The 257,532-nt window shown below is 41.4% G+C and overlaps 5 protein-coding genes across 6 annotated transcripts; 3 read left to right on the forward strand and 2 right to left on the reverse strand.

Annotated features, from left to right (window-relative positions):
- The first annotated feature begins 423 nt into the window (after nt 1-423).
- On the forward strand, nt 424-19,706 carry AMACR (alpha-methylacyl-CoA racemase). Its single transcript, XM_058823805.1, has 5 exons — nt 424-682; nt 3,296-3,439; nt 5,946-6,106; nt 10,704-10,890; nt 18,904-19,706. Exons 1-5 carry the CDS (start codon nt 424-426, stop codon nt 19,311-19,313), a joined length of 1,161 nt encoding a protein of 386 aa, XP_058679788.1. The 3' UTR covers nt 19,314-19,706.
- Nucleotides 19,707-21,401: 1,695 nt separating this feature from the next.
- Nucleotides 21,402-37,102, forward strand: SLC45A2 (solute carrier family 45 member 2). 2 transcript variants are annotated; one of them, XM_058823802.1, is made up of 7 exons: nt 21,402-21,840; nt 22,950-23,126; nt 26,403-26,728; nt 30,566-30,709; nt 31,933-32,056; nt 32,897-33,102; nt 36,878-37,102. In XM_058823802.1, the coding sequence occupies exons 1-7, from the start codon at nt 21,402-21,404 to the stop codon at nt 37,100-37,102; spliced, it is 1,641 nt and encodes a 546-aa protein (XP_058679785.1). The 2 variants fall into 2 exon arrangements, with proteins under 2 accessions (XP_058679785.1, XP_058679786.1); XM_058823803.1 differs by having other exon boundaries at nt 26,403-26,710.
- A 12,830-nt stretch (nt 37,103-49,932) lies between these two features.
- Nucleotides 49,933-51,270, reverse strand: RXFP3 (relaxin family peptide receptor 3). The gene has a single exon (XM_058824257.1). The coding sequence runs from the start codon at nt 51,268-51,270 to the stop codon at nt 49,933-49,935; it is 1,338 nt and encodes a 445-aa protein (XP_058680240.1).
- An 8,350-nt stretch (nt 51,271-59,620) lies between these two features.
- On the forward strand, nt 59,621-202,012 carry ADAMTS12 (ADAM metallopeptidase with thrombospondin type 1 motif 12). Its single transcript, XM_058823783.1, has 24 exons — nt 59,621-59,750; nt 64,365-64,726; nt 111,393-111,567; nt 133,409-133,605; nt 135,478-135,561; nt 137,179-137,303; nt 138,463-138,612; nt 141,167-141,310; nt 141,989-142,133; nt 146,920-147,012; nt 147,259-147,404; nt 148,252-148,421; nt 157,975-158,108; nt 165,112-165,232; nt 167,901-168,145; nt 169,393-169,534; nt 176,643-176,769; nt 183,406-183,616; nt 185,696-186,844; nt 191,457-191,609; nt 194,051-194,224; nt 195,796-195,942; nt 197,694-197,847; nt 200,503-202,012. The coding sequence occupies exons 1-24, from the start codon at nt 59,621-59,623 to the stop codon at nt 200,706-200,708; spliced, it is 4,884 nt and encodes a 1,627-aa protein (XP_058679766.1). The 3' UTR covers nt 200,709-202,012.
- Nucleotides 202,013-231,391: 29,379 nt separating this feature from the next.
- Nucleotides 231,392-246,146, reverse strand: TARS1 (threonyl-tRNA synthetase 1). Its single transcript, XM_058824125.1, has 19 exons — nt 246,104-246,146; nt 245,774-245,854; nt 244,795-244,985; nt 243,634-243,757; nt 242,465-242,586; nt 242,128-242,245; nt 241,262-241,326; nt 241,104-241,182; nt 240,415-240,561; nt 239,433-239,531; nt 238,539-238,705; nt 237,875-238,037; nt 237,649-237,786; nt 236,881-236,958; nt 235,038-235,138; nt 234,823-234,927; nt 234,093-234,165; nt 233,252-233,366; nt 231,392-232,619 (listed from the first exon to the last, which is right to left on the reverse strand). Exons 1-19 carry the CDS (start codon nt 246,122-246,124, stop codon nt 232,471-232,473), a joined length of 2,136 nt encoding a protein of 711 aa, XP_058680108.1. The 5' UTR covers nt 246,125-246,146; the 3' UTR covers nt 231,392-232,470.
- Between the last annotated feature and the right edge of the window lie 11,386 nt (nt 246,147-257,532).

Raw genomic sequence — 257,532 nt, forward strand, 5'->3', positions numbered from 1 at the left:
TTATTTGAAGGATTTGCTCGTCTGGGCCTCTTCTACCGGAGAGCCAGTGTGAGTGTGGGGGGCTGCGCGGCTGCCAAGGGCCTCGGTCCCAGCTCCGGTGGTGCGGGTCTGACGGCCAGGGGGGCTGGCTCCTGCATGGTCGGACAGGGAGATTCCCCCAAGAGCAGCTGCGTGCCGATCCCGCTGCAAGAGAACGCCTACGCCTCCTCACCGCGAGCCGGCGCGGCGGGCAGTGGAGCCGCCCGCGGGCGATCAGGGCTCGGGGTGAAGAAACACCTGGAGAAGTGGGACCGGTGCCTCCGAGCGAGGGGGGGCAGGAGCCCGCCCCGGCCCCGGGGCCGCGCGGGAGCGGGCGGGGCGGGCCCCGGGCCGCCTCCGCGATCGGTGTATGGGCGCTCGACAGCGGCCGAGGAGGCCGTGACGATGGCGCTGAGCGGGGTGCGGGTGCTGGAGCTCGCCGGGCTGGCGCCCGCGCCGCTCTGCGGGATGATCCTCGCCGACTTTGGGGCGCAGGTGGTGCGAGTCGACCGCCTGTCCCAGTCCGCCGCGGCCTCAGCGCACGGAGACGTGCAGGCCCGCGGGAAGCGCTCCTTGGCGCTAGACCTGAAGCAGCCGCAGGGCGCCGCGGTGCTGAGGCGACTGTGCGGCGGGGCGGACGTGCTCATCGAGCCCTTCCGCCACGGTGAGGGGCCCCGGCCGCCGGGAACCGCGCTGGGGCGGCGCTGCGGCCGCGGCAGCCCGGGCCGGGCTGTGGGAGGCGAGCGGGAGGTTGGAGCTAGGGGGCTGCGGGTCCCGTGGTGAGGGGCTCCGGTCAGTCGCTGAGGGGCTCCCGTTTGTCTGTGGCCTCTGCGATTCTGAATGGGAAGCGGGCAGGGAGCAGCTCTGGAGGCGCTAGGGCCGCCTGCTGTGTGGGGGATTTGCGCAGTGCAGCCGCCATGTGAAACCACAAGGAGGAACCGCCGAGAGCCGTCAGACAGGGCCGTGCTCCCGGCCGGGCTCTGGAGGAGCCGGAGGGTGTCCGCGCCGAAGGGTCACACCGGGCCTGGAGCCCTGAATGAGCAGAAGGGTGTCTGAGCCGGGGGGTTACACCGAGCTGCGAATCCTAGGCGAACAGGAGGGTGTCCGAGCCGAGGGGTCACACCGAGCTGGGGGCACCATCCTGTGTGATATGCAGGCCTGTTGCTAAAGTGCAACTCCATTGTTGCTGTGCCGGTCAGAGTTTGATCTTCAGAGTTCCTCTGAAGACAGGAGATCTGACATTATGGGTACACATGTACAAAGCACAAATCCCAGGGAGAGGAATATAAGAGTTGTGTGTGTTAAATAGAGTAGTGTGATTATGTTATACAGGGTTACTCTGATTCAGGATCAAATCCAGGTTATGAACTACAGTCTTCATCTTTAAACATCATGTTTAATTTTAGAAAGTTGTGCTCTACAAACTTATCACTTCCTGCCAGTCTCAAATCTACTTTTTGAAAAACTTCCTTGTGTTTTTGCAAGTACTTTACATTTTTAACATTAGGTTAAAAGTAAGACAAAATCTTCAAATAATCAATTACATAATTTTTCAAAACGAATTTTTTAAAGAGAACTTTCAGTTCATTTTTTAATTATAGTGTGCATATTTCCTAATTTACCACATATAGGCGTGCATAACATCTGATTTTCAGTAGCAAAATTGATGCCATTTTAAGATCAATAGATGTCTCATGTTCCCTCCATGTTTCCTCCATTTATAAACCATACACAGGCACTCACCTGATGGTTATGTCAGTATCCCTGCGTGCTCCTTGAGGGTGCTGTTCTGTTAGAAAAAATGCCATTAAGGTCAGGTTGGACAGGGCTCTGTGTACACAAATCTAGTTGAAGATGTCTTTGCTCCCAACAGAGGCTTGGAGTAAGTGACTTTTACAGGTCCCTTCCAACCCAAACCATTCTGTAATCATGCTTCATTGAGGAGCTAGCTGAAATGTTTTGGAGATTTTACAGACAGTTTAGAAATAGGATACTGTTGTTTAGACATCATACATCGTGGACAGATCGTGTGTCACAAGTAATTATTTTTCTTCAGAAAATGGGTTTATTCTTACCTTACCTTACCTTGTTCGTTTACACAAGCTGAGCAAAAAGAAAACGGAAGTTAAATTCCACTTTTTCCTTGTAGCTAGTCTCCTGGGTTTTTTGTTAATGAAATTTTGTTTTCTTTGTTTTTATGGGCACTTTGATGGGTTTTTACCTCGGCTGGAGGTACAGGCAATTTTGTAAATAGATAGTAGGTTGTAAGGGCCTGTAAGTGAACTACATAAATCTGTGGCCCATCATGAGACAGCTGGAAAACAGAAGCTGGGGGCCCGAGCTGCAGAACAGTTTCTTGCAAGGCATGTGTAACTTTGCAGCAATGACTTTGTGACAACAGAGGGGTTATTTGTCACCCTGTTTCCATTCGTGTGCTTGAAAATCATGCATTTTGCCAAATTTCACTGCTTTCCTCTTGGGAGTAATCACTTGCAGCTGCCCAGTAGTTAGTGCAGTAGAAATGGATCTGTATGAAATTGGTGATGTAGTAAAAATGTAGATTAATTTTGTGAAACAAGCTGGAATAATAGATTCTGGGGTGGAGCAGGAATTGAAATTATGTTATCCCTTCAATTCTGAAATGTGTGGCCTTGCAGTGCCATTATAGACTATTGGTAAAAGTCTGACCAAACTGCACTGAACCAGTAAGAAAGTACAATTCACATTTGCAATTCAAATTCCTTCTCTTAAAACCACTGCAAGATTAAAATTTTAGCTTTGATTTCTGTAAATCCATGCTGATTCAGCTTATATACCACTGATTCTAAAAATTCTTTATTCCCTGCAATAAAAAAGAACACGTTTACTGGTGTGTGGTTCCTACAGATCATCTGTGGAATAGTGGCATGGTCCAGTCACATCAGTGAGTTAAAACACACAGGAACAAGAGCTACTGAGAAATGGTGAGGAAGGTATATTGCAGAAAAGTGCAGATGAATATTCAAGGGATTTGGGTGGCTTTCTCGTCCAGTGGTAAAACAGGAATAAAAGCTGAAAAAAAGATCCCCTAAAGCCTAATTTCTGCTTGGTTTATATTAAAAATTTATGCAGTATGTTGGTAATTGATAATGTTCGTGTTGTAACATGGACACTGAAGTAGAATGTGCTACTTCAAAAAGTGCAGTTGAGTTCTGCTGTTGCATAATCTAACTTTGAGCCATTATGTTTTGTGTAATATTAAATGTGAGTTTGAATTCCTTGCTTATGTCTTTTGAAGGTGTCATGGAAAGACTTGGGCTTGGCCCAGAGGTCCTTCTACAGGAGAATCCCAGACTCATCTATGCTAGACTTACTGGTTTTGGCCAGACAGGAAAATATGCCAAGTCTGCGGGTCATGACATCAATTACATGGCTTTATCAGGTAGGCTGTAAAATTTCCTGTTAAATAAAGCATCTTTCCTCCCTTTGATCAAGACTCAAGAACTTGATGAAAGCAGGTAGCTCAAAATTTATCTGATGTGCAGTGTGATAAAACAGCTGATCTGAAGTGTCACTGTCGCTCTCATTGAAATGGGGCTTTCCTTTCTCTGTGCTTTTCCTTGATGCTTTCAGTCAGCTCTGGCACTTGCCTAGCCCCTCTGTAAACTTCCTCACAAGTCAGAAACCGGTCAGAAGAAATGAGGGTGTCTCTGCCGGGTTGTTACGGTGAAGCATTCAATGAGGGATCCAACCAACAGTCAGCACACCAAAGGAGGAAGCATGTACTGGACATGTTTTCCTGCAGCAGCCAACTGTTACAGGCTGGATCAGCATGTCTTCCCAGGCTGTACATTATTTTCCTTCCTTGGTGCTATTCTATCTGAATAAAGTATCCGCCTGTTTGTCTGAAGAGGACTGAATATTTTCTTCAGCACCCCTCTCCTAGAAACTCTGTTTACTTATAATCCTGAAAGGGCTGCAGATTATTTTATGTGCTTGTGAGCAGATTTTTTTGAGCGTAGAAAAACTAGGCAGCACAAGACAATTGAGATCTTGTGCTTTTTTGCTTGTAAATATGTCTCCACTGATCCCAACTGAAAGGAAGTAGGCTTCAAATAAAGTGGAAATGCTACATTTTATTAAGGTGTTGTGGATATTATGCTGGTTTTAAGTGGTATGGCTTTACAAGTACGCAGTAGCAAACAGAAACAAAGTACACACCTCCGGCGCTGCCCATCCATGCATGGCCCTACCTCCTGCTCTTCATGCTGCTTTCTGTCACTGATGCCTGTGAAGGAGGAAAGTGGCCCAAAAGTTCTGGGCTTCCCACTGGATAAAGTAGTTCTTGTAGCCCCAGGAAAGGGACGGAGCAGAGGCAATGCCAACGTGGTGATCTGGTATCTGCTACTATGAGGAGTCATAATGATGTGGAATTAAATTTCTTTAGAAATGGATTCAGTCTTCCTTCATGGAAAATTGTTGGAGAGTAGAAAAGATTAAAGAAAAGATGTCTCATTTGAAACACTTTGACTTCATGTTAAGATGATTTCAAAGAATTAGGGTATTTGTGTCTATTAGTGCAGGGAAAGACTTGGTACAGAAACAGCATGGTCCATCCCTACCTTAGTTTGTACTACTTTCTGGTTTACAAATAGAGTGATTTTTAGCTCTGGAGCTGATTTAATCAGTAGTCTTTTGGTTTGTGATAGCTACGTAAAATAATTTTGCTTGAAATTTCACAGATCAAGTTTTTCTGCCTATTAAAAAGAAATAGAGCAAGGTGTTTGAGAGGTGTCATTCCTCAAAAATGAGATCTCATATTTTGAGTATTTTTCTAGTAAGCTTTGTCTTCCTTTAAGTAGAAAAATATTTTGTGTTAGGAACTCTAAAGAAGTCGGTATATTAATTTTCTGGTGCCTGTGACAACTTTTTAAACTATTAAAAGGAAGGTTTTAGGCAGCAGCAGGGGTTTTATTCCTGCACTACAGGATTTGGAAATTACTATACTGTGCTCTCTGTTGCCCATAGGAAGTGCATTAGACTATTTGTTAATTAAACAGTCCATCAGAACCATGCAATTCTCAGGAATTTCTGACCATGTATTGTGCAAGTCTCAGGCCGCAGACACAGGAGACGGGTGATCACACTGCAGTTTCTTGCTTGCCCAAAGGGAATTGCTGTGTGGGAACTATAAAGAGTAAGGTTACAGTATAGAGGTTGCTCAGGGTGGCAGAGAAATGCTAACAAATTCAAAGCTCTGACTGAAGTAAACTGGCTTAGCCTTTGCTCTAATTCCATTTGTTTTTGCATAATTGCTGGCATAAACATAGGTTCCCTGTGTTTACATTGCATGCAATCAGAGATAACCTTCCTGAGTTAGTCACCTGTTCCTATGTGCAACCTTTTTTTTCCCAGACGTAGTTGGAGAGAGAGGATAGGACTGAAGAACCGTTGTCAGTGTGACATCCTTTGTTATGATTATTAGTTCCTTTTTTATGAGCACATAAGACTATACATCTGCATTTTTGTTTTAAAATATTCAAAGAAGAACACTTTATCAAAGTGGCTTTGAGACATTCATAGTGCCTCTTGATGGGTGAGATCCAATGCATGTACAAAGTACTAATATAGAATTACTGCATGCAGGGTTGGATTTTTATAAAATTTTATTTAAACTAAAATTTTGTCCCTCCTAAGTCAAAATATCAACGTTTAGCTGTGAGAGTTTTGTTAATCTCTTTAATTAATTACATCTTCACTATTGTGATTTCATATATTTTCACTCTTCTGTGAATTAAAGAGTCAGCCAAGCAGAAACAGGAAACATTAGAAGATTGCTTTATGCCTTATTTATTAGCATGGTTTGAAAAGAATGAAACTTTTACTTGTAGAAATGAATGTTTATAATAATTTTATGCTTATCCTTGCTTTGTTTTCTCTTTTGTCAGGTGTGCTGTCAAAGCTGGGTAGAAAGAATGAAAATCCTTTTCCACCTGTAAACCTTCTGGCTGATTTTGCTGGTGGAGGTGTCATGTGTGCACTGGGCATTCTTATAGCCCTCTTTGAACGTGCCAAATCTGGCAAAGGGCAGGTCATTGATGCAAGTATGGTAAGTTCTCAAGGAACTTGGGGTTTCTTAGGCTTGCTTGGGTGTTCTCCTACTCTAAATCTGGGAAAGGGAGGAGATTGTAAGGTTTAGAATTGAGAAGTTGGGAAAGGGAAAGTGAGGGATCTCCTAAGATGGCTGTTCCTTCACATGCAAGCAATTCTCATGTATCACTGCTGCCATAACATCCTTATGTCACGGAGCACATACTTCAGCCTCTTCCCCTCTCCCTGCTTTTGCCTGTCTGCCTACTTCACAAAGTATTAGCACTATGTATTTGAAGAGTAAGTGTGGTGTATGGAGATAGGGTGTATAGTAAACAACTGGCTTACTGCATAACAGCAAAAATTGCAGTACTCTTGGAGTAAAATCGCATTAGCTTTCTTCAAGATACATCTTCTTATGAATTTGTGACAGGTCATATCTTATTTAGAAACACTGTTCCCTGGGATAGTTACACTGCCTGTGGATCATTGCCAAGAAGTCAACTTCAGACACTTTGTGAATGTGCTGTAAAATAAATGAAAGGCTAAATTAGCTTAATGAATATTTTTCCACTGAAGGCCACCCACTTAAACACAGAGGAAAAATAACTATTTACATTAATTTTTGGAACTTATGTTATCTACAGTTGTTGTTCCTCTCTTGTTCTTCATTTTTCTTTTTAAAGATTGTTGCAATTAAAATTTGACCTCCGTTTGAGGCATACTACCTTAGTGAAGACTGAGGTTTGGCCTTAAATATAAATTGAAAAAAAAATTACATTAATTGAAACAAATCCTCTTGTTGAAGGGGTCTTGAAGAGAGTAGAGCAGCAAGAGATGTTGGATTTCTTGATTTCGGTAAGTTTTTTACAAATTCACAAGATGTTTTCAGAAGCAGTCCATGGCATTGTGGTCTAGATCAAAATTTTATGGGAGCAGTGCAAAACAGGACTAATGTTTTTACTGCAACAAAAGTTTTTAGTAGCTGATTGCCAAAATGAAAAACTTAACAAATGGAGTTCTATAGATGTTTGTTGGGACTTTTTTCCTTTTGTTTTTGTCAATAAGCTGATTGATGGATGAGCGACTGTGTTTAGTAAATTTACAGATGATACACGTATGTGAAGGACTGCAAGTGTGCTGGACTTGGGTTAGAATTGAAAATGACCTTTTCAGATTGGAGCAGTGACCTGAAAGAACTGGCTGCCATTCACAGACATTGCTGCTCTGTGGTCCTTTGTAGGCAGAAACAATTTGCTGCACAAATGCAGTAACAGTGAGAGAACAATTGGCTAAAGTACAATCCTGGGGGTTCGTAGTAGTCACAAGCTGAACATGAGTCAACAATATCATGCTGTTACAAAACACACACATTTAGGATATATTAGGATGTTTAAACAGGAAATAGAGCCAGCAAAGTTTCTGAAGCAATTATTCTAACCTAGTCAATGTTTATGAAGTCTCAGCAAAACAATGTTTCAGACGCTGACCATCATCTTTCAAAGTTGCTAATTTGAGGGAGCCCAAGTAGCACAACAAGAATTATGACTCTAGAAACATGATCTAAAAGAAGAATTGAAGGAGACTGTGTATTTGTGAAAGAAAAACTGTGGAGAATTGTGACAAGCCTTCAAATACTGAAAAATATATATCTTGTAGTTTGTAGTATTATCAAAGTTTCCTTATCATAATTCAGAGAATTAAAGGAATTTGTTAGAAGAGAAATCAGTTAAGTCTGCTAATGTTCTAATGAAATTTGTAGCTCATTTGGAGTGGAATGTATTGTGGGGCTTTTTTAAGCCCTTAAGCCCTTAAGATAGTCTCTTCCAGTTTTTTCTTGTCTCATTAGAATTGTGGAATTTACAGTTCCCTGCTGATGTGCCTGGTGACCTGTGACATGGACAGAATATTGTCCAGTACCACAGAATGTACTTTACCTGATATTTGGTCATATTCCCCATTTCTTGAATAGACTTTCAGTGACATCGTTGATAAAAATTATCCATGCATCATCAGCAGTAACGACTGCAGTAAATTGACTGGTGGATGAGCCTGGTTTTACACCTAAGTTATTTTTTTTGTGGAAGGAATTGTTTTAAAAATCACAACACTATGCCATTTCAGCTGTTTTGTTTTAAGACTGTTTTTTCTTTAAGAGACCCTTTACTTAAGATCTTGTACAGTTTAGGTAATCTGAATATGTTAAAGACTCAGACACATGGTAGAATTTTCTGTAGTAGAAAATGTGCAAAAAGTAGACCCTGGGTTCAGCATTTCATCTGTCTGTCTCAGAAGAATTGTGCCTGGCCTGAGCTGATTCCTGCTGGTTGCTGTCCCTTCTCATTGACCCTGTAGGGATCATGGCTGTCTTACAGGAAGCCAAATAGTTGCCGTGTGGAGTGAACACTGCGATGTGACACAGTAGGCAGAATTGTACCTCTGCATTCCTGCACCACACTGGAACAGAGGCATGTGAGTCAGGCCCACAGCTGGGGTTCACTAGAGTTTCAGCCACAGAGCCTTCTGCTGGTGGTGGGCATCTGACTGAGCATAACTCACTCTTTGTGAAAAGACAGCCACAGGAAGGCATGCTGGTAGCAATAGCTTGCATAAGAGTCTCGTGGCAGGAGCATTTAGCAATGCAACAGAAGACTTGAGGTTCCAGGTTTTTCTCAGCCTGGAGGTACTCAAAACCAATACTCCCACATCCTAGAAGCCTGCATCAGTCACGAGGATAGTTTAGCTTGGTATGGATTCATTCCCACTTTTGTTTGAGCTGTTTTCAGTCTGTGGAAAGAACAGAAGGCTTGCGGAGCAGACAGGTCACCCATTAGGGTGATGCCTCTGGATTCTTGTGCCTGCTTCAGAGACTGCAGATGTTCTCTAACGTGAGGGAAACATGAAACACATAACTGTTATTATAATCATTCTGCAATTAGACTTAAGTGGAGTCTCTCCATGTTACCCTTTTCATGTTGTAAAAGAAAGTGACCACATTAGTGAGTGTGTGATGTTATTTTTACATGCCTTTGGAGGTCTGGTGCAGATGTTAAGACACTTTTTTTACTTGTCTCTGAATTGTGGTGGGCCTCAGGCAGAACCTAACTGTCCAGTTGCCCAGACAAGGGTATTTCTGAACTCCCTGTACCAGTCAAAACCAGATGTGCTGTTTTAAGTGTTTCCTGGGTAAGTAGCACATAGGTATTGTACAGCTGCTGACTAAGAGTTTTGTCAGCACCAAAATCTAATTTTCAGTTAGAGCTTATTCTAATGTTTTCCCCATCTTTTATTATCCTTACTTTCAGTGCTTTTTGTGTAATATTATTTTTTGTTAATATGAGCAGTGCAAGATCAGGTCATTAGTAAAACAAACTTTATTTTAACATCCTTGCAATAATTTTGCAGACATGTAGATGAAGGTATGCAGTATTTTCTCATATGAAAGTACTTTAATTAACTTTAACATGTGGCAATGAGGATAGAAGTATTCCTGTGCTTGAAGCAGAGCCCAAGTAACACACATTAAATGAAGAAGCCCTCTTGACTGCATGCTTCAGCAATTTGCATGTTTTAAATTTTTGCATAGAAAGGTATAAACTAATAGTAAATTTAGTAGCCTGCATGAAAATTTAGTAGCCTTTTTTTTGGCACAGTATCTGTGCTTTTCTCTATAGACAGTGTTAGGTTAGTTTCATGCAGCTGAAAATGCATGAATCAAGTGATACTCTGAATAATACAGCTCAGGTTTTAATCTGTTCTGCTGGTGTGTTTCTGGCCATACACTATTAGCTGGCTTATCTTTGCTTACAGTAATTTCAATACATTTGAAAGAAAATTATTTGTGCTGATGAGCAAAACTGTAGTATGTGATTTATTTTTAAAGACTTTTGTACACTCTTGGTAATTATTAAAAAGCTGAACAAACTGAATTTTCATCTAGGTGTACTGCACAAAGACAAAAATTTGAGGAGCAATTTGGAATGGGATTAATCATGTTTTCTAGCACTGTATTCATCAAAGTCTTGTCTATGTAGAGATTTTGTTGCTCTGTGTGTGTAGCTGCCAGTGATGACAGTGGGGGAATAGTTTTTGTTTTAACTTAGTGTTGAAGATTTTATTTTACTTCCTTCAAATTTTCTGCTAAAAATAGCAGTCTTCCTATAATCAGTGTATTTATAGGAGATAAAAATTTGGTATTTATGGGATTGTACAGATACCTTGTTTCAAGAGGTTTAGAAGGTGTGATAGCTGTCTGATGCTTAATGTTGTATAGAGGCAAGAAGCTTTTCCCTCACTTGAAATTACTCACTCATTCTCTAAACTTGCTAAATGAAGAAGCTTTGTGCATTGAAGGTGTGTTGTCCATCTGAAGCTGCCTGACTACATTTATGTTCTTTCTTATTCTCTAATTCTAGATGATTTCACATAAGCAGTGTAAACAGTAATTGAAAATTTTAAGAAATGGTTAATGACAGAACCTTACCAGAGGTTCTGTCATTAAAAATCTTAGCAAAAGACAGAACTGGTAATAGCTTTTTGTTGCTTTGTTTTATACAGAATTTAGGTAACATGCCAGCTAATTTACTGGAGCTTTTTTTTTTCTCTAAATCTTCAAGGTAGAAGGAGTATCATACCTAAGTTCTTTCCTGTGGAAGACACAAAATTTGGGACTTTGGGACCAGCCTCGAGGTGAAAACCTGCTAGATAGCGGTGCACCTTTTTATGAAACTTACAGGACCTCTGATGGAAAATACATGGCTGTTGGTGCCATTGAGCCTAAATTTTATAACCAGTTAATAAAAGGTGAGTAAGTTGGAGCAATTGTTTTATAACAGCAAAGCATGATTAAGAGAATTCTTTCACAGTTGGTTTTGATTCATGATGCATGGTTCACAGACCTTCCAGATCATCGAGTCCAGCCCATGCCCTGCGCCTCAGCTATCCTTGGCACTGAGCGCCACATCCAGACTTTTTTTTAAACACACCCAGGGGTGATGGCTCCACCACCTCCCCAGGCAGACCATTCCAGAACTTTGTCACTCTTTCAGTAAAAAGCTTCTTCCTAAGAAATGGGAAATGTGATTTCTTTGTAAAAGCCAAACACTTCCTGAAGCTAGTTGGGTAGTTGTGTAACAGTTAATTGTCTTTCTAGCCATTAATTTATTTCCTTTTCACCCCCAGGAACTACACTTAAATTGCAAGTCTTCTTTTGGACTTATTGTAATGGTGATGCACTAAAAACTTTTTCTGCAAATCACTTAGTTTAAATGATTCTTATACTTTAAAAAGACCTTATTCTTTGCAATTGCAAATATAATTTCAAAAAATATCTATTATTTGTACTGTAATTACAAATAAAACCTATTTAAATTGTTTCAGAAAGGAATGTTCACAGTAAGTAGTTTTAGTATTTCTTGACAGAAAAAATTACTGTGGAAGCAAATTCTGCTTAAATAATTAATTTTCTCCACACAATTTCAGACTGCTTTTAGTGTCTAGTTGTGGATATAATATTTGTATTTGACTAAGGCTCTCTAAATATCACCATAAATCATGATTTATCTTTTCAAGAAATTAGAATGGGTTATGCAAAATGTTTAACTGTATGAAATTAAAACAAATGTTCAGGTGCATCTTTACTTTTGAACTTGTTTTGTGCTTCAACCCTTTTATCCCATGGACTCTTAGCTTCTTAATGGTTATTTAATTAAATTTTTTTTCTGTTGTGGTTCTCTGGTAGATTGCCATGCTTTCCATACAGAATTTATGAAAATATAAAAAAATCTTGAAAGAATTTAGTATTTATTCTTTCTTTGCACAAAATATGAAGGCTATAAGAAGTTCTCAATTTAGTTTTAGTTTTGGTTAATGAGTTCAAGGAGTGTCAGCAAAGGATTCCTAAAGTGGGCGCACCCGGCGTTTTGTGAACCACATTACTCGATGCGTGGCTCATGTGGCCAGTCAGTGAGCCTGCCAGGGGAGTAGTTCCTTATTCTTGCCCAGTCTCTTTCCCCCTGATTTTTCCTTGAATTTTAGCATTTCTTGAATTGTATCCATGCTACAATTTGTACTGGTTTTGCCTTGGGATAGCACTGAATTTCTTCACAGTAGCTAGCAGGGGTCTGTGATTTGGGTTTGTGCTGGAAGCAGTGCCATTACACAGGAGTGTTTCAGAGACTGGTGAGCTGCTCTTGCACAGCACTGAGGACTTTTCTCCTCCTTATCCCACTGCACCAGTGAGAGGGCTGGGGCTGCCCAAGAAATGGGAAAGGATCACAGCCAGCACAACTGACCCCAGCTGACCAGAGGGACATTCTGTACCACAGGACATGATGCTCAGAAATAAAACTGGAAGGGAGGTTGGTGGGTGGTCACTGCTCAGGGACAGGGTGTGCATTGGGCAGTTGAGGGCAAGCAGTTGTTCTCATCTGCAGCTCTTGTATTTCTTGTGTTATGGGGTTGTAAGGTGGGGTTTGGGATTTTGGGATCCTGGTGAGCAGGATCCCAAAGAGAGCTTGTTCTTTATTCTTTGGCTTTGTCTCTTGCAGCCTGTGGTGCTCCCCAGGTTCTTGTGCAGCTGTAGCTGTGAATGGCTGCTTCTCTTGTAGCTTAAAAAAGTCCATGCAGTTGTGTGGAATATGTAAATTGGGATATGCTGCTACGTGAAATACATGAGGAAGGCTTCTGGAGTGACTCAGGGACATGTCCAGCATTATGTTGGACTGATCAAATGTCAAATCTGGAAATGCCACTTTCTTGGCTGAAGAGGATGATGCTTTTTTGTCTCTAAGAGTCCTGAGAATAACTTGTTTGTGAACTCAATTTGTAAGCAACTTGACCTTGAAAAAGAAAGTTGAAGAACAAAAGTAAATATAAAACTATATCAAAATAAAATGCAAGCCCTTGCCCTTGGAGTTAGGTAATTTGGAATTCCAATAAATATCTTCAGGGAAAGTGCTTGTATTAAGTACAAAGCATATGAGAAAAAAATAAGGCTGTATACTCAAATACCTATATGTTTGGCTTAAGTGATCAAACACTGGCCTGCAGTATTCATGGCCTGCAGTATTTTGTTCTTTGGAGACTATGTTGAATCACAGTTAAGCTACAGGACTGGGATAGAATCTGTACTTGTCCAAAAAGCACCAAAATTCTGCAATGTGGTTCTGTTTGTGACTCTTTGTCAACTTTTTCTGGACAGTCCTGCTATCTTTTATTGATCATTGTTATGGGGCAAACTTGGGCTTTTCCCTTTCAGCCAGGTTATCTAAAGATAAGCCTGTGATGGATGAAACCAGTGGCCAGGTGATACAATGTCACTGATGGTCTCTGTCTTCTTTAGATGACTCTTTACTGAAGAAAGTGCTAAAATTCTGGTTTTCTTGTAGTTGTTTCTCAGAAATTTAGAACTTAGAGCAACTGTGAATTCTGCTTATGTTGGGGCACCCACACTGGACAACTTCATTTTCATGTTTGAAAGTACTCCTTATGTTTACAGTGCAGAGAAGTTGCTTGATTTGAACAGCTGAGGTTCCAAAAATAGTTATTCCAGCAGGAAAGAACTAGTGTGTATCCACTTGTAAGTAGACAACAACTGCAGTCATTGTTGCATGTGTTTCAGTCTGTTTCTGCCATATTTAAAAAAATCCAACATATATGCTGCAGTCTTTGAGGAAATTTTGCTTTTTGCCATTAATTGTATCCCTATCTTTGCTTGTTTACACTCATTGAGTTTCCTTTGTTTATTTTGTAAAAGTGTGTTGTTTAAAGTAAATTACCAAAATCAAGATTTTCTCACAATATTTAATTTAAAGCAGCTGGTCTTTTTGTTTTTTTGTTTGAGGTGCATATTGTGATCTGTTCAGATTTTCACATAGGAAATATTATTCCTTTCAGTACTTATGATTTAAATCTTTCTGAAGCAATAGTTCACTAAATTAGAGCAGCAGAACCTTCTTGTGGCTTAGGGATTATTTCCTTTCTGGGATACCTATTGCAGAAATTAAATTCAGAATTTAAGTCTTTGAATATTATAGGGAAAAGTGCTTGTGAGAATTGTATTGCCTTTTCACAAATCTGAGGATCTTTGACTTAGGCTGTCATCTGTTCCAGGCATTAACTCCAGCTTTGAAGTGGGTTTAATGGTATGGTCCAGTTGCAATTTCCATAGTTTCGTTTCATAGCTTTTCTCCATATTTCTGGTCACTTCTGCTGGTGAGCAGTTTGGTGCTGTTCCAGATAAAATATATTCAAAAACCACTTGATGTCTCTCTGTCCATATTCAGAGGGTAGATTAGTTTTGCTACTCCCATGGAATGAGAGTACAAGCATATGGGTGTTGCAGATGTCAGCTGGAGATTTGAAGACTGCAGAATTGAGAAAGGAGTGTGATGTCTGAACAATTTGTCTCTGCTCACAGAATTCTGCTTAGCCAAAGCAGAACTGATTTCCTTTTGGTTTTGGTTCAGTGTTTCCCTGCAGAGTTCCTGCAGGAACCCAGTGCTGGACCCAAGTGCAATTAATGACATGGTGAGGAAAGTTCTAAAGGAGGCTGCAGAGGGAAACTAAATTTAAGAAAATAGAGCATATTAGTTTGAGAGTATTGTTGGCTTTGTAGATTGTGCTCAGCAGGGGCAATTGCCAGAAATTGCCAGAAATTTATTAATTAAATAAATTTCAAATAAATTTCAAAAGGCTTTATGAAAAACTGAAGCTATGTAAAACAGATGAAGTGAAAAAGTATTTTGAGCTCACTATTGAATATTTGCTATTAACAGACAAGCTGTAGTCCTTTCACTGGTATTAATTTTATTACTGAAAAAATCAGACAATAAATAGCTAAAATGCCTTGGCATCTGTTGAAAAATCTGATAGCAGAAACATTTGCTACTAATGTTAAGCCTTAATCTTTCAACAGAAAGAGACAGCATGTCTTTCAACTGGCCTGTGAATTGCTTCTGCAGGTTTGTTCTGTTTTTCAGCAGTAGATGCTTAGTCTGCTGCAGCCAGGCTACAAGGGCCGTGAAGAACACAGTAAATACTGTGGAGCAGGTGGGAGTAAAGGTTTGATTCTGAGTTATATGGTGTGAAATCAGTTACACAAGGTGAGCTTAGTGTCCACTTACATTGGTGTGGAAAGCACTGACAGTCACTGAAGTACTGATCTTCAGTTCCTACTCTATAGTACCCCTTTCATACTACTTTTCAGTACTCCTATTTGTATTACTTCTGTTTAAAAAAATATTAGGAAAAAATTAAGAAGCCATTGAAAAACATTGTTTATATAATTATCAAGGATTTCCACAGGACTCTCCATTTTGTGATTGTTAAGTATTGTGTACTGTATTAAAAATCTGCTGGTATACTGAGTGCAATATCACATTGTTATTGAGACATTCAACATGGGCAAACACTTTCCTCATTATGTTTTAGACTCAGTTATACATAAAGTTATGTTCTGTTTTAATTTATTTATTATGATAAGCCTTAAACATTGTGCAAATTCTGTAGAGGGCCAGTCTCTGCTGCATCAAAACATTTGCAGTTGTGGTAATTGAGTATGTCAGCTTGGAGTACAGCTATGGATGCATTTGCAGTGAGGCCTGGTAGTACTGTGGGCCTGATCAACTGTCACTTCCTAAAAAATTCTGAAGTTTTAGAAACCTTGATCAGAGAAAAAACTTTACATAGTAAGTTTAATGAAAATCCATTGCTTTCTTCTGAAATGTGGGATATTCTGAAATTCAATTCCCTCTCACACTGAGAACAAATTTTATTTAGCAAGAAAAAGAGCAATGGCCTTCACCTTGCAGCTGTTATTTAGGCCAAAATTAAGGTTTCCCATGCTAGATGATTTTATTCAGTCATATTATGACAACATAATTTCAGAATGACTCTGCTATGACCATACATTTTTGAAAAGAAAATTAGCAAGTTAAACCAAGAAAATCCTGAACAAAACTCTGCTTTTAAAATATATGACTGAAATAATATAAAAAAAACTGTTTCAATTTCTGACATACCAAACCAACTTCACTGATTGATCTAATGAATTTTGCTGGTTTCTTTCTCTTGAAATCAGTGCCTGATTTTACTAGAGTTTTTTAAGAAGTTCTGTAGAAATAGAGATTTCAGTTTGCTCCATCAATAAACGATGTGGGGATATATGTCAATAAACTATAGCATTTGAAGGAGATTTAAAGCTACATTATTATAGGGAGACAATTTTTCAGTTTTCAAAAATAATTTCAAGGTGTGCTAAAGTAGGTTGATTAGGCTTTTCCATACAAAAACTCCTAGATGAAAATTTAAACAAAAAGACTTGGAACTAAGTCATGATTGCTTTATAAGATGTTCTGTGTAGAAGAGACTTTGCTTTTGATTACACTGAGTGAAGTCTGTGCTTCTGTGGTATCCCAGACAATTATGTGCCATGCAATAGTTTCCTTGTTGAGTCAGTCACTCCTGCTCTGATTCTGCTCATCTGCACCACAAATGGTGAGCACAAGCTGGAAAATGAGGAGCTGTAGTGCCTAAATGCTCTCAGTTCATCCTGTTTAAAGCTGAAGTCTTCAGTGGTAAGCAGAAAATGAGCATGTAATATTAAATTCCAGGTTCTGCATATTGTTCCAGTTTGCCAGAGAATGTGCAGTGAGGCTCAGCCAACTTCCCATCTGCCACAATCATCAAAAATAATTGTGTAATGGGATAATGGTAGAGCACTGCTCATGTTGGACTGGCTGCTAGAAACCAAACCAACTTAATAAGAAAATGAGTACTGTGAAACAAAGTTTCCACTTGACAAGATTTCATGCTTTGAGACAGGTCAGGTAGTGAGTATTTCCTTTTGTGGAAGGTAAATTTGCCTCACCTTATAGTTCATAAGTAAACTATACTGCGCTGTAGATCTCTAGTAGAAGACTTTGAAAATCAATAGTAAAATTAATTTTGAACATACTGCTAGCTTTTATGTGATCATGATGTTCAACCAGTGTGAGTTACCTTCAGCTGATCTCATTTTTAGGATTACATGAATGGTTATGGACACAAGAGTGTAAGTTCAGTGATTTAAGGTGCTTGATAAGGGCATTAAGGGCTTGATAAAACCATGAGGACTGATCATTTGTAGTATCATTTATCCTGATATCCATAGCTCTTTCTAATAAGATGTGAGAATACTCATTTTGTCTTTGACTGTGATGAATTTCTTGTGAGAGTGAACAACTGCAAGGCTGTGTTTCTGAGTCTGGAGACTGGCAATTTCTGTGTGTTTTCCTTTGAAGTACCAAAGTGCAATTTCAAAGCATGTATTAATTTTCAAAACTATGTTTAGTAATCTTGTGATCAACAGTGACATTCTTAAATACTGTGTTAAACTGGGGGGGGGCACTGTGGGCCCCAAGTGTATTGTACAGTTTATGAATGGAGAGAAAGAACTTACTGAGCAGAAGTAAAGGAACTATCTCCCTTTTTTATATGTTTAAGCAGCAATATATCTACCTCACTCAGTGGTAAGAAAGCTGTAGAAAGACAAGATATTTAAGGTATTTTCTGCCTATCTACAACTAAAGGCAAGAGGAGGTCTGCATAAATTCTGCCTGCAAACAGCCCTCTATTACCCAAGCTATATATTTCCTTTGCCTTTTATAGGGAACTGCTGTTTTCTAAGAAGCTAATTTTTTTTGTTACTTTGAAGCATTATGATAATAGTTGTTTTCTCATCTTTTGAATTTCTCAAATTATCTTCTTTTGTATCCCTGCTTTTTCTGAATTTTTCCTGCTGTGTTCATGCTCCTGGATTTCAAAATGTGACTGTTAGAACAGCCTTCAGTATGTCACTTCTGATTTCTATTCAGTATCATATATTCTGCTTATACCTCCATTTGAAACTAGCTTCCATTTGAAATTGCCTCGATTTGAAACTGTAGTTCAATTGCCTTTTCTCTTTCTTGTGTTTTACCTCCTTTTTGAGATAATCTCTAAAATAAGTGATAAAAATTCTTGCATCTCCTTGAAGTAGCAGAATGAAAGGGCAGAGACTTCAGAGAGCAGAATCCATGAGAACAGAAAGAGGTATTGGAAGCTGGCAGCACAGAAGAGCTGTAAGCTCCCCAGTGAGAAGGAATGCTTAGTTCAGGGATAGACCTGGGACTTGCCTGGTTTAGGAAATTGTCATTACAAGGCCTGTGTGCCCATGCTTTGCCCTGGTGTCTCAGAAGGGATGTGCTTAGTGCTTACCTGGGTGGTCCTTGCAGCTGAGATGGAAAGCAGGGTTATTGAGCAGCTGGTGAGTGGAAGGGCTGAGGGAAGTGGAACCTGGGGAGTGAGCTGGAGCAGAGCGAGGAGGAGACGCTGCTGGAGCCTCTTTGGACAGTGGAGTGAAGAAGCAGATCACTCTTGCAGTAACCAGGTCCAAAGTCTATCATCTGTCATGTGTGTCCCAATAGTACAGGATCCATTCAGCAGATTTCTGTGTTGCTAATGCCAGGTAGAGAATATGATCCTGCTATCAAGCTTTTCTCAGGACATTATTACCTCGAGACAGCTGCTGCTTCTGTGAAGTGTTCATACAAATGAGTGCTTGTTATAGGTATGTACTTAAAAGGCTGTAGCTGATGCAGTTTAGTCTAATTGCAAGTATCATAGAACATTTTATTATTCTGCTCCTTGCCCTGCACAGATACCCAAATAAAGTTCAAAGTGACTGTAGTATTGCCTGCAAAATCTTGTCTTCTTGAGGAATACACTTAGTTGTGAGAAGCACTTAGTGAATTATCTAAGCTGTACTATAGTTAAACTTTACTTTTCTCCTTTCAGGTCTTGGGCTAAATTTAGATGAACTCCCTGCTCAGTTGAGTTTCTCCCACTGGCCTGAAATGAAGAAAAAATTTGCATCCATATTTGCACAGAAGACACAGGCTGAGTGGTGCAGCATATTCGATAGCACTGATGCCTGTGTGACCCCTGTTCTATCCTTCGAGGATGCTGCCTCACATCAGCATAACAAAGAAAGAAGTTCTTTTATCAAAAATGATCCGGGAGAGATAAGTCCTAGACCTGCTCCTGTTCTGTCTAGGACTCCTGCTGTTCCATCATGTAAAAGAGATCCTTTTGTAGGAGAGCACACAGAAGACATACTTCTAGAATATGGGTTTACTAAGGAAGAGATTGCTAAACTTCGTTCTGATAAAACAATAGAAATCAAGGACCTAAAAGCTAGTTTATAATCTCTGACTATGCATATGAGATAAATTTCAGGCTGATACTGTAAGCTTTTGTGCTTTAAAATTGAACTATATGACAAGTAAATGTTGGCATAATATTGATTTTAAGTAATTTATATGTTTAAAATTGTTGACATTTTAAATTTAATTTGAAAACAGTGAGACTTGTGTACTTGTGTACCTGGATGATCTGTTGTCTAGAATGATACTATAGTTGTGTTCTGAAGATCTACACAGTTTACTTGTTGAGCACCTGTAAACTCTCAGAATGTTGTTTAAATACTGTAACCTTTGGTTTGATTATTTTAATTCTTGGTTACACCATTGATTTGTAATACATGTTGTAATTACTTGAAAGCAATTATTTTAATAAAATATAGTTATATTCTTCTTAAATTAGTGATTGTGTTGTTTATTCATTAATTAGAAGGGATTTTTTCATCTATTTTCATATTAATTTATGTTTCATATGAATTAATATTTTTCATATTAATGAATTAATTAATTAAAATAATGTTTTATCATGCTGAAACTATGGTCTAATTAATGCTATTCTTTCATGTGCTGCTGCAGAGCTATTATCTCAAAGTTGATCTGTTTAACAGCCTGACTACATTTTCTCAATGCAGTCTCCTTACTATGCATTTCATTCGGACTATCACCTTGGCTAGAAACTAAATTCAGAATCAAACTTTTTTGTTTTTAAAATATCTGCCAACTAATAATCCTTTCCTCTCCTTATGGAAAAATGGTAGGCAACTTTGCTGTGCAGGTTTTAAACAATGGTTATTTGGTTTTCATTTCCTTCAAACTTAAACTTTCATTTGAAACCATCTCTTTCAAGACAAAAGAAAATATGCTTTTAAAAAGAATTAATTATATGGCATTATTACAGTATTGTCCAAGGTGTGAGGAGTTATAACATGAAGGGTTGGATATTTAGATAATTTTGAAGTTTGGTTTGTTGGTTACAAAGGCTTCCAAAGCTGAGCTATACTTTAGCCCATTTTAATGTGTTGTGGCAAAAATGTCAACATTATTACCATAAGAAAACCTTTTACATTCTACTACATAAACCAGTCTGGAAGCAAGAATTATCTAGTAGGTCCTGGCAAGTTGTCTAAACCATCAGCAAAAACACCTGGGGTTTCCAGCTCATAGTCTAGTGTAAGCTACTGAACATTATACACAGTTGCCACAGGACTTGACAAGTTTCTTAGTCCCAGATATATCTGATTGCGTTGGAGAAAAATCAGCATTGTCAGATGTTATGTCCATCATGGATAAGTTCTGAAACCCGAATTACTGATGTCAATTTAAAACCTTGTGTTTCTTCAGGATGGGTTGGATCAGCTGCCTCCCTCAGGTGGCTAACCTGAAAGGTACAGTTTGAGTAAGGTCAATACAGGTTTCTTTCAAGGCAAGAAAGACTGTTTAAAAACTCTTATAAGTAATTCTGATACTCTCTGTTTTCAGAAACCAAGAAATCAGTTCTTTTGAGGGCAGTACACATCACATACAAAAAAGTACTCATCAGTTGCTGCTTGACAGATTCCTGCCAAGTGTTGTATCTGCCTCTAAGGCTCCAAGGCAATGGATAGGTTCACTTACTCATCCTTATGAAGTGCCTTGAAATCCTCTTCCAGAGGGATAGGAATTTTTCCCCCCAGGATAGTCAGTAGGGAATGGTCTGATGCTCATGTTTGCTGCATGGGAAGATGAAGACTGGGTTCCTGGTGTCACTGCCATCTTACAGCAAGATCTTTCAGCAAGAGGAGCAGCTTTGTGTCAGGCTAATCCTGCGCCCGGACCATGTGATGTATGTTCCTGTTGTATGTGTGCTTCATGCGCAAACAGTCATTCCTCAGTTGTGGATAGTCGGGAGCAGCACAGACGCCCAAAAGCTCAGATCAGCTAATGTGAACACACGCTTCCCCGCCCCCTTCCTGGCATAACTTGTGATCGCAGAGCCATGAAAGTATGTGATCCCTCCCCCAGCACAGACCGATCCCACCCAGCATATGATCTGGGCCCCATGTCAGCCAGAGCAAGCAGCACCAGCCTGCCACGGCGCTGCTCGCAGCCGGAGCTATGACCTTAACGAAGGAGAGCTTCCACGGGGCTCTCCTGCCCGCCTCTGGAGCGGCCAAGGCCGACATGGATGGCACCAGAGAGAAGGAGGAGGCCCCAAGGCAGGCAGTGATGAGGACTGGAGCAGCGGTGCCCAGGAGGCGAGCGGTGGGAAGGCTGGTCATGCACAGCATGGCCATGTTCGGCCGGGAGTTCTGCTATGCCGTGGAGGCCGCCTTTGTCACGCCGGTGCTGCTCAGTGTAGGGCTGCCCAAGAACCTCTACAGCCTCGTGTGGCTCATCAGCCCTATCCTGGGCTTCGTGCTGCAGCCCGTGGTAGGTTCAGCCAGTGATCACTGCACCTGTAGCTGGGGCAGGAGGCGACCTTACATTCTGGGTCTGGGCATCATAATGCTGTTAGGCATGGCTTTGTACCTCAATGGGGACGTGATGATCTCAGGTGAGTGAGGGGCATGTGCTGTGCTGACAGACAAAACTCATCCTAGCCTTTCAAATCAGAAAAAGGAGAGGGGTTCCCCTTTTCCTTCTTAAAATGCACTGTTAAAATTTGGTATCGTGTGACTCGGGTGCACTGAAGGAGCTGGGGAGCGCCGTAATCTCTGTGTACATTCAATTCTAACACTGCATGTTATGTACCCTGTGCATAGTGTTCTGTAGTCTGTGCATGTGATTGCAGTCTGTTGTATGTTGGTTTGGTTGCCTGACAAGCTCCTTCAGGTAAAGATTTGCTTAGGCCATAGAAGTTTTCATGAGCTAAGATCTACCTTGTTAGCTTAAATGATAGTATTGTTTTTGTGATGTAATACATACCCAAACTGAATCCCCGCTCATCCCTGTTTTAGATGGATTAGTATTCAAAATACTCGCCTTCAATTATTGCAGCACTGGCTTGACTCTTGTACCGTGCTGGTGATAAACAAAAATCCTTAACTTCTTGAAAACTCAGTTGCAGCTGAAACAAGCAAAATCAAATAGGAGTGACATCCATATTGTTACATTTTGGCTTGGGATATGGCTTCTTAAAGTCTTGATACAAAGTTGTTGCTGACTAGGCAGATGGGGGAGGTGTGTGTTTTATGGATTGATTTATTCTCTCTTCTTTGATATTATTGATATATACTTGATTTGAATATTTGAATATACTTGATTTCATTGACCCAGAGAGAGATGTTGCAGTCAACTCTTGATTATCTAAAGCAATATAAGGGTTGGGCAAAGAGAACAAACTGAAAGTATTACAAAATGCATGTGTTAGGCTACCAGAGCATGCCTTGGAGGTGTTAAGGAATAGATTTAGGATAGTGATGCTCTTGGTTGTGGAGCTTGAAGCATTCTGAGCAGTGTTGGCTCAAGGCAGTAAGTCAGCCTAGCCCAGCTCAGCACTACACAGACTCAGCTCTCCCGCTTCTCTGATGAGATTCTGGTGTCACTGGACTCTCCTGTGTAACCAGTTGTTGTTTAGATTTTGAAGTGTCAGGAAAGACTAAATGTGGTTTTGCAGAACATGGCACTGTTGCTGTCAGAATGAGGGTGTTTTTCTTTTTTTAGCTTTCATCGCTGAGAGAGACAAGCAGCGGACGTGGGCAATAGTCATTACCATGCTGGGAGTAGTACTTTTTGATTTTGCAGCTGATTTTATTGATGGTCCAATCAAAGCATATTTATTTGATGTCTGCTCTCATCAGGATAAAGAGAAGGGTCTGCATTACCACGCCCTCTTTACAGGTACACTGATCCCTTCTTTTCCTCCCTGCCTCTCAAAGGAGGGGAAGGTAATTGCTTGGGTTTTATCCTCCCTGTGTTTCTAATCTTGAATGAACTGATCATCTGATCCTGCACTTCAGTCACAGGACTTTTGTTACTGGGTTTTCACTACTCCGGAGAACAGCAACTTGTGATTGCTGCTGCAAAAATCTGAGGAAGGCTGCAGGCACAAATAATTACAGCAACACAGGCATGATTTAAGAGCAGTTAGTTATTTTAAAATGTGAAATAGGGTTTGTCAGTTTGTTTTGGGTTATTTTCAAGTTTGTTGCTGAGGCAGAAATTAATGGATGTAGCTTATTTCATTGCTGTTGCACATAAAAATAACGTTTTTGATTTGTCATGTGACATGCAACAAGAGCTGCGCAAACCAATTGATTCCCATTCTTCAGCAGTGCTCCAGTATATGCTGCATAGAAACAAGAGTTCTGTGTAAAATTCAGAAGGTCACAATTCCCACAAAATAAGACCAAGTGGTTTAGTTCAAACTCCTGCAAATGAAGTTAACAGCTTCATTTGTTTTAGTACATTTTTTTAATGTTATTGAGTTACAGAAGGACATAAAACTGTTGGAACAAGCTCAAAGGAGGGCCACAAAGTTGATAAGGGGACTGGAGCACCTCTCCCATCAAGATGGGCTGAGAAGGTTTGGGCTGTTCAGCCTGGAGAAGAGAAAGTTGTCTGGAGACCTCCAGTATCTGAAGGGGGGCCGCAGCAAAGCTGGAGAGGGACTCTTCTTTAGGAGGATGTGGGGAAATTTAGGCTGGATGTTAGGAAGAAATTATTCCCTGTGAGAGTGGTGAGACACTGGAATGAGTTGTCCATGGAGGTTATGGCTGACCAGCCCTGTCAGTGTTCCAGGCCAGGCTGGATAAGGCCTTGAGCAGCCTGGTCCAGTTGGAGGCATCCCTGGATGGGTCTGGATGATCTCTAAGGTCCATCCCAACCCCTGAACATTGATTCCATCTGTACAATGTGAGCCCTGTGTTGAGGAAATGCACAGGGAAGACACGTGAGGCCGTGTACCTGTTGAGTGACCCAGGAGGAACCTCCCACCATGTCTGAGAGTAGCCCCCCTGAAAGCACTAGACAAAAAGCAGACTAGATGAAAAGTCATGCAATCTTTTTACAGCAGATTTTTGTGGGTACTGAACCCCCAGCAGGAGCAGAGACTCATAAACTCAGTAGCAGTTACTCTGTTGAAGGAGGGAGGTGTAGTAGCTAATGAAAAAGGCTGATTTTGGACACATGAAATACTTATATCCAGGAACACAGTTTATAAGGGAAGCTTAAAGCCACATGGGAATTAAATCTGTATTATCCATTGAAACAGATAAAATGTTAAAGAATCACTTGTTTGGAAAAAGAGAGGAGTGAGTGTTTATGTATATTCAGCACAACTCTGGTTGCAATATTTTTTTGGATGATACTAAAAAGTCTCCAAGTTTGAAGCTACAGACTTAGCTGACTCAGTGTACTGATCTGTGAAAGGGAATGTGAGACAAATAATGTGAAATAGGACAGAAATGGGGCAGAGTGTGTGACTTGGCCCAGCATCCTGTGCTCTCCACAGCAAGTTCATCTCAACCCTTCCTAACAGAAAGTTCCCTGGTCTGGTGTTGAAATCCTCCCTTGACTGGAGTTCTACAGCCTCCCAAGGCAGTCTTCTCCAGTAATTTACTGGCCTTGGTGTTGGTTTTCCCTAAACTGCAACATTATTATAAATTCCCTACAGTTTACATTTATCATTGCCCATTTTATCCTTATTAGACACAGACAGCAATCTTCCCATTTCTTGTCCAGGTTCTGTTTTAGATATTGTTTCTTTTTCCTACTTTAGTTCCTCCTTTCCTTTTATGCTTAATATTTCTGAGATTTTACTCTCCAGTTTGCTTTCAGTTTAGGGTTTGAACATGAAACTTGATAGCTTTGCAGTTATGAAACCCATGGCCACTTCTTCAAGTGGAAGAAAGAGTGCACACAATCAACATTTAGGCTGCATTCCAATATCATGATGCTTCTTTTTCAAAACAGCAAAATCATCCTCTAATGTCAAACATTCTGTCTGCAAGCATACACTGAAAATAATGTTGTGTAGATTTTCTTTAAAAAGTTATTAATAGCGTAATTGGTTTTTATGAGAACAAGCAAGGATACAGTCCCCTGTGAAATGCCCAATAGTGCACAATGAAAGAGGGCCATAATCAGACCCAGGAGGGTAAAGAAGGTACAGAAAGCCCAGAACTCAATCAAAATCCCATGGTTTTGGGGGAAGCAAGTGCAGGTGCTGTTAGTTTTTGTCAGATGCAGGGCTTTGCTGTAGACTGTTATCAGATCTCCTAAGCAGAAGGGTAGAAATGCTTCTGAGTTCTGGGGAAGGGGCTATCCCATGGAACTCCCAGCCATCCATGCCCTAGTGCCACCTGGTTAAGGAGGTGTCAGGACCCTACAAAGGTGCCAGCCCCACCAGAGCCTGTGCTGAGTGTAACAGAGGGCATGATCCTGTGCATCTCTGTGTGTGCTTATAGTAACAGAGAGAAGAATTGTAAAAAAACCAAACTGACAGAAAACTGGGTTTATTAACATCAAGGAACAAAGTAGCATTCTCATTTTACCCTTTAGTCTACCTCTTCTGAGAAAATTAGTAAATGGGATTACACACTTATACTTTTTCCTTTCTGTTTTCTTTACCAAGTGGTGTTGTACTTGGATTTGTGTAAGTAGAAAACAATGCCTTTGGGTTTATTTCCTATTTTAGAAAAAAATCACACAGAGGCAGTATTTCTGTTTGGACTAAGCTAAATACATTTTACAAATTCTAAACTATAGAAACTCTCAAAAGAATTTTAAAAATGTTTGTTCTGTGAAAATACAAAATGGAAACCACATTTTTCTTGTAGGATTTAATTTAGTTTTACTTGCATTATTTACCATTTCAAAGAAAATAGAGCTTGAAAGAGTCAAAAAAAGAAATGGACCCTATTTTGCCGTGTATTCAGCCTATTTCTAGAGAGCTCTGCCTGACAGATCTGAAGAGAGTTTTCAAGAGATGTTTTAGTAACTGCTCATGTATGTGTTTAGCTCAGTATTCCTATTTCTTGTGATAAATATCTGAAGAGTGATTATTCCATCATTTCTAGAGGGCATCACATATTGAGAGTATTATGTGCTCTTTGTTTATTTTGTCAATGCCAGCAGACATTTATTTTTTCCTTTTTTTTTCTCCCACCATTGTAGGTTTGGGAGGAGCCCTGGGTTACCTTACAGGTGCTATGGATTGGGGTCAAACCATACTAGGATATACCTTGGCATCAGAATTCCAGGTGATTTTCTTCTTCTCAGCCTTGGTTCTCATAATCTGCCTTACTGTACATCTGTGCAGTATTCCTGAAGTCCCACTCAGATACGAAAATGAAGAGGCAAAGTTCTTGTTGGAAGAGACTGAACCCCATAGATACCACTCCATAGAGGAGGAAATAAGGAATGGTCACTTAAAACCAACCTGTATGGAAATAAAGGCTGCAGCCAAGCCAGGGAAATGCGCGGCTGCATCACGCACACAGGTGAGTGCAGAGGAAACTTTACAGCTTGTATCTTGGCATCCTTGGAGACCCCTTAATTAGCTAATGCTGACTGTCTGTAAGGCACAGGCACAGAAAAGAACCCTCCACTGGGATACAGAGACAGGAGAAAGTCTGCCTGCCTTTTTTTTTCCTTTTCTTTTTTTTTTTCTTTAGAAAGTATTGCCAGCAAGAGGTATGAGACTGGCTAGTTCTGATGCACTGATCCATTGGCAGGGTATGAGGGAGAAGCTGGCTCCATTTTCTGCTCAGTGTCAGTCTCCTGATGTCCTCCTCGTGTGAATTTTGTAAATAGGATCTACTTTTTCCTTTAGTCTTGGTATAATTAGCATAAAGTTGTGGGCAAAGACTACAGACCATTAATATTCGATGTAGGTCTCTAATTCTTGCTGAAGTCCACATGGTTTTGTACATAGTACATGTGAAATGTGTGACACTTGGATATTCTGCAACTCAACATTTTATTGAGCACTAATCTCTTTAAAATTCCTACAGCAATTTTAAAAATTTTAAAATTGTCTACAACAGTGCTACCTTGCTACCAGAGTTTGAGTTTTATTCGAGTGATATTGTAGCTGAGCCTTTGGCAAAATTTTGAGGTGTGAGAAAGCAGAGAGTACTTTTAAATCCTCACTGTTATTTTGTTTCTGATGCATTTTTGTGAGAGATTTCTTCAACCTAAGGCACGTAGGAAGTGGTGAATCTACCAGGAAAGTATCTGGAGAGCCCACTTCTAGTATAGTGTTGAGAACTGGTCCAAACACATCCATTTTCTGTTGATGATTGTTTTTACGTTTGGTTGATGACTTTTAGTGCTAGGAAATCCTCATGGCTACCTCATGGTACCCTAGGTAAACAAAGTATAACACAAGAGTGGTGACACAATTGCTTCTCATTTTAATTCCATTTTGATTTCTTGGCATTATGCATATCAATCCCTGATAGACTGATACAAAGGTTTGATAAATCAGGTAAAATATACTAAGCATGTACAAACAGTTATAAGGAGGAAAGCAATACTCTTGTTTAATCTGTAAGTAAAAGGGATCTATTATCTTTTACTATTTGTAATTTATTTTATAACAGCACTTGGTATTTATAACTGGAAGAAAAATATTATGAAATTATTAAAATATTATTAAATTATTACAATATTATTAGATGCAAGACATATGAAATGAGCATTGCCTGATGATAATGCAAGGCAAGCACAGAGTGGGGCAGACAGCCAGGCAGCTGTGGGCAGAATCTGACGGGAGCACTGTGATGCTGTCTGAGCTTCCCCATCTCAGGCCAGCATGAGCAGCCAGCATCCTTCACCAGCCCTGTTCACTCTGGGCACCCTCCAAATTGTCAGAGATGCTGAGCCTCCCCGACTGCTTGGACCATGCAGGCTCTAAAAAAAGAGAAGGCAAATGAAGATGAGAGAGCGATGCAGTGAAAGTGGGGGGAGCAGTCTGTGGTTTGGGGTAGCCTCTGCCTCGGGAAGAAATAATTCCCTGGAGTCAGTGACATGGGAAACGTGGAGTTCCATGTCTGGCACAGGAGGCGAAGCTGTGGTGGTGAGCCTGTGCCATTGCCCTCCTCTCTGCCTAGGCTGGGCAGCCTGTTGGAGCCCCCCAGTGCTTTGATCAGTCTCATGTCCCTTTGATGTGCCTTTCTTTGTGTGCATGAGTTCTAGACACTCACTGCTTTAATGATCTGTCTCCTGCAGCACATGTTTGCTGAGTCCATTCATTACCATAATCACTTCCTTGAAGAAATGGTTTGGCTCCCTGTTTTTCTGTCTCTTTTTTTTAATTGTAGGCATCATGGCTATATTTCTTCTAAATTAAGGCCTATGTTCTCACATGCTAATAGCTAACATGATTATTAATGAGGTTTGACCTGTTACAGTATGAACAGACACCCAAAGCAATTAGCCTTGTATTCTTTTGAATGGTGCCAAATTATTCAGGGTCCACTGCCATAAAACCTGAGTCATATTGCTTCCTCTGCATTCTTATCATCTTATGCCCTGAGTTGTAGTGATTTTGTAGAGATTATTTGGTATTCTGAGCTTTTGAAGGATAAGGCGCTTAAACAGAGCCAAACTTCAGCACATTATTTAAATTAGCATGCGGTTTGTGTGCTGGTACGTTTTGAATGTGTGCATTAAACATTTTTGGTTTCCATTCCCACCTTCTGGAATATCTAAACAGAAAAAAAAACATTTCTATCTAGCTGTCAAATTACTGTTTGTAATCACTGCAGTGTCCTTTGTAATTCCATGACCTTATCCTCAAACTTTGATTGGAAAGTCTATTTTAAAAAGCAGGTTGGAAGAATTGCAAACTAAATAAAGCCAAGTCAAACGATAGTAATTATCCTTGAAATAACATTAATGAGTTAATCTGGAATTCTTTTGTTTTCTTTTTATAATTGTAGAAGAATGTAAAGCTCACCCTGTTTAAAAAAAGACAATGATGCCAAGTTCCAAGGGATTTGGACAATATACAGTCCAAGGTGGAAGCCAGCAACTTGAATTTTGGCATTCCTATGAGGATTAAAAACCTCACACTGAAGCAAATTATTTTCCAACTTTATATGTGGTGATTATTCATAGAGTAGCTTGCAGCATAGCCTAGTTCAAAGGAAAGGAGATTTGTGAAAAGTATATACAAAAATGAAGAAAGAAAGGAAAAAATGACATCTTACAGTAAATTGAAGACAAGATCCAGTCCAGGAATTTTGAGTAAATTAGCATAATTTTTGCAGTTCTCCCACATTTCGTAACGTACCTCTTCCCTTACCATCTCTCCAAACACTGTTGTCTTCAAATGTCTTCAGAGAAAACTGGAAGTTTTCCATCATGCACAGTTAAAATAGTATATATTTTTTTTCTCTTTAAAAGCAGTGAACCATGCAGGAGCTTTAATACAGGAAGAATTATGTGTAAAAATACCTGATATCAAGCACATCTACAGTAGTTTAAAAAAAAATTAGAAATACAAATGATCTGATGAATGTGACTGGAGAAGAATCTGAGAATTTTGGGGCACAGGGCTGAGACAAGGAGGGAGATTACATGGGGCATTAAAGGCAGTGAGAAAATTTGATTTTCCTCATCAGTGAGATTTGTTAACCAGCACTAATTAAGTTTTGGTTATGAAATGAGTTATTTCTCCCTTGGTATGAGGTGCTCAGATGCTGGAGCTCACATTCTCTGTGCGCTACCATGGGGAACCACAGCTTCTCCCTGCTTCAAGGACAGAGCATAATGGAAAGCTCATGGTATGCTTGAAGAGGTAGAAGTTTCCCTAGAAAAAGAAGTTTCCTAGGGAATTTAGCACATAGAATGGAAAGGGAATAAAAGGTCTCAGGAATCTGACATATTTTAATTTTCAGGAAGTATTTTGAGCACAACTTTCTTCTGAAGCAGCTTTAAATTTTCAGTGTAAAGCTGATGGTTTCTATAGAGAAATAACTTTTGTTGCTTGTTGTTTCTGTTGTTGGTTCATTGGGTTTTTTTTTAAACTCTCTGAGTCTGCTTTGGCAGAAAATTTCCCTGTTATTCTATATGTAAATAATTGTCCTACTGATAATAACAGCAAAAAATGTTACATTCCTGCTGGTATACTCCATCTCTTCTATATACTTTATAGAATTTTATAAATTGAAGAAAACTCAGTACCCAAGCAACCCTTCCTAGCAAAAAATAAAAGACTTTGGAAGTTTAGCAATGAAAAGATACTACAAAGACCTTCTTTATTAGCTGTCAGCTATTTCATTAGCATTCAGGACAATAACACTGTATTATTCTTGAATATTTGCTTTTAGGAAAAGAGGCAGATGACACTTAAATCCCTCTTGAAGACACTTTTAAGCATGCCATCCCACTATCGCTGCCTGTGTGTGAGTCACCTCTTTGGATGGATGGCTTTCCTGTCCAACATGCTTTTCTTCACGGATTTCATGGGACAGGTAAAGCATAAAATGCTCTCACTACTCCTTCCTTGTAGCATCTCCTCCTCCATCAAGAAGAAGTGAAATGGTGTTACTATCCTGAGGAAATGACACAGGTGTCAGAGCCATTTGTATCTGGATGGCTCAACAATAGTTTTGTAAACCAGCTAATTGAGGTCAGGCCCTTGTTCCAAGCCTGTCTGGGGAGATCACTGGGGAAAAGTGTAGTATTTGTTAGGCTATTTGTGTCTAAATGTTCCAAGTGAAGCTCTCAGAGCTGGCCCAAACACATCCATTTTCTGTTTTGGTTTTAGAGCTGCTCCCAGCTGGGCAGGTTTTCTGGCTGGGCAGTGCTTGGATGCCGCTGGGCTTGTCCTGGTGTGTGTGCAGCATCCCCACAAAGCCCCTCACCGGCACTGCAGCCTCCCTGGCCTCAGGATGCAGCTCTGTGCACACAGGGAGCTATTTGGCAGCAAAAAGTTTTATCTTCCTGCATTTGTCTGTCCTGAACCCCTTTTCTCAGCAGCTGTTTGCCTTCACAACACCCCCTAGTGCCTTTTCCGTGCTATTCCCACGGACTGTATGTCCTTGACAGTGACTCTTGCCTGTATGGCCATGTCTGCCTCCTTCCGTCCAGAGCACTAATATGGTCCTGGCACCAATATCTCACTGCCACTCCCTGCTCTTCTGTGGTTTCCACACAGTATTCCTATTTCCTTGCCTTTTTTGTCTATTCAGGCAAGGCAAGAGGGAGGGTTTTTTTCCCTGCAGCGTAGATGAACAACTGAAAGAAAAAGTTTTGCTTGTCTAAAATAGTAACTGAATACGAGAATAACTGTGTGGAAAAATAAGTGTGTTGAGGAAAATCTGAAAGAGAAAACAGAAAAAAAAATTGTAGATAAATTAAGGAAAGAAAGGCTAAGGCAAGAAGACTGAGAGAAGAGAGAAAGTTAGTTGGAAGTGAGACACCTAAAGGATAGAAGAGCAAATGAGCAGATTTAAAAATCTGTACAATAGACAGTCCAGGAAAAGGCAGAGGGTAAGAAATGAGGTGGAGCCTGGGATGTGACAGTCCAGGAGATGTGAGTGTGACACCTGGAGAGTTACAAATGGGTGGTTAGGGCATGGTCAACAGATCTCGTGGGTGCTCCCTTCCAGGGATGGGCCCTGTGCCCATGAGAAGGAGGCATTCCCTACACGGTGCCATTCCTGCCTGCTGTGACTTCTGTGGTGTCTTTCAGGTTGTGTACCACGGGAATCCCTATGCACCTCACAACTCCACACTTTACCTGACCTACAAAGCAGGGGTAGAGATGGGATGCTGGGGGCTGTGCATCAATGCAATTTCTTCATCAGTCTATTCTTGTAAGTACCCATGAATAAACTCCAACACTGTGTTTGCTGTTTGCCATTGTTCAAAAACCATAAGGGGATGCCAAATTACCTGGAATTTGTTCTACATAAAGGCTTAAGGAATGTGACATTCTCAGCATTGTTAGAAACTCATATCTTAGCACCAACAGTTCCTGACCACATCATGAGGGGTGACTTTGGAATTGGGATATTGTTCTGCACATGAACTGACCCTGAACACTGAAAATCATTCTGTAAATAGATGCCACACTAAATTCTTAGGTGCTCTTTCACCTAGCAATGCTGTAGTTGTGGGCTCCTGAAGGTGACCTCTCCCCATTTGCATTCCCTGTGTAGAAGTTCTTGCCAGAAGCTTCAATCTTGCTCTCCAAAATTATGCATAAACATGCTAGCACAGCTCCCCAGGTAGTTTTCACCATAACTCTTCCAAAGAATTAAAAACCACCTGATCTGAAAACTCATATAAGTAGCATTTTGGGGGTTGATTTGAGCATCTAAAAGAGGCTTGAGGGAAATGTTTTTCCTTTGTAGCTTAACTGCAGGCATTTCTGTGTAGCCCTTCTGTGGATAAACTTCTATTCAGCACAAGCATCTCTGGGTGCAGCTGCAGTGCAAGCTGCAGGTTGAGCTCTGGGTGGTGTGAGCAAGTTTTCTTTGGCAAGTTTATACCTACAATAATTTGAGGTAACTTCTAAAGTCATTAAGATTATCTTCTTCATTGCATTTTACAAAATACAAGTTTTTTTTTTTTTTTTTCCTTAGAAGGAACCTCCTGATAAAATGTTACCTATTTCTTTTAATCTTATCAGCATTTTCACTTTCTTTCCACAGACTTGCAGAAAGTCCTTCTGCCATACATAGGATTAAAGGGACTTTATTTCATGGGATACCTACTTTTTGGACTGGGTACTGGATTAATTGGCTTGTTTCCCAATGTCTATTCCACTCTGGCTCTTTGTTCACTCTTTGGAGTCATGTCCAGCACACTGTACACAGTGCCATTCCACCTCATTGCAGAGTACCACAGGGAAGAGGAGGTGAGTGCAATGTCCCAAGAAGCATTAATTTTATCCCTGTCTGTGTCTGTTCAACCTGTTTTGGGGGTAAACTGGATGGAAAGGAGCAGCTTTTAATTTTAATTTTGAACTATTAACAATGACACATATGAATGGGAAGTTTCTGACAGAGAAAGTTAATATCCCAGCTCCAAACTCTCCAAACAGGCCTTCCATGAAACAAATAATTATTTATCATCACATCTGAAACAAAGCCAATCACAGAACATGTTCAGGCAGTAAGCAGGGTGGTCCACTTGTGTTGTCTTCAAGTCCTACCTTCCTCATATCCTTCTTTCCAGCCACATTAGCAGAGGACTTCTGAGGGCCTGAGGTTTTAATAACAAGCCTGTAAAGGCTGTCAGAATTTTTAGTTAACTGAAAAGTGTTACAAAAGCTTATTAGCTCTTAGCTAATAAACAAATGCCATTCAAGTAGAAACATCATTATATAGTACAGTATTAAATCTATACCATATACTCATTATCTTTCTAAATGTCTGTGGTTGGGTTTTCATCCTCCATGGCCTTAAATCCTGTTTCCAAGGAAAATCTGGAAAAACTTGCACTCCTTGTATCATGTTACTGGGCACAGCAGGATCCTCATGTATTGTAAAGCGTTGAGTTCTTTAATGGAAAAGTCCTCTCAAGTCCCTTAAATTAGTCAAACAGCTGGAAACAAGAAAAATTAAGGAGAGTTGGAAGAAATTAGGAAAAGTTCCAGTATATCTTGGAACATCTGAAGAAATTAATAAAGGCAACGTTGAAATACTGGAAAACCACATAAAACATAGTTTTAAGCAGCAGAGGGGTAGATCAAGTGCTAGACAACATGTCCTACTGTTTTGTACAGCTTTCACCAGCACCTTCTGAAGGATGAACACAAATGAACTCTTTAATTATTCTACTGAATGCTAGGAGGAAGTCTCAAAGTGATTCAATATTTCATATATATGATTAATAATTTTTTGGTTAATTTCTTTGCTCCTTCCAACAGGGAATGATCATGATGTATTATGAACACAAAACAGAAGACTGGGAATGAGCCCAGGTTAGGGTGAAATCTCAATTCTTACCTCAGGTCAGCCAACTCAGAGAGGAGGAGTAAAAGCCAAATTTTTATCTGTTTCAAGACAAAAGTGAAATAAAATAAGCTAAAGTGTGCATGAACTTTACAGTTAATAGGCCAATATATTAATGTGTTACTTAAAAGACAACCAGTTGTTTCTTGTTTGATGTATGGTATCTGCTATGACAGATGTTAAATGATATATAATTCTATGTTAGATTTTATATTAATGGGTTGAGGCTTAGCTCAAATCTTCTATAGTACAAGACAGGAAAAAAAAAGAATAAACATCAAGCACAAGAGTGCATTCATTTACAGATTCATGTATTTGTGGTCAGAACTACTGCCACATAGGAAGACTGGGAACAGCCCAGCAAAATAAATACAATTTATTTTTCAAAGTGTCTAAAATTGGGGCTTTATCATTTCAGAACAAGGAGCGGACATCTTCCCCCACTATGCATTCTACCAAAATCATGTGCTGTGTTTTATAATGCTGCCATTTCAGCTCCTGTTCTGTGCTGCTGTTCCCTAGGATCCAAATTCAATTTTTTTTTCTACTGGATTAGGAAGAGACTGTTTGTCTCCAGTACTTGTGAGCTTTGTGTAGCTCAAAGGCAAGGTAATAGGGTTTGCAAAAAGCAAAAAGCATCTTAATGGCTAAGAGAATTTGGATACCAGAACACCATAATGCCGCTGGCCTGCAGTATTGGAACTTCTTGTTGTTGGAATAGAACCTCCTCCATTTAACAGCCTATGCAGGAAGGAAATAAATACGTCAATTATCACATAATTTCCCAGTTAAACAGAGTAATTTCTTTCTGGAGGAAGGGACCCCCAGAGATCATGTAGATCCTTCTCAAGGAGGGACAATCTGGAGCAGGCTGCCCCAGTTCAGGTTTAATGATTCCAAGCAAGGAGACTCCACAACCCCTCTAGTTAATCTGCTCCAGTGACCCACCAGCAGCCTTACAGGGTGCTAATATGTAAGACACTTGTACATAATAAATGAAGGCTTTTGTTCTGCTATGTATCACAGCAGATACACAGATTAGTAATTAAAGGTGGTCCTCAATAGTGTAGAAGAATCCTAGTCTGGATGTTTGCTTTCAGGTTGCTTTCATCCCCAGCAATAAAAGTATTACATTTGTATTTTAGTGCTGATTTCCTTTATGTGCTTTGAGCCATAACTTCAGGTTCCTGGCTATATGTGTGTGGGGCACATCAGCACTGCTGTAAAGCCTTTGGATGTGGTTCCTCACAACATCCTTCCCTGTAAAGTGAAAAGATGGATTTGATGGAGTGGACTCCTCCTAGATGGAAAAGAAAGTGGTTGGATGGTCACATCCAGAGTGTTGTGGTCGATGTCTCAGAATCCACATGGACATCAGAGACAAGTGGTGCCCTCAAGGGTCTGCACTGGGACCAGTGTGATTCACTATCTTCTTTAATGACATAGATGAAAGGATTGCACACATGAAGGACAGGATGCCATCCAGAGGGACCTGGACAAGCTGAAGGAATGGGCCTATGGGAATCTGATGAGGTTTAACAAGGCCAAGTGCTGGTGCTGCCCCTGGGCTGGGACAGCCCCTGGTGCCAGCCCAGGCTGGGCATGAGCAGCCCCAGAGCAGCCGTGCCCAGAAGGGCTTGGGGGTGCTGTGGGTGAGAGGCTGCACATGGCCCAGCCATGGCACTCCCAGCCCAGAGAGCCAAACGTGTCCTGGGCTGCACCCAGAGCCCCGTGGGCAGCAGGGCAGGGAGGGGATTCTGCCCCTCTGCTCTGCTCTGCTGAGACCCACCTGGAGCCCTGCATCCAGCCCTGGGCTCCCAGCACAGGAACCACAGGGACCTGCTGGAGCCAGCACAGAGCAGAGACATGAAAATGGTCACAGGGCTGCAGCACCTCTCCTGTGAGGAACAGCCGAGAGAATTGAGATTGTTCAGGCTGGAGAAGAGAAGGTTTCAGATTGGCACAATTGTGGATTGCCAGTATTTGAAGGGAGCTTGCAAGAAAGATGGAGAGGGGTTTTCACAAGGGCCCATAGTCATAGAACAATCAGAAATGTCTTCAAACTTAGAGAGAGTAAATTTAGGTTAGATATCAGGGAAAAATTATTTAGTGTGCTGGTGGTGAGGCACTGGATCAGGTTGTCCAGAGAAGTTTTGGATGACCCATCCCTGGAGGTGTTTAAGGCCAGGTCGGATGTACCTCTGAGCACCCTGGAAAGTGTCCCTACTCACAACAAGAGCATTGGAACAAGATGATTTTCCAATTTCCTTCCAATACAAACCATTCTGTGATTCTGTGATGATTCTTTGATAATATGATAGTATGGTTCCTTCAGCCATGAGTCAGAGCGAAATTATTCACGACAGGATGACCTGTACTGTTTACTATCAGTTTGACAGAGATCAAGTTGACCTGAACTTGAAAATCATGTATAGTTTCTCCAGTCAATTTCCAATTCCTTCCTTAAGAGAAGGGATAGAGGGAAAAACTGCAGATGAGAAAAAATTTGGTGGAAGCTTGGAAAACTCCTGTTACTTAAAATCTCTGTGGTGTAAGAAGGGGAGCAGCGAGCTGTTGACCTGCCCGCTGCCCCGGGGCTGTAACAATGTCTCGGCCAAGAGCTGCGTGTTGCTGACACTGCCCCGTTTCTGGGGTTTGTTCTGTGCTTCTTCGCAGAGCCAGAAGCTGCAGGAAGGGGAGCAAGCAGGGGAGCACGGGCGAGGGAAGGGCATCGACTGTGCCGCCCTGACCTGCATGGTGCAGCTGGCCCAGATCATTCTGGGCGTGGGCCTGGGGCTCCTGGTCAGCGTGGCCGGCAGCGCCGTCACCGTCATTTCGGCATCCACGGTGGCGCTGGCCGGCTGCTGCTTCGTGGCCTTCTGCATTCGCTACGTGGACTAGGGCTGCAGGGAGCCGTCGGAAGGGATCTCCCCGGGGGAGCATTTTCTTTCTGGGTCAGTAGCACTGGTGCTGTTGCTGTGCTGACACTGCTGGCACGTCATCCTCTCTTACCTCCTTGGATCGGTTGCAATTCCAGAGCTTTATGAAGTGGAGACTTTATAGAACTGGCTGCCTTATGCCTCGGACACACACACCCACACTCTTCCCCACAGTGTGTTCACATGCTGTGGCATGTGATGATGGTGTGTGTGGCCACGGTATCTTGATGCTCTACACTGGGAGTCATTATGGAACTCCTCGTTACCAATTTGTGAAAGTTAATCGATGAAGAATGTGATAAATTGAAATAATGTAAAAGGACAGAGTTAGGAAGAAAGTTTTTATTTATCTTGTTCTTCAAGCATTCTAAGTTGGGGGCTGTTCCCTCCAGTAGTCAAAAGCTGCAGGAGATTCAAACAGGTGTCAGAGGCCATGCAGGGTGCAGTTCTGTTATCATTAGTGGTACAGTTAAATGGTTCAGTTAATTACCAGCTACTGTCAAAAGCAGATTTGAGTGTGAAAAATGACTGCAATATAAAAAAATTGAAGCCTATTGTTTAAAAGCATTATTGTAAAGTAATTATCTTGTACTGGATCCTGCTGCTTCTGTATGAAAAAAGTGAAGGTACTAGCTGAGCTTGTCAGGAAAGTCTGCCTAAAGCTGCTTTGCAAATCCATGTGTAGGTACCTAAAAGTTTGTCTGTGGGAAACAGCTGCCATTTCTGCCTTCTTTAAAAAGTGGCTTCTCGGTTCTGATGCTGTAATTGAAAAAATGAATGAAATTGACCACATAAATCTTGACATTGGATATGACAGCATTTATCTTAAAGTAGCATCTCTCTTTTCTCTGTTTTCCTTCATGCTTTGCCTGAAATGTCATTTGCTCTCTATAGAATATTGTAGAGGAATTCAGTTCTGCAAAGCAGTATCAGGAATTACTGTACAGTAAATACACAAGCCCAGTTATTTGTATTTTATTGCATATGAAGCTTCTTTCTTATTTTTATAATACTGCCAGAGTTTTGAAAACCTGTTTGTGAAAGCAATATACAGTATTTATGCTGTGCTTCCTCTGTCCTGAAAACTGTCATATCCATCCACTATGTTATATGTTAAGCCACCTGAAGCCATCTGCTAATGGAATATTGTTAATGAACATTGAGAGACTATGGGCAAATATGGTGTTAATGGTTGTTTTTGTTCTTAATGTTGCACATGTATCATCAACACTGTTCAGAGAAATGCAGTGTTGAGCTTATCAGCTCTTAGAAGCTCCGCAAGACATGAACTGACAAAACCAAAAATAAATGGTTACATTTCAGCATCAAGTGCCTCTGCAGAGATGCTTCAGCTTCATCCTTTCTCTAGGTTTTCAAGAGTAGAGTCACATATTCTCAGGAAAATCAATTTTCCCCTAGGTAAATTCTTATTAATTTTAACAAGCCTGTGGGAGCCTCAGATACCTTTTCTTGATGCTGACTGTCTCCACTGAGGGCCCCAAAAAAGGTTCAGTGTGTGGCAAACCTCACCACAGCATCTGCATCCTTCCCGCCTTTTGAAGAAGCCACATTTCATGGTTTCTTTTGTTTTGTGGCTCTACATTTCACACCCACGAAGAGAAAGACTGGGAAGACAGAGCCCCTGGACTGTGTTTGAAACAGTTTGCAGGTGCAGAGACAGCTGGAGCACCAGGGCCTCAACAGGCACAAACAGGAGGAAGACAGAAAATGAAGGATTGTTGTCTTCCCAATTATCTTTATGCCATCATTAAGTCCCTAACTTCCATTACCTCCGTATCTCCTGGGAGGATGAATTTTCAAGGGAAGAGCAAGGCATCTATGGAGCCATAAAAACAGATAAAGGAGGAAGTGATCTGGTTTCACAGGACTGCACCACATAAACTTGTGCACGAGGAGCTGAGGTCATAAAGCTCTGATTCCACTGTGAGGCTGCAAAAGAAATTTTGCAATGTTTACTATGTCTTTGTCAATATTTTCTTTGAGGTTTAACACCATTAGAACATTAACATTTAAATGGTCAATGTTGTCCCTGCTCTGTTACACAAAGAGAATGCTGGCATTGATTCAGGCCCACAAAGGAACCACAAATCTATGGCAATGCAAGATGGGTTCTGAACCTGCAGAGAGAAGTGAGAAGTGCTTTTATTTACAGATCATGTATATCAGAGCTTTTATTTACAGATTTATTCAGAGAAAATTGTTTCAGGAACTCATGTTATCATTTCTCACGACCTCATGATCTTTCCCTTTAAAACCCACTGTCAGCTACGGACGACAGAAACATTAATGTCATCTTTTCTCTGGAAATCTCTATAAAGGCATCCTGTATTGTTCCCAGGACTTCAAGACAGTATCTTTATGAGTCTTTATTAGAAATGGCAAACTGACAAAAAAAGTATATACAATTTGGAAAACAGTGTCTAAATAAAAACCAAAAAAAAAAGATGGTGCTCATTCTGAAGTTGAAAATGTATCTCAAGTGTTATTGAAAACAATATAAAATCTTACTAACTCATACAAGGGGATAAAATAAGTATTCCTTTTAGCAATAGAAATGTTACTAATGTATGTCACTAATATAATATATTACTAATACATGAAAGGGGATAAAATATTTATTTCGGCAAAAGAAATGCTAAAATGTTAAAAATGTTGAAGGTTTTGAAGGATTGTACTGTAATGCTATTAATTTAGGAATGCTATTAATTTCCACCTCTTCTGTGTCTTTATACCAGTTCTGGACTTGAGCCATTATCAATATGATTATTTACTGTACTGAACATCAACTTTATAGCAGAGATGTGAGTATAAAGTTACAAGTACCCTGTGCCTGATCTTTCTCATCTGGTTTTATTTCCATATACATAAAATCAAATAAATAAAGATCCTCTCTGTATCATGTTTATGTAAATGATACACTTATCCAAACCACACAGAATCACAGGATGGGTCAGGCGGGAAGGGACCACAGTGGGTTATCTGCTGCAGCCTCCCTGCTCCAGCAGGGCCATCCCAGAGCACACGGCACAGGATTGTGTCCAGAGGGCTCTTGAATATCTCCAGTGAAGGAGGCTCTACACCCCCTCAGTCACCTCTTCTTGGGGCTGAACAAGTCCAGCTCCCTCAGCCTTTCCTCATGAAAGGGATGCTCCAGTCCCTCATTTATCCTTGTATCCCTCCTCTGAACCCTCTCAAAGATGAGCTGTCCTGTGATAACCAACCCTCCTCCCTCCCACTCTCACAGAAACAGTCATGGCTAAACGAGGCAAGGCAGGAGACAAGTCTGACACCTTCATGGCACTTTACTTTTTCTTTCTCTTACCAACATCTGCCACTTACTCCCCTTTAACAAGCAGGCATGTGACACAAGCAAATCCTTAAAGGAACTTCTGGACTCTTCTTTAGAGGATTTGAAGTCTTATTAATGTCAAAAGTATTCTGATTTTTTTCCTCAGTGTTCATTCTGTGTCATAGTGTTCTCATTAAGTTTCTTTGACTTGCTTGTAAACAAGCATCTCAGGTGGCTTGTGGCAGATAAACCTTTTTTTCCAGAAAGGCTACACAAGTCAGTATGAATCATAAATGTCTTTGCCTTGGAAGAACTCACAGCTTTCACATTGGTGCCTATGAATCACTACCAGCCCCTGCAGCATGTCAAAAGATGGTGCAAGTGAATGTGGCAATGGTGACATTTGATATTTTTGAACTGTAGAAGGATTGGGTGGAAGTATCTGCTGTAAAATGTCTGTAAATGTTTTTGGCATGACAAAGCTATAAATAATGAGCTATAAAACAAAATTTTCCCCTCTAAGTTTCCAGCGTTCATTTCCATTCTCTAGCTGCTCTATCTTATTTATTTAAGAGGCAAATGTTCAGGGTCACTTGTTCAAGACTGCACCGTGAAAAGTTATTTGTAATTTTTATGGGCCCTGACGTGATGCATCCACGAATGATGAGGGAGCTGGCAGACATCATAGCCAGGGGGCTCATGATCATCTTTGAAAGGTCATGGATATCAGGAGAGGTGCCTGAGGGCTGGAAGAAAGCAAATCTCACCCAATCTTCAAAACAGGCAAGAAAGAAAGAGCACACGGGGAACTGGAACCAGTGAGTCTCACCTCAACCCTTGGAAGGGGCTGCGGCCTCCTCCGGGTGTTCACTGATGACACAAAGCTGAGGAGTGGCTGACACCCCAGAGGGCTCTGCAGCCCTTCAGAGGGACCTGGACAGGCTGGAGAGATGGGCAGAGAGGAATTGTCTGAAGTTCAACAAAGGCAAGTGCAGCGTCCCGCACCTGGGGCGGAACAACCCCTGGCACCGGTACAGGCTGGGCCCAGCCTGCTGAAAAGCAGGAAGACAAGGACCTGGGGCTCCTGGTGGACAGCAAGCTGTCCATGAGCCAGCAGTGCCCTTGTGGCCAGGAGGGCCAAGGGTGTCCTGGGGTGCATTGGGAAGAGCATTGGCAGCAGGCCAGGGGAGGAGATCCTGCCCCTGTGCTCAGCCCCGGTGAGGCCTTGTCTGGAGAGCTGTGCCCAGTTCTGGGCTCCTCAGTAAAAAAAACATGGAGCTCCTGGAGTGGATCCAGCCAAGAGCTACAAAGGTGATCAAGGGACTGGAGAACCTCTCTTGTGAGGAAAGGCTGAGAGGGCTGGGCATGTTCAGCCTCTAAAGAGGTGACTGTGAGGGGACCTCATCAATGTCTGTCAGTGTCTGCAGGGAGGGGTCAGAGCAGGGACCAGGCTGTGCTCGGTGGTGCTGAGCAACAGGGCAAGAGACAATGGGCAGGAACTGAGGCATGGAAAGTTCCACCTGAACACAAAGAACTTCTTTACTTTGAGAACAATGGAACGCTAGATTTCGCAGCAGACTGAGATGAGCAAGCCCTCTGTTTCCCGTGGTGCGAGGTTCTGGAGCACGGGGAGCTTTTGGCGAGGCTCACTCCCGAGGCCCATTCCCGAGGCCCATTCCCAGGCCCGTTCCCGAAGACCCGGAGGGAGTCGGGCGCTCGACTGCCCCCTGCTGTTCAGCGCCAGCACCGCGCCCTCCGGAGCCGCCCCCCAGCCCTGCTCAGCCCAGCCCTGCCCAGCCCTGCCCTCAGCTGTCCCCTCCCCTGCCCTCCGCTCTCCCCTCTGCGGGTTCCTCGCTGCTGGCATCCAGTTCTCTCTTCCTTTTCGTGCTTAGAAAGCCAAGGAAAGCTGCTCGTTGCCAGCTTGCCCGATGCATTGCAGGCACTGCCCTACGGACATGCGGTGGTGGGAGCCCCCCATGGACACGTTTAGCATCGAACTCACGGCAGGATCTGGCCTTGGAAGCCTTCAGTGCTGAAGCCAAGAGGCAATCCTGCAGCGCAGCCTTTTCCCGCTTGTTTGGCAGAGGAGTTTTTGTGGCATTGGCTCACAGCAGCTGAAGTGCATCAGGAGGTGGGAGGAGCAGCACAGAAGGAGGCAGCACCAGAGTCTTGGACACCTCTGATTTCAAGGCCCTTCTGCTCGTTAGACGGTGAGAAGGAAATGTGACAAACTGCAGATTTGTGGAGTCTAAGGAGTGACAAGAAGGAAGGGAAACAGTTCTGACAGAGATGCCTTTTGCTGAAGTCTGGACCTTCACGCTGGGGTTGCACAGCTGGCAGATCACTGTATAAGTGCAAATGTATCTCAGATTATTTGGGGTTTTTCCAACATTCAGATCTGATTGAAAAAAAAAAAGGTTAGCTTGCAATGCAACTTGGAAGTTATTCAGTTTCCACAGATTCTGAGGGCTGAGCCACCTTTTTCTTTAGTAACTGCTGCGGTTCCAACAAAACACCAAATCTCAACAAGTAGGCCTTTAAGAAATATATCCCAAATATTGTTAGATTGTTAGATTACCATAACACCACAAAACATGGCAATAAAACAGCTTTTGGAACTATGATTCTCTCTGTGAAAAAGATAGTGCCTTATCAAAGGGTGATGATCTTTTATGGACAGGGATTTTGCATTTTGGAATATTTTCATTGGAATTAGTTTATATCAAGTGTGCTCAAAATTGAATATTTCAGTTTACATCTCTGAAAATGAGATCTGAAATTTAAACCAGATTCTTCTTTTCCCTGTTATGATCCACTCTATAGACTGAGCAGTTATTTACTACTCCTAAGAGAAGGATCTCTTTTACCTTCAGGACCTCATGGTTTGCTCTCTATACCTCTATATCCATCACTGGATTGGCCTATGAACAAGGGACTGGATTTCAGCAGGAAGTGACTTTTGATGGGCAAGAGGAAGACTATATTTACTCTAAGCCCCATCCACCATTTCAGCAGAAATTAAAAGTAATTAAAACATTTTTAAAACTCACTGAATAGGTGATTTTAAATACATAGTAGTAGATGATTTGAGGGCATAAAATTTGTAGAGGTTTTTCAGAATTAACATCAAGCAAGACAGACACTAATGCTAATTCCACTGCATTGGAACAAAGACACATCCAGAGCAATCTATTTGCTATCAGAAAATCACATAAAAGCACAGAATAGTATGGGTGGCCTCTGGAGATGACCCAGTCCAAGCCCCCTGCTCAGCACAGGGTTGCTAAAGAAATACAATAAGCATTAAGTCAGATTCTGAGCACCTCCAAAGTTGGAAACTCTCCAGGCAACCTGTTCCAGTGCTTGACCACACCATTTGAGAGGGTTTTTTTTTCTTACATTTCAATGATGGAATTGAAAGGCCTACTGCCTCTCGTCCATTCCTGAACAATACTGAGAAGAGTCTGATTTCATCTTCTTCAATCCCCACCCACATCAGATATTTACACACACTGATAAAGCCTTCTGAGGTCCAGGCTGAGCACCTCTAGCACAGCCTCCCCTCGCATGGCAAATGCTCTAAGCCCTCCATCCTACTGCAGCTGTCCTGGTAAATACTCCAGAACTGGGTGACCTGCCCAGGACTGGGCACAGCATCCCAGATGTGTCTCACTGGGCTGAGCAGAGGGGCAGGAGCCCCTCCTGGCCTGCAGGATTCCCCATCCCTGGAGATGTTCAGAGTCCTGCCCAGTGCAGCCCAGGATGCAGCTGGGCTGTGCTGCACGGGCCCTTTGCTGGCTCACGTCCACCTTGTCCCCAGCTCCTTCTCTGCTTTCCAGTGAACTGGGCTCCAGCCTGTGCTGGCGCAGAGAGTGCAGGACTTTGTTATCCCCTTGGTGCAGATGCCTGAGGCTCCTGTCACACCATTTCTTCAGCCCAGTAAGGACTCCTTGAGAGGTGGCACAAGCCCCTGGAGTCACCCACCTGATGTCAGCGTGCTGATCAGACTTCTTCACAAACACAGACACAACTCATTTTCCACAAGATTCCAGTTTCATCCAGTGTGTGGTTCAGCTGAGCAAAAGTGGGAGGGTTCATTGAACAATGATTTTAGAAGTCAGTGTTGAACAGGTAATTTGGCCATTGTACAACTGACCATACTCATTCAGCTGATCTGAAGGAAAACCACAAGTCCTTAGAGAAACAGTATCTCATTATCCCAAGAAATGGATGAGTAAGGGAAAAAGCTGGTACCTGAGTAAGATACCTTTATTTTGTGATTTTCCACACAGAATAGTAATCAGTCCTTTCCAACCAGCAAGTCAATGTTTCCAAAAAAAATGTTAACTAAAGAAACTGCTTCTGTCTGCAGCTGATTGTTTGGCCCAATTTTCTCAGCCATCCTGTGAATCTATATTTTACACTTAAGATTTTGGGAAGGATTCTGAGTCTATGCACAGACATAGACAGAGAAACCAGCTAATGAGTATTATCAGCTACAGTTTAGCACGGGAATGAGTTAACTGGCTACTCATGGCACTGACTGATACTGGGATTGTACCTACAAGAGATTCTTTTAACTGCTCTTGTTAGCATTCAAAAACACATAATCACGTAGCAATTATATGCGGTGCTTTTTATTTAAGAGCTCTGGGAATCAGGGTATTACCTAAATCTGATTCCGACCATACATTCAAGATGAACGTGTTTTATACTCTACTGTTATATAACTTTCATATTAATTATTAAACTTATATTGTTCTATTGTATACATAAGTTTCAGCTAAACATAGCCCCCCTTTGAATTTCCAACATAGTTTCTCATTATTCTTCTTATGATTATATAATAATTATATTTAATTACTAAACAATCATCCCATCTAACAATTATATCATTTATCTTACTGCTTACACAGGTGCAGTTGATCTGGGAAAACACAAAGCTTAACATTTTAGATTCTATCTTTAACTTTTTCCAGGGCTCCACTATCACTCTCATCATTATAAAAAGATATTTTCAGTAACGCCCTTTAAATGGAAAAATAGGAATTCTCTTTTGAGAAAAAACTCTCACTAAAAAAAGAAGTTCCAAGCTCTCAATCTAATGTCCTTGAGCTGCACCACACCTATATCTGCTCTTGCTCCAGCTCAGGGATACAAATTAGATCAGAGCTTCTGTGCACACACTCAATTGAATAATCAATTTTAGAGCAGACAGTCGTGAATGGGAATGAAGGGGGCTGGGCTTTTTTTTACTGTTAAAGTGAGTGCCAGAATAACTCACTGAGAGAGTGAAACAGCATTTCCACCGAAGAGGCATTTCAAAGGGAAACCTGGAAATGCAATTGGAGGTTGTTATTGCATTAAGACCTTGGTTAGTTATTTAAGGGGCTGAAATACTTAAACGTCCCTAAAGAATCAAAGCCTTTGCCTAATGAAAATATCCGGTCTTTAAAGGTTCCCTCAGTTTGTCACTAGATGTCAGCCTGCACCTTCAGGTCCCTACCCTTCTATGGCCAAGTGCACCTCTCCACCAGCACCCCACCAGGACTCCGTAACAGAAGGAGACAAAGTAGGCAAATCTTGTCAAGAATTCTCTAAGTATTGTTTTGCATCCTTCAGCAATGTTTATTTTAGTAAATGAAAAGATGATTGTTACAAACAGAGACATGAACATTTGTAGGAAACAGAGTTTTTGAAGGGTGTTGTAGTCATTACTTATGAAACCCTGGGATACTCAGTAGGATTTGTTGTTGAGCTGGAATGATCCTCTGCTGAGGCCACACACCCTATGCAAACAGAGCATCTGCAGCTTCTGCCAAGACCTAGGCTGGTGCCCGTGCCCATGCAGCTTACAGACAGATTTCAGGCTGTTAGCTGGGACTCACGGCCAAGGTGAAGCAGGATTTCTCTCTGCTCATGCATCGCTACAGCAGTGCTCTCTGCTGGGCTGGACATGCACTGACCTGCACAGCCTGGGCTCCTGCTCTGCCCTAAATCAACATTTGGCCGAGAGTGGACGCATTGTGCCTCTTTGAAACAGCAGATCCATGACTTACACTGGGTGGATCAGTGGCTTGTGAGAGAGCTGCCCACTAATTTCATTGTCCAGTCCCTACATACTCTCAAGGTATTTCGATGTTTGGGTGATTTGCCAAATGGGAGGTTTTTATGTCTCTAGTGATCAGACACCTGGGGTTTCTTCTGACAATGGTACACACTCTGGGCTAACTATGTGTTGTTCTGAACACCACCTGTTGTATTTACTGTATTGTTTTCCTGGCACAAAATTATGTCTACACTGACACCCACAAAAGCACATGGGTTTTGCCATGCTGAACACCACAGAGGCTGTCGTTCAGGCAGCTTGCTATCTATTGAAATTCATAGTTACACTTCAGATGCTTGGAAAGCTGTTTATTCAATGCACAAGAACAGTTAAACATCAGATAGGGAAAAATTTTCCAGCAAGTTAAGCAAGAAATTACGCTATTCAAAAGCAAACAGTAAGAAGAGCATCTGGCTGTGAGATTCCTCCCATGTCCTTAATTTAGATACTTTCTCCTGGCCTACAGAAACATGAATCTCTCTCTGAACTCTGGAATTAAGAGCTTATGGTATCCTTTTCTCATACAACTGTGCAACTTTCTTCACCTGCAACACAGAAGTTAGGGCTTTCTCCTATACCAGAAATGCAGTTTTTTGCAAATCCTTTAGCAGATTAAGCTGCTTTACCAGCAGATCTAGAAAGACCTTGGGTTCCCAGATAGCATACTGGAACTTTAATTGAAACAGGAGCTGGGAGGAAGTTGATCACTGTCCTTGGGAAGGGGAGACCTACAACCCAGATCTGGATCCAATTTCTATTCTGTATTTGCTGAAAAATACCTCTTCACAGTTCCTCTTTGGAGATTACACCCTAACCACTGTGCTGCCAAGCCGAGTTTGAGGGCTTTTGTTGCCATAAAGATCCAGCAACACTGAGCAACTCAGGCAACAGGGAACTGTTTCAGGCCAGAGAATATGAGCACAGTCACAAAGTGGCCCAGAGATTGAGCCACTCCCCTGGGATGTGGAAAAGGGAACTGAATCTCTCAGGCTGTGGGGGATAGCTGTGACCACTAATTTAGCATTTCACAAGGGAGGGGGAAGGAGCATAATCTGCACATACATTGAAGCTGGAGCAGAAGCAGCACATCCAGGCACAGATTCAAAGGGATGGGGGAAATGAGTTGAGTTCACAGCCGCTTCTGACTTAGTGTGGCCCGGCACAGGGTCTTCTGTGTTGGGATGCAGAGTTGCCTCCCTCACAGGATGCACACTGTGGCCAGCCCCAACAGAAATATCCCCATTAAGCACAGAAATAAGTGCTACAGAATTAAGCAGATTTAGGCATGCTCAGGAGCAGGTTTCTAGGCACAAAAATTTTACTAGAAAAAACTTAAGTACCTACAGACTTCACCGGTCAACCAAGTCAGGATTTAGGAGGTTAGAGAGGCAGTTGTACAGTACTTAGATGCTCAAGTTCTTCTGTGGATATGTCTGATTTCTTCGGAGTCTTTGCATCTGTGTAAGTGTGCCCATCAGCCGCCAGCTCACTTCTGCTGCTCTTCTTCAGACAACTTGTAAATCAGTATCTTCCTCGTGAGCAAATGCCCAAGGCTGGAGAAGTCTTTTCTGCCTTAGAAAAAAAGATAACTTCTCCTTGCAGGTAGCAGAACCAGCTGCTTTCAGACCAAACAAATTTTACAACAGGAGTTACCAACACATTCAGTACACCTAACAGAGTCTGAAAAGTGTAATTGCCACTATGGTGTAGCAGCTTTCTCTGGACAGAAATAGCAAGTTTGCTCCATGTCAGTACTTAGAGGTGACACACAACCCTCTGCATAAATGCCTTTATAGCAGAATCAGGCAGATGTTGGAGTTAGACTGCAAGGAAAGGGTTTGGAAATAGAAAACAGTTTTGAAAATTGCATTTATATAATCATTTTATATGCAGTACTAGGGATTAATGAACTTGTGTTCTGAAATCAAAACCAGAAATGTTGCACCTTCCTATCATTTAAAACTAATGCTTTGAAATTTTGGTTTCAAATCTTTTTCCTCATAATAAAAAAAATATTTTAAGTAGATATATAGCCTCATCATAAAAACTTTCACAGCTTAAAATTACACTTTTTTCATCCCCCTAAAAGTTCGATTCGGATAAGCCTCAGATTATTTCTCAGGCATTTCTGTGGAATAGAGGCTGGTAAAGGCCAATCCCTGACATTCTCTACGCTACATAAGCACTGCAGGCCCTAGGGCTGCTCAGACTGGAGGACCTGAACTGAACTTCGCTTGAAAAACTGGCAAGAGTCAGTGCAAACCCTCAGCAGAACTAAAGCCTTTGTGCTTGGTTTTAAGTGAACTCAGAAGTATCCCAGAGCAAGTGATTTGAAGTGGCTAGGGGTGTTTCTTTTTCCCCTTTTTAAAATATTTTATTTACAGTTGTGCTGATTTCCTGAAGTGAAATATGAACAGTCTGAAGTGCAGCAAAAATTAAGCCTGCAACCTCAGTGCCCTGGGAGAGATGCTGTCTTGCATCTCCATGGTCTGGGGCTGGGAGATTTCCTTTCCCCTCAGTGGCCTGGAGAGAGGCTGTGGAACAGTATCAGGGGGCTCACACCCTCCCTCCAAACCCAGGCAAAGGAACACCCCATGAAGCTGCGAATTCCATCCTTGGGTTTCTCCTTGTCTGTCTGGGTTGCTTTATGCCCTGGCAGCAGCTGGGGGGATGAGGGGTAGCTAGAAAAACAGATCTGCACTGATCTGGAGGGGAGCACAGTGTTCCTGGTCCCTGCTCTTTCCCACATCCCTAAAAGAGGGGAAAGGCGCCAAGCCTGAACAAGCAGGAGCTTTGTATCCACTTGTGCTGGCTGTTCCCCTCAGGGCAGGTTTGAAGTAGAAGAGAGGCTGTCTGATGCCCAGCCCTCAGTGGAGCCCAGGAAGCAGTGACGTTTACAGGGTCCTGCAGCAGGGAGAAAGCAGCTCAGCTCCCTCTCCCTGCCATAGACAAACACACAAGGTGGGAGGTCTGCTTGCAACTCCAGCTTGAGGGACGTGGTTGAGGCCTTCCAGCCTCAGTCCACCCCAGCCAGCCCCTCACCTACCTGTGCTGCTTTGCACATCCTGCATCCTCCCTGGCTGGGATCCCATCACCCTCATTGGTCCTTGCTCCCCAGCACAGGCAGAAGCACTAAAAAGCATCATAGAGACATCCCACCACTACCTCCTCCTAGTCCTGCTCTCCAGCTCAAGGTGCATCTTCCAGACAGCAACATCCATCAAGTGTCTCCGAGGGCAGACAAAACCGCAAAAGAGCATCTCTCACACACAAGTCCTCCTTTACTCATCCCTCCTCCCCTTGTCCTGACCAGGCATTCAATATCCCCAGGCCACATCTGGCACAGTGCCAGCCCCCAGAGCCCCCTGCCCTCTCAGCAGTGCCGCTCCATGGAGCTGGCAGGCAGCAGGTCATAGCGGCTGCTGTACATCACCACCCCGGGCGGGTAATAGGCCACCTCTGCCTGCACGGCTGCAGCACGGGGAGCAGCAGGGACAGGCTGGACAGGCATCACGGCATGCAGGGCCTGCTCCTCCTTCTCAGGCTTGGTGGTGTCAGTGAAAGGGCGCATGGTGGTGAGAGAAGGGGAGGTGATCCTCCAGAGGAGGCTCTTCAGTGCCTTGCGGAACTCCCTGCGCATGAGGCAGTAGAGGATGGGATTGAGGCAGCTGTTGGAGTGTGCCAGGCACACGCTGATGGGGAAGAGGTACACTTGGGAGAGAAAGTACTCATTGCTGAAGTGCACCACGTTGAGTTTGATGAGTATCCCCCAGGTTGTAAGTGCTTGGTTAGGCAGCCAGCACAAGAAGAAGGACAGCACCACGATGGACACTGACCTAGTCACTTTGGAGCGGCGCTTGATGCTGGGGCCGCTGCAGGTGCTGCCCACATGCTTGTCACTGATGAAGCGCACCAGGAGCAAGTAGCAGAGGCTAATGACAACCAGCGGCACCAGGAAGCCCAGCAGCACCTTCTGGATGTGGTACAGACCCAGCCAGAATTGGGCATTGTTGCCTCGGCCCTCTGGGAACTTGACAAGACAGAGGACATCATCAAAGACAGTGGCAGTGGTGGAAAAAATGGCATGGGGCAGGGAAGCCAGGACAGCAGACAGCCAGATGAGTGCACAAAGCCACTTGGCAGAGCAGCAGCCACCCAGCGGGTCTCCCCGACGCTGATTCTTCAAGGCTGAAGCCACAGAGCGGTATCGAGCCACACTCATGGCAGTGAGAAAGAACACACTGGCATACATGTTCATTGCTGTAACATAGGAGACGATCTTACACATTGCCTTGCCAAAGAGCCAGTTGAAGTCCAGTGCGTTCTCCACTGCCCAGAATGGCAAGGTCAGCACAAACTGGAAGTCAGTCACTGCCAGACTGGTGACAAAGAGATTGATGGAGGATTTCCTCCAGCCCTGCTTGCTTTTCATCAGGTAGAGCACCAGCAGGTTGCCCACCAGTCCCAGGGCACACACCACAGAGTACACCAGTGAAATGACAATCCGCACCACGTCAGAACTGTCCCCCTGCATCCCGTCGGCTCGCTCCAGGTTGATGGTCTTCAAGAACTGCAGGAAGGACACGTTGCTCCCGTTGTCCATCTGAGCGCTCTCCAGGAAAGCCAGCGGCGTGTCCCAGGACTCCCTGTCCGCTCCTTCCTTTATGCCAGCGGCAGGCGAGCAGGCACCGCGCTCGCAGGGCTCGCCCATCCCATACTAGGGTGGGAGACGGGTCCGCGGGAGCTTTTTCCCCAGAGGCTGACCAGCGGTGGCGGCGGCGGGCGCGCTGCTGGGGCGGCGGCAGGGTCCGGGCACGGCACGGCGCGGTGCCGGCGGTGCGGTGACACGGCTGGAGAGGTGGCACGGCTGGAGAGGTGGCACGGCTGTGCGGTGGCACGGCTGGCACGGTGACAGGGCTGGCGCGCTGGCACGGCTGGCGCCGCTGGGCTCCGCTCCGCGCTTTTATCCGCGCCGGCGGGGCGGGGCATGCGCGGTGGGCGCGGAGCTCTCCCCGGTGCTGAGCTCGGCCCCCGCGCCCCCGCTGCCCCCACGGCCGCTCCCGCCGATCGCCCCGTTCCGTCCCGTTCCGTTCCGTTTCATCCCGTCCCTTTCCTTCTCGTCCTGCCCCATCCCGACCTGTTCCGTCCCTTCCTCTCTCGTCCCGCACACCTGGCCGGGAACGGCGCCTGTGACTCAACCGGGCGCTCCCTCGGGCTCAGCGCGGCAATTGCCCGGCCTGAGGCGATGCCCTCTCTCCCCCGCCGGTGTCATGCTGCCTTCCCCTATATGATCCCCCATCTCCTGATGTGATCCCCGCTTCCCCGACGTGATCTCTCCCCGACGTGATCCTCCCAATCCCGATACGATTCCCCTCCCCGATGTGCTCCCCTCCGATCAGCGCTCACAGGACCTTTCCCCTCCTGCGTGGGGACAAGTTTTGGGGATGTCGCCCCTTCGCTGAGTCGCAGGATGACCCGGAAACCACCCGCGCCTTCGCGCTTGAGAAACCTCGGCACGGAGCCGGACCGCGCCTCCCCTGAACGACCGCACTCCGGACAGCGACCCACGAACGCCCCTCCTGCTTTTGGGACTTGGGGAGAGTGCGTCTCTCCCTCATTTTAAAGCGAAGGCGCGGACAAGGCAGCTGTAAATGCCGGCTGTCCATGGCTGCCGCGCTCGGGGGAAGGCGAGCGCAGCAGCCGCCGCTCCCCGAGGCAGAGGGAAGGATCCCGCCCGCAGGGGGCCCCCCTGTTCTGCGCGGGGCCCGAACATCGCTTCCCCACCAAGTCTGCCGCAGAAACACACAGCAAGCGATGCGAACAGGAACCGAGCCTTTCCTTCTTCTGTTCCGCTTCTAAATAAATCAAGATAACGGCGCATTTTTAAAACCAAATAGATTCTGAATATTCCTAAGTAAAGCACTGTGAATCAGCCATCCGGGGGAGATTTACGGAACATTTAACAAGTATATTATTTTTGCATTGATTTATCTCACTGAACTTCCTGCAAAGACATAGTCGTGTGTGCTATTTGTTATCAGCAGTCCACTCGTCACTTTGATTTGTATCTGCAGGGACCCTGTAAAAGTATCAGCCAGACGATGGTATGGGAGTGTTAAAGGGGAACAAGACTAATTAAAAGTTTTAGACACCATTCATATTGCTTAGAGTGAGGGTGCAATTTACTGGAATTAGCAATGCAAGGCTCTGGAAAGGTTTAGTCTGCAGATTACTTGGTATAACAAATAGCTTGGTACCAGAATGACCAAAAAAAAAAAAAAAAAAAAGAAAAAGAGAAAGAATTGACTGACCACATCACGCCTCAAAAAATGGACCCCTGACATGGTTTCCTGGTTTAAGGGTTTAAACAATGGTTTCCTGTCATGGTTTAACCCCATCCAGCAGTCAAGCCCCTTGCAGCCACTCATTGACTCCCCCACCAGCAAAACTGGGCAGAGAACTGGAAGGGTAAAAGCTGGAAAACTCGAGGGTTGGGATGAAGACAGTTTAATAGAGAAAGCAGAAGCCACACATGCAAGCAAAACAAAACAAGGAGTTAATTCATCACTTCCCATGGGCAGGCAGGAGTTCAGCCATCTCCAGGAGAGCAGTGCCCACCACACCTAAGTGTCACTTGGGAAGACAAATGTCATCATGCCCAGCATGCCCCCTTCCCTCCTCTTGCCTCCCCTTTATACCCTGAAGGTGATGTCACGCGGTCTGGAATGTGCCTTTGGTCAGCTGGGGTCACCTTTCCCGGCTGTGTCTCCTCCCACTCTCCCAAGCACCCCCAGCCTCCCCGCCAGCGTGGCAGGGGAGAAGCAGAAGAGGCTTTGGCTCTGTGTAAGCTCTGCTCAGCAGCAACTAAAACATCTCTGTGTTAGCATCACTGTGCTCAGCACAAAGCCAAAACATAGCTCCACACTAGCCACTTAAAGGAAAATTAACTTCAACCCAACCAAATCCAGCAAATCTTCTCAATTTTTCCAAATTATGGATTTTCCCCCTAGGTTTTCATACCTCTTAATCACTGATTAGGGTGGCATCTGGGTGGCATTTTCAATACACAGCATTAAGTTGCATCTCGCAGCCTGCTGAATGGCAGCAGTCTTCCTAATTATTTCAACTAGAGGAAATCATCCTTGCAGTGAAATTCAACAACCCCATTAGTCCCATCAGCATTGCAGTCAACTGTACAACAGCACATGCAGAAGACAAAGCCACTGATCCCTTAAAACTAGCAGAAGAACCATCATATAAACAAGCAATGTGAAAATGCTGAGTTTCAGCCAGACCTGCAGAGGTTCTGCAAACAGAGCAGAGGGTGAGGTGCCTCCCAGCCCACAGCAGCAATGACTGCCTTAGCACTAGAGTCAGCACTTATCCAAAACCAAGATTAGTAAAACATTTGAAATAAGCAAGTTCTTGTTCAATTTTCCCTGTCCACTTAGCCCTGCTACTATTATAGACCCTGAGGAAAAAACAATCTGTAATCGAGCCACGCAGAGACTTGATAAATTATTAGTGAGGCTGATAGTGCAGAAGTTGACTTTTTCTAGATTGAATTCTATCATATTCTCATCACATTGCTATCTTCACACCCAATTTTAAATATGTCTCTGGAAAAATCGCAGCAAACATGTCTTGCATAGAATAATTTCTTCTACCATTTCTTCTGTTTGGCACATCTTGCTGATGATATGTTGCTGAGACTGAACAGTCATAATGATCCAGAAAGGGGAAGAGGAGGAAAATAATGTCCAGCCTTATATTGCTCTTTCTGTTAGTCACCCAGAGAAAGCAATGGAGTGTGAAGTTGGGTACCTCCTGGGAACACTGGTAGTGGATTTTGAACTCAGGTCTGCAAGTGTGAAATGACTGTCCAAGGTTTCTGCTCATGTTTGGACCCTCAGAAAAATTCCTTTTTAGTTTTGGGTGGGGTTTTTTCATCATTTTTCATTTCAGAGATGTTTTAGAGGCAGGTAAGGGAACTTGTAATACCTAGATGAATAATAAAAGAAATATTTGCTGAATTATTTATTTAACACACTGCCAGAACACTGCCATAGCTGAAAAAATGTTAAAGAAAGCCATCAGCTACTTTCAAAAAGTATTGCAAAACTCATCAGATACAATCACAAGCATTATGGTTCTGAAAGACGTTGTTGTCTGTTTGCTCCCTATTCATTGCACCCATGCCGCCAAAGCTGTGCTGCCAACATGCACCTTTCCAGAGCCTTCTTTTTATCCAAGTGTCAGTGCAACTGGTATTACTTACTCAAACTTTCTGAAAAGTCTAGGAAGGCAGAGGCTTCCATGATGCACTCTGGCAATAATGGTGTAAAAATGGCTGATTTGTGTATTTTGTCCATCTCAAACAAATCAGGCAGAGGCTTTTTTTTCATATATATAGTACTATGCCAATATAATCCACAGGGCTGAGATTGCTAGTTTGCCTGCAGGCAGCATCAATCAGTACAGTAGACTTAAAAAGGCTTTCACTTGTTCAGACCACCAACAGAAACTGCCCACTGGTTTTGACTATATTGTGTCAGTGTCCTGCAGGTGTTTCTCAAATAGCATTAAAATATGTTTCAGTTAAATATGCCAAAAAAACATTTGCTGAAATGGTAATTTTCCTACAATTTACCTCAAAGAATTCCTATAATTTTTCACTCCCTTTGCAGACTTTATACACAAACAAAAGATTTATTATAATTACAACAGTGACTGAACCAGCTGTATGCTCCTCTGAAATATTTTGGCAAGGGAGATGGTGTTCTGTTTTCAATATGAAAGGCATTTTTGTAGCTTAGAGCAGATTTTTAAAATACTGAATGTATCACTAAATACAGAAACATGGGACTATTTCTCAGGGTATTTTTGTAGCAGTAAGAGATTTTAATATTTTTTTTTTTTGTATTTGACACACTGAGGCAAAAATTAGTAATAGTAAAGCTCTAGAACAGGTTTTATTAAAAAGATTTACTAGTGTGTGTGTGGCTTAAATGGGCTTTACATTATTTAAATGCTGCATTCTTGCAATTGAATTCTGTTTTATGAATAATTCTTTTTATGGCATCCTCTCTCAAACAAAATTCTGGATCAGGAGAAGGAAACTAGAAAATTGGAAAGGGATATTTCATGTTTGTTTAGTTTTTCAGTTCTAATTTCTGGAACTGATATGGCCTCCTCTTGATTTTTTATAAGCTCAGGGCTACAATCTCATCCTTCTGACCAAATTCAGACAGTAGGTGTTAACAGTTTCAGTCCCAGTTTCAACTGGGTTTTACAACTTTACCTTCTCCATCCTGAGAGTGAACTTGGTGTGACTTGATGTGTGTCCACCACTGTCGCAGACATTTCTCCACAGAAATCCTTTCTTTCGGATTTCTGCGTTTTCGGGAGGCTTCTACCAGAAGTGGAATGTCAGAAAATGCATTTTTGTTTGCAAGAGTAACTTATGAAGTTCCAAAAATCTGTAAAGATTATAATGAAATGGAAGCTGAGAGATCCAATAGTGTCTCTGGCTCAGTTACAAATAGTTAGCTGTTTTAAGAGGCTGCACCTCTAATGAGAAACAGGGAATAAGACTAAAGATTAAAAAAAAAAATACTCACAAACTTCTTTATAAATTTGACAGAAAAAGAATACATCAACAGTGGCAATTATCCAGCAAACTCCACAGGGTCCTTGGTATTCAGAGTCATTCTCTTTCAGTTCATCTTCCTGCCAATAGTCACAGTATCACAGAATCACAGCAAAGTCTAAGCCCACCACATCATGTGTGATCCACGTTCTTACCATTTCTAGTGCAAGCAAGCTGTTAAGCTGCCAGAATAGCTAACAGTCAGGTCTGGACAGTGTTTCACCTTGGATGTGACAGGCAAGGATCTGTTATACTCGAGAGGTATACTCTCCTCTCCCTGTTGACTGCAGGAGCAGAGCAAGTGTGTACTATACAATTTTGTATCTTTAAAATTTGAGTAGGAGACCCTCATTCCTAGTAAAGCAAAATATCCTTCTGTGTCTGTATTCACATGGACTTCATTTAACAGCAACTCTCCTATTCCATATCATATAATTTGTGTTTTAGCTCTTCACTGCACAGAACCTCTGCTTTTCTGGCTCTCTGGAAACATTTCTACATACATGCAAATTGCAATGCATAAATTTATTTTATGGCGGTCCTGGAAGTCTACTTAAATTTAAAAGAGTCCAGTATTGTCAGTCCAGGATTGACTATGTCTCTTGATTATGACCTTTCAATAAATGTACAGGCTCTTCTGAGTGGAGCTGCACCTACTGAATTGCAACAGCTTTGTTGCCACAAGAACACAGCTGATGTGGTGATGTATTCTTTTTATAACTGAGGTTGAGTCAGCAAAAACAACATGCTTTCTTTCAAAAAACTTCCAAAACCTCAGGTTATGCCTCTTTGGAACAGGAAAACCACTGGGAAGACACAGCGCCATAAATTCTGTTCCCTTAAAATGGTCTCAGTATGTACTCGCATCAGGAGAGTGCTTTCTACTTGTGCCATTGCTTCACATCCTGACTGTTTTTAGCTGGGATAGATGTAGTTTTCTCCTTAATAGCTGGTACAGTGCTGTGTTTTGGACACTGTCAGCTACAGCCACAGCATCCCTGAAGCAGGAGCCCTAGTGTCCCCCAGGGTATTCTCTGACACTACACCCAGTGAATCATTTTTTCTGTGTATGTGCATGCTGGCATAAAGCCCAGGGAGTTATGGATGTCTCAGACCAGATTCCCACAGCTCTCTTTCTCCACTCTCTATGACTTTTCGATCTACAAATTTTTGTCATTAAAAAAAAATCAAATCAAAACTCATTCCCACAAACTCTCTTGAGTTCTTAAAGCTTTTAGTTCTCCACCACTTCCAGGGCTGGGGAAAATTACAGGCAACAGGAATTAAGTTTTCCCGCTGAGAAAGAAACCAGGATTGAATCCTGCAGGAAATTCCCATCAGATTCACTTAGCAGGGAACACCTAGCTAAGAGATGACTGAAATGGAAGCAAATAGTTAAATGTCTCTCACAGAAAGGTTATTTTTCTGATGGCCTTCAAGAAGTATGTTAAACTAGTACTTTGCAAACATATGCCCATCCCTTGAACTGTCATACCTTCTTTCCACTGCTCCTATCCTGCTCTCCTCATTTTGCAGTATTTTTCCTTTTTTCTTTCATTTGGCGGAGATACTTCCTTATTTGCCAACTGAATTATTTTAAAATATTAATGTCAAATTGTGTGGCTTTTTCTATGCAACAACTGTCAAGTCTTTTTAGATGCTAAATATTATATATATAATATCAATTTCAGGTCACACTTAGCTTTAAATTATTTTAAGGGAAGTACTGATAAAGAGCTAAGCAGACTATAATACCCAGTCTCACAAAATAGCCTCATGCCCACTGTGTGACTAGACTAAGACTCTTAATGGCAAGAACACCAGAAAACTCGTCACTGTTACAGATGAGATAATATCATTTGTGTGCAGAATATATGGACAGAAATATTGAAAAAAATACCTAGCAATTAACAAATCTTCTCTTGGCAAGTACTGTTGGATATCAAATAATCCATGTTGAATATCAAATATTCCTTTTGCATGGTCAGTGTCCTTCCACTATCTAGAAGACAGCACATGATGATTCCTAAATCAATTATCACTCCTATAAATATGTCTGTTTCCAGAGTTACCTGTCTGAGTCCTGAGGGAAGCCACATTTTTTTGCTGATTTAGAAAACCTTGGAGCTTTAGCTCTTTTTTTGCATTTCTGTGCTCTGGAGTTCACAGTTCGTACAGCTAAGGCAGTTGAACTGTGGCAGCCATTCATCTTGGGAAAACTGAGCAGAGAAACAAGGATAATTAAGCACAGATTGCAATGAAAGTATACAAGAAGTCCATGCTGGAGCCAGCTTTAAGTAGGAGGCTGCCGAAGCAGATGAGGAGCCCAGTCCAGGTCTCAAGCACGGGACAGCACTGAAGTGTGCACCCACCTGTCGATCCTTGGCCTGGCAGTGACCATAGCAGATGCTCGATGAGGAGACTTGCCAGAGAGTACATGGCATGCACTTGAAAATGTAGATGCCAAGGTTATTTAGGAACTTTCTGTTCATAGGGAGGACATTCAGAAGTAACCCCTATGTGCCAGCACACTGCTAAACACAGAACGGTCTCGGCACCCTGAGGAGTCTTAACCTGCATCAGGGGAGGTTTAGGCTGGACATTAGGAAGAATTTTTTCACAAGGAAGGATGATTAGACTTTGGCATGAACTGCCCAGGGAGGCGGTGAAGTCGGCATCCGTGGAGGTTTTTAGGAAGGCACTGGATGTGGGTCTTGCTACCATGCTCTGGTTGACATTTTGATATTCAGACACAGGCTGGACTCAATGATCGCAGAGGTCTCTTCCAACCTGGCTGACTCTGTGATTCTGTCAGACAGCCTGGAAACCGGGCTCTGGCTGCTGGGCCCCGAGGGGCCACGGGCTATGGGATGCTTCAGCCGCGGAAATCCCCTATCCCCTCCCGCCGCATCAGAGAGCGGTGGTCAACGGGACAAACTCCCGCCTGCCTCCAACACCTTCTCCTGTGGCGAGGGAACCTCTGCCAGGGCCTGTGAGGGGCTGCGAGGCGCCCTGCCCCGGCCCCTCGGCGGAGACACCGGCGTGACCCAGCGAGGGGATGCAGCCTTGTGCGGGCGGCCCTCCCCGAGGGCGGCCGGGCCGAACGCCCCACTCCGGCCGCGGTGAGGGCGGAGAGGGGCGGCCGTCCCTGTTGGCGGCCTCGCCTCTCCTCCCTCCCCGCCGACCCGGCCCGGTTCGTCCCGCCGCGTTAACCCCGGCGGCTCCGAGGCGGGGGCTCCGGGGAGCTGCTCCCTCCCCACAGCCCTCCTTCCTCCGCCGGCAGAAACCAGACACCGGGACGGCCCCGCGCAGCCCCTTGTGCGGAGCGGCGCCTGTGTCCGGCGGTGCCGGGAGCGGCCCGGCCATGCCGCGGCCCCGATAGGCGCCCCGCTTGCAGCTGCCCGCCCGCACCATGCCATGTGTGCCGCGGAGCCGGGCCGCACGCGTGCTCTCCCTCTGGCTCCTCGTCCTCCACGCCCAAGCGCCCTGCCTGGGCAGGGCCCCGCCGGCCGGCAGCTCCCCGTTCCCCGACGGCGGGCAAGGTCAGTGGCGGCGGGCGGGACGGGATGGGACGGGACGGGACGCCGCGGGGAGCGGGTCCCGCCGAGAGTGCCGTGTCAGCCGGAGCAGCGCAGCGGCTCCGGGGCGCTGCTCGGGCGGGAGGGGCGGCAGCCGGGCCGTGTCGGCCCCCGGAGCTGCCCGGGCAGCGCTGCTGGGAGCGGCTCCGCACCGGGGCACAGCGCTCTGGCTGCGCCTTCTGCGGCTCCCGGGCAGAGTTTGGCTGTGGAGAGATGAAGGTATTGCTAAACTCTGCCTGTTGCAGATCTTCCCCGTTCGCAGGCGGCTCTGTAAATGCCGGGATCGTTCTGTGCTACTAAACCGAAGAAGTTTACTGTCCTGATTGTTTATTTATTTTAAGCAAGCGATCGCTTCTGTACCAAAGCAGCAGGCGCTGTAGAAGGATTGGTCTTATCAGGGTTCAGCACCCGCTGTGAGTTTCTCACATTTAGTGAGAATGGTAAATTACAAATCAGACTTCAGCCGCGGGAGGAGTTTCTTTGAGGCTGCCCTCACAGCTGGGTTATTTTGTCCTCTTTTGGAGTGGGGAGTGCAAGGAAATTTAATTTTTATTTTAGTTTTTGCCTGCTTATGGAAAATCGTGGCTCCCAAGGGAGAAAAGTTTTGAGTAGTTGGAAGACTCTGCCTGGCAGTAGAAGATCCAAAAGTATATGAAGAAATTTTGCTTCCTGCAATCAACAGCTGTGGTGCTTTCAAAAGAGCTTGAACACAAAAGAGAAAATCTTCTGTATCTGTCAGAGAGTGTGGAAAGGTGTTTAAATAAAGTGCCTGAAAAGTGTTTCAATAAGGTGCCTGAAAAGTGAATTTTCAAGTTTCCTGAAGTTGGTTCCTGTTGGATTCATTGAAAGTGGATGCTGTAATTACATCCCTGTGACAGTACATGGGACAGAACAGGGATGGTTCTGTTAGCATGTAGCGGCTGTGGCAATTAATGTAGAAGTAATTTCACTTTCTAGGCATTGAGAACAGTCTTTTCCAAGAATTTGCAAATATTATTGAGTAAAGGGGCAGTTAAAAATGTGGCTAATTTTTTACACAGGAAGGTTTCTTGCAGTGTGAGGTGTGGACTGAAATTTGTATGTGGTAGAGCTGAAGTGTTCTCCCCTCTCTACATCCATAAGTGTGGTGGATGGGACATTGGGATGCCCTTGTGGAGTGCTGAAGGCCTACTCTCTGCTGTAGGGCTTTGGATGGAGCTTGCTGTGTTTCCTGGGTGTGATGCTTCCTCACAAGATGAACCCACACTATTTTCTATCCCAGGGAATGGTTTGAAAACAAGCCAGAGGGTCTGAGGGGCACATGTACACAAACTACAAAGATGGAGATGAAACGATGGCAAATGATGGTGCGTCACATTTTAAAGGAATTTTGTCAGGGAACATGTTATGTATTTGAAGTAAATTGTGGTTTTCCTGTCATGTGTGACAGATCATATATGTTTTTATCCTAGTTTAATCACTTTGTGTACAGCCATTCCTAATAAGGCAATTATCTGCCATGTGTGGTGAATTTGAATCCACAGAGGAGCAGAACACACAGGAGTGGTTTTGAATATTATCAGATGTTTTCACTGATGTGGAATTTGAAAGGTCTGCAGAGAAGACTTCTCTGACAACTTAAAGAGTGCTTGGGCTCCTCAAAATGAGTGTGAAGGGCCTGAACATTGCCTGCCCTGTACGCCCAAAGGTCTGAGCAGACACTATGATTGCAGAGCAAAGTTGTGACTCAAGTGTGTGCTGCTCATTGCCATGTTTCGGTCTCATTCACAGCACCAACACAAGCCAGCATGCCCAGGCTGTAGTTCTGGAAAGACAAAACATCCTCTGGAGCTACACAGCCACCTTTCCTGGCCTGTAAGTCCTGAGCAGTGTCCACACGACAGGTGGGACTCCCCTGGAGTGGAGAGAATGCTGGATGTCCAAGGGGGATGCTGTGACTTGCCAGTGCCATGGCTTGTCAGTGGCATTTGTTCTCTCCATTTATGTTTGCTGCTGCAAAATTTTATGGAAACTTGTGGTGTTTTAATAGGAATTCCTGTTACTATGTGAAACTAGAGGTATTTGGTGGTGAGGGATGCAGCCCTTAATTTTTAGCAGTCTGTGTTGCATGAATTTTGTTCTTTCCTAGAAGGGCAGAAAGGGATCACCAAAATTATACCTCTTATCTGTTTTACACTCTTCTCCAGGCAGAAACTATGCTGTATTAGGCTTAATGTGGAGCTCAGTAAATTTTTCTGTTGTAGTTAGGACTGAATTTTACCCAGTGTAGGCAAAACTGTACTGATAGTGATTACTTGCAGAAATATCATTACCCTCATCATGTTAGACTTTTTTGTTGTAGTCTCATTCCCTCTGGTCTTTTGAAGGGTTTTTAATAATTCATTTCTGCAGTTGTATTACAGTACATTATTATTGCCTCATAATTCTCCAGTAACTACACAATTATTTAATGTGGGTATGGAAGAATTTCAGTTTCTCTGCTTTGATAATCCAATGCTTCCGCCTTATTTTGCGTCTTACTGATGCTGATGGCCTACTTTTCTTTAACCTCTGTACACTAAGTGATGCTATAGTGATGAAGTAAAAAACTTCCTTGCATAGTTTTAAATCCAAAACCAGAAGTCTTTGGTGTTGCATAGAGTTCAGCAGTTAAGCCACAACAAATTAGGTTCAAGACATCAGGCAGAGGCAAATGGCACAGTGACAGCAAATGAGTGAGTTTTCCTTCAGGCACTGGATTTGATTTTTTAATGAGTTGTGCTGAAGACCATAGAAATGGGGCTGGTCTTGCAGCAGTCTCTGTTAGTCTGACTTTGCTTGCCATATGGAAGTCCCATGTCTGGGAAGTCCCATATCCCAATATGGGATGTGAGGCATCTGGGAAGTCTCACAATTTAGCCTCTGCAGATCTTACCTCTTCTACCTGCCTTTTTTTTTCTTTTTTGCTTCCCTGTAGAGTGTGAGGAGGCTTGGGTTAGCTTCAGCTGCTGAATTATCAGGCATCCAGCACCTTTTGTGTTTTCCACAGGCTATGCAAACTGCAGGCATGAAGGTGTGCACTGAGTTTCCAGTGTCTCCGTCCCATCAGTGGACAAGGGCAGATGTCTCTGAGAACCTGTGGAAGGCATTATTGTCCACGTTGTCAAGACCTGGCTCTGTGAAGGCCCAAAACCCCACTGCTGTGGCTTGTCCTGCAAAGGCTCCAAGTCACTGCAGGCTTGTATACAAAGAAATCTGTTGTGTAAGAGAATAAGTTTGCTTCTGAAGTAGAGGTGCTGCTGAAACTAGGCCAGATTTCTGATGTAGTTCTATATGTGCTGGGAGGCCAGGGACTTTGTGTGTTTTGTTTTGCTTTCCTTTCAATTGGAAGTGTTTCAGTGCATTTGTCTCAGGGGTCCTTGGCCTGAGGAAGCTCAGGCAGCCACGTCTTAAACTGCAGCTAATGAGGGCAGCTGAGATGTGCTCCTTCCAGAAGGGGATGAATCCAGACAGCTGCCTGCTTAGGCAGGATTTTTCCTCTGTGACTTTGAAGGTATAGGCAATGGAGGGAGAAGTGCTTCTAAAAGGATTGTCTAACTAGACCTAGCCTGGAAGCAGCTGGAACAGGCTAATTGCTTTGTTAAGCAGCTTAGTTAATGAATGGGGTGTAGTTACTTTATGTGTGAGTGGCTGGGACTTTGGGAGTGAAGAGCGACTCTGGGTAAAGAGGAACTGGATTAATGCATGTCATCATAACTTCTTTTTAATTAAATGTGTTCAGACTGTAATTCCTTGGGTAGAATTCAAGTTATCCCAGCAGATCTGGCCCTTAGGGTATGAATTCTTATGGATTGTGTTTTACGTGGATTTGTTATTTGCATGGGGCTTTTGCGTTTCACATTAATTAAAAAAAATAAAATTGGGTACAGCTGGTGTTTCTTCTGTATCTTCTTGTGCTTCCCCTGTTGTAGCAGGGGACAACAATGTCAATAATGCTCTCTTTCCCTGCTAGATTCTGAGAAGTGATAAGATTTCCAATCTTACCCTGCTTGGAACGCCTTATACAACACAGCAGGATTACTTCATTCTCTTCAAACCCTTCTTTGAAATTCTGAAGCTGCAGCTGTAGCAGCTGCTAAAGCTGGTGCTACTGAGATGCTGTTACTACAGATAATCAATTTGTGTTCTTTTCACCTTTATGTCTTTGCAAGGCTCTCTGTCCAATTTCAGGCGGTCAGTTTTTTGGATGTGTGAAGATCATACTCCTTGATCAGAGTATCATGTCCTGGAGTCCTAGGTCATGAAGGGTTCCCAGCCCTAGTGGGACTGGGAGAGGGGAATGTGCGTGACAGTCAGTCTTTTATATGAATAGCAACAAATGTTTGAAAAGAAGAATGTTTAACTTCTAAACTGAGGGTTACAATGGGAGAATAGAAAGCCCAAATGAGGAATGTATTCCATAGTAGTCTGTGCACTGCCTGTCAGTAAGGTGTTGTGGTGAATTGCTCTCACTTCTGATTTTTCCTTTAAATTATGTGAGATCTGAACAAGCTAGTACTCACTCTAGTTTTGTTTCTTTTTTCCCCCCCTTTCTCTCAGAGCAATTTGTGAAGACAGTGCCAGAATACCACGTGGTTCATCCAGCAAGAGTAGATGCAAGTGGGCATTTGCTTTCTTTTAATCTACACCCTCCCATCTCAAGTCTGAGGAAGAAGAGACATCTCGGAAAAAGTGAAAATGTGGTATATTACAAAATTAATCACAAGGAGAAAGATCTGTTTTTTAACTTGACTATCCACACGGGATTTCTTTCCCATAACTATGTAGTAGAAAGGAGACGTGGCAACCACACCAGGGCAAAGATTTCAGCTCCCTCAGGAGTTCCTTGCCACTTCCTTGGCACAGCGTGGCAGCCCGGCTCCGGCAGTGGGGCAGCAGCCATCAGCACTTGCAGTGGCCTGGTAAGTGGTGTGATCTTTACTGGGGTTTTGGGCTATTTCTGGTGTCATTAGAGCTGAGCTGGTATGAATATGTCTACTGAAAAACTGGATGAGCCAGTCTGATACCTTGCTCACTCAGAAAGAATGTTTAATTCTTTGAATGTTGTTTGGGTTTTTTGAAGAATCAGAAAGTCAGAAGGTGATGCCGAGGCCCCTTGGCATTTACTTTTAGCTAGATTTCTTTTTTAATTGGTGATCTGGACTGAAGGTTTCTGTCAGGCATACAGCTTGAAGCCATCCAAATATCGAGTCATTGCTTTGATTCCATTAGTAGTTGGATTGCCTTAACAATGCATCCAAATATGAGCTTCTGTTCTGTAATCTTTTAAAAGGAATGTAGCTCAAGTACACTGAAACTGCTCTGTGAATCACACCCATGCATGGTAGGTTGGGAAAACACAGTTGTTTCCTAATGAACTGCACTGCAGCTTCAGATATAAATGATAGGTTAGATGCAGCCTTAGCCAGAGCTCTGAATTCAAGTGTTAACCATTGCCAGGCACTTCATGTCAAAGAACACCCCTAAGGCTGGAGCTTGAAGTCGAACATTTCTCAGTATCCTGTGGTTCACACTGAGACAAGGAGATGGAAACCTTTCCTTTTCCATGCTTTGTGTTTTTTTAATCACAGCCATAGCTTCGGTTTCTGTTTGTGCTAGAGCATGAGGCTGAGAATGCCTTTCTGGAGGGGAAGAAGGAACAAACTGCCTGAGTGTGAAGGGGATGTAGCGAGGTGTGTTGAAGTGGCGTGTGTGATGTGTGAGAGGCAGAACCCAAAGGGTTTGTGGAGTGTGCAGGCAGAGGTGATGGTGAAAGGTGTGCGTGAAAGGTGTGCAGCGTGCACGTGCTCTCCTGCCTTGACTCCACATGCCTGGAGTGGCAAATGACAATGTTTGAGAGCCCCTGAAGCAGGGGACTGATCCCTTCTGGCCAGCACATCTCAAATCTGCAGCAGGCTGGAGATTGGTGCTTCATTTCTGAGCCTGAACGCCAGGGCGGGTGAAGTGTGAAGTGTAACCTTTCCCTGCTAACCTGTCAGTACCAAAGTGTGTTCCTTGCTGTTGAGCTGTGTGAACCATCCAGAAACTATGGAAAGTCTTCTGGCAGTGTGTAAGAAACAACATGAAGACAGTGCTGGTATATATGAAACAGGAAATTCTGGAGTTTTCGGTGGTGCTGATAACACATTTGGCATGTTTCCTGGAGAATCAAACACTTGCTTGAGGGAGGAAGTTTCAGTCCCACAGGTATGAAGATTCATGGATTTTATTTTCTAAGTTACATTTCCAGTGGGGACCAACTTATCAAAATTTCTCCAAAACATATTTTGGTCATACAGGGTCAGTAAATAAAAGGAGGTATGATGATAAAAGTAGTTCCTTTGGTTGTTTTGTTTTGTGCTTTAACAGAATGTCTTTGTTATTTTTCAGTAGGATGAGAGCTTGAAAATGAGGTGCTAGATCTTCATTGTATCTTTGGAAGTATTTAGTCTGCAACAAGAACTAAGAAAAATGCAATTGGCATTTTAAATTCGGCTTGGTAAAATCTTTTATAGTTATCCTTTCATTTGTGTTATAAACTTTTTCACTTTTATTTTCACTTGGAGCTTTTGAAAAAACACTTGTATTAGAAAAATCACTGTTGAGGTTTTCTGTTCCCATCCTGCCCCAAAATGAAACTTTGAAAATACATAATCACAAATTAATTAAGGTTGAATAAATTAATTTTGCCTCTGGATAAAAACATGATGGTTTTGATGTGATGATTTTTGTAGTCCAGAAGTTGCTGCTCTGAAGATGTTGCAGTAAGAGTTGGGTCTGTATCTTGATTCTCCTGTGTGCCACAAACTGGGGAAAGGGGTTTGAGCTTGCCTTTCCCCTGAAAGCTTTCCAAAAGATCGAGTGTCATATAAAAACATCTATTGATGAATAATTTTGTCAGCTATGAGAAATGAAATCTGATTTTCATAATAAAAACCAAACATTTCTGAAACTTTTTTTTGTCTGTGGTTTGTCTCCACATTTCAGAGCTCTAGTGTTGATCTGTTTTCATCCTGGTGATCCTCAATTTTTTGCTCTTCAGCATCAGGTCTATTTGTGTCTTTTTTTCTTTCTGGGATGAGTTGTGTTTGTCTATTGAAAATATTTTTTCCCATTTACTCTTGTGAAGGAGGGGAGGAGAATGAAGGAGAACTGAGGGTAAATAAACACATGAAATTAGAGAAACTTGCTTCAGATACCAGAGTATCTGAGGAGATTAATAGATGATGGCATGAGGAGAAATGAATAGCTTGTTTGCTGTTGTAAAACTTTGCTGATGTGCTCAAGCCTCATAACCCCAGAGCTGGTGAAAACCAGTATCTTAGCTTTCAAATACTGGGAGCAGGAATGTTAGTGATGCTCCTTCCCTGGTGCTGTTTGGTCTTGACACTTCAGGTTCATCATCAAATTAAAGCCTACTGTGCTTTTGTTGCTGAGGCATTTTTTAATAAGCTCAGCGAAGCACCAATTTACTGTGGTAATGAATGACAGGAAACTCTGTGATCCCTAAACTTCAATTGTTCTGCTTTCTTAGTCGTTGGAGCTGGTAAAAAAAATACAACTGGAATTTACTGATTTGATTAAATAAATATGTTTTATGGAATATCCTCTTGATTGTCATTTTCAGTGTCAAATGTTGCATTATTATTTTGTATTCTGCCCTAGTGAATTTCTTAGAATATGTCCACCCCAAAATTACAAATGGTGGCCTGAACTAGAGCAAAATAAAATCCTAAAGATGCCTGTGGGAGAGTGTTCTAGAGTGTTCCTAGTTCTAGTCCTCTTTGTGGAATAGCTTCTTCTCATTTTGAGTCTGTTTGGTTTGTATTGGACAGTTTCTTGATTTCCAGGACAATAGTGGTGTATAAGAACCAAAAAGATGTGTGCTGTAGGTTTGTGTCGGTCATAAAAATCACTCACAAAGTGCACTGAAAATAGAAAATCTGGAAATGTATTTTCATCTCCCTTTCATTTTCACTTTGAAATGTATTCCTGCTTCCCTTGGCATTACACAGGCATTGCTGATGTATTTTTTAATGTTCACAGAATGGCCTGCAAAGGAAATAACAGAGTGATAGATGTGAGATATGAGAATGGGTGGCACAGTCATTGTGTGACATTGTTCTTTTTTTAAAAAAAGTAACTCTGTCTCTGTTTTCAGAAGTATATATGGGAAAAAAAGATTCATAAAGGAATTTGATCAGATTTGGGCAAGGAGATACAGAGGATAATTATCAAGAGATCTGGACGGCATAAGATGTAATTTCCAAATCCATTTTTTTCTTACACCTTGTGAAATCTTAGTTTCCCTTCCATGCTAAATAGATCATGACCTTCTTAGCAGGTTGAAGAACATGATGCTGTAATCTCTGTCTCTTCCTCTATGAGTCAGTTGCTTAATGAAGTCTTTTGCACTTTTGAGCCATTTTGAATAATGCATGTGTTAACATGGGCAGAGTGAGACAAACCTCGCTGTTTATTTTGGGTCACACTTGGATGAGGGAATCCCTGTGGGGGAGTCACTACTGGAACACAAGAAACATCAAACTGTGGCACTTGGCAGGGGAGCAGACATGAAATCACTTAGATACAGGAAAATTTCCAAGATGAAGTAATGGGAGGAATTTATTTATTTTTATATCTTTGAGTGAAAATGATGTTTGGATTGGCTGTCTTGGCAGTCTATTTAGAGCACTCTTCTAATAATGCTATGAATTTTCCCAGTGCCTTTCCACAGAAGACTACAATGAACTTTCCCAATACTAATTTCTTAATTGCCAGTTGTGTGCTAGTGCTGAGAACCCCTTGTGTCGGAGCTGTGGTGTCAGCTTGTCCTCTCAGTAGGGCTGGGAGCGAGCAGAGTCCAGTGAAGTTGAATGAATACCCTGGGTTTGTATGCACCGAGTCCTACAGAGCTGGGAAGTGGGTTTTCCTCTGGTAGTCCATCCTCTTCATTAGGAACAAGGCCCCCTTTTATCCATCAGTAACACAGACATTGTTTATAGTATTTTTAGATGATAGAGCATCATTAAGGCTTTGTTTCCTTGACACTTGTTTACAGAGCAGAGCTGTCAATCTGCAGTTGCTTTTGTCTGCAGGATGCATTTGTCTTCAAAGGCATTAGCCTGGAAAAGGGAGGAGAGTGGAAGGACATTAGCATGGAAATCTGTGCACCTGTATCTGGCAAGGTCCTGGCCATACAGGGCCTGTGGGCAGATCCTGCTTTGTCTGTCTCCAGCTAGTCTGAGGGCTGCCTCTCTCCTGGTGGACATCACTCTTTTTAAAAAGTGCTGGGTGCCTTTGAAAAGATTTTTGAAATGTTTCCCCCACCTCCATTCTCTCTGTGCTGGGCCACAGTCAGGGCAGACTTTTGTGGACCTTAAATTGGTGGCTGTATGACGGTCCGTGTAGCAGCTGGTAGGAGATGCTCCAAGTGGGACCTCTCTGGGCACATCTTTGTCTATCCTGACACCAGTGACGAGCTTGTCACTGAAGTGAAATGGTGGCTGAATTCTGCTGGAATGTAACCATTCTCTGTTGCAGGATATCACTGTTGTATGAAGCCCAGAATGAGCTCTGGTGCTCATCCAGTTCCACCTGTCTTCTCCGTGTAGCTTTATCTTTTGCAGACTTGCATCAGTTTTGGGTAATTCAGCATGATCTCTGTTCTCCTGCTACATGCCCATAAGCTTTTCTAGGTAATGTGAGATGCTGTTTTTCTGTTGACCCACATGTTGCTGTCTTATGATCTGTCCCAAGTTGAACAGTTCTGTGCAGGTATCGTAAAAGTATTTTAGTGATAATGGGTTCTGTGACACATAGTGGTCTAATACTGCTGTTTAGACTGTTCTCTCCTGTAGATACAGAAAACAGCCTTTAACATGTTGGACTTGGTGATTTCCTTAGATGAGGTTTGAGAGTAAAATCATCTTTAAAACAGTTTTATAATATTTGTTCTAAAGTAATGGAAGAATAAAATGTCTTGCTAAGCTTATAATACATACTTTTATCTGCTTCTGTATCTCCCAGCATTTGAGCTTGTTTGATTACTGACCATTTGTTTGCTAATCTGTTGTTAAAGGTAGTTACCAGGGTTTAGCAAAGCTAAAGTACTACACAATTCACTCCTATAGCCCAGAAAAATATCCGTGTCTTTTTATTCACTTGTCATACACATGCAGCTAGTAGAGTTGTTCCTCTTCCAATGGAAGTGTATTTTGATTGTTAAAAGTTGCAAGATATGTGGCAGTGAGAAGACTGTTATGGAAAGGAGGCATGTAATGTTTTCCTCACTTAAACTTTTGACCACCTGAAACTGGATTCAGTGCTCATCCCTGACCTGTGACTGGGCAGCCCCGGAACACATTTGGGCACATGTGCTGTTTAGGTGGCTGTTTTAATTTCAAGAGTTGAATTGGAATGTATTCCTATAGTGGTTCCTGAGATACATTAATTCCATTCTGTGAACGTGGCTTCTGGGAGACAAAACCAGTTCTTCAGGGTCTCCTGCTCTTCTCTCATCTCTCCTTCCTTCCTCTGAGATAGTCTCTTGTCTTTCCTCTGAGGGATGGTACTGGGTGGGTCCTGCTTGTGTTTGGAAGTATGGCCATATCTGCCTCTCTGCCAGTGGTATCTCCTTACTTTGGTGTCAGTGGCATCTCCACTGCATCCTCCTTTGGTTTGTCTGGCAAAGGATGATCTGGTGGAACCAAAATGTAGGAGTATGGTGTTTGGAGAGAGGCAGGAATGAAGTCAAGCTGCCCGTGTTTTCCTTGGGGATGGGAATTGCTCCACGGCTGGATACCACGGAGCTTCCACAGTCTGATTACTGCAATCTGACTTGTTCTGGTAATCCTAAAGAAGGAAAGAGCTGCCAACTAACCTGGTTAGTTGCTGTAGCTGCTGTACATCTCTTATCACATGTAGTAGTATGGAAAATGCTGTAAGTAGAAAAATATGCACTGGAAGTAAATGCAGTTTTTGCTGTGCATCTATTTTTTGTCGTGCTTGGTTTGCCTTGTTTCTCCATTACAGTAATAAATATCTGGGTATTCTCCTTGACTGACTAGTGTTATGGTTGTGTTGCATAGTTTTGTTTTCCTTTTTGAAGATGATCCAAAGGCAGGGTGTGTGGTGGTCAGTGGGGGTCTACCCCCATCCCCCAATAGATTAATCCTGCAAACTTTCATTAGTATTTGCTGCAGTACTTTAACATCCATCCCTTTCTTTGTGTTTAAGCTTCAACTATCCATCTGCCAGCTCCCTTCCCCCAGTCTTTTGTCTGCAAAAATACTCTTAATTGGCAGGTCAAATGAATCTCATCAGTGATCTCAATACATGAGAATCTGGCTGTGTCTGTGGCTCCTGCTTTTGGCCTTGTCACCTTTAACCAATATGAAGTTAGACCAGAAGCTGGGTCTGACCAGAGCTTTTATAACATTGTGTTACATTTCAGTGGAAGAGTCATTGATGGGGTAAGTTAAAAAAAGGATTAGTCTTTGTGAGCTGGTTTGGATGGAGTACTCAGATTTAGAATGCTCCTTCAAGATAATGATTTTTTGAGAATATGAAAGGATGACTCTTATAAGGTAGTTTTAATGAATCTTAATCTCTTGTTTAAATATATATCTATATATTTGCTAATTATATAGGAATAATGTTCATGTGCAGAGCTGTCAATCATCTTTCCAGTTTCCATGAGTCTTTGTAACCAATCTACTATGTCATAATTTCATTACTTTGGTGTCTTTTTATAAAATGTTTATGTTTACTGAGTGAAATGTGTGAGATTCTGACTTCAGGTTCAGGATGCAGAAGTGAAAAATATGCATAACATCTATTTTGCTTTGATTATTAATAATGTAAGGTTTGTAAAATGGGCTGTTGTTTATTTCTTTTAGTATCTTCTATTTGGATTTTTTTGTCTCATTCTCTGAAATAAAAGTGGAGGCATCAAAGCCATTAAGTTCTTAAGAATTTTGCAGGTAAAGGTGGGAACTTTTGATCAGGGAAATGGTGCATGTGCACACTCAGCTTGGCCAGTGGCTCAGCACGGCTCTAAGTTGTTACTGAGTGAGGTGCAGTGCTGCCCATGTCCCTGCTGATGGTGAGGAGCACTGAGGGTTCAGGAGAGATTGGAGGAAATTGCTTGGACTGGGAGAAGGGAGCACATGTGAGAAGCAAACCTCTGGGCGACCAAGGCTTTGATAGTTCTGCTGTTCATATAACTTTTTCTTCTTTACTTCATTTTCACGATGGCCTCTTCAATTCTCTTTGTCTGTCAGAGAGGAACACCTGCAGTCTCTGCACAGGGTCAGCATCAGAACTTGGTTATATTTGCACAAACATCAGACACACACACACACACACACACACACATATGCAAATACATATAGCCCTGTCACTGCAGAGCAGCTGCACTGCAGCTAAAGCTATTGGGTTCAGATCTCTTTGGTGTGCTGAGAAGGCTGCTGTCCTGCTATGTATGTATTTCTTGTTACCAAACTATGGCCAAAAAAAATTGTTGTGTTTGTTTTTCTTCCCAAGAATCTAGTGCTTAACAATGGACTTGCCCAACTAATTTCTTAATTGCAACAGAATTCTAGTATTTAGTGATTTAGTCTAGGGTATTTAGTTGCTTTATATCCATACTGGCTCCAGGTGTGCTCTGGAGAAGGAGAAGCATTAAAAATGAGTAAGTAGTCATGAAAAAACTTGTGGTCTTACTTAAACAGTGTCTGTATTTAAGCTCGTTCGTGGTGTGTTCCAGTTCTCATGGCAAACAGTAGATCCCTAATAAACTGCTTGTGGATGCATGGAAAGCCCAAGAGTAGATCTAAGTTAATTCTGGTTAGGACACACAGTGAAGGAAAATGCAGACACAGCTTTGGATTTCGAGACTTCTGCAAATTTCACTCCTCCCTCCCACCCCCTTTTGAAATGTATATATTTGAAACAAAGGCAGTTTTAAATGATCAGTCCAAACTTGAATATCTGCTAACTTTTATGCAGTGTTAATTCTGTCTGTTTCCTTATCTAGAACAGTCATTGACCAAATCTGGTCAAAACCATAAAAATGGAGACGGTGGATAGGGTCAATGTCTGTTTTATCCAGCATCCTCTTTCCAGCAATGACTAAGTAAATATCCGGATATGAGTAAGAGCATGGCAGTTGGCAATCTCTCATTTGGTCATCCTTGCTTCTGTTTTCAACTCAGATCAAATTTTTGGAGGAGAACCTATTGATGTATTAGTATGGCACATATTATCTGGGCACTGTTTTACTCATTGTTAGAAATATAAATCTTTACATATGAATTGTAATACTTGAAAAATTATTTAGATGTGTCTTCATTTGTTTGCCACTAGCTTTTTCAATCGGTTTCATTTGATGCTTCCTGGAGTTGTTGTCATGGATGGCACAGTGAACAGTGAAACACTGAACTTAGTGTTTGAGATTATTTACTCAGTGACATAGTGTATTCCTAATTAATTTTTTGTTTCTTGGTAATTCCAGACACTTGACAGCTTTGTTGGGCAGCTGTTAAGATTAGTTTGTTATATAGTTCTATTTTTTTTCCTTATGCAAACAGTAGCTCAGGTTCTTTCTGCACAGTAGCAGGTAGCTCAGAGTCCATAAGCTGCTTTTCCCCCTTCACTGTACAGTGCTGTATCAGTTTTCATTCATCTATCATTACATTTTTTTTCTTTCTAGTCCAGCTGCTCACTCTCAGGAGTTTTCTGACATTCATTGGTTGTCCTTTGTCCTTACTTTAATAACTTCTTAGAGCTTTCTAATATCCTTTATAACAGATTGTAAACTAATTTTTAATCCAGATGTTAAGATAAGGAAATTGGTTGAAGGAGAAAAGCCATAGTCGAGAAGCTTCATTATTAATAAAAAATCCACAAAAACCATTAAGTTGCTTTTCCAAATGAACTAATATAAAATTGCTGAATTGCTAACTGTGAGATCTAATCTATCATTTCAGTTGGCTTTGTAGAAGGTAGACAGTGAAGTATCTTGAATGGCAGGGGATTAAATGGGTAAAATGAGCAAGTAGTGGGGAAGAACTCCAGCAAAATGATGAGAAAGTAGCCTTTAACCCAAGACATACCAAACTGGAAGTTTTCCAGAACATCTGGAGCTCAGTGATTGTGTCCTTTTATCTTTGCTCTGTTCTTGCAGCCTTTCCATAAAAATCTGCTTGTGTCTGCTGATAAAGGCTCCTGGGTTGGAAGGATCTTTGTTTTAATCCGTTCTGGCCATTGCTATGTTCTTACGGCACAGGGTTTACAGCAGGTGTTCACCAAGCCAGAGTATTTTTGCCATATCTGTATTTTAGTACAGGTGCCTTCTCTTGAAAGTTGTGTGTGGAGGGGAAAGCAAGAATTGGTTGTTGTTGCTGCCATGAGACATCAGAAATTATTTAAAATACAGGTTCTTTCTGGCTTTACTTTCTCTATGGAGTCTGGATGTCCTTTTTTTGGATCTTCCTCAGTAGATTTTAATGTTTATTAGACTGTTTTTGCCATGGCTATATACAACACCAAAATGTTTTAACTGCATTGCCTGCATATTTTACAACAGCTGTTGTCTTTTTCCGAATAACTTGTAATCAAAAAAGAGAAACTGTATTTCTTATTACATCATGTCAGTTCAGAGTGGCTGAGTACTTGCTGAGATTTTTAATGTATCTTTATGTAATGTTGTTAAGTCACAGCTGGTGGCAGATGCTTGTCAAAAAACAACAGGTGTGTTATAATCCTTTTTTCATCAAAATGCACAGCACAAGCTACTGCTGCTTCTTGGAAGCAGGACCCCAGTCTCAGCTATCAGAAAAAAGGGGATAAATTAGAAAAGTTCAGGTTTTCTCCTTACACAGAGAACTGCATGTTTCTTATTTTATTGCTAGCTAAGCTACAGAGACAGCATGCCACTTGTTTATTGAATTAAGTGTTCTCTTTCAAGTCAGGAAATGGATTTCACTTGGCTTTAGAAAAGAGATCAAAAGTCTGAGAGTAGTAGCAGTTCAGGAGAGAAATGCCAAGGAGTTTTATGAAGCTAAATGACCATTACTGCACCTGTGAAAGCAATCCAGTTCTAAGGAGGGAATGAAACAGGAGAGTGTAAATCAGCTAGAACTAACCACAAAGCCCCTGCCTGCAGTAGCAATCACTGCCTTCCAGGAAATTGGTAGCTGTCTATTCAACGAATATAGATTTTAATATTAGTATTTTTAAGATAAAATAGAAATAACATTAAATTCATTAAATGTCATGCCAGATCATCAGCTACAGTTATTCACCCAGGTGAGGTTTTAGGATATTAAATTTAGTTTGCACCAGTATTCTGAATTGTTTTAGAAAGGAATGTTATCTCCAGCCCAGTTGTGTTATCTTTTTGGCCATTTTCTCATCATTAGGACACATCATCTTCTGGCAAGACAGCAGAGCAGCTTTTTGGCATAGTCTTCATGTTATGGCTGTTAATGTTGCTTTATATGGTACTATTTCTAGTTAAGTTGATTATCATAACACTTTTCAAGAAATGTGTTCTGTAAAGGACTGAATGACAACTAGATATTTTAAAATATAAACAAGTCAAGTTTGTTTATGTCAAACTTCTTGATGGAGACTGAGCTAGCTGAACTGAGTTACATTTTTTCATCTTTTACAAATGTTTTGTGTTTCCCCATTACTAAGAACTTATTTTCTTTGAACTATAAAGTCCTATGTAAAAAATTAATTGAAAGCCATTCATCATCCAGAGAGTCCAGTGTGAAGACTCAAGATGCAGAACATAGAGATGAAGTGATGTACAAAGTCTGTAAGTGGATAAATGGTGTGCGAATTAGGAGCCCAGATGAGAAGAAAACATTAGGCATAATAGCTCAGCTTCTCACAGTGGATGGATTTCTGTGAAATGTAGGAATTCGTGAATTGTCCATCTACCTCTGGCATTCGTAGCCCTCACACAGGCTGTTTTTGTGTACAAGTCAGGAGATCAGAATTATCTAAATCAAAAATAAAACAAAACCAGAAACTCAAAGCAGAAAACCTCCACTAACTCAACCCCTCCCCCTAAACCCTTAAGCTTCAACCAGGTTTCTTAGGACCTTTTTTTTTAATTTTTTAACCTGATTACCGGACAAGGTCTCTTCAGGAGTTTGCCCTGAACATGGCAGTGGATTGACCTGTTTATCTGTATAGAATCTGCAGCAATGCCACAGAGAATGGAGCAGTATCCTTCACTGTGGAATTAAATCAGGTCACTAATTTATACTTGTGTGGTACATCTACCACTGGCGAAGTGCCACTGTGGCATTGCTCACTGGAGTCCTGTGGGGCATTTGGGAGCTGCCCATCATCCTCCCCACCCACCTGGCTGCATCCCAGTAACTGGGCTAATGACATCTGGCACGGTGGGTGTGTGTTTTTTTGTGTGTAGCATCTACTCTTGTGTATTTGGGACAAGTCAAGGGTGCTGATAGCTCTGCGTTTTGGAGCACTGTGTCACTTGGGGTGACACATTGCAGTTTCGTGGTATTATTATTATTATTATTTTGTGGAGAAGAAAGACTGTTCATGTAGTCCTTTAAGTCTCTGTTCTGGGGCTGCTTTTATTTAAAATTCTAGTCACGAGACTAGAATCAGCTTTGCTCAGGATGCAGATCTAGAAAGTATCATCAGCATGGAGAATCACCAGGATATTGTGTCATTTACCAGAAGATGGTAGATGTGAAGTTGAAGAAGGGAAAATTCAAGTGTCATAGTGTGGAGTCTAGAGTCACAGACTTAGCAATTAATAGACATTTCTAGCTTGAAAGCTCATCTGGTATAAGTGTGAGGCTAAGACTTGAATATATTTGCTTTATACTTTGTGGATTTTTTGGGGGGTAAGTTGTTAGTAGAAGTATGTTACCTTGGAGGGAAAAAAAAAAGGAAAAAAGATCCTGGGATTTGAGCAGAGATTAAAAAAAATACAGGAAAATGTGACTAAAGGTTCACTCAGGATACACCAGGCATTTCTCATCTCCCTTTGAAAAAGGGTAAGAATCTGTGAGAAGTACCACACCTTATTTTACTTTTCCCCGGATGTTTGCTTTCAGCAGTTTTGAGAAATAGGATGGGGGTAAGAGACGTTGGTCTGAGACCATCCTTTTCCTCTTATGTGAGATTTAGTTTTTGTAAGGTAGAACTGGCAGCTGGATTTGTAGATTTATGGTTTCCCTTCTTGTCTTGTTTCTAGCTGCCCAAGTTCTGTTTTGAACACTGGGACAATAGTGATTTGTCAGGATTCACAGTCTCTTCTTGAAACAAGCAGGCTGATATCCATGGGAAGACCTGGAAAACCAAAAAAACATAAATAAAGTTTTAAATTGTAGCATAAGAGATAAGGTAACAGTGGGAGATGATTTAGGCATACTGGCACTATATGAAGGTGAGATTTCAGGAAGTCAAGACATCCTCTTTCAGCACTTCTCTGAAATCTGGTTGATAAACATCTTGTGTCCTTCATGAGCGGTCTTTGTTCACTTCAACCTTATCTTTCTTTTAAGGATAAAAAGACTAAAATGAAGATAATACTCCAGGGTGTAATGTATCTGTATTTGTATAAGTCTACATAATGTGATTGATGTAAATAATAAAACCGACACTTTTCCCAAATATAGCCCTCTGATTACCCAAAGGTTTCCGAACCAAGTGAGACACCTAAATATGAGCTAAATTAACACACTTGAACGCAGGAAGGCAGGGGAGACAGAAAGTAAAGGAGAGACAGAACTTTAAGACAAGGGAAAAAAAAAAAAGAAAAAGGGTGTGCAATTGATTGCAGAGTAAAGATCGTGGCAGCCATAAAGTTCTGTTGTCTGGGAACTGTTATGCACGGAAGCTGAGGCAGCGTAGAGTGAGTGCATCCAGAGGAGAGTGAGCATGGCAATATTCCTGCAGGGCTTGCAACAAGGGGTGTTTTGCTGTGGTGTAACTCAGCCTTGCAGCCAGGGAATCTGGCACACGCTGTTTGCGGCAGAAAAAATTGTTCTAGGTAAAAAGCACGTTTGTAATGAGTTTGTTTCAGGGTGTTCCATCTGCTTTCCTATCTGAGGCATTTCTGCTCCTTAGTATTAAGTGTTTCTCTACTGATCACCACAGGTATACAGCAAGAGAAAAATGAAGTGGATCTTGAAAACGGGGTTTGCATGAGGACTGTTCTCTGTAGGTAATGCAATATCATCCTTTTATCCTCAGAGTTTTGCCCAACCTCTTTCCTTTAAGACAGCCAAGGAAAGGTTACTGGATGGTTTAGCTCAGAAAGTCAGGGGAGTGTATCTCAGTACATTGATGTGAGAAATGTGTGGTGCCCACAACAGCAAGTACTTTGACATTTGATCCAGTGAAAGGAAGGAGACAAGTATGAGGTGCAAGCAGGGCTTAGGATGTTTTTATAACATCTTTCTTCGTCCCATTCTGAGACTAATCTACAAATGCAAATATATTTCACACCTGTCCACTGTAAACAGGGAGCCCTGGGGAGCCGTGATTGTATCACATCTTCTTGGCCAGTCTTCATTTAAGAAGAACCTGTAAGCAGACCAGTGAGGGTTGCTGCATCATTCAGGCAGGATGCACTAAAGAACATGAGTCCATCATAATTCTTTTTACCAATATATAACAAGAAAATAATATCTCTTAAATCTTTCCTTTTGCTTTGGTCCTGCTGTAGTTGCTGTGGAATTTTGCATCCATTAGAGTGTATGCTGTCTGAAGCAAGTTAACATTTCTGTCTTCACATAACCTTATCTTAAGACCCCTTCATATAACCTTGTCTTAAGACCCCTTTTGTCCCTTCATGGCTGACACACTGATGCTGTGTTGCTTTGTGAGTGCAGCTTCCAAGTTCTCAGGTTCTCAGGTTCACTTCTCACTCTGCCCTGTGTGGTGTGGCTCAGCCCTCTTTCCTCTGTTCTTCCCTTGCTCTGGCTTTTGTTGCTCCCTCTGACCCGACTTGCAGGTGTGGCCACTACTTGCATGACCTCTCTAGTCCAAAAACAAGGACAGTGTTGGATTTGGAGGTAGTCTGGGCACTCCTTTCCCCTTCCAGTGTCATCCCTTTATTCTCTTCAGCAAGGTGCTGTGGCGCCTTTGGGCAGTACCAGAAATATTTGATGGCAGGAGAAGGCTGCTAGACAGCAGAGGTCCCATACACTGAGGGAGTGTGGGGATGATGGGGTACAAGCCAGTCTAAATACAGCCTCTGACTCCTGCAATTAGATAGGCTCCAATTACTACTTTCTGTCTTTTGTTGGTGTCTCCTGGGGTCGTATCCTCGCTTGTCAGCAGGAGTTGGGGAAAGCTGGGAGCGACTGGAGGTGCTGCCCAGAGTGCCCTGGAGCTCACTAACTCTTTGTTCAAAAGGCTTAATAGTACTACAGTTTCTAAGACTATCATGTATCTTTTTGGTGTGGGTTTCATTGCGGATTCAAATTCATTTCTTTCTCTTGCTGGAGTAAGATAATGTATCCTATATTGGTTTGTTACATGATCACAGGGCACGGAGTTGCAGAGAGAGAAGCCTGGGCATTCTGTACTTGCATGATGAATTCTCCAATGTAAGAGCCAGATTAACTCTTTAGAGAATTATTTTCTGAGCAGTTTGCCAGGGCTGGAAAGGCTTTTGGAGGTCATCTTTCACTTTAAGAAGTTCGTGAACAAGTATGTGAGGCAGCAGACTATTTACTTTCTGGCTTGGATTCTTTTCTGCATAGACTTGCACTGGTTTTAGTCAGACAGCAGACATGGTGCTTACTCTGTAGTCTCTGCTCTTTTTTAAATTTCTGAAAGGCTAATTTGTGCTCCAGCAACAGTATTAAAAACAGAGAGGTGAACTTGATGTGAACAATAAGAAATTATAATTGTTTGAAGTTCTATTGTCTGCATAGGCATTGGATAACATCACAGAAAATACACTTTAGTATTTCCAAATCTGTCTAGTATGGAGACTGAGGCAGTGACCAGTTCTTCTGTTTTACCCTAATGCTGAAGAATGAAATGTGCTGCCTGTCTTCTGCAGCAGTGTAAACTTAATGCCTGACTTGTGACACAGTTGTGTTATGTGTTGCCAGAGCAAAGGTTACCCAGAGGGACATTTTCATTCTGTGCAGTTGGAAAAAAGAAAGTAGTTCCAGGTTATAACGTGTGCTGGTTTTTACTCATCAGTTGTGCCAGATTTTTTAAATCTGGGAAATGGTAAGAACTGCTCCCACTGGAGATGAGAAGAGGTGTGGGGACAGGGCTGGGGTGGGAGGAGTGATGGTTAGCGCTGGGCAGCAGGGTGAGTCGGTGTGGTGGGTGCCCACGAGGGACCCGTGGGTGCTGCTGGACACCCTGCTGTGTTTTCTTGGCTGCCTCTGTGGGCAGTCTGATGGGTTCCTTCCATGAACCGGCCAGCTGGCTCCTCTGCCCAGACAGCTGAGTGGCTTCTTGCCCAACCCACTTGTGAAACACAAATTAAAGGCAGTAGTGAAATGCAGAGGATTTGGTTTTGAACATGAATTTACTGTAAAAGGTCTAATAATATAGCAGCAGTTTGGCATAGTGTCTCATGGGGCTTTTGGAGTATGAGAAGAGAGGGGATTTTGTTATAAGCAAAACATTTTTTGAGCCATAAGAATGATAAGATGATTTGCAAAAGTCGATCACAGCTAAGGGCCAAGTTCTGCTCTTGTTGCCTAGCCAAGAAAAGGGCAAACTTTTCTTGATGTTGAATGTTTTTGTATACTCTGAGAATTTTAGATCTTTGAGTATGTTGATGCAGATTTCCTTGCATATAATGAAGGAAGAATGTAGTGCTTTTAAATAATGTTGCCATTTTTGCAGGATTATTAGGCAACACGACGGTAACACAAGAGTGGCATGTATAATCTGTTTTACTGAAGAATATAATGTCAGCCATCTTCAGTGCAGCTCAAGTTACTTGCATGGTTTTGTCAAGAACTGTGTGTAGAAGTACTGTTGCTATCTAGAGGGCTTTATTAAATATAGTTCAGTATCATTTGAAAATGGAGCTGTTGCTTAGCAGAAGATTTGAAGTGAACTACTTGTGTCTGTAGCTACCAGTGGTAGAAGTAAGGGTACAGGAAAGTTTTCAAATCTGTGAGACAAATGCTGGAATTGTGTCTGATAAACTTTGTAAGGAACTAGAAGAGACAGGCACAAGAGGCAAAGGATGGAAAGGAGCAGACAGTTTGGGAACAGCATCTTTGTCTGTGGGCAGTAGTGAGGGATGCAGGTTTCCAGTGAAGGGGATGCCTGTGAGAGCTGGAAGTCTGCTTGCTGCAGTTCAGACTGTCTTGTGTTCCTGTGTCTCGTAAGGTGTAAACAGCTGTGGAAATTGGAAGTCTGACATGAGAATGCAAGACCAGCACATTCCCATTTCTGTACCTCTGTTATCAGAACAGCTTGCACACATTGACACTGGTTGGGGCTTTTTTTGTTTGTTTGTTTGTTTACTTGGGGGTTTTGTGTTTTTTGGTGGGCTTTTTTTTTTTTGCTTTGTTTTGTTTTGTTTTGGTTTTTGTTTGGTTTGGTTTGGTTTTTTATTAATCTAATATTTTAATTTTTAAGTAGAAAACAATCTCGTTGTATACCGAAAACTACAGCAGGCTGCAGATAATACTTACTGAAATGACAAGCTCTAAGAAAGAGAGGAGGCAGTGGGGAAGAATCTCATGGGAATATAATCACTGCTCTGATTTTCAAGCAGTTGTATTTTTTTATGTTGTTCTTGCTCGCATGGTAATGCTTTCAAACTCACTGGGAAAAATAGAAAGTTCATGTCCTTAGGACAAGATGGACTTGAGCCTGGTTTAAAACTCATAGGGTATTCTTTGCTGCCACACATCTCTTCCTTGTCCTTTTACTCTGTCCTAAAAAAACCTTGCGTGTGTCACTGTGGAAACACACATCAGAGAGTCGTAATTGAAGGTCTGATAATGGGGACAGGTTTGGATAGTTCAGATAATTGATTTTCAGGAGCTGTGTGTGCCTTTCAAAGGAAGTTAACTGCTGCATTGGATTTGCCGGAGAAGCCAGCAGTGGCAGTAATTGTGCCACAGGGAAAAGTGTTTTTCTGAGAAAACATGAGTCTGCTCATGTGAGCAAATCAACACTGACAGATGAAGGAATAACAGGGTGGCAATAAGTATATTTTGAGTAAATTAAGCTCTAACTGTACAGACAAGAAGACCATGGAGAAAAATACAAAATACTGTGTGGTAGGTAGATAACAATGTGCAGTTTTGAAGTGAACGCCTCTTCTTGTAATTTGTTGTGGCATCTCTGTTGAAAGAGAGCAAGTCTAGTCTGGTACCTGCTTTCTAGCAAAGCTCTTCTCACCTCTTTTCTGTGCTGGGAAAAGCCTGGATGTTGGTGAAAACAGAATAAATGTATTGCTTAGGCAAAGCAGAGGTGGCTTTGCCATCAGAAGAGATGTAAAGTAGCACTTGCAACAGGAGATGGTGGTGCCAGGAGAGATTCCCAGATGCGCTGTGCATCTCCCGGGGTTCTGTTAACCCTTTTGGCTGCAGGTGTACATTAAGGACAGTTTTCAGCTATCCTAAGGTCAAACCAAGACTTTCAGAGTTTCTGCTTTGCAGACAAGAGCCTTGTTTCGAGAAGCACAATTTCTCTTTTGTGTGAATTTTTGTAGAAATTGGACAGTTTCCTGGAGGTCAGGTTACAAATGGCAGTAGTGGTTGTGTGTCTTATCACCTGTTTTCCTGAGAAAGATGTGCTCCTGCAGTGTTTGTACTGTCTACAGATGGGACCAGGAGCATTTTTACGTTGTTTTTCAGACCTTTGTCCGAATGCTCAGTGCCAGAAGGGACAAAATTGATAGCACCAGAAAGTTTTGGTGGAAATGTACCTGTTTGGCAATGGCTCCTCTTTTCTAATTGTAACTTCAGCTCTCTCAGTTATCAGGTTTTGAGTCAGAGGAGTGAGCATAGCATTGATTTTTTTTTTTTAACATTCTTCATAAAAATGTGTGAAGACAAATGCCTTAGAAAACCTAAATGTGTCATAAACATATGTTTTCTGGTCAAACTTGCAATCTAATTAGGAAATGTGATTAGAAAATATAAAAAATGTAATCTCATTAGATAGAATCTGTTGGCTTTGGCCATACTTCCTGCTGTTAATTCTTTACCAGTCTGGTTAGTATCAGCTGTCCTTCCTTCTTTCACTTCCTGCCCACCCTGAATCATGTCAAGCTGACATGACTGTGGTGTTCTGTGATGTGCTGTGTGCCTGCAGTACATACTATACAAGCACTGACTCTTCTGAGTTCTTGGAAAAAATTTTTCTCGTTCCAAAATTTGTTGAACAGCACCTTAAGCTCCCAGGCGTTCTTGACCTTTCCCTTTACAGCTCTTGGATACAAGTTATCAAAACTTGCTGGCCCTAGAAATGTAAAGATTTAGGGATCAAGCTTTGCTCTTTAACACTTTCTTTAGTTGTTTTAAAAGTAGGTGTAGTATGACTACATTGCAGGACTGTCTTCCCATCTACAAAACAGTAACACTTGGGTTAACAATTCTGGTTTGTTTTGTTTTGTTTTGTTTTCTTCTGTGTGTCAACAGTTCGTGATTTCAATTTAAAACCAGAGGTTGTATTTGTCATTTGTTATTCCCAACAGGTGTTTTATATTTGTATTTCACTTCCTGTGTAATCAGTGTCTGAGGGGTAGAAAGGGTGTAGACAAGGTAGATGCCTACAACAGTTGAGCTTTTTTAATTCTTCCTCTCTGCTGACCTAGGTATCTGTTCATGTAACCTGGGGACACTTCTGGGAAAATTTGTAAATACCAGTCCTTTGTTTTTGAGCCAGGTAGCATGGCTTGTTCATGGTGTCAGTGGGTGTAGGTGGGTTCTGTTTGTTAAGGTGAGATTGCAGTTAAATTAACACAGCAGCATATGGGCAGCTTTTCAGCTAATTTTGTTTAAACTCGGACTGGACTTGAAAAAAGCTTTAGTGGACAAGTGAAGAACTACAGCTTAGATTTACCAAGTTTTGATTGCAATTTGAGCAGCACTGAAAGAGTTAGACTCTTTTTAAAATAGTGCTTTCACAAGTGTAGTTCAGAGCAAATGAAGATTTTCACATTGTGCCATCTGCATAAGCTTGATCCTTTAAAATATCTAATAAAAAAGCTGAAGAAATGGAGACCTGCACATCTGTCTTCCTGAAGGTTTTATTGCATCAGTTTCTTCTTTTCAGGGATATTTTATTTTGTTGCTGTGTGACTGTACCATGTTTTAGGATGACTTTGGTTTTGGCTTTTCACTTTTAGTTTCAAAAACCAGTGTGAGATTAAAGTACAAAATAGATAAACCGTATGAATACCAAACATTACCAAAATTTTTGTTTTTCAGGAAAGGCAGAAACGCTCTAGTAATGGCATTATGGCTTATGTGTCAAATTCTCCCCTGTTGATGATAGCTTATGTTCACTCTCTTGGGTCTTTTATAAGTTTTGCTTCATTGTGCAGGCTTGTAAATCTCAATTATACTAATGGGTGTCATGCTTTCACATTATAGGAAAGAAGTGCCAAATACAGCCCCCAGCGGGATGCCCTCATCCAACAACTAACTCTTACATTATGGAGCCTTTCTCTTAGCTATCACAAACATTTAACACTGGGGAAAAGAACATTAATACAGCTCGTATTTGAGTCCAGGGACAATGATCTGGAAAGCTGTTTGCCTTTGTGTCTGTCAGGCTGCTGCATGTTGAAACGAGAGGTAAAACAGTTGTCATAGGAAGGGAAGTAAGTGGCATTTGCAGGGTTGATGGTCAGTTAATTATTGCTAAAAAATACATAGCAACTTGCTCCTGCTCTTTTTAGAGATGGTATTTGATATGCTACTCATTTACTGAAATGTCTTGTAAAATAATTCTTTGCTGTGAATTAGAAGGCCAAACATTTGTGCTCCCCTGTTTCTGAGAAACCAGTCCTCAGAAGGGCGTGAAGCATAGGTTGACACCATGATGTGGCATTTTAATGAGGCCTGATGTCCTGTCTCTGTTTTGAAAGAAATCGAGTCACAGATGTTAACTGTGCTTTCCTGAGCAGGACGGGTAACTCTGGTTGTTTCCCTGCTGCTGGTTTGCTTGCAGCATTTGGGAGAGAGGCTGAACCAAACCATATACATTCGGAGAGATGTATGGGCCAGTTTTAGGGAGTCTTGGTGCTTTAAACCAGTGCTCTTAGAAGAGTATTCATAAGGGTTTATTTCAGGCACATTTGTGGGTTTATTTTAGATGCTTTACCTAGAGGATGGTGAGGTGGGAGCATGTTTGCATGGGATGGGGGTCCAGCCTGCTGAGGGCCAGAGTCATCCTTATGAAGGCCTCTAAAAGTGTCCTTCAGCAGCTGAGCTCTGAAATGAGGTTATTAGTGCTTCACAGCCTTGAAAAGGCCTTTTCTAGCACAGGTCATGTTTATTTTTCATTAATAATTTCCATAGGTATTTCAAACACATCAAATTATGTTGAGGGAATCTATGATCTTATCTCTGACTTCAGCAGAGGTTAAATCTGCACATTCAGAAAAGAATGAGGTTACTACAGCCAGGATTTTTGCATTGGCCAGTCTGGTTTTACTCCAGGTTTATGCCACACCTAGAGGCTCCTAAAAGTATACTCTGAAATCTAAACCTTTGACTAATTTAATGAGATATTTGTCTAGTCAAGGCTCCATAATTTAACATTGTCTCTCGAAAAAAGGTGTAATTTTGCCCTTTTCTGTCTGTTTCCCTTTACTTTCTCCATTCCAGCCATAACAAATTATCTTGACAAATATTTGACCTCACTGAGAATGCTTGAGACCATAGCAGAGCTGATGGGGTTTTTGATTCTGGGGTGCAATAATGAGATTGACACCGGAGAGATTAATGTTCTGGCTCTTAGCATTCCTTGAAAGTCTCTGCTGCAGGTGATGCAGCAGTTAGGATTTCTTAGAATTTAAAAACATGTGCGAGCAAGACAGTAGAATATTTAATATGGTGGAGTAATGATTTCATGTTATAAATTTGTAACTCAGAGGGAGAACCATCTGGTTAAAAATATGTGCATTTTTCTCATTTCAAGTATAGCCCCAGGGTTATTTTTTTCTCATTTTATTTCATACAGCTTTTGATTTGGTTGAGAAACTAGTTAATGATGTGTGGCAATCGAAGTCATCAATAGCTAACAACAAAAATGAGAGTTAATTTTAGAATACTCTTTTCTCTCACTCCCCTCTGTTATCCAGTAAAATGCAAAATGAAATTGTTATTCCTTATCTTAAGTTAAATTATTAGAAACAGACACTGTGGTTTTTAGTTGGATTTTTTTGGGGGGGGTTGATCTTTCCATCAATGTCTCCTACAGGTGTTTAATATGTATGGTGTGGAGATATCCACAGATGCAGGAATAGAAGGATGTCAAATAAATAGAAGTATGACTTCCTGCTCTGTTTATAAATGCTTTTATATTTTAGAAACTGCTTTTATGGTGTGATTTTTTAAAATGGAGAGTGAACTGTCTCTAAACGTGTAGTAGAAAACACTGGGTTTCATAACTGAGGGCCAGTTGTTACTCTTGATGTAACAGATGTAAGTCTGCTGTGTTCAGGAATTATTTCTTCTGAGGTAGCTGTAGTGAAGGGAGCAGACTCTGTAGTGATATTCCAGCAGTGAATGGGGCACTGGACAGGGGTGAGAGGCAGTAGGGCTGTTCAGCTGCTGCTCAGATGGACAAGAGGGCTTGGTGGCCTTGTGTGAAGTGTGGGGTAATAGAAGGAGAATATCTCAGAGCTTGTGTAGCAGCTCACCTCGTGTGCACTTTGTGAAAGTCAAGGTGCATGAGCAGGGGTTGGATGAGCTCAGGTACCAGGAGGGCCAGCTCCAGCAAACGCCACCTCCTGACAGCAGCCCAGACACAACTCTCCTGCCTGGACAAGGTGAATTCAACACCAGCTGTTGTGCTTTACCCCATGGCTGCCTTGTGCTGTGCTGTAGATAAATACAGGCCTTGCTATGAGTCTTAAATGAGAGGCAGCTTATTGAAGTCTAAAAATATATTAAATAGCCAAGTATCCAGGTTTATTCTTATCAACAGCTGCTAAGTTACCATCTGATGACACTGGTTGCTTGAGTCCTATCACTTAACTGAACTTTAGAGATGGTGTGGAACTTTAGTTCTGACTTGAATAAACATTTTTGTTCAAAAACTTAATAAAGTATAGAGTTTTCTCTCTGTGTTTTTGCCTGCTTTGCAGCTCTGGTGTGTGAAAGTAATAAATGAAATTGAAGTGGCTTTTTTTTTCGCTCTGGGCTATAAGATTTTTCAGACCTGGTGGTATATAGGAATGTCTTTGAAATAATAACTCATATTTTTAGAGAAAGTGGAGGGATATGTGTGACTGACACAGATGGCCTTCCTTCATATCATCTTCAAAGAAGCTCTTCTTTATTATTTTTCTTGTGGTCAAATAAGAGGTAGAACTTAATCTAGAGAAATCCTAGTCTCCCAAGCATTTTTATAGACTCATAGTTGTTGGTTTGGGTTTTTCCCCCTGGTCACAGTCCCCTTATTGTATGTGCTGAACTTTGGAAAACTGGTGAAGCCTCTTTAGCTTGCATGGAGAGGGTATGTATAAGAAGAGTGGATTTTCCAGCTGAAGCATGCTTGAAATTCATTACAGCCTTCTTTTTTTCCCTTTTTTAAAAAGCCTGTCAGATCTAAGTTTCCAAATATATTCTCCTTGCAGAGTTGCAGGAGCATGGACTGTCCCTGGAGTTGTCAGTGATTGCATTTCCCTTCCTTTGGTGTGGCAGCTCCAATCTCAGTCACTCCTCCTTTTTTCTGTGAAAGCAGTATCTGAAAAATGCATATGGTGGGTGGTACCTGGTCACCCCGTGTTTGATACACTCTTATTCTGTATAATACCTCTGTAATTCTGTTGTATGATGAACTTGTGACAAGTGACTAATGAAGAATTTTTGACAGGGGTCACTTCTGTGCAGTGATAGTGCTGCATTAGTGACAGAGGTAAGGAATTTTATTTCAAAGGTGTCTGTAATGCTCAGTGAAATGGATATTAGTAGTTCGGTAGGTTCAAGACATTACCTACTTTTCAAAGTGGTTTTGCAAACAGGTTTTGCCAGAACCTGTTGCATTCTGGCAAAAGTTACTACAATATGTGTTTTCATTCAGTCCTGCTGAAGGGAAAAGAGGGAGACCAGATGGATGAAGATAAGATCCTGAATCCTATTCAGTTACTAAGGCAGCTATGTAAAATCCTGCCACAGTCCCATAAAAGGACTCAGGTTTTATGGATGTGTCTTACCCTGACAGCTCCTGCACACCAACATCTCACCTGCAGTTTGGTTGCAGACATTGATTCTAGTGAGGGCAAGGCAGGGTTAATTGCAGTCATGGTGATGGTTTTGGGAAATAACATTTATCTTTTGTGTTGCAACCTACATGGGAGAATATGGTGTTCAGTAAATAGGTGAGCCAAATTAAGGCTGTTCTCAGGAGGTTTTCACATCTGGCACATCCAGAAAACATTCAGACTTACTTTAGCCTTTGATCTCTACTATCTGTAATTGAATGCTTAAATCTGTGGTGTGTCTGCCTAAACAGGTGACTAAATTGATTCCCCGTGAAGTATTCAAACCCACTGAGCTGAGAGGAGGACTTCTTTATGTAGCTCTTTTCTGGCACAGACCACATGGATCTTAATGTTTTCTTTATTCATTTGTTTTTCAAAGGAAGATCTCCAAGCTTTCAGAATGTAAACATCCCAGAGATAGAGAACTGAGCCTCCAACTCCAGTTTTTATCTGAATGTCCAACATCAGCAGCTGTACAGATGTAATCAGATTGGGAAATGAGACTGTTTTTCTGGTTTTGACTGTAGTTTTCTTTAGACTGTGTGGTGCCCAACCCTTAAATATGCAGCTTTTGGGGGAACCAGAGCAGGGGAATGATCAGGAAAGTTTTGCTCTTTCTTTTATCTGCATATACATAGCTCAGTTCCTGTTCTTTTTAGGGAAAGATACCCATTCTCTCAATGGAAATGAAGAGGGATGCATAGCCATTTAAAAAACCCAGCCCCAACCCCTACAAAGAAAATCAAAACAAAACCCACAATAAAAAAATCCCTGACCAAAAGTAGCTGGTGCTGTGCATGATGAGGAGAAGCAGTGTGAGACAGTACAGTAATAAAACCAAAATGGATGATGTGCAGCTTCTTGTATTTTTTCTTAATGCTTTAATTACCCAGCCTGCTAGACCTAAGAAAGATTTGTGATGTTCATAAATGTTTTGACCCAGAGATGGGTCAAAATGCCATTTGGAAAACAAGCACCTTACAATCCTAGCTGGTGTGGCTTTTACTGAAAATATGTCCAGGCTGTACTAGACTGAAATTTATATTTTCCTTTCCTCTGGTTAAGATTGAGAAGAAATCTCCACTGATGCAAAATGTAACCATTTCTTCTTTAGAAGGACCACTAGAAATGAGTAATGGCTCTTATTTCCAGTGGCCTTTGCAACTTTATTGTGGCTGTAGGTGCAAGGTGGCAATTCTGTGCAGAACTGTGTTCCTGCTGCTTCCACTGTATTTAAATGAGTGAACTAGATGTGTTTTATCCTTCTAAGCTTGTATGTTTCTTTGCCAAAGGCAAATTTTCATAGAAGGCAGTTTCTCTAGGATTTTTCCACAAACATGTGCAGCTAAAAATTTGATTAGGCTGTTTCTGAAGGGTATTACCACAATTGTTTTTTCCAATGTTTGAGCTGGAATGCATTTGCATCTGACTCATCCCAAATGTCAGCAGCTAGAGAGAACTGGTTTGAGTTTAGAATTCTGCATCTGAGGCCTGAAGATACTCGGATAGTCTCTTTCTGTCACTAAGGTCACCTCATCCATCACTGCTGTTTGTTCTTTCAATATCTTCTTTGGTGAGGTTGAGAAGTGCTGTCCTTCTCACAGGTGGTAAATTTTTGCTAAAGGGTCCCTCACAGGCACTTATTGGAGCTCCTGAGAGAGAAGTTTCCTGGGAGAAAGGTTTCTAAGACCAAGGTTTGTCTCTAGGACCAACCATCTGCTGGGTGTGGTTGGGTGGTAGAGTCTGTGCACTGAAAAAGTGTGCACAAAGAAAAAATGTGGGATATGACATGAGCAATACAACAGTGGGTGACTCTGTTTCTTTTTGATCAGCTTTCACTTGCTGGAAACTCTTGCTGGACTCCCCTGGTTCTGATTGTGTCAAAAAAACTGAGTTAAACAACTGTAGGTTAATCTGGTGAGAGGGACTGCTGCATTTCCTTCTATAGGAGAAATTTTATCGAAAGCTAGAAAATTTTTCCTCAGGTTCCAGGGATAGGATGCTGATTGTATGCAAAATAAATGAAGAGGAAAACAGATCCAACATGGCAACAAAAAAGGATTATTGTATTCAGAAGTTTCTTTGAGATGATGAATGCCTAGTTATGTCTGAATGTTCATTCAGAGTAAAAAGCTCAGTCTCTAGGAAGCAGACTCAGTGTCCTTCATCCTTTTGTGCTTTCAGAAAGAAGATTTTGCTGATTTCATGTGTTTATGAGTCGCAGGTACTGGAAAGCTGTATGTATGGGGTTTTTTTATAATTCTGTAATTTGTTACTGAGAATTAGAACAGTTGTGTTAAAGCAGTGTTCTTGGTGAGTTGTTTTTGTTTTGCTTTGTTTTCTTTCTGATTTTGGTTCTTTTGTTTTTAATAGATGCCATTCCATGTCACGTGGTAATCCATTCTGCTATATGCACTTTATTATTGATGGAAGATGCTTTGGAGCAGTAAGCATAGTGTACTTTTCAAATATATCACTCCTGCAAAAGATGGCAGTGTGTGGGAAAAGTGCACAGCAAATTAAAAAAAAAAAAGAAAAAGGTTTTATTGAAGAAATCCGCCTAAACAGCTTTAAGGTTGAGAAATGCCTGCTGCAGTGTTTTTGTTACAAGTAGTATTGAATAAAGGGTGCATGTGGTATGAGATCTTTCAAACACTTGTTCATAAATGCTTTCTGTATTGATTTCTTTCAAGTGTTCACAATGACACTCAATTGTTGCTAATTCAACATTTTCTCATTGCTTACTGTGTTTTGTTTGATGATAACATGTTTGGGTTTTTAGTTTTGGTTTCTTTTTTTCTTCTTTTGGAAACAGACTTGGGTAGTTCTTTTGAGTTTTTCTGTACTCTGAAGTGTGACACACAAAAATTCATGAATTTTTCACAAAGTTAAATTGGCTAATGTTGTAGTACTATCCCGTTTTATATACCAACTGAATACAGAGCGATGAAAATCAGATGTGCTCACTGCTTTAAAAAATTTTGTTATAAAGTATCAGAGAGTTCATTTATTCTTTCTCTGACAACATAAAATCACAAGTTTTTGGATGTTCAGTTCCTGTCAGTTTCCATTGCAGTTTTGATGTAAAAACAAACAACCAAAAAACTGATATGTTATCAGGGCTTGCTTATGAGGTTTTTTGTTAGTGATGTGCCCATGAATTCTATATTGATGTTTAAAGAAATGTTAGTTAAATACTTGCACAGGGCTTGAGAAACTGTTGATTGTATTGGGGAAAAATGGAGTTACTGCAAAAAACTAAAATGGAATGTGCCCCTGTTTTTCTTCTGTTCATTTTATAACTTGGCTGATGAGGAGGATTTTATTCAGAAATAGCCTATAAGTACAGTGCAGTGGTCCAAAATCTGAAACTCAATGCCATATTAGGTATAGCTGCAATAAGCTGCAACTTTGTTGGAATGATTACACAGGAGGACTGGAATTTGGAACATGAACAGGGTTATTAACACAAAAACGCCATTCTGGTGTTATTTAGTGCTTAATTGTTTGGACAAACTACACTTCATATTAATGGAGTTTCTAACACTCCCTAGTATCTTGCATCACCAGCCTGTGAAGTTGTTGCACTGGCGAAGCAAAACAGACAAAATTTGGACTAAAAATTAATGCTTTTCTCAGCTGAAAACTTATAATTTTGACTAATGGAATCAGTGGAGTAATGGAGAAGAATTTAAAAAGTACCCTGAGAACTCTGTTGTATGCAACTGGTAGTGAAGACCTTGTCACTAAGCCTGTGTACAGTTTTACCCATATTGCTGTTTTAAAACCAGTTAGAATTCCTAAATGGTCAGGAAAGATCCCATTTGTCTAATCAGCATTTCTGCTGAAATGAATTAGTAAAAATAATACAGATTAAATGACATCTTTTTGGGGTTAAGATCTTTTAGTGTTTATGCAGTGTAATTTTTACAAACTTCTTTGTCATGTTTTTATTTCATTATAGCTACAATTTGCTGATGAAAATGAGCACTGTAATTCAGCTGTATTGGAATGAGATGAAAGAATGTCTTACAGGACTGCTTTGTGAGGTGTAGGAATAAACACAGTACAGGGAGGTAGTATTCTTTGGGTAGTGTTAAAAATTTACACAGAGGCATTAGAACCACACAGAGGGTGAACTGTCTGATCCAGTATTTTATTCACTAGCATTGCCACTGTTACTTCAATATTATGAAATCGTCATCAAAAGGAAATAAATGAAAATAATAAATTCATAAAACCTACATTAAAAGCAAAAAAGATCAGAAAGCTGTGTGGAAAAAAATTCCACAAAGACATTCATTTACATAAATTAATGAGAATATTTAGATATGTGTTTCTCAATTAAATACTTCTTGTATTTTGCTTCCAGTGCCTTTCATTTGCAGTAACTCCTCACTCATCAAACTAATGTTTCATTAGTTTGATGAATGTGGAGTTAGTGCAAATGATCATAATTTAGAAATTAAACATATTCAGGAATCTCCATCTGTTCCTCGTGTGATGATTAGGATATCTCCATAAAGTAGAGAATATTCTCAGTATTACTTGTAAGGGTGCAATGTTATGTACACATGCCAAATTTTATGTAAGTTAAATGATGACGTTTTGCCCCAGGTGTGTGAATTTCACACCAAGACAGGCTTGGCAGCACTCAGGTTTTACAGCTGAATAGAGATGGTGTTCACCACTGTGAACTGTGGCAGAAAGAAAGGTGCAGTGGAACACAAATTACTGCAATGGTATCCCAGGTCACTGTAAATGAGATGTATTACAGCGCCCTGCATGGGGTCACTGAAGGTGATGAAATGCAGAAATCTGAAAGAAAGGATTTCTGTGAAAAAATGTCTGCGACAGAGATGTATTGGATGGAATGTGACTCTGTCCCCTTCTCAGCTGGTCCAGACTTACAGGATCAGTGAAGAGGACACTTGCAGAGCATTTCTTTGTGTGCAGACGCTGCAGGGACAGGGAGGGAATCCAAAGGGATAAAATTGACAATGAAAAGCCTCTCCAAAAGCAGTCAATATGTGGCCTCTTTTCTAATGCAGGACATCGGTTTACATGATTAAAGTAATAGTTTCCTTGGTAGTTCTGTAATCATCTGGCAGGTAGCCACAAAATTTTTAGATGTTCCTTGGTTCTGCTGTGTAGTATCTTCTGAGTTACTTAAGAACTGCTGCTGAGGACTCTGCAGTCACCTTGCTGCATAATGTGGGCTGTGATGGTTGTTGGGAAGGATGAGAGTTTGACAAGAAAATCACACAGATATGGATGCTTAGCAGAAAGATTTTTAAATGTAGAGTCTGATGAAGGAATAGAGATGGAAGCAAGTTTTGATATAGAAGAAAGGAATTGCTGAGCCAGTCTTCTTGGATAATCAAGAAGGCAAAAGGTATGTTAGTTAGAAGGGGTTTTTATGACTTAGAGCAAAGCATAAACCCACCTCAAACAAGAAGATGTTTCTACCAACCAGAAAGACAGGCAAACAAGTCAGCAAAGTTGCAAGTAGAAAAAAGGTCTCAGAATTTTCCACTGCAAGAAAACTGAAAAACAACTTCTAGCTTAAACTGTAATGTACTAACTTTTAGTGATTGGAGACCAGTAACATGAATATGGTAATTATAGTAGTTATGATAGGCTATAGATAATAGTTAAGGTATAGATTGGTTCTCCTGTATTAAGATGGTAAGCAAAGAAAACTATATAATGCAATGTAACCAAAACCAAAGGGTCTCCACGCCTGCCTGCACTGCCTGCAGCTGGAGCTGACAGCTGTAGGCACAGGCTCTGTCGCCCATGACCCTGCACTGCTGTAACCTCTTGGATGGAATAAACTGCATTTTGGAGAGCCCCTGGAGTCCTGCATCTCTCATTTAGGCTCTTGCAGATGGTGGCATGAGTTCTTTTCTGTTCACAACCAGTAATCTTTCTTCCATTTCAAACTTAGACTTCTGGCTCGTGTCTCAGCTGGGGATCACTGACCCTCAGAGTGTAGCCTTGAGTCCATTCTCCAGAGTCCAGTTCCCACTCATGGGAATTTACTCAACAAGATTTACAGTGAACTCCCTCAATTTACTGTATAGCATAGTTTAGAAAAAAATCAGAGTGTAAACAGGGTCAGTATTGCACAATGACTCCTTAATGTGGTCGGGATTTGAACTGATTGCGAGTTGTAGCCAGGGAATATATTTCCTTCTCCTTCTGTAGTGCTACACATAAAGACTCTTCATGGTGTTCTTGAGCTCCTTTTTGTTTTATGTCACTGCTGGAAGCTTGGTAATATGGCATAAGAAAAACTGATGTATTTCAACTCTGTCTGTTATTCATTATCACATGTATTGCATCAGAATTGTAAAACAGAAGTCAGACTTGCATAAGTCAGAATAAAAAAGGGACTTCCAGTATTGCATTCTGTCTGTTGCAGATTAAAAGAAATTAGTGTCTTTACCTCAGACAGAGAGCAGGTCCTTCTGATCATGATAGTGACAAAGGTTTTATCAGTGAAGAATAGGGATAGGCAAACATTACTAGTCAATGCCACAAGATTAGAGCTCTTTAATTGAACTGCCCACAGGCAGTCATTGTCTGGGGAGGAAAGCTGTTTCTTTCTAGTTCAAGAAGAAAACACAGTCCATTTCTTGAACCTTCGTGACTTAGTACTCCCCATAGTTTCAAGCAAGTGGGTTTTGGTGCATTGAACTACCAGGAAAGGTTTTCAAACTTTTTATCCTCCTGACTATTGACTGAATCCATTATTAAAAAGAACAAAAAAAATTCATCTTGCGGGAACTTTCTCTATCAAGTCAAATTCTGTCTGGAGTAATCACTGGGTCTTGGTCTGTCTCTTAAATCACACTCTCAGACTTTGAAAGTTTGAGGACATTCCACTTGTGAGGCTCTGTAGTCTGTCAAAAGATCAGAAAAAGACCTTTTTTTCAAAAGATCTTCCTGACAAAACATTCTGCTGTCCTCCAGTGCCACACAGTTGCATGGAAACCATGGGCTTGTCTGTTCACTGCAGGTTGCAATACCCTCACTGGGTTCTTTCCTGGGAACCAGCAGCAGAACTTCACATGAGCTCAAGGGCTTTGTGTAGTAGCTCTTTTTGCTCCCCAGCCCTCTCTGTGGGCTTGACCACTCACAATCCTCCCAGGCTCTGAATTTTCAAAGATGCTTTGGTGTCTCAGTGAGGAAAGGGCTGAGTTCTGCCGTATCGTTTAGCAACATTCAGTGTTAGAAGGAGCAAAGTAAGTGTGGATGAAGGAAGGAAAGAAGACTTTAAGGTTATTTCTTGCACCAACATGACCTAAACATTGCCTTTTCAGAAAGTTGGAAAGTTTCTGGCTTATGTCCAGCTTGACTCACCATCTACCACCCCGCAGCAATTCAGTCTGGAGTCCTGCATAGAGCACTGACCTCAGAAGCATTTGGGGAATATACCAGAGATACAAGGATGCCCAGAATATCTGCTTGAACAGAAAAACAGAGCCTCCATCATGAAGTCCCTCCCACCAGACTCCAGATCTCCGCCACTGACACTTGTCATGAGGTGACATGCCTGAACAGTACCTTTAATCACCCTGATGCATACAACTCCTCTTCTGTGAAGGCTTTCAGAATTTCATCACATCGGGCCATGAGCCCTCAGAATCAGTCCTTGTCCTTCCAAAATATATTATTGAGGTTTAGCTCAGCAGGTGGTTTTAGGTAGTTCTTGGATGGCAGACTCAGAGAGATAGAATTCTGCTGCAGCAGTCTTCCAAGTGAGATGAGCAGAAGCACAAACTTTGTTACTTGGTTCCTTTATAGCCCATGAAAACAAAATACGATGGCAATACCACTGACTTCTCCAACATTTTAACTTGGTTAGTTGTGTCCAAATGGACAACTGAGACATCCAGTGCAGGTGAAAGGGCTGTCAGAAGGATAACTACACCATGGGGCAGTCACAAGAGTACTCACCTGGACACGGAATGAAAATACTGCGGGATATTTTTCAACAGGGTCTTTGAACATAATAAAGTTTTCTGTATGCTCCTCCAAATATTGTAAAACAATGTTTTTCTTTGGTGGTGAATTACAAAAAGTGCCATTTATTAAATGGATGTACTTTTGAAATCCCAGATGTTGGTAGGGGATGCTGTGGTCTAAGTGGATAGGTCTGAACTTGGATAGAAATCTATTAGGAATTATTCCAAAAGTACTTCTCATGTGCATTTCACTATTCCCCTTGCAGATTATTTTTCTGTCTGGGCTTTTCTATTTGAAATCAGTCCATAGGCTTTCCTATTAGAAGTCCCCTTGGAAGCCCTCTTGTGATGAAACCTTTATTCTTTTGCTCCTTGCAGAGATGTCTTGTGTTAATTTTCCAAGGAAAGATTGTGTTTCATTTGCAGCATAGGGATTGTGAAACGTTTCTGGGAATATGATACTATGTTTGAAAAGTAGTAGATGTTGCAAAATAAGGATGAGAAGGTTTACCCCAGACTTTGTTACAGTTTCGGAGGAAATGAATAGATTGCTATTCTGGAGGGCTGGAAGTGAGGTGGCCTGGATCCGTGAATCTGTGGAAGTACAGGCGCACAAACTTTAATACATAGACAATTGTCTCATTTATAGACAGGCTTTCTGATGTGCTTTTGATTCCTCTGTATATTGTGTATCCGTATATGTTTAACCGATCCTGGACTCTGGCAAGCATTAAAAAAAAAAAAAAAAAGAAAAAAGAAAAGGCTTAATTGGTGGCCAGTCTTAGAGATCAATAGGATGCATGTTTTTATAATGAACTGTGCCTTGGCTACCACACAGAGTTTGATGGGTTCCTCAAGTGGCAAAACGTGGCCCATAACATCTTGTAGCTTTGGCTGTAACATGGATTTTTTTTGTTTCTGAGACACACAGGGAGGTCTGTAAGCCCACATATGCATCTCATTGTGGCAAATGAATGTACATGTTATTGTTTATTGGATTGTTTTTCAAGACATATCTCTATAGGGAGCCTGAACAGTAAAATAAACCTTCCTCATGTGGGGTATTACTCATTTTTACTGTTATTGTTATAAAGAGTAATAATTCACATGGCAGTAGTGCTGTGAATTATTATTAGTGCTGTGTGTCTGAGTCACAGGCCTTGTGGTAGGTTCTGCATAAATATCACCAAAAACTGCTGTGAGACTGTGAGTGTGGAATAAAAGGCAGCAGGATGAGTGCAGGCTGGAAAGGGATGTTTTTCTTTGGAAGATGTTATGTTAGACATACATTTTGATGTTCCAACTTTTCCTCTCAGCAAAAGGAATGAAGTTTTCTGTTTGATTATGAGAGTTTGTTGAGCCTTTCAGTTCAGAAGCTCAGCTTGCAACTGCTGGCAATTCTGTGAGTGGCCCTAAAATGTGCAGATGGTGTGTGTCACTTAGGAAGCAGTGTTTGCTACTGGATATTAATGCCACTAATATTAGTGTTAGAATATTTTGTTTGTTGGCTGTTAGTCCTACAGGTAATTTGGAGTTGTGGGTTTCACTCTATTGTCCAAAACTCCATGTGGATTCCTTATGTAGAAGAATCTGTACTAGTGGATCAGTAATACTGGCTGATACTCTCTGTCTGTCTCTTTTTCATATACAGGCACACTTGCAAGCAGGAGTATGGTATTTCTAAAAGATCTGTGGCAGTAGAAGAAAATAATTTCTCTACATTTTGTGAAGGGCTAGTACATATATGTATTTTTTCAACAAATATTCCATCTGAAGTTCTGCAAATTTGGCTCAACTGGCTTATTTGTGTTTATGCATTATCAGTAATATGAGACAAAGGTCAGAAGGTTTGTTGCAAGTTGAGGATTGATTGTGCTGAGTTCTTTTCTCAGTTCTAGTGTAGCTATAGAGCACAGTTTCTCAAATCTTCTGTTATTGTAGGGATCCTACTGAGATGCCTGTTGTACTTCTAGTGCTTTGTGTGTTTGTGATTTTAATCTCTGTGTGTATGTGTAATTGTATCTTTCGCTTGTTCCTCATTTGCTTGCTTTCTGCACTACACATTGCTATGGCTGAGAGCTGAACATGGTTTCAAATGCTGGAGCTAGAGCTGATCTTTCACTTCTGCAGCTGTGTTACAGTCTTCCTGAATTAGCAGGATTATTGTTTAAGGACGTCAGACAATCAAATCCCAGCAGCTTCCCTGGAGCCACAGAAGATAAAGGCTGAGACTTGAACTATGGAAAAAACCATGAGAAAAGACTGAAAACTAAGGAGACTGAAAATAAAAGCATCTTACCTTTATATATAATTTTTCTAATGCTTCTCAATGAAAGGTAATCTAAGACTGTGCTAAATTAATGGGATCACATTGTGTGAGGAAGTCAAACATGGGGGTTTGGACAGTTAGGGCAGTGAGTGCACAGGGGAGTCTAGAGCCAAAGGAGGAAGGATCTGAGCAGTGTCTGGGCAGGCGTAGCAGGAGAGTGGCTGCTGTCCTCTCAGCAGCACTGGACAGAGCTGTTGAAACTGTAAAAAGATTCATGTGAGTCTTGATGGTTTGAAGAAAAATAGGCAGAATCCAGAGATCTCTGTCCCAACAACTGGTTTTGGCTGTGGAAGGACAAAAGAAAGTGTGACCTGGTCTTGGATTAGGTCATGTAGCTGTTGGAAAACAGCCAGCAGCACTAGGGAAAGAAACCTCCCAAAAGGGGATTTTCAACAGCCAGTTGCACTAAACTAGCCCTGTAATTCTTGTTTGCTCTGGCAGAATCTGTCTTGAAAGTCTTCTCATATCCAATTTGAGTTTGGGACTTTACAGGCTTGTAAGTGCTGCTATGTTCTGAGTACTGAGCATAGAGTATGGTCAAGCATACTTTAAAGTGACAGTAGAAGGGACAGAAACAGTGCATGTGTTTTCATCTGAGCCTTCAGGGGATTATTCATTGCCTTTGGAATCCACATGTGGTTTGTTGTGTGATGTAGGCTGTCAGGTCCATTCCTGCTGCAAATAAATCAATGAGGTGGAGAGCCACAGATGTATTTGTTTATTTTCTGGTTTTCATTGTCATAGAGGAGAAATAAAAAAGGCTGACAGAGAAACTTGAGAAAATCTTGCCTGAATTGTTTTGGAGAGGAATACACACATATGCATGCATGCAGTGGGGGGAAAAAAAGGCAAAATAAAAGCAAAAAAAAGAGCACCTTTCCCTTCCCTTGTTCAAAAACATGGTTTTTCAATTATAGCATTTCCATTACTGATGATTCACTGGAATTGTCAGGATCTGGCATCATCCTGTAGAAAAAAACTCATTTGAGAATGTGTCTTTCAAAAGGTCACAGTCTCATGTCTCAGTTGAAAAGATTTCTGCAGTAAAATTCTGGTATTTACCTGTGCAACTCCAGCCAATAATGAGAGCAAAATGAATTGCTTATTGTATGTACTGCTTGTCTAAGTTTGAGAGAGAATGATTGTGAAATATTGATGATTCAGTCCAGAATTCCTTCATAAATTTGTTTGTAAACTGTTCTTTGGTTACACAAAAGCCTGTTAGAGGTTTATGAGTCAATTACACCTCTCTTTTAAAGAACTGTTAAGTCCAGTGAAGTTCTGTCAGGACTGCTTATGTACAAATATCTAGTATCTTCTATTTCTTCCAATTGTTACCAAGTTTTTTAATTTTTAGTATTCCTAGATTAGTAAGAGTCATGCTGAATAGTAGCTGAAGATGCTTAGTGTATTTTGTGTTTATGTAAACTTCTTCAGTAAAACATTTGATTTTGCAGAACCATGAGCATGTCTTGAGGAACGTGTATCATTTGCAGACAACATCTCCCTTATCTGTACAAAAAGTATTTTCTTATTCTTTTGCATGTTTCCCTGCATATCACTGTGTCAGTGTCATGTAAAAAGTATTGAAAGTCCTAAGGGAAAAAACAGCTGAATTCTTAGAAAAGCTGAACATCTGTGCCCTTTTTTTTAGGTTTAAAGGGTTCATGGTTTCTGAATTCCTGGGAGGTACATTATGAGGATTTCAAAACATGCCAGTTTTAGAGAGAAAACTTTAACACCCTGTGAACAAAAGAAGACAGTGGAACTTTAACAGAAAGAAAATGAGTCCTTTTATTATTGTAGCAAAATACTTTTCCTCACCTGCTTGGTTCCAAAGAATGTTTTACTGCAATTTTTTTCTCCAGATAAATAGCTCAATTCTTATCTATTTTGGCCTTTTTTTTGGTGCTATGGCATACTGCATTCAAACCTAAAAGGCTGACTGCTGCTTTTAAGACAAAATGAAATGCTTTTATTGCAAGTGTTGTATTTCCAAAACAGGAAAACTAATCTCTTTGCAGATAAAGAATGATTTTGATGTAAGGTCTAATTTTTGTCTGTTTGAAATAAAACTAGTAATTTTTTCAACCGTCAAAACCTGTTTTTTTACAGAAATAGTTTACAAAGAAAAAACCCACACATATCAAAACAGTGTGAAATGAAAATCTTAAATTAATAAGTTTTTGACTGAAACTGTATCCTTTGAAGTCCTGGGTGAGTTGTACAACTAAAACATTTTCTTTTTGCAGGCAGACAAAAGTGTATTTTCCAGGAATGATTTGTGCAATGGAGAATTCTTTTAGAAGTGGTTGCTGCTTGCCTGAGGATCTGAGCCCTATGGCAGTACAAGGTCAGCCCAAAAGCCCAGCCTGCCCCAAAGTTAGTCTGGGACAAGAGGGATTAGTCTGACGTGAGAGAGGTGTGTGCAGGTTCTGCACTGACATCCCTGAGGGGTATCTGAGGCTGGTGTTACAGCTTCAAGGAGATAGAAACCTGGAGCATGAAAGGTACAATAGGGACAAGCCCTTTGCACTCCAGGAAGAATGAAGAAGCACTCAACCAAGAAAGGCTCTTTTCCTATTCAAAAAGCTCCTGCAAAGACAGCATCTGAGCAGCAGATGGAGATTTCCTTCTTGGTGGAGGGTTGTAATTTTCCTGACCCTTGGCTTTGTTGAGTAGGAAGGAAATCATGATCAATAGCAGATTCCCGGCAAGAGGAGTAAGAAAAGGATGGAAAGTAGGAATATCTCCTTGATGTGCAGTCTGTTTTTGAGCTGCAGTTGGTATTTTTGTGTTCAAAAATGAGAGACTAATCTTCCCTACATAAATTTATCCAGCCATTTCTGGTACCTCTCTAAAACATTTCTGATTTCCAGTTTTTTATGGCATCTAGGAGGACTTGAGCAAAGCATTTGATACTGTGCCACCTGACATCCTTGTTTCTAAACTGGAGAGACATGTTTGGGCCAGAACCCAACTGTTTCCAAGGCTGCACCCAGAGCCCCGTGGGCAGCAGGGCAGGGAGGGGATTCTGCCCCTCTGCTCTGCTCTGCTGAGACCCACCTGGAGCACTGCATCCAGCCCTGGGCTCCCAGCATAAGGGGGATGTGAACCTCCTCTGACTTGGGTGAAAAAATGTTTTGTTTCCTTCCAGCTTGTTTTGAAGCTCCCTACCTTTTTTTACTAGGGCAAAGAGGTAGGAACTCTCCAGACCACCTGTGGCCCATGTTGTCTGTTTTCCAGCCTTTTTAAGTGCTTATTACAACAGCCTTTCTCTGGAAAGTGTTGGACTTGTTGATTTGCTACAAGCTTCAGAAGCACTTTAAAGTATCCATCACCTCAGATACCTTTGACATTTCATCAGATCACTCTCCCAGCAGAGAGTCCTGGAAATCACCTGAGCTTTTATGCTAGTCTTTGTTTAAGTAGTTTACTAGTTACTGGTTTCGTATCAAATTTGATTTGTTTTTTTTACTGAGTATGTCCTGCCAAGGAGTATTTGTTTGTCTTGCAGGCTTTTGCTTTTACTGGAGTAGGCTTTTTGCACAACTTGTATTTCACAGTATAGGTCATCTCTCTGCAGCTCTGAGATAGAAGTTAATTTCCTGCCTGTGAGCTTTAGTGTCTCGTGTGCCCAGGTAAATCTGATGATATATCAGTGTGCACACTGTACCTCTGATATTAGTGGGAATGGATTTCAGTCAGAATTCAGACTTCAAGGAGGACTTTACATCACATTCGGAGCTAACTCTTTTAAAAGCTGTGTGCTTTTAAATGGCCCTGAATCCGGTGCTGAATCAGAACAGCCTCCACCTTTGTTATGTATGAGAGGGAACTGGGATTCATAGATTTGTAAAAAAATTCGTGGTGGTGTGTGCCAGATGCAGTCATGAAAGCACATCACTCTCCCTTCTCAGGCTGCCAAAAATAGCCAGGAAAGTCAAGTGATTTGTGTGTGCTTTGCCCCAGGCCAGAAGGAGTTCAGCACATCTGTGGTGATTGCCAGTTACCATCATGCTGCTTCCCAGAGTGGCACGTGCTGAGCATGAGCTGTGTGCTAGAGACTGCACTTTGTCCTGCAAGTACTGGCTCTCAGTTTGAATCTTGTTTTTATTGTTTCATTTAATTTCTTCTCCCCTCTCCTTCTGCATCCCAGTTCCTGCTTTCAGTCCCTTTCTAAACAGAGACTAGTTTGTGGTGCAGAGTAACCTTTTTGGTGTAACGTGTCAGTCACCACAGCTGCCCTCAGCTGGGACTGAATTTTCCTGTTTTGTAAGGTATTTGGTTTTGATAAGCTCCCCCCCCCTTCCTTCCTCCCCAGGGACAGCACAACAAGCTGCAGCTTGAGTATGGCTTGCAGGCTGTCACAGGGCTGTGCAGAGCAAATGGAGCAGCTGCTTGCACACACCACCCTGTGTGGGATCTCAGCACCTCAGGATGGAGGTGCAGAGAGGTCGAGACCACCCTTGGGGGGCTCGGGAATCCTGGAATGTTGCCAGAAGTGTCTGGTGGCAGGATTTTGATCCTACACAGGAGATGAGACCTGTATGAGGACTGGGAGGAATTCACTGGGTGAATGGTGAAGGGATAAGTTAGTTAAAGTGTAAAACACAGGGTTTAGGATTTTGGTACAGGGGGGTCTAAAGAAGTAAGATGGAGGAATTGGGGCGTGTCCTGTTCTTCTTCTTCTTCTTCTTGGCCTCCATCTTCTGTGGTGGTGGTGGCACTTTGGGATTGGTCATTACTAAAAGCGCACTGGTTAATAAGGGTAGAAGGTATTGGGGAAAAATGATAAATATTGTACACTTAACTTTGGGTATAAAGATAAGTGACCGCCCGGGGGCTTCGGGAGTGTGCCCATGGCTGACTTGCTGTGCAGACCTCTGTCGGGCTGAAAGAAAATCTTTTAGATAAACAATTAATAAACACCAAGACCGAGACAAGATCAGAAGTCTCTCCTCGTCCTTTGAAGCGTCGGCTCTTCAAGGCCATCCCTGGGCCTTTCCAGGCCACCTAAACAGCACAGAAAACCTTACAAGTGGCGTCCCTGGACCTAAACAGCCTAAAACAGCAGCAGAAAACTTAGAAGCCTAAACAGCCGAGAAACCGAGCAAATGTCATCCCTGAGCTATCACCGGCCGAGCTATCTCTGTTCATAAATCAGCAAAGAGAAACAGTGAAATTTACAACCCTGGATACAAGGGCAGTGTGTTTCAAGCTGCAGTTGTTGAGCAGAATCCATGACTCCTCATGGATTCATTAGAGTATTCTTCCATGTCACTGTGCAGCTCCTTTGGTACTGGGAAGTCGCCTTTTGGAATGGCACTGGAAACATGGGTGGGAAGTAAAGAAGAGGCTGAGGGCATCAGTACAGGCTGCCTTTAAGGGCACTGTGAAATGACACTGATGTTAAGTGATGGAATCGCCCTTCCATGGCATGGTGAAATTCATTCTTAAGTCCTGTCTGCTGTGACACTTCATGAGTTTGGAAAAAAAAGAGGCAGAATCCTTTTCTTTCAACACACCTATGATGACAAAAGCAGACCTAAAATATCCTGTCTGCTTCTGATACCACTTCTTGGTTTTGGGCTGAACAGAGTGAAGAGAGGAGAAGAGCATCAACAGGTGGCTCAGTCTGATGTTGCCTCACAGACTTAATTTTCATCAAGAAAAATAATTTCTATTGAGAGGAAGAAGTTTGGCTGTGACCTTCCCTTGCTCTGCTCTTGAGAGGAGTAAGGTTCCTGACAGACTTTCATCCCCTGGAAAATGGGATAATTGTGCTTTCTTCCATCCATCTGCACACGTTGTGGCAGCTGTCATCATTTGTATCTCTGCTTTCTGGCTGTTGACTGGGGGTCCTGTAGGTCAGAGTAATACAAACAATACTTGTCAATAGAAACAAAGCCACTTGTCATTTGATCAAATGTTTGCATTTAGTTATTCCCTAATAAAGTTTGAACTCTGCATAATTAACATTGTCATGCTCACTGGCTTGAAATTAGTTTTAGAGTATAAGTGAGCAGGAAGCCAAAACAACTGTGGTGCTTTCTGTCTCTGTGATTAGAGATCATGTCTGCTTTGTGAATCCTCTTGCCTGTCTTTTCATTCTTAATAGAAACCACTGTTTAGGCATGGAACTGTTTAACAATCTGGTTTAAAATCTTCACTCTTCGACATTAGATAGGCTTTAAATCATCAAACGTAACCTGTTTTGCAAACTGTGAAAATGTGCTGGATTCTAAATCAAAGCTTCAAAACTTCTCATTCAATGTGTCAGAGGAGATTTCAAATGCTGAGAAGTACAAAGTATTTTTACATAGTTAATTGGCATTTTCATGAACAGCAGTTTTAATATCAACAAGATAAAAATCCCCAGTTAGTACCATGTAAGCCCCCTGGATACAGTGCTTTCTGAACAAATTTGATTAGAAAAATTAGAATGAGATATTTCAAGAGTATTTTCCATGAAGAAAACAGCTGTGCTCTTTCTTATTCTCCCAAATTGTCTTTGGAGGGATTGGGCAAACTCTTTGTTTTATCTCAGAACAGTAACACTTGCCTCAGTTGTTTTTTGATCCCAAATGAAGTAAAAACTTGATTATCTCACACTCTTGGGACTAAAGTCAAAGGGAGGCTCTTGCTCTTGAAAAGGCAGCGGGGGTTTTTATCACTTTCTTCCCCACTAGTTACCATAAAGCTTCCAAAATAAAAACAGGGGAGGAGGGGAAAGGGCAAAGCATAAATATAGGGAATAGTAAAAAACTCATAAAAGGTATGTTATTGTTCACCAAAGAGCATCCTTCAAGCTGGATAGCAAAGCTGATTGATTTTAAAATTTATATTTAGCTTACTATTATATTCACCCTGAGATAGAGCTTGAGACTTTATTACTTTTTCATAGTCCTTGCTTGATGCAGTGCAAGTGTGACCTAGCTGACTTTTGCAGGAGGAAACTCATCTGGGCATATTTAATTCTCAAGGTAACATCTCCAGCTGGCGTAGCTTGCTGTGTGGCTCAGAGCTCAGGCGAGGCACCGTGCACCCAGGCTGTGCTGGTGGGATGTCCCCTCAGAGCCTTTGGACAGAGCAGGCAGCCCAAAGAGCTGTGACCTTGCTCTGAGACCCAGGGCACTCTGCAGCAGTTGGGCAACAAGGAAATACTGACAGAAGGAGCCTGAGATCTGCAGAGTGCCCTGGACTTCAGGCAGTCCTTGGTGGTCTGTCTCAGCTGCAGTGTGAAAATCACACTGGTAAATAGAAGAGGGGTTGAAAGTGTGATTGAGTTAATGAATTTTAATCAACTGTGCCGTGCCATCTACCTGCTGCATGCTCAGGGTGTGGCAAACACACCTTGTTTCAGCTTACTAGAACCAGCGCCAAGTGCTGTGTAAAGTTTATTAAATACTTTATTTGCTCTATTTCAAGACCATAAAAATGTCCAGTTGCTAGTACTCTAGTGGGCAAAAAAGTTTTACCCTGTTGGAATTTAATGGTGTGTCTGAGCTTTAAGTGCAACAAAGAAGGACAGTTTTGGCTTGTGTGGATCCAATGGGATGTATTTCAAAAGGTATAAAGTGAGAATGTGGAAAGGAGCTGGACAATATGAAGTGACTGCTGCTGGGCACAGTTAGAGATGTAGGAACTTCATATTCTTCATGAACTGCTGGATTTCAGAGCTGCAGAGATGCTACCTAACGAGGCTCAAAGAAATTTAATGGCCAGGCAATTATCATCATTTGTGGATCTTCTGTAATAAGAAAAGAAGATGGGATATTTCTACGATGCAAATATAGCTGCAGCAACAGGGTATGCACAAGTAAATAGGAATAAGATACTTGGACTCTTTATTCTTAAAGGAAATCACAAAATAGAAGAAGTAATAAATGTTTAGGATAGACAGTAAAGATGCTGGTGGAGGATGCCATGACCTGAGTGAAGCATGAACAAGACATCTTGTCTTTTTAAAATTACATGCTCCAAGTTGTACATTTTCAAGTGAGCATGCTGCAGTCTCTACAGAAGATTAATTTCACAAAGAATTTCCTTCAGTAGAAATGAATGTACTTAGGCTGTTTCAGATTCTGTATGAGATGCAAAGCTCAGAGTGAGTTCAAGGTCCATAGAAGTGACACCTGATTCAGAATTATTTAATGAACTGTATCTGTGTCATAGCAGAGGGGCAAATGAATGCATATTTTGGATTGTTTGCTTCTCTTACATGTCTTTATAAAAGTGAGGGGCTTTAATGTCTTAGGACTTATTCTAGATAACCTTCATCCAGAAAGAGTGAATAGAAAAATGAAGTTGAGTGTAGTCACCCTCAAGCTGGTGCTCTAAGCCAGAGGATTGATTCTCTGCCAGTTCTCTCTGAGTGATTGTGCATCTTAAGCAGTTTTATGGTAGCTGATAGACATGGCCCTAGAGACTTGTCTTCTCTCCTTGGCTGAGGATATCCTCCCAGCCAGAAAGACCCTTCTCTCTGAAGTATCCAGAACTGATAGATCCCTTAGGAACCTGGGAACTGGAGGATGTCAGACAATCCTTCCTCTCCAGATTCCTTATTTCCTTCCACAAAAGCCCTTCTAACTGTAAATTTGGCTGTTTTTCCCCCTTATCCTCGGTGTCTGAACTTTCTGAGCTCACATTGTCCGGGACATAACTCTGCACCTCTGGCCAGTTTTCTGTCAGTTCCTAAAATATTATAGCAAGTGTGACAAAAGTATGTAAAATCTTGTGGAATTATAGTATTCTGTTCTTTCACTTACTTTGTCACAAAAAATAAGCTGTTTTTATTTCAAACCAAAGCTATGTTGAACCCAAGGCTATGTTTCAATATCACACTTTCTTCACTAAATTGTGCTAAAAGCATAGATTTTTTTCTGTAGAAGTGTGTTAGAGTTAGAGTGGGTGGTGTTCATAAAAATCTTTCATCAAATTACTCAGTACCTAAAAACCCCAATCTCTTTCTGTTCTGAGCAACATCATGGCAAGTGTTTTTTTTTCTAGCTGTGTCTGAGGATGTAGTGAAAAATCTCATCTGGATGCTAGGTTTTTCTTTTGGCTGAAATAGGAACAGATGAGAAATTCAAAAAGAAAGATCCCTGGGGAAAAAAAAAAAGGGACATACAGAAAGGAACTAAGTGATTAGCTAAAATAAATTTAGCATGTGTAATGTTAACAGATCATTTACTTTACCAGTTCTGTTTAGATTATTTGCAGCTGTAGTTCTCTGATAATGCATGTTGCATATGCCACAATTTTTTCTTTAATTCTTGTATTTAAACCTAGTTTCTCTTACCATGTATTACAGTTATAATAAGCACCTGGAGCAAAGTTCCTAAAGATAAAACTCAAATCTTGTCCTCTTCTTTCACGTTGCTTCTAAAAGTTGCTGTATCTTCAGGTTCTGTCACTGTCCTGTTGTCAAAATTCTTGTTTGACTTGTTGTCAGAAATATTGTTTAATTTCATGCAGTTACTCACTGTTCTCACAACAGATGTAATTTTTATGAGCATTATTGTCAACATACGGTTATTGTAACTTTCGACTACAGATTGTTGTTTTTTCCCTTTCCTTTTTCTCCTTACAAACACCCACTAATTCTAGGCCCTCCTGTCTGGTGCAGTATTGCAATTTCATAACCATAGCCAAGAGTAAAGCTGCTCTTTCCCTTCCCACAGGACTAGGCTTCAGCTTCCCATGTGGAACTGATAGAAAAAAACATGCCAGAAAATGTGTTTTGACAAACTTATGAGCTTTTGACTGAAAGAAATATGTGAAAACGATGTGCTTTCCACTGGAAAATGCAGATTCTACTGGAAATCAAAACATTTTGAAACATGGTTGAAAACTTTTGAGTCAGAGGTGTTCCAGGATCATCAGTGTCGTTTTGGCATGTGACATGCAATGTAGGAGACAAGATATGTTCATGGAGCTGTTCGTGTCAAAATAGTGAGGCACATGAGTTAAGAATCCCATGAAGTGATGTAGCAGCACTCCCAAATACAGTACGGTAAACATTTGCAGCCACAGCATGTCAGAATCTGAGGGCAAAGAGTGAGATTTGAAAGAGGGGAGAACAACAGCCTATAAAAAATGCTGTGGTAGATTTGTAGATTTTTCACCTGTAGGCTTTGAGGGAAACACACACCCCCCAAACAAACACACACCTGGACACTCCACCCCTATTTTCTGACCATGACTGTTGCTGTATTACTTGGTAGCTTTACATAAGAAAGTTCAAATGAGGAAAGCTTCTCTGCAGTATTTTTTTTTTCCTGTGGTGATAACTTAACCCTTTCATTGATGTAAATATGAATGGCTGTTTTCTAATGAGGCTTTCATAACTGCCCTCCTTTGTGTGTTCTGAGGCTGTGTAAATGCACTCAAAAGCAGGTGAAGCTCAGAAAAAGCTTATATTGTATTTACATAGCTTGAAATCTGATGGACTTTAAATGAAAAATTCTTGCTGTTATATTTGTGAGTCAGAAAAGAACAGCTATGAAGATCAAAACTAAAGACGTATTTAATCAGCAAAGGGAATTTTGCCAGTCCTCAGTGCTTTGAAGTAAGTTTAATGCGAAGATTGGTCTTTTTTTTCTTTGGTCTCAGTTAGTCTCAGCATTTAATTTATTGGTGGATAGCCTGTGCAGGGTGAAAGTGCAAATGCAGAGCAAGAGTTCAGTAAGTGCTGGAAGTCTCTGGAAGCTTTTGGAACGCCTCTGTGTGCTGGAAATGGGCTTTTACAGTCCTATTCATATAATGAAGTTTTGCTTTTTTTCCTGCTCCATACAGCTTGGATAGACAGCTGAATTTTAACCTGCAAGCATTGATGGAGGAGCTTGAACTTACCACTGATAGGCTTATTCCACCTTTTATAGGATTGTCCGGCCTTTCTTGTTGCAGATAGACATTGACACAATAATCTGGCAACTATTGCCAATTGCTTTCAAAAATCTGGGTCTGCAAATGAAGATGGCTAGTTCTTCTTCATCCCAGCTGGCTTAAAACCCCACCAAATTAATCATATAATCCAGTAAAAAATTACAAATATCCAGGAAAGATTGAACCCTGTGGAATGAAAAGGAATGGGCAAGGATTTGTGAAGGTGCATTGATTCCCTGAGCAGCATGAGGAAAGCCACATCACAGTTCTCCTGGTATGACCACTGCAGATGCATTCTTGCTGTATGGATTCACTCTTGCCTGAAAGTTTTATCCAATTTGAATGTGGATGCTTCTGTGTCTGGCTCTGGTCCTGTGCCTTGATTTATGATTTAAAAAGAAACATAAGCATTTTTTGGTATGTTGTTTAATAATCAGAAGTCCCAATCTCTTTTTTCTTAAAAATGAAACAAAACCCATACAGGCAGTAGCTGAAATCCCAGATGAACAAACACATGTGACTATGAGTCCTGAACCTTTGATGCTTTAGGGGTATAAACACAGCTTCAAACCAGCACCAACCTCTGGCTTTAAAGCTTTGACTTCCATTGGAAAGAAAGAGTTTCTGATCTTCAGAGCTGTTAGGTAAACTGTGAAATGACAGTCACAGTTATTTATTTGCACAAGTTTGCTGTGGGATGTACTGGCCCTGTGGCAATATGTGTGGAGGCAGAAGGTACTTTACTGAGCTGCCACTTGTCTCCTTGTATGTAGAGCCCATGGTTATTTTATAGTTTCATAAGAGTGCTTTTCTTCCATTCATATGATTTCTTTCATATCCTTAATCTCATACTGGCTTTCCCAACCATCCAGAGAAACTCTAAGTCTTTGGAATATTTAAAAAGATTTGAAAATTTGTCTGCCATTCCATGTTTGAATACAGCAGCTGCAGGAACAGACTGTTACTCCCTTTTTTCCCTCTTCCAGAATAGGCTAAGAGGGGTCCACTGATCACAGCAAGAAAGTGAAGAGGAAACACAGCCAAGACTGGAATACCCCAGCCTCCTGTCCCATCCCCAGTGTGGTTTGGGTTGTCAGTAGATCCTTTGCTTTTAGATTCAATATTGCTCCGTATATCTTGACATGGAAGGGGCAGTACAGTGGTTTTGCAGTGTTTGCAGTCCCTGCCAAAACGCTGAGACACGATGGGCCAAGGCCATGCCTGGTTGGAAGTGAGTCCTGGATCATGGCAGAGTGAGGTGTGAAAGGATCCTGTGCGCTCCAGATGGGTATCAAGGGCGCTGTAGCTTAGGCAAAGCAGGGAGGCTGATACAGAAGTTTCAGCATGTGAAATGTTGCAGCCTTTTTAGCTGATCTCCTGGATGTTCTTAATGGCTTGATAGTTCATGAAAAATTTCTTATTGCTTCCATTGTAGTGTTGGCCTAGGGGCCAGTGAGGGTTTATGGTGTGAGGCAAAGTTGGGCCATACAGTCCAGCCCATCTGATGGGTTGGGTTATTGATTGTGGGACTGCAGCTGGGAACAGAATTTCAATCTGCACTTATGAAACAGCTTCTATTCTAGTCTTGATCTCTGAGGAATGGATGCAAAACACCAGAAGAACAAGATGCAGCTCTTCCTCATGCATCATGTTTGTCAAATCATCTTTTGACCTTTTACTGGCTTTGTAAAAATATGAGAGTCTTTGACTCAGTTTCAGGTTATTAGGAAGGAGATACTTTTTTCTGTTTCACTTTGGGCTGTAATGACTGTGAGGTATGAAACAGCCTAGATGTAGGCAGCAGAATAAATACTAAAAACCTGTTGTGTTCATATTTCTCCAGTGTAAATGACTGGCTTGTGAGGAAAGCTTGGGGTTGGTGGTATGAACGGTATATTTATTTTTGTCTTCTAGTACTGAACAGAAGAGATTAACTCTTTTGTGCTTATTTTCAGACTGGATATTTCCATCTGCCCCATGGGGATTACTTCATTGAGCCCATTAAAAAGCATCCACAGAAGGAGGGAACACCCCATCCCCATATAATCTATGGTGCAGATAACCTTCCAAATGCTTTAAGGAGAAGACGGGCCATCCCGATGGAAACAGAACGAACATGTGGACTGAATGGTACTAATTTTTCTGCATTTCAGCCTATTTGCTTTCTGAATCTTTTTAAGCAGCTATTTTCCAGTGGTGTGTGCCTTTCCTTCTGCCAGGCTTTTTAAAATTCTGTTAGAAAAGATTATGCAAAATGAGAGCATCTTAATCAAAACACCATGGGAGCCACCCATCTGTGTTCCTTTCTGAAAAGTTAAATCCTCCTTATGACTGCTGGGATATGTTTTTCACACCACTGATCCTTTCTACCCCTCAATTTTTCTCCAACCAGAACTGTTCAGTGAGTTTGAAACCTGAATTCTTGAGGAGCTTTGGGCTAAAAAGATTTGCAGTCAGCATTATTTTTAATAAATGTTCTCACTCCATGCCAAGTTCTGTCTTCAACATAAAGCAACTCCTGTCTAGTCCATGGTTTAAATTTAGGATTTCTAGATTTTCTGTGATTGTTAGCAGATTATTTAAAGAATTTTATTTAGCTATTCTGAAAGTGAAGTACAGGGCATCAAGAGCAAGATTTTTTTAGTGGAAGTAAAAATATCTTGAATATTGGTGCAGTAATACTCAGGATCATGTCTTTTATGAAGACAAACTAGTACACTATGCTGGAAGGGAAGTCTAGAGGGTTGTTGGCATCTCATAATTACAGAATTAGTTCCTTTATTTAGTTAAATAATTTCCTTTATTTATTTCACACCAAGAATATATACAGATTTTGTGTTAGCTTTCTGATGTTTGAGGCCTTGGATCTGAGTCTGCACCAAACTTAAGAAAGGCATAGTATTGGTAGGGATGAATCAGTAATTACTCACATGACCTAAGGCCCAAGGTATGTACAAATAGAGCTGCAGAATACACAGGAATGTGTCCCTGTCTTTCACAGGTCAGTGGTTCAAGAGAAGTTGGTTCCTTTCCAGGAATGGAAAATGAAAGGAGGAATGTAGGAATTTTTAATCCCCAATCATGACTGCTGGTGAAGTTTTACTGCTGAGTAATATGGTTTGGTAAATTAAAGAAGCAAAGAACAGCTTGACCCCCCTGTATTTCTGGTCATAGACCTGAAGTGCACTTCTTGCTTGCTGGCCCAAGGTAGTGCAAAATGGTAACGGGGAAAAAGTGAGAAATTTGATGAGGGAGTTACTCAGTCTTCTGCGATAGTGGGAAGGTAAAGGTGAAGCCATAAGAATTAATATGAATGCTGCTCCATTTTATTATTCATCAAGTGAAAATATGTCTACTTAATAGAAAATAACCCTGGATTTGAAAAAAACAGGAGTGTCTAAAGGTAATGTTTATATTGGTATCAATTTCAAATAGCTCCCTGAAATTTCATTCCTTCTGATGACTGCTGGGCTAGACAAGAGAAATTAGTTTAGATTTGCCTGTGAAGAATGAGGAAGTTGTTCTTGCCTACTGTTTTCCAGGTTTCTTTTATGGATGAAATAACATATGGATGAAATAACATCTGCATGCAGTAATTAAAAGTGTGGAGAGGACATAGGAGATCCTTGGGAACATGTTGTTTGCTTGCTTTGTGTGATCTGCTTATTTTCTTTCTACCACTCACATTTGCCTCTTGTATCTTTCTTCAAAGTCATGCAGAATGGGACAGAAAAAGACTGGCTGTACCTGGACACTGTAAAAAAGAGAATAACTTCTCTTCATTACTTAGATTAGCTAAGTCTGCTCTAATAGACTTGTCAATTTAAACTCTCCGTCTAATGTTACTCTTTCCAAAGTGACAGAATTATTTCTGGTGATAGTATATTCATTATATTGCACCCAAACAGAGATGGTGCCTTATAAACTAACAAAGTAGTCAGCTGTAAATTATGTTTCTTTTTTTCAAGTCAGCCCTTGGAGGTAATATCTGCTTTTAACCAAACCCAAATCTTGGCTGTCATAAAAGTTAAAGAATCGGTGTGAAGAAATGTATGGGGTTAAAACCATTTCCATCATTACATTTTTCCCCTTTGTTCGACAGTGTATAACAATCATAGAATCCTCAAAATGCCTTAACATTTAAGCTGTGTGTTATGTATCCTGGGCTGCACTCAGAGCCCCATGGGCAGCAGGGCAGGGAGGGGATTCTGCCCCTCTGCTCTGCTCTGCTGAGACCCACCTGGAGCACTGCATCCAGCCCTGGGCTCCCAGCACAGGAACCACAGGGACCTGCTGGAGCCAGCACAGAGGGGAGACACCAAGATGGTCAGAGGACCGGAGCATTTTTGACCCTGGAGAAAAAAAGGCTTTGGAGTGAACTAATTGTGGCCTTCCAGTACCAGAAGTGAGCCTGCAAGGATGGAGAGAGACTTTTTACAAGGGCTTGGAGTAAACGGAAAGGGGGAAATGGCTTTAAACTGAGAGTAGATTTAGATAAGATATTAGCAAAAAATTCTCTGTCTTGAGGGTGGTGAAGCTCTGGAACAAGTTGCCCAGAGAAGCTGTGAATGCCCCATCCCTGGTAGTGTTCAGGGCCAGGCTGGATGGATCTCTGCTCTAGTGGAAGATGTCCCTGCCCATGGCAGGGAGTTGAAACTAGGTGATCTTTCGTGTTCCTTCCAAACCAATCCATTCTGTGTTTTGTTATCTCATTTCTGAGTAGCCAGCTTTTCAACAGGGATAGAAGAAAGAAAGAATTCGGTGTCATCTTCTGTTGATACTGTGCATTGCCAGAGCAGTTGCTCTTGTTAGAAGTGAAATACAGAAGAAAAAGGGAAAGTGTTACAATTCTTGCTTTCTGTGCCAAATGTATTCACTACTTAGGCTTTAGTGAATACCTTGTGCATAAATAAAATTTAAAGGTAGTAAGTTGACTCTGCCACCTTTTCAGGATTTCATGTACTTCATCCTTTTGAGGTTGGTACCAGAAATCTTGTACACCTATGTGACATCACAGATAGCTTAGAGTAATGCCTTTTGGAATCCCTTCAAGGCAAAGCATTTTTAATTTGCAGTTCACAGTTACTTATAAAAACTAATTCTGTTTTATAGGTTAATTTCCATTTTGTGTTTTCAACTCTCAGCAACTGCTGAGCTGGGGCTTAGCTGAAGAAGAGTTGCCTATTGTATGTCTTACCAAATATTTTAATCTCGTGGGCTGAGACTCATCATGAAAGTGTCTGCACTTGTTCATTTGAGCTCTGAGTTTGTTAGGCTTTTTTAAATTAAACTAAGATACTTGAGTTATTTCTGTGACTTACACTTGGTGTATGTTCAGGTTAAAGTTAGTGATGATTTTTTCTTGAAGAAGTTGAATCACCTCCATGCTTACGAGTCAGTGCACAGAGTTGAGTGGTGATAATAGAAATCTTTTAGTCAGAAACTACTTTGCCTGTCAGGCAAGGACTATAAGGACTAGTTGTACAGACAAAATCAAAGTTAAGGAATTACTGCAGGGGGGAATAGGTAGAGGATGCTAATCCTCTGTGCAGTCTTTTTCCAGGTTTGTTTTTTTTTTTTCTTTTATGCAAGATCTGTGTCTCTTGGAAGAAGCATTGTGCAACAGCAACTTTTAGAAGTTTTACTGTGGCAACAACTGCATAAATGTCAGGGGTTCAACTTGTCTTGCGTACACATGCAATAATGTTTTAGAATCACTGACTTTCCTGTAGTCTTGCAATGATTACATTAATTATGTTGTAATTGGTATTGTCTTTAACAGTTTCAGATACTTGGAGAAAAATCAACACAGTAAATTATGTAAACTAAAACTTATGTTTGTTTTGCACACTTTCATTGCTGCTCAAGCAAATGCCAGCTGACTCAGTCATTAGCTGCATGCAGAACTGAGTTACTAATACTGAAAGCAGCATAACAATACTGGACTCTGCTAGCACCTGTCTCACTGCACTATTTGAAATACATGTGAGAAGTGGCAGAAAAGATAAATGAAAACTGTCCCTGTGCCTTATAAAAAACCTCTCTAATCCTTTGTGCCCACAGGAGAGGAAACTGAGGATCTGGGGGTGTGTTTTATTCTTCTAAATAGGTATTTTAAAAGCTTGACAGTGCTCTGAGATATAATTTAAGGAAAGAGGAATTTTCCTACCTTCTGCAGAAAAAGAAGTGGCCTCCTATTTCTTCTGCTTGTTTTCATTGCTACCAGGAGGGAATTGCAAGCAGAGGGAATTCTTTGCCTTGGGCTGGAGGGAAGGACAGGTTGCTGTTGTTCAGAGGGTGAGGGCAGTTAAGTTTATTCAGATTGAAACCTGGTGATTGCTGCAGAGGGCTGTGAAATGTAGCTAAGGTTTAAGGCATTGAAAAAGATCTTTGAGAATGTTTAATTGGAGCTTTAGGTGTAGAAAAAATGGTTATATATTTTACTATCATTTTGGCATTGAAGTATTTGATCAGTCTGAAGCTAGGGTTAATTTGGGTTTGACATGGGCCTCCACCTCCTTGTCTGCAGAGAAGTTACAAATCTTGAAACTTATTTTTTTTTGCATTTAGAGCAGTTTTGCTCCAAAATTGTAATTGTGATGTGATAAAGCTGGGGTGAAAGAAAGGACAGAAGAGGCTGGCTGCTGTGTGCAATGATGAGGAGGGGAGACGGAGTTAAAGGAGCAGAACAACATTGTGCAAAACTGTTTTTTAACAGTTTTCCCATCATCACTCAAAATTTAAGTATTTTGAGTGATGGTGGCATAATTAATTTAACAGAAATCTAAACACCATTAGGCTCTTTCAGACAATTACTACCTGTTCTACTTCCTCTGACTGCAGAACTTTATTCAATTATGGTCTTGCATTTTGACGATTAACTTGATACTGTCAAAGGCTTCTCTTCAGTTTCTATGCTTGCAAAGTGTACAGTATGAACTAGTAATACTGGCTTTTGACGCTGAAATCCTTTGTTTAATCACTTGAAAGAAGGAGGGGGGGAAAACCCAGGGCAATATTTTATTCTCAAGCGATAACCTATCTTCTCTTGTTTGAGAAGGACATTATGGCCATTGTAAGCAGCTTTGCTTGAACTCCTGGTTGTAAGCTCAGAACTCCTGGTAGAGGTTCTGTACCTTCTGTCTGCTTCTAAAGAAAGTTGCTGATATTTTCTCAGTATTTGTTTATCCTGTATTTAATCACATCATTTATAATTCAGCTTAATTAGCTCGGTTTCTCCAGGACATGGAGACAATTATTCATAGGATGGTAAGTTGGCACACAGAAATTTAATAACTGAGGATAATTCAGCCTCAGTTTAGGGAGGAGCACCTTTCTCCCTGCATGGCTCTTCCTACAGCTGGCTCTTTTAAGCTGTTTATGAGATGCTTATCATGAAAAAAAGAGCATATAGGGACATTCAGTCAGAGTGACCTCCATTTTAAAGCAGGTACAACCTAGCAAGCAGCTTGCAGAAGAACACAGAGTATCCCCGCATCTCTGAAACAGTTTGCACTGAACTGAAAAAAGTGAGTGCCACCTTGTGTGGACAGCAATATTAAGCATTTCAGAGACGGGGACCTGGGAAATAAAGAACATGAAATTGGCTTATCACAGCAATCAGTGTGACAATTGCTGCTAATGGGTATTAGAACACTTCCCCCCCCTCCCCAGGCAACCTCATAGAATGAAACCAAAAGATTCTAACGTTCTTTCGGTTTTCAGGAATACGTGGGAGGTTTTTTTTAGTTGTTCTCAGTACAGGTAGAGGAAAAAGGAATAAAATACTGTATTTTCTGCCATTCTTCCTCTCCAGTTAAATAAGTGAACAGTCAAAACTAAGGTTTACCCAAGTGGATCGAAGTTTTTGCTGAGCAAGGGCCTGAGATGGCTCAATGCTGGCAGAGTACTGGCACCTCCTTTCCCTGTCTCTGATTGTTTTCTCATTTTCTTCTCTTTTCTGATGGAATTTTACTTTCAGTATTTCACTTCCTCCTGTTAACTGAAGCAAAGTGAATTCCCTAAGAGCTTGTGTTATGCAGGAGGTGGGGAACAAAAATCTGGCAATGCAGGATTGTTGTTATAAGGTCATAATTGTTACTTGTCACCACTATACATGCTACCTCACTCAAAGACTGAATAGTTCTATGACAAGCCATTTTTGAAATAATATGAATCAAACCTGTTAAGGAGAGAGAAGTTTTTCTTCATTGTGATTCACCTGTCTTTCTGTTCAGTCACTGTGCCACTGGAAAGAAAGTGTTTGCTACGCCGTGCTTGCTTACTGTATTTGCTTTCATATAGTTTTAAGGGTAGTCTGTGATCTCTTCCATTGAAGAGATCTTCATTGAAAGTTTCCTTAACTGCTCATCAGATTGAGGAGTCTCAGTCTGCATCCAGACTGACTTAATTCAGCATGTCTAACAGAATACTGTCTTAGAGGAATATATTGGGCTCTTGCTCTGTACCTGTAGCTTTCCTTATCAAACTGTGTGTGATGCTATTGCACTTCTTGAGTTTAGCAGTTGATTTGGTAAACAAATGCCTTGGGAATATAAATGTTGAATTGCTGCAGTATTGATTCGGAGAGCAATAGTACACTTTAAACTGTTACATATCACATCCATCCCTTTCACTTTTGTAGAATAACAATGACCTTGAATAATTGTAAACCACATTTTCAGAGGTGAAATAGAAAACTCAGAAAGCCAAGCTGCATTTGGTTTTGTTTCCTGCTGCATTTCTGATGCAGGAATTTGAAAATTTGGTCAGAACACTTCATCCATTAACAGAGATGTTCAGCCTTCAGTCTGGTTAGAGCCAGATTTCTCAGTCATGCTAAGCTCCCTGTGACCCTTCTAATAAGAAACTATAATTACCTTATTATTTCAGGGCAGATGACAGATTTCCAGTTCTTAGAAGCGCTGGACTCGTTCTGTGGGGCTGATGAACTGATATTGGCTCAGTGTTCAGAATTACATTCTCTGGAGTCATATATCCTTGATGAGCCTCCTGTTGCAGATGACCTACTTTAAACAGGTGTCTGAGTTCAGATTTTCTGCATGAAACACTATGTCCTTGCTTGTGGCTGTGTCCTCTACTCTTTGTGTCCCTGGACTTGGATCCATTTGGTGTGCTTGGGGAAACACCTTTGGAGCAATTGCACTTCAGAGATATTTGTAATATTCCTCTAAGCATAGGTTTTGGCTTATGGTTAGTTGGGAATGAGAGGAACTTGGGAGGTTATTTATTCTATCCACTACTACTTCAGTTAACTTGTAAGCTCCCTCCTTTGTAGGGATAAGTGAGGCCCCATTTGCATTTATCACACACCATGCACAATTGCTTGGGCTGCACAAATATCCTGCACCCCTGTGGTATTTATGTACTGTCCTGAAATAAACTGTATGTAAATAACAATCTGGAGAGATGCTGTTCACTGAAAGGACATGTAGATTACACACTTTTTTTTTCCTAATAAATGGAATTATCCCAAAGAATTCATCTTTATGCAAAAAAAGGTGGACAGGAGATTGCTGTGCTGAAATATCTAGAAAATGTTTTTAGTTGCTGCCCTTAAATACTGCACTTGTTTGAAGATTTTGTGGAACTATTTTCTTGCATGTCCAGATTTCTCTATGAAAGACCATAGGAGAAAATAGTGATTTTTTTCCTCTCACAGTCTCATTTAGACTTATCACTTCCCTTGCAAATACTCAACCTAAACTTACTTCAGCAAATGGCATGTAATGTGTCTTAGCTGAAAAAAAGGTAGGTGTTCCTATGCTCCTTAAACAGCAGTGATGAGGTCTTTGTACACATAAATTAGACTCCTACAGAAAGTCTCTTCTAAACTGTTCTAATCAATTTCAAGAAACACTGTCCCAGAAATAATCTTTTTGCAAAATAAAAAGTCCAAAGTTTTTATGTCCTTTATTATTCTTTCTTGTAAAAAATGTTTTGGTCTAATACTTGGCTCTTTTGCAGAACAGCTTTTGAGTTGAAGCTGCAGAGATATTTTCATATTTTAAATACTTTTAAAACACAATTAAAACACAATGTCAGCCTGTCTCCCATTCTGCCAAAGTTGAAATTAGCAGCAAGTTTCTTGCCTGCCCGAACTTTAAAATAAGCTGAATCAAGATCCTTCCTCTCTGATCTGCACTGTTGTTGATTGAGCCCCCAGTCTGGGTTCCCTTCAGCTCTCTGGAGGTTTTGGATTTGAATCAAACTCTTCTTTCAAATACTGTGGTTTCAACAAGGGATCATTCCTGTAATTTTCTGTATGATTTGCTTGACATTATTTTCCTGATGTTCTCCAGCTGAAACACTCACTGAACCACTCTCTACTTTGTCACATTTTCTTTTCAGCATCCCAGCCGCATCCATTGTCCATGGTGAAATGCTTCTGTCAGTCAGGTCTTCCTCAGAATAACTGGAAGATGATGGGAGAGTTGAAATTTCATCTGTCAGGGTGGTCACAGCAAAGAAGGGCAGTAAAAGAAGGGAGTTTCCTGCAAAGCCTGGACTGGTAACATTGATAGGCAGCTGGAAGTTGTCCAAGCAGAGATAGCCTTTATATTGGGGAATTAATGACTAAAAAACCTCTTCCTCAGCTTAGGGTTGTAACTTGGTTTTGTTCATAATTATCTATTTTTTGTATATTTTTGCCTCCTTAAGCTATAATTATTCGTACTGTTTTCTGGTGAATGTGAACTGGATGTTTCTTTCAGCTAACCTGCATTTTTCCCTCTTTCTGGTCCAATGCATTTACATACCTTTATCATCTTAAGGCTTCCTTGTGAGAATAGTAGTCAGGGAATTTTTGCAAATAAAAACTGAAATTGTCATTAAAAAAAACCCCAGAGGCTCAATGTGTTGGCAGGGCTTTGTTTAATTCTCTTTCCATAGGAGTAAAAATTTCAAAGTTCAAACCCAGTTCTCAGCAAGCACTTTCAAACTCCTTGGCATTTAAGTTTGGAAGCGCTCAATGCTCCTGTCTGTGAAGGATTCTGGCATAGTTTTCTGTAAGTAATGAACACAAGGAATTCAGTTAATTAAAGTAAAGCTAGTGTTATTGGTGAACCTCCAGTCCATGCATGACAGAAGTGTAAATAAACTAATGGGCTTATGACATCCAACAGGTTATAGTGCCTCTGACAGTCAGTCTCTAATAGGAAATTGGAATAAAAAGAAAAAGTCACCCTTAAAACTCTGGCTAAAATTGGAAACATCCTTTAGCCCTGCAGTGGTATTCACAAAGAGCTGAGTGGACACAGCTCACCTGAAGCTGGTGTTACCCCAGCAGGGTAGCTCATGCAAGCTGGTGGCAGGAGTTATTAACCTCTCACGTCAGAGGTGCTGTTGGCTGCCTCCCCTGAGATGATATCTATGCTGTTCCTCCCCTTGCTCCTTCTAGGAGTTTGCAGATGCCTCTGTCAGCTCCCCGCAGCTGCAGGATCCAGTCTGTCCCTGCTCAATGTCTGTTGTCTGTGTACAGGTGCCTCTTCAGGGGCTCAGTCAGACAAATGAAATCTTTTCCCAGCTTGGAACAGGAGAACCTCAACAGTCATCTCAAAATGTTGTGAAGCTGGATAATGTTGTTATCAGGACTTGCTTCTAAGGATAGAAAATGTTAACAGTGTGTGCCTAAGATTTTCAAGATATTAGCAGAATTCATTTTGGTGACTGACCAACCCCTTCCCTTCTTCAGGGGGGATGTTCTCATCTGCAGGAGCTGTGCTTTAAGTGCTGATGTTTGTAGCAGAGGCACAGCAGGGTTGGGGCTGAGCCTGAGCCTTTGAAGGCTGTATTGCTTAGTAACATCATCTGATAGTTAAGACATTTGGCCTCAGCCAGGGACAAGGAGGCCCCTCAAAATGCTTTTTTCTTTGAGCACACTGGTGTGATTGGTATTTTAAAGGCAGTGGAGAAATGGAATGGAAAAAACAACAGCTGGTCCAGAGAAAGGCCAAATGAACTCTTTTGTGTAAGCCCAGGGATAAGAAGGTTATAGCATAAGCAGTGTTATAAGAGTGATATCATATCAAACCTTGAAAGAATATAAGTTCAGGATATAAGTTTCAGGATTAATTCCAGATTGCCTTTCTCTTATTTTTTTTAGTAATCTCATCCAAAACCAAACTAATTAAAAGCCGTTGTATAACTACCACTTCGAAGACAATTCTGTTTGTCTTTCTATAACTGTTTCTCTCCACATCACAGACATTATGCTTTAATTTACTTGGGGTACTTTTCACTTCTTGAACTGTGGTTTGAACATTTAAAACTGAGATGTCAAGTTTCAGGAATTATGAGTGAACTATAGTAGCTGTTGTTGATGAAAAATGAACTTTGGTGCAGGGAATGTTTATTTGATGAGGTGCTTTCTTGAGAACGTGGCCTCTGTGTCTGCAGCATACCTCAAGCATGAAGGTCTTCAGATAGGTGCAAAAAGAGTGGGAGATGGAGAAAATGGAGCTCAGAATTTTACTAAAGTTGATACCTGTTAGTCAGTGCTCTCCCCTTTCCCATCTTCCTTTCAAATTTCATTTCATATGAGGGTGCCAAGAGGACTGAACGGCCTACAGTATTTTATGGAAATGTGTATTTATTTTGGATGTTTCTAAGGATGGCTGATGAGGCAAGGAATAGGATCCAGGCATTCTCTCCAGCCTTCACCCTTGTTTATACATATTGGCTCATGCTCATCTTGCTCCTCACAGCCCTTTCATAATGAAAATAAGTCATGATAGCTTTGAGTGATGTCTGGGAAAAGTGCTGTTTTCTTCATAATTTCAGAAAAGCAAGGGGGAAAGAGCAGTTGAAATTTAAGTCTTGTAAATGTGACATTACGAGTCAAGCCTAAGGGCTTATGCAGTCTATTAGAACAGCTAATTAGTTCTGTTATAAAACAAATGGCATTACCTATTTGCTTGCTCTGTTAGTTCTAGTAAATGATTTCTGAATGTTACTATCAATTGGCATCTTTAGAGTGATTTGTAATTTTTAAGGTTTTTAGGTAGTAAAACTCAGTGGTAGCAGATGAAGTGGTTAGAGATGCCTCTCTTTCAGGCTTGGGTCTTGCTACAGAAATTGATTTGGTACTGCCCTATTTCTAAGATCCTGAGGTGAGAGCAGGATGGTGACAGAGACAGAGTGGACGGGGTGAGGCAGATGTAGCTGTCAGATAAAATGTGTTTGCCAGACCCTGTTGGATTACCCTTTGCTTTGGAAGCACAGCTCTGCTTTATTTGCTCTCTAATCACACTTTGTGGTCCAATATGTGGTTTACATGCCCTCCTCAGCATGGAGGTGCTGTTTCTTCTGGATCTGCAGAACTTTCTGAGCTTGCAGTTAGCAACCAGCTTGCTGCTTTGCACGAAGAGAACAAAGGGGAGAGCTGAGCATCCTGTGTGTAGAGAGGGTTTTGCAGTGGGGGTGCAAAAGCTGCTGGGGGTGAAGGCTGCAGGGAGCACAGCTGAGATTGCTCTGGCCATATGGGAGTCTCAGAAAAGGGTATTTTTCTTTGATTCTCACATGGAACTGGCACCATGGCCTGAATTCTGTTTTGTTTCAGCCTGTCTGCTGGGCCATGCCTGTTGTGCTGCAACAGGTTCCATAAATTTAGCCTTAGTGAATTAATGAGCAGGTACAGTTTGTAGAATGGGATCATTGGAGAAATCCTGAGAATGTCAATAACACATAAAATGGCTGATGTAAGTGCCAAATCTCATCTTCGCTTCACTAAAAGCCAAGGACACCTGTTTTTCCCATGAGTTTCAGAGCATTTGTAGAACACTTATTACTGTCTTGCTTTCTAGCTTTTAGAATCACTCTCAAGTCCTTTTAGTGCACACTACCTATTAACTGTGAAAAAAATATTTTTGAGAAAAAAAATGTGAAAAGCAATGTGTTTATACCAATAAGCTAAATAAAATGCTGAAATGCAGCACTAAAATAAAATCTGGCAATTTGTAAAGGGACCATAATGGACCTTCTGTACTTGGATGACTGAAATAGTTTTGTTTAAAAGTTATGGGTAGTGCTGCAAATGCTTTATATTTGGTTTTAGAGTACATTTCTTCCACCTTCTTGTCCCTCTGTGTGTTTTGCTAACAAATTGTATGATATATTTTCTTTGCTGTACTACAGGTGCTTCTACAGCTGACATAGAGAATACCTTCAGGTTAGTTCTGAAAAAAGCAGGGATCTGTCTTCCTACTTAATAGACTTTAGATAAGATGCTGGAAAAAGGGGGGAAGTTTAATCTAGATTATTTTTTCAACATTCTCCCGCCTTTTTGTGTTATAAGTCAGATTTTCAGGGCAGCTAACTGACAATTTTTAACCTATTGATTGTAAGCCCAGGAAATTCTCATTACAAGTGCTCAGTGAAATAACCGCATGTTTATTTTACTGGATGCCTTGTTAATTTATGTAAGAAAATGCATCCTCATACATACATAAATATTTAGTCAGTGAGGTCAGATTATTTCTTAGTCAGTCAAATCTGCAAGTACAAAGACAAACTTCTATCTGGAACCATTTTAAAAAGAAAAAAATAATTTTATCTGCTTTATGCTTAGACTTGAAATGATATATTTCTATCTAGGGCTTCGTAACTGGACTACCATGTTACAACTGGAGAACTCTCTCAAATCCGTGTGTTTTATTCTGAATTATTGACTTATTTTTACATCTGAGGGAGTTACAGTAGATAAATCTGTCTTGAAATCTGGCCTATGTTTTTGTGGTGGCAGTTCCAAAAAGTAACGGGGTAATAGTGGGGATAGTTTCAACTAGGCTCCCCAATTCCTTTGCATGTGCATATTCAGTAACCTCTCTGTTAACATCTTGAAAGAGATTGTTTGAAATATGTCACAGTCAAAGCCGTACTTTTTGAAGGCTGAACTAGAAACTTTTATTTCTTATAAATGTGAGTGTATTTGACTAACTGAATGATAAAATACACAATCCAATACTAATCCAATGCCAGAATATGTGGCAGAAACCTGACACTGTAAACATATAAAATAGCTGCAAAATCAGTCAGTTTATATGGTGAACATAAAGACATGATCTTTAATAACTTTGCCTGAGAAATTGTATTTAAAAGATGCCTGTGGTATACTCTACAATGTGTATTCTGGTTCACCATGTAACTTCTTTATATATAAGGCAAGTGCTGAGCTGGCATTTGTTCTCATTGTGGAACACTGTGGATATTCATGTTCACCACTGTTCCCACACAATGAGATCATGTTTGTGCTAATCACTGAAATACTCCAGTGTTCTTTGGCATGGCAGCCAAGTAGCATACAGCTCTCTTTGTGAGTACATCAAATTTTCTCCATCTCTTGCTCACAGCAGCCAGATCCTGACTGCTGAGAGGAATGGCTGGGCTGTGCCTCTGCCATGGACATTCACGCTGTCACAGCAGGTCTGACAGGCACAGCTATCTGCTTGCTGGTTTTGACTCTTAGAGCTGTTTGGAGATTCCTGGGGGATGAGCTGAACAGCACTTTCCATGCTGTCTTTGGCCCAGAATGAGTCTGAGCACAGTGGAGGCGTCAGGGCAGAGAGTGCTGACATCTGAAAGAGAGTTGGCCTGAGAATGGTGTGAGGGGCTCAGATGCTTGGACTCCTGGGGGTCACAGCTGAGCTGGAACCTGCCAAGTATTCAGTGAGGAGTATTGTTTGGTGTTTTGGGAAAGGAAGATGTGCGCTTAGGGAAGGAGGTGCAGAAGAGTGCTGTAAGATCAGGACAAGGAATAGTTCAGTCGTGGGATGACGTGAAATAGCTTTAGTTCATCAGCCGTGCCTTTCACACATAGTTTCTAACCAAACTGCTGAGATTCAGCTTTTGTGAGGGTGAAGCTGTGAGCTGGAGCGGTGTCTCAGAGTGCAGGGAGGCTGCATCCTCTTCTGGGACCACTCAGCAGCCTGGTAATCACAGAAGTGGTAGCATCGCCCAGCTGTGCTGTGCTGCCTCTGTGTGTTTGCCTCTGACTTCCTTCCTATCCCTCCTGGAGAGGAGGCAGGAGCAGCTGGTCCCAGCTGGCTCTGCACTCATCATTTGCAAGCACAGAGAGATGCAAGTGGCTGATTCTGCTTTATTAACTTGAAGAGAAATGATGAGCCAGTGAGGAGTTCCTGTGGTGCACAGGTTGGGTCTTGGGGGCCTAGAGGAGGTCCTTAAACCCACTTAAATTTGGGATTCTGAATGGGGTAGCATAAGCAGGCAAAACAGTGCTGGGGGTGTGTTAAAATCTGATTTGTGAGAGATGTTTCTGCCTGAATGAAGGTGCAAACAAGACTATGTGCTGAAGTTAACAGTCTGGATCTTATTTAACAATTAATGTGAGGTAGAGAAATAGAGAGAAGTAGAAGGGATGAAGGAGGGTGAGATCAAGCAGAAGATAGTCAGCACCTGTGGAGTGAGCACCATCCCCTTGGTCCTTCTTCACCTGGCGTCCTGGAGTACCACTTTCCTACAGCCCAAGTTCCAGGGAGCCACAGGATGGTCGCAGATGGTGTTCCCACAACTTGGGGTGATAAGTGGATGAGCAGGTGTTTCCTTTTCCACCATTTGCCACAGGAGGAATTTTTGTCCGGATGTGTTAACCACAATGTGCTAACCAGATCCTGCCTCCAGGCCTGGAATAGCACCTTCCAAATTCCTCTCTTCTGTGCTTAATTCAGGTTCTCACTGTGGTGATTTATCTTATAGCAAGTTCCATCTGTGGCCTTGACAGTGTTTGAAACAGGCACCTGTACTCCTTAAGCCCTTTAAACATACTGGTTTTGGCATGAAGAGGATATTACAGGGAGCATTTTGCCAAGGGTGCCTGTGTGGAGGAAGACCTTCCTTGGTTATTGCTGAAAGCCAGTATGGGCCCCGTGGGTGTATCGAGCAGCATTCTGTCCTCTCCAAGGAGGGGCAGTGACATACTGAGGTCTTTGCAGAGGGCTGTTCTTAGATTCTATGAGCTGAACAAGAAAGCACGTGTGAGCAGAAGCCTCTTGTTTTTCTGCATGGGGAAACCCAAGTTCTCCCCTTCAGTTCCGCATCAGTTTATCCCTGGTAAAATCTCAGGAAAGCCTGGCTGAGGATGGACCAGTGGGGAAGAAAGCACATTACAGTTCAGAGCAGAGAATTATGCTGTCATAGCTGTCTCCTTTGCTACTCTTCAGCTTCTGATTCTGTTTGGCACAGAACAAAATGTTTCTTCATATTAGGATTTGATAGGTATCAGTGCTGTAGGGGCTTTGTTGTCTGATAAAAATGGAGCTGCCAATTTCTGAAGTAAAAGGAAATGCACAAGTTTACTTAGAATCCATGAATCAAATGTGATTATTCTCAGTTACTCTTTCATGAGGAGATGACTGCTAATGCTTATTGGGCTTACATTCAATTGGTCTGGTGAACTTTCCTATGAATGCTATAAGAGGCTCAAGTTGCTTTTGTGCAAGAGAAATGACTCTCCCCAGTCCTTGTGGCACAGCACCCAGCCTGCTGCTATACTCACAAACTTATTAAAGCCAGTAGGTGGAGGCCCCTTTGAGCTGCCTCCAGTCCATTTAGAGGCTGGTTGCAATCTTCACAGCTTGAAAACCACATTCTCTGTTGTGTGAGACACTTTTAAAGAGCAAACCTTCCATGTAAAGCATTCACAGTGCTCAAATCCTTGGAATTACAATCTTTAGTAGTCCCTTCTTGTTCTTTGCTTCTTCCAGCATAATTGTTGGAGATTTTTTCTGGCACCTTTCCTTGCCTTGGTGCTCTGTCTTCCATTCCTATGGCCTTACCAGCTGTTGGAGCTTGGCATTAGGGCAGCCTGCAATGAGTGCCTTTGTGAAAATCCCTTAAGTGATCTTCAAGAACTATTGGGCACTCCAGAGGCCTGTGCTGTCAATTTCTGAATCCCGCTGGTTCATAACTCGCTTCCTATCCATGAAGCCCCATAAAATATGTACCCTTTGAATGTTTCAGCACTTTCTTTCACTGCTGAGTTCCCTAGTGCCAGCACAATCTTACCTTCAGCATAAAGCTAAGGGAACAGAGTCACAGAATCTTTTAGGTTGGAAGAGACCTCTAAGATCATTGAGTCCAACTGTTATTCCAACAGTGCCAAGTCCACCAGTAAACCATGTCCCTATGTGCCAACATCTACTTATTTTTGAATACCGCTGCCCTGGGCTTCTTCCAGTGCTTGGAATGCCTTTTGGAGAACTTGTCCCTAATACACAACCTGAACTTCTGCTTGCTCAGCTTGAGGCCATTTCCTCTCATCCTGTCCCTAGTCCCTTAGGAACTTCTCCCTACCTGGGAGAAGAGACCACCTCCCACCTGGCCACACACTCCTGTCAGGGAGTTGTAAAGGGTGATGGGGTCCCCCTGAGCCTTCTTTTCTCCAGGATAAACACCTTCAGCTTCCTCAGCTGCTCCTTGTCAGATTTGTGTTCCAGACCCTTCCCCAGCCTCATTACCCTTCTCTGGAAACTCTCCAGCATGTCCCTGTCTTTGTGGTAATGAATAAGACATTGTAGCCTTTTACCCTTGTTCTTGGTCCTGACTGCAGCTGGTTGGTGACCTCTGATTGCCAGCATGTAACCAGTTTGGGGTTTTTTTCATTATTACATTAATTAAATTTATGGAACATAATTTTTTGGAACAAAAATATGGAACAGAAATTCTTGGAGTCTGATTCAAGAGCTCCTGGATACTATTTGGAAAACCAAACTGAAAATCAGATAAACACAATGCAGAGACAACTACTTTAAGATATCACTCCAAGGTTTTCTGCATAAATTTTCTGTGAATGAGTTTTTAGAGAGACATAAAAAGAGAAAGATTATTAATAAAGCCTGTATGTTTTAATTCTCATTTTCATCATAATGGTACCTCAAAACTGCATTTCTCTATTATTTTTAGGTTAGCAGTTCTTAAGTTATTTGGCAAGAGACATTATTACATAGATATAATTCATTGGGAGTTTGTAATCTGCAAATTTGTTTCACAGTGAGTGTATTTTGTTTTAGATGATACTTGTTTTTCTTTAAAATTTAATAGAATTGTGCTGCAAGTTAAATTGTCTTGAGATGCCATTTTACCAAGAGCTAGATTAATTCATAGAAATGTCATTTCTAATCCATTTCATTAATGTTTTCACTAAAATAAGAGGTACCAGACACTAAAGTTGCCAAATGAATGAACATGGAAAGTTCAAATTACATGGAGTAATGTACTCCTAGGAACACATCTGACACAGATACAATTTTTAATTGTCCCTTATTGTCTTGGGTTTAATTCCTAAGTAAAAAAATAAGAACATTCAGTCAGAAGGACAATCTTTGATGCAGAGCACTGGCAACTTCAGGCATATGTCTCTCACGATATTGTTCTCTGTGTACCTCCTGATGCCCAGTGCATCTATCATTCCATCTGTACAGCCTGAGTGGTAATGAGCAGCAGACACTCAGCAGCAGTATCTGACTAAATGCATCAGTCAAGACAGGTCCAGTTTTAGCTTCATTCTACTTCAGAGTGGTGTGACTTCACTGTTTGATACGCCGTGTTTTTGACAGCAGGAATGTCAAAGTTAAACAAACCTTGCTGAGTTGTAAGCTTGCTTTCTCTTTGCTTGTTTTTGCTGGGACCTGGGGGTTGTCAGCATGGGCTTGTATGTGATTAAGGAGTTGTAATAGTTTCCTGTGTGAACACTTCTTCACACTCAGAAAGCATTTGTGTCTTAGCTTGTCCTGTTTTAGAAATGCTTGTAAAAACACATGGTTTGGTTATCTGTTCAGTTTTAAATTCACACGCTCGCTTCCATTTTTACACCAATTTTCCCATTATGGCATGTGAGTCCTTACTCTCACATTGTCATCATCCAGACTTAGTTTTGTCAGATCCTGTCTATAGAAAACTACGTTGTGTATTTCAGGAGGGGAACAGGGAAGAGGATTGCTCACTGCATTTGATTTGTAAGCAATTAGCAAGTTCTCGCTAGTGGTAATAAGTAGTAGCTAGTAGTAGTAAGTAGATCAGCTATGGAAGTTGCTCGCTTTGTTATGAGTGAGAGAGAGTATCGCTTGTGCAGTGACTGTGCTTCAACACAGTTTATTGACCTCTTGAAAAACTCACCCCTAAACGGTATCATTTTGTTAATACTTAAACTAAAGGCATGTCTTAGAACAAAGTGAAGGGTTTTGAAAGAGTCATATGTAGCAAGTTATGAACAGTGTGGAATTTATTCGTCTAGCATCATTCACACCTCCTCTCTGGGCTTGTAGTATTTTGACTGTGAACAGTATAAGAGTGGCAAAAATGACAGAGCTCTTGCGCAAAGGGAAGGGAGCTGAAAGTAGAAAGTGAAGACACAAATCATTTTGTGTGACAGTCTTCACTTGGAGAGTTCTCCTCTACAACTCAATAATCCTCCTCTTCTGGGAACTTCCAGACATTTTCCCCTTGCTTCTGCAAAGCCCTGTGTACCTCCAAAGACATTGAAGGCTGGCGATGTGTAGTTAGCACCTGGAGGTCCCCTTGTGCTGCACTCTATGCTGCATTCTTCCTTGAGAAGTACCAGCAGCAAACAAAGTGGGAAAAAGCTTGTTTTATGGAAATCTCACATAATGCCTTTAAGTGAGGTGAGTCATGTTTGCTCTTTTAAGGAATTTGGAGTGGTAAAAGACAAGCGGACATTAACTGCTTAACAATCAAGCTCATTTTGAATGGGTGAGTTATTCTAAGTGAAGAAGAACTTTGGTGGAGGTTTTTAAAGTGAGATCATCTATAGTTAACGATTAGAAAGGTACTTTCTTACAGAGGACTGGCAAAGAATGTTGTCACCTGATGAAAAATTAAATTGATTTGTTAGAGGGTAGAGCTTTTTTTTATATACACAAACCACGCAGCTTTAAACTGTCCTGAAGAAGCTTGTGCAATACTGCTTTTTTTCTTATATGGGTGAATCTTACAGATAACTCAAAATCTTTCCTAGTAACTGAAAGTTAAGGGCCTTTTATGTTGTTGTTAGTCAAGTACGATTTGTAGGGTAGTTTCAAGGGATGTTTTTATTTTCACTAAAAATAATTTGGAATTTGATCTTAAAACCCAACCATTTTGCTGAAGTTTATCAGCCATTTCTATCTAGAAGCTGATGAAATGTTGTAATCTACACTGTTGCTTCTGATTATGCAGTCAAATATCTGGATATCACATATCCATGTTGGGACATGGTATGTTACTTGTTGGGCTGCATGAGTTTTTGTAATGAAAGCTTCACATCTGCAAAATTATCTCCCACAACAGCTAGAAACTTCTGAGTGTTGCTGCTTGAATTTCATGTAGTTTGTTACCTGAATCTCTTACCAGCCTTGCTTTTGTTTAGTCTTACACTGTCCTGGCTACTCTCTCAGCACTACATTCCTTTTCTGTTCCTAAGGACTCCAGCACTATTCCTGTCTGTGTTATACCTCTTCTTCAGAAATCCATGGAGACCCTCAGGGTAGGAGTGCCCCCTTTCTCCCTTCTGTTTCTTGTGGAATGAGCTGTGCTCTGGAGTTATGATGGAAAAGAGGTTTCCCCCAGGCAGCACTGTTCCTAGTGTCAGGCCATTCCTTGCTTCTTGGATAGTCCTGAACTGGTGGACTCCCAGTCAAGACTTCCATGCCTGGACAACAGGGTACCTGTGATTTCTCAGTAAATCTGAAATCCCTTGTAACACTTTTCTCATTGAAGGTAAAGTTATTTAACTTCACAGCTGGATGGTTAAAAGAGACAGTCAAAATTTGGAGAGACATAAAGGCAGAAGTAGAACTGTCCTTTGTAGCTGCCTGTATTTTAGTGTGGCTCAAGAGGTTATCCTCTCTGCTTTTTAACTAAAAAAGCTGCCAGGAGACGTCACACAGTGGGGATCCATCCTTAGATGTCACCTCCCCAGGTGACACACCCTGCACAGGAGGTGGTCCATCACTGAGGAGAGTTCTTTCTGCAGAATCCTCTGGCTATCTGGCATTCATTTTCACCGCTTCTCAGAGTTTCATACAAAACAGGGCCTCATTCTTAACCAGGACTCCAAACATTTCCCTGAGGGCTGTTCACCACTGCAGTCCCTATGACTTTAAACATTTTTACCTCCACTGCTATCAGCTGCCCAGACAATTAACAATACTTTTTGCTAGCTGTAAACAGAAAACCTGACAGCTGGCCTGAGATTTTATTTGGCCATAAACAAAGCACTTAACCAGCAGTTTCAACGGAGTTTTTTGTTCAGATAGCTGTGGGGAAGGTTTTTCTCAGCACAAAACCCTTAAAAATGTAGATAATGAGAACTGTGCTTCATAGAAATAAGAATGCTGAAAAATGTGCAAATGTGCAAGGGAGGTTAATGAATACCAGCTCATAAATAGCCCCTCATTGGGGAGATGATTGCTGTAACTGAACAGAGATTGAGGGAGACAGCTGGAGTGGTGCTGCAGTGGGGGTTAGTGGGGTTAGGGTGCAGGTTATAGCACTGATAGCTCACTGCTGTCGTGTGCAGGACACTTGAGCACGGTGGCTCAGTTCTAAATGTGGTCGGTGTTATTTTGTTTATTAATGTGGCAAATTTCAATTGCGCACATTATGTGTTATCAGGATTGAGGCATCTTTCAGGCTTACGTCAGAGAACACTTTTCTGAAAACCTGAATATATAAACCATCTTTTACACCAAGAGATACGCACATCCAGTGGTGCCACGTTTTGTTAGGTACACAAGATGCTGTGATTGTTCTGTCTGTGCTTGGATCTGAAGGGCAAACAGCTCATTCATGACAAAGGTGTAGCTGGTGTGAAGGGACCCAGCTGCCAGGTCATCCATTCTTCAAGGGCAGAGTGTCTGGGTAGCTGCTCCTCAGCACTGGGAACTGGACATGGAGGTGATGTTGGATAACTGTCCCCTGCCCCACAGTCATGGAGGTGATTCTGGAAAGGCTGTAAGCACTTAAAGCTGCCTTTCTGGCCTGTGGATGTGCCCCATCTGGAATTAGGACATCTTTCATGAGTGAGATGACAAGGGACTACTGCAGTACATGTAACAGAGACAAGTGCTCCTGATCCTTTGTAGGACTCAGGAAATCCCACCACTGTAGTAGCATTTCTCAGGGGCATGGGTTGGAAGAATGCCAGCAGTTGCTGTAAAACTGGCATCTCATTTGGTTTTTAGGCCCTACATTATTTAAGTTGCTGGTATTTCCCTGGTAACATGTACAGCTGGCATTCCAAGCTAGAGTGAGTGGAGAGGCATTTCCCCCACTGAACACAGCGCAAGGTTGCTAGCAACCCTACAGAGCAGAGACTTCTTCCTGAAAAGCATTAGATGCACAGATCCCAAAATTAGAGTGGAAGCAGTGTCTGTCCTGTCATTGGGCAGGATGGCAGCAGGCAGGGATGCCATGGCTGCCCTGCTGGTATTTAGATGACACCTGCTGGTCAAATGTCCCCACTTGTCACGGATATTCTCCATGCACAGAACAAGGCATTCTTGGATGTGCCAAGAATGTATTGGACTTAATGTGCCATCCTAATGGGAAAATGATCTCCTTTGAAGAAAGCATGTCCCTTATCTTAAACTATCAGCTGATGTCTTTGGAGAGGTTAGATCCAAACCACAGGAGAGAAACTCCTTGAAAAGGGCATCCCCAATTCAACTTTTTTTTAGCTTGGCTCTCTCTCACAATGTTAATCCCTTGTGTTTGAGTGGAGTGACTTTTTGGTGCGTGTTTAATCCGTCTCAGGAAATTCAGAATTTCACTGGGCAGCGCCCTTGGTAGTCTGGTGTGCCTTTGGAGTTGCCTCTGCAGTGGGTCAGGCGGGTGGCAGCCAGAAAAGTCCCTTCCAGCTAATATCATGCTGTAAGTTTTACAGCCATACAGTTCAAGCTTGAAAATATTTTCAAGACAGAATTGCTTTTTGCTCTTCCAGATACCCACAGCTTTTTCAAACAGCAGCAGCATCGGAGGGAGAGATGGGAACAAAACCACGCAGCTGCCAGGAGGGTTTCCCGGCGCTCTGTCAGCAAGGAGCGATGGGTGGAGACACTTGTGGTGGCAGACAGCAAAATGGTTGAATATCATGGGAGTGACCATGTGGAGTCATATATCCTCACCATAATGAATATGGTATGTGCAATGTTTTGGGGTTTGTGGGTAGGCAAATGAAGCAAACCTGAATTTGATTATGCTGCTGATCTTCTAACCGGTCTGCAGTGTTGCTCATGGAGAAAAGCGTAGTATCATTAATATATATGAATTGAAACTCTATTTTTAAGTAATTTTTTACTTTGTATTTTGTGTAGGCACAATTTTTCTCTAGATTTATGCGAGATAAGTCTCATAGCTGTAAATGCTAGCACTAGCTTTCTTTTCACTGAAATTCTGTCTCCCTTGGAACCTATTTCTCAGTGATTTCAGATTTTTGACAATGGCAGAGAGAAATTCTACAGGTTTTAAGTAGATAAATTCTTTCACATATTTGTGGATGAGAAAGGTACACAGGGAGCCTGCTGGAAATTGTAGTCACTTTGCAAACCATTTTAGCTTTTTTTAAACCAGCTTGTTACTGTTTTGGTCATAAATCCAAACAGCAACATATGAACTATTATGAAGGAAGTTAACTGTCCCAGTTGAAGCCAACACAGCTTTTTTTTTTCCAGATAAGTATCCTTGGAGTACAAAGTTCACATTGGAATAAAGAAAAGTTGAACTTCAAATGCTTTCCTTTGTGGCAAGTTTCCAAGTAAAAGTGGTCCTGGGAAAAGCCATAACATCTACCCATAGATATGCCTTCTGTTATTAATACCTGTTATCAATATTATGTGTATCATGGTAGATATTGAGCTTGAGAGTACATTGAGGATGCGTTCTGTCTGGTTATCATGAAAATGTGCAATATTTGTGGAGGTAATCAGAGTGTAATTCTAGCCATGGTGACTGATCTGTCCTGTGACTTTATACAGTATGTTCCCAGCTGTGCCCCAACTTGCTGCTGAGGCAATGAGCCTGAATAAACAGGTGCAAAGGTTGTTTGAGCACGTGAGGTTTTGTCCACACAGGGAAAAGTGCCTGGAATAAAACCCAGTCATTACCAGGTTCAGGAACAAACAAGACTCGACAGTCTGACCTTAGATATTAGGGTTATTTAGAATGTTTCAATTTTCAGTAGAGTACCTTGAAAAAGATCCATATCCAAATCAGACCTCTGTAAACACAATTTCTACTTCATTTTGGTATTTCTCCTTTAGTGATCTTCTCCATAACAGTTTTGACCCAAAGACATTCCATTTTGTTCATCCGTATTTCCTGTGATAGATGGCATAGGTCACACATAGATATGTATAGATACATTGTGATTATCTTCTGCTCTGATTCCTTTTCCTCCTGCCTAATTCAACATTTTGATGATGTTTATAACAATTGGGTCACATTTTTGCTGAGTTCAGTTCTTGTTGCTTTTTATGTGGAGTCTTTTTTGAATGGAGTTGTTATCTTTGCTTTTGTACTTCTCATCCTTTCCTGTACTCCGAGAACACAAGAGTAGCCATTATTCAAATAATTTCTCTTTGCCTAGTACTGACTAAATTTGCTTTTTTGTGAGAGGATCCTGTTTATTTAAAACAGGACAATTTGATATGCTGGTTTATTTGCACCCTGAATGTACCTTTCCGTCAGTGTTGTATTACTATAGATGTGTTCCTTTCTGCTAGTATTTTTTATGAACTCAAAGATTTTTGAATCTTTTTAATCTTGTTTGGGCTTTTGCTCTTTAGCTTAGTAGCTTTAGCCAAAGGCTGTATCATCATTCATTAGGCAGAGTTAGCCTTTGCAGTAGTTGTCATATTTTTGAATTTCAGTAAATTTTCAATGATTTGAGAATTTAAAAAGCAAACCAATCCCCAGATCAACAGTATGCTAGAAGCAAATGTATTTTCTCTCTGAAGTTGTGTTCTACTGTAGAGGAATCAGTTAATCTCATGTCTCCTGGCTCTGGCACAGGTCACAGGGTTGTTCCATGATCCAAGCATTGGCAATGCAATTCACATTGTGCTGGTGCGGCTCATCCTCTTTGAGGAGGTGGAGGTAAGGTTTTTATTTACTTCAAAATATCTCTTACAAAACTTCTGCGTTCAATGCACTGAGCTGTAATTATATTTGCTTAAAATAATGTTTTAAATTTACCCTGTTAAAACCTACAACATGTCCGGTTTTAGGAGAAATGGTGCCCTAGATAGCAAAGTATTTTAACTGATGACTTCGGGTATTTCTGCATAAAATTGCATAGGAAACTGTAATTATAACAATCAGGTTAAGAATGGGGAAATGAAATCTCCCAAGTGTCAGAAGAACATGGGATGCCAAAGAACACTAGGTAAGAAACAGAAGCTACACATCAACATTCAGGATTTAATTACCTAGCATTGCCTAAAATGTATTATGAAGTGTAGTGCTATGCTATTTGCAGATCTCTGAAGAGGTAAGTCTCTTATTGTGCAGTTCAAACACATATTTTTCTTTTTTAAGTCTCTTGAAACGAAGAAAAATGAGGACAAAGTAGACGTTAATTGCTGTAACTAGCTGTATATTGATAGTTTCCAATGTGTCTGTCTCACAAATATGCTACTATATGCTTGAATACATGATGATTGTCATGATTTTATGGTTATTTTTTAAATGCAGTGTGCAATAGAGCTAGCTCTGACCAGAGGTACACCTTAAAGGGATTTTCTCAGTGGCTTAGAATTTATAACACAAGCCAGATGGTCCCAGTGTTATTAAAGGCAATAAACCGAACCTCATGGCTGTGTCTTCAGAAATATTTGTTGGGATAGAGTCTGTCCTTATAGCTCTCAGCATAAGTGGGACAAAAACTTGAGGTTTCACCTAAACAGGACAATCAGGACCTGAGATCCATGATGATCTTTAATTAAATGTATTTGCTGAACTTCTGTGGCTGTTTGGATAAAAAAATGTGGATTCCTGTTGAGGAATGACAGTGTTGTTTTTAGGCTCCCCAGAAATTACTGTCTGGTGACACTTAATCCCATACTTTGATGCTTGTTAAAAACAAAGCAAGCTGAGGCAACATAAAGTGAATGTCCAAGACCAGAAATTAGAAAATTCAATTTTGGATTAATTAATTTTCCATACTTTTTAATTAAGGTTTTCAGTAATTTGCGCGTAAACTGTATAATGATAAGTTGAGGAAGAAACTTTTATGACTGCATTGTTTCAATTGGAATTGAAAAATATTGTGAAATGAATAGTCTGTTAGAAGCATAATTGTTGTCTGAATATGACAGTGTTCACATAACATCGAGTGACAAATTTGATCACAAAGTCCCACAATAAGTATTCTTCACCTTCTCTTCAGAGGAAAATTTGATTTCAAGAGAATATAAAATGTTTGAAAGTTTCAGTTCAGTGTTGGATCTTATGAAGCTCATTTATCAAAATGTATGTAGAGTTCTGCATTCTATAATTTTTCCTTTAGTTGCACCAATTACAGGAATGTCAGCATTTTAACTTAATATTCAATGTTAGATAAATAGGTGTCATTGCTCCTCATGATGGCTCTAACTTCAGGCAAAAGCATAATCAATTACATTTAGATTACCCATCATCACAGCTGACTTCACTGAAGTGTTAGTGCAGTGCAGTGTGGTCTTTACAGTAATATATTCCTTCATTTCCCATTAGCAAGGCCTGAAGATAGTGCACCATGCTGATAAGACATTAGCCAGCTTCTGCAAGTGGCAGAAGAGTGTCAATCCCAAGAGTGATGTCAACCCCACACACCATGATGTGGCTGTGCTTCTTACCAGGTATGACAGCAGTGACTGGCTGCTGTTCAGTTGCATTTCTTTGGTAATGATACTTCCTTTATAGGCTCCAGCCATCACTTAGTTCTTCCTGCACAGAGCTCAGAAACGTGGTCAAAATATTGGTAATGCTGCATGTGCATACAGGTTAGAAGAGATGCATCTTAGTCACAAAGTAGAGATTTGTGGGTCCCAAGAGGTGAGCAATTTCCACAGCTCGGGTCATTTTCCTCCCTTGATCCTATTTAGTTTTGTGCTCAGTGACTGCTCTATTCTCCTTTGACACAATATATCAAAACAAGGTAGCATGCAGATGAACAACAACTGAAGAAATGTGCAGGTGCAGCTCTGAAAGGACAGGTATTATTCAAAGAGGGTGCCATTCATTTTTAAGCTTTAAAACATATGATTTTTAAATACCTCCATATTTGAGGAGACACAAAATTATTTTTAATGTCTGAGCACAGGAGGAACAGAAAACTTGAAAGTGAGGTTATCTGAGGTTATGCAGGGAGTCTATGTCATAGCATGAAATGGGACCTCTCCAGGTCTGTAAAAATTGATATAGAAAAGATTGAGTCTGTGGTCTAAAAAAACCAGCCCTTGGCTAAACTCTATCAGGCAAAAAAACCCAACCTAAAACACCCCTCAAGTGGCTCAGTAAAAAAGAGTCACAGAATCTTAGGTTGGAAGAGAACTCCAGATCATCAAGTGCACCCTTTGACCATTCCCCACCTTCTCAACCTTTTCTCAATCAAAAATCTTAAAATAAGAATGTGAGATGAAGTCTCTCAATGATGTGAGATTTCGCTGTCCAAATATAAAGCATGCAGACAGTTCACTTGAATGAAGCTGAGCTGTGGTGACTTTAGTAAACTGTGCTTGAAAATGCTGCCAGACATGGAGGTTCTAAAACTTTGGCTTATGGGAGGTGGTAGTGATTGTATGTATCTAGGCACTACATCTACAAAAATACTGGCTGCAAATTATAACAGTATAATATAGCAGTAGAAAAAGTGCATGTTGTAAAAAGACTTACCACTATGATTTACTCAAGATGAAAATTAGCACATTATTAGATGGAAGCTTGCTACCCAGTGTCAGTGACACTCCACAGGTGGTTTTAAGCTCTTTAAATGGTGCATCTCTTCTGTGATTCTAGAAAGGACATTTGTGCTGGCATGAACCGTCCCTGTGAAACCTTGGGCCTGTCCCACCTGTCAGGCATGTGTCAGCCGCACCGGAGCTGCAACATCAATGAGGACTCTGGCCTCCCCTTGGCTTTCACTATCGCTCATGAGCTTGGACACAGGTACAGTTGACAGGGAAGTGGGAACCTGTCTGAGTCAAATTTGTTATTTGCATGTTAATACTCAAATTGTGAGGCAGAAACGAAACAAAAAGTGAATTAATGTCTCTATTATTAAAATCAAAATTTATTTCAAAGCAAAAAAAATATTCTTAAGCCCTTTGATGTGTGTTTTACATATACAACTATTCATTAGAATGAAATAGCATCACTCAGTCGTGCTAATTTTCCAAACGTGCTAGATTTCTATGCAATTACATTAGATAATCTCCAGATTATCTAAAAAAACATTTACAGAGAGATAAAAAAAACATTATCCAAAAAACATTTACAGAAAACAAACCTGTCTCACTATGTCAAGGTGTTTCAGTATTGCAGATTAGCTAGAAAACATATTTAACTGCTATGGAAAAACTATTATATATTAATCTTATCATATATTTAATATTTGTTATATCCTTTTTTTTTAATGAACCAGTAAAGTCTTTTAGGGCATTTCTTAGTCAGTGGTATTTTCTTTTAATAATAATGCTATGGTGGGTACACTTAGACTAAGATAAATAAAGTTCCTGGATATTTCATTTTAGATTTTTTTTTTTTTTTTTTTTTTATGATTGGGTATTTCTTTCTGTTTGAACTAAATTTCTTAGAATTTTATGTTTTTGGAGGTGTTTTGATTGGTTAGATGGTTTATTAACTCACTTGGAAAAACCCTGATTTTTTAAATTGTTTTGACATAGCTGTTATCCTCAGGGCAGAGCATTATCTCATGGACACTCTGGTCTGACTGTAATGCCTGCACTTTTCAGCTGGACTCTGTTGCTTGGCTAAGTCACATGTTCATTGCTTTATCTACAATGACATTAATTTCACTGTGCACCAGCCACCAATCAGGATGGAGTCTCTGTTTCCTTATAGGATATAATAATGATGATGATGATGAAGGTAATGACCATGTTGACCATTAATTGGCCACTGTTTATTCAACCTCACCACTGTCAGAAAGGAAATTGAATAAATAAATAATTATGAAATCACTCCAATTGGGTCTGGGTGCTGTGGGTTTGTTGCTTGGTCCCCATAGCCTGTTGCTGGCAGGAACTGTTTTCATTCACACTGATGATCTGAGGAGACTCCTTCCCCACAGCCTGATCCATCTGTGACCTTCTCCTTGTCTGTCCTGGCTGGCTGGTGGCTCTGTGTCCTTTGGGGGCTGTGGGGCTCAGTACTGCTGTGCTTGCCCTTGCAGGAGTGGTGCAGGGCCTTTCCTTAAGGACTGGCTCCATAAGGGATGTTGAATACTGCAGGGTTTGTTGTCACCCTGTTGACCTCAAGCCAGGCTAGTGTGCACATGTTGAGAAGTTCAGGTATGGACAAGTTTGTAAGAACAGATGAACAAAATATAAGAGACATACATGCTCCCATATCTTAGATGAATGCCAAAAGTCAGCTCTTCCCCACACTGTCTGTCTAGATGTTTGCAGCCTTAGGATTCAACAGACCCTGTTTGTGGAAAAGAGCCTGGCAGAAAGGGGAGATCCGTGCATTTGTGCTTCTGAATCATTACTGGAATTGGTTCTGACTGAAATAAGCTCTGCTTTCAGAACTTTTGAGTCATGATATGATTACATTTTTGAGAAATGTGGTCTTAAGTATTTTGAACATGCTTTATCTGATTCGTGACTGAATCATGACCTGAGTAAGCTCTCACTGCTTTCAGGAGTGAGAGCTTACAGACTCCAGATGTTAACAATGTAGGTGTCAACATCTTCATATATCAATTTCTATGTATGTTATTATTTATATTATGTGATAATGCTCACTCTGAGGTGGTGAAGGGGCATGTGTGTTTACTCAGATTAATGCCATCCAAACTTTTGTGTTCATGACTTCTGGAAGCTCTTGAATAAAAGAATTTCTCAGCAAGTCAGAGATGCTGGAGAGAACCTGCTGTGGAGATCTGCTTACATAGATTGGGCAAATTAAATGGGATGGAGGAATTGAGGTTGGAGAAAAATTCACTGAACATTCAATAATTTTGTAGACAGTGTCTCTGGTGCAGTCTGTCAAAAGTTTTAGAAATGAAAAGAGCAGTAGAGATATTATTATGAGAGAGTCTAAGACAGAATGTAACAAAGCCTCATCTTAGTTAAGGTGGTGCAAGTTTGGGTTCAAGAGTTAGGGAGCAGTCTTAGCTCTAACAGCTGTTACCTAACTTTTAGGTTTAAACTTTAATTTCTGCCCCAGCTGTGCACTAGTATTTGGACTGCCTTAAAAGTACAGAAGTATAGTCTGTGACAGCATGTTCTTTATTTTGTGCAGAGCAGTATTGTTGTGCATAGCAGACATGTTTGAAAGCCTGTGGGGGTGTAGATTTTTCATAGATTTTGGGTCATATGTTCTGTGTGTACATTTTCTTTTAGCAAACAGGTAGCTACAGCTCTGCAGGGGAGGAAGCAACGTAAGTGTCTTTTTAAGCACGGACTGGAACCTCTAGGTAGGTGTTGTGGTACTAGCCAGTCAGCTGGAATTACTAGATGTTGTTTTTTACCTCCAGTTTTGGAATCCAGCACGATGGAAAGGAGAACGACTGTGAGCCTGCTGGAAAGCGCCCGTACATCATGTCCCGACAGCTGCAGTACGATCCCACTCCCCTCACCTGGTCCCAGTGCAGCAAGGAGTACATCACACGGTTCCTAGAGTGAGTGGTCAGGTTGCAGCATTTGCCTAAATTGAGCACAACTGTGCTGGAGTTCAAAGTATATATTGTATTGTTGCATTGATTATTGTAGGGACGTCTTAGTGTGCTTGAGTTATTTTCCATGGGGGACATACCACTGTCCTGTTGCTCACTTATTTGGGAAAAGCTCAGTGTAGTGTTTTACTCTGGAAGTGAACTCAAGTCCTGTCATATTGGCTCGGGTTTGGTGCAATCTGCAGCTTTTTGCAGTTACCAGGAGAAAGAAGCCTTTCCATCAAGGGCCCTGACAGAGCTCCATGGACTTTGCCTTTGGCCACAGTGCCATGTGTTTGGCTTCAGTGACTTGTTAAAATCTGTTCCATTCTTTTTAAGACCAGCAATGTGGTGCAGCTTTAACCACAGAGTACGGGGTTCTCTGAAGCCACTCTGCAAACTATACTGAGCTCATGGTGTTTCCTCTTTGAAAAGCTGTATTTTGCCATTTTAAAACCATCTCTTGCTAGACAGAGTAACTACTTTGTTTGCAGCATTTCAGCCTAACTTGGCTGGAATCTGGAAGTATTATTTACATGGGCCAATCAAAATTACCCCTAAGAATTAGATGCTAAATGTCTGTATAGAAACATCAAAAAACTGTGGTGGTAGGGAGTTTTTTAATATGGAATTTTTGTCTTTTAGTCGTGGGTGGGGATTCTGTCTGGATGACATCCCCCAAAAAGAAGTTCTGAAGTCCCCAATCATTGCTCCTGGAGTGATTTATGATGTGCACCACCAATGCCAGCTTCAGTATGGTTCCAATGCTACATTCTGTGAAGACATGGATGTAAGTGCTGAATGTTTTTCTTCATTTTCCTACTAAGAATTCAAAATTCTTGAGCTGCATGGAAGTATATTCAGTGCACCTCATTTACAAATGCAGTGTGTTTAGAGTCTCATAGGCTAGTGCAGTGCAGGCATTGCCTAACACACTAAATTCTGCATATTCTGGAAGTGAGTTGTTAAGCTGTTTGCATTGTATTTCACAAAATCTTTTCTGTATCTCAGCCATATCTATGGTTAAGTGCCTGTCCTCCTTCTGCAGTGGAATCGTTTTGGTTTTAAACTTGTAATACTAATTCTAAGGTAAATTATTAATCCAACTTAAGTCCAATTTTAAAATATTCTTCTACCTTGTGGCTTTCAATTGATCTAATAATTCTGGGAACAAATCTTCAGTTCCAGGAAGAGTTTTCTGAAGAAATTAGCATTCTATTCTCTTCTCATACATCCTGATTTTCTTACTCTTTATGATCTAAAAAACAGAATATTTTAGTCCCTGTGGAAAATACTTACTTTGAAAACCAATATTTTTGCATGGAACATTAGATATTTATGCAGAAGTGTATAATTCATAGAGTGCCCTGAGGTCTGTCTCACAGCACAGCAAAGCAGTATTGTGAGCAGATGCAAGGGAGAAGTGGAGTCACAGCAACGCTCACAAGATTGTGGAGCCCTGCAGAGTAACAGGTTGTATTAGCTAAAATACAGTGGTATGGTATTTTACTTGAATAATGGTACTAGAATAATGTTCAGAGGTCTTTGGGTCTTCACAGCATTGTCGAGTTATCGTGGGTGCTGTGTCTTCAAAGAGACAGGGCAGTTGCTGGTTGTAGTGAAGCTGATTTTTGTGTGAGTACATCAGTCTGGAAGGCAAGGAGCTCAGAGTGTTAAAGTCCATGCTGAAAGCTTTCTGGCCAAAGATGTTTTGAGCAAAAACAGCAGCAGTAACAGCAGTAGCTCCCACACCTTTTTTCTTCTTCCTTCTTCTTTCTCACCCCAATACAAGGGATTTTTTTCATAAATGATTCAATCAGCTAAAAGCACGATTCTAAAACATTTTTCTTACACCAGTCTGAGCTTAATTCTAATGCGTGAAAGTGGTGTCAGTTCTTACGCAAAATCTATGTACATGATTTTATCTATTTACGCAAAATGTACTACCTGTTTCTTTACCCAAAAACTACGTATATAATTTTACCTACTTACATGAGTAGTTCTATCTGTTCTATCTAGAAACACAAGCAATGTTCTGCTATGTTTTTGTTATGCCTGGACCTAAGTTAAACTAGACTTTAGGGTCTTTTACTAGCTAACACAGTCTCTTAAGGCACTTGAAATATATTTTTACTTACTTAAAATTAAAACTTACACTTCTGTTTCATGTCTGTGTGGCTTAATATATTTCAGCTTCTCTAGGGGTTCTAATTCAAACCTTGCATTTCTTTTTTCTTCGAGGGACTCAGAGAGGCTTCTATTTCCTGCATTCCAACACAGCATATTTATACATAGAACAGCTCAGCAGCAATGTTTCCAAGTGCTAGCCTAGCTAAATGATCACTAATTTTCCTGTGTTTTGAGCAGCAATGTTCAATAAATGCTGGAGACAGCACCCAGGCTACTGGCCCTGTCAAACACAGATGTGTTCTGGCTGTTGGCAGTGCTGGTATGAACACAGCTCTGGACTGGGCACTGCTGATGTTGACTGTTTATTCCATTCAGATAATTGTGTGTATCTCCATCTACCCTTCTCTTAGAGAAATTATTTCTGATTAATCTTTTCAACCTTGATAGATAGTATGATTACCAGTGTTGAACTACAACTGCTGAATCTGAAGAAGGTACTGAAAGATTGCTTTCATTACCTGCTGTTACAGTTTCCTTAGTCACTGTAATTTGTCTGTTGGTACAGATAGAAAATTAGGATGTAATTTTGCAGTTCTGGCTCAGTCTGTCTCTCCTTGAATTTGAACCTAATAGGCCTTTACATTCGCATCTTCTGACTAACCAATTTTACAGCTGGACATATGTCAGAAAATTAATTGGTATCCTCTCGTTTTGCATTTTACTGAAAGGCCTTTATTTTGCTGGTAGTTGCACTGGCAGGAGATGGAATTGGGAACAGTAGGGTCAACCTGGGATGTTGAATCATCAGTCTTTTTGTCATTTTGTCTAAGAGATCTGACTCTTTTTTGCCTTTCCTCTATTTACTTGGCCTTGCTCACTGACAAGCTGCTTTTGTTTTGTACATTTTGATGTCTGACTGAATTTGATCCACAGATCCTTTTTGAGAGAACAATATGCATTTAGCTGAAGATGCCCTAGAGTTCACTTAGAAAAAGCTAGTATTTATAATTCATATAGTGGTTTTCATGAAGCATTTTGGCAGCAAAATGTCCTGTGAAGTATACAAGTATTGTCCCTCTAATAAGGCAAAGAAAAGCAAAATATGTATTAGATGGAGGAATTTTCCCAGTCATAGCTAGACCCATAGCTTTCTGTAGAACAGCCTATAGGAAATCAGAATACTCATCTTAATCCCTTTTTCTCTAAAAATGCCATTGGCTTCCATGAAACAGAGGGTTTTTTTGGATTCAACCTTCTTCAAGGCACAGACCCTATTTTCATAGATTGGATGGAAAGTGCATATCATACTGCTGATGAGGAGAAAACCTACTTGCTTTGCAGTGAGTCCATAGCAGAGTCATGAATTTCTGTGTGTTCCCTCCAAAGGCATGCAGTACATAGTGCATCCTCTCATATTGTTCTTTTTCATATTGTAGTGCATCTCTTCTGCTGTTGTTTCAGTATTCTTAGAGGCAAAAAACAGTTATGGGATATGGAGATACATATGGAAAAATCCTTGCAAAGCTAAAGAATTCCCTTTGTGAATTCTTGACTTTGAAATCTATGGGTGCACCTAATAATAAAAGTAACTGCCAATGAAAAGCTGTGTTTCTCTGTGCCAGTTTCTCTGATATTGTCTGAGGATGGTGCAAGAGTACACTTTATACACTAAAACCACAAAATACACTTTATACACTAAAACCACAAAATATATTCCATGTACAAGAGTTTAAATAAAGGGTGACTGATAATGAGAGAAAATTAATCAGCCAGAACACTTGGGTAGCTCTGCCTTAAGAACCTGGCAATGATGGCTTCACAAGGCCTTCATAAGGAATGCTACCCTTGAGGTATAAACAGAGAACTGCAAAACAAAGTTTGTTCTGTGTACATTGCCCAGAAGCAGTGAACCAAGATGCCCAAGTGATCCAGGCATTGTATTCCAGCTGGAGGGCTGGAGTGCTTTGAGATGTTCCATGCCATCAGCTTTTTTCTGGTGCTCTTGTTGACAAATCAAGGTAAACGCACAATGGAGGAAGTAAATGAAAGTGAACTCTCTCAAAGCTTGTGCCCAAGCTTAGCCATTTTAAACAGAAGCAGGTCAGAAATGGGCAGCCAAACTCTGCATTTCCCACTTGGATGAACATTGCTGCTAGCTCATTCGGGCTGCATTTTTGGAAGCGTGCAGTTTATATGTTAACTTCCACATCTGGTATGTGGCTTCCCCATCCCAGTGGGAGCTGCTAGTGGGATCCTTCTTATCAACTCTTTTCTGTGATGGCATTTGGAGCCATCCCTTCTTCACAGGTTGATGCTGCCAGTTGTGTTCCCTTTTCCAGAACTGGACTATGACATCCAAACAGCCTGAGTCAAAACCTTGGCTTTTGCTTCTGTTGTTCCTGTTGGCAGCATGCATTCCCTCTGAGACCCCTGCTTTCTCTGCCTGGGAAGTGGTGTTTCATGCAAAGCCCTGATTAGTCAGGAGTTCCAAGCATGCAGGGCTGCTGCGTGCCAAACAAAGAAAAGCTGGTGTGCATGTGAACTGAAGAGGGAGAAATGGCCTCCAGCTCTGTGCTCCCTTTCTGGAGAATAATTCTGGCTGAGGGAAGTGGGTTTGGTAAAAGGTAGCTGGAATGTTTCTTGCCCTGCTTTCTTTGTTGCCTCTCAGGAGTTTCTGTCTGTTCTGTGGAGCCACTGCACATGGAGCAGCATCTGGAATGCTGTGTTTTATTGGCAACCTACTGCATTAAACTGGCAGCAGTTTCTGAGTTACTTAAAATGCAAACATTCACTAACCAGAGCCTTTACTCTTCCCAGTGCACTATGCTTTTTTCTCTGCCAACTAGCTGACTGCTTTTTTTTCCTGATCATTTCCTTGCCATCTGCCAAGCTAATGTTTTAAGAAGCCTGATCACTTTTTCTTCATCTAGTTTTGGGACCTCCATTAATATTGTTGGAGACATGCTGTTGTTTGTATTTGCCTGCCTGGCTCCTGTAACCTTTGATTTCACTGTATGTTTCCAGGCAGACAGCAATGCAGAATTGAAGATGGTATTGGTTAGTACTCGTCAAATGAAAATTGTTCAATTTTCTGTTCACCTTATCTGCAAACAGCAGTGACCAAAGTTTGTTAAGCCATTGTGTTTTCCTAGGAGCTGAGCAGCCAATTAGGAGAATATTTGAAGTCACACAGTGCAGAGAATTCACTTGATAGTATTTACAATATTTTTTAATTTTTCAAATAGTCCCTTTTTGCGCAGTAATGACGAGTAGCTAAATTTGGACCCTTGGTAGTTCCTATCTTGTGAAAAACTCATACCCCTCTGGAAATACAACCCTTACAAGACTTTTTAAGTGGCTGTAAAAAACTCTGGGAAGCTTTTGAAAATCTTGGCCATAGGAGTTCTGCCCTGCCTCAGACTGCTGCAGTTTTCTTCCTTTTTCAGAACCTTTGCCAGACCCTCTGGTGCTCAGTGAAAGGCTCCTGCCGCTCCAAACTGGATGCAGCTGCGGATGGCACTCGGTGTGGAGAAAACAAGGTGACTGTGAGCCACACTGTTTGCAAGCTGTGCTGCCTGCCAAAGCGCAGAGACTAGCCATGAGTAGCTCTGTTATTGTTGAGTGTGAAGGAGGGTCATCCTGTGACATCTCCATTTACATTTCCGCTTAAGTGTTCAACTCTTACGAGCTGAAATAAAAAATAATTCACAGAAACTAAAAAAAATCATAATTTCCCTATGATTGGTATGATCTGAAGCTCTTTGTGCTTTCTTTTCTCCCCTCAGTGGTGCTTCTCTGGTGAGTGCATTACAGTGGGGAAGACTCCCGAAGCAATCCATGGCGAGTGGGGCGTTTGGTCGTCCTGGTCCCATTGCACAAGGACATGTGGGGCAGGAGTTCAAAGTGCAGTGAGGCTGTGTGATAATCCAGAGTAAGCTGAGTGCACTATCTTTCCCTATTTTTTGTGTAAGATTTTTGAGGTTCTTATGACATTGGAAACTTGAAACTCTCTTGTATGAGACTGTTATCAGCATGTGCCACATCAAGATACCACAGATACTGGCACCTCTCTTCGCAGCTAGGCATACTTGTGTGAAATTCAGCTGGCTCATCTTTTACAGTCATCTTGTTCTTTATTTCTTACCCTCCACAGAGCTTATTTCAATGCAAAATGAATTTTAAAAAACATACTTAACATTTAGGCTTTGCAGAAATAGTGTAAATATTGCTTTATTAATACTGCAATGAGTAAATAAATGTTGTCAAACACCAGGTGAGAACAGCTTCTAGCAATCTGATCCTGAGAACTCACCTTTCGTGTTTTCTTCTAGTCATCAGCTTTGTTTGAGCTTCATACACATGAGTTGTCAGGTATGGAACATGAAAGGCAGAATTCCCCACTACATATCTGAGTTCATGAAGACTCCACATCTCATTTTCACAAGTCACTAATGCCAGGAATAATTTGTCTTTTCAGAGAGAGCTGTCAAGTGCACTGCAAAGTGTGGGATTCAAAGCAGTCCATTTGATAGGTTAATTTGCTGTGAGCTCAGCCAGGTATTGCCAAGCACTTTTTTGGGATACAGGAGTTGTCTAAATCTCTGTGCTTCATACTGACATGTTTGAGTACTCAAACATGTGATGTGAACAGTATCTCTACCCTGTCAAGGATTCAGACTCACCTTGTTGTGCTAATGGGGCCTGAAATACATTGTTGGTTTAAAACTTTTTTTTTTTTACCCATGGTCTCATGTCCCAGTCTCATGTTCCTTTTCTAGACCCCAGTTTGGAGGAGACTACTGCACTGGAGAGAGGAAGCGCTATCGCATGTGTAACATCAGCCCCTGCCACAAGGACTTGCCGACCTTCCGTCAGATGCAGTGCAGTGAGTTTGATACAGTTCCCTACCAGAATGAATTCTACCACTGGGTTCCCGTTTATAACACAGGTATGAAGCTACACAATTTTTTAATGTCCTGTGTAAAAAGTCAAAGTTACATGCATATGAGAAATGTCTATGGGGTGAGACGTCACTGAATTATAAGTTTTCTAATGAATTAGAGAGAAAAATCTGGTGTGCTCCCATATGCTGGTGTGCCTTTTGTGTGAACAAAAATGCAGTGGTTCTTCTCTACACTTGGGTGTTTTTACAGAGCTCTGGTGATAATGGCTGTCATTGTAACTAGTTCAGTTCCTGAAAAGATATTGCACTAAAAAAGCTGTTGAAGTTATGTCTGTGTTATTTGTTTAGAATATATCTAATCCATCTTTTCCAGTGTCAACCACAGAACAAGTAGAGTAGTGTGGTGTAGAGCTGCATCCTTGGGCCTGCAGGCATCACTGCACCAGAGCTCTTCCACTGCACATATGATTTTACTATTTCCAAACTCTGAAAGGTAGCTGTACTTGACATTACAGTGAAGAAGTAATATCTGAACTACATTCAGTATCATACTGCCCTGTGTTGTAGAGGCGGAGTCAATGGCTTTGCTTTATAACTTGCTTTGGAACAGCTAGTTATTAAATACAAGAGAAATCATTATTTGTATGTAGTTTGATTCTTGGGTTGTGCATAAATGTAAGGTGCAGATTATCCAATAGAATCACAAAAGTTTTAGTGTTGAAAGTAATATCTGGAGACCATCCAGTCCACCCCCCCTGGCCAAGGCAGGATGACCTGGAGCAGGTGGCACAGGAACACATCCAGGTGTGTTTGAATGTCTCCAGAGAGGGAAAGTCCACCAACTCCTTGGGCAGCTGTTCCACTGCTCTCCCATCCTCTATGTAAAAAAGTTCTTCCATGTACTGAGGTAGAATTTCCTGTGTTCTAGTTTATGGCCATTGCTCTTTGTCCTGTCACTGGGCACCACTGAAAGGAGTCTGGCACCATCCTCTTGGTACTGGCTTTGAGATGTTTATATGTATTGGTGAGACCTATTCTCAGTCTGCTCTTCTCCAGACTAAGCAAGCCCAGCCCCCAGAGTCTGTCCTCACAACAGAGATGCTCCAGTCCTTTAATCATCTTTGTGGCCTCTGCCAGACCCTCTCCAGTAGCTCCTTGCTTTTCTTGTACTGAGGAGCCCAGAACTGCCAAACTCTTTCCAATGGATCCCAGGAGCCCACGGGCCCTCCTGGCTGCCAGGGAGCCCTGCTGGCTCATGGGCAACCTGTCACCCACCAAAACTCCCAGGTCCTTCTCAGCAGAGCTGCTCTCCAGCAGGTCAGACCCCAGTCTGTGCTTGGGGTTATTCCTCCCCAGCAGGATCCTGCACTGGCCCTTTTTGAACCCCATTGAGTTTTTCCCTGCCGAACTCTCCCCTCTATCAAGGTCCTGCTGAATGGCAGCACAGCCTTCAGGTGGACCAGCCACTCCCCACATTTCCACAGCAGCAGCAAACTTGGTAGCAATGTGTTTTTTAATGAAAAAATAAGACAGACAGGATGGGGAAGATCAGGATTAAACTTCCAGTTTCATTTGCCAGTAGTATTTTTCAGCATGTTAATTGCTTTTTTAGTACTGGAAGTTCTGAATTGATTTCCTAAATTTCAGCTACTGTTTCCATTTCGTGTAATAAATACACCATTGAAGATGAACCTAGAGCAGACAGACTTCCAGTAAAATTTCTGATGAAAGAAAACATGGTTGATGGAGATTTTTTGGAAGAAATCCCAGTAAATCCATGACAAATGCTAACAGCCTAATGTTGAGGCTAAAACCAAGCTCAAAAAACATTTTTTGCAGTTGCCTGTCATTGAAATTAAGATTCCAGACCTCTATTACTCAGGGTGTGCTAGTGCAGGGTACAGCGTTCATTCTGTTCGTGTCCTTTCTGTGACACTGCAACAGAGCAGGTAGTTCTGCATGTGCATTTCTTACAGAAGGTCTGTTTCTAAAGGACATTGAGAATCATGAGTCAAATGCTTACTGCACACTGGAAGGCAGGGCTGTGCTCTGTCCGTGCTGTATTTCAAGTAGAACAGTTCAGAACTGTACAGACAAACCAGCTCTATTTAAAACGCTATGCTACTGAGCCTGATATATTTCATCTGGAAAATCATTTGCAAAAGCCTTCAAATTTCAAGCCACAGATATTTTTTTCTGTGGCTTGAAAACTTCTTGACTGCTTTCACCCATTTTCTCAGCAGCCAGAATTTCAGCATAGATTTCCATGTCTTTCCCATTACCTTGGAGGCCCTTCACATTCCACCAGCAACATTTGAAGTGTTTTCTTGCTGCTAAACTCTTAACTTAAAGTAAAACTGGCTTCCTCAGACAAAAAGGCTCTCCTGGTAACACTCAAGTAGGGAGCCAAATTTGTGCTGATCTTTCATCTGACATCATTGTATGGCTGAGGGTAGGTGGCTCTTGTGGGCACACTGCTTCCAGTTTTGTCCAGCCAGAATTACCTGAAGTACATCTGAGAGTTTTCCTCCCATCTCACTTTCAAATATTTTTTCACCTTTTATCAGTGGCTAAAGATGTCCTGGGCAAAATACCTGCAAATAAGATCATGAAGCAGTGCTGTCTCTGAGAGACACAGGAGTTGGAGCCTTCCTTGCATGTGTGTGTCCAAACAAACCAAGACTTTAAACAACAGCAAACAAACAGGCTTTTTAAACCCCAAATGAACTGATGTTTCATGTCTGTGGAGACTTTACTCACAATGTCCTAATATGTACGCCAATCTTTGTCAATTCCCGTACTTCTTAACTTATGGAATCCGATTTCAAGGATTTTTCACAGCATTGTTACTATGTTGTCCTGCTGCCAAGAAGGCTTTGACTTTTATTGTGGGTTAATCCTGCCTGCACACCAGATGTCCACCAAAGCCACCCTGTTGCTCCTTTCTTCAGCTGGATAGGGGAGAGAGAATGTAACAAAAGGCTTGTGAGTTGAGATAAGGGCTGGGAGAGATCACTCACTGATTACCATCGTGCGCAGACAGGACTTGGGGAAATGCGTTTAATTTATTAGAAACTAAATCAGAGTAGAATAGTCATGGGAGACAGTGTTCCTTGAACCTCTCCAACATGAGTCCTTCTCTGCAGTTCTTCTTGAGGTGCTCCAGCATGGATCCTTTCCACAGGCTGCAGTCCTTCAGGAATGGGCTGTTCCAACATGGATCCCTGGTCTATGGGTTCTGCCAGGAGCCTGCTCCAGTGAGGGGCTGCTCTCTGCACAGGCCACAGCTCCTGCCAGGAGCCTGCTCCAGCACGGGCTTCCCATGGGGTCCCAGCCTCCTTCAGGCACACCCAGCTGCTCTGCTGTGGCTCCTCCAGGGGCTGCAGGGGAATCTCTGCTCCCCCCTGGGCCTGCAGGGGCACAGCTGCCTCACCCAGGGCTGCACCAGGGGCTGCAGGGGAATCTCTGCTCTGGGGCCTGGAGCAGCTCCTGCCCCTCCTCCTTCACTGACCTGTGTCTGCAGAGCTGCTCCTCTCTTCCAGCTGCAGTTGTGCAGATTTTTTTCCACCTTTTTAAATACATTATGCCAGAGGTGCTGGCACTGTCACTGGTGGTTTGGTCTTTACTGGCAGCAGGTCCTTCTTGGATCTGTCTCATGTGGGCTCTGTCAGTCATGGGGGAAGCTTCTAGCAGCTTCTCACAGAGCTACTGTGACAGCTACAGCTGGTTTGAAGCTGCACAGATAAAATTGGCCATAACAGAAACTAATTTGGCTAGATTAGTTCATTAAAAAGTAGAAGTGTAGGAAATGGATTTGTCCATTACCAAGTCCCTAGATAAGACAATGCTAAGTAGGATTTGGACTCAAACAGGGGACCCCTGCCAGTCCCAATCCTGAATGCAGACATATCTTTGGCCAGTGAACTGGGCAGTGTTGGAACCTCGACCAGTTGGTTGTTCAAGCACAGGAATTTTGAACCCCCTATAAAAGGGAGTGTCCATCAATGAGCTTTGTCTGTTGTTGCATGATCTTCAGTGTGTTCAGTTTTGTGCCTGTCTCCAAAAATGTGACCAAATGTGGTGACCTCTGATGTGACACAACAGCTTCTGCTACCCCTGTAGCCCCCCTGCTACCAAAGCCTGGCCATGCAAACCCAGTACAGCTCCTGTTTTAGTATCAGGCATTTTCGATCCTCTCATGCTGCACTTGGGATATAAAGGGGAAAGAAAGCATAATTAAGCTTTCCCAAGCCCTGAGTGCACATACATTTTTTATGTGCAAGTGTCTAGCTGAGGAAATAGATTCCTGAGCCAGACATTCTGTGACATTTTAGACATTTTCTGTTCCTTCATCCCACTGGAAAAAAACCAGTAAATTTTCTGGATGGTCGCAATTCTCTCGCCTGGCTTTAATTTCATAGCTTGCATAAGGCAGTTATAGCAAATGTCATGTACCTAAAGAGACTTTTCTTGTGTGTAAATTGTAACTTGTTGTGTAAATTACAACTTCACAAGATAGCAAAGACATTTTTGAATAGCTTGTGATTTAATAAAACAACCAGCTTTAACAGTCTCACAGAAAAGCAGTAAGTCACATCTTGCTGTTTCCTAGCCTGTTGTTTGAGGTTTCAGTTGAGAATTTTCTGGTTTAAATGACTTTATGCCTGTGGGGGAACTTGCATAGTCCTGTTATGGAATTGCTCTGGACCTCAGAAACCCATGTGCTCAAGCTGGAGCATCAGAGTACCCCTGCGAATCTTAAAATTATGGAGACCTCCAAGTTCAGGGATGATAAACTATCTAGCAGGCTGAGCAGGATATTTTATGAATTTTTCTCATGACCCAGGCCCCTATTTTGACACTTTGGGCAGACTTCTGTACATATCCACTTCTCTTTCCATCAGACTGACCCCATGTTTATTTATTTCATACCATTTGACAAATTCCACTGATATGAGTCTGATGGCGTCTAAGGGTTTAGCTTCCATCTATAAGTCCTACATTAAATCATATAATTACCTTTATTTTCTGTATCAGTGCCAGAATCATTTAGTCAGTCATTAGCTCAGATAAGGGTTGTGTTAAAAATGTTTTCAATTTCGTATTCCTACCAAAATATTTCTATTTATCAAATAAGATATGTTCTGATACAGTCACAAGGGCTGAGCTAACAGGATGAAATGTTCCTGTTTCAAAATAAAACTTGGTTTGGAGTTCCAGGCTTGGTTAAAGTGATAAGTAGCTTCACCTCAGCTTTTTTTCCCATTTTGTCTGTTTGGCAATTGTCTTTTCTAATTCTCTTTGTTTGGTATTTCCTCAGTCAATTCTGAGTTCTCACAGAGATGAGGGATTGAGAGAAGAGGCTCACCTCTTTTCTTCCTTGTGAAGTTGGGAAAGATACTGAAGCCTTATCTTCTTCTGACAGGCACGGTAATCACATCCTTCTTAGTCAGGTTAAGCTGGATCCCTCCTGCATGTGAACTCATGGGAATCAGCTGTAAGGTAAACAAATTTAAATTGGGAAGGAAATATGTTCCTTTCTACTTATCTTCATGTTGTTCTGTTTACACTTGGTGAATCTGAACTTTTTAATAATATACAGAGGGGAAAAATATCACACGCCCAAATTTCAGGACTTTTACTCAACTTTGCTGATTTGCTTCTTCTTACTGATTACAGATAAGTCACTGGGCCCTTAAGGGAGCTCTGTGGCTTGGGATTCCATTTCATCTTCTGTATATTAGGGAATTGATCATTTCTCTGGTCAAGTCAGCAGGAGGTGTAAGATGTGGACACCACATAAAAAAACTGGTTGTAATTTTTCTGGCCAGCTGGTTGTTGATGGCACTTCTGCTAAGATCTTATGTCCTGCTAGGAGCAAGGCACTGGCAGAGGGATGCAGCCAGACTAAAGAAGGTTGACAGGAGAGCCACATCAAAGTCAGGAGGTCACTGAGAAGGACTTTTTACAAGGATTAGTAGATATAGGACGTAGGGGAATGGCTTTAAACTGACAGAGGGCAGGTTTAGATTAGATATAAGGAAGAAAAATCTTTACAGTGAGGGTGGTGAGGCACAAGTTGCCCAGAGAAGCAATGGGTGTCCCATCCTTGGTAGTTTTCAACACCAGGTTTGGACAGGACTTTGAGCACTGTGGTGTAATGGAAGATGTCACTGCCCATGGCAGGGGGTTGGATGATCCTTAAGACTTCTTCCAGTCCAAAAGATTCTATGATTCTGTGATTTGAAGAACACAGATTGAGCAAAGCAAGTTTTGCTCTAGAAAGGAAAACTAGGAGTGAGTTAAATGCCAGCTACTCAGTGGAACATTGAAGGAGTGTTTAGCTTGTGTACCCCTGAGCTGGTGGAGGCACGTGGTCATTACTGAGTGCTCACAGATTGGATCTAGTATTTCATGCATATGCTGGGTTGCAGGAATTTATGTATATTTTGGCCTAAAAGTTACAAGGATTACAGACTTTTTGTTAAAATCTTATCATGATTTAATCAAATTTGCTGAAGTAACTGAACCAGCTGCTTTAATGAGCTCCTTCTGAGCAAGTGCTCCTATTCATCTGAGTTAAATCTTTTTAGATTTTTGGGTCTGAAATAAGAAAAAAGGCTGAACTCAATGCAATTCTACCATTTCAGGAAACATTTTTTTTCCCTGGTGTGTGAGTTTGGTATCTGCACAGTGTTTAAAATATTAGGTAACTGTTCTATGAAAAAAGTATTAAAATATTGTTTTGGAGGTCATTGGCTGATTCTGATGCAGTTTATTTACAACCCTATAAAAACAGAGGCAAGATCCCTGAGCTCAACCATAATAAATAATAATGATAGGTAGATAGATAAATAATTTTAGATAGTGAATACCAAATACAGTGCCAGTATAATTTCCTCACTGGTAGCCTAACCAGCCTTTCTGCAGATGAAAAATGAAATAAATAGCAGAGTTTTAGGTGAAGAAGTAAATATCCTATAATTTCCAGAGGGTCTTCATAAAATACATGTAGAATGAAAAACAGTAAAAATTTGTGGGTTAGGTCTAATTTTACATGAGTTAACACAATCAGGAAAAACAGGAAAGCTTTCTTACTTAGAAAGCACTTGCAAGTATGAAAATTTGTGTGTTTTTTTTCTTTTTTTCATTTTATTTTGACTTAGTAAGGAGTTATTTTTCTTTAAAAACTGATTCTGAGTTATAGATTTACAGCATCATAATTATGGCAGGAGTATGTCAGCACTGTCTGCTTCTTCTTGTTTGGTGATTTCTGAAATGAGATTGCTTGTTTTGTCAACACACAGCGATGAAAAGGTACAGATACCAAACTTCTGTTTGACATTTTTCATTAGGAACAATACAAAAGCTGAAATGTCTTTCTGTAAAATCTGTCTGAGCAGGTAACAGAGTACCTGGAATTGTAGGATTCTCCTTGTCATAAACATATTGTGCTTTGTGTAGAAAAGTGCTACATTGAGAAAGTAGGCAAGGTAAAGCAAAATTTAGAGCACTAAAGTAATCCCTTTAATCACACTGCCATAAAAGGAATTCTGCAGACAGAATTAAAATCACTTGTATTGTTTACCATGACAGGTCTTATCAAGGCAACTGGTGGGAGTTATGGCTGGCAGCTTTCAGAGCAGGGCTGAGGGTTGGTGAGGATTACAAACTTTATGTTCTTGCCTGAAGAACTTACTTAGCTCCACCTCCACTGATATTCTTGAACACAATTCACATCAGCTGGAATTCCACCAGTTGTATAACCATGGTCCATGCGTGTGCTCTGGGTCTCATCACTGTGGCACTTTGTGAAGCTATTTTTGTTTGAGAAGCCAGAAGCGCACATTGGTGACAGACCTGAGATGCCGCTTTAGCTCTGCTGACAAGAGGGGGAAAAAAGCCTTCATTAAGGATTTCAATTTCCTTTACTCTTCTGGGTTTTTGGGGTTTTTTTGATTTATTTTTTGTTCCCAGTTCTGCAGTGTTTCTGTTTACACAAGTGAAATTCACAGTACCAAAGCTCAGGCATTGCAGGATTCAGTTCTTAATCTGCAAGAACTTTAAGGGGAAGAGTTGCAGTCACCTTTGTGCACTGTGTGGTGTTATGTGTATGTTGGTGCTGCACAAACCTTTGTGCACTGTGTGGTGTTGTGTATGTTGGTAATGAGAGCAAATTTTCCTCCTTCAAAAGGATAAATCCTTTTATTGGAAATTAATTAGTTTATTTGAATTATTGGAAGATTGCATTTCTCTCATACCAAACATTTCTTCAAATACAGTCCTTTCCATGGCACAAACAAAGTCAGCAAAGGAGGAAAAAGATAAAAATAAATCCATCAACCAGGATGTGGAATGCTTATAGTTACCCTGCACCCCTCTGAGACCAAGGCAGCAGCTTCTGTCAACTCTGTCAGGCACAGGATAAAACTCACTCAGCATTAGCACCTCTGCTAATTTTAAAACAAAGTTTTAAAATTATTAAATAATGGTGCCTTGAAGTCACTGCTGACTGGTGGGTTTAAGGCCCACTGCTTTTCTCAGCAAAGCATTTCAGGTTGCTGAGCATGAACAAGTTGCTTTAATGCTGGGTGAGACTGGGGTCTTTGAATAGACCAAAACCTGATGACAAGTCTTGTGTTGGTGTCCTTCATTAATATGGTAGTGGATGATTTTTAATTCAGGCAGATAGTTCTGGTTCTGCTGCAGAGTTTTCAGAGAGCGTTACAAAGCCAGGGATGATGTCAGTCCTTGCTTTGACCCTAATTTCAGCTCTAACTCATCTTCCATGCACACAATTTATTTATCAGACTTGTGTCCTTTGTCTCTCTGATGTCTCAGCTTTAAGATTTCCCATTCACAAAGGCCAGTGTCTGTGAGGCAGGGAGGTTGGTGTTTGGCTCTTCTTACTCCATAGATGTAATAGATTAAGGCCCTGATCAATCACAGAAAGTCTTGTTTCAGACGCCACTTGTTGCTCTTGCTACAGCTTTTCTCTTCCCTGTTGCTTCTGTGGGACATCTGTCTGAAAACAGCCTGAGTCTGTCAGACTTGCAATATCATCCCTATTTCATAAGTTGTCGCGCAGGAAAAAAAAAGTTTGAAATTATTTATTAAGTGCCAACAGGTAGATGAAAATGATGAATGACACGTAAGATCAGAAGCAGGCAGCTGACTGCTCTCTGAGAGAGGCTGACAGCAGTGATGGAAAGTTTAAATTATCTCTGAAATTACTGAGTAACCAGCTGATGGAAAACTTTCCTGTCTGTCTCCTTGGTGATTCCACCCCTTCTCTAGTGGCAGTGGATTTGCTGGTTTCCCATCCCTTTCTCCATCACAGCTGGTGGCCTCATTGCAGCCTCACTCAGCAGTGACAGAGAGCACATATAGGTGCTAGGGGACCAGCCTGCAGCTGCTTCTCACAAATCTTCAAGTGCTGTTTATCAGGCCTGTGTCACCCTGTTTCTGCTCAATTCTTCCAGTTCTGCCAGTTCTGGCAGATGGCAGGGAAAGTGAGCAAATGTCTCAGCAGAGACCCTGTGCACTGCACTTCAGTGTCATGCTGGCATGTTGTCTGAGTGTTCTGTTTTCCTTTCAGCAAACCCCTGTGAGCTCCACTGCCGCCCAGTAGATGGCCATTTTTCAGAGAAGATGCTTGATGCAGTAACTGATGGCACTCCTTGCTTTGAGGGAAGGCACAGCCGAGATGTCTGTATTAATGGCATGTGTAAGGTATTGGGTATGTTTGCATGTTTCTCTCTCTTCAATTTAATTCTATGGCAAAATGCTTAACCATTTTTTTGATAGGATCAAGGCCAAGTGCTCCATTTTATCACATTTTTATAATGAGTTTATAGCAAAAGCTTTCAATGTAGACATAAATGAAATTTCCACCTTTTTAATGAGTCTGTTTGACTGACTGCTGATTACTTTTGATGCATTTTAAATCCTCTGTTTTTTTTCCCACTATTTTAAAACATCAGTTCAAGAAAAGCTGTTTTTGATTAGAAGTTTTCACCAAGTATTGTAGCTTTAGGGTTGTAACTGGTGTCACCACTGTCTGTGGGTTTTTTTATGAAAATGTGGTTTAGCTATACAGGCTTAGCTGTTCTGAGCTTTTAATAGGACTTTGCAGTTGAGGGCAGTAAAAATTATTTTAGTTTACAACATTGAATTGAATAATCTTATACAGTGAGATAATGGGCAGACACAGTGTATATGGCTCAGTAATATTGTGCACTGAAGAATAAGTATAGTGATGGCTGCCTATTCTTTGTGTTGGTAGCAGATTTCCAGGATGATGTGTGTGTCTGTATGGCATTTGAAGGAGTGTTCTGTAAATTCTGTAGCCTCCACAATCTTAGCATTGCTTTTAGTCACTTTCTTATAAATAAAATGAGTGCTTTTCTTGTTGAGGATATATTTACATCTGTGGTTTATTTCTTCAGACTGGGGGTTTGTTCTGTACCTCCCTGAAGCCTAATAGCTTTTTTTGCTTTTAGCATCTTTGGAAGCAAGAATGTGGCTTGTGGAAACTGCATTTGCTTATCCGGTATGGGAGTTGTATGCCCCAAGCCACTTAATTGTATAAAAATGCAGCTGGAAGGGACTTCAAGAAGTTGTCTGTTTCATCCCTTTAAAAATTATATTACTTTTTTGACATTTTTCACATTCTTTTCTTAAAGATTTCTAGTGATGGAAAATTCACATTTTTAATAGATGTTGGTACACCCTCTTTTTAAACTTCTTATTTTGTTAGAATGACAGTGCATCAGAGACCAGTAATAAAAGATATGTTTTAAGCTTTCCTTGCAATGCTTGAATTTATGAAAGGTTACCAAGATCTTGATCAAGCTCACAGCGAAGAGATGCTGCTTAACTTTGCTGAGGGCCAGAAGGGGCCCTTGAACTATGATGGCTTTGAATGGTTCAAGCCAGAATGAATAATATCTTTAGCGTATTGAAACATCTAGTAGATATTGCATACCATAGCAGTGCTTTTGACCTTCACTTGGGAGAGACCAGTTACCAAACTCAGAAAGGCTGTCCTTGTGAAACATTCATTCTCTGATTTCCAGCCCAGTTGGACTGGGGTCACTGTGGTTAATTTTAGTTTCCATATGCTTTCTGTATTGAAACCTTGCCTGTGGCAGTTCAGATTTATACCTGTTTTAGAGATAGCAAGACTCAATTAATCCAAACTGGGAGATCAGAGGTGAAAGAGAAGCTAATCTAACTGCAGTTTGTAGAGCCCAGATACTCTTCAGCATTAACAACTCTGTGGACCCAAAGTGTTTCTGAGAAATTCCCTCCAAGATGCTATCAGCGTTGCCCATGGTGACTGCTGCTTCACATCTCGTGGCAAACAGATTCATTTGGAGTCAGGATCACAAAATGAACAATATAGCCATGCAAAATGAGACCAAATGATGAATAGATAACACAAATAGCTCACAGTATTGAAGGGTAGGATGCTTTCGTCTGAAATAGGTACCCAGCACAAAACCTGAGGAGAAGCTTTTTCCTATATCTTCATCTAATTTGCTGGTGTTTGATTCCAGCTAGCTAAGCACAATAGATACATTACTGGTCCTGAAGAATAAATCTGGAAATGGGTTTAGTATAATTAGTCTGGCACATCATTGTTGTAGTTTGATTGCAACATGTTGCTAATTATGTGGAAAAGACATTCACAAGTGTTAAAGCACTATTCTGGTTTTCAGAATTGTATCTCACAAGAGCACTTCACATTTGTCCTGAGTTCTAAAATAACACTTCACTTTGGTCTGAAATTGAGAAAAATATTAAATTAATAAGATATTAGATCCACTGTCTAAATTGCTCACATGTGATTGGCATGTAGAGTAGCTATTTTTTATCAAGTGAGTTCAGAGTTTTCCTACTGAGTATGTCAAAACAAGATAGATAGATCCAAAAAATAATTTCATCTTCTAAATTAATCTGATTTTAGTCTGATTTTGCAGTTTGTCATGGATTTGTTCAGAGCTATCAGAGAAACTAGTCTTTCTTTAATGGCTAAATGTGGATTGAGATGCTTCATTTTAGCCATGAGAGGTATACTGGGTCCTTTCCTAGCTGGCCTGACAAAGCCACAATGTGCGTCTTCAAGCGAGAAGTAAGTACAGACAGACTACTGATTCACTTGGTCCTTTTAATTTATCCTGTATCTCCTAATTTTTTGGAAGTGCTGCCCGTGCATCAGTGCTGAAGGAAGGGTTACAGTGAGGTGTTGTTTGCATGGTATTCCTTTAGAACTTGTTGAATCAAAGACAAGTTAAAATTGTTAACTCGTTTGCAGGCCTGGCCTATAAAGTATCTGGGTCCTTTCTCAACGCTGACCTTACACAGAAGAAAAGTTCTGTCAGGAGATCTGATAAGATCTGTCAATAATTTAATCTCAAATCATCAAGCTATACTATGACTATTTTATTTTTTACTGTATGCCTTAGCACTCATTTTTCAATTGTCATTTTCCCCCTTTTATTTGGGAGATCTTTAAAGCACATAGCCTATATTCCTGTACTTAAATTATACATCACAACTGTATTAATTCTCACAACTCTTATTTCTTACGAGGTGAGTCAGTTGTTCCCCCAGTGTTAATGAGTGAAGGTACTGCCACCAGAGTATGGTTGTTAAGCGCTGATAATGGGGATTTTTGATTAGGTACAAGCCATCACATCCTCTAAAAGTGAAGGCTTACATGTTCTTTGCACTGGAGTGTGCAGATGCTAAGGGTGGAGGATCTGGAAACATCTGTGATGTTTCTAACAGCCATTCATCTCCTGCACAGAATTTCAATAGGCCTAAGTGACCTTCAGTCATGCAAATCTGTGGTAATTCACAGTTGTGATTGTGAGAGACTGACATTGTACTGGAGAATTACACAGCTGTGTAGCAGGGAAGGAACCATTATTTTCTCCTTCTGAAAAGCAGATTACACAGCTTGGATTTTTATGCAGCAACTTCACCACTACGGTTCAGCTTTCTCCTCCCACTGTTAGTCCAACAGGACATTTGATTCAGACCCATACAGATAAATTACAAGATAAATTACTGACATCAGGACACATTTCTCTCCCTTCATGGCAATGTCATGGCCAACATGAAGTAAACATAATTTCTTTATTTGAAGACTTAGTGGGGGAGACAGGAGGAGGGAAGACCTTAAAGTTCAGTGTAGCCTTCACATGATGGATATTCAAGCAGTGCCCTTCAAGGCCATACCCTTCAGTGACAGCAAGGACTTTTTGTATCTGCCTCCCACTGCCAATCTGACACAAAAGCCTCTCCCTCTGGAAATGGAAAAAGGCCAATATCTCTGGCTGTTTTCCCTTTAGTCACGGAGCAGCAGGAAATAAATTGTTTCTCCTTCCTGTAATTCAGCTGGGTAGTTCAGGTCATTGCATCTGCCTCTGCACTGTGTGCTGTGACCAGAAACAAAGCTGATCTCAGATGCATTAGAAAGGGCTCTTGGTGAGTGGGACAATGGCACAGTGCAGCAGGGAGGGATGGGACAATGGCAAAGTGCTGCAGGGAGGGATGCTAAGTTGTGATGCCCATGCCATGGCACACAGTGGTTCCTGTAACACAGCATGGTTCACAGGCAAAGGGTGCACAAGGACATATGTGGGTAAAAAAAATCAGAGCCTAATTGCTGCTGATATTATTTCCTGCTCTATAACCTGCATTAGTCTCCAGAACCCCTTTAGCAACTGCTTGTCAGAAATTCATCATGGAGTCATAGCATGCTTCAGGTTGGAATGGACCTCAAATATCATCTAGGTCTGGACTGCAAGTGCCCATTAATGGGTCATATTGATCTTCTGGAAAGTTTGAAGCATGTTTAGAAAATGCATCCACAAGAGCAAGAATAATGAGGAAAGCAAGTAAAAAGAAGAATGATGCATCTTGAAATTATTCTAATGGATGGCAAAAATTATGCAGTATTCACTGGAGTAATAAAGGAAAACATGGTCTGGAAATTAAAGTTCATGGAAATTAAAGTATCTGGAGCAAATGAATGCTGTTTATTCTGAGACATGAGAATATTGCTTTGTGATGGTTTTTAATGGCTTTGTAAGATGAGACCCTGCAATGATGAGACAATATGTGAAGGTCATGGCAGCACCAGCGGCACCCCAGGGCTGAGGAATAAAGCAAAGGCTTTATTTATTTATTATAGCAGAGTAAATTGTCTGCCCTACCTCATTCTTGAGTATTCCAAAACCCCAGGAATGTGTAGGAATGTTGCATGTATAGGTAAGGCTCATGTCTGATCAGATACAAACTGTTTCATATATCAGAAGGACAGTGAAATACAAACTTCTGCTGCTGTTACTGGAAGGGACAAAGGGATTCCCTTCACATCCCAGTGATGCCATACTTTGATGCCATAGATCTGTTGGTAAAGGAAATGGTCAAAATCTGATCTGATGAAGCGCAGCCCATGCAGAAACACAGATTTGCCAATCCCAAAGGCAGGGAAGGGATGATGCTGTGTTGCTGCCATCTCAGTTAGAGCCAGGGCTGCAGCTGTTCTAATCAGAACTAATTAGTTAAACCCTTGGGGGTTTTTACACCCCACAGTACTTGGAAGGGAAATATGCTCAGTGATGTTCATTTCAAACTATCTGATTGACAGTGTGAAATAGATAAATTAATTCTGTGTGCAGCCTCTCAAACAAGAATGCACAGTAAATAAAGAAGCACAGAAACCTTTTCCAAAACATGAATTTTCTACCAGAAAATGATAATTTGGCAAAAATATACAATTTGAAGACAAGTAATTTTTAGAGAAGTTCAAAATACAAGCTCCCAGCAGTCATTAATTGTATTTTCTAATGGGAAAGCACAAAGTGCAAGAGTTCCATCTTCAGACTTTCCCCACCTTTCTGTTCAAGGATGTATGTGCGTAGTATAGAAAATAAACTTCAAATTCAATGACTCTCCAGAGTGTCTTATTATTTCTTCGGTCTAATAATGAGCCAGATAACTGTGACTTCCCTGTTTGCAGATGATTAACAGATGTACTAATAGTACAGTAGATGTACTGTGGAATGCATCACTGAGAAAACAGCAACACTTCAGCCTCTCTAAATTACTAGGAAGTGTTAAAGTTAAACTGGTGAAGAGACAGATCTGAACTCCTGGAAAGATAAAGAAACATCCTGTTTGTGTAGCAGTGGCATCTGTGTATTCTGAATAGTAGATTAAATCCACCCCTGTTCAAATAGCTGCATACCTGGAGGCAAAAAGTTAGTCACCTTGCTGACATATCGTTATCTCTGTAATCTTCTGTACTGCTCGTAAGTGTGGGCCTTGGTGCCAGGATCTGTGTGTGTGCAAGACATTACAAAATATTTCATTTTTTGAAAGTGGCCTTCGCTGAGAGGAGGGAGAAGCTAAGACTTCTGCAGAACCTTTGACATGGCTGTGGCTTTTCAGAGCTGGTGTGAAAGGTGCTGGATATGAATTGGCAGTAAGTGGTGGATGCATCTCTATTTGGGAGCCTTCTTTTAAGTGGTGCCGTTTGGCACCATCTGTAGTTGGAGGCCTTTCCTTGCTTCTGTTTCTCACAGTTTCTCTAATTGTTCATTAAATTCATTGGCACTTAGACAAATGTTCAGGTATTTCTTAAGCTGAAAATGATAGAAAAGCACTAGGGGATGCAAGAGCCTGTATACCTAGGTTAATCTAATAGATGGATTTTCCTGTCAGAATCTTGCAGAAATACACAGTAGCTGATGTACTGAAGGTGAAATAAGATCAATGTCAAAAGAGGTTCATATATCAGATTTTCATACATCAAGAGGGTGTTAGGTTGGTAGGTATAGCACCTGAAAGCTTATTTTGAGAAAAATCAGCTGAGAAAACGTGTTTTGAGGTGACTTTATGATACTGTATCCCCTATCTGAAACTAAGACAAAACCTTGACGTACAGCCAGGCTTCTGGCTATTCATCTCTATCACAGGCCTCCAGATATCTTAGATGCTATTAACAACCACTAAGTGTTGGACTTCATGCTGTGTTCTGCAATCCTGCCTGTTTTTGAAAAGAGGCAGGAAAAAAAATCCCGAAACGAAATGCAAATTCTGTTGAAATTTAAAGACATCAGAGTACAGAATTTTTGGGTTGGGCAAGGAAGTTTTTTTCCTGACTCAGGATGAATATATTATAGTCTGACTTTGTTCCTATAGCAAGTATAAATTGGAAAATTAGTTTTTACTAGAACTTGACCCACTTGACCCACTGTATCTGGACCCATGCCCTATGCTGGCAAGCTGGAGAGTCATTGATGTAAAGCTTCATGCTTACTGAAGAGTTTCTCTTTGCCAGGAGGGTTGACTGTAGTAGAGGTTCTTTGCTGCGTGATGGCCACAAAAAGCTGGCAGAGATTTCAGTTCTGTTTCTGCATTGCATTCCCAGGAACCTGTGGATGGCTCTATGACATTAGGAAGCAGACACAAATCCTAGATACAGTGGCCAGTCCCAGATAATGAAGCCATTTGTGTGGCACATTTGTGTCTCAAGTCACTACTGTATGTTTTGTGACATGATGATGGTTATGGTTTGTTGGTTTGTTTTTCACCTTGGTGTAATACACCATACAGGATATATACTACATCCCTGCTCAGAAGCACAGTGATAGATGAGCTCTGAGTAGTTAATTGTGGAGGCTGCATTTATACTGACGCTGTTTTTTCCTTCTAGGCTGTTGGCTGTGATTATGAGATAAATTCTAACGCAACAGAAGACCAGTGTGGAGTTTGCCTGGGAGATGGCTCTGCTTGTCGTACAGTGAAGATGATGTTTAATCAAAGTGAAGGATTTGGTAATTTGGATTCCTCCTTTAAATTCTTCCCTTGCTGAAGTCATTTCTCTGTGTAAAAATGATTGAAAGTGCTTCTTGTTGAAAACTGAGGGATGATCTGCAGGGGAAATTGTAACTGGGTGTTATCACGTGAATCAGTGAATCAGTGTTATCATGTTATCAGTGAATCACGCTTCTGCTAGAAAAAAATGCATGCTCTGTGCATAGTCAGATCTGGTCATCGTTTGATCTGCAATGCTGTGCTAATGGCCTGAGTAAAACTACTTTTTTCTCACTGAAGTTGGAAAGGGAAAACAAGTTCTTCTGTCCTTGTACAGCTCTGCATACAGCAAAGGTTTCATTAATTTGTTCATGTCTGTTTTGGGAGCATATAGATTTAATTTTAATTAAAAAGGGAAGGATTAATAGCATCTGAGGGTTGCCTGTTCACAGGTGTGCAGAAGCACCCACAATAAGGTTGCTCCAGGATTTAATGAGCCCAGTGTAGGTAAGACAGCTGACTATTTGACTGTTATTGAATCTTGGATCTCTAGATCCTTATCAAATGAGACCACATAACCAGGAACAATTCCATAATGTCCATCCACAGAATTTTAAAACAAAAATTTATTATGTTGTGTGACAAGCTCAAAAGCTTGCTGCTGATTAGCTTTCCTTTCAAAATCAAATAATGTTTATTGGGAATCAGCAAGAGGCTCTGGGAAATCAGGAAGTAATTTATCTGTTGGGGAGGGCCAGGGAGAAGACAGAAGATGATATACTGATTGAATGGTAACTTCCCTTACCAGACAGTTGCAATACGTTTAAAATAAGGTTTCGGAGCAGCAGCAGGTGATTTAGACAAAATTAACTATGCAAAATCTTGAAAGGATATACAGGTTTTTGTGTTGCAATAGAATACAAATTGTCTTATAGTTTTTATGCTTTGCATTTTGAACAAATGTTATTCTAATTAAATAGAAAAAAAAAAAAAAACAACCAACCCAACCCTACTGTAAAAGGACACCAAAATTTCAAAGCCAAGCTGCCAGGATGTGACATAATTAAGGCTTTCCATGCTGTGCTAATTTTTCCTGGTTGTAAGTATGCCTTCTAATCAAGCCTTTAGTTACATAATCACACACTGTGTTTGTAACCTGTCTTCTCTCCACTGAATGAATTGAACATTTGAGAGAATCATTAGATTTGGCTACTTACAACAGACCTAGACCACTGATTTCCTGAATAATAGAAGTGAGCTTCCAGATTTTCTTCCTTCATTCACTTAGAAAAAACTGAATCATTTAGAAAAAAATGTTTCAGTTTCCACAGTCAGTCAAGAAGACTTGCAGAAGGTAACATTCAGAAAATGTTCCTTCTTAAACATAAATCATTGGAAATCCATATATATGGTTATATAGTATCAATCTAATTAGGAAAGACCTGAAGTCTTTTCTGTTTTGCACCACAAGCAGCATAGGATATTTTAACCACTATTTATTACACCACAAAAGAGCTGCAAAGAAAATCGGATGTTAAAGACTCTTGGGCACTTATTTACAGAAGCAGGTTACTGTACAGCACATAAATAGTTCTGGTGGGAGAAGAACATTGATACTGAAGATTGCTTAGCATGCCCAGTGTGGTTTATCTCACTCATGTGAGTGAGTAATCAAAGGTGAAAAGCTCATTTCACAAGAAAGGTGAACAGGATGTGACTCTCAGAATTTAATTCATGACCTCAGAAAGGTGTGATGAGAACTGGGGAACTCATGTTCCAGTCTTGAAGTAAACGAGCACAAAATGCAGCTCACGCTCCCAGTGCACCAGCTTGTAACAGTGTTATCCATCCAATTTCTAGAGCTCAGCTAGGGGCAATAACAAGAAAGCTACCTGTGTTCACGTTCAAGTATCTATGTGAACTTCCTATTTTTACAATTTAGTAGCAACAACAATAGCAGCTTCCTGTAAGGTAAGAAGCTCAGACTGTGACATCACATATTGCCTATGATGTGAACAAAATTCTGTAATAGATGCTTTGGGTCATTCTTAACACACCAACCAAAAATCCCTGAACACATAACTATCCATGAAGATCCCTTGAACTTTGTTATGAAGATTGGTAGTTTACAAAAAAGTGCTGAATTTATAGTAGTAATTTGAGGCATTTTGAATAACGTTATTTTGTTATTCTTGTTGTTGTAGGGCAAACAGTCACAGAGAATTTAAATGCCTTAAGAGAAGGTACATGGAATTCTGTGCACACCTGTACATTGTGTACAGATGAAAATGTTTTTTGCAAATTGAAAAAAACCTTTCCCACAACAGGCTGTTAACTTGCAGGAACTCCCTGGCATTTCTCCAGATTACAGTATGCCAGAGCCCTCAGGCATAGTTATGGAAATGTTGATGCTCATGTGTGGAGTAGATTTCCCCTGGCACAGCTCTGAAAGTCATTCACCTCCACATCCCTTCTAAATGCCACTGGCATTGCCTAAACACTATTCCCCAACTGATACTAGAAACCCTGACTTGGAAAGTCACACTATCAACAAACTGAAATACAAGCTCTGTGACAGCACATTTGTGTATTTTTTCAAGCAAAGCTGTTGTTTTAATCATCTTACAAAGAAGTAAAATGCAGTGACATTTCTGTTGTTCACCTCCATTAATTTTTTTTGTCTCTTAGGATATGTTGATATTGGGCTAATTCCAAAAGGAGCAAGGGGAATCAAAGTCATGGAAGTTACAGAATCAGGAAATTTCCTTGCTATGCGAAGCAAAGACCCAGAAAAATACTACCTGAATGGAGGCTATATCATCCAGTGGAATGGTGAATACAAAGTGGCAGGCACAATATTTCAGTATGACAGAACAGGGGATCTAGAAAATCTGACTGCTCCAGGACCCACCAATGAATCGATATGGATTCAGGTAAAGAGGAAATCAGGGGCAGAAAATATGTATATTGGTATATAAAACACTATTAATGTGCTGTCTTGAAAAAAAAACAAAACAGTTGAGCTGTTTTGGAGAGAAATAAGCACTTTGCTTTTGAGGGTTGTTCATCCTGCCTAAGAACTCAAATCCTGCATAGCACTCCAATATTTGTTAAAGGCTGAGATAATCCTGTGCTGCCACTAGTTGGTCAGTCCTTTGCCCAAACTTTCTTGGACCAACTCATGGCTGTGATGTGAACCAGATCCAGATGAAAAATAAGTTGTCACGAAAAGGGAGCTGATGTGAGGCTGTGAACAGTGAGAGCTACGGGCAGCTGACAGCAGAGGCAGCTTACACAGAGCAAGAAAACATACAGCATTATGTATACGGGTTAATAGCTTGTGGTAAGTGAAACTGACCCATTTAACATCCACAGAGGCTGATTTGTTTCTTTCATGTTGCTTTATGGATTCTGACTTATACATAACCAGTTTCTGTCAGTTCTGAGAAAACAGTTTGGAATTGGCCTTTTGATCTTCAGAAGTGTCTCTCATGGCTTGTTTGCATGTGTGTCCACCATGCAATCAAAAGAAGTATTAGAGGTGTGATGGGAGACCCCTTTCACACTTTGAATGTCTTGTGAGAAGACAAAACTAGTGAGTGCTCAGACTTCACTTTTAGTAGAATTGGGAAGAATAAAAGTTTGTGGCTGAAGTTTTTTTTTCCCCTTAATGATGTTTACTTTCTCCCTCTCAGGTAAATTTCTTGAGTACCCCTTCTCAGCTGGAAATTTTTCTTCTTAATTCAGAAACAATGAAAAATAATGTTAAAGCAGCGTCTGAATAGCATCTGTAATTTTCTGACCCAGAGGTTGTTTTGTAACAGCTATTTCAGCAGGTAGTAAAATTATAACTAATAATGGGGATAGGCAATAGCTCTTAATCAGCAGCATAAGGATGCTTTGGATGGACTTCACATTATCTTTTCTTATAGTCAGTAGAATACCAATTATGGTGACCCATTTATTCTCACCTGCATTTGCAGAAATGCATGGTAAACAGCTGTGTCTTTGAAAAATTCATGTATGCCATGGTCAACAAAGAAGTGGAAATTCTGCATGTCTGCTTCTCTGAACTGGTAGCAGACTTTATGGGCAGCTTTAATTATTCCAGTTTCACACTTTGAAAGCTCTTGACCAGTAGATTATTAATTAAACCACTGATAAACACCACTCTCTCCAGCTGCTTTTTCAAGAAACTAACCCTGGAATCGAGTATGAATACACTGTACGCAAAGAAGAGAGTAATGAGAATGAGATTGGAGAGCCAGAGTATTTTTGGCAATATGGAGAGTGGACAGCCTGCAGTGTTACCTGTGGAAGAGGTAATTCCTCACTTCCCTTTTCTCTTACTGTTTTCCTTCATTACAGATGTAATCCTCAAAGAGGTAATGTTCTTTAAATCTGCATTTGGTGGGAAATCAGATCACATGGTTGCAAAAATAATGTAAGGAATAACTTGTTTACTTTAAATGAGGCAGAGCACTGGAACAGGCTGCCCAGAGAGGCTGTGGAGTCTCCTTTTCTGGAGATATTAAAAATCTGGCTGGTTGTGCTCCTGTGCAGCTTGCTCCAGGAGACCCTTCTGTAGTGGGGGGGTGGGACTATGTGATCTCCAGAGGTGCCTTCCAGCCCCAGCCATTCTGTGATTCTGTGAATAATGTATTTTGACTTCTAAATAAAAAAAAAATTAAAATTGCATAAGTCATTATGTTTCTAAAACACCTGCCCTGAAATTCTCAGCTTCTGTGAACCAAAATAAGGAGGTACAGTTTTCTTTCCGTCATAATTTTTTGTCAATACTGTTCACCATAGCCTTTCTTTCCAGCAATACAAATTTATGACCTACTGTTGTTTCCCTATTAAGAGTTTTCTGTATAATAACTACAAAAAATATTCTTCATTTCTGTCCTGCCCTGACAAGTAATGACTCTTTTCTGTCCATTATTCAATAGTTACTTAATTGCAATTAGTCTTGAGAACTTCCATGTCTTTGCCTGTTTGGCAATAGCTTGGGTAGCACTGCAGTTGTACTGTAGTTCTATGCAGCACATTAAACCAGACAAACACAGTGATGACTGTGAAGTAGGATTTAACAACAGGTCTGAAAGTTGTGGCTTCCGGTAACTCACACAAAATGCTACCAGGAGAACTTCCTCTGAAGTAGCTAACATCAATGAGACAAAGTTAATATTTATAGTAAACCAACAGTAAGGATAAAGAGACCAAATCTTTACATTAGTCATTTTTTAAATCCATCAATTGTGTGAATAATTTTGAAAATGTGCCGAAAATGTGGTATATGAAGGGAAGTCTGAACTTGGGGGTTAGGAATTGTAGCCTTCTGTCTGAATTAACTCTTGATTTTCACAGGACAGTAAAAGAATTCTGGAGATACAACCATAACATTGTTCTTTGACCATTCTGTACAGTGTGAAAGGAGTAGAAGATTAGTGTTACAACCAGACCAATAATATGAGAAAGACCTTTTCTAATGCTAGAGTATTGTTAATGGCTTTTGGTAATTACTGCTTTTTCAACTCCTTTTTGGAAGAAAAGAAAAAGGACAAACAAGTGTTATAACAAACCCAGCTGTGATTCTAAAAATAGTGATGATTGCAGGAGTAACATTTTTGAATCTCTTCTGTCAGGGAAGACACTAAAACAATGTGTTTTTTAGTGGTTTGGACAAAAGGCATTTTATGACCTAATTTTATAAGATTCAAAGAAGAATTTTTAGAAGCCTAGTGTAAAATATCCCATCCCAATAACATCCACATGTTATTTTAAAAATATTTATATATATATATAATTAATATATTATGGAGACGTGTGTTCATTCATATTTATGTATGCTTGATTAGATAGATGCTGTGATTTTTTTTCTGTGGGTTTTTTTTGAGAAGAGTCTCCCAGCACAAAACTTGATGTGCTTTCTGGTGGAGAGACACCCACCATTTTCTTTAAATAGGTGCACAAAACAAGTGGTTTTGCTTAATTGTGTTCTGTGTTATTTCTGATACCTGCGTAGTTCTGAGTCATATTTAATGTAAAAATTGTTGTGATAAAAAGGGGAGAGGAGGCGAATGTGTTAGTAGACTGTTACGCTGTTTTGAGGTTCTTTTTACATTAGCTGCAGTTTTCCCAGAACTGTTTCTAGGTAAATTGTAGCCCCATGTACTCTCTTCTGGCTAGTTAACTGTGATGTGGCTTTTATTTCTGCCACATGGGTTACTTATACAGATAACTGTATAGTATGTAAAGTTCTTCCAGTTCTTATCTACTAATTGACTTCCTCTGTTAGCTGCATTTTTGCTCTTAGTAAAAGCTTAGTAAAAGCTCTTTTTTGAGCTTACTGCCTTTGTATAAGTAGAAATCATGTGTTTCAGACAAGATTACGGACTTGGTGACATCAGTTGGAGGGGAACCAGGAGGTGCATCCCAGTTCATGAAGGGCACAGACACTTCACCAGTTCTCTGCATTCCTTCATGGACAGAAGAAAAGAAGTGAATAAACCTGTAGTCCTCTTTCCTCTGAGATACAGATGTCTAGAGAAGTAACTGGACAGGTGTAAAGAAGGATGTAGTTTGCTGATGCAGTGATGCAGTCAGGGTATTGTCTATCACTCCCTGCTCATTAAAACAGAGAAATCTTGGCACAGAGCTCCAATGCATCACTTGGAGTGGGGAAATCTGATATGCCAATCTGCCTGCAGCTCTCTGCTGATGCATGTTGTATTTGGTTGTGCTCTGGGCCATGGGGATGTGGATCAGCATCACTGTTCATAGCACCACTAAGGCTGGAAAACACCTGAAAGATCAGAGAGTCCCAAGCCTTGACCAAACACCACCTCATCAACCAAACCATGGCCCCAAGTGCCATATCCAGTTGTTTCTGGAACACTCCCAGGGATGGTGACTCCACCGCTTCCTGGGCACCCTGTTCTAGTAGGGTTTGACTATGTTTTCAGTGAAGAAATTCTCCCTGATGTCCAACTGACTTACATAAAATTTCCTTCTGACTTCCACAGAACCTCCTTCTGGCTGTGAACAATGTGATCGATTTCATGTGAATGTTCACTCTGTTTAGATTCAGAATTTATTGCTGTTGACACTAACACACTTATACCAAATCACTGACATTTGAAGTGTTCTGAGGAGTTTATAAGGTAAAAGTGCACTGAAGTGCACATCGTTTTCTGCCATGGGTGTGCTGCAGGACAAGTCTTATTGAAGATAAGCCTACAGAGAGATAAATAAGAAAAGCTGTATTTATTTAGCCTTACGTAAGTAGTAAATAGCTTTTAAGGATTATTGCAATTAGCATTTTTGTAAACAATTAACCAATATTTTTTTAGGATAAAAAGGAGGATCAAGAAAGATGAACTGCTGAACTAACTTTGATAGCCACAGCCAGTGGGAGCAATTGATCCTTACCTAGACTTCTGTTCTCTTGGCAAACCTGGACCTGCCAAAGGTCCAGCACACATCCTTTCATCACCACTGGCCAAAAACACAGCAATAAATCCAAGGCTACTTCTGCCTTTGGTGGCCACAGAAATCAGGACAATACAATCAAATGCTTTCTGCAGCCAAGAAAGAAAATTTGCATTAGGAAATAAGAAGTTAGGCTGCAGGCAGGGCAGTGGACTGATGCAGTGGAAAAACAAAATATTCAAATGTTCTCATGGCTTCTTTCATTTCCTTTGTATGCACCCACCTATTGTAGTGTCAAAGGTGGCTCTGGCCAGTCTACTGTAACACCGCTGAACAGGAAAAAAGTAGTCAGAAAAATCAAAGTTTTCTGTGGCAGGTATACCTTATCCTTCATGCAGGGAAAAGGAGAACACACTGCAATACCTGATACACATTTCCAGTGTAGAAAAAAGATTAGTTACATTGCAATCCAGTTCATGGCAAACAAGGACCAAAGGGGATAATTTGTAGTAAAAGTCATAACCCTTTTTCTGTCCTCAGTGCAGGACAGGTTGAATCTTCTCCTGCCATTTGCTTTATGCTGAAAGGAATTGCTTTGCAGTCAGAATGTGTGCACAGTGGTGTCCTGCAATCTGCTGCACCCTCTGGACAAGAGCCGTCCCACCAGAGCCTGCTCTCAAGACAGCAGGTAGAGCCTGTAAGCTTTTTTACATGCAGATTAATTAAAATGTGTCACTGAGGTTCTTTTCTAGACCAACTACCTATAATTCCTTCTTTAAACAATCACGGAATGGGTTATATTGGAATTAAAAGTGTAAGTACTTCCTCCTTGTCTAAAGGCTTTGGTCTTGTTTCTTAGAACCAGCTTTGAGTGGCATTAAATGTAACAAAAAGCATAGCACAGCACAGCTGCAACTAAGGGAGAATATTAGCCAATATCAAAACTTTGTTTCTCCACAGATAGTATGGGTAATTGGCAGATTTTCAAAGCTCTGCTAAAAGACTTAACCCTAAGATTCTTTTTGGGGTTAACTGTTATGTGCCGTCTAAATCCTTTACAACTTTTATAAAGGCCACTCTGCAAAATTATTTCCAAGTGTTCCTAAGCTTGTAGTGTTGGTTTTAGAATGCAAAGGTCACTGTTTCCATTGACTGTTGTGTGTCTCAGTTTTATAGCACTGCAAATGTAAAGACTGGCACTTGTATTCTGTGCATAACTTGTGCATGCACAGAATATAATTTGCTCGTTCAAATACAAAGTGAACTCCTTGCAGACTATCTAAGTGCACAGCTCAGATGATTACCTGTTCAAATGAGCTCTAAAGTCAAATATGCATGTTTCTCATACACTTTTTTATATACTTGCTTATGATCCTTCATTTCTGTTGTTTACAGCCCAAACTGAGGGCTCTGTGGCAAAAAGATTTCTAATCTCTCTTTCAAATGCCTTTCACACCCAGATAACTCTGAACTGGTAGCTTGCTTTGCCAACCAAGTGAGAAAGCAAGGTATGTGTGGGTCAGCCTCACATCTAAAGAGTCCTGCATTAGGCATGAACTGTCACAGGGAAGAAGAAGGAACCTCTGAGCAGATTTAGTGAAATGGAGATTATTCTGTGATCTGATGATTATCTTTATTGGTTTCTCCTACCTTTCCCAGAAATACTTGCAAGGTTTTTTTTCACTGAGCTGAGATAGTACACATCAGGTGAACTAATCAGCATTGAGTTCAGAAAAAAACTAAAAGTGGTGAAGGGACAAAAACAGCTACCTCTCAAAGCCTTTTCAAAAAAATGTTTAGGTTTCAAATTTTACTGAGGTTTCAGTATATTTAGAATTTTTAATCTGTGGCTTGAATAGGACATTACCCTCTTAACTTGTATAACTGTAAATACTTGCTGGGGCAGGGTCAGTAGTGACTAGTTGTCTTTTTCTGCAGTGTTTTCTAGTTCAACTTGCTCAAACTGATAAATCCATTTCATTATGTCATAGCATGTAAACCTACATCTGTGTGTGTGTGTTGCTATAAGCATATAGAATTCCTTCCAGCTTTGGAGCTGAACTGCAAGAGATTTTGAAACTGCAATGGGAGTTCACATAACTTTCATAAAGAGGTTGTTTATTAGAATAAACTAGTTCATTGATGTCAGCTGGTCCTTTTATGAGAATGTACAGCTTCAAAGCAAAACTTTTGCAAAGGTTTATGGGGGCTTTAAAATGAATTGCAGCAGCTGAAATACACTAAAAATTTATCAAAGCAAAAGATTTGTTGTTGTTTGTATTTGGAACAGCAACATATCATGATTTTGAAAGTAACAGAAACATTTCTGCCAACTGATTTGCTTACAGCTAGCAGAAAGATTGCTGAATTTTCTAGTCACATTTATACCAGGGCATAAAAGAGAGCACTGCTACCTGGGAGTTCTCTGCTGAGACAAAAGTCTTGCTCCTGTTTGAAGTCACCTATGAATAAGAGATCACCATGTCCAGGCTTACTGCAGTCTTGCAGCTGCACCATGTACCCATGGACTCTTGAATGCCTCAGTTCCTTAATTGTCCCTTACAGGTGACACTAATCACTGTGCTAGAAGATCAGCCTTCATATCTGACTGGGGCAGAGTCAGTCATCAAATCTTGTGCTGTAGTCAGTAATTATTTTATATGTCTCAGTCAGAAGCCTTAAAGTAATCAAAAAATGAAAGCATTTCCTCACATACCTGATGTTCTCAGGTGTTAAAAAATAGGGATGTAGGTTTCCTTTGGTTTCTATGAAATTATCCAAACAGGCATGCAAAACTCTCTTCTGTGTTCTTGAGCTAGAGCAGGATTAATGATTAGATTTGTTGATCCTACAGGGCTTTTCCAACCTTACCATTTTTATGATGCTATGAATATACAGAGGAATATATTACTATTTCTCAATTATTTTCTGTGGATTGCTGCTCTTATCTAGTTATTAGGAGGCTTGAGGAAAGGAAAAGCTTGTTTCCTAAACATACTGCTAAATAGCCCAACACTTACCCTTGATGCCATGATAACAGGGCTGTTAGGCCCTGTGCATCCCAGGAGGAAGATAAAAGTTCTAGAGATGCAGTGATCTACAGTGTGTATTAATTGATATGAAAATGAATAGCACAGTTAATGGGAGTTAAAAAAAGATTTTTCAGTCTTTTTAGTCCTTAAGATTTGTGTGGACTATTTTAATGCCCCTATATCAGTCTCAGTGCAGTCTTTCAAACTGTAATGTTGCAATACTTTTGTTTACATTGCGTTGCAGCCAGAGATCTGCCTCAAATTATTGCAGAACTATTGGGAAAGCAGGCTCCTAGAAAGTGGATTTCTTCAGATTCATATTAGGTTCGTGTAGTATTTTGGTTCATGTTTCTTTCTGTTAAATGAATGGAGTTTTGTATAAATTGAAATGTTAGGAAATAACCCAAATGGTTTGTGTGAATTGTTTTTGTGTGTCTCTTCATAATTGTTCTTAAGCTCTTGCACTGAATGTTGTGTATTATGTATTTAGAAAATAGAAGACATTTTTTATCATTGATTTCAAAATGTGCAAAAAAAGTCAAAATGTGCACCAAAACTTCTTAAAAGTTGAATTAATGTTAAGAGTCACAGGATTATTCTGTGGCTCTGGTTTGTGTTCTGCTTAAACAGCCTTCCCAATGAACAGAGAAAAGGTCAGCAAACCCAAGCTTGCTGTGAATAGCCTGATGCTGCTGTGTTTCCTCTTGTCTGTGGGTAACTGGAGAACCCTTCAAAGCCATTTAAACCCGCTCGAGGGCCTGCAGGAGCCCTTTCTGAGGCCAGCAAAGCCATCAAGGAAAGTGCTTTCTAATCTGTCACTTGAGCTCTGATCCCGTCCAAGACAGCTCCACTTGACCTTTCCAGCTTGGCTGAAGGGTGCACGTAGCTGGGGATTCCTGCACTCCATCCCCAGCCCAGGATGACTGCTCCTTTCTCTCTCTCTCTGTGTGTGTGTCTCTGGCAGGGCTGCGGCGGCAGATCGCGCGCTGCGTGCGGAGGGCGAGCGGAGCCGTCAAAAACTCCTTCTGTGACCCAGCCACGCAGCCCAAGGGGCGGCACAAGAAGTGCCACGAGCAGGACTGCCCGCCCAGGTAACAGCTTCTGGGGCTCTGGGGGTGGGAACAGCATCCTTGCTCAAAGGGAGCTGCTCCTGATGCCAGGCTGGCATGGCATCCGTGGCCTTCCATGGTGCCTGGTGAGGGCTGCCACGCCTTGCAGAGCAAGGTGCCAGAAATTACATAGTAAACAAATCAGAAGTGAGCCATCCTGAGAGGTTTCTAAGTCAAGTTACTGAGCAGTCTGGCAGAGATAGTTCTCTCATGTATTTAGATACTATTTTTGTTCAGTTTGGGTAGGGGTGTGCCTGAAGACCATATAGGTTTTTATTTTAAAACTGTGTTCTTGCCTTAGCTCAAGTGAGATAAGAAGAATTAATATATTAGTAATTAGTATATTCCAAAAACAACTAGCAGAGCCTTTAGATGTTGTTTCTCAGTATTTTTTAATGCACCTTTGTCCTTTTTATGAGAGGTGATGAGTGGAAATGCTTTACTTCTAAAACTAATTTTTATACTTTCTTTGTAACACAGTACTTGGCATTTTTTATTATGGTCCTTCTTATTTATAACTTTGAGTGAAGTGCAGTTCTCTTAATTCCGTGATCACATGGGAATAATTCCTTTCTCATAACATTGTCTTAATTTATATTCATCTCTGGTTTTTCTGTGCTACCATTCTGTGCTACCATTTTAGCATTTAGTAGGGTAAGGAAGACTAAACGTTCCAGGTGCCTGCAGAACTGTGGGCTTGTACCACAGGCACAGATGTGCTGAAAAGAGATCAATACTGGTTTTTGTTTCGTGCTTTAGATACGTCGGTTTTGTCTTCTGTTGTCTTTGAAAGTTGTTTATCCTGCTGTTCACAAAGGTACACCAGTCTTTCCCTAGAAATTCTAGTTCAATCAGAATCAAATCGAAGCAATGAATCCTTGGGGTTCATGGTCTTGCATTTGCCACCAGTGAATTTCATGAAACTTTGATGTTAAAAGTTGTGTGTATTTGTTTGTTTTATTAGTTGTTTCCAAGTATCTTCATAGCAGTATGTGACGCTTCTGTGGGATTTACATCTTTGTGCTTGCAGCATGGTGTACCAGCTGCATTTCATAATTCTTTGTAGATTGCCAGGAAATCAACTGAAACTAGACCAAACTTTTTATTATTTGACTAGTTAAGAGCTGGGGCTACCCATACACACTGAGGTGTTTTTTCATGGCACACATAAACTGTACTATCAATTAAAAAATTCCCAGTTAACTTAATTTATGCCATTTGTTCTAAGTGACAACATTATTCAGACCTGCTCTTGAAAAGTCAGAGAGGGGAATTTGTTGCTTGTTGAGCAGACTGCACAATGTCATGCATAAACCAAACTCTTCTGCAGACAGAAAAGCTCTTGTGTGCTGGCAGCCTGTGATGCTTCCTGAGCTCTTTCTGTGCTGCAGGGGAAACCAGAAGTCATCCTTCTGAGCAAAATCACAACAAAGTGCAGTGCAGGAAAACCATATGTATTTAATTCTAGAGTTGTGTTGCATATTTATTTTTCTCTTAGTAACACAAAAGTGACTGTAGGAACTTGACCAAGGGACTGAGTCCCTGTGCTGGCTCTCAGCAGGGCCTACATGCCTAAGGAGGAATAAGTCAAACATAAATCAGATTTCTTTGTAATGCTCTTCCAGCTTTCAACTGGTTTTAATTCAAGGCATTTCCAGAGGATTTCTTAGCTTGTCTAATCAGTAACCTCCAATGAACCTCACTCATCCAGACTCCTTCTGCAGCCTTGAAAAATTTTTCTTATGTACAACTTCCTCTATTATATACAATGTCCTCCTGAATGCTGGAGGCAGGTGTGACTGTCCCACATGGCATTATGTGGGATAACTGGGAGTCCAGTGGAGCTGCTGAGGACAAAGTGTTCCCTAGAGAGGTGGCTAAACTCTGTGCCAGAGGTGAGGACAGTTCTGTTAAACACAACCCTGCAGGAGACCTTTGTTTAGTGCTGCAGCAACAGAACTGAAATCGTTGGATGACCTTGAACTTCTCAGCAGTGAACCAGGTGCTTTAGAGTAGGTTCTATCAAAAAAATGATGGCTGTTCCCTACTAAATCACACTGATGAAAAACATGCTACTAGACCACTTAATAAGAAATCAATAATTTATCAAACAGAAGTTATGGACAAAGAATAAAATGGTTGTGGCTCTCACAAACCAGATCTTACCTCCTTAATCCATTTCAGGAAGTTGTAAATTGTTTAAATTGCAGATTTAAAATTACAAATTTAAATTACTTCTGAGAAGTCTAAGCCTTAACATTCTTGCTTGTCCCCTGATTTTCCCTGTATTTATTTTATGCTTATTATTACACTTTCTCCTAAAATAATTCAGAGGAAAATGAAAAAAACATTAAAAATATCACAATTCATGTACGCCATGCTTTGATTCAGAATGAAATAAAGGTGGCTGGACAGCTGAGAGTTAAAATGTCATGCAGCCACTCATGTACTGCTTCAGTGATATTGCCTAGATGAATGCATTGAGACTGCAGTACAAATGCTTGCTTTTTCCCAGGTCACGCTATGGAGTATGGTTTCCAGTTGAATGTTTCTTTGGTATGCAGGTGTTTAGTCCCATAGCTGTTAATGTTAAAATCAATGGATACTACTTGAAAAATAGTAGGATTTTAACTACTTAGAGCATTGTGAATAAACTTTTGCTTCCCGCTGTAAAGAAAATTGTCTGGAGCCTTTTTAACTTGACTACCCACTTCAACAGAGTAACCCTAAATAGATTATTTTAAAAGTACTTGGAATCTGCTACTTGTTATCTGTTGTTATTGCGTTGTCCTGCTTCCAGACTGCTTAGTACACTTCCAACAGCATAATAAGAATGAGAAATCTGTTTTCTATTCCAATGCACAGAGTAAGAATCTATGCACCATTGGTATTTGCTGTGCCTGATGCTGGACAAATACATAAAGAAGCCAACAGTCTCTCTTTAGGTGTGACATGCCCAGATGGGAATGAGGGAACTTTTGCCCCATAGCCCCAAAATTACATGCTATTGCTTTTTCAACAGGAATCACACATCATTCACCACACATCTTCTATGTATAGCTGAGGACTATGTCATAGGCTTTTGGGCTCTGTCTAATTTGTTACAAACCTTAGAAACCCAGTTTGTGAGGAAAAGATAAGTCTCATTTAAGGCACCTGAATGCCACCTGAAAGAATGAGATTTTCTTCCTATCTCTGTCCCAGGCTTGGTTGCAGAAGAGCTGAAAACTTGCACCTGCAGCTCAAAACTTCCTGAAGTTATTTTTTCACCAGACAGGCTCCTCTCTGTTCTGACAGTCTGAGGAAGATCAGTGCTCATTTATTGAAAATTAATTACCTAAATTGTGCATTTTGCTTGTTTGTTTGCTACCACAATCTTTCCGTGCCATGCCTGTCTATGGAGATAAGACAGTCATTTCACTTTGCAGGGATCTGTTGATGAATTAATACTTAAGAACCACTCAGTTGCTGTAGCAGTAAATGCCAGAGGTAAAAACAGAAACCAGAGGCAGGAGCAAGTATTGGGTGCTGACTCCCATGAGGCTTTAGTGTCCACCAGCTTGTCCCAGTCTCTCACCACAGTCTTTAGCTTGGCTGGGAGATCCAACATCTTGGCCATTTCCTCTCAGAAGTTGCATATTTAGAGCTCGGATTGCTGTGTTAATTCTGGATATGTGTTTGGCAGTCACGTCCTGTTTTGGTTATGCCTGTGCACTGTGAGGAGACAGCAAAAGCACCAAGATAAGCAGAGCTTGGCAAAGCAGTCACTCAAGTGTTACTCTCTTCTCTGTGGTCCAGAGCCTGCTCTGGGGCATCCTGTACCAGAACAGTAAAAAGGATTTTGGCAGTTTTGCCGTCCTTGCTTTGACTTTGTTCCCCTTTGGCTGAGATGCCACAGTTCAGATCCTGAAGCAGAAACCACGAAGAGACAGGAGCACAGGTGATTCCATGTCAGGTTTCTGACTCTTGGATAATTCGGCATATGCATGAAAAAGGATATGAAAGGATGAAAATAGGAAAACACAACATCAAAAATTCCAGTTAGTGTTAAGAGCAAACTTCCAGTTAGAGCAAGTTTTTTTGAAGTTACCTGTACTGAGTGAGGAAGAGGACTACAGAAAAAATTACCTGGCTGACTGTAGTTTTATTTTGATCATGAAGATGGAATAGAATAAAATCTTAATTCTGGGATTTTCTAACTGTGGAGCACCTGACTTTTTTGACTACTTCCACTGCTTTCAAAAGTGTTTTGTGTGCGACAGTTGATCACACACTGTTACTGCTGCTCAAGGTAGGTTCTGTGGTAAGCTCTGATAATTTGTTGCTTAGAGATTGGTATTTCAATGTACCAATTGCTAAACCCTCAGTCAGAGCCATTTGAAAATGCTGAGGGGGAAGAGGTGTCAGTTTAGCATATCTGTACCTCGAAATATATAATCTGGTCCCATTAAAATTAATGGAGCAATTCACATATTTATGTTCCATTTGTGTGGAAATGTCAGCAATTTACAAGATTATAGAAGAGATAAAATTGTAAAGAAGATGCAAGAGATGATAACAACCCTGAAATGGCTTGACTCAGGTGGTGATAATTTACTCCTTTTTTTTTTTATTACTGTGTTCAGTTGAGGTGTACTTGCTTTTTATTTACTTGTTAGAGTTCCTTTGTTGTTTGCAGACCTGGAAGAACAAGAAATGATCTAAAGGAAGGCAAGAGGAGGAGAAAGATATTTTTGGTAGATATTTTGGGATATTTTTTAGTTTAATTTGTAAAGATTCGTTTACTTGGAAAGATATTTTGGGATATTTTTTAGTTTAATCTGGTCCAGAGACTTCACCACTGGGTTGTGGTGGCAGTGGACTGCATTCTGGAGCAAAGCAGTCAGTGCACTTTGGGATAACTTAAAAGGAAATGCTGTATGGATATATTACTAAACAGGAAGAAGATAGGTGTAGGTACCACAGAGAGGACCAGATGGTTGCACAAATAAGCTGTGTTGCAGCTTGATGGCTCTGAGTCTTGGTTGTTTGGGTTGTTTATTCTTTAGTTACTAGGAAGGTATACCAGTGCCTTCCACATCAGTGGCAGCTCACATGCAGTGGAAGTGAAAATGAATTAAGGAACATGGAAACTGCAATAGGGAAGGGAGAGGGATTATCAGCAGAGACAAAGCATAAAAACTGTTATAAATCTGAATGCTGAACTTTGATGTATTTGTCAGAATAGGATTATTTTGTCTCTTAAGTTCATGGACCTTAAAAGAAAAAAAAAAAAAACAAAAAAAGAAAAAAAAAAAAAAACCAAAACCAATAGAATGCTGTTGGTTGTAAGCCAAAAGCTTTTTTTTTTCTGCCTTTTTAAATAGAAAAGTGTTTTCAAAATATATTCCTACTTTGTTTTCACTGTAAGGCTTTGTTGTGACCTCCTTGAAAACTCTGGAACAAGCAATATTTTTTAGGAGCTTTTGTGGCTTAGAGTTTAGAGCTGGGCCAGATTGTTCAAGCAGCAGCTTGAAGTTGTATTCTTTCTTAGGGCATGCTTAACTGAAGGAAAAAAGCTTTTCTTGGTTTGATGTTTTTTCCTCTTTTTTTCAACTTTAAAGACAAATATTCAGGTAAATGTCACAGTTGATGCCAGGGCTTCTCAAACTGTAGAAACCTGGAAATTTTTGCTCCCCTTTCTTATCACAGAAGGCAGATATGCAGGTGCACAATCTGCTCTGGGTCAGCATGAGAAAAAATAGTAGGATGGTGCTGGAGAAATGCTGAGGTGAACCAAATGTAAAGGGAGCAGTTCTTGTAGGTAAGGTGTTTTGCACTGGAAAACACATAACGTTATAGAGGAAAGTTACCCTCGCTTTGGTGGAAGATTACATACCATAGTATGAAAGACTGACTTTAATCATGACAGAGACACATAAGGGGCTCCTTTCTACTTTGTTGAGGAGTTAAGTACAGGAAAGTCCAGCCTAATGCAGGCCTGTACACCATGCCCAGAGGGACAGTGCTGCAGGGCACTGATCCCATGCAGCACAGCTCTGGCTAATCTGGTTTTGGGGCTCTGTGCCTCCCTGCTTCCCCTAATGGGAAAAGGCCTTGTGGAGGGAGGTAACCCTTGGAGAACCAGTTTGAGTATTTGTGCAGTACTGGCTGCTTAGACTGGGTAAAGGGACCTTTTCCACCTCTGTGCTGTCATTACAGACTCCCCAGTGATTCTCATGTCTTAACTCTTCTGTACTGACATAGCAATAAGCAGACAAACCATAGGATAGAGTAAATAGATTACTTGCTTAAGTAGATTTCCTAGCAGTTCCTGAGATTTGAAGGACTTGAAGGACTACCTACTCAGTAGATTTTTACACTTTATTGAAGCATGAGGCTTATTCCCCACTTCTGTCTGGAAATCCTGCCTAATTCTGTCTTTTCTCTTTCACTGACTGGCTGGTACTAGAACACAGGGTAGATGGGAGAGCTTGAGTGATCTGAAACTTATGTGAAGAGCTTGTATCTGAGCCCAGATTTTAAATTACTGGCTCTTTTTCTTCCAGTCTCTGACCTTTTCCTTGATGTGCTTGTGGTGGGTTGTTTTCTGATGTTTCTCACCCTGCTGGCTTTCAGGTGGTGGGCAGGGGAGTGGCAGAAGTGTTCGACCACATGTGGCCCAACGGGGCAGAAGAAGAGAACTGTACTTTGCATCCAGACAGTGGGATCTGATGAGCAAGCACTGGATGTCACAGAGTGCCAGCACCTGCTTAAACCAAAGACCCATCTGTCATGCAACAGAGATATCTTGTGCCCATCTGACTGGACAGTGAGCAACTGGACTGAGGTAAATTCATGTTAGCTGAAACACTGAACTTTTCCTCAAAATTACCTATTATATTCAGCAAAAAGGACCAATGACCTTCTGTTTTGCCTTTTACACTTCTTTTCTAGAATACTTTTCTATACTTTAATATGTTCACAAATCCTTTGTACAGGAAAAAACCTCCAGCCTAGCTTCCTAAAGATTTTGGGCAGTGTTGCATGTTAACTTGCTGAGCTTTTGGGACTGTGGAATGTGGTGCTTAGTGCTAAAGAGTCTGTGTGAGAGCAGTGGCTGCTGTGGGCCAGACTAGGGGGATGACTACTGTCATCTCTGTAGGTCAGCAAAACATTTATAAATTCTTTACATTCATATCTCTTGCATCCAAAACTCTGCCTTTTTCCCCATAGCTTTGGAAACATACAGGAATTGTTCAAAGCTGCACCAGGAGACGTTCAGGTTGGACATTGGGAAGCATTTCTCCTCTGAGAGGGTGGTCAAACCCTGGAACAAGCTGCCTAGGGAGGTGTTCAATGTCCCTAGCCTGTCAGTGCTTAAGAGAGCATTTGAACAGTGCCCGTAGCAGCATGCTTTGACTTTTGGTCAGACATGAGGTGCTCAGGCAATTGGAGTAGGGGTTGAGGGTTGACTGTTGAGGGTCCCTTCCAGGTGTAAATACTGTCTTCCCTTCATTTTTGAAAACTCCACTCTCATCTTCTTCATCTTTTTTTTTTCATAAGACTCACTGCTGTGAGAACAGAGTCACATACTGAACTAAAAAAATCTTGTGACTATTGGATTGGTTTATGCTGCTCACAAACCATCATCACAAAATTTTTTTTTTTTTGTTAATTGAGTAACCCCCATGTTTTAAATACCTGTGAAAAAATAGATTGAGCTTACATGACTAGCAGTACAATAATATAGGAATGGCACATTGCTTGTGCTCACGTGCAGTTGGATTGTATTTACAACTTACTGATAAAAATGCATTTTTGCATCTGCAGAAACTGGAGAGAGAGTGCAGGTATTTCACTTGCACAAAGGACAGGAGCTGATGAACCTGTCTACTGTGAGGCTACACTGATTGCTTTCCTGCTCCTGTTGCTGCAGAGCATTGGGATGCAATATTATTTTATAGCTGTGAACAACAGAGTGCTCCAGCAATGCAAAGTCACTGGTGTTTCTACTGCCCTGTGACCCAGACTAGCTCCAAAATGAGTTAAATGTGTCAGGGACAATAAAGTCCTGGGAAAAGGAGAGTTCATCACTTCATGTTGAGCACCTGGTCAGGCTTCCTTGCTTCTTAGGAAGAATTCTTCCAGTAGTTTTTTTTGTAACATCTCCACTCCTACTCAACCAGTCATCCAGCCTTAGCATCTCCAACCAGAGAAGTGTGATTTTATAAAATCCACAGTTGAGGCACAGCTGCTGAAGGCATGGCTGTGCCTGTGGGCCTAAGGATGAAAAACATCACAGAAAAGAAGAACATCACTCCTTATCTGCATCTCCTTAGCTCCCAGCACTCTTTGTACACAGCAGTGCTCTCATTTAAATAGAAGCCAGGTTGGCTAATTACCTTCTGTAGTCTCTAATTGAGGACAGACATGCTAGTAGCTCTGGTAGCAGTTCATGGCTGTACTAAGACTGAATGAAAAATCCATTTCATAAAGTCAGCAAGAGCCTGTGAGCTGCATGGATCACCACAGCAGGTTTGTGGCACAGTGAGCAGCACTGAGCCAGTCAGGTGTGGGTTCAGGTCCAGGTTTTTAGTCTGTTTTTTTATAAATGGTGGAAAAGGTATTGACTAAATGACTTTGTGAGTCAATGAAGAAATCAAATTCTGTAATATTAATTTAATATTTTGTCTTGATCATGGCGTCTTTTTTCACTACTATTTCCCCAAGGTGACATTTACTGTTGAAAAATTTGGAAAGAACTCCATGGTAGGAGAACATCACTAGGATGAAAGGCTTCTTCTCCAGGAAAAGCTTTGTAATTCATTATTTGTCATGATGCTTCTTTATTATAAACAAATGCCATCTGATACTTCTGTGCAGGGAGATTACATTAACAGGTACATTAATTCTGTTTCATTTGCAGTGCACAGTCACTTGTGGTGGTGGAGTAAGGACTCGTAATGTCACTTGTGCCAAAAATAATGATGAGCCTTGTGACAGTTCCAAGAGACCAAACTCTAAGGCCCTGTGTGGTCTTCAGCAATGCCCTTCTGCTGGAAGATTTCTGATTCCCCCACAGGCACCCAGAAGAGGCAAGATCATAATCGGGAAAACAACTGCTGATCCTGAACGGAGTCTTCCTCGCAGAGTACCCAGGCCAAACCCCAAGTTCCATACAACAACAAAAATGCCCAAGCATGAAAGTGCAACTCCCTTTTTGCCTACGTCCTCTGGTTTGGTCAAAGTCTCAGGAAAAGAGGGAGCACCCAACAGGACATTACAGAGTAATTTTGCTGAATCAGGTGATGTTTACAATTACCCAATTGCTTCTACTGAAAATAGCTCATATCAAAATAGTACTTCATGGCCTTTTCATAACAGCTTAAGTACTGAAATTATAAGGCATGCTGAAAACACCTCTAAAAGTGAGCCAGTTTCTACTGCAGAGGGTGAGATGCAAAGAAGTGAGGACACTCCTGTTTCCTCTTTTACCAGTAATCCAGAAATAACTTCCAGCTATGATTACTTAACTGAGGAATCTGACAACACTGATGGGCCACTTGGAGTCAGCAAGAAAGCAGTTGATCTCTTTTACAGCACAGAGCTCAGTCCTGACATCAGGACCAGAAGCACAACCTTGGACACTGCCTCTCCTGTCACTCAGAATGAGATTGTGGCTTCTCAGAGCCCACCAGCATCTCCTCACCAAGACCTTTCTGTGCTCAGTCCTGTCAGCAGAGCTGCACAAGGGCTGCCATTTCCAGCAGCAGCACACTATGTCAGTCTGCAAGTTGATGTTCCTGTCGTGGAGGTAACAACCCCACAAGCACTGGTTACAGAAATGCCCACAGAGCTTGGGCATGCACCCAGAGACCAGACTGACAGCAGAGAAGAAATAAATCTGCCTGACACTGTAACCACTAGCACACAATCCTCAGCTCCCAAGCATGCTCTGAACAACCAAAATGCAGCATCTGAGGGTGTTTTAGTGAATGTCACAGACCACAGCCACATAGTAACATCCAACAGTTTGCCCAGTGATGCCTACTGGATAGTAGGCAACTGGAGTGAGGTAAGTTATCCATTGCTTGTAGGTGGAGAGTGTGAACAGCTGTCTGAAACACTGCTGAGGAAATGGAGTTTCTTAGTTTGTCACAATTTTCTGAAATCAGTATCATATATGTAAAATACCACAAAAAAAAAGGTGGTAACTTGGGATATCTAAGATTAGGTTGCTTACAGAGAATGAATATAGTCATCACAGGGCCTGGACATAATTTACCAACTTTTATTTAATACCCTTCCCACTATAAAGTTTTGTTTTTATGTAAACAGAGTTCCTTTTATGCTAAAGGATTTTATATTCTTGATACCTAAAGTGAGAGATGTTGGTGTCTGAACTAATCATCTCATTTTTTGATGGCCTTTTTTACCAAACTAGAGAGGGTCAGATCTGGAAACCTCCTAGTGATGATCTGCCTCTGTGTCTCAGTGCTGATGGAGAATGCTGTCCAGGGTCTGTTTCTGTGTACCTGTTTGCTCTTGGGTGTGCTGGGAATGATTCACAGTCATAGAAATGCAGAAATTCGGGGCCAAAAAGGACAGCATGAGGTTACTAAATGTATCTCATGTCAGTGGAGGCATATCTAGACCCCTGAGATGCAGCTGGATGCAGACAGTGGGTAAGATCCCTGCTCTGTCCTGAGTGCACCAGCCCGTGTTCAGGACATGTACTCCTGATGGCAGTTTGAGCTTTCATCTTGTGCCTTCCTGTGGCCAGGTGAGAATGGCCTTAGCTTGCCTTGTTCTAGTGGGACAGGTGAAGAATTCCTCCTGCCTATATCCCTGTAAGAGAAAACCTGCTTTTAGATCTGCTTGAGGGCAAGACCCTACAAGAGAAGATCAAGGGAATGGTTGTGGCCCCAAGCCCCCACAGCCTGAGCAAAGGCCTGTCATGCAGAGATGCTCCTGTCCCACTCATTCATCATCCACCTTGAAATATTTTCCTTATAGATAGCAAACATCTTCCTTACTGAAAATGAGGACTCTCTTCTTTTTTATGCATTCTCTTCTTTTATATGCATTTTCTTCTTTTATATGCAGACTATGGAGGAAAATTGTCTTCTTAATAACTCTTTTGGGGTCTCACATCTAAATTCTTTCGAGATTTTCCTTGTGCTTTTTAAATAACTGGGGACTTTGTTTTTCTTGTCTGATCTTGCTTCAGTTTCATGACACATTTTATGTCAGTGATGTTCATTGTGGTCCCAGTAGACACATGGCATATAAAATCAACTAATTATTCACATTTTATGTATTACCCTCTTTGTCAATGCAGAAATGAGATTTGTCTTGTTTTGTAACCATCTTGCTTTGATGTATTTAATTTGTTATCCATTGTAAATGCTGGATCCCTACTACAGTATTCTAGATCAGCAGAAGTTCTCAATTACATTTGGGAGCTGTGTGTGTGTGTGTGTGTGTGTGTGAATATAGATGTATATGTGTGTATGTTTGTGTGTGCATGAAGAGTTTTCCCTAAATGTAGTATTCTGTATCTATTTTTTTATTTCAGGCTACTGCTTTCATACAGTTTTTATTGTGGTGAGGTGTCACTGAATTCAGATTTCAACATTCCTGCCTACTCTCCCAGCTTGTCATCATCTTCAAATGCCTTAAATGCATGTTGTCTTTCCTCATTCAGTAGTTAATGAAAATGCTGAAGAGAGCCTGGCGTTGGAGCCCTGTAGAACCATATTTGAAAAGTCTGTTCATTTTGACATTGAACCACTAAGAACCACTTTATTACAGTTTTTCAGTTAGTTGTAATTATTTCACCTAAACTGTATTTATATTTGCTAAAAGAACGCTTTGCAGGATCATGTAAAAATGCATTACAGCAGCCAGCTCCTTATTTCATTAAGCCAGGCTCCCCTGTCAGAAAAGGTTATTAGACTCACTTGAATTATTTCTTCTAGATGGGTCCATGTGGGCTTTTCTTTTGCTTTATCATCTTTGTTAGTATTTGCCAGTTTGATCTTGATTGTTTAATAATTTGGTTTTTATCTTCTTGTGAAGTGTGCTTGGATGAAGCATTCCATTAGACCACAGATAGGACTTTTTATTTTCCTAGAGATAAATTGGAAGATATTCTTATCTAATCCTCTGGGACATTTCCAATCTATTATAAGAATTGATTCTCAACAGTTCAAAGATTATTGAATAAACACTTGAATGAATGTAGAGATAAGGTTAATACATTTGCTTTCACAGAACTGATAAAATCAGTTTGAAGATACTTAATGAATATAACTTTGTTATTCTTTAATAATTTAGTAGTATTTTGCTACTCTCATTCAAGCTGGTTTTTTTTTTGTTAAAATAAATTTTATGGGAAGTGTGGCACATTGAACTTCCAAATTTTCAAATTTGAAGAAGTGATGAAAAAGAGAATTTATGGAGTCTCCATCTTTGGAGATATTCTGAAGCCATCTGGACATGGTTCTGGGAAATTGCCTCTAGGTGGCCTTACCTGAGCAAAGCTCCTTTCCAATTTCAACCATTCCATGGTTCTGTTAATAAAGACAACTATTCTCTTTCACATTAAATAAAAGTTATCTATTTCACATCACACCTTGAGTCTGACATTTACAGAACCTTTTCTTTTTGTTCATTGCTTTTAATTAATTTTCAGTCTAATGTTTTCTGACTTTTTTTTTGCTCTTTCTGTTTGCCTATCCTTAGTAAAACTTTGAATCTGTTTCTAGATGACATCTCTCCAAGGCATTGGTGTTTCAAGACCACTGCACCTACCCTGACAAATACCTTGCTGTGCTCTTTCTCTTTTAGTAGCTGTCAATATTTTGACATTGCTTTGCTCTGTAGGAGATGTCCATATTAGTAAATAAATAGTGCAAAGAGCAGTGATATTCACTGAGGTGGAGAAGTGTGACGTGTCCCATAAGGGGGCTGGCACTTGTCCCCTCAGGGGAGAGCACTAATGTGAGTAGGGCAGAACAGTGCCCATTCCCACCAGTGCTTGTCTGTAAATTTTACTTCTTTCCTACTACTTTCCTGGGCCATTCTGGGCTGCCACTTTTCCCTTTCTAAGTGCTTTCTGGGTAGCAAAGAATCTCCATTACCAGCAGATCATCTCATTCTAATATTGGTAATCTCATTCTTCTGTTGGTCATGTCAAGTCACCTGCACTTTCTCCCTCTGTGACTGACATCTGCTGTGCCAAGGGGAAATTTTGGTTCCCAAATGACAAAGGGAAAAGCAGTATGTCTTCAGAAACTTATTTAGCATCAAACAACAACTAGGAAAGCTCAGGCTTTATTCTGAAACCCTTTGAAGAATCATACCTTTCTCTCTTGACCCTGTGCTGCACACAACCGGGTTTGAAAGAATCCTGCTGTTTCACCTTCCTCACACAAGAACATAAGTTTTCCTCAGGGTGATCTGCCCAACATCATCTGTGGAGCCACCTTTGCTCTTCTCATGTGTGCTCAGAAAGGGCTTTAGTCAAAGACTTCAGCATCCTTTCAGTGAAGTCCTGGTGTTGTCAGGCTGGTGTAGCAAAGCTGGGGAAGGCATCAGGCCATCAGAAAGCAAGGCAGGGGCAGTCTGTCCTCTCAGTCAGAAAAATTGCCTTGGGTAGAGGTGTCACTAGGCAGAACAGAGCAGTGTTATGCACTTTCCTTTAACAGGACCTTTGTGGCCACTTGGACACACATCCCAGGAGTCACCATGAGATCAAACATCTCCAGTGTTGGGTTTTTTTCCTGCCTTAGCTTCAGCTAAACTTTCCCTATTTTTCCAAGCACTTATTCAGTGTTCTATATTTAACTTTCCCACTGCCACACAGGGAGTTCAAACCACACAATAGCATTTGCTTTATTCATCATTTTGCTGACTTAATCCAAGATTATTTATGCTGTTTCTCATGCCAGCTACAGGCTGCTTAGCGTGTGTTGAATTTGGCTCTACATGTATAGCTCACTGACCCACCCTTTCTAAGGCAGAAAAAGGTAAATGGGTGTCTCCAACCAGTTTTCAACCCCTCCTGCTTCAGAATACAATGACAGTGTTTGGGATTTTTTGTGAGGAGTGTGCTCTCTTGGGATATGGACTGGAATAGTCAATATTCTCTTTCCTGAGACACAAAAATCCTCCCAGATGTTGAAAACACTCAGCCACTTCCTGAAATAATGATTTAGAGAAACATTTTCCTTTACAGTTTTCCTAAGATTCCTAATATTTATTTAAGATTTTCAGCATCATAAATTCAATTAGTGGACTCTCTCATCAGCAGTATTAGGGGTAGAGAGGGAACATGCTGAAGATTGGATGTAATTGCATTTTACTGTGGATCCCCAAAGATAACAGAAGAAAACAGTGGAACAGCTGGTACAGATTTAGAATGTCTCGGTAAGCAGGAGTTTGCCTAAAAAAAGAAGTGCATCGTAGAAATCAGGACTGGTATTGTCCTAAGAAACCAAAAAATGCCCTCCTTCAGAATATTAAGTAAAATTTGAGTGAATTTCAAATCTTTTTTGGATGTCTCTGATAATATATGTCATCTAAAGCGGCTCTAGATATTTATATTTAGGTTCCAGGATTGTTTCCAGAGTGATGTTCGAATGCTGAGTTTGCCCCTGGGCTTTCCTCTTGCCCTCGTGCAGTGCTCTACGACCTGTGGAATGGGGGCTTTCTGGAGACATGTGGAGTGCAGCAGCAGGAACACATCTCACTGCCAGGACATGAAAAAGCCTGACCCTGCAAGGAGGTGTTATCTCCGCCCATGTGCTAGCTGGAAAACAGGAAATTGGAGCAAGGTAACTTCACTCAGGGCTGTGTATGAACAGTATGCTTGCAGATTTCACTGGGTATGAAACTCTAAACATTTCATTTTTAAAACAATTATTTACTCAGTGAATGCATACATGATTCCTAGTTGACCATTCAGCACTAATTCACTAATTTCCTGACCAAGTTATATCTGGAAACACATCTGCTGTGAATTTTGTTCTTCCTGTGGTGGGTTGTGCTCATTAACTCTGGCATCTAGAGCCAAAGCAGGACTTACTGCTCCTGTTCTTTGGAGCTGACAGGGCAAAGCTGTACACAGTTGCTTGTGACATCTTTTTAATCTCTGCCTCCAGGGACATATCCTAATTTTAAGAAGCAGTGGGAATTTGGGAAAGGGAGTTGTGTTCCTACTTGTCACCATGTGCTGTCTCTTGACATGGTCTGTTCCCCATTCATGTAACTTCTAAGTCTGCTCTGTGCAGGATTCTGTTTGGCCCTAGTTTTGTACCCATGGCCTGTTCAAGTGGAACCCAAAGAATTGTGCTTGAGCCCCATTTTGATATTTTAAGCTGTGTGAAGAGCACCTGGAAGGACTTAGGTGACTTCTGGAAGCTTATTACATTTTGTCTTCATGCAGTCTGAAAATTGAGTTTCAAACCACAGGTTATTTTTCAAGACTAAAAAGAGATAAACTAAAAAATTTTGTTTTATATATTGTTGATTTAATAAGGAAAACGATAGGTGTCTCAAACTTAGGCAGTATAGATCATTTCTGTGGACAATGTTGTTGCCATTGGGCTAGAGGGCAGATTGATACAAATAAAAGGTTATAGTTACAAAGCCTGTGTTATTATTGAGCTCTTAGACATAAAATTGATTTGTACAGGAATTACATGCCTCTTTAGAAAGTTCAGGAAAGGCCAAGGCTTTACATAACTACATTTAAACCTCTGAAATTAATTTTAAGAGATATATAGACATCCTGCCCTCTCAGCTACAGTAGGGCAATTTCACCTTCACTTTTTCTTCATAAATGTCATTGCTCTTGCAACTAGTGAATGATGGCCATGTCACAAAAAATAGCTAGCAATCAGATTTAATGATAAAATATAACAGGAAGCAATTTTTAAAAATGTCAGACCAGTTATGAAACAAGTTTGAGGCAAGGGGCTTCTCCTATCAGATTTTTGTTGCCCTCCATTTTTTCCATCAAGTGAACTATACAAACCTAATTAAAGTTTCATATATTAAAAAAGGTTAAATTTTGTTTGCTTTACAAGTGGCAATTGTTTTTTGTTATTCATTTCAAATATTTTGAAGATGTGTTGTCACAGCAAGATGTCTGGGTTTCCTGCTAGTGCAGTAGAGCTTTTTCTGTTTTCTACTTTCATTTAATTTTTCCCCTCCCCTGAAAGAAAAGTGCTTCAGACTAAATCTTAGAGTCTGTGTTTACTGCCAGATGTATTTTGCATATATCTTGAAACTATTGTACTCAGTTTCTTACAGAGCCACTTCTGTTTCTATCCAGAGAGACAGAAACCTGTCCTGTGGACAAGAGTAAGGATTCCCTTTCCATCCATTCTCCATCTCCTAGGGGAAGTATTACATTCAGGTTTCTTGCTCAACTAAAGGATGCTTATTTATGCAAAGGAAAACATCATCAGTTTCTGTTTCATCATAGTGGTAAAGGTGAAAGGTGATCTAAGAAGCTTTCAGTGGTGCAGTTGGAATTGGCTTTAATTCTGCTTGAAGACAAAACATGTATTTTTCCTTATCCCTGGGGTAGCAAATTCAGTTCTTCATCAAGAGCAGGAAAGGTCCTGAATTTTGGTGCCTGGAGACAGGACCTGGTGATGCTGCATGAGGTTTGGAAAAAGCTCTGGCTAGCAAAGGGAGACTGAAAGGGTTCATGTAGCTCCTCGGCAGAGCTCTAAGCTGGGCAGTGATTTCACAGGCTGTGGGTGAGGCCCAAAGTGCCTCTCTCCTCCCTCCCACCTTCTCAAACTGAGGCTGCTCTTGGGGTATGAACTGTCCTGGTGCCATGGAGGTGCAAGGATACTGAGGGTGGGAGCTGCTACTCACTCCCTTCTCTCTTTGAAGCAGCTAAGGAACTGCTGCTGACAATATCCCTACATACAGAATCCATTTTTTGTATTTACTGCATTATGACTCTTTCACTATGGCATTTTTGGAAACAGCTGGCATGATTTCCCAATTAAATATGTATCCATAATATTAATGGCCATAGCAGTGTAGCAGGGGAATTGCTTACATGGCATGTTGTGGGCTGCTGTGAGGAAAGCCACAGCATTTAAGCCTCAGGACAGGTTGGTGTTACAGTAACCTGGGAACTCCTTCCATTCAGGATGCTCACAGCTCAGGCTGTCCTGCTCTGTGACTGGGGAAGGCACAGCCCCTCAGCAGGGCTCATCATGTGGAGATGTGCCCCTCTCTGTTTTGTGTGCAGTGCTCTGTGAACTGCAGCGGAGGCTTCAAGACCCGAGACGTTCACTGCATTGATGTTGGGGAAAAGCGGCTGCTCAGGCCTTTCCACTGCCAGTTACTCGGCTATAAACCACAGCTCAGCACCAGCTGTAACACAGAACCTTGCTTGCAATGGCATGTGGAGCCCTGGAGTGAGGTACTGTTCCTTAAGAGAAGCTTTGTGAGTCAGCAGTCTGCTTTCAGGTAACAGCAGCTGTTGGATCCCGTGCTGTCAGGTAAAACTGTGCTCCAAGGAGGACATGCAGCTGGTGAGTTCTTGTGCATGGCTACAGCAAAAATCAGCACAGGTGTTCATTATGCTTCACAAAATCATTCTTACAGCTGGAGCTTTAAATTACAATGTCCTGAAGGGGAGAAGCAGATGGCCTGGAAGAAAATTTGTTGTAGCTATCCTATTGGACCAGTAAATGTGGTTCATTTAGATGAACCTTTTTTGCTGCTGTTTTAATCTTGTGTTCTCATTATGGCAAGTTTAGAATGTTCTTTACACTTTTGGACTGAAATTTTATGAAGCAAAGGCTTAGACCAGACATAAGATAAATCTGACTTTTGGGTCCCTTTGTAACACAGATCTGTGCCAACCAACTCAGAGGCAGCCAGGCAAATATTTATGTCAGCTAAAGCATGTGGCCTGATTATATTTTAGAATTTAACCCCACTGAAAGCAGCTCTGGAGAACATGTGTGATGATATTTGCAGCCCTGTGGACCTAATGCTTTGGGATTTTAAGGGAGGTGATCACATTTTCTTTACACTGCACTAACAAATCACACCTGGAGGAGACCAGGGTGTGCTGTCAGAGCAGTCAGCACGGGGAGAAAAAATAAAAATATCTGAATGATTGCAATTGCTTGCCACTTAAAGTACTTTATAAAAACACTACTCCAACCCTGGAAGTTGCCCTGATGCTAAAGACACTGAGTATAAATGGATTGAAAGGGTTCATTAATCAGTTGTCACATGTATTGTTCTGTCCATAGGGGTGCAATTCCTTGTAGGACAGTAACAATGCATTATTCAAAGTATATTTGATACTTTTTTTCATATAAGAGTATAAAATACTTTGCGTATTTCAAGCAGACTTCGTGAAAAAAATAGTAAAAAAGTCAGTGAATAAGTAATTCTAGAATGTGGACAGAAGAATGTTTAAAAAATAACCTGAGTCGCTATCTTTGCCTGACAGTTTTACTGCCAAAGAGTTCAGTTGTTGTATGAATTGAATTTTAATGTTCCCAACCACCTCATAAGAAATGAGATCTTATGAATGTGTTGTGTCTTCATTTAGTGTTACAAATTAATCCTGCTGACACATGACTTCCACTCTAATTCTTGTTAGAGATGCTACTGGTGTTGGTGATGCTGATGAGCAGTTCTGTGTTGCCTGTTCTGTGTAGCCACTTCTACTCTGCCCTTTAGTCCTTCCAGTAGTGTGTGCCAGGAGCAGCTTTTCCCCATGTAGCAGCTTCTTCTCAGTCTCCTTCCAAGCACATGGAATAAGTATCTCAGTGCAGAGCTTTTCTTCATGTCTGCACTTTAGGACTTGATGTGCTGCAAGCCTGTACATCTTTCTAAACCCATGGGCCTGTGACCCTGAGTCCTTGTTATCTGTGGCCCCACATGTTCTAAATGAACCTGTCCAACCATCTTAGTGGTCTGTTTGTGGTTTCTCATGCTGTCCCAACCCTGGCTGTGGCCCTCTCTCGGCAGTGTTCGAGGTCGTGCGGCGGTGGCCAGCAGCAGCGGCGCGTGTCCTGCCCGCGGGAAGGGCACTGTGACTGGAGCAGGAGACCTGATCCCATGGCACCGTGTAACAGCCAGCCTTGCACGCAGTGGGTGCCCCAGGCCTGGAGCCCGGTAGGATTCTGTTTATTTCTGGGCTTTTTTTGTCATGAGCTGGCCATATTTGGTCATGTTATTCACTTGTCTCTGAACCTCAGCAAGTACAGTTCCTTATGCACAGCTGAAGCTGCAAGAGGAGAACTTCTGAAAACATTACTGAACATTTGATAGCCAGCTTATGTCCATTCCTTCAGGTGACAGATAATGTAGCTTCTGGTTTTTGTTGCTGTATTAGATGTCATTGGAAGTCTCCCACCTTTTATCTTGTCTAAGAGCAAAGGAGTTTTACCATTAACATTCTTCCTCTGCATGTTTGAAATATTCCACTGTTAGAGGCTATTGGAGGGGATTGGGTGATCCTCAAAACAGCTTTGGGGAATATTGTACTTGCCCACACAAAGAGAAATTCTGAATTTTGACCAACAGCCTCCTACACAATACCTGGCAATCTTAGTGAAAAATATGAGGTGTACCTTTGGGGAACCTTCCGCTATCTGCTATACACATTTATCTATTGCTATACATATTTATCTGTAAAGAAACTAATATATCTAATAAACCTTTCCCTGCAGTTTCCTTAATAAACATTGCATACATTACAAGAAGTCCTCACAGCATAATGGAATATTGAAGAAATGCTAAAAGAAGGAGCCACAGATCAGGAAACATTGGCGTCTCATTTAACACAGAAAATTCAATGAGTTGGTTTTGACGCAAAGCCACTAGATGGGATGTGACTATAATGTACTGTAGAGTCAGTGTAACACTTAAATATAGAAGTGAAGCACATAAAATAAGTAACAGAATACCAAATGTTATAGCAACTAATTTACTTATTTATTAATTCCATATTGATGTATTCATTAATAATTTTACTTCATAAAAATATTTTAAACATCCATATAAAGTAGTTGCGAGAATACCTAAGATCTTTCAGTCTACCTCATGCGAGTACTATTGTGCTTCCTGTACAGAGAGACACATTAGAAAGGGGATAATTTGCAGAAAAATTACAGAGGTTCCACTCCTGTCTTCATCTCTTGTGCTTCATTAGCTGACATTCTCTATCTTCTGAATTCTTTATCTCATTTATCTGCTGGCACTATTTATCTGTAGAGAAAAAAACAAACAACTAATTGGCATTCTCAGACGCTCTGGGAAGTCACAAGAATTAAGTACATTTACAGAATGGTAGAGGAAGATATTTTAAAAGTGTTTGGGTTTTATGGCCTTCTGTGTGCAGTCAGAACAAGCGGCTGGCAGTTCTTTTGTGGTCATAAATAAAGGGTAACCTCTGTTTAAAAGCCAGGAAAGAAACAAAACCTTGTTGGACTTTTTTTTTAAATCTTAGCTTGGTCATTTGTAGACCTAACATTGCAATTGGTTATTCATGTTTACCTTAGATAGTCAGAAAACACAGAAAGCAAAAACTGTCCTAATTTTTATGAATTTGGTTTAAGTCTCTTCTATTGTAGGACTGGCATTGCAAGACATCCCTTTCCTCTGCAGAAAACAATCCTTTCCCCCTGTTTACACTTTCCAAGATGCTGTATTTATACCATTTACCCTCTGCTTTATTCTGCCAAATCTGGCCAAAATGCACCACAGAGGTGTCTGGATGGAGCATACAGTACAGATTACTGGAGTGGCATTGCTTCTGGGTCACAAGGCAGTTTTAGCTTCCTGTCACATCACAGCTCAAATATTGCCATATTGCAAAATTTCCATGTAAAAAAAACTTATGTATGTTAAAATTACTCTTTCAGTGTGCTGTTTCTTGTGGAGGGGGCATTCAGCAAAGAACTGTGAAATGCATGAATACAGAAACTAATGAAACTGAAGATGATAGTATGTGTCTGGATAAAGCCAAGCCCACAAAATACCAGAAGTGCAATCTGCAAGAGTGCAGTAAAAATACAGGTAGAGTAATACACATGCATGAAGAATTTTTCTCCATTTCTGCTGAGATTCTGCAAAAACTGGGAGCTGACTCTATCAGCTTCTTTTGAGTAGCATGGGCTCAGTAATTGCAAGTCACCCTGGCCTGCCACTGCTCAGTTGCTCTGTTGGCAGAACCACACTGTTGTCTCTTCCAGCACTTCTGACCTTGTGTTGCCATGATGGGGAGCATGCATCCCTCATTTATGACACAACTAAATTAGTAGGTCTGATTGTATTGGCCTGTTTTAAGTAACTCAGGGTGCAGGGGGGACTGTGGAAGGACACACATTAAGTCCAAACAGTTTCCATTTCTTAAGATAGATCACTCCATGGAAGCTCTAAATTCTGGACTGGGAGTGCAAGCAAGCAAATTCTTACATACACTGTAAAAAAACACCTGTAAAAAAAAACAGTGTCCAATAGGATGAGACTGTCCAAAATCAAGAGGTGAAGAGAAGTGCTCTTGTGAGTCAGGATATGCTGTACCTCTGTCCTTCAAAGGCCCAGGAGCCAAGCTATGTACATGGTTAATAGCCCAAAAAAAGAGGCATCAGGGGAGGGGGGAAGCTTGCAGAAGGAATAACATCTTTATGAGCAGTGTGTGTACTGTTGCATCCAGGAGGTACCCTCAGATAAACAGCAACATCTCACAGCTCTTCTAGAAAAACTTTCAAAAGCCTTTTGGAGCATGATCTTCCCTGTTAGTCAGTGCTAAGGGTCCAATTTGACAGTGAGACAGTTGTTTGAATCTGGAGGGCAGAGTGGATCTGACATGCTCTTGAGAGTGATGCATCACTCCTGCTGCTGTTCACAGAATTTTAGCACATGTTTTGCCCTGGGATGGATTGGTCTGCTTATTTCCTGTCCCTCTCATGTTCTGAGAGAAAATCTCAGATAAATACTGCCTACACACATTAGTAAGAGTAACTTCTGTGAATAAAAGTTCAAGTGGCCTGTAAAACATAATAAATGCCCTACTGGGTAAGCACTGGTCCATGCAGCCCACCCTTATGTCTCCAACAATGGCATTAGAAAATGCAGCTTAGCAGGAATGCAGGAGGTTGGAGCTTTCCTGAGATTCATTTTCGTGATAGTCCTCCAGCATTTCCAACTGACATATATTAGGACTATTAAAAGTTCTCCATGTCGTGCCTTTTTGTTTAAACTTTCATTAATATGTTGCAACTCCTTTTGGTGCTGTGGTCTGCTTCCACCCTCTCCTGTGGCTGCAAGTTCAAAAAATCATGGAATTGTCAAGGCTGGAAGAGACCCTCAAGACTATCCATTCCAACCATCCACCCAGCTATGCCACTGTAACCCCTGAGCCACTCAAACACATCACCCAGATCCAGATGCCTCTTGAACATCTCCAGGAATGGTGACTCCACCACCTCCCTGAGCAGCCTGACCATCCCAAAAGTGAAAAAATGTTTTCTAAAGTTAATCTGAGCCTCCCCTGTCTCAGCTTGAGGCCATTTCCTCTTATTCTCTCACTGTGGGTGTGGCAAGATAGGCTGACCCCCACGTCACTGCAGCCTCCTCTCAGGTAGCTGTACAGGCCTGCAGTCCCCTGGGTCATCCTTCTGACCCTCCCAGAGATGGGAATTACATTTGCTGACTTCCAGTCAGGAACTTCTCCAGTTAGCCAGGACTGCTGGTAGGAGATGGAGAGTGGTTTGGAAAGTTCTCTCACCAGTTTCCTCTTTATTCTGGGGTAGGTCCCATCTGGGCCCATAGACTTGTGAGTGTCTTAATTGGCAAAGCACGTCCCTAACCATCGACAGTCCTGGGTTATGGAAGCTTCTTTCTGCTTCCCATCCCTAACTTCCAGCTCTGGGGGCTGGATATCCTGAGGACAGCCATTCTAGAGGTTCACAGCCTGGTGTGAAAAAAAAAAAAAAAAACCTGCTTTGATCTGTTTTAAATTACCTTTATACTAGTTTCCTTTGAGTTTCCCCCATTGCAGTGTTGAGGGATTTGCTGGAGAACAACCTTGCTAATATATCATCTTCCTTCGTTTGCACACCTTGCCTTCTCACAGCTGAGGACCTCCAGTTTCTAATATCTGGCTAAATCTGGCCCATCTCAGTCCCTCAGAGCTACCACAGACCCATCACCACGGTGGTGCAGGCAGCAGCAGTCCCTGCCATGTTCTGATGCTGCAGGAATCAAGGCATAGCCAAGCTGAACAGGCAGCTGCATGTGCATTGTCTGCACTCTCCTGCCTGCCCTGGCTGGCTGTGCAGCACCCTGCCAGCCCATGATGCTCATCTTAGGGTCAGTTAGTTATAAGAATGCAAAAGTACCAAATTCAAGTCATTGTTGCCAGGCTTTCTCTGGCAGTCCTTATCAGCAGAAAAGTCGAAGTGGAAAACATAGATCAGCTGTGTCTGCCACAAAAGTAAAATCTCAGTGAACAGTCATATTTCCAAAAGAGAAGGTCATGTGTTCACTAAAAGATCCTAGAATTTCAGTGGGAGGTCAAGCTGACCCATAATACAAGGGAAGAGAAAGCCACCATGAATAAGACCCTTAACAGACATGACCATCTGGCATAGAGCAGTTCAAAATTCTAGAAATACGGGGAGTGTGTCAGCAAAATACAGCTAATTCTTGGCATCTTCTTCACTACAGGGCTGCCCTGCAGCAAAGACCAGCTGTCAGTTCACTTCTGCCAGAGGCTGAGAGGCATTGGAAAGTGCCTGCTGCCATCAATACAGACTCAGTGCTGCTTCACCTGTAGTCAGCCCCCAATTCGGAGCAAAGGAAGATATGGGGATCAGCGAGGCTTCAAACAACAAAATTACACTAAATCTAGAAGAAAACCACCTCAAAACTAAGAAAACAACAACCAAGCAGCTTGGCACTAGCTGTTTTATTCTTGTTTCCTTGAATAGAGCTTCTGTTTACAAGTTTTACCTTCCTTATTTTTTTCTGAACCATCCAGATTAAATGGAAATCTGTGATCAAAACTGGGAAAGCACATCACCTAGGGTTATCAGTCATAATTTACTGCTTCCATTTTTTTCTCTGTAATAGTCCAAAGTTTATAATGTAATTTTCAGTGTATCAGCAGCTAGTACTACTTAGGCATGCATAGACACTAGAAACAGGCTTGCAAGAATTTTCTGGTTTTTTGTAATGAATGTTTAACTTGTTCTTCTATCTCTTTTCCAGAACCCACTTGAAACACCAGCACTGCTTACTCAAGAGTGCTTAGTGAAGGTGGCCCTTGGGGCAGCAGACACATACCTGTGCCATGGGCCAGTTCTCTTTATGCTCTCTTGCCTTTCTTTTTAGGAATCAAGGTGAAGTGGCAGTGTTTCTCTAAATTCATTGCTCACTTAATAAACTTACAAGGCAGAGTTTTGTAATATCTGATTATGATAGGCAGGAAGAATTCAAACTTGTTTTTTCAGGAGAAAAGAAAATCTTTGCTTAGTACTTGACTGAACCTCTAAAGGATACCTCAGCCATAATCTTTTCTTGACAATTTTCTTCTGCTACAAATGTCTTGCTGTAATCTGAGAAGCCCATAAAATGTGGGATGTTAAGTTCCCCGATATTTTTTAAGCAGCATTTCTTGGTACCACAAAAGCTAAGACATCTGCATCTACCACCTTAACAGTCATAGAATAATTTAGGTTGGAAAAGACCTTTAAGATCAACAATTCCAGTGCTGCCAAGTCCACCACTAAACCATACCCCTAAGTGCCATTTCTATATGGTTTTTTACACATTTAGGGGAAAATCAAGCACTGTCTTTTAGACAGTTTTATACATCCATCTGATAGAATAATTTCAGTGTAAAGAAAAAATTGGTTTTGCAGATCTTTTGCTAGACAGGCAATAACATTCTTATATATCATCTGTAGTTCCTCTCCATTTAAAATTAACTGTCCAAGGCCATTTGAAATTGGATAAGGCAACCAGCTCAATGCTACTGCCAGTCTCTATAGCTGCAGGTATTCAGACACAAATGATACATGTCAGCAGCACATAAAAAGCTGTCAGGAAATTGATGGAGCATAAAGGTTGTACCAGCTTGTTCTGCAGCAAAAATTTCACCTCAGAACTTACCCTTTGGAAGAGGTAGTGTTCTCTCTCTCTTGACTTCTCACTTCCACCAGTTTTATGTGAGTGATCAGCTCCATTTAGTTCAAGAGTGTTACAGCTGCTGAACAGAGGAGCCAGGAACCTTCACTGTAATGGTTTCCAGACTTTACAGCATAAAGAATAAAGGAGTCACACAGTGAGAAAGCAAAAGACTTCTAAGCTGATGTAGGTAAGGACAATTGGAAGTTGAGTCTTTTGCATTTAAAAGTCAAATCTTTCTCTTCTTTGACACATTAAAGGAAATAGCAGTGAGCTGGCCCAGCTAAACAGTTTTGCCAATTTCAGATTAACTTATGTGATGGAATTCAGCTTTACAGACTTAGACCTTTCCTACAGCTTCAAATGTGGCATGCAGCCATTTCAGCTGGAAATTACCCATACTACATTTTGAAATCAATTTTACACCATCAGCATAAAGGCCAGCTAGCAACTGGAAACTGTGTAATTCACACAGATTTTCAGTGGCAGAGCTATCATGCCATCCAGTATTTCCTGCTAGAGCATAAGCCCACATTCACAGGAGCACTCTACCACCTCACTCACGGGACTTTTCCCACAGTGTAAATCCATAATCACAGTGGAGCTGAGGGCTCCTGGAGCAGCAGCCTGAGGCACAGAGTAGTGTCTGCAAACCTCAGGCCCCAGGCATGAGGGCACCCCTCGTCAAGTAGCAAATCTGTTTTGCTGGTGAAGAAAATGCCAAAACAAACTTCAGGGAACCAAGACCGAACCTTTTAAACAAAGCTGGGCATTTTGAAAAGAGCTGGACAAGAGCAGACATTTAGGTTTCTTTGGAATTCAGTAGGATTTAGACACCTTGGTTCTTCTGGCTTTTTTGAAAATCTCTGATTTGCACCCTACTTACCTTGCAATTTCAGATTTTGTAGTACAGGGAAATGCACATTTTATGCAGTATAAGGTGAGACACATAGTCATGAATCCAAGTGTCACTGTGGTTACAGAACTGTGACTAGCAGTAGCTTTTTTTCTAGACAGACTTTATGAAAGTTAATAGAAATATTTCAGCCTGGCTATAATGTATTAACCTAGTGATGGCCACAAGTCAGATTGTCATTTTTCAAAGGTTTGTGTCCTTTGGCTAAGGACTTAATTCTTCACTTGAAGTCTCTGGGAGTTCAAAATATGCAGCATGGTAAGGTTAGATTTATTAACCTCTGTGATGGCAATATAACCCCAGTTTTAGGTGCTGATAAAACAAAATCCACTGTTAAAAGTGTGGTGCTAGGGTAACAGACATGGGGATGACTTGCAATGGTGCATGTGTGTGCATGCACACACTCTTACAGTAATGCATGTCGGTGGTGTTGCTGGCCAATGCCAGACATGATGCTTTTAAAGTTTCACAGTTTGCTTCTCTCCTCCTGGGGACCCTTTGAGCAATACAAACCTGGGTAGTTCTTACTCCTCTGGACACAGAAGTGTTGAATCGTGCAGGAGCAGAGGTGTTGTCCTGATCCAGGAAGGATTTGGGCAAGGGTCAGGCTCGGGCTGTGTGTGTGGAGCAGTTCCCTGACAGCCTGGCCTGGTGGGCAGTGCAGCTCCTCACATTCCCAAAAACGTTCTGTAGAATTTGGGCGGGACGAAGCTCCGGGTCAGATTACTCTGTGCACAGAGGTACCTGCATAACATTTTACCCACAGAGGTCAGCAGAAGGAGGCCACCAGGAATTTGGCTTAATGAGAAAGGAGCTGACTGAGTGGATGTGGTGCAGGTTGGAGGAAAATGCCTACAGGAGTTGTCCTTTCCAGTGCTCCTTAGGGAGCTAGTGTGGAGTTAAACCATTTCTGCCTCCATTGTTTTCTTCAGGGAGCTGTTATTTCATTTGAAATGAATAAAAATTGAATAAATTATATTATGAATATTAGTCAGAATAATCATTCTACCCAGGGAAACGCAGTCATTACTGTTTCTCAGCTTAAAACTTTAAGAAAAATACTGTGACAACATGAAGTGTTTAACACAGCAGTGCCACTGCTATTATGACACAACTGTTCTTAAGTAAAGGTGGATTTATGATCTGAACCCAGATGGTCATTAGTCTCAAAACTGAATTGAATACTAACTGCAGAGGTGTATTATCATTATATTATTGTATTAGCCCGAGACACATCAGCTTCAACAGAGTGCTCAGGAAAAAATGTGTATTTGTCACATTCACAGCTTGTTCTAACATTTCAAGGTTTAAAAAGCAAACTATGATGTCATATTTGTTTCAAACTTCAATAAATGGCATTGCATATATTTGATGTCTCTGTTATTTTGTGTTTCCAGTGCAAGAAGATTTGTATAATGGAATTTCCAGGAAAAAGCAAAAACTTTAAAAATATATTTTATATGTCAGAGGTCCCCATCACTGAGTTGTTTTGGTGCTTGATACTCCAGCATAAAAAAGATCATTACAATGGGTGAGAGGAAAAAAGTAGAAGAATACGGTGATAAGTAAAAATATACACTAGAAGGATTCATTACTTCCTATGAAATTTAGGAAATCTTACCACTTCTAGTGGTTAAGCATATATGTCTTCATTTTTTGGCAGCAGATCAGAGTGTCTGTTGTGTCTATTGAGGAGTTGTGTATCATACTACCATGCCCCTTGTCCCCCACCCTGAATCTCCTCAACACTCGAGTTTTGCCAGTCCTGCTGCTCCCCATGCCCAGGAGCTTGGTCAGACCAGCCCTGGTCCTTGACATCTGCCCAGGAGCCGAGTTGGGCTCGGGCAGAGAGCGCCCTCAGCTCTCACTCTGTCCCCAGACCCCACCCCACCTCACAACAACACCCTGTGGAAGTCGCAGGAATTTGCTCCTCCTTGCTTTGGAGCCTCCTGCCCCCAGGGGCAGCACCCTGCACAGGCTGAGCTGATCTGAGGAGGGATGGAAGGTCCCTCTGCTTTGCCAGGTCCCTTTTTGTGTTCTGGAGGAGCCAGGGCTCAGCACAGCCTGGTGAGCAGATCCTGAGGGAGGCTCACAGCCCGCCTTGGCTTGGCCCAGCAGCACTGTCACACAGGGATGTGGGGCTTTGGGGAAGTCCCTGCCCTTTGCCCAGGCCTCTGGCAGCAGGCAGCAGCTTTATTGAGGTGGCCAGCACCCCAAAACCCACTCTCATTTGCGAGTTCATTAACAATGGCTGATTTGCTCTATTATAGAACGGATTATTTATTTAATAGACACAAAGCTAACAGACATAAGACTTAAACCAAACTAATACTACACAGGAATAAGGACAAAAAGAGACTACTAGAAGGTAAATACAGAGTGAGGTTAACCTATCCATGTTACAGGTAGTGAAGAAATAATATAACTTAGGATTCAATGTATCTTACCATCCCATTGTTGGTGAGACACACATGGAGATCCTTTCCCTCAATCCTCAGGGAAGTAACCATGTGTCCAAACTCTGGAGAGGTCTCTCACACTTTCAGAGTGTGTGTGTAGAGGTGAGGGGACAGGGATGTAGACATCCCAAAGGAACTGCCTGTTGGCTGCCCACATCAGCTCGAAGTTAAACCAGCATGGTGACAGATTGAGGTAAGAGAAGGGGATTTCAGGTGGGGTGCTCCAGACAGAGGTACTTGATGCAGCTGAACTGATAGTTTAATTTTGTAGATATAGAAATACGATACGCTGCAGACATAAGAGAGAGAAATTTCAGCCTTGCTGAATGCCCTGTCCTTGTATTCAGAGGATATTCAACTCTTGTCCTTGTATTCATGTATTCTCATGTTCCCTGGAAGAACAGGAGTTGGTGCCAGACATCTCTTGGATTGGCTGATCTGACTGTGTTTCAGAATGGTGATTAATAAGAAACATGGTTTATTGCTGCTGCCCAGAACAGCAGCCTCCCTAGCTCTTATTCCATCATGGAATGTGGGGAGCTCACATGAGGTGAGCTCATTTCTGCCGCCACTTATTTCTACCACAGATTGATCCCAACCTCCTCTTTAGTCTTTGGGGACAAATGGAGATACCTCCAGCACACTCACAGAACAAAACCTGGGACGTGTCAGCCAAGGAGTACAAGTTTCTCCTACAGATGCAGTAAGAATGAAGTAAGAATGAAAACAGCAGTAAAAATGAAAAATAGAGCAAGGAATGAAAAATAATCATAGAACCCTCAGAGAGGACACCCACAGTCTGTAAGCTCTGTCAGGGTTTTTAAAGGATTCTCTGGAAATCAAGGAGCTGCTAAATAACCTGGGCAACACTTGATGCCAACTTGGTATCGCAAACTAATAAGAAAATATCAAGGTTCTTGAAGGCTTTTTTTAATTTACTGTTAGCATTATGAGTCATCAAGTTATCATTTACTAGATAAAAGTTAAAGATTTGGGACAGAGGAAAATATTTTCCTGGTGGGATTGGGTGTTTTGAAAGGCAGTCTTTTGCTTTATCTCTGGAGTTACCTCCATCTCTGCCATGTTAAAAGCAGGTGAGATGGTCTGGATTCAGTGATTCAGTGTCTTTGAGTGGGACATGAGATATCAGAGAATGAATTGTAGAATCACAGAATGGTTTGGGTTGGAAGAAACCTTAAAGATCATCTAGTTTCAACACCCAGCTATGGCCAGGGACATCTTCCACTGGACTGGCCTTGAGCAGTGCCAGGGATGGGGCAGCCACAGCTTCTCTGGGCAACCTGTGCCAGGGCCTCACCCCCCTCACAGGGAAGAATTTCTTCCTAATATCTAATCTAAACCTACCTTTTATCAGTTTGGATTCATTCCCCATTGTCTTGTCACATACTTCTACAAATAATCTCTCTTCATTGTTCTTGTCAGCTCCCTTCAGGTACCAGAAGGCTGTGATTAGGTTGTTGTCCCGTTCTCGGCTGTTTTTGATGGCCTGGAAAGGCTTGGGATAGCCTTGGGGCAGCCCGCGCTCCAAAGGACGAAAGGAGTCTTCAGGTTTTTTCGGTCTTCAGTGTTTATTAATCTTTATCTACAATATCTTCTCTCAGCCCGACCGAGGTCCGCACAGCACGTCAGCCATGAGCACACTGCGTGCCCTCGGGGCGGTCACTTATCTTTATACCCAAAACTACGTAAAAGATATTTACCTATTCTCCCCAATACCTTTCACCCTTATTGACAAGTGCACATCCAGTAAGAACCAATCCCAAAGTGCTACCACCACCACAGAAGATGGACGACAAGAAGAAGAAGAAGAAGGACAGGACACGCCCTAATTCCTCCATCTTGTCTCCCCAGAACCCCTCTGTACCTAGATTCTAAAACCTGTGTTTCACACTATAATTAATCTATCCCTTCATCATTTATCCCCGTGTGATCCTCCCATCCTCATACAGGTGTTGTTTCCTGTGCAGGGTCAAAGTCCAGCCACCAAACACTTCTGGCAACGTTCCAGGACCTCCAAGCCCCCCAAGGGTTGTCTCGGTGACTCTGCACATCAGGACTGCTGTGCTGAGATCCCACAGGTTACCCCAAATCCTTTTCTTTTCCAGCCTGAACAATCCTGATTGTCTCAGCTTTTCCTCATAGCAGAGGTGCTCTATCACTCTAATAATCTTGGTGGCCCCCTGTCGCAGACATTTCTTCACAGAAATCCTTTCTTTCGGATTTCTGTGTCTTCTGGAGGCCAGAGGCCTCTGAAGACAAGGTAAATAATTATTATCAGCTGCTGGGGAATGCAACAGGGGCACCTATTTTGATTGGTGATTGGTTCATGTTCTATGTTTATAATTAAGGGCCAATCACCAGTGCAATCCAGGGGACTGAGTCCTTGAACACAACTTTGTTATAGATTCTTTCTATCTATTCTTAGCCTAGCCTAGCTGCTCTGCAAACCTCTCTCCTTATTCTATTTAGTATAGTTATAATGTATTCTATATAATATATTAATAAATTCAGCCTTCTGATTCAAGAAACAAGATTCACCGTCTCTCTCTCACCAGCAGCGCCCACACAGGCGTGGTAATAGCCCCCTCTGTTCTGGCTCCAGCAGGTCCCTGTGGTTCCTATGCTGGATGCAGTGCTCCCTGGAGCCCAGGGCTGGATGCAGTGCTCCAGGTGGGTCTCAGCAGAGCAGAGCAGAGGGGCAGAATCCCCTCCCTGCCCTGCTGCCCACGGGGCTCTGGGTGCAGCCCAGGACACGTTTGGCTCTCTGGGCTGGGAGTGCCATGGCTGGGCCATGTGCAGCCTCTCACCCCCCAGTCTGGGCAGAGGGCACTGCAGTTTGCTCTGGGGCTGGTGATAAGGAAAGCTCCCACTTGCAACGCTGGCATGGTTGAGTGATGGCAAATGTGGCATTAATGGGAAACTGCCATAAGGAAAACTCCAGGGTGAGGGAAGCTGATCAATGAACTATCAGAGAGGGAATGTTTTATTGCAACCCCATCAGGACTCACTGTGAACAGAAATGCAGTGAACCTTTAAGCTCCCCACATGCTTATTTATACAGATGGCAGTCATGGAGATACTGTGTTTCCTGTTTATTCTCCTATATCTGTTATCTGTTTCATACAATAGCTGAACTAAAGAAGCTTGACATTTAATTACCACTGTGTTCACTTGGAAGTATATTTCCTTGTTGCTTGGCTCTGGAAGTAAAAATATTGTCAGGTTATAACAAATGGGAGCATGAATCAGACTCATAACAAACAGTGCTGGCTGATAAAATCACTGTCCTGTGCTGCAGAGCCTGTCTGAAGGCTAATGAATGGTGGTCTTTTGCAAGTTCTTTTCTATGTGACACTGTCACTCGTCCCAGCCCTCATGGCAGTCATTGCAAGTCACTGGAGTGCCACATGCGCTGCAAGACAAGTGAGATTTTTTGTCCCCTAGCAGCTGTGGGTGTAGAAGTGACTGATTTCACCCATCTGATGAGATGTTCAGCCTGGCTGGTCTCAGCTTCACAGCCCTGTAAAGCTGGAGTTTTGCTGTGCATCTAAGCTGAGGGGAGGCCATGAGCACGCACAGGCTGCAGCATGAGGCAGGAGTTTGCTTTCAGCAGACATCCCTGCTGTCAGCAAGTGCTCCCTGTGTGCCTCCTGGCAGCTCCCTGTGGCTCCTGGGTCATTCATTTCTGTTCATGCCTCTCTTCCAAGTTTGTGTTCAGGCAAGGAGGCAGTGGGGATGCTGCAGCTGCCAGATCCTGCTGTAGTTAACGGGAGCAAGAACATGCTGTGGTAATTATTGTTGTTACATGATCAGCAAACTTCAGATTTTGGCTGAGGCTTCCTGCTGGTCCCCTCTGCCCTCGCACAGGGTGGTCTGGCTGAGCAGGGCACCCCCTTTATGTGGGGGCCCTGCTGGGAGCAGGCAGTGCTGGCTGGTGTCAGGTGCTGGGGCTCTGGATCCGCTGCTGCTCTGCCTTCCCAACACCCACTCGGGCTCAGCACCAGCCTGCTTGACCTGCAGTCACCCTCCAAAGCGGAAATGTGTGTTTCATGCCTTGTTGGACTCATGGTATCCCAGAGAGTAGCGAGATGGGGAGCACAAAAACCTTCTCTACCAAGCTCAACAAATTGTTTGAGCAACCCATATCTCAGGGTTCACTGGCTGCTGTTGTAACATTCCTCTGAGAAGGTAAGAAGTGCCACTAATACATTAGAAACTTTGTTCAGGGAGCTTTTATTCTGGTGCTGTGATTGACATGGCCATGACCTTTATTGGGTCTGAAACTGCAGAAAGGTAACCAAAACTGGAGTTGGAATTTTCCATCCAGTACAGTCCCCCTTACCCTGGGTAAAGAATATGTCTGTGTAACTGGGAAGTAGCAATGGGAACAAACTGTACTAGAACGTTTAGTTTCTGAAAAGTAGAGTACTGTAGTGTTTGAAACCTTTCTTGCATTAATTCAGGTTTCATGAGTAACCATGAACAATGTCAAAACTGATAGTTCCAATATTGCTGAAATTAAACATTCTTTTTGAGAGTGTTGGTCAGTGCTCTTCACAGGACAGAAACTTTGGGGTAGTTTGCCTGCCAGCTGCCACATCCTTGGAGTTCACATTTGGATGAGTGAGTGCCTTCATTGCAGTTCTGTGCAGGATGCTGGAGGGGACCCTCTCCTGCCTTTCCACTTGACAGAATTTTCCAGGATAGAGTGACAATTATGACAGCACAAACAGCATAATGTCAGGACATAGACCATAGATAATCTCTTTGGGATTTTTGTTTAAATATATAATCAATCCACGGAGGAAGAAACTGTTATTCAGAAAAGCTATTTATTTTCTGGTGGCCAGATATGTTGTGCTGGCTTCATACAGGAAATCTGCTGGGCTCAGAGCTGAAAGCTGTTGGTTTCCCTGGATGTATTTTAGTGTCCAACAGCTGTGAGAAACTGGTGCTGAATTGGCCTCACAGTTACCAAGAGTCCCCAGACAGATTTGAAGAGTCTGACTGACTCCCACTGTTTGTGCACACACACATGGGGCTCTTAGGTGCTTGAGCCTGAAGAACTTTCATAGCAAAAGCAATAAAATAAATCTCTGAAGAGAGAACATTGTGTGTCCTCTGTAACAGCCCATGACACCTGTCCCTCCTGAATGAGAGCTGCCTGCTGAGATGAAGATATTCACTACACGAGTGCCAAACCCACTGTAAATTAGAGCTACAAGGGCAACAGGTTTCTTCTCTTTCATTATCTTTATTTATTCAGAGAATGACTGTAAATATTTAGCCCTAGATTAGTGAATTAAGGTTGCTGGTAAGAGGACTGTTGTGTCCTTAACAGAACTTGTTCTGATTAAAGGAAAATTGTGTTCTTAGTCTGAGCTATGTGGAGGTTGTGTGCTGGTGAAAGCAGCACATTTTGCATGCTCGTGAGCTGGGCTACTCAGGTGATGTGTTTCATTCAGGGAGAGAGATGGATTTTGAGAGATGGATTTGGTCTGTTAGATGGATATGCAAGTGGTTGGATAGAAATATCCAGAGGGTGGAGCTCAACACCTTTGAGCCCCAAAGGACATCAGTGACAAGTGGGACACACAGAGGTCCTTACTGGGACCAGTGTTATATCTTCATTAATGACATTCACAAAGGGATTGGGTGTACCCTCAGCAAGTTTGCAGATGACACCAACCTGAGGTGCTTGACACACCTGAAGGACAGGATGCCATCCAGAGGGACCCAGACACACTCAAGGAGTGGCTCATGGGAACATCATGGGGTTTAACAAGGCCAAGTGCTGGTGCTGCCCCTGGGCTGGGACAGCCCCTGGTGCCAGCCCAGGCTGGGCATGAGCAGCCCCAGAGCAGCCGTGCCCAGAAGGGCTTGGGGGTGCTGTGGGTGAGAGGCTGCACATGGCCCAGCCATGGCACTCCCAGCCCAGAGAGCCAAACGTGTCCTGGGCTGCACCCAGAGCCCCGTGGGCAGCAGGGCAGGGAGGGGATTCTGCCCCTCTGCTCTGCTCTGCTGAGACCCACCTGGAGCCCTGCATCCAGCCCTGGGCTCCCAGCACAGGAACCACAGGGACCTGCTGGAGCCAGCACAGAGGAGGCCACCAAGGTGATCAAAGGGATGGAACACCTGTCCAAGCCACACTGGATGGGACTCTGAGTAACCTGGTCTAGTGGAAGGTGTCCCTGCCCGTGGCAGGGGGTTGAAACAAAATGATTAACTTTCTTCCAACCCAAACCATTCTGTGACCGACTCTGCCCATTCCATGATTGATTTTTCAAGCTTTCTGCTATTTGCTAGCTGCCATTTTTGTACCTTCTTCTTCCAAACTCAGGACTGTGTTCTTTCTTTTCAGGCCAGGAATAGGTGCAACTTCCATTAGAAACCTATTTCACAGAGGGGTGCTTTCAAGCTTTGGTCAAGTCACCTCTCTCTTCTCTTAAATGAGATAAATACACTGGGTTTCTTTAGGCTTATTCCATGCACTTTAATTTCTCTGCTCTTGTTGAATGCTTAAAAATGTAATTTGGAAGTGCAGATGCACAAACTTGCAAATCTGAATTTGTCACTGCACACAACATTGGTATTCTGTTACTTTTTCAGCCTCAAATTTTAGTTATTACACCTTTTCCATTACACTATAAACACAAAGTCAGATGGTAGTTTGTGATTACTATGATGCTATTTTGCAGTGTCATGAACTTCAGCATACAGCCCCCCCTCATATATCACCTCTCATCTTTCTTTTTCCCTTTCCTATCTTTATGAAAGCAGATTTTTAAGTTCCACTGACTTCAGCAAGTGACCCAGTTCACCCTATCTAACCAATCTTCCTTATTTACTGTCTTGCCAATTTTTGTCTCATCTGAAAATATTCTCTGCATTGATTTTCTGTTTTCTTCCAGATCGCCAATAAAGACATTTAATGGCAGAAATATCTTTCTGCAGGAGTAAAAGGTTTTGGTTGACATTTCCCCTTTATTTTTATTATGAATTCTGAATGTGTTTGTGTTTGACATAGTGGTAGTTTTTGCAATCAAAATATCTCATGGGACAAATCAAAATTTTTCACTGATGTCTTTTGCCTTATCTAGCCCAGCTTGTCTGCTGGAGGGAAGCTGTATGAGGACTCTGGTTGTACTAGGTTGGAGAATCAAGCTAGCATAAGCCACAGCCCTAACCTTTGTCTTACTGAAACTTCAGCCTCAAGGCACACTCAGAACATGCTCAGCATCAGCTTTGAAATGTCTTTGATGTCAGATTTCTGTTAGCATAACCACCGAGACATCTTTGGGTCAGATGGACGGCTGCCATCTTAAATATCCAAAATGGGAAGGAAATAAAATAAAAGATTCCTACAGATCTATTGCAGGACATGCTTCTGTGCTGCCTTTTGGCACCTCTAGCTGTGCATTTGAAATCATAGGAATTTTGAAACCTCAAGCAGCTGCTGTTCCATCCAGCTACAGAGTGGGTCAGGACAGCAAGACTCCTGGAATTTGCTACAGCAGAGAAAATACCTGGCTTCTCTTTGCAGTGATGGCTGATGTGCTGACTGTAAAGCTTCAGCCTCCAAATATTCTTGGGACATCCCCTGGGCTGACATTCCCTGCCAGGACCTTGCAGGTCCAGTGCTTACAGCTGGATGAGGCCTGGCAATGAAAACAGGGCCTTGTGATGTGATGGGTCCTGGCTTTGAAGGTCTTCCTGAGCCAACATTTCTGTGTGCCTGGGGATTGGATCAGCAGAGGAAACTGCAGCAGAAGATGGGGCACTCCAGGCTCGTGTTGGAAAAGATGCAACCCAGCCCCGCCGTGCTGCCTTGGAGCAAATATTAATCCAGAGCCTTCCTGCTCCTCCCCAGTGACCACGAGCTGGCCATGGCTCCTACAGAGTAAAACAAATTAAGGTAGGAAGGGAAACTGTCAAGGGAGCTGCCTGTCCTTATTACTGCAGTAATTGAACAAATAATGCCAAATACCTGTGTAGCTGAAGCCAGGAACAGAGCTGCTTTTGATCCAGGGAGATTATTCTAGCTCAGAAACAGCTTAGAAGGGGAAGTATTTTGTTTGATTTGCAGCTACTTTGGTGCAAAAAGAAACCAACATGGAGTTCTGGGAAATAGTGAGGGGTTCCAGGTGAGACAGATCTTGTTGTGAATCCAGGTGCTCTCTGGATCTGCTTGCCTGTGTTGTGCTAGGCAGTGATCCCTCCAGGAGGATCCCAAAAGCCCAGCCACAGGCCTATGGCCAGGCAAAATGGCCATGGAAAGCTCCAAAGCAGTGGTTGCCACTGGTGACTGATGAAATTAAGTCAAAACATGAGCAGTTTTCATAAGAGAAGGATTTTCACTGTCTCAGTGAAGGACTTGCCACTTTCCCCTTGTGCCACCGCTGTATGAGCTATGAGCTTGTGAATAAGGAATAATTTGCCTCTGAATTGACCACTTTGGGAACACTTACCTTTGATGATCTAGGCTCTGAGCCATTTTATGACTAAAAATGCCTCTTTCTATACAAAATAATATATTTTTTCAAATGTCAATGGTACCTAGCTTGTAAAATAACAGAATGTTATTTTATGTTCTGAACACAGAATGTCTAGACAGTTCAAAAGTAGCTGTTCAGGAGCTTTTCAATGAGATACTTACCCGAAGATATTTTCAACTATGAGAAGATCAGAATTCACTTTAAAAGCATGTGTATTATAGAATGAGTGACATCTTATTAGATTAAAAAAATAGTATCATAGATATAATTTTCCTTCCATAGGAAAAAATGTGGCAAACTTGAAGTTTTCACTGAAATATTGATAAGCAATTAAAACTTTGACCTCTGTCCATTTGTTTGACCCTATGTGCAACCCCAGAAACTGCAGAGAAATAACACTTAACATGCTTATGAAATTATAGTGTTAACTCCAATATCCTGTCTAATTTCCTTTCTGTGCCTACATTTCCCTGCCATAAATACTGGAGGGGTACTGCGTGGTAACTGGTGAGCTGTGCTATCATCCACTATTCCTCTTTGCTGTTGAATATCTTCTGTATGCTACATGGCACTGGGTGTTATTTATTAACACATGCATTTCAAACCATGATTCATATGAAATTGCTATCTGTGACATCTGAAGACAGCCCTAAAATGATGTGCTGAACATGATTTCTACCTCAAGTACTAAGTCATGCTCCTTTGAAGAACAAGCTGAATAGAACTGCTATTCATAGGATTTTCAGCAGTGAGGCTCTTGCCCTTTCCCCATTTTTTAAATGAGAAATGAACTTAAATTTGCTTTACAACACTTTTTTTCTTGAAATTCCATCTGTGTTCACACACAAAAAAACCCAGCTTTGCAAAGCTTTGGATAATTTTGAATGAAGTTTCAGGTGTTGAGCTAAATATACCTTGGATGAAATTTGCATGACTGTGAGTTCCCAAGTTGAAGACTTCTGAAAACAGTGCAGGGTTTTTTCTGAACAAGTGTCTGCATGTTTATCCTTTCCAGTCTCCAGCTCAGCTCCTGTGGCCACCTGCTGCTTATTCTATTTCCATCATACCTGAAACAGCATGTGAGATTTCTTCCTCACAGACTTCCTTCATCATCTTTGTGACCCTTGAAGTGCTCCCCTCAGTACACCTGTGTTATTTATGCTGGGGATCCCCCCACGCTGTGCAGCATCCCAGACGTGTCTCACTGGGCTGAGCAGAGGGGCAGGAGCCCCTCCTGGCCTGCAGGATTCCCCATCCCTGGAGATGTTCAGAGTCCTGCCCAGTGCAGCCCAGGATGCAGCTGGGCTGTGCTGCACGGGCCCTTTGCTGGCTCACGTCCACCTTGTCCCCAGCTCCTTCTCTGCTTTCCAGTGAACTGGGCTCCAGCCTGTGCTGGCGCAGAGAGTGCAGGAATTTGCATTTCCCTGTGCCCAGCTGCCTGGGGCTCCTGTCAGCCCATTTCTTGAGCCCACTGAGACCCTTTGAGTGGTGGCACAACCCCCTGGTGTGGAGCCACTCCTCACAGGGTGAACATGCTGTCCCATCATCCACATCTCTGATGAAGATGCTGAACAGACCTGACCCCATATCAGCCTCAGGCACATCACCAGCCACTGCCCTTTGCCCTTTCAGCCCTGTTAGTTCAGACACCTCTCATACCCACTTACCCAGTCCCTGCTTCACCTATTTGTCAATAATGTGCTACAGAAGACAGCAGCAAAAGCCCTGCTAAAGCTGAGACACACAGCAGATGGGTATTCAGATGGGTGATTCAAAACATTGATTTGCTTGACTGATGGCAGCTCCTCAGACAGCCTAGAACAGGTAAAGTTGCATTCACAAGAATCTCATTGCTGACAGCCCCCAGAGCTGCAACTCAAAAACAAAAGGTTGTCAAAAGCAAGAATGGACCAGGAACATACCCCGCAAGTTCAGCCCTTTTCAGAGTGTGAAACAAATAATGTCATGTCATAATTCAGTCCTCAGTCTTATTCTGCATTTACTGATAATGTCATGTCATAATTCAGTCCTCAGTCTTCTCATTCTGCATTTTCTGAAGGGTAACTGAGAGCCAAATGTTCTTTGCAACTGGAATGGAGAGAAAAGCAGCCTGCCTTGCACTGAGTCATGTCTGAGGATGAAAATTATTGGACTGCAGTTCTTTAATGAAACTGATTTTTATTAAATTCCTGTGTGCTGCTATTGCACCCCATAATCCTTGCTGAGGGTGGTGATACTGCCCTCCCTGCCCAGCACCTCCCCTCCACCAGCTCTTCCCTTCTCCCGAGAAGCAATGATTCCTGCCAAGGATAAATGCTTCTTTTTATAGCGCTGCAGAAGTCCAACAATAATAAAGAGCTGTGGAGAGAAAAATCTCTCCACCTCCACCACGAAGACTGAAAACCATTTGAAAGAGGAAGGGAAAAAGTAGATTTCTACTTTTTTCCTTTTCAAGAGGATTATATGGATCTTTCTGCACACTCCAGAACTGTGTAGAAACATCTTTATTGCTCACCTGACTTCTGAAGAAAAAGAGAAAAGGGAAGAGAAGGGGAAGAGAAGGGGAAGAGAAGGGGAAGAGAAGGGGAAGAGGAGAGGAGAGGAGAGGAGAGGAGAGGAGAGGAGAGGAGAGGAGAGGAGAGGAGAGGAGAGGAGAGGAGAGGAGAGGAGAGGAGAGGAGAGGAGAGGAGAGGAGAGGAGAGGAGAGGAGAGGAGAGGAGAGGAGAGGAGAGGAGAGGAGAGGAGAGGAGAGGAGAGGAGAGGAGAGGAGAGGAGAGGAGAGGAGAGGAGAGGAGAGGAGAGGAGAGGAGAGGAGAGGAGAGGAGAGGAGAGGAGAGGAGAGGAGAGGAAGAGGAAAAGGGGAAAAGGGGAAAAGGGGAAAAGGGGAAAAGGGGAAAAGGGGAAAAGGGGAAAAGGGGAAAAAAGGGGAAAAGGGGAAAAGGGGAAAAGGGGAAAAGGGGAAAAGGGGAAAAGGGGAAAAGGGATGCTGCATCCAAAGCATCATGCACAGCAGGCTGAGTGAATTGGGGCTAGGAAAGAAAAGGCTCTGGGGTGACCCAGTTGTGTCCTTACAGTAGCTAAAGGAAACCTACAAGATCAATGGAGAGAGACTTTTACAAGAATCTGGAGGAACAGAACAAAGAAGAATGGCTTCAAATTGATAGAGGGTAGATTTGGATTAGATATTAGGAAGAAAATCTTTGCTGGGAGGGTGGTAAGGCACTGGAACTGGTTGCTCAGAGGAACTGTGGATTCCCCAACCCTGGAGATGTTCAATGCCAGGCTGGATGTTGCTCTGAGCACCCTCATCCTTAAAGTCCCTTCCAGCCCAAGCCATTCTATAATTCTGTGATAAATCACTGTGGAGAGGGATTGAGCCCTTGAGAATGGCTCAGACAGATCTTCCAACCAACAAAATTGGTGCCTAAACAGTGCAGAATGTTATGTGCAGTAATAATGCCAAAAAGGCTGCAAACCCTCTGCTTACCTCATTTCCCTCTAGAATTGTGCTTGGTCAAGAAGTGTGATGAAAACTGCCTGCTTGGCAGGTGTGCCAGGGCTGAAAGCCCTGCTGATGAACAGTGGGGGAAAAGTAATCAGTGAGTTAGATTTGGTTTTCCCCAGACTTTATTATCCTTTACAGTTTCTGAAGTTAGCTATCTCCTGAAGAACTGGACACCTTCTATTGATCAAAGCAGTTTAAGGGCACTGTTATTTTGAGCACTAAATCAATAATGAGCCTGACATACCATAAGTGAGGGTAGACCAGAGAAGGACAGATTGATTGATTGATTTTTCCTTTGGCAACTTCTGAAGCTCTCTGGGCTCCCAGGGCTCCTCTCCACAAATGGTGGGCAGCTGTTGGGCCAAACCAGCACCTGAAGTATGGGGGAAAGAAGGTGTCAAAAAGTTGAGGTGCCAGTGGTGCCATTGAAAAGAGGGAGTCTGTGTGTCAAGACAAAAATAAAACATGCAGTGACTTGGAGAAGGGCTGTTCACGACTGCAATTTAAACAGCAGAGAAGCTCTATCATTTTCAAAATGAAAAGAAGTTTTGAACATGTCTCTCTTCTCTTTCTGTGACTGGTAGTGGGACCCACCTGCCACTCTGATGTGAAAAACAGGATCAGGGCATACTGACAGCTGGTGAGAGTGTGTGTTGCAAGAAACAGCAATCCCAGTGTCAGACAGACTCTGCACCTCTGCACACACACAGGCAGGGCTGCTCCTTCTAACAAAAGGCATCTCATAAAACATGCTGCTTGGCTTGGCTTGGCTTGGCTTGGCTTGTCTTGACTTGGCTTGGCAGAGCAGACAGAAGAGATGCAGTGTGGTGAGCAGAGCCCTGTTTGCCAAGCCTGAAGCTCTTCCAGGGCAGGGTGACAGGGATTAAGTCAGTGCAGGGCTGTGCACTCCTGGTGCCCCCACATAATTAGATCACCATCACTTCAGAGCAGAGCCTGCTTCTGTACAGCTTTGAACAATGAAGTTTTGATCTTGTTGGGGTTCCTTGGCACCACATTAATACTATTTCATTAAACTTATTATAAGATTTACTGCCACATCAGCAGGACATTTCTTAAGAAGGCTTGGCCCTGTGATGAAGGGACAGAGCTGAGAATGGGAAATCGAAACTTTAACCTGGTTTTCTGTTATAATTTTGAGCTGGACATTTATTCCTTCAGCTGGCATAAATCCTTGGCTTGCACAGGTTGGCTGTCAGTGAACGAGGATTTTCAGAAATTCTCTTGAGATTGCTCTGGTACTGTGGTGATGTATTTTGTCTCCGTGATAGAGATAATTAAGTTCATATAATCATGTTCAAAAGGTGGCTACATAACAAAAGGAATATAAATAACAGTCCATAACCAAATGGTGTTGTCACAAGGGCTTGGAGCTAAGAATGAGGTGGCTGTGCAGCTGTGCTGGGGAACAGGAAGGAGCTGCAGAGAGGCCCCACCTGGCAGCTCGTGACACAAACGAGAGCAGAGGTGTCACTGCCCCTGTTTTGGGTTGACACATGCAGCTCAACTTGTACTGCCACCTCCTCTGTTATCTACAAAGCCGCCTGTGCTAGGAGAGAGGGCAGAGCAGACCCCCAGCACCCTGTGGGCCTGGCACAGGTGTCTGTGCTTCCCCAGCAGCCCCCAGTGCAGCAAGCCCATCAACACTGCTCTGCACAGCTGAGATGGATTGACTGTGGGCGTGTGGTAGCTGCACTCAGCTCAGCCTCCTGGCTGAGGCTCTGCTCCATAACCAAGCAGTATCTGGAGGCAAGCACACTCTTCAGCACAGAGGGAGGGGAAAAGAGTTTTGGCCTTGGAGATATAATTCCTGACATATCCTTTTTGGTTGCAGAGGTGATGCTGTCGTGGAGGACGTTCTCCATTAGCCAGGAAATCTGGGTAAAAGCTGAAAAGGAAAACTGATTTTCAGCAGTTGCTCACTCAGCTCTGAGTTGGGGTATTGGAACAGCCTTCCTGGGCTGTCCTCACTTGCACCTTGGTTGTTTCAGGTATAATTCCTGCAGCAGTGTGACAAAGAACTTTTGTGAAAGGGAAAGTGAAGAGGAAAGCAAACCATGCAAACAGATGAGAGCTTAGCTTTGCCAGATGAGAGCTTAGCTTTGCCTCTGCCTGGAGTCTTGCCTTGTGCTGGCTGCAAAGTGGCACAGAAATGTAAACAGGCAGGTAACAACTCTGCTTCTCCATTCCAGGTCTGAGTTTAAAAGCACGCCCTTGTTTGCTGTACCCAGCTGTCTCTTTCTTTTCTTGTCCTTCTCTCACGCAATTCCTGCATCCTTTTCCTCCTCTCACTTCAGCTCAAGCCCAAATTGCCCACTGTCTGCTGTTCAGGAAAGCTGAACTGTGCTTGTTGCAGTTTCCCAGTAGTGGCAGTGCTTTATCCTGGTTACAGCAAAGCTGGACAAGAATGCTGTCAGTGTTCTGACCTCCAGCAGTTCTTCACTTACTGTGATGAGACATGCTGAAAATGAAATATGAAATGCATACTGATACCTCTCTCCATTCAAAGTTTTATGGGTAGCACTATTCCTTAGCAAAACAATACTTGCTTTTCTTCAATGACCAGAAAGCAAAGTAGCATTTTTTGGTGTATCTTAACTCATGTGCAGACCGATGTCACAAACTGGAGCTGCTACTTTCTTCCCTTCAATTGGAAATACTGATAATCAGAGGAACAGCTTGCCATATAGTCCCCCTGCATTATCTCCCATACATAAAGATGATTGAAATTATTTTATGAGTGATTTATGATACTGGTTCTGATGAGTTTGTTAATTACAGGATAAGAGACTATCCTGTAAGCAGAGCACTGCTTTGCAAAGCATGTTGTTGGGAACAAAAAGCCATACACCAAAGTATTGCACTCTGTGCTTTGCCAGATCTGCATGGAGCATCTTGAAAATGCAGGATTTAGCTGCTGAGAGTTCAAGATTTGTTAAAACAGAAATAGAAAACCTCTAGCTTTATATGTTGGTGGTGAGAAGAGAGCATCTCCTTCCTGAAAAAGTATAAATGTGTTTGAAATCCCCAACAGGAATCTCAGATCTGTTTGGCAGCACAGGCCCTGTTTTGTCTGTTTCCTTACTGTCTTCACTTTTCTCATGCCTTTTTCTATACAGGAGATACCCTGAACTCTCAATATGCTCTTCTTTGGATATTGGGGATTTGGGTTTGAACCTATTCCGGCAGAGGAGGGAACTGAATGAGGGAATGGCACATCTGGGACAGGGACTCAGATGTGCCATTGGTGTGACAAGCAGCAAGTTTCAAGATTAGTAGGACAGTTCCCCTACAATTTAGGTATTTCAGGGCCAGGCTGCAGCTGGTTGCAGAATTCCCACCTGTAAATCCAGGATGACACAAGTTAATGCATCTTGTGAGGAAATAGAGATTTGTTGTTTGATGGTCGTTTCTATTCAGAGCCTGAAAGTCTTGTTCTGTGGAACAAGTCTGACACTGAAAACAACCAAAGCTAACTTGTCATTGGAAAGTAAAGCCTAAACATTCTGAAATAATTCTAATTTCCACCCTGTGAACAATCTCAGAAAAACCTCTGGAAGGAAAAGATACAAATAGCTCCACCTGTTGATGCTGAGGAGTTAGTCAGACAGGAGAAACTTGATACAATACATGTACAGTCAGTTCAGGGATTATCTGCTCAAAGACATAAAATGATTTAAAAATGCTAAGAAATATTTTTCCTAAATAAACTCTGTATTTAATCTCTTTGTGCTGTTATTATGATCTGAAGGTGTTTAGACTCCACTCTTCTGGCAACACCTGTCCTGATGTGAGGAGCAGAACTCAGAATACTTATGTGTGATCTCATTTCCCATAGCTAAATGGAGTGTTTATGAAGAAATGTCATTAAATTGTATGATATTAAATCTCAGCTGACAATGGCTTCTTGGAAAGGTATGCTTAGCAATTCAACACAGTTTGACATTTCAGTGAGTGCACCAACAAAAGGTGCCTTTCCAAAAAATCAAATTCATTCAAAGCTGTTCCAGTGTGCAGCCTGACATCCTTGCAGATACTCAGGGAATAGAGATTTCACGTCCTTATGTGCCTGTATCCCAGTAAAGGAAAAACACAGAGAAATTTTCATTTTATTGCCGATGTGCTTTAGACAGGTTACAGTCTGTCCCTGAAGCATGCAATTGGAAAACCACACATCAAACATGATTAGATTGTCATTCTGCATCTAAGCTCCTGCAGAGTATTAAGTTGACCTGTGCTGATGTGGCCATTACACACTCAGTGTACAAGGGTAAGTTCTGAATATTTCAAAAATGAAGAGTCACGCTTCAGGAATGCAATAAAATCAATCAAAGTCTGGTTTAAAAGCCTGCTTCCTCTTGTGATGGGTAGCAAAAGCTGGTCTAAGTGTCAGCCCCAAACTATTCTAATCTAGTGAGATAAACCTTTCACAGGGTGGGCTGTTCTGACTCCAAGGAGCTTAATTGTACTTTACATCTGGATGCCAACAGGGAGAGCACAGCATGTCTTTGTTCCATACTTTGTTGTCTCATCTCTGCTTCTTTCCAGTTTCTCCTTGTCTTGTGTGGATCTCAGAGAGGCAATTCTAAAGGCTCTGGGGAAAGACAAGGCTGTCTCATGATGCATCTCTGTCATGATTAACTGGCATATAGAGATAGATAGATAGATAGATAGATAGATAGATAGATAGATAGATAGATAGATAGATAGATAGATAGATAGATAGATAGATTTGTTTTTTGTTTTTGTTTTGAGGGTTTTTTGGGTCCTTTTCATGGTGTTTCCTTGTTTTTTAAATTATAATTTCTTTCCTTTTGGGATGATGAAAATTTTAGGTTTGGTCAGTGGTATTTTTCCCAGTTTTCACAGCTACCCTCTGGGCAACATAGAGCAGGTTTTTTTTGTTCACAGAAGAGCTTTGTGATCCAGTTTGAAGGATGCAGTTTTCAGAAGGAAACAGATACCTGATGTATTGAAACTAAACATGTAGCCCAGATGATTTACCCTTGATGTCTGAGAACACTACAAAATGTCCCTGGCTGCTCCAGTTTATCTGAGCACACGTTCTTGAGGTGATTTATCAGAAGCTGTTAATGCATGCCTTGCTCCAGAGGCTACAAGAAAAAAATTAAACAAAAAACTTTTGGTGGAAGTCCAAAAGTGTCTCATTCTGTGTGAACATGCTTGGTCACAGTGGTTAACAAGGCATCAGCCACATCCAGACAACTTTGAAAGAATATTCCTGTCCAAGGCAGAGAGAAAGCACTAGTGTGTAGAAAGGCTGAATGATTTTGTCAATTCTCTTTAAGCACCAATCACTAAATTCTATCTTTTTAAAAAATAAGTGTAACCTTTAGCAATTCTCAATTTCATCACATCACTTCATCACTGTCAGATTTGAGGGCCAATTGCTTAGATTTTTGCCAGAGATGACTGTGCAATTCAGAAATAATGGAGAAGGCAATAAGGAAATTACACAGGACAGGAGCTGAAGGCCTCAAATGAGTTTTCAAAGACCACTTAATCTTGGTCTAGTCTTCCAATGAAAAAGTCACTTAGTGAAACAATTCTCTTTTATCAAGGAGCATATATGGACTGGGTTTGGATGCAATCAGGAAAAATGCAGTCAGGCAAGACAGACTGAGTAAAGGTGCCTACAGCAATAGTTTATCTCACAGCTGGGTTCTCCTCCTCTGCTTCTAGAGAAATTGATATTTGACTGAATCTCAATACTGCAACTGCATCAGACTGACCCAGTGGTGCAGTGGAGTAAGCATTATCATCCCAAGATAGGACAGGGAGCACCTTACTGGAATTACCCTTTGTAGTAGCAGCATCCAGGTGGCTCTGCTCTAGAGGAAACTTTTTCAGGAAGTTTGCAGTACTGAGGAGCTACACAGAACACTGAATCCTGGCACAGTGATTCCTGACAGATACAGAAATTACTGCCATACATTACTTGTATATAGTTGGATGATCTGTCAATAAGGTATCTTCCTTCCCTGTCATTCCATGTGCCTTCTCAATTTTTGTGTTTCAGCAAAGCTTTCGATACTGTCTCTCACAGGATCTGGACAAAATGTCAGCTGTCACCAGTGGGGTTCTACAGGGCTCCATTCTCTGCCCTGTGTTATTCAACACCTTTATAAATATTTGGAAACAGGACTGGAACGGAGGCTAAGCCAGTTCACAGATGACACAAAACTGGGAGGAGCTGTTGACTCCCTTGAGGGCAGAGGCCCTGGACAAATGAGAGCACTGGGCAATCACCAACTGCATGAAGCTCAGCAAGGGGAAGGGCTGGACTCTGCACCTGGGCCAGGACAGCCCTGCATGAACACACAGACTGGGGAAGGAGGTGCTGGAGAGCAGTGCCATGGAAAGGGACCTGGGGCTCCTGGTCAATGGGGAGCTGAACAGGAGCCAGCAGTGCCCTGGCAGCCAGGAGGGCCGGCCCTGCCCTGGGGGCATCAGGCACAGCATCACCAGCCGGGCAAGGGAGGGGATTGTCCTGCTCTGCTCTGAGCTGGGGCGGCCTCACCTCGGGTGCTGGGGCACCTTTGGGTGCCACAGAGTAAGAAAGACGTGAAACCATTAGAGAGTGTCCAAAGGAGGGCAGTGAGGGTGGTGAAGGGTCTGGATAGAAAGCCATGTGAGGATTGGCTGAGGTCTTTTGGGCTGTTCAACCTGGAAGAGACTGAGGACTCCTCACTGCAGATACAACTCCCACATGAGGGGAAGAGGAGGGGCAGGCACTGATCTCTGCTCTGTGTGACAGTGACAGGAGCTGAGGGAACGGCCTGAAGTTGTGTCAGGGGAGGTTTAGGCTAGATATCAGGAAAAGAGTCTTCATCCAAAGGGTGGCTGCGCACTGCAACAGGCTCCTCAGAGAAGTGGTCACAGCAGCAGCCTGAGAGAGCTCAAGAAGCATTTGGCAATGCCCTCAGGTGTGCTTTCTGGGGATGGTCCTGTGGAAGGCCAGGAGCTGAACTTCTTGGATTCTTGTGGGTCCCTTTCAACTCAGCATATTCAGTGATTCTGTCAAACTAAATTTGCTGTGAAGCCGAGTTGGAGACATACCTTACCAAATACTCCCCAGGAAATGCCCATTAAAACTTTCCTAGGGATATACAGAGTGAAAAGCAAATTGCAAATTACTTGAACGTCTCGTACCTAATGCTGGCAATCAGAACAGGCCCTGCCAAACTGGAGAGGTGGGTTTCAGCCTTCTCCTGGAATGAATTATTTAAGAGCTTCTTTCCTACTTGACAAGTGGTCCCACCATCAATCTATGACAGCCAAGCTGCATTATCCTGCCTTAGGAGACACACACAGTACTTGGGGGGGAGCTTATGCTACCAAGGATGGTAAGCAGTGACCAAAGCCACTGTTCAGAGGAATTCTGGTTGAACCAAGGGAGGGAATGTGCTGCTTGTGCCAGGCCAGTGCTATAGATGAAGCACTGCACTTGTAACCAAGAAATAGCAATATGTTTATCAATGTAAAACAGTGATCTAATGCAGCTTGATCGTAAATGCAACAGTGCTTTAACAAGACTCAGTGCCAAGATACACTTGATTTTCACTGCATAAACAACAGAATCAGGCAAAACTGTTGTAGGGACACCCTACAGCCATTGAGTCATGAGGTTCAGGGAGCAGTCCCAGGCATTCAACACTCCTTTCTGAGGGGAGTCTAGGTGCAGCTGGATTCAGGTTTAGTCCCAGACTCAGTCAACAGCTTCTGTCTAAAGGATTACATGGGCACAATCCATCTTTTTTTGCCACTTAGCCAGTATTTCAAAGTTTAGCATGCTGTTAATTGCTTGCTGAGAACTGGTTGTGGCAAGGATTCTCCCAGCCTCAAGGATTACCCCTGAGCAGAGTCCTTACTCAAGGAGACATGCTGGCACTGCCATAAAGGAGAGCCCATCAGGCCCTCAGCTGTCACTATCTATGGATTAAGACAATTGACTCAGAGTAATAATTGCATACCAGATGCTTCTTGGGCTGGTACATGCTAGGAAGATTTATTGTCGGGAGTTTAGTTCAAGCATGGCTTGAGGAAAAAGGCCACGAAGCCATGCAGCTGAGAGAAAAGTAACAGGTAGCTGTGAAGCAGTTTCAAAGCAGTTTCCAGCCTGACTTCTATAAACAATTAGTCTCTCTCAGGCATCCTTGCATAAACAATAAAGTTCTCAGACAGTCTTCCCATAACAAAGGTAACATCCTCTCTGGGAAAAGATGGCACCCTGGGAACAGTTATGGAAGTTTTGGGAACCGTTCATATCACAGTGAGAACACTGGATTTGTTTGATGTAAACAATCAACGGTATTGTAAAACAAAAGGAGTGGTTAGAGTTTTCTCTGTTAGCCTATCGTAAACCTGGATTTTGGAATATACATGAAGTTAATTAACACTGTTATTTAAAGTGACTGATCGATCAATAAATTCGGAGTTCGATGCATTATAGGATGGTCGTTCTCCCCCTCACTTCAACAAATTGGTGACACCCGGACGTGATAGCGGACACCACGACGATCGCGGCCATCACGGGGATTGCGAACACCAAAGGATAAGTGAGGAATGGTTCAGGCTCCGAAGCAGCGGGAGCGGCAATAAGCGCGAAATTAAAGCGGAGGAAAAAAGAAAACCACCGATACGCGCCGTGCCCTGGCGACCATATAGATGGGACCAGCTGATTTGTGCGGCATAAGTATGGGAAAACGCTGCTAGGTGAAAGTGCGCACTTAAAAAGAGGTATGGAAAGACAAGCCGCATATGAACTTTTTATTATGTGTTTGCAAAAAAGGCAAATTAAGGGAATAGACTTACGGAAGGAATTGCAAGGTCTTTTGGCTTATGGTCTGGAACGGGGAATCTTTGTGAATCCCCACACAGTTTACGAGTTAACGGAATTGCGTGAATTCGGTGATTTATTGTCAGAGGCTGCTTTAGAGAGTGGTAAAACTGCCAAGAAGCTAAGCAGGCCATGGCGAGTGATGTCTGATGCACTATTTTACTATCTCTCTGAGTGCAAGACAGCGGCCGCAGCTCGTGGCGCTTCCGAGTCTGTGCTACTCCGAACTCGGCACGGGCGCTCCGCCATGGGGAGCAGCCGCGGTGAGCGACCGCCTAAAATGCTGCGCTATAGCGGCGGGAGCCGAGGTGCGCCGCCCCGGGAGAGAGCGAAGCCGCCGCGGGGAGAGAGCGAAGCTGCCGCGGGGGGAGCCACGGGTGCAGCGGTGCCTGCAGCGGAGTCAGACTGCCGGCGAGTAAGCAAAGAGCCCAGCGCAGGGGGGGGGTTTCGCCCGCTCCGACACACGCACCGCGGGACTGGAGCGCTTTTTGCAGCGGGAGCATTTCTCCCTCCCCCCACAGCCGGCAAAAGCTTCAGTTTAAGACCTAACAGCCTAATGGATGTAACTTTTGTCAACAAAAGGAAAAGATCCCTGTTGAAATTAAGAAACAAGTGATGGTAAACAAGGAAAGTTAAAGGCACTTTAGTTCTTCCTGGCAGAGACTGAAACAGGAATCAGCGTACTGTATGCATGGGTCAAATTTCGGCCGGTTTGGCTCGGCATTGGTTATGCTGTCTTGAAATCACCTGTATTGGCAGAGACTTTAACATCAGAAGCCCAGATGGCTCAGTCAGTGGAACATCAGACTCTAGAATTATATTTTGAAAAGTTTAAAAATGTTAAGATATGTTAGACTGATTGTATGAGTGAGATGTTGTGAGTGTGCTTTTTGATATAGAAATGCTATAGCAAACACGTGAACAAAGTTATTTTAGCTTAATATTTTAGAATCGGGCCTGTAAGTAAGTTATAGTAAATGCTATATTTTATGTCTATAGTAAGTTTTATCTGTTATTAAGTAGTTTAAGTTAAATTAAATGCTAAATACTATTAAGGTTAAGTTTGTTAAGTTTATTTTCTGTTAAGTTCGAGGTCTGTTAAGGTTAAATCATATTAGGTTTAAGATAAGTTAGATTCTGTTAAGTTTGATCTTACATTATTTACAAATAAGTCTAAAATCAGTTAGATTTTGTTATAGTTTTGTTAGAATTAAGAGATTTTACATGTAAGTTCTGTTGATTTAAAATTCTATTAAGTTTAAGTAAAGATAAGTTTAAGTAATGTTAAGTTCTATTAAGTTTAAATATTTAATTATTTTAAGTATAAGTGCTATTAAGTTTAAGTGATGTTAGATAGATTTATGCTTTTACGATAGGTGTTTGTTTTATGACTTGTGTTCAAAGTGTTGTTGTGAACATCAGAGAAACCTTGCTAGCTGAAAATACTATTTAGTTATTAGAATTGCCTATTCTTATGTTGCAAAGAGTGTAGCACAGTTAGCCCATAGAATTTTGAAGCCAGTTAAGTTCTATTAATTTGAAAATAAGTCTGCTAAGTTAAGTATTTTAAGTGCTTCAAGTGCATACTACTTTCTCACCACTCCAAATCAACAAAGGACTGAGAATTACCCAGCTGATACCATTTCAGCCAAATGACTAAAGGATTACAGACTATAAAGCTGATTTTGAACATTTTTGAGAAACCCAAGGAAGAGGTGGATGTGAAAATCTTAAGGACAGAAAGGATCGTTTTCAGACTTGCCTTTCACCTCCTCTCCAGGTTTACATAAATGAAAACAGCTAACAGCTTTCTTTTCTTAGTCCAATTACCACCTACCGTGCAAAGCCTGATAAGGCCGGACATTGTGGCTCAGCTGAGGGTGGTTTTAACCCTTTGGGATAAAACGCTGTTGCCGGACGACCAGGGAACTGATTGACATTATTGAATCATTATCATCTTTCCATATAAAAGGACTGGCAAAAGAGAACTGCCTTGAATGTCACAGCCCACATTGTGCTGCTTGGGTTGCACTGTGTTGTGGAGGTTGTGATGAGACCTTTTGGGTGGATCGGTTGTCACTTTTTCGTTTATGGTGTGACACCTGTAATTATAGACATACCTGGGAACATAATTGGGAGTGGGCTCTACGGAATGCAACAGGACTAAACACTGCCTCAGCTTTAGGTTTTTATGAGACACATGAGCAGAAAATCTTGGCTTATTATCGGTGGGAGGTACAGTGTATTTTGAACAGGGTTAAAGGTTAAAAACTGATAAGAAAAAAAAGGTCAAAGTAAAAACAGAAAAATGAGGTTTACTTTTGTTATATTGCTAGGTGTAGTAGTAGCTGAAGAATTAAGGGTAATAGAGTTTAATCAACCTAGAGATAATGTATGAATAACACTTGCTAGACAGATTAATCAGTCGTCGCTTTGTCTCAGCATTGCCAGTATCGTCTCCTCAAGAATTCTGCAGTCTTATTAATAATCGTGCTTTATGTATGCACAATATGGTAAATATTAAATTGCCTGCACAGAAAGGGTATACTGCCAGTCAGAGTGATGGCTACCGACAATGTCTGTTAATTCAATCACTTAATACTCCTTTGCATTCTCCACCTGAGGAGTTAGAGCTTTTTGGAAGTGCAAATGCTAGCATGACCAGCACTTCCAACAGTGGATGGTTTAGCTTTGATTATTCTAATCCTCAAAAGATGAATCCATATAAACAAACATGGGCAACTTTGGATTCAGCCCTAAAGCCAAACATAGTGTCTAAACAACTCTACAGCCATTGTAAAGGCTCTAGCATCATGACACCTAAGAAATTACCTACAGGAATATTTCTAATTAGCGGAGATAGAGCCTGGAATGGTATACCTGCTCAACCTCAGGGTGGACCTTGTTATTTAGGCAAGTTATCACTATTTCACCCTAATATATCTGTGCTGATGCAATTAAGTCATCAGGTAAGCAGGCAAAAGCGTAGCTTACATAATTTAGACTGTAGTCAAATAGGAGATCCATGGTTCTGGAGTAAATTTAAACAAGTGATGGTTTCAGCTTTCCTACCATGGGGTGCTGCAAGCAAAGCATTGACTCTAGCAAAACAAATAGGGTGTTGGGCTAAGGGTGAACTGAATAAAACTTCACAGATATTAGATATGTTATCTTCAGATGTACAAAGTGTTAACCACACTGTTTTACAAAATAGAGCTGCTATAGATTTCTTGTTATTGGCTCAAGGCCATGGATGTGAGGAGTTTAAAGGGATGTGTTGCATGAACCTGTCTGATCATTCTGAATCTATTCATGCTAAGTTGAAAGAGCTACGGCTAGGGCTTAACAGCCTTAAGGAAGAAGAAGGATTGGGTATTGATGAGTGGCTTAAAAGTTTTGGATTGGGACCCTGGCTAAGAAACCTTATAACATATGCTATAGGGATATTAGGGGTACTCTTATTGCTTTTACTTATCTTACCTTGTTTCTGTAGCTGTATCCAAAAAATGGTTAGTAGGATGATAGAGAAAATGTGGCAAACGAACCTCCTTTCTTTTAAAGAAAAAGACGGGGGAAATGTCGGGAGTTTAGTTCAAGCATGGCTTGAGGAAAAAGGCCACGAAGCCATGCAGCTGAGAGAAAAGTAACAGGTAGCTGTGAAGCAGTTTCAAAGCAGTTTCCAGCCTGACTTCTATAAACAATTAGTCTCTCTCAGGCATCCTTGCATAAACAATAAAGTTCTCAGGCAGTCTTCCCATAACAAAGGTAACATCCTCTCTGGGAAAAGATGGCACCCTGGGAACAGTTATGGAAGTTTTGGGAACCGTTCGTATCACAGTGAGAACACTGGATTTGTTTGATGTAAACAATCAACGGTATTGTAAAACAAAAGGAGTGGTTAGAGTTTTCTCTGTTAGCCTATCGTAAACCTGGATTTTGGAATATGCATGAAGTTAATTAACACTGTTATTTAAAGTGACTGATCGATCAATAAATTCGGAGTTCGATGCATTATAGGATGGTTGTTCGCCCCCTCACTTCAACAATTTATGACGTTAACTCCTGGGGTGCTGTCTGCAGCCAGATGGAGCCATCAGAGCACTGCTGAAGGCTGTGCTCGGGCAGGGAAAGGGCTGGGGCAGCACAGCCTCAGAGCCAGCTTTATTTCTGTGCACAGCCACAGCTGAACTGCGCTGACCTGATCTGGAGGCAGACACCTCAGTCCTGTCAGCACCCTGCAGGGGCTCTGTGCTGTGCTGAACCCTGCCTTGGGCAGTGTTTCCAGAAATGTGTGCACACAGTACATACCCATTGCTCTGCCGGTATTTAAGAGCACAATCTCAGCAAATGAGGTTGCTGTAGAGGGACAGCCTCTCCAAAACTGATACCCGCTGTGCCATAAAAAGCTGCTTTACAGCTCCAGGTTCTCACTACACAACCTGGGCAGTCTGGTGTGCCCAGGGATCCCCACAAAAGGAAAGGAGAGCTCTCTGCAAATCAACAAATACACCAGTGGAAAGGCAATATGAAGCACAATTTCTAGAGAGAAACAGAGCTAGTAACCTACACTGGGTTTGCTTCACCAGTTGATGAAGTCCTGCTGCCCCAGGGATGGCTGACATCTGCTTCCACTGCAGTGACTGCATGGGCAACAGCCACTTCTCAGGAAAGAAGAGCAGGTGCAAAATACAGAAAATAACAACCCTTACAAAAGTAACTGAAAGCAGCAAGGCAGGGAAAAATCAATTTCTCCCTCTTCCCCCCACAGCAGTTAGATGGAACCTTTAACTGCCATGAATGAAAGTAGGATGAAATAGATTTTGCAGAGAATTGCTGGGGTTAGAGTCTGCTGAGTCTGAATTCACTAAGGGTTCAAATACTGATTAGATGTGACCATCACCCCCAAGTAAAATAGGTGAGAAAAAGCAGGATGAAATGCTTCTGACCAGACAATAATGGAAATGGCAAGACATGGAGGCTTTCAAAAGGTGAGCGAGCTCAAACCTGTCCTCAGACTTGTCTGATCTTTGCTTAGGCTGTAGCAATAGCTTTTTTTTCTTTTTAAATGAACAGTTTCATTTACCAACCACCTTTTGAAACTGTTCAAGTTAGTTAAGATTAATAAAATAAAAAAGATGCAAAAAAAACCTCAGACCAAGATTTTATTTTTTTTCAGTGACAGACATTTGCCTCTTGTTAGCCAGATGTAGAGGAAAATCCCAACCCAAACCCAGAATCAATAGATGAGAGCCCTCAGCAGTAAGATAGGAAGAGCTGCTAATTAAGTGATACCCTGGATTAGAGGCTTGGGAAGGAAGCCTGGATGGGACTGTACCTATTAAAGTGAAAAGCAGCATTTGTCTTAAAGAAATAATCACTACTTTAGTACATTCTTGTTTGTGTTGTGAGACATGCTCTTACTGCAACCACAGCTCAGAGATATGAACAGAAACACCCTTTATTCCTAGTACTACCTGCTGCTTTGGCCTTACTGTGCCCTGCGTTTTCCAGACAGCGTTATCCCCTTTCTAGAGCTCTGAGGCCCTTGGCTGCAGAGCCAGCACATTTCAGAGACTGCCTTTGGAAAGGGGCACAGTAGGCTCTGGTTAGCAGCCCTGTGCTCTGTGGCACAGGGCCCCACGGTGGAGTCAGGAATGCCTGACTTCAGGGGCTGGGACACTGCCAGAGGTAACAACCACTATGGAAGCACGAGCCTCCATTCATGTCCCCATTCATGTGACTGGGAGCTCTGGAGAGCCAATATATTCACAGCTGGTAAGAAACCATGAGACAGGATGGAGACACTCATGGAGACACCCCAGAAGCTGCTGCTGCAGCACATGGTTACTATGTGAGTTCTTAAGTCTGAGGTCTATTGTTAAACTGACATGAAAAATATGTTATCAAAATGTATGTTATTCTTAACAGGGCAGATAGAATGCCAGAAATACCCCTGATTAATGTTTCAATCTTCCCTTGCAGTCACAGAAAGTAATTTCGTCTTGCTTCATAAGTCACTGGTTAAAAGCCAGGCAACTTTACTTCAATGTTTTCGAAAAACTTAATTTTTTTTAATACAAAAAGAGGCATTTTTGACTAAAGAAAGATCCCCATTAAAATGAGCAAGATGTCCAAATGAGAAATATACTTCAAATCTGGCTCAGAACAAAAACTCTGGTTAACTAAATTAGGAAAACTACAAATTCTTTATATGCCAGGTAGAGCAGATCGTGTTAAAATTCTTCTTCAGCTTGTCTGGAACGAGAGGATTTCAGCTGGAGCAGCCTCTCCACAGTGTCTGCAATGGTTCTTTCCCCATGCACCTTGTTGTCTCGGGTGCGGATGTTCACTGTTCCACTTGTCTTCTCCTTTTCACCAACAACTACAAACAACCAAGAGGCAAAGGAATTAAATGATTCTTCACCATTCTTTCAATTACTTGGAGGGTAGAGTTTCTCTGTCAAAGGCTCCTTCTACTCTTAATGGATCCCAGATGGCTTTAAGCCCAATGCTAGATCCCCAGTTTACACAACAGGACTAACATGCTGCTTCAAATCATGTACTTCAGGATGAGTTTCTAATTTTTCCTGCATCATTCTCTCTGAAAGAGGCTTCTCTTATGCATGCATGCCTAGTTCAGAAGTGTACCATGGCTGAATGCAATGGAAACATACTTCTTTTGCTGAAGTAGAAGCAAGAGCATAAATCATTGGGAGGAGGGAAAATTACTTTAAACCTGACTGATAAAGGACAAGAGACTTCCCATCTATCCCCATACTGCTTGACCAGAAGACAGAAAAAGTATCAATAATGCCTTGGGTCACAGTGATCTCCCTTCAGGGACAGCTATCCAAACCAGGAATGCCTATGATGCCAGCAGGAGAGGTTCTCTGCAGGGGAAACTCTCAGGAACAAACTGACCTGAAACACTGATTACAGCTCTCTGCCTTGCTCACAAAATGATCAAACCCTGTAACAAAAGGGTCAGCCAGTACAAGGTAACTAATACATTACCCAGAATAAAATTATACTGAGCAAGCTGAGCATTTCTGATCTTCTTATTCAGTGTGCACCCAGGATCTACATCAACATCTGCCATAAATCCAGCATCATGGAAGTGCTGCCTGACCTAAGGAAAAAATATCAGAACTGTCACTACTGGATATTCATGACCATGAACTATTCATGACTTGTAGATTTAAACCATTTCAGATTATCTGAACCCTAAAACAAAGGCACTGTCATGGGTTTAGGCTTCTGAGATTAGTCCACTTCAAGAAATTAAAATACATAAGCTATCATGCAACTGTACACACAATAAATAAGTAAGCAGTGATGTGAACATCCAATGTTTGGGCTGAGTAGTAGTTTGACACTGTAAAAGGCAACAGGGTAACGGAGCTTACTGATTAGAAGAGATTTTAAAAAAATTTGCAAACTATTTTATTTGTATATAACGTGCTTGAAAGAACTACAGGCAGAGGTGTGCTGGATGCTAAATCTGCAAAGACTCATCTTCATCTTTCTTACTGCTCTGCAAGAGGCACATGGCCATGGGGGACTAGAACCTGAAGGGTAAGACAGATCTGAGCAAGAGAAAAACTAAGTTTTCCAAAAATAAAAGTCTCACAAAGATCAACATTTATTATTCACATATCCAAAATCTAACTCAGGTTATCTTTAAGAGATCTACAACTTCAGCGGCTAATTGTCACTGTGATATAAAAAATGACTCAACGTAATATGCGAAGACTTGGAATACGTCTCTGAAATAAATACTATTAATCATTAAGAACTAAGTATTTCAGATCAGTACAATATACTGAAATCAAAGCCCTGAAACCATATACATCACCTTTTGAGCATACTCATCACATGCTGGTCCCACTGGTACCACCATTACTTGCTGCGGGGACAGCCAGAGTGGCCTTCAATAAACAAACAAAACAAGTTTATATAGCTTTCATTGTTTTTTTCACTACAAAAAATACTATTTACAGAGAGGAATAAAATCTACACAAGAGACTCTTAAAGCCAGCTGCACAGATTGGATTCAGAGGTGATGAGAGCCCTATATTCATTAAAATTATTTCCCCAAAAGAAATGAGTGTCTAAAAGGATTGCAGCGTGGGCATAAGCACTTGCTGATGGGAATATTGCTGTTGTGTTTTATGACAGATAACAAAGCCTAACAGATTGAGCTCATTACTAACTAAGGACAGGAAAACCTTTATCTTTCAGTTTGTCAGAATCAGAGGGGTCACTCCTACTGGGTAGTAACACAGGTAAAGCAGATCACCTACATAAATGACTCTTTACAAGATGGTCCTGCTGCAAAAGCAGCTGGAATGCATATACTGTGGGCAGACTAGCTCTATGCTGCACCTGTAGAATCTACCATATCTTGAATAATTTAACATCTAAGGAAGGTGGTTCAGAACAAAGTGCCCTGTGGTATTCCTAGGCATGTTGCCCTAGCAAGCAACTGCAACAAACAGACCCTCTTAACTCTCCAGTACTTGGGGCTAATTTCTCTCCTACATGAAGAGTTTGTTTGAGCTGGAATAATAACTTTTCCACCTTACCATTTGCCTCCATAGTTCTCAGTTAGAATGGCAATCATTCTCTCCACAGATCCCAAGATAGCCCGGTGAATGATAACCGGCCTTGTCTTGTCATTGCCATCATGGCTGTAAAGAAATGCTTTTGTGAGGCTTTTTGTCTTGATGCAACTTTATCCCTGTAAGTGTTACTGAAGTTAGATTACACAGAAACCAAAGCCACCAGCTTTTGTGCTTACCCAACAAAGGTGAGGTTAAATCTGACTGGCAACTGGAAGTCGAGCTGAATTGTAGCACATTGGTGGTAGCGGCCAATGGCATCCTTAATCTGAATGTCAATCTGAAAAACAAAAAGGCATAAACTTTTATAGTTAAGAGATAAGCACTTCCCTCTGAAAGCAAATTCATTGTTTTGAGATGGAAAGTTTCACTCAATGCAGAGAAATTCTATGCATTGAGTGAAACCCAAAGTTTAAGCAGCATATTTTTACTTCAGCTTTCATCCGGCTTTGAATGATTTGCAGGTTCTGATGCAAAAAATGTTAAGAGCTAAAACAGGGTGAGTAACTAGAGAGATAATATATCAGATGGGAACTACATTTAATGTCTCAGACATTTTGTGAGTCTGAAAGCCTGGAACTTTCTCATGGGCCTTTTCACTGAGTGAGTACAGCAGAACATAAATGCATAACTGAACATGTCTCCCCACAAATGAGACTTCTTCAGCCTCAAAGTAGCAAATCTGCACTTCTTTATTATACAGGATTTGAGGACTTTGCAGCTTGTGTTACAAATTCAGGGCATGAACAAGAGACAAGAATCTGTTAAATAGTCTACTTACCAGCAGGAACTCCTATCAATCAGTGACACTTGTTCTGACCTATGAGTGAAGCCTGTTCTTTCTTTTGTATCTAACACTTAAATTCTGAGTACACTTATGATACAACTTAGAGGACGTACAGAAAAGAGTAGACTTATAGTGTCCTGACATTATTTATTTATTACATTGCTCACTTACTCATTATTTTACCAGTATATATCAGGCTATATATTAAGGCAGTACGCCTTATTTTGATTTGTGTAATAAACAAATAGAGCAGTATTTTAACAACTCAAGAACTAAATGTCTTTCAATTTTGCATCTAGAATTCAATTTATCAGAATTCAGCTAGTCATCAAAGAGCTTCTAGTCAAAATAAATTATTTACAACCTTATTTAATTTCAAATCCAGACTATATGAAGAGCACATGTAAGATTAATTAATGTTAACAAAAGTTCCTGTATATTTGTCTTCCTTCAGTCAAATACAGAAATTAATAAATATGAGCTGCTGTAACACATTTTATCTAAAAAATGACACAAACCAAAAGTGATTCAACTGGCATACAAATACAGAAATCAGAACCAGCTTACTAGATGAGAACACAAATATAAATGTAGTGAAGGCATATTAGGGAAAGATTTTAAAGCTATTTCATAATACTCTGTGTCCTTAGGAGCAAGGATAACAATGAAGTTTCTAAAAAGCCCTATTTACTCTGTGTAAACTAAGGGGACTGTTCTTAAGAAACTCAACAAATCCACATGATCACTGCATGGGGATTTTTAAACTAACAAAAACCACCAGTAACTCAATGCAACTTCAAAACTGTGCAGTTCAGGGAATAAAAATTTGTTTAACCAGAAAGTTTACTTTAGATTTTCTCCTGACTCAGGATTCACTCACTGCTGAAAGGATTATTTGCAATGCAGAAGCTGCTCTGCTAAAACAGGTCATATAGTGCCACCTTGTGTTTATGTCACCCACCTGTCAGCTGTTTAAGCAGCAGATAAATTTCATGTTTAATTAACTAAATGAGTGTTAAAGCAGTTAAAACTATGTGAAAACCAGAATCATAGAAGATTATTTCTCTCTCAAGTATGTTAGAGTTCATGTATCTGGAAAAACAGCGAATTTCAGTCAGACAGCATCTTAAAATGGGCTAACATAAAAAAATATTCCTTCTTCCTCATCCCAGCCTTTTGCCTTACCCAAACAGAATTAAAAACGAAATCCAGGGAGGGGTTAGTAACACACTAACCTTAGGTCCATAGAAAGCTCCATCACCAGGGTTTAACTCCCATTTCTCACCAAAGGCATTGAGGCTGTTTTCAAGTTGCTGGAGATAAAGGACACACACTCAGCGTTTCTTTACACATTACAGTTTCAGGTCAGCCTGCTACTACAAATAGGTGACCCTGCCAAATTCTCACTACTTCTCAGTAACTGCCAAAACACTTCTAGTTTCTGAAAAGGGAAGCTTTATAAGAGCACCAGCAAAAAAAAAAAAAAAAAAAAAAAAAAAAAAAAGTCTGATTTTAAACACACAAATTCAATGTACTCATTTTGGATGAGGCCAAACAAGCATTAGCTAAGATATAAGAACTTTTTATACTAAATTCAAAGTCTGTAGGTAATGTTGAGATGAAATCTGCCCTGGTATACCAAATGCCTATTCCTGCCCTATCTTCTCCCCAGTACTGCACCTGCAGTCGCCAACCCCATCCCTTTCAGCCTCACTTTTGGGAGATGGCTCTAAGTTTTATTACAGGGGCTGCCAGAACTGATTCTCTTTCTCCTTTTTTAATTATCAAAAGAACACAAGGAGAAAGAGTTCATTTGATGCTTACATGGAGACTGTCTCTGTACTGAGAGCAAACTATTTACAGCAGGCAGACAGAACTGAAGGCAATTATCAAAGTGATTTTTCTCATGCTCAGCCCAGCTTCATTCTACCTTCCAGAAGGCAGTAAGGTCTTACAGAAGATGCAGCTTTACATCACAAAAAAGAACAAGACTACTGTTTTACCTTTTCAGCTTGATTCCACACTTCAATATCTCCCAGGTACTTTTCAGGACGGGTGGAGAGATTCAGTTTAAACGAAAATCCGAAGACATCATACACAGTACGCAAGAACTCCAGACAGCTCTTTATCTCATCTTCAATCTTGATGATAACAGAAATCATGTCTCAAACATGGAAATTTCAGTTTGCCTGATTTTACTACCCAGTTTCACTTAGCAGTAGCCCCCACCTGCTCCATAGCACAGAAGATGTGAGCGTCGTCCTGCTGGAACCGGCGTACTCGGGTGAGTCCCGTGAGAGCTCCTGACAGCTCGTTGCGATGCAGGACACCAAAATCTGCCAACCGCAATGGCAGCTCACGCCACGACCTTGGGCGATGGTCAAACATAAGGCTGAAGGAAAAGTTCATTACTTGAAGCTCATTCAGAACCAAAATTCAGCAAAGTACAGTCAGGGAGAAGCAGCCAGTGATGAAGCACATGCCTGTAAGGCCATTGGTGTAATCTGGACAGAGACATCAGTCTTATCTAGATTTGTCAGGGAAACAATCTCCTTCAACAGTTGGTAGGCCTTCCCCTCTTCACAGAAAGGAGATAAAACAACTCCTAAAACTGAGCTTTAAAAGCTGAATGCCTGAACTGGCACAAAACTGACAATGCCCCAATAATGATGGGATCACTCTAATGATGGTAAAATGACATGAGATTTCTCAGTGTCTCAAGTGAAGAGAGCAAGTACACAGCAAGACATATAATTACATCATTCCTGACAGAATGAATAACTGAAGGTAGCCATCCTTATCATTACACAGGCAAAGGAAGCAGAGTGGGTTTCACTTGGGTTTTTTTTTAATCAGCACAATCTCCGGTAAACTGAATTTGCTATGTACTTACCAGTGTCCTGGACAGTTCATAGGCTTCAGAGCAAAGACTTCTTTCTCCACTTCAAAGGAAAACATATTGTCACTGTAATGCTGCCAGTGCCCTGAAGTCATCCACAGTTTGCTGTTGAAAACATTTGGAGTGACAACCTCCTGGAATCCACGTTTTCGATACTCACTCTGAAACAGGCACAGTATATAAAATAACTAACAAAGAAAACAAAGATAAGTACAGGCTTCAATCTGCAGCCAAAAAAATACAAAAGTGATGCCATATGAAAGTCCCATATCTTAGGAAGGGAATGGGGGAAGAAAGACTCAACTTGAAGCTGGACATGCCAGGATACATTCCTTCCACCATCCTTCCCCCAAACAATTTCTCTAGTAGAAAGTAAGCAAGAAGAACAAGTTTCCTCCCTGCAAGCAATGCTGCAGTCTCTAATTACTCCATGACCCTAGATATATTTCACTGCAGCCCAAATATACAGTAATAACACAGACTGCAAATCTTAGAGCAGGAAGATCAGAATTCTTTTCCTACATATATTTTCAAAACAAATAGGTCTTGAAGGTCAAATTAAGTATGTTTATTAAAACAAATCAATATGCATCAATAGAACAGCACTAGTATGAGCTTGGCTCTACTATTAGATGTCAAAGAATTCCTATGACAAAGCACCTTATTCATAGCTTTAACTGCAGGTATAAAGGACTGATAAAACATAACTTCACAGGGATTGTGACAAGACCAATTCAAAGAACCAAGCTTCTTTTGTTCCATGGCTTACACAACTAAAAGACAACTTGAAGTGAAGGGCCATTAATACAGTTAAACATAGCATGCTGTTAAGTATTTTTTTAAAATCATGCAATTTCTCTTACAAGATTTCCAAAAGATATTACTTACCCGTATAAATTCAATTAATGTGTTATAAATATAAGCTCCTTTTGGCAAGAAGAAACAGCTACCAGGGCTGAGCTCATGGAAGAAAAACAGTTCTTGGTCCTGCAGGAAAATAACACTTTAATAACTTAGTATTTGTACCCTACCTTTTTCACTAAACATTCACAAATGGATTGCTACTGACTGGTCCTCACTAACAAGAGTTTCAAAAAGAAGAACATGGGAAAAAAAGCAATATCCAAAACACCACCAGATGCATTTTCACTAGTATTTTTATGTCTGTCAGCCAGACATAAAAATACTACGGGGGAGGGAAATTTTCAGTTTCCTCTTTCACCATTACTGATGTGCCAAAACTTTACACTTAACTCCCAAGTGTGCCCTCACAGTTCCCTCTGCACGTTTACTTGTCAATGTTTAGTTCTGCTTCTGCAGCTCTCTAATTATCTGCACATAAACTGAATGCCTGAACTACAGCTGGCTAATGTTGTTACAAACTATGCACACACCTGAGATCTGCATCTTTTGTCATAATGTACTTGCAGCAGACATTTTAACCCTGTTCAGAATTATCAGTTAAGTGACAGGGGTTCCAAAAACCAGCCAGACAAAAAACACAGCTGTATTTGGGAAATCCTGAAATCATGTAGAAGGAAATAACTGCGTGAACAGGCTGCAGCAAACTGTGTAGGAATGAGCAGTGCCTGCAGACTGGAGCATTCATGGGTTGCAGACTGAAGTCTTTATATTCCATTCTGATCAATGTGTGCAATAAGGATGTCACTGTGTTGAAAGAATAAAGAAGTTATTTATTTTAGGATTTGATGCTCCTGAGAAAAGCAGGTGACTTCATAGCCCAACTGAAAATAAAATTGTGTCACGCCTTGGTTGTGGCAGCAAGTATAGGCTGTCTTCAAGATGTTTCAATTAAGGGCTTATATCCACACAGTGCTTTTGGAATACAGTACTAGAAAAGCTGTCTCACCCGCCCAATTTTTCTGTGATCTCTGCTTTTAGCCTCCTCCTGGAACTTCTCCCACTCCTTCAGCATTTTTGTATCTGGGAATGAAATTCCATAGATCCTCTGGAGGGATTCCATATCAGCCTTGCCTTCCCAATAGGTAGAAGAATTCTGAATGCAAAAACAAATTAAAGATTGAAGAAAAGGGGAAGCCTCCGCATTTTACTACTTCTGCCTGCTATGAAAAGGCATACAATTATTAATAAATGATTACTGTGGAACAACTAAGTCATAAGGAGATTTTTAATGTGAAATTTAGATCACTGATCGGAAAAATCCTTTAAAGGTAAATACAGTAAGTAAAAATGTTTTCAGGCTCTTGTCTTTTTTAAAAGCCCATCTGCTTTGTAGCTATCCTATTCCAACTGTTTATTCACAAATAGCTATAAACATCAGCTAAGCAGAAACTATAAATTCTAATTGATACAGTTCAGCCAAACTCACACTTCTGTACTGGAAGTGCAGGCCCTGGACACCTAGTTTGGCTTCACACCATGCAAATATCATTCTAGCATACAACCCTTTCACAATCTGTAACACCAAGTTTTTGGCATTCCTTAGCCAGGAATGTACTGTGAAACTAAGCCTAAAGGCAGCAATGCACCAGAAGTGTTGCATTGAAAACATTTGTGTAGGACAGTTCCAGCACTTACCTTATGAATTTTTATGGTCTTTATCTTGCCAGTATGTCTGACATGAGGCCCTCTGCATAAATCTATCAGGGGACCACACCTAAGGAAAGGAAAGCATTTATTTGGTGTATTTAATCCCAGCCACAAACCCAGTAATATTACAATCCATGCATAATTACCTGTATACTGTAGTAGTTGGGGTATTGACCTTCTCATTCAGAATGCGACACTTGAATTTATTGTACTGAGAAGAAAAGCAGCACACATGCTTGTTAATTCCTTGTTTCGAAAAGAGTAATGGACAACAGTTTAAATTATTTGCAAACCTGATGCTGTGCTGCATCAGGCCTGTAAAAGAGACAGACAGGAGTACAGACAGCAGTGGAGCAACGTGCCTAGAGAGCAGGGTGTGCAATCTCTGTCCTTGGAGTTCTGAAGGCCCAACTGGACAAGCCCAGGAAACCTGACCTCAGTGTCTCCATGCCTGATCCCATGCCCTGTGCATGAGACTGGACTGGACACCTATGGAAGAACCTTCCAACCTGAATGATGCTATGATTCTCCTGATGCCCTAACAGTGGAAACTCAATGTCTACCTCAGGAATGCCAAAAAATTATTTGCAGCTAGATACGAGAGATAAAGGATCAGGTTTTAATGCTGCTTGCACTCTTTTAGAAGTTCTTCTTCTAAAAAAGTTCTGTAAAGCTTTCTGAATGCAGCAACATATGCAGTCACAGTATCACCACAGACAAGGTAACAACATAACTGCATATATAATATGCCGCAAATTTACATTTCTGGGAAGTAAATAAAGAATGTGGCTTCACAGAATTTAGTTAGATCACCCTGGGGAAGTTTTAGAAAATTCTCAGTTTTAGAAAAACAAAATGCCTACTTCCAAGAACCTAAAAATTACTTTTTTTTCTTTTTTTTTTTTAATTAAGTATCAAAAATGAGTTTCTAAGAACATATCACCTTGTAACACATGCCCTGAAATTACAAATACTTGCACGAGGCTAGAAACAACCTTCAGTAACAGCCCACCTTAAACATTTCAAGCAGTGTTTCCTTCTTAACTTCCAGTCTTTCAAAGGCTTGTTTTTCCTTCATTATCTTCTTGCATAATGTTTCCAAAGCAGAGAAGTCATTACTCGATACACCCCTAAAATAAACACACACAGAGAAGTGAGTAATTTTTGCTTTCATTTGCAATTTGTCATCCTGGTGCAGTGCACCAACCTGTGGTTGGGTTATCCTGCAAAAGAACCAAAGCCATCTGCAGCAGTACATATGACTTTATTCTAGGAACAAGCACACAGCAGAAATTTTCTGTGACTGCCACCCACCCCAGCTCCTAAACAAAGAAAAATACAAAACCTACCCTTCCTCAAGAAACATGTCATAGTAAAATCCATTTTCTATTGGTGGGCCATAGCACAAACAACCACCATAGATTCGCTCCATAGCTTCACCCATTATGTGAGCACTTGAGTGCCAGTAGACCTAGCAGAAGTAAAAAAAGAAGGGATCAGTTTTGAATACACACGATGCATTTCCAATTGTTCCATTTAAAACCTTTTCTGAAATGCTTGCTTTCAAGGACACTTGAGGCACATCCCAAATCAGAGCAATGTGCAGAACAAAATTGACCTGCCAGCACCACTAGCATCCTCAGCATCAATGTTTCCAAAAAGTAGCATTTCCACCGGAAAACTTACATTCTGGTAGCAAACAATTCTTACTTTCAACTGTTGCTAACATGATTTAATTAGTCTCAAGAAGTGAAGACAGTAATTCAGAAACCTTTTTTTCTATGAACTTTAATCAATCAGATCTGCATACTGACCAAAAGATGTGCTTTCAACATAAGGCTGTGGCTCTAATCAAGCAATTTTATGCATAAGAAATCCTGTGCACTCCATCCTGTAGAATACCTGAGATTTTGACAAAACCAAATCTTTTAAGAGTTAGCCTGCCCCTAACTGCAGACTCTAACAGCACAAACTGAAATCATAAACTGTCATTTAGCCAATAGGAAAACCCTAGGTTTGAATGTAAAACTTCCGTGATGAATTTCACTGACAGCTTCTTGTACCAACTGATTTTCTTCTAAAGGACCTAATCACAAGTTTACTGGCTGTACACATTTATATGACTGAGTAGCCAGAGTAAAAAAAGCAGATACCTTTGCACACGCACAAACACAAAGAGCAGTCTGCTCTGTACTTTTATGATACTACATAGAAAGTATTTTTGTTCCCAAAATCAGTGCTGAAGATGTCAGTTCAAAAGACCTACTTTACATTAACGTGAAGGCTGAAAATATAAATTTTTAACAAGAACTACAGCAACTGCAAGGAGACTTGGCTACAAGTACGCAGCAGAATGTAAATTACCTGTAGTACCACAACTCCTCAGTAAGGAGCTATGAGGAAATGTAGATGTACCTGTTTTCTCCATCTTCTGAACACAGTAAATATTTAAATAACTGCAAGAGGCTGAGTTAAATGTAAACCTGAAACAAAAAACGTTTTGGCAAAAGATACTCACTGCTTGAGCCTCTTCATCCTCAAACTTCAGCAGCTCCAAGGAACAATCCTCCTCCAAAGGACGGTCTAGATCCCAAACCACCTTGTTCACTTTGGCAATAACCGTGTTGTCAGCTAATCCCTGACTACAGAACAAACACAGAAGTACAATTATAAGAAAGTACATTGTACTTTGAAATCAGCAAGCAGAAGTTCCCCAAATTTGCCCACCAGTTTGAATGAGACTTTACAGTGCTCAGAGTGGATGTAATGTCATAAATAAATTCTAAATAAATTACTATTTTAGCCAGTCCTGAACATTCATGAAAAATCCTACTTATATTTTAGGGATATGGGAAGAAAACTCTGCTATATACTTAACCTTCATACATATTTGACTTAGAGGCAGCATCCTCCAAGTACAAACCTGACTTGACAATCCTATTGCAATATAAGAGCAAACTACTCTGTTAAAGCTATCAAACACAATTTTTGACATAATATCTTTACTGTTTGTATCAGCTAGGCAAAATACTATTTTCATGATCCCAAATCACAGAAGCAAAGGAGGTTCCAATGACATGGCACCTTATTATGGACAGGGGAAAAAAAAAATTAAAAAGAGGCATTTCACCTTTAGGAATCATCCAATCTTTGCAATGTTAACTGTCAGGATGTTCACTGTGTATGATTCAAAAATACTCCACAGCAGTTATGTGTAATCTGGAGATGTGCAACGCTCTTTTTAATAGATATCTCCCATGCAAATTAAAGTGAAGAATACTCATACTCTTCAATTTCTCTGTAATCAATTGAAACATCACCCAGCAGTCATCTTCCTTGGATCAATGCAAACTGGTTTGTAGTGCTAACATTCCATTTGGTAATTTACTAGCAAATCAGTTCTTAATGCTACAGCAGTACTTGGATGGAAAAATACACTATTAAAATGTGTCTAGAATACCCCAGTTTTATTCTTATTTAATGTCAGAAACTTCATCTTTATAAGGCAAAAGAAAACTGCACTCCAAAACTAAAACCCTGCTAGTTACCTTCAGTTCATTGCATACAAGATGCTTCGAGAAGACTTGAGATAAATTACAAAGAAATTAATTATAATTACTCATCCCCTTAAACTCAGTGTCTGAAACTGACTGTGTAGCTTCACAGAACAGAAACATACCTAATTCCACACGCAATTTGATAAGGAGTAGTCTTCCAAGATTCGGCATCAACCTGCTTGCCATCAGGTAACGTAACTTTAATGGGTTTACTGTCATTTGCAGCTCTTTCTGCAAGGAGTGCATCGTGTTCAGCCTTAAGTTTATTGTACATCTCCAAACGCTCATTGATAAAGGCAGGCCAGGGATTTAGCTGTATATAATAAAGACAAAGGAATATTATTAATCTGATAGCACAGCATGTCAACAATGGCAACACAACAGCTATACTTTTCATAAGCAACTATGTCGTGACAGCTGTGCGCTACATGTAACAAGTAATCACCATTATTTCAGATTATGTAGTATTAATTATGTCATAATACCACACGGCTTCAGCTTAATGAAATCTGTACCACTGTACACCTGTTCAATAAACCACATATGTTACCAAACAACTACACCATCTGATAAACTACACATGGGCCAAAGTCAATTAGGAGAAAAAACGTAAGTTCAACGTAAAGCAAGACTTTGTTATTAGGTGAAAAAGCTGAGGGAGCACTCAAGCCCGAGCCACCCGGACAGGAACCGACTCCAGTTTAACACGTGTCCTGACGTCAGGCCCGTCCGCCGGGCACAGCCACGCACTCGGCTCACACCGAGCTGCCCGCGGGCCCACAGCGATCTCTGCTTACCCACCACGAAGACAAGAGCACCTTAAGCAGGCTTCCTCCACCTCGGCGATCTGCTGCCTGCTTCCCGCTGCAAAGAGGAACTGGGAAAAACATAACCTAACCCAGCTATGGGAATCTGAGTTCTTCTATTACACCAACGCAACTTTAAAAGCCAACAACGGCACTGCAAGGCACACAGTCGGAGGTGTAACTGTATCGCCTGATAAAACACCCCAGAAGGACAAACTGTAGCAATGACAGCAGCGCACCGACCAGCAACGAGGACTCCGCATCCTCCCACCCCCGCGGCCCAGGGGCTGCTCACCTCCGACCGCCCTCCATCGCCAGCCCCTTCCTTCATCTTCTTCTTCCCGCAGTCTGCCTTCTTCTCTTCCCCAGCGTCCACCTGCGGAGGGCAAGCACCGTTTAATCATGCCCCGGCAGTCATTCACACCTAAGGCGCTTTAAGTCCCCCCCTGCCCCACACACGGCGGAAAAGACCCGATCTCCTCGTCCCGAAAAGCCCGCGTGCCCCCAGCTCCCTGCTCCTTTTCCTTGGGGCACACCCCACCGTCCCCCGGAGCGGGGGAAAGCCTGGGGAAGAGGCCCAGCTGCCCCGCCGGCCCGCGCTGCCGAGCCGCGGCGCGGAGCCCACCTGGCTGTCAGCGCCCGCCATGGCCGCGGAGCCGCCCGGGAAGGGGCGGGCACGGCAAGGCCAGGCGCAGGCGCCGCTCAGGCCCGCGGCTGATGCAACCGGGGGCGGCCGCGCCGGCCCGGCCTCAGCGGGAGCGGGGCGATGGAGCCGAGCGGGGCGGCGGGGCTGTCCGGGGCGGTGCGAGCGAAAGCTGCCCGTCACAGGGTGCGGCGGCTGGACGCGGCCGATGCTCTGTTCGCGCCCGTGAGGGCGGCGAGCGCGGCCCGGCCCTCGCACAACCGCGCTCTGCTCGCTGTCGCGGGAAGAATCACAGAATCGATTAAGTTGGAAAAGATCCCCGAGGTCAGCGAGTCCGACCTGTGACCGAACGCCACGTTCGCTAAGTTGTAGACCGCGGCGCTGAGTGCCATTTCCAGTCTTTGCTTGAACTCTTCCAGGGACTGTGACTCCACCATCCCCGGGCAGCGCGTTCCAGTGTCGAATCAACCTGTCTGTGGAGAAATTCCTCCTAATGTCCAGCCTAAACCTTCCATGGCGCAGCTGAAGACGGTCCTCTTGTTCTGTCAGTTGTTGCCTGGAAGAAGAGGTGGATTCCCACCTGGCTACACTCAGGGAGTTGTAGGGAGCGATCAGGTCTCCCCGAGCTCCAAACACCCCCAGCTCCCTCAGCTGCTCCTCATCACACTTGTGCTCCAGACCCTTCCCCAGCTCCTTGACCTTTCTCTGGGCTCACTTCAGAACACAGGGATACCTGGCTACCCTTCCCCCTGATGCAGATGTTCAGTCAATGATGGATCAGTGATTGCGAGTACTCTTTAAAATAAAATAAAAATCGGGTTGACCACTGTCTGATTTCCCAGGGGAGGGGGAAAAATATGTAGAAGAGATTCTGGGGTGGTTGTGTCGGACTTGAACCGCAGGAGCACCTGCCGCTGTCCCAAGGGAAGCCAGTGGCTTCCCAGCTCAGTAGCTCGGAAGCTACAGACACTTCTAAGAAAAATATGTGATATTCAGGCTTGACTTTTACTCTGCAACCATCTTTCCCTCCTCTCCTGATGTTTTTCTCAAATAATGACATTTTCATTCAGGAAAGTTAGTGTCTTGCAGCGCAATCTCCTGGTGGCTGTGTACTCCCAGAGTGGCCAGTCCCAAGGCCTTATGTGTGTTTGGTAACCTTAGGCATACCGGTATACCAGTGAGCTCATCCAGTTTAAGCAAGATGTTCATTGCCAGATTTCATATTTTCAGGAAATCCTGGCATGGCATCCTTACTTTGAAGAGAGTAAATCACAGGTCAGATCTTGCCTTGGACTTCTGCTGCCTGCAGAGGACCCAAAACTACCATTCTGCCTCCTGAAATAGCTGCCTTCTCTCCATCTGCAGCAGTAATTGGGGAGTTTAGAGTGTCCAAAGTGCTCCCAGATGGATATTAGGGTACCTTATCCTTCATGGACTTAATTGCTATGAGCCAAAGGCTCAGGAAAAAAAAGGATGTTTTATATAGCTTTCAAGTATGTAGTTATGTAGCGGTGAAGGATGGTTGAGAGAATGTCATCGGGCTATTTCACCACAAATGTAGGAGCTTAAAAAATAATTCAAATATTTAAATCTATTTGTTAAAATATGAAAATGGGAAGGTGTACTAAATAAGAATTTAAAGACAGAATCAGGCCTAGATCTGGATAGTTCATTTGTGGTCTGAAAGTAAAGTATGACCAGCATAAATACTGGCAAAAACATTTATTAAACAGCTAAATTTAATAATATATGTAGGTTCTTTTGTAGAAATACAATGTTTAGTAATACAAAGGGCATTTATTTTATAATACTAATCTTTATATTTGCAAGTCTCCTAAAATCTTTTTTGGGTGGACAAATTACAAGTGGCTATGTGACAGAACATTGCAAAACTTACAGATAAATTATGTAAGGCCAAAATGGAAAAAAAACCGTATACTGATGCTGTTCAAGAGAAAAAACAATTAAGTATTTCAAAATAAATTGGGAAACTGTAGAACTTTCTCTTGTGCCAGAAGATGGCAGCAGAGAAACACAGAAAACTCAGCTGATCTGCTGAGACTCAAATTCCGCTCTGCTCTTGGCTTTAGGAAGTAGGTTTTATGGCAAAAAGCACAAAATTAAGTGAATGCTTCACTGACTTTGCTCTTAAACAGTGTAATTAATGATGTGCGACTAAATTCAGCCATGCTCTAATAGTGTAAATTGATTTCAGTGTGCTATAATGATTATCAGCAGTGAATAGATGTTTCTGTTTCATGAGAAAGTTGCTGGGAAAAATGTGGTCAGAAATTTCTAGTGGAATTGCAGGGTTACTTGGCTTATATTTCATTTAGGAAAACTAAAGATCAAAATGCAAGTTAAAATTTAGAGCAATGAATGTAATAGATTTACACCATTTACTTGCACCAGCTGCTTGAAGGAAACCATCTCATTTGTAATGTAGCACTCACTAGGCTTTCTGTAAAATGTCTGGGTTTGTTCATATTTGTGTACATTAAATCAACTCTGTTCACTGTAGAGTATTTTGTAATTTCACAAACTCTGAATTATTTTGAAAATAAAATTGTATGAATGCCATCCATTTATGTTGAGGATTCAAAATATATAATTTGAATTCCAGGCCTAGTGGATTTTCATAAGCTCACTTCAAGCAAAGTGTTCTTATCTCAAAGTTAAGAAAACATACAAATATGAGAATCTCAGGTTTAAGAATCGAAATACTCTTGTGAAGTTTTCTCTTGTATTAATTTACTCTAGGCTAATGCAACAAAGCAGTAAACTTTTTAGAAGTCTAGTATAACTCTCTTAGAAATGTATATTCAGAAATTGAAAAATGTGTGAAGGTAAATTAAAAAATTAATTTGACATTACATTTAAATATTGTGAAAATAACTGAAGCCCTGATTCAAACTGGAACATGCTAGGAAAATGAAATCTAAGCCATGACTTTTGATATTACTTCAGCGTCTTGTGACTTATTAAAATACTAATGTTTTTAGGACAGGAAGAAAAATAACTGGTATTTCACACAAAAAAGGAGACCACTTTGGTTTGGTTCTGTGTCCATGGTGGCTTTGTGGACAGACACTATTGTTTGTAGCCTGGTAATCTTCATGCACCAAGAGGTTTGCCCAAATGCTGGGCTTATTTCTGCTTTTCCCAGGAGAGACACACGCTCATGCATGCTAGGGAGAAAATCCTCACTTACAGCAGAAATGCCAAACCTTTTGTAAACTGAAAACACACAGAGGCACAGAGACAGCCTCATCCCACCTCTGTCCCCCAGGAGGCAGTTCCTCTCCACTTTCCCCTCTTACCCCTTTCATACCTGCAGCAGTGCAGATAATACATTCAAGTTACTCAGAGTCAGTTTGTTCTCTATGGCCAGCCAGGTTTTTTGAGAAGAACACAATTAACGGTGTTTTTGGTAAAATGTAGGAGGCGACCAGTTTGATTTCTCGTTGTTACAGGTGCTGAGATCAGAGGTTACACATTCCAGGTGAAACTTCAAACCAGGGTTCACTCCATGACATCCGATGTGCATCAGACTTCTACTAGGAATCCTTGGGCCTTTTAAAGGAGGGAGATGCTGGGTGATTTTCTCTTCCCTCCCTCCCTGGCTTTTTCTCCCTTCAATAAAACAAGATTTGGCTTTCTGCTTCTTCATAACAAACATACCAATTATAACTCATATCTCATTTGCCCTGCATCTCAATTTTGCCCCTAGTTCACTTGGTTAAATATTTTAGCATTTAGCATGTATAGTTGAGCCAGCAATATTTTGTCTCACATCATAACAAGTAGTAGGTGTGCATGCATCCAAACAAACTCAGCTCTTTCCTGTGTTCTTTTTGTAGAGCTCAGACATGTCATTTTGGAGGGTGCATTGTTAATCCATTATTAATTGATGTATCTAGGATTAAGATACTTTCCCAAATTCCTGCCTTTAGTATGAACTTCCCCTGCTTCACAGTATAACAGCAGATTCCTCCTATTCTATGATTCTATTTTCCAGTAGGATTTGCGCTTAAAAATCTTGTTGTTTTCATTTAAAACTTTTCTTTTGGATACTGCTCTCAGAAAAAGATGTGCTGTCTGCAGATGTGACTCCCACTCTGGTCTCCACTCTTGTCTTATGTGTGGGCTGTGAGATGAGGATCCCGAGCCCCTGCCTTCCCTTTCCTGTTTGTAGGTTATCAAGCAGTGAGGCATCAGTCATTTTACAAGGAAAATAAAATGTTAGCTATTTTGTGTAGTGAGGAGGAGGGATGATAAACTAAGAAAAAAAATTAAAATCTTGTGTCCTTGACTGTCCTTAAATACCATGTTAAAAATCACATTGGTATATTTTTTGCCAAACTTCTGGATCTTGGATGCCTCCTTGGTTTTTGTAACTAAATTAAAACTAGATTTTACTTTAACTGAGCATTTCACCAAGTCATTGCACTACATAAAACTTTTCTGGTTATACATGTAATTTTTCAGAATACAAACTACTTTATTATTAAACTTTTGTTCTTAACCCCCCCAAATTATTATAAAATATATATAATACATAATGTATAATGTATAATGTATAATATATAATATATAATATATAATATATTATATATTATATATTATATATTATATATTATATATTATATATTATATATTATATATTATATATTATATATTATATACTATGTATTATATATTATATATTTATTTTATATATTGTATATTGTATATTATAAGGATATAGTATTATTCATTTTAGTGTGCATTTCAGAATTCAAAGTCTGAGAATTTGGGGTTTGACAGATACGTTTGTAATAATGGAATTCCCTTTTTTTCTTACAGATATAACTGATGAATTTCCCCTCAGAATAAAATTTTCTTTTTCTGTAATGGCAGATCATGGATATACTTATGTGGTACCTATACAATTAGAAGATAAATTTTATAATTTCTAAAATTTAAGAAATAATTAGTACCAAAAAACCCCAACAAACAACCCAAAAATCCCACACCAAAAACCCCTTTCTGACACTCTTACCAGAAGAAACACTGATTTTCACATTACCGAGATTGAGGAGTTTCTCCATGTTCTTTGTGGGCAAAGTCCTCCATGCCATGGCATGACATGGCACATGGAGCAATTTTGTACATAATGCCATTAGAAGCAGGAAATGCTATTTCCAGTAATTTCCTGGGTACAGTCCATAACCTTTGATTTTCCAGACTCAGTTTCTTACTACAGGCAATATCTGTCATATTCCATAGCACTAGGAATTATCTCCAGATACCGAGGTGTGAAAAATGCTTGGATTATCTTCTGCTGAGGCTCCATCTCACCATTTTGGGAGGAAATTGCAGACAACACAGGGAAGTCAGATATTGCATTCTAGGATTTTTTTTTCTCTTTGACCATATTTTTCATTGCAGTAATGACCTAACTTCACACATTTCCAGAAAAACTTATTTTATTTGAAAAGTCTGTTCTTGGTTTCTCTTTTTAGCTATGACTCAAATGTTCTGGTGATGTTCTCATTAACATCACGGACACAATCCAGTAACATTGCTTCAAATAAAGGAACACATGAAAGCTGATGAAAAGAGGTACATCATAACTGTGAATTTTGTCAGACCTCTTGTGACAAGTTATATAAAAGCTTTTTTCTTTGTGTCCTTTTCACTTGGAAGTATTTGGAACATTACTAAAAATAATACTAAGCTGGAAAATGATTTCAAAGTTTTTTAACTGCAGGGATAGAGGGCAGAAGGGACTCTATCCTTACTTGCTGGTCAGAGGAAAAAGATATTCCAAGGGGACATACAAAGTTTAAATTATTCACAATTCACCTAGAAGAATAGGATGGGATGTCTTGGCAATTGCATGGAACAGGAAAACCAGCTCATCACTACGTTTGAAACATCTGCTCCATATGGAAGGACCACAACATATCTTTTCAGTCTTTTCTTTCCTTGACTAAGCAAATTTATTATTTTAATCTGTTTCGGGAAATGTGCTTCCAGATGGTTCTTTCCTTCTCAGTCTGTGATTTTCTCAAAACAATGGTGCTTAAATTTTCTCAAAACAATGGTGCTTAAAACAAGCACAGTATTCCTGTAGGGCAGAGAGAACTACAGCTCAGACCTCACACAGAGCACTTTATTTGATATAACAGCTCAGTATTGCTCACTTTCCTTCAGTTGGTGGCTTTTTAGGATGAGCAGCTCCATTCCGTACTGTGTCCTGTTCTTCTGTACAATTCCCTGAACAGAAAAGCACTGGGCAGTAGCAAATTGTCTCTTTGACTTCAAACTACCTCTCCAGTTCATTGGTCATAGATTTTTAACACGTACTCTTTCCTCCCTCATTAACAGCTAATGACTTTCTGGGCAAGAACGAAACACAGGGTAAAATCAGGGTAGAACCAGCTTGAAATATCCTCTAGTTTAGCACAGCTTCATTTAATCATGGAAGTGTTCAGTAATTAATGCAGCCTACATTAATTATTTTGTTTCAATAAATTCACCTAGCTGCACTTGTCATTACTCTCATGTCTCCCTGATGTCTCTCCATTGGTTTGGCATGATTCTGGCTTTGTCTTCTTGGGATTCTCCCTTACAAGGAAAGCACTGCATCATTCATTGAACACAGCCCATGTTGCTACATAAAGCTCTCCTTTCACAAACATCGCAGGTTCAATCACTCCTTTAAACAATGACATGGTTTAATACTGACACCAAGGGTTAACCACAAGAGAAAGAAATACAGTAAAAGATACGTGATTTCTACCTTTATTTGTCTTTTGTATCACCTGAGCCTAATATGCCATCTCAGGTGCAGCTGCCTTGGGATAAGAACCTTGCTCTTGCAGCTCACCTGGAGCTGTTTCCTCCACCAGAGATTATTGCAGCTCACCTGGAGCTGTTTCCTCCACCAGAGATTATCACCCCCTCCAGCCTTTTAGCATTTCTTCATATGGATCTGCTCCCTAGCCGAGTTTTAGTGACCTAGTTTAGCAGAAACACCTTTTACACTCAAATCAGGCTGACAGAATGAGGGTAAATAGCAATTACACACACACTTGTCCTGACATATCTGGAAGGGCAGTAAAGTCTGGCAGCAGAAACCAGCCAGAAAGCCCCATTTTTCACATCAACTATTGCCAGAAAGGGCACGACCTTAAGTCTTTTTTTTGCCTTTTTTTTACTCATGTCAGTCCTATTGATTGTGGCAGTTGTACACAATAACCCAATAGTCCTGCTTCAGCTACAAATTACTTTGGGGTCTTGCTCTTCTCTGTCCTATGTTGGACCAGCTCCCAGCTGCCTTTGAGAAAATTAAATTGACCAAACACGTCTGTCTAAAAAGATCTGTCTGGTGTTAAAAGAAAAACAGTACAAGAATTAAGGTTGAAGGCAAAAAGAATTAAACCCCAATATTTTCTGTCCTTTTTTTAATGTGAAAACTGTTGGGAAAATTTAAGAGGAAAAAGGAAGTGAAGAATTGCTTACTTCTTCAGAAAGATGTCTAACTCCTGGTAGCATTTCCACCACTGCATACGTTTGCTCTTTCTGTCTGCTTTGGCAGCAAAAGACATGAGGAAATATTTTTTTTCACAAACGCAAGGGATGCTTATGTGCTTTTGACCTTAGTCTACAAGTGTACATACAGGAGAATGAATTAAATATTTTCAAGCAGGTTTTCTGTCTCTGTGTGTGTGATAAAAACACTTGTGCTGTCAGAAAGAGCAAAATATAAAACTATATAGAGTTTATTATAAAGTTTATTATAAAGAGCAAAATATAAAGAAAGAACAAGCAGGTTCTTAAGAAATACATGACAAACTGCACATAAAGAATATTTCTTTGTATTTCTGTAATCACTTCCCAGAGGTCTCTGTTATCAGTGTGAAAATAGAAGCCACACTTCCAAAAGGCCTTTCTCTCTCTGCACAGAACATGAGGACACCTCCATTTCCTCCTGCTCCACTTCTGTCAGAAGTGATCACTGCTCAGTTCCTGCCTTTTAGCAGGAACTAGAACCTGTGAAGTACTGTTTGCTTTGAGCCCTTATCCATCTTGCTATGATTAAATTACATTAACTGATGTGTGAAATGGCCAGTTTGCCATTAATTGTAAGGTCTCCTTTTTTTATTTGCTTTGTTGTGTCTCTTTATTGACTGTTGGCATCCCACTCTGCTCTGCACTTTGTCTTCCTTCATCAACTCATCTGTTTCTGGAGCTTTTTTCCTCCCTCAGTAATCTTATTTGTTCCCATTTCTGTGATGTGATGACATATGACAACTGTGTATTACACCAAGTCCATACATTAATTTTTTAAACCACATTAGTGCTTTAATAAACTGGAAATTACAGAACTCATAAGGCACAAGTTTATTTAATATAATTTATTATCGTTTATTAATATAATTTATTTAAGTAAACATTTTAAATATTTTTGTATCAGCTCAGTAGAATAAGACCTGTCAATAGTATTAAAAATGTTTTTTCTATGCATTCCCTGTAATTTAATCATTAACTAACATGCAAGAGAAAAGACATACAGAGATCTCAGCACTAATTTCCACTAAGAAGTTTCTGTCTCTCATCTCTGGCATTTCGCTGCTCTTGTTTCAGATCTCTTGCCCTGCTGTGCCAACACAACCACAAACCATATCAGTGAGTTGATTTAGTTAAAAAAATAATTCACATTTTGCCTCAGAGTACTTCTAAAGATCAATCAGTTCCTGGGGCGATATTACTGTGTAAACTGACACATTCTGCAGAGCTAAATATCCTGACAAAGCATAGATGTCTGGTTTCTTGTGTGATACTTCTTGTTGTGATGCTTCTGTTCCTCTTATATGAGAATGCATGTGGAAATAGACTTTGAATTAGTTTCTGTCTTGAGATTACACGTAACAGCAATGCAGCTTCTTGGTTGTCAGTGGTCTGGGATGTCTGATCCCAACTCTCTTTTTGAGGGACACCGTGATAGTATTTCTAACTATTCTTTTACAAGCAATATGGGTACATATTGTAGTGCTACTAGATCTCAAGCAGAAAAGATCTTTGCTCTCCAAAACCTTTAAAACCCTCTGGACATAAATGCCATTATATTGGTAAGGTACAGCTGGCATTTGTATTTCACCACTCGCTCTTTATCTCACACTATGATACAGCTGTATCTTTATCTCACACTATGATACAGCTGTTTGATGGAGGCAGATGCACATGAGGAGCAAGGTGGCCACCATCCTGTGCACTCTAGTGACCATCCAGCGCTGACCTATCTAAGACATGTGGAAATGAAAACAAAAGTGAAAATCACAGGAACAACCTGGATCCAAGCCAATTTAGTTTAGTTAGATCCTTCTAATTTAGTTTAGTTGGCAAAAAAGTCTGTTCTGTACCCAGACATTATCTATATCCAGATATTGCCTCTAAATACAGAAACTGGTTGCCTGAACAAAGTGAATATGTTCTAACATAGTCCAGTCAGAAGAGGAAAGTGCCTTTAGCGGAGAGGCAGTATGACTTAAGGTAGTGCATAAGGTTACACTGTTAAAAAGAATGCAACAGTTGCATTTTTAATATTACTATCCTGACTACAAGTACTTGCAAAATAGGTAACGTAGGTATACTTTTTAAAAGTAAAAATAATTGCAAGAACATCTTTCTTAGAAATTAAAGTTATCTGGAGGGTTGTGATGTCAACTTCTCACCATTATGTTCTTTCATAGGCTTCAGTGGAAACACAAGTGTTCTATAAAACACTAATGAATAAGGCAACTAGTCTTTGCTGTGTATAAAGCTGCACTTTGCCCATGTTGCATGTTGCATTTTGCCCATGTTGCACATTGCATTTTGCCGATGTTGCATGTTGTCTGGAGTGGCAGGCAGCAGAAAAGAAGTATTGTTCCTCCTTAAACATTCACGACAAGGAGTTTAACCTTTATTATTTCTGGAAAAGAACAGAGTGGGAGCCAGTCTTTTGCATCCTAGCATCTCATTCTTAAAATAAAAATGACATCTACCTGCCTGCCTTTTCTTTCTGCTGTGAAGTGGAATATGTTCAGATGGCAACAGTAACAAAGTGTTATTACTATGCATGTATATATATATATATATATATATATATATGTACGTATGTACATCTATGTTTTATGTGCATTTTTGTGACCTTGTGGTTCTTATAGCTCCACAGAAGCTGGTGTCACAAGGAAAAAATAAATTCACATTACCATGTTGATTTTTACATAACAGACATATATGAAGGTAAGGTCACAAAAAACAAAAAGAGACACAAGATACATCATGATGCATTTAGACATCCTTTAGGTGCATTCCAAGAGAGTATAGACTCCTTAAAATAAGAAGATAATAGACCTTGCAAAACAGGGAAGGAGTTTGCAAGTCTCAGTGCCTGGGTATATTTGCAGTATAGGCGATGCTAAAGCATTTCATCTTTTCAGCCTGTAGGTGGGACTGTGTTTTCAGCGAACCCATCTGTGAAAAAAATTCTGAATTGGCATCAGGCAGCTCAGACTGCTGCTAATGCTAGCTGGAGCGAGTCAAGTGATTCTTGACTTGTGTTTGAGTTATTTCTGGGGAAAAAATAGCCTGTGTCCGAAATTACTTTAGTCCTTAATGGGCTATTCTGAAATCTCTCTTCTCACTGCAGTCTGTGGGCACTCTGCCTGCTACAAATCTGCAACTGCAGGATTTGTTCCTATTAAAAAGCATTTATGTAGCAGAAAAAAAAATGTCTGTGGAGAAAAGTTGAATTTATAGCCATGGAAAATACTGTAAGTGAACTGATGATGGTGTAGTAAGTGACATTTTGAATTGGGATTAACAAGTAAATTCTCATGCATAACTTCTTGGCTCAGAAAAGTAAAAGTCCATCACAGGCTGGGATTCTTTTTTACAAAAACACTTAGAGCAAAGAGGAACAAAAATGTTTATAGCATTCTAGGCCCACAGAGACACTGACTCCCATAACGCTGAATGCAATTGCTCAGGTAAGCAAGAGCCACATAGTGTGGGCCAAATGTTTTTATTAAAATACTGAAATTGGACTCTGACGCTACTACTGCTACACAGTACTGGCTAGATGCCTTTTGTTTCTTGATTTGCCTCATGCTGGCCCTGCTTCTCCCACACTGATTCATTCCCAGCAATACTCTACCTCACAAGGAGCAGCCCGTGTAAAGGGGCAGCAGCCCTGTGATTTATGGGGTTACTATCTCTTCTGTTGTGTTTACACAGCTTATGCTCAAATATGACAGCTAGGAGAGTATGGAGCTCACATGTAAAATGTCTTTTTCATGTAAAATGTAAAAGATATTCTGCTGAGGGAAGAAGGAAATCAAGAGAGTTCCGACCAGATTTCGGTGCTGTAAACACATCTG

Source organism: Ammospiza caudacuta, chromosome Z, assembly GCF_027887145.1.
Source record: "Ammospiza caudacuta isolate bAmmCau1 chromosome Z, bAmmCau1.pri, whole genome shotgun sequence".
NCBI classification, from domain to species: Eukaryota; Metazoa; Chordata; class Aves; order Passeriformes; family Passerellidae; genus Ammospiza; species Ammospiza caudacuta.

Excerpts from the sequence above, each read along its gene's own strand:
- AMACR (XM_058823805.1), top strand. The coding sequence starts at position 424 with ATGGCGCTGAGCGGGGTGCGGGTGCTGGAGCTCGCCGGGCTGGCGCCC. Across the intron at positions 683-3,295 it reads CATCGAGCCCTTCCGCCACG|GTGTCATGGAAAGACTTGGG; the intron begins GTGAGGGGCCCC and ends TGTCTTTTGAAG. Across the intron at positions 3,440-5,945 it reads CAATTACATGGCTTTATCAG|GTGTGCTGTCAAAGCTGGGT; the intron begins GTAGGCTGTAAA and ends CTCTTTTGTCAG.
- SLC45A2 (XM_058823802.1), top strand. The coding sequence starts at position 21,402 with ATGACCTTAACGAAGGAGAGCTTCCACGGGGCTCTCCTGCCCGCCTCT. Across the intron at positions 26,729-30,565 it reads CGGCTGCATCACGCACACAG|GAAAAGAGGCAGATGACACT; the intron begins GTGAGTGCAGAG and ends ATTTGCTTTTAG. Across the intron at positions 33,103-36,877 it reads AGTACCACAGGGAAGAGGAG|AGCCAGAAGCTGCAGGAAGG; the intron begins GTGAGTGCAATG and ends GCTTCTTCGCAG.
- RXFP3 (XM_058824257.1), bottom strand. The coding sequence starts at position 51,270 with ATGGGCGAGCCCTGCGAGCGCGGTGCCTGCTCGCCTGCCGCTGGCATA.
- ADAMTS12 (XM_058823783.1), top strand. The coding sequence starts at position 59,621 with ATGCCATGTGTGCCGCGGAGCCGGGCCGCACGCGTGCTCTCCCTCTGG. Across the intron at positions 168,146-169,392 it reads ATGAATCGATATGGATTCAG|CTGCTTTTTCAAGAAACTAA; the intron begins GTAAAGAGGAAA and ends CACTCTCTCCAG. Across the intron at positions 195,943-197,693 it reads TGCCCCAGGCCTGGAGCCCG|TGTGCTGTTTCTTGTGGAGG; the intron begins GTAGGATTCTGT and ends TTACTCTTTCAG.
- TARS1 (XM_058824125.1), bottom strand. The coding sequence starts at position 246,124 with ATGGCGGGCGCTGACAGCCAG. Across the intron at positions 238,706-239,432 it reads CATTAATTGAATTTATACGG|AGTGAGTATCGAAAACGTGG; the intron begins GTAAGTAATATC and ends TGCCTGTTTCAG. Across the intron at positions 233,367-234,092 it reads GTGATGAGTATGCTCAAAAG|GTCAGGCAGCACTTCCATGA; the intron begins GTGATGTATATG and ends TTTTTTCCTTAG.